General features: G+C 38.8%; 4 long non-coding RNA genes and 1 pseudogene across 11 annotated transcripts in view; 3 read left to right on the top strand and 2 right to left on the bottom strand.

Moving 5' to 3' along the window:
• Positions 1-69,992: 69,992 nt before the first annotated feature.
• On the top strand, positions 69,993-72,222 carry LOC112653366 (uncharacterized). The gene is made up of 2 exons (XR_003132115.2): positions 69,993-70,284; positions 72,041-72,222. It is a non-coding gene; the product is annotated as an uncharacterized LOC112653366 (long non-coding RNA).
• Positions 72,223-77,940: 5,718 nt separating this feature from the next.
• LOC118354263 (uncharacterized) lies at positions 77,941-169,096 on the bottom strand. 2 transcript variants are annotated; one of them, XR_007409715.1, is made up of 5 exons: positions 168,310-169,096; positions 163,501-163,650; positions 137,812-137,914; positions 91,836-91,931; positions 77,941-78,180 (listed from the first exon to the last, which is right to left on the bottom strand). It is a non-coding gene; the product is annotated as an uncharacterized LOC118354263 (long non-coding RNA). The 2 variants fall into 2 exon arrangements; XR_004814432.2 differs by lacking the exons at positions 77,941-78,180; positions 91,836-91,931; positions 137,812-137,914 and adding an exon at positions 153,186-153,931 and having other exon boundaries at positions 168,310-168,390.
• Positions 168,435-173,661, top strand: LOC112653365 (uncharacterized). 2 transcript variants are annotated; one of them, XR_007409716.1, is made up of 3 exons: positions 168,435-168,568; positions 169,313-169,405; positions 169,987-173,661. It is a non-coding gene; the product is annotated as an uncharacterized LOC112653365 (long non-coding RNA). The 2 variants fall into 2 exon arrangements; XR_003132114.3 differs by having other exon boundaries at positions 173,068-173,659.
• A 16,011-nt stretch (positions 173,662-189,672) lies between these two features.
• On the top strand, positions 189,673-195,201 carry LOC112653827 (60S ribosomal protein L13-like; annotated as a pseudogene).
• Positions 195,202-280,983: 85,782 nt separating this feature from the next.
• Positions 280,984-288,358, bottom strand: part of LOC112653282 (uncharacterized) — a 142,097-nt gene continuing 134,722 nt past the window's right edge. For all 6 annotated transcript variants that reach the window (XR_007409713.1, XR_007409711.1, XR_007409712.1 and 3 more), the window contains one exon: positions 280,984-281,559. This is a non-coding gene — a long non-coding RNA (uncharacterized LOC112653282). The remainder of the gene's footprint in view (positions 281,560-288,358) is intronic.

Genomic DNA, 288,358 nt, shown 5'->3' with positions numbered 1-288,358 from the left:
CAATGATTGGATCTTTACTTGCCTCACTTTCTTCATCCTCACACCAGCTGATCCAACCCCTTTGCACTCTCCAAACCTCCATCCTGTCCTTAAGAAAATGGCTCTGCCTCTTCCTTTTCAGAGAAAATAGTCCAGTAGATCGAACCCACTCCGTAGAAGCAAGTTGTTCAGCTGTTCTTCCTGTTCTTCCTGTTACTACATCAGAAATTCTGATACAGGGACTTAGAGGGAACTCATCTGTACTTAGTTCCAGACTATGTTTTTCAGCATATTTTTATCAGCAATAAATTAAAACAAATATGATCTTTTTATGCCTACCTGCCAAATCTCAACTGTTTCTAAAGAGACAGATTTGATTAATTGGTACCAGAAATCCCAATAGTGAGGATTAAAAATTTTTGTAACTAAACACTCATCTTTCATGATTTAAAATTTAAAAACACGTCATTTATAAATTGCCCCATTTTCATTATAAATGCTTTATTAACACTGCCCTTCAGTTCTCTGTCTCCTTCTTGTCTCTCTCTCTATCTCTCTCTGTCTCACACACACACACACACACACATATACATACATATGCATACTACAGAAGCAGAGCTGATAAGCTGGACAATTTACTTATTTTGCATATCAAATTTGTTTGGGATAGGATCATACCCTTGAGTCTCCAGGAGTCCCAAAGAAGAGGCATTATGTGTGCCATTCTGGCTCATTCATTCAATATATTTATTTAATAAATATCATGTACCTACAATGCACAAGGCACTGTTCTAGGTGCTTGGAATATAGTGTTAAATAAAAGAGAAAAAGATCTCTGTTCTCATAGGACTTATATTCTCAAAGACAGACAGACAATGAGCATCAGGTATCTCAACATCCAACCCATTTCTCTCTCAATATGGATCTATCATCATCCATCTTCACTGTTTCCCTTTTTTTGGAAGTAGTGCCCTGGGCTAACCCTGCCATCTATGCTCCTTATACCATTCTGCATGCAGAGTTGCTACATAGAATTCACAAATACGTTAAGATGCTGTCATTGCTATGTGGGACCAATTTTAATGCACAAAGTAGGAAAAGTCTTATCTCTCCTTCTCTGTAACTTAAACTTTTCTCGGCCCTTGCTTTCAACATCTGCCCTTTGCCAGTCTTTGCAACAGTTTATAGAAATGAAGTGATTTATATTTTATTTCTTCCCCTTATCTTTCCTCTGGAGGTTGGTGCTAATAAATGGAGAAATGGCCAGGAGGGAAGAAAATGCCAAGGAAGGGAAAGGAGAGTTTGTCAAGAAAAACCTATAAAATGAAATATGTAAGCCAGATAAGCAAAGTTGAATGTTAATCTCTTTGAAAACAAGTATACTCTAGAATAATGTCCAAATTAATTAAGCCGCCAACAAGTAGACTTATAAAAATATGCTAATTACTTCCCCCATTAAAATAGTGTTATCCAAGGTAGATAGATTACCAAAGTAGTATAAAGCTTACTTAATCTTTACATCTAAAATATAAAAATTCATACCATAATTTTATCTCAGCCCTAAAAAAGGCATTCCATATCTGGTCTGAGGCTCCAGAAATCCCCATGCAGGCAGTAGCTCCTTCAGGGAAATTAGCAAAACTACACTTTAGCAATGGAGCTTTCCAGAAGTATCAGTGGGGAGAAAGGTGATTGCCCAGATGTCTATAGTTGTATCATTATAGTAAGTAGCGGCATATGTGCTACCTGTTGTGTTTGACTTCTTTTTTATCTTTTTCCTTTTCTCCCTTATCTAAATATTCCATTCTTTTCTTTTGGTTTTCTTCTCCTTTTCCTCCTCCCTTTGGATTTTAACTCCATTTTCCTATTTGCCTCCACTGACTCCAGAAAGGAGGGAGTTAAGTGAGATTATATGGTTGACTCTATTTTACAAATGAAAAAATTGAGACCCAGAAGGTTAAGTGACTTGCCCAATATCTCATAGTAGTTGGAAGCAGAACCCCAAGGCTAAATTGAAAGTCTTTTGAAACTGACCCTGCATTCTTTCCATCACACCCATAATCTCTGCCATCTCTGTCCTTCACAGTGCAGACTGGCTTTCAGACCTTTCGGGCATAATGAGAATAAAAGCAGTGAAGGGCTATAATAGCGGCAGGATGTGTGTCTCAGACATGTTTGGTGAGTGCAAGGAGCTCCTGATTTGCCCGCTCTTTCCTGCCATAAAAGGATGTCAGAAACCAAACCAAGCCCCTTGGCTGTGTTCCTGCTTGCGTATAGCTTCATCTTTATCAGCACCTCTGTCTCCCCTGATGCTGCTCTGCACAGACACGCACACACTCACCTCAGCACTCTACTGGATACCACAATCAGCCCTGCCCCCCTCCACTTTCAATTACCCCCTCTTGCTCTCCCCATTCTCCAGAGCATTTATCACCTTGCAATATACCAAACAAAATATGTATTTATTCTGTGTATTGCTCATTGTCTGTCTCTCTTTAAGAATATAAGTCCTATGAGGGCAGAGATCTTTTTCTCTTTTATTTAACACTATATTCCAAGCACCTAGAACAGTGCCTTGTGCATTTTAGGTACTTGATATTTATTAACTAAATATATTGAATGAATGAGCCAGAATGGCACACATAATGCCTCTTCTTCGGGACTCCTGGAGACTCAAGGGTATGATCCTATCCCAAACAAATTTGATATGCAAAATAAGTAAATTGTCCAGCTTATCAGCTCTGCTTCTGTAGTATGCATATGTATGTGTGTGTGTGCGTGAGAGAGAGAGAGAGAGAGACAAGAAGGAGACAGAGAACTGAAGGGCAGTGTTAAATAAAGGATTTATAATGAAAATAGGGTGATCCCTGGGTGGCGCAGCGGTTTGGCGCCTGCCTTTGGCCCAGGGCGCGATCCTGGAGACCCGGGATCGAATCCCACATCGGGCTCCCGGTGCATGGAGCCTGCTTCTCCCTCTGCCTGTGTCTCTGCCTCTCTCTCTCTCTCTCTCTCTCTCTCTCTCTGTGACTATCATAAATAAATAAAATAAATTAAAAAATTGAAAAAAAAGATTTAAGAAAATAGGGCAATTTATAAATGACGTGTTTTTAAATTTTAAATCATGAAAGATGAGTGTTTAGTTACAAAAATTTTTAATCCTCACTATTGGGATTTCTGGTACCAATTAATCAAATCTGTCTCTTTAGAAACAGTTGAGATTTGGCAGGTAGGCATAAAAAGATCATATTTGTTTTAATTTATTGCTGATAAAAATATGCTGAAAAACATAGTCTGGAACTAAGTACAGATGAGTTCCCTCTAAGTCCCTGTATCAGGATTTCCCATGTAGTAAAACAGGAAGAACAGCTGAACAACTGCTGACCTGCTTCTATGGAGTGGGTTCGATCTACTGGACTCTCTAAAAAGAGAAAAAAGAAGCTGTGATACTGGCAGAAAGATCTAAGAGAAACCAAGAGCCGGAGGTACATATGCTCAGTGATCTTTTCCTCCAACTCTGTGGGAGAGAGAGACTGGAAGCTTTCCTCCAAATAATACTTCCAAGAGGGCAAAAGTTCCTGTTTAACGGACCATAAATTCCTGAGGTTCCCTATGACATTTCACCGGGTCACAACTTTAAAAAAAGTAAAAGATTCTACAGTCATAAGGTGCCAAGATCATTTCAACAGTTGACCTCAGACCATGTCTATGTCGACCTCTTGATCCCCTCTCTTCAAAGGAGGAAACTGGAGCCAGAAAGCATCTCTTTACAGACTTGGAAACAACCCACTCAGGCCCACTCAAGAGCCATCTAGTAAACCCATATGTTTGGAGAAAGCATAGGTAACACTCCCTGGTATAAATTACAGAAAGTAAATAAAGGTAATGCAATCATGACATCACATCTAAGAGAAAAACAAATATCACAAGCAACAGGTGCAAAATTGTAAATGTTAAGGCAAAGCTAAGAGATGAAACCAGAAGTCTCTTTAGAAAATAGTTTGTAATCATTGCAATTTCCATTTTGTTTCCAAAACAGCTTTTTAAAAATTAGCAAATTTTCTTGACCACAGCACCTTGGTCACTACTATGAGAAAGTACATGGTTTGTTTGAATCCAAGAATTATGACACCAGAAGTGTTCCTTTGAGTATCGGATTCAATTCCAAGACCCAGAATTTCTGTGTTGACTCATTCATGGTTTCAGTTCATAGATACCATTGGTCTCTCTATTAAATTTTACTTTCCTGTTGTATTAGTTTATTGCTTCTTCTTTCTATAACAAAGTACCACATAATTAGTAGCTTCAAGCAACATGGATTTATTCTTTATAGAATAAATTTTATAAAGTTGGAGACCAGACATTTAAAATCAAGGCTGGTTCCTTTTGGAGGCTCCTGAGGATAATTCAATGAAGTCTTTTTTTTTTTTTTTTGGGGGGGGGTTCTTTTTTCTAGGAAGAAATGAATTACCTCAGTAAAGGATCTCATTAGGACAAGGAGAAAACTGATATGACTTCATTAATTACAAGAAGACCTGAAGTTCTTGATTTGTATGTGGTAGAAGAACAGTAGGATTGTTGGAAGAAGGACTGCAAAAATAAAGATATGTCTGGAATTTCCTAACTTTAATATACCAATTAAAGCACTGGCATATGAGAGTACCTTAATCTCTTCCCAGTAATCCATTTTTGGAGAGAAATTTCTCTGAAATGTCCACTTTCAAGCCTATATCATTAGTAAAGTCTATATTTAAAGACTCATATCTGATCCTAACTTAAAGACTGTCTTTAAAAATGAAGATAACTGCTATGGTGAATCTTCTTTTTAGGAAATAAGGTGGATATATGCAACTGTTATGGATGGTTTCATTGAAATTGAAATGATTGCATCTTGCACATACACACAAGTATTTCTGAGATTGCTGTGTGTTGGATCTAGAGAATGGGCATGATGTTCAAGTCGATAATTAAGATTGCCTCATATCATAGTGACTCAACTTCTTTTTAAAGTGGTAAGTTGAAGGGTTTCTCATCTCTGTTTTTTTTTTTTTTGTTGTTTTGTTTTTCATCTCTGTTTCTATGGCTTTTGTTGGCTTTGTTTTACTGTGAATTTCTAATTTGGTTCAGTTAAGAAGTACTATTGGAGAAGTTCATCATGAAATCCAGGTAATAGAGCATTCTAAACACATCATCTAAGAAATCCCCAGCATAGCAGAAATGAAAGACATCAGGTAACTCTGCAAAAAGAACATGTCCACACCTGGCACATGTACATTTCTGAACAGTGAATAAACTATGGAATGCTTGCATCTCATTTTTTTATCCCATTAAGACAAAGTGATAGCCACTACCAGGTTTTATGCTCAAACCTTGCAGGTTGGTAGGAGTTCAGGGCGGGGGGGGGGGGGGTGCGGGGGTTTAAGAGATTTCAATGAAAACTCTTTAGTTGAATGCATGTCAGAAAATGTGGGTTGGCATCCATCTCCTCAGTCATGTATCCATTCAGTAAACTTATCACTAATGCAGGTCTTATTTTTGTTTTAAGAAGAATTCCCCTGGGGCACCTGGTGGCTCAATTAAGCATCCAACTCTTAATTTTGGCTCAGGTTATGATCTCAGGGTTGTGAAACTGAGCCCCAAGAGGGCTCCATGCTCAGTAAGGAATCTGCTTGAGATACTCTCTCTTTCCCTCCCTCTCCCTTTCCCCTCACCCCATGCTCACTCATGTTCTCTTTCTCTCTCTGTGTGTGTCTCTCTCTCTAAAATAAGTATATAAATCTTTAAAAAAGTAAGAAAAAGAATTCCCTTTTTATCATAAACAGGTATGAGTAAAAGCAAAACAGAAAAAAAACATGAATTCAACACTGTTTACTATATAAAATTGATTGTGGGTTTAGAAGACCTTGGAATATAGAAATTAAAAAATTTTCCATGGGATCAAATAGATCTTGATTTTAATTATGGCTTGCCAGATTAATAAATGTACTTACTGTGTGATTTTAGGAAAGTTAGTTAACTCTCTAAACCTTGTTTTCCTCATCTACAAAATGGAGATAAAGATACATAATTTATAGGATTATAGGGTTATATAGCCTTGTAAGGACTAAATAGTATACATAAAAAGCTTAGCATTTTATCTCTCACAGAAAGAATACTGAAAAAAATATAATTCTTATAACTTTCAATATTATTAATAATAACATTTAAAAAATATTATTAAGTCTGCTGGACTGGCCTCTAATCAAATTAGACATTTTATTTTTGACACTTAATGAAAAGTCCAGGGATATGGAGACCAGGACCAATGTAGCAGCCACAATGTCCAAAATGTCCCAGGCTTCTATCTTGTTCCTCAGGCACCCCTAAGATATGACTCTTGTTCTCATGATTTCAAGATGGCTCCTGCTCCCTCCCCACTCCCTCTTCCAATATCACACCAACATTTCAGACAAGAAAAACAAAAAGGCCCATGAAAGTTAAATCTATCTCCCTTTTTAAAAGTTTTCAAAAAGCTCCCACCCAGTGACTTCTGCTTATTTCTATTGGCCAGAATCATATCACTCAGATGTAGATTCAGAGAAGTCTGAGATATATAACTTCAGAAAAGGCTAGGAAAAGTTTAGAGAACTTCTTAAATGAGCATATTGCCAGCACCAATAAAATCAGGATTCTATTAGTAAAAAGAAGGAAGCAAATGAACATTTGATAGGCAATCAATAGTTACTGCTGTAGTGTATTGATGACTATTCATGTCATATAACAGAGGAACCTAGATATAATAAAACCAACAGAACCAAAGTCCTACTCTCATGTGATTAGCACTCCTTTCCTCAACTTTTCCTTAACCACTGATAGGCTATTTTCCATATTTTTGTGGTTTCCTTGCTAATTGTTCTCTCTCTTCTTCTAAGGGACCCTTTAATTATGGTGACCCATTAACATTGAACAATAAGGTTCAGTCATGGCTCTCTGGATTCCCCTGAAGGAACTTGCTTATCCAATTTCTCACTGTGTGTGACTCTGGGTTCATATTTGTTGCTGTTTGTAAAATATCCCCATTGAAATATCTTTAACTAAATGTATCTAAATTAGTTTTTATTATTCTCCTTCTACCAGGCTGTCATCGCCAACTATCTCATTAAAACGACATGACCTTTTACTTCTTAAATCTTATAGTGTTTCTACCCCGTTTAGTTTTCTTTTAATTTTTTTAAAACTTTTACATTTGCTTCTCACCGAGTCCATTACTTTACCTTATTCTGGAGCCCTTCTTTTCCCTCTCCTCCTCCCCAAGATCAAATTAACTGCCAGGATCGCCAATTCTTTTTCCTAGTTATGTAGCTAGACTTTGCCCACAGCTGTCAGTATACACCATGTCACCATTTTGCCAAGAATCCTACGCTGCCACTTCAGCTTCCTTTTTTCACTTTTGCTCACTGCCAATCTAGACAGAGCAATCTTCCTAAAATGCCAATGTGATCCTAATGGTGCTCCTCTGCTTAAATCTCTTCAAAGTCTCCCAGGCTCTCATAGGATAGAATCCAGACTCCTTTACATGACATAAAAAAAAGCCTTCATGGTTTACTTTCCCCCATTCACAACCTTATTCTTTAAATTCCAGTCATAGGAGTTTTAAAAAACTTCTTCCAAAGTTCCATATCCTTTCACTTTGTAGCCTTTTCATATGTCATTCCTTCTACCTATAGTATTTCTTTCCTTCCTCCTTCCCCCCTTGCCAAACACATACTCATTGTTTGAAACCCAGATCAAATGTCACTCTCTTCAGTAAGCCCATGGCCACTACCACGACCTGGATGTTCAGGAAACCAATAGCCACAACCAGACCAATAGCTGTGACCTAGACCCTAACCTCATTAGACCTGGATGCTTAGTATTTTTTCCTAATCTGATTTCCTACATTCAGTTTTCCTTCATCAAATAAGTCTTACCTTAGTATTACTTTGATGACTGCGCATCGGTAACCTCCAGTCATTTCAAATCTGTACTCAAAAGTAGGAACAAATTTTTATTCACAGAGGCCAAAACTCTCCTTGTCAATTAGGAAATTGCCCTATATAACATTTCTAAATTTGTCTAACTCTAGCAGGAAAAGCCAGTATTATTCATTGCATAGCTCAAATTCTCTCCTTTCTGGATCTTCTAGCATTTTATATGTGTATCCCAGGATGTCTTCTCCCACCCTGCCCCCATTCTCAAACACTCTCCTTTGTCTTAATATTTCATAAGACTTCCTTTCTCACCAAAGTATCCTATGCAGACTCATAGATTAAGCCATGGTGATCATTTCAGCAGTAATAGTAATGTAAAATAGTAGTTGGTTACATTTATATAATCATTTTTTGTTTTTCCTACTTTAATTTGTGGTGGATATCTCCTCTCTTACTGAAACTCCTTAACAGGACATATCTCATCTTTAATATACTTTATAATATAAAATATACACTATTAATAAGGTTAGCAATAATAAGGCTTAAAATAATGTCCTAGCTCAGTTGTTATGTTAAAATCTTGTTTAAAATTAAATAATAATATGGCATATATCTTCATGACTGAGGATATTGTTTCTTTAATATGATCCAGGGATCTTTAGCTACCAGAAATGCTAAAGTTGTTCCTTAAGAAATATTTATGCAACTATGAAGTAGAGAACATGATCGTAATCAATTAACATAAGAATGGAATAACAGAGAGCACTAAGACTTATGATAAATGATGTATGAAAGAACGCTAAATTAGACTTGTTGTCAGACATAATTAGAAGACAATTGTGCTGTTTTTTGATGTCAGTATCTTATAACTGACAAGGGTGGTGTACCTATATTTGTTGATCTGATCTTAACCAAAAGAAATAATATAGTTAACCAAGAAGAATTAGGTAATGCTCTCAATAGATTGGGAGAAAATAATGAACACATTATATTTTAATGTCTTATAAACTGCCAAATTATTAATGATCTGGAGAGACTATTTGCACTTTCTCATTTAGAAGTTGTTCCGACTTTAATTAAATATCTTCATGCAACAATGAAGCACTCTTTCTAGTTCTCTGCTTTGTGCATGTGAATTAATGGGAGAAATACCCAGAGAGTTCTTATATACCCTTCCACAGAAGTCAAAAACACCTCTCATGTAAAATAAGTATGGTGATGGGATCAGGCCTTGGGAGGTAGAGTTAATGCTGAAGAATGTTGAGAAGAAGATAGAGTTCTGACTCCTTCCTGAGCAAGTCAACCTCTGAAGTGGCTCCCAAAATGTCCTCCAAAATATAAACCAACAAAGTTCAAGATGTCTTGTTTGCTTCTAATTACTGTTGACCAGGTCTTAAAGCCTAAAGTGGCTAATAATGTAGACCTAGGTATTTTTTATCACTTGTGTAATTTTCCAAAAACATGGATTAGCCATTTCAAACTATTGGCAGAGGTTTTTAGACAATATTTTTAATATTTGCTTTCTGATTCTTTTAGAAATGAATTTCCCTTGGATATCACTTTTCTCTCAAGTACTGAAATATTAAACTTGCTTCCTGAGAGTGTAAATTATAGATTTTTTAAAGTAAGACACCTAGTAATTTGATTAAGCTACATTGCTAAAATTAATTTGAAGCCAGCAAAAATTATAAAACATTTTGCTATAGCAATTATGGGGAAGTGTATGTATCCCTTGACAAGTTTTCAAATTGAACAGAAATATCTGCCTTGTTAGAGATTTTTTAAATGTCCTGGCTAAGTTTTCCTTAATTATTTCTCCCCTTCTGTCAGCTGTGTTATTGCCCTACTGGTTTAAAGGTTAAACAAAGTACTAGATCTGTCAAAGTGAGTGAAACCAACTGGTGAGGAGCTATCAGAAGGTAATCAGGGCTAATAGGTACATAATGGCTAAGAGAGTCCTGTTTGCACTCAGATACATCACCACAGACAGAACGCAGTTTTCACTGATGTCCCTAGGAAAGAAAACATGGAGCAGTCCAGACATTCTGTGGTTAAAACCAAGTGAGGAGCTAGATCTCACTCCCTTACCCCCACCCTCAGGATAAACGCTGATACCACTCAACTGAAAGGAGTGTAGATCAAAATTTGCATTTGTGCAGCAAAACTCTTTTTTCCAAGCAGAAATTGCAAACTGTGCCCTTACCTTGTGTTCAATTAACAGGGTGCTGACAAGAGACATAGGTTTTTTTCAAAGACCGCCCCATAATCTAGTCTCTCTTAGGCACTTTTGAAGCCAGATTTACACCAATACCTGATTTAAGCCAAATAAAATCAGATAAAGGAAGAAAACATGAAAGCATATACAAGCACAGCTTGCACAGTACTTAGGGCATAAAATCCTTCTTGCATTTTTTTTCTTTTTGGCGCTTATGATACATTTTCATAAATGATTGCTTTCCCTAACCAACTAACAAACTAAGTGTAAGCTCTAAGTCTTGCTAGCTGTTCGCTGGAACAACATCTCCAGTATTACTGCTGGCTGTGTGATTTTACTGCTTCATCATTTTGACAATTATCTGTTGTGGCTTAAGTGCTTGCAAAGCTTAGTGTAAACAATAATGCAGGGCATTAAAGCATTTACTTACTGTGTGGTGAAACTAATTCTTCTTGGTAGTTCTTGCAATAGCTGACAGGAAATAAAATCTAAGATACATGCAAGAAACAATGGGCTGCTTACAGTAATAGTTTAATCTCCTGGAGGCCAGGGAGTGAGCTTAAAATAAAGGTTTATTTTTCAAATATATGTATCCATGCATCTTGGAGTTTAACATAATCATCATGAATAACACCAGCACATGTATCTCCTACTTAAATCAAGTAGGGTTCATACAGTCTGCTTCAGAACTGAGCTCGCAGCCTGCAGAATGTGGGATATAGCAGTGCAATGCTTCTCGGCACAGAAAGCCTTGGGAGAGAATCTTTTGAGTTCTCCCATTGCGTTGCTGATGCCAGAAAACTTTGTTCAGATAAAACGATCTAAACAAATCAGAAGCCAAAACAAGTAATAAGAGGAGAGAGAACGCTTTCCCATCCCATCCCACCACATTTTTGGGATTGCAGAAAAACATATGCGAATTAAAGCTACAATAGCTTTCATTTGTCAGCCTGTGTCCTTAGTTTCAGATCTCTCTCCAAGTCAGCAGATTTCCAAGAGGCATGTTTTCATAGACATTACCATCCATTGTCGTGTTATATTTTATAATAGAATTGGAACCCTCAGGTTCCCTCTTATCAGTTAAGCAGACCTTTTTTTTTTCCCCAGAACTTTTTAAAATGTATTTTGTTCTGTTGTATTTCCAAGAAACTTCCACTTTGTTTGAAACCTGATTTAAATTAGCCTTTCCAAGCATCCTCACAAGAAGGTCTAGATCTTTATCTCACAGAAAGTTTGGGGATTTTTCTTGTTAGAGTCACTGACAATTCTCCTTCATCAGATCAAAACCTCAAGTGACAGACTGACTATTTGATTCTATACTTACACGGTTTAAATATCTTATAGAATTCACCAAAAAAAAGCACCTTGGGTCAGCATTATAGGCAAGTTGAAGAAATACTCCCTTGCAAAAACAAAATTTGCTTCATGTCTTCCCCATGTTATAGAAAAAAATCTAGTTTAAAACAAGACTGCTAATTGTGGCTATCTTATTAATTATTACTGATCAAATGCACACAGTTGTCTGTTTTCTCCTTCCCGCACATGCAAGTGTCAGCTGTACTTGCCTGAAGGTGTGTACACACCTCTGAAGGACAGTTCTAATACTTAGGAAGAATAAAAAAATAATCTTCATGCTGGACATGTCTTTTCTAAGACATCAAACATCTGTCTATTACACCAAGATATCTTGAGAAGGAAACTACTGGTGCATGGAATCCCCACTCACTAAAAGGGATTATGACCATGATCTTTTGAGAGCTATTGATGATATTCAAATGTATGTTCCCTGTGGAATCCATCACCCATCTTCACTTTGGCATAAATTAACCTATCAGTTGCACAGTTCCAAGGAAATATAATCAAGACAAGTATGCTAGGGAAAAGTCAAGAAAAGATTTTTCACAAGGGTGGTGGACGTGTGCCCACTTCAATGAAGAGAGGGTACAAGAGCTCAACACATAGGTGCACACTGCCTCGAGACTGGAGAAAGGAGTCAACAGTAAAGTGAGGCAATGATTCACTGAAAACAAATCCCTCCACTTCATATTTTTCCCATCATTATGTATAGTTTTTCTTCTCTCTTTCTCTCTGCACATGTATCAATCTAGATATACATGCATATATTAATGCGAAAATAAACCCATGAATATTTGCACTTTCACAATATTTTTATTTTCATGATTACTATTTGCAAATATCTTTCTTGATTATACCTGTGAAGTAATTTATATGCAAATAGCACTTACATTATATAGGCCAACATGTCTATTTCTCTCCTAAAATAATATGCAAGTTTATTCTTAGCTTCCTCTTCTTTTGGAATGAAATCAGTTATTAATATATGTATGCCAGTCCTATTGACATGAATTCAAGTTTTATAAAGGTGCTCTGTTAGACAAGGAATAATACCTGAGCTAACACATCTAATACAATGTAATAACTGATACACAGTAAACACCACTACTTGTGATTTTTTTCTTAAATCTCACCTCAGATATTTACTTATAAATATTTAATTCTCTTAGGAGAACCACCTATTAGACCATTTCATGGATTTATTCTTATTAACATGCTAAAGCTATTAATGGCAGTCTATGCTCAATAACAATATTTTTATGTTGAAATATTTGAAATCACTTTGAAGTTTTAATCTTCTCAACAGTTCTTTACCCTAAAGGATTTCCTATGTTAGAAATTCCGACTTCTAAATCTCAAGATAGGGCAGCCCGGGTGGCTCAGCGGTTTAGCACCTGCCTTCAGCCCAGGGCCTGGTCCTGGAGACCCCGGATCGAGTCCCACGCGGGGCTCCCTGCATGGAGCCTGCTTCTCCCTCTGCCTGTGTCTCTGCCTCTCTCCTCTCTCTCTCTCTCTCTCTGTCTCTTGTTCTCTCTGTGTCTGTCATGAATAAATAAATAAAATCTTTAAAAAAAACTCAGGAGACAATGATCTCCTATTAAATAGATTGTTTTCCCTTGTGACAATTGCAATGAAAGCATGTGTAACACAGTTAATATTTCCAGTGAATCCCACCCACTTCTACCATTCTGTAGTGTCTTAAAAAACAGGAACATATTGGCAATATAACTTTAATACCTATTCAGGGGCCATATTATATGTCACGAAACTCGTTGAGAATAACTCCTACACAGTATTGTCTTTCTGCCAGGTGTAAGTTCTGGGTGCGCTGATCATAAAAGCAGCCCAATATGTTTCACAGATAAGTCACAGAATATTGGTCAGTTTATAACAGTTAAACATCAAAACATCTGAAGCTTAAGTACAGAGAGCCTGGAGCAAAAAAGCTCAAGTTATAAATGGAATCGCTTCCATATATCAAACATAAGAAAAAAAAATAACTAGAGAAAAGAGCTTTTATGGAACAAAGAAAAGTGGAAAAGGTTTTATTTATTTATTTTTAAATGGCCCTTTCCTTGTCCTTTTTCGATAATGTTCTCGTTAGCATTACCCTTGGATAGGCTTGGGAAAATGCAGTTGTTGTCATGGGGGGAAAAAAAAATTGCCACCTGTAAGCCATTAGGCCTGGGATGAAAATCAAGCCTGAAAACTGCCAGTGGTTCTACGTTTAATTTTAAATGAGAGGGGAACAAGTCAGAGGCAGAAAGTGACTCAATGAATCCAGGACCGAAAAGAGAACATTTGGGACTCCATGCATTTAATCAGTATTGCCATGTTGCTTCAGCCTACACCTGCAGAACGTGTTGTCTTTGTCATTTGTTCTCTTGGAGAATAAATGGAACTTCTGGAAGTGAAGCTACAGGGATTGGAACTGGAAAACCATAGTAATATTAATATTTAATCTGCAAAAGTATAATTATATCATCTCTTCGCAGGATGAGAACTTTCCCGTATTTAGAAAAACCCCCTAAGTTGCCATCTCCAATCATTCAAGTTAAACTTTCAATATCAAAAGTTTCCACAATTTTTTTCCAGCAGACTGGAGTGGTAGGGGGAGTTTGAATCTAATGGTGGGATTTTGATAGCTTTTGGAATGCTGAGTTTCTATGTGTGATAATTGCCCTTTCATCAAATATAATTGCTCATGACTCGAAAAACAGTAAAAAGACTATTGTATAAAACATTCATATAGAAATTAAAACAAGTCAGAGCAAAGAGCAATTTTATAGCTTCTCTCATGTCAAGCACTTCAAAAATTGCATTTGCACTTTAATTCTACCTCAGTTGCACTTAGAAATTATGAAATCAGCTTCCAGCCATCCTTATTATCTCGCATGGGGTCTCGGAGGTGTCCCAACAAAATGGATTTGAAAGTCTGCTAAGTGCATTGCAGGAAATTGATCCAAATTAAATGCCTCTCTTAAGCAATGACCAATATGTATCTCTCTTAAATTTGTCAATGAAGATTTTAGAAATACTTATAAATATTCTGGGTGGGTATTTTTTTTTTTTTTGCCTCATTTGTAGACAGATACTTCCAAGGTTCATTCCATGTTGGTAATACAAAACACATTTGGAAGAAATAATATCCTCATTTAAATTAAAAGATCTGACACACGCAGTAAAATATCATCATTCACTAAAATATCTGACATTCAGCAGTGTCTCAAGTAGAACCAAGTAGAACCGGTAGCTACAAACGATGTTTCTTCTATTTCTCACATTGCTTTCCAAGCAAACACTACAGTCTTCATCTCTTTATCTCTTCCCTTATCTCTAGAACTGCCCTCCATCAATTACCCACTTCTTTGTTGGTATCTTCTTCCTCTCCATGGGTTCATTCCCCACCAACCATAAATAAAAACCAGCTTCCCTCTTTAAAAGAAAATAATTAAAAACAGGTACTTGAACAAATATCTGTATACAAAAGTTTATAATGCTACTATTCACAATAGCCAAAAGGCAGAAACAACCCATGCGTCCACCAACTGATGGACAGATAAACAAAATATGAGACATCCATGTCATGAAATACCGCTCAGCCCTAAAAAAGAACTACTGATACATGCCACACATGGATGAACCTCAAAAACATGCTAACGGAAAGAAATTAGACACACTCTATGATTCCATTTATATTTATCATCCAGAATAGGTAAATCCATGGAGATAGAAGGATTAGTGGCACGAGGGCCTGAGAAAGTAGGGAGCAGGGGAAATGGGAGCAGTTACTGTTATTAATTATCAATTTGGTTCTACGCATCAAATCCCTAAGAACGACTTTTGTATCTTCAGTGCACTGGACCATGTAAGTCCCTTCAAAGTGGGAACTGTGTCTGCCTTGTTCACCATCTGTAACCCAGTGTACAGCATAGTGTTTAGAAAACAGGTACTTAATAATTATTGACTTGAAGTTTATTAGAAATTTATTTTCTCACTTTTTCTGCTATGCAGCATTTGACATTAATTGAGCCTTCTCTCTCTTCTGGATTCATGGTATCACTAATCTCAGATCTACCTCACCTTCCCTGCACCTCAAACCCTGATGTCCCCAGGATCCCCCTATGTACTTTTGTGTTCACCCTAAGCCATCTCTTCCATCTTTCCACTTTCATCTACTACTAATCAATCTTAATTTTTCTTTTCACTTCTCATCTTAGTAAATGTTACACTTATCTTTCAGGTGTCAGGTCAGTTGTAGCTTCCTCAGAAAAAAATCTACTCTGAGGGCCTCCCATCAGCCTTGAATGATAAGATTACATATCCTTTTTTGTTTTGTTTTTTCTTTATACCACTGTATACCAACCCTTTTGTGGATTTATCACGTTGAGTGGCATTTGATTATTGTCTTTTTCTCTAACAAAGTTTCATAAATGGGAATGAGGATTATATCGTGTGTGTTACTATACCTCTTGTGCCTCACACTTAATGACTGTGTCAACAAACAAATTTATCTGCAGATCCAAGCTCTCTTTTAAAAACTTATGTAATACTTATAACTGCTTATTGGAGCTCTTCTGGATAATGTGCAGACACTCCAAACTTGGAGATGAACTTATTATACCCACTCATACCTGCCAAACTTTCTAAATTCCTATCCCAGTAATGCTACCATCCACCATGTTACTTAACCTAGATGTTTGAGAGTTATCTTGAGAGATTCTTCTTCAGTCCCCATACTCCAGCCTTAGATCCTGTTGTCCTGGCTCCTTTTAAAATCTATTCTCTATTTCCAGTTGCTCTGCCACTGCATTAGTTATGATTCTCATCCACTGTATCTCCCCTGGATAATGACAAAAACTCTTGAAATTTGTTTTCCTTCACTCAGCTTTTACCACCTCAATCCAGCCTCCTCACTGCCCCTAAGGTTATCTTCCTAAACAGATCACATTATATCATGCTTTAAAAACCTCCAGTGCTTTCCCGTCACCTACCAGATGAACGAACACCTTCATATGACATAGAATGTATTCCAAGACCTGATTCCTATCTACCTCCCTAGCTGTATCTTCCATCCTTTCTAATTAAAATGCTTTACCCTCCGAACCATATTGAACTAGTCTTTGGTTACAAAACCTACAAAGTTCTTTCATGCCCAGGTATCTGTATGTGTTCTAGAAAATTTTACTCATCTTTCAAGACCCAACACAAAGATACTAATCTCTTTGAGGCATTTCCCAGCCTTTCCAGAAAGAGTTCCTCCCTCTTTGTTCACTCATAGAGTATATTCACAATGTATTCTAATTATCACTTTACACCGATCACATTATAATTATTTGTTTCTAAGGCTTTCTCCCCACCCTCTGAAAGCCAGCTCTTTTTTACAAGGCTCCTTGGCTTCTATTGCAGTGCTGGATATAGACTAGATGCTCAATGAATGTTTGATGAATGAATGAGTGTATGTGTGTATACATACATGTATTTATTTACATATATACATATATATAATACATTGAATATGAAAGTAAATTTGATTATATTTGATTTAAAGTATATTTGTAATTTAATACATCTGTGAATTTCCAAGTAAATGTTACACATTCTGAAATAGTTATTAAAGAATTCACACTATGGACAGATGGTAAAGAATAACTGAGAATCCTGAAGGATACATATGCGCTCACACATTCTCCTTCATTCTCTCTGCCTCGCTTATGCCTTCCTGGCCCCACCAAGCCTGTCACTTTTCATCTTCCCACCCTGCCAATTCCCATGATCAGAGAAGGCAAGCTGAAAAGGGTGCCATTGGAGAGGGTAATGGGTACAGAAGGGCCATGTAGTCTTAGAGGTTTAGAAAGTATACTGTTCTATATAATAACAAGCAAATGCTGGAAAAAGCAGACTTATTAACCAATCCTGAAAGCTAATGAGTTTCCCAGTGCCCATCCATCATGTCAGATCAAAGATTGAGATGTGTAGCAAACTTCAGGGGGGAAAAAAAAAAGACTCCATATTTCCCATCTTATCTATGCCTTCCATGACCTACACGTACATGTTTGTTTTCCAATGTAGCACTATTAGAAAGAGTGGTATCTTTTGTTTGTTTTTATTGTTTGTTTGGTTTTCCACCTGTGACACTTTACTCACAAAACAGTTGTTAATGATTAAAATATAAATAAAGCCATATGCCTTGATAATCTTCAGTATCACTCCAAATAATCTGGATTTAAAAGAAGTCCTCTTTTTTAAATAAAGAATATTGTGGTAGTTATTAAAGATCCTAAAAACATCCAAGAAAAATACTAATGTTATGAGAGATTAAGGTTAGGAACTACATAAAACACACCAGAAAAGGAAGGAAAAACTTTACTAATTAAAGGATATTAATCAATGACTTTAAATCTGTAATTGAAATACCAAAATGTCTAAAATAATCTAGATTTGAAAACTCATGGGTTATTGTGGGAGACAAAAACCAGGCAAATGTAATCAAATTATCAGATGCTTATGAGAACACCTCATCACCCATTCATTTGTTATTAATGCACTGTATCCATAGTGGAAAAGCCCATATATTTAAAAATTTGGATCAGAAAGAAACAGTAAGATTTATCATAAAAATATGAATACTCCAATTAATGTCTTGAGAAGCAGTTGGAAAAGCAAGGTAATTGTTACTCTATAGTAATTTGTATTGTTAACTTTTAAGTCATTCTTTATTACCATCCATAAAAATTAATGAATGCCTTCTCACTTTTTTTTTCATTTTTAAATAACAGCACCACCACCAGCAACAGAAACAAACACAAATAATCATGACATCCTGGTCTCCCAAATCTGATGTTGCCCCAGAGTGGCCAACTCATACCTGTAGACAGACCATAGATCAAGGTGGCACAACTACTAAATAAGTTCCACAAATGAGGCTATTGAAACAAATAATAAAAGCAATAAAACTAGATTTATTTCTGAGCAGAGAGAATTGAAAGAGAGAATGACAGGCAGGAAGGAGATGTTGTAAAACTGAATTTCAGATAAACCTATTACAGATGAGGGGGACTTGTTGGCATGTGATCTTTCCTCATACCCTATGTCCTTAACTTCTATTACTGTGAACACTCCAGTTCTTTAAAATACAGTCACACCGTTTTTTTTCCAGATTAATATATAAAAGAGTAAAAGACTGCTCCTGGGCTAGGACCCTGTATGCTAAGTTTCAGCCTAGGGCACATTTTTTATAGCTGAGTTATAAACCTTTGAAAATAGGTGTTAAGAATGGAAATGTTAAGAGACCCCTTACCGTAGTGGGATAAATAGTACTGGCATCACTCATCTAGAAAAGTTATATGGGCAGCTATAGTATTAAAGTTTACACTTCAGATAAAGGAGGCTGAATGTGGTCAGCCTGGATTCCACCAGGAATTTAATCACCCTTTGGAAAAAATTATTAGGGGGAGGAGAAGGCAACGGGTCAGAGAAAAGGAAGGAAAGAAAGGTTGACATGTTTTTTGAATGTTATTCTTTTCTTGAGGTGTCATGGAAATTTCTCATGACAAACCAAGCTAACTAAAACTGCCAGCAACAAATAATGACTGGAATTACTACATTGTGATGAATTTTTATTGCTCTTAAATCATGCAATGCTACTTCATGTATTCCTCAAATAAAGTTATGTTGCCCTTACAAAAAAGCACTGCTTGATCCAGAACACATTAAGTTCTCATACCTATGGTAGAAAACAAATTTCACATTTGCAATAGTTGAAATAAAATAATGGAGCATTCAGAATCTCCTACATTGTCTACCTTTCTCTATTTTCCATTTGAAAGTAAATTTTCATATTCTTAAAAATATCAGTTCCATGGTAAGTCTTGCTTAGCTTACAATGTTCCTTTAACATTTGGGATACATTTACTCTGGCTTCCAAATGTAGTCTTTCTTCTGGTATAATTTATCTGCTCTCCCTCCCCCCCCACCAAAAATAATCATAATTTATCTCCTCCCTGAAGTTTCCATGGATTCTCAGAAGGCATAATTCTTTTTTGACATAATTTTTTTCTGGGCAGATAATGTAATAACGTGGTTCACAACAAGATAAGTCTATGCATAATATCTGAGGACATGATTACTCAGTAAAAGTAGTGTATGGTAGTAGAGCCAAAATTAGCAATTAGAATTCAAATACTCAACTGATTAAATCATTCACTTTTACAGCCATTACTCGCCCAGAGGAAGAAGAAACAGAGAAGGAGAGAAGGAGAAATCATCTGTCTCTACAGACAGATTATTTCAGATAAATTAAATAAATAACAGAGAATGCTATCAAGTTATTGCTCAAGGAGCTGGGGATTCAATCCCAAAGAGAGATTCTCAGCTTCTAGTAGTTGTTACTGACAGAGTGACAACTAACAAGTTAATGCAACTGGTAGGTCCACTGAACACAGTCAGGTATATCAATCCTCTGGCTCAATTCAGAAAAGTTAAGTTTGTGAATTCTTGTTTCAAAAATATATAAATGCCAAATTATGTAATTATTGGTAACTATTCAGATTGAGATTTTACAGTATGCCTTCAAAACAGAGGGGAAAAGGGCAGCCCCGGTGGTGCAGCGGTTTAGCGCTGCCTGCAGCCCAGGGCATGATCCTGGAGTCCTGGGATCAAGTCCCACGTCAGGCTCTCTGCATGGAGTCTGCTTCTCCCTCTGCCTGTGTCTCTGTCTCTCTCTCTCTGCATCTCTATGAATAAATAAATAAATAAAATCTTAAAAAAAATTAAAAAAAAAACAGAGGGGAAAATATTTATCAAATTCTTCAGATATTGAACATTAATCTTTCAAGTGCATTTTCACTAATTGCTAAAATCCACAAGTCTTGTTTGACAGTACATTAAATTCTTATGTAAATATCACACACAATACACCAATAATTCCAAAACTAACTTTTCAAAGTACTTGAAAAATGTATTTTAAGACTATTGTCTGACACTATATAATACGGAAGGAAACAGATGGCATTTTTTTAAAACTTCTCTACCCTTTGTTGTTATACTACAAAGCTGTGAAAATTAAAAATAATAGGGATCCCTGGGTGGCGCAGTGGTTTAGTGCCTGCCTTTGGCCCAGGGCGCGATCCTGGAGACCCGGGATCGAATCCCACGTCAGGCTCCCGGTGCATGGAGCCTGCTTCTCCCTCTGCCTGTGTCTCTGCCTCTCTCTCTCTCTCTCTGTGACTATCATAAATAAATAAAAATTTAAAAAAAAAATTAAAAATAATAAAATTAATAAGCTTTAAATTCTTATGCTGTTAAGTTAATATGAATTGAAAATAAGGACCTAACTATGATTCAGACATCTAAACTTCCTGAAAAGAAGACATAGCATTTGTGATCATTTTTCTGTTCCTAGTGTTACTACACGATTCAATACTGTCGTCATTAACACATATAGACACCAAACTGAGACTTGGAAGGTTAAAAACAATCTCCCAACTGCGAACCACTAAAATACACTTATTTGTTATTAGGGTTCCATATTTATCCTTTCCAGGTGTCTCAAATAGTTAAAAACAAACAAAATCAACATCTTAAAGAAACATGTCAATTCCTCAGTAATTTAAACTGCTGTGGACTTCAAGAATGGGAAGGTACTGCTAAAAGATTCTTTTTGGGTCACATAACCATTCTATGGATCTATTTGTGGTTCTTAATATTTAATAATGTTGCTGCAGGAATTCATTCCTAATCAGGAAATGTGTCATTTGCCCTTGAGCATGGTCTATGGAGTCTGAGAATAGTGCCAGGCACATGCCATAGGTCATGTAAGACGGCCACCTTGTGACTAGCTATTATAAATAAGGGCTCTGGGGTCAAACCTGTCTGTTCTTTGAAGAGGTTGGGAGGTTTCACCCTGAAAGCAACACCAGCCCTCAGTCTGGAAACCAGGTCCCCAAGGAGACCCTGGGCAAGCACTTTCAAATAGCTCAGAGTGAAAGAAGAGGCACAGCAAATGTCAACTTACATAAACCTATAAGAGAAGAGATGAGAAAAAAGTGTCCTTTTTTGCGAGGGCAGAAATCTAACTTTCTTAGAATGAAAATGTGCAAAAATAAGGGCACACTCGAAAACGTAAAGAAGTGGACATGACTAGTAAATAAATCCGGGGGTTGGTCTGAATTATAGGTAGACAAAGAATTTAGAATAAATAACCTGCCAATAGGAGAAAGGACATGTGGTTGGCTTTTCCTATTACTGCAGGGGTTGCCTGGGGAGGCTTTGGGCTCTTTATACAGTAGGATCAGTAGGAATAATCAGTCCTATTAAAGAAGGTACAATGAATAAATAGATTCATTATAAAGACTTACTACAATGTCATTGATATTTATAGGAAAATACACACCAAGGAAAATGTATAATTCTATACCCCAAAGGATTATGAAATGTAAATTGTCCCCAAAGGTTAATCTTTTGATGTCTGCCCCTGACCAATTCTCTCTTCAATTCCTAAGGTTCAGGACATTATCTCCAGGGCCCTCCTTCTGGACCAGTCTATCATTTCCATTTCATTGAGCTAATAAAATTATTGTCTCTATTACCTCTTCCATTATCTGTCATTCTCATGTCTTATTCATGTTTCACACTTAAGCTTTTATTTCCCTTTCCAAGAATCCTGAAACCAAAGTTTGCTAGATCAAGAGTTTAGACAGAGGCTGGACAAGATCATTTAAATTGTCCCCATATTCTTTATCATGACCCCCAAATATCTTTCATTTGAAGATACATATTTTAACCTACAAAAGTTTCGTGTGCCCCTGAATGGTTGACTTTACATTAGTATCCTGAGAAAGGTATAAAATATTATATGTGTGTGAAAATAAATGTATATACACATACTTATGCATGTATGTAAATTCAGTACAACTTTTGTTTGCTATTTTTAACTGTATCATAATAATCACAGTAGGATCTGCACATAGCTTAAAGACAGTGTATGATTGATTATTTTTATATATAAATAAGACTTTGGGATATTTGTATTTGAGCCATTGGTACTAACTCTGGCCAACATCACTACTTAAAAACACATAAACCAAAGTAGCAGAGAGCTACTGCACGGAGTGTTTGGGACCCCCTGCATCTGGTCATTTTAGGCCAACAAATCTGATAGAAATCAGAAACTTCATCCAAAAGATGTACTATTACAAAATATGGATATTGGCCCTCGGTGAATCTGCGTTTCACCTTTCCCAAGGGTAATCTTCCATGCCACCTTTCAATTGCAGCATTCACTCACAATTGCACTATTATACTGACCTTTCTTTGTGAACACCAAAAATTACTTGATATGGGTCCCAATTCTTCCTAGTTCTATAATGGGGGAGAATTAAAAGGTCATTATAGGATACATAGAAAATATATGGAGAAAATATATAGAATACTGAGATGAGGCATCATATCAGATGGGGAGGGAAAAAAATATTATTTCCATGGCTCTCAGAATGTACCATATGAGCAGTTCTCCATATAAGCAAGTTTGGCCAAAACACTTTTTGTTAGGAGATTCTCCTCAATATCAGGCAAACTTGAACACAAAGAGAAGTATATGAAGATCTTAATTCTTGTCCAGGAGTCCACTAACTTAACTAAGCACCATTGTAGGAAAAGTCCCTTCAACTGAACGGGCTGGTGCTAAAGTAGAGTACCCACGTTCCAGGAAAAGCAATGATGCCCACCACATTTAAGGCAAGAGCCAGAGGTTTTTAGTTCCTTTTTACAGTACTCCAAAGAAGACCTTAGGTGTCTATGTATTCATCCATCCTATGGTATTGCAGTTAGCATTCCAACATAACTGCAAAGACTTCTCCTGGGAGTGCTTTATGAGTGGGCTCAGCTTGCACTTTGATAGCACATGAGCATAGTCCTGGGTTATACCTGTTAACTTGAAGTCATAATTAATATTCCCTTTTATGCTCTAAAGTATCCTAGTTCAGAAGACAAATTACATACTCTAATGATAAGATATCCTCAAGTGTTAAGCACTCCAAAACATCATATGGGATCACAATGAGCACCCTAATTCAGATTTTCTGGACTGAGTTCCCTGAAGGTATCTCTAAAATGCAAATTCCTGGGCCTCAATCCCCAATCTCCTGGGGAGAGACTTGGGAATGCCAATTTAATAGGTGCTGCCGTTAACTCTTCTGAACAATAAAGTCCAACCACTGCCACTCTCAAGAATTCTGAAGTCTTGTCCCATGTGCTATATTTCTACATATCACTGTTGTGTATACTTCGTCTTTCCCCTTTGCATTAGGGAGATTTCCACTTCCTAAACTTTTCAAGCTTCATCGTAAATCTGAAGTGCTTTTACACCTAATTTGTCTCCTTCCACCCTCACCCAGACCCTCCCATGTACGATCTGGCTGCCCGGTGGTATGCTGGAGCTGGCTCATACCAGTGCTTGAGAGCTAGGTGTGTACCCCTCTCCTCATTCAGTGAGGTCACATTGGGAGCTTGAAATCAGCCTCGGTGAGAATTTTTACACCATTTGCAAATGCTACAAATAAAGCCTTTCCCCCACCGCTGCCTCATCCCCAGAGCTGCTTGTTAAACATTAACCAGTACAGCACCAGCTAAACATTTATTGCTAATTATTCTACTACACCTTAGAAAAACAAAACAAACAAGCAAACAAAACATCAAATATTCCCCATTCAGAACCAGCCTTTGTTTTAGGTTTGTAGGACAAAGCCAAAGAAAAGATTTCACATCAGAAGAATACCACAATTGTGCTTTATCTCCTATGATATTGTACCAGAAATTTTACTTTTTCTAAATATCAAAAACAATTATTTAAGTGTAGAAGTCTGACTTCAACTTCAGATTGTTCTTCTCTGAATTTCAGGCTTATGTTCAAATTTAGAAATTGAAAGATATTTTTATTACAAACAAGTTCACTCGTTTCAGTGTAAAATGGATGCATGCTCATTACAGACACAACACATTTTTAAAAAGTCCTCCTAGTCCCATGTACCTAGAGCTATCTGTTATGAACCCTTTGTTTTATTAGCTACATTTTCCACTTTATTATAAATATCTTTCTACATTAGTAAGTATACTTTTACACATAAATATGATAGTCTGTTGTATGGATAAAATGGAAATTATTTGATAATCTGATTTATCACTTTTTTTTAAAGTGTAGGTAGTTTCCAAATTTCTATTATTAAAAATAGCAGTAACATGAACATTATTAAAGATATTTTTGTATATATCTTTAATTGTATTTAAAATAAATTTATTAAAGAATTTTTCTGTTAAATTATATTTATTGTAACAGTTTGAATAGGCACATTAAATTACTCTTCCAAAAAGACTGCGCCAATCTGGTGACCTAAGTCTCCAGTGATATATTGGAGAAGTCGTCTTTTAACACTGTAAAGAATATATTATTAAAAAGATATGAATATTAAAATATTATATATATTATATAATTGTCTTTACATCCTCCTACTTTTTGGTTCTTTTCTGTAATTCTGCAGTTTGGATTTCTTCAATGAAATGACCAAGTCTTTAAGAAAATAAAGATGCTGAACTTGCATGAGAGGTTCATTAGAGTGGTTCTGGATTAAATTTGACCTTTTAATTCTAAGCTTGAACCCTGAACCAAAGCAAATACAGAATTTTCTCCCTTATGGTCAGAAGTCTCACACTATTTTTTTTAAGAACATATCCCAAGTCTTTAGCAATAATGTCATTTGCTATTATTAATATTGGAAGAGGGAGAAAGCAGGGAGGGAGAGAGGAAAAAATTCTATTTATTCCCTAAGACCCCAAGATAGAAAACTAGACCAGTTGCAATTTTATAGAGTCTACAGTAATGAACGTGTTCAGCCAGTAATCAATGCCTAGTAAAAAGGGCAGGGTATTTTTTTCCAACCACACAAAACAACAGTGACCCATAAATTCTATAAAGGCAGTTTAAAAGGTACTTAAGCATAGTTAAGTTAATATAAATATTTTAATCTGTATGCATAGTAAGGTCCCCTTGAAATTGAGCCCCCTTCATTTCTTAAATAGCACATCATTATTTTACCTAGCTGAAGAATTGTTGTATAAATATTTGTATTGTACTCTGAAGGAAGAAAAGGTGGTTGATTTTCAAGATGAATATTCAAATATACTGATATCTTTGATAACTGTTTAGGTAGGTAAGCTCTGTGTATAAGAACATTTCACTAGAATATTATATTCTATTAAAAAGCTATCACATGTACTTACTGCATGTTGTTCATTTAGACACAGAAGAATTAACACACTTCTTATGTCTAATAATTCTTAAGATGTAAGAGATAGTATAATCTTGCCTCTTAGGGACCATACATTCTGTGGAGAAAAAAAAATATCTAAAACATAAAGGAGCACTTTGCAAAATTTTATCCACTTTTTAGATGCACGTGTCAACTGTTTTCTTTTCCTTCTTGTTTGATCATGACATTTCTGGACCTTTCATGTGGATTATGATGTTACGATTCTTAAAATAAAAATGTGTTAGGTTCATTGAATTTAAGAATGTTAAAAAGTGAACTTCAGTTTATGAAATTATTCATGCTAGAGGTAAACCCCTTTGTATTTCATGTCAGAGACCTGGTGGGAATCTTCAAATAGAAATAGTAAGAAGATATGTACTGATTATAACATACTTTCCTTTGAATGAAAATCCAATGTTTTGTTTACAAAAAGGAACATCCTACATATCAAGAAGAAAGCCTGATCTTAAACAGAACTCAGTAATAGTTATAGCAGACCCAATTAGCAAACCTCTGAAAAGAACCAGAAGAAAACATTTCTTCTCTCTGTTTATGTCACATTCCTGACTATATCTAAATCCAAACAGACATATTTTTCCATCAGTATTAGTCTACGGCAAAGCTAGTGGATAAAACAGAAGCTGTAGCCTCCAAGACAATGAATTTTGACCTCCTGGCACATCCATTACATGGAAAACTGTAACAGTGAATGTTAAACTGAATAAGCAGTCTTGGGGTTTAACTTCTGGTTCTTTTTTTAGGTTTATGTAAAACAAATTACTTCTTCCTTTTTCTCATTTTCATGGGAACTTTTTCAACCACTAAATTTTTATTTATGATTATATGAAAAGGAGGTTAGCCAGACGTTTACAAAAATTTGAGGTGGTGTGTTAACTCAGAAACACAAAAGTAAAACAGTTAATACCGGATGACTAAATTCATGAAACACTTAGGCAAAATATCTCTGAATGCCCCCAAATTCCTTAGCATGTCACTAATTACAGGCACCAATTAAATGTGAGTTTCCATTTGTCTAGGCTCTCAAAAACTGGGGATGACACAGAAGAAACCAGCTTTAGGCATGTAGGTTGCATGGACACAAGAGTAGAAAAACTCACTGAAAACCTTCCATTCTAATTCTTTATAGAACGGGGAACCATGGAATATTTCTTTCCATCCTTGGTTTTTATCTGCAAAATATGATAAAATAATCTAATCAACCAGAAGAGATGGCTGATACCCTAATGTCCTAAAGAGGGATTGTTTCATCCATAAGGAGAGCAACTGGAGGAAGTCAGGGCCTAGCCAAGGTTTCACCTTATATGAAAACCTGCCCCAGTCACTGAACAAGGGTGATGATGCCAGAACAGAACCCAAAGGCGTGTCCTAAAATGAAGGAAGCACAGCTATGGTCTAGTGAAAAGACCACAGATACTACCCTTAGAGCAATGCAGATGCAGTCTGGTTCTATTTCTGTTACTGTGCGAATTTGAGCAGGTTATATAACATCACCGAGACTCCATTTCACATCTGTAGACATGAATAATAATTGTACTACTTCTTAGAGCTGTTTCAAGAATTAAATGAGATGATGATGAAAAAAAAAAAAGAAAAAATATAAATAAATAAATAAAATTAAAAAAAATAAAAAATAAATGAGATGATGTCTGTAATGGAGTTGGCACAATGGTAGAAATAATAAATTTGAAAATTTATCTGTACCACTAAACAGTAGTACATATATTTAGAAAATCAGCCCCAAATCTTATGCCTTCTTTTTAAGCAGAAATGGCCAAAAATGTTTTTCTTAGTATTTTAATGATTACTTAAGACTTGTCTCTATACTTTTAGCTTCACCAGGTCTGGATATTATTTTTAAAAATGGTGCTTTCTGGCAAACAAAAAGGGAGACAAACAAAAGAGTCATCCACCCTCTACCAATTTGGAGATAGTTAATTCTACAGACCTCAGATATCCACGGAGTCCTAAAGGCTGGGAATCTGTAGAGTGTCTGCCCCGAAATGTTTGTCTAAGAGTCTCTGAAGCGAATGGTCTTGTTGAAAGCTGATAGGGCATGAGGTAGTGTCATGGTAAGGTCTCAAAAGGCCTACTGTCCAAGCATGGGTCCCCTATCACTGTCTTTGAATATCACCAACTGCTTATACAACAAAAGGTGGTTTGGATGCTCAGAACAGGTAACAATTCAGTTATTTAAAATGCATGCCTATGTTACCTGGAAGGGGCTCCCCAAGAGCAGGTTAGTATAGATTAACTTGTCAGATTAGTTAGATGACATCTGAGACCCTGAGGGGAAGAGCCAGAAACTTTCTGTGAGGGAGTAGAATGGCAGGAAGAAAGGTGGGTACAGGCACCAGAGAAGTGTAAGTAGAAGAGTCTGAAAAAAGAGTCGAGGAACAACAATATCGAATTTCACAGGACCACACTTGACCCTGGAAGGATAGGATCTCTCTACAGAGTGCTAGAGAATTAAAATACATCCTTGACAAAGTCCCAACAACTCAGTAAAAAAAAATCATTAATTGATGGTAAAGATTATCTCCTCCTTACAAACCAGCCTAAGGACATTCAAGAGAAAGTATCTTACCTATATTATTATATTATTTCCAATAATTTTTAGTAATATGAATATTCTACAGGAAAATGAGATCTGTAAGTAAAAGTTAATATTGTTCTGGGGAAACAAAAGAGAAAGAAATGTATACAGAAAAATGCCTCAGAGGCACTGTTACACATCAAATACCACAGTCCCTTTTTTGCCTTCTCTGGTGTGGTTTTGGCCACCAATAATCAGCAAAATTCCAGGTATAAAGCAAGATGGTATGCAGGTCATGGTAGTCCAGAACATATTCAATAGAGCTAACAAAATCTCAAGCAATATCAAAAGGGCTGCTTTAAAATGTGTAAATAACTTACTCATCTGAAATTTTGTTCATTTATCAAAATGCTAATGGAAATTGTTGTAGCTATTTTGCATCATCGAATTTCCCAGAGGAAACAAAGCACTTGAAAGGTCATTACAGGCCCACTTGCTATGATGTAAACATAAAAATAACGAAAACATACCCTCCTTACTCTTAGTGAATTTACCACCCATGTCAAAAGCTAACAGAAACAATATTTTGGATCCCAATAACTAGAACTTGGGAGAAGGACTGTGTTCCATAAGATAGAATATATTTATTTTTTATGCAAGTATTTTTCTTTTTCATTTTTGTAAAATTATCTTAAGGATGCAGAACTATCATCTCAGTAGGAAAAAAGTCTGATATTGATATGAACCAGCTGATTAGTTATGAAGTAAGTCAAAAGTAATTATTTGAATCTCTTTAAATACTTATGTATATATTTGTCATCACTAAGTGAGGCTTAGTCCATTTATCCAAAGCAAACTTCAGCAGAATTTAAGGAGTGAGTCAGAACATCCCTAGGAGCCAAAAAGGCCATTTGCTCTCTCAATCTTTTACACAGTGGAATCCAAGCATAATCAAAGGACAGCAGTATCCTTCACTATTTCAATAAATAAACATGAGTGAAAGAAAAACACATGCAAAAGAATCTAATCACAAAAATCCTTTGCTATATTACACATTCAGCTTTGAGCACTAGTTTTAAAAATATGATTTAGGCTTGGGAAACATTAGTTTGCAGGCCATCTAATCAATTTCCTACAAATGTTGAATGGCTAATCATTAGAATAATTTTATAGGGCTTTTTGTTGAGTTATTGTTGTTTTCAATCTTCAGTTAAATGATTCACCAATGGAGATAGCAGTGAACATTGTTATCATTGGTATAAAATCTCTGTTTTTCATTTGGGAGCATAAGTCTGCTATTCTCTCAGTTGTGTTGTTAATGGGTACTAAAAATAATTGTTGTATAACCACTGTTATTCATCACTAAGCTCAGAATTTAGAAACTTAAACATGTGCAAGCGCACACACACATTGACTAAAGAGTCAAGCCGTGAGAAACAGACAAGAGACATGGTTTTGTGGGTGAGCTGCCCTGTTGTAGCATGTTCACCTTCTGTCATTAGGACATGAAGTCCATGCCCAGATTATACAGGAGATGTGAAAGAGTTAATGAACTTCCGCCAAAGTGAGCAATGTGGTCCTTTCTCACCGATAAGATCAAGACCAATATCTTTCCCAAGGAGTGTTGAGTAGCAATGAACTTCGTCATCCTTGTGAACAGAGCTTGACAGACATTGTCAGATTCTCACTCCTGAGGTATCATTGTCATTCACTCTGCATTAACCCCGCTAGGAGCTACTGCTGGATTTAGCCTTCAAAGTCTCCTCATTATTTGACAAGTTAGAAGAGGTAGTGGAACTACTAGTAATTGGGGAACTACAACTCCATCCCAGCAAGTGACCTTGTCCCCAAACTAAGCTCTGGCTGGCCCCAGGTAGAACACCTTAATTGGCAGAGTAGTTATTATTGCGGCTCTTCAACAGGAGTATCCCAGGGAAGGAATGGGTGAGAAGAATTTCAGCACAATGCAGTGTGGTTGAAATGCTGATAACTCCATCTGAGGCTGGCATATTGTGAGCAAGTGTCACTGGCTTTGGATTTATCTCTGTCACTTATTTTCGTTCTCAAAAAAGAACTTGATTTAGAGCTTCAAAAAATCAAGTCCAAATGAATGAGAGGTGAACATACTCAAAAATTTTTTAAGTAGGAGGTCAAGTTCCCTTCTGCCCTCCGATTTTAAAAATCTGACCCCTCAGCATAGACTCAGATTGATGTTAAGTTGATATTCAAATAACTTTGGTAAAAACTTTTAATTAGTTTTTATACTTTTCAGACCTCTGTGCTCCTAAGTATCATCTGAAGCTGGAAACTACAAATAATACAGAGGCTATTTCTTGATTCCTAATAGTCTGTTTTCATGATCAAGTGGATTAAACATTTTAGATCTCACTAGAAAGCTCTGAGAACTAAAAAGTTTGAATACTAATGAGAAGATTTTCATAAATACCTTAACCTTGAAATGCCTTGTCATAATTAAAAATAAATAAACATGCAGAAGTTTGTTCAGCACTTTAATTAATAGAACTTATCTTTGCTTACAAATGTACGAAATATTCAAGTGCTATAGAGTATTTTGAACTACTGCTCCAAGTCTGTTGGTTTCCTAAAAGCCATGCCATAGTTATATTAGTCTTTTGACATGCAAAAAAAAAAAGTGTCTTAATCCCATTCTAAACGTTTGAAATATTTCTTTGTAACTCAGCTACCAATGGCAAATGGCTAATGCTCCTCCAGCTACTGCTAAAGACAGAAAGTTCAGCCATTCACATACTTTCTCACCATGCACAACTTGCAGAAGTGTGGAATAGGAACATCAACAAAACGGACACACCTTTGCTATTCCCCCCAGAAAACTCAACATAAGGCAAAGGTGCTAGTATTTGGAAGCATTTCCATATACTTTCAAAGGGAAATATGATTTATATTATACTTCATTATACGTAATTGTACATAATTTACTGATCTAAGTAGGATTTTAAATACCTACTAAAACTTTATAGTGTTTACAGAAACTATCTACATTCTATATGCAAAAGGAGGGAAAAAACAGTAATGGGGCCAGACTCTTAACTTCTGATGGCGTGTAGGGCAGTGGAAGGAGGAAAAGGGATCCATTCAGGCAGGCAGTCAAAATAATTGAGGCAAAGAATAAGAGACTAAAGATAAACATCTTCAAATTTAAAGTATAAGATTATTCAGATAAAAGTAGATATATAAGTCTAAGTTACCCAAATTCACTAGATCATTTTATATCCTTTGTTTTGCCGCTATCAAATAAATGTGACCTGGATTAAGTTAGTTATAGCAAATGTATATAAAAAGCAAAACTTTTTGGCCTTGCCTTAAAAGTTTAGATGTTATATATTTGAGATCTAATTCCAATTTAACAGGACACATTCTTTAGTCCCTAATAGCTTCTTTGGTGGGCTCTCAGGAGTGAAAATGGCAACTGAATTCATATTTATATTTTTATTTATTCTAAATTAATTGTGTGAATCCTGAGCTCTTCCAGGTGCAAAGAAAAAATCATCAGTCTTTGACATGCCCAGGAAATCTTCCACCACCCCCCCCCCCCCAGGACAGTAGCTCCAACCTTAGCAGACCATAGGAACCCTAAATAGTCAAGGATATAGAGTGACCAACAGTCTCAATTTGCCCAAAGCTAACACAGATCCCTGGGACATAGGACTTTGAGTGCTTAGCACTAAAACTGGAAAAGTCCCCAGTAAACCATGATGAGTTGGTCTCCCAAAGAGAGAGCACAGCTCAACTCCCATAGGCGTGCTTATCAAACTTTCCCCCAGCAGACTTGTAGCCAAGCCAAAAGAGCTTCTCTTCACCTTAGGGAAATAAAGGATGCGACAGGGAATTTCTTAGAGATTGGTCTTGAGAATATGGAGAATGAGGGAATAGGAGATTTTGTATTCTCCTGAGCTCCTTTTGTGAGTGTTGTCCTTGCAACCTCTGAACTCTTGTTCTTCAACATTGCCAAGCTTTCATTACAAAGACAAGCAAGACTGCTGAAAGGAGAGATTGTGCTTTATAAAGTGGTAGAAAGCCCAAAACAGTTGTGCACATTCCATGTTTTTTTATCCCAGTAAAACACAATGGTTAGCTACATTGTTTGTTCTAAAAGTCTTTTAATATTCCATTTTTTTCCTCATGGCCATAAGCTAGAGAATGGCCGGAAAGAATCTTAACAGTGATGGGGCCTAAACCCATAATAAAGTACATACCGCAGTACCAGGTAACGGTTCAAAGATTAATAAGTAGTAAGGGTTTGGGCAGAACATCCTATAATTTCTTCTTAGTAGTCTTTCTAAAACAGCTGAGATACACAGCTATAGCCCCTGCTAAATTAAACATTTCAGCCCAGCTTACTGAGCACCACAATACACAGGTAGAAGTAATAAGTAATAATGAGTTTTGGGCCATTGAACACTGTGAATTTTCCCAGTGTACTGCAATTATAGAAACATCTGTGCTAAATAAGTTCCTACTGAAAGCTAGAAGTGTTTAATAATCCTCACAATTTCTCATTATCAACCCTAATAGAAGAGAAAGTAAACTCTGCAAAAGTTTACCATTTTCAAAGAAAATTGCCAGGAACATGATCATTTCTGGTACCACATTTCCCCGGACGATAAAAATACCAGAGACAATATCCTTGGAAAAGAAGACGAAATGGCAGCGTTAATAGCATGTACCATAGCACAAGGCAAATAGTGCCACTTGCAACAGCCAGGCCATTCTGGCTAGAGTACCCCCTGTGCTACAGCCTGACAAACAAGAGATTGATGATGCTCCTCAGCCTTCTCTACTGCTTCTGACAGAAAAGGGCTGGCCTAAAAATATGCACAGCGTTTCTCATACCTGTCCTAACCACCAAAGCCCCAACTGAAATAGCTCCACACCAGCTGATTGCTTCCCGGAGGACTCATTCCAAAACAAGTGTAGGTTTCCGGGCCAGGATCTGAATACCATTAACAACCACTAATGGCCAGCTATTGCTACTGACAGGAATGTCATTCCTCTGGAGAAATGCGAGTGACTTGGCTGTGACTACCAATGGTTGAATAGGTGCCTCTATAATTAGTTTGGGAACAATGCAAGCAGACATTACTTTGGAAGAAGGTAGCATGTGATAGCCAGCGAATGTCTGGAGCTGAACCAGTCTGTGAAGAAAAACTGACAAACAGAGCCCATCATAAATTACGACTGCTTCATTATTATCAGGGAGAAATGGTGATTTGCATCCAACCCTGTCAAGATTATAGCTGGCTTGAGTTCTGTGATGGAAATGGTAGGTAGCTTCACTAATGCCAGACCAGACAACAAAAATTTTAAAACATGGTTAAGGTGCTTTGGAACTGTGATGGTTAATTTTATATGTCTACTTGGCTGGGCCACGGTGCTCAGATATGCAGTCAAACATTATTCTGGATGTTTCCGTGAGGGTGTTTTTGGATGGGACTACTATTGAAATTGGTGGACTTTGGGCAAACCAGATTACACTCTGTAATGTGCGTGAGCCTCTTCTAGTCAACTTAAGGCCTTAAGAGAACAAAAGACTAATTTTCCCTGAACAAAGGGGAATTTTGCCAGTCAATGACCTTTGGGCTTGATATGAAACATGGACTCTTCCCTAAATCTCCAGCCTGATGCCCAAACTTCAGATACGGACTTCCCATCCTTCATTATTGTACAAACCAATTCTTTAAAACCAATCGGTTAGTCAGCCAGTCAAACCTATTTGTTCTGTTTCTCTGGAGAAGCCTAATACTGGAACAAAACCAACATTTTGGTTCTACTCAGTTCCATTTTTTCTGCTAATTAACATTAGCAACATCTAATATTTACTACGTACCAAGCACTATGCTACATGCATTACATGTGCACACAGAATGCTACTACTGTCTTCATTTGACATAGAGAGACTGAGGCTTACTGAGGTTTGTCAAACGGTCCCAGACCAAATAGCTAATAAGTCATAAAAACAGGATGTAGGCCCAGGTCTGGCCTTTTCAGAGTATGAGCTCTCCACTACTATGATAGATTGTTTCTCCAATACAATAACAGGAAAAAAAGAGAAATGACTGCCATTCAAAACATACACATTTTGTTGAGGGAAAGATTTTTATCCCTAACCACTTTTGACACTTGCTTCGCAAAAAACGAACCTGAGTCTGGGCTTCAGCTATGCAATGCTCAGTTCAGCCTGCTCAACAACTGGATGCATTACCTGCCTTAAATTATTTACACTCCTAGGCCTTTGCCTTACTCATATGTCAAATGTACATGACACAGGAAAAGTCCCTTACCCTAACTGGGGCTCAATTTATTTTTACCTATGAAAAGTAGGAAGAGAAAGAAAAGAAAAAAGAAAAGAAAAAAGAAAAGAAAAGAAAAGATAGAAAAAGAAAGAAAGAAAAGAAAAGAAAAGAAAAGAAAAGAAAAGAAAAGAAAAGAAAAGAAAAGAAAAGAAAAGAAAAGAAAGGGAAATTCAGCCTAAGTGATCAGTAGGCTTCCTTACAGCATGGATTAGGTAAAGGAGCCTCAGTTTGAATAGAAAAATATTACTCGTTTTAAAAATTCTCTTGAGAACTAAATAAGAATAAATTTGAAAGTGTGGGAAAAAATGAAGCATTAGGCACATATTTGATCTTCTAAAAATCGCTTAAAAGAAAATACTGCCTTGCTCAATGTGGGAACGAAAGTAATAATTTGAATAAAGTTTTGATTCCTGTGATTGTGATTCATGAAGCATTTTCACATGGAGGATTGATAAGCTTGGTTCAAAGAGATTTCTACTGCTTTGTGGAGGTGCTGCATTCATGAACTCTTATTATTATAATAATACATTTCCATGAAGTCCTAGACCGAGAATCAACCCAGAATGACCTACCCTTCTGCTGCCCTCTCCACCTTCTTCTCCCCCAAATCTCCTTATTAGCCCCAGCCACCCTGAGAATATCTGTAATACCACATTGGCTATGTCATTATTTATGTGCTTGCCCCCCAAATTCCACTCCCATTTGACAGTAAGTACCATGAAGGCAGAAACAATATATTTAATTCTTAAACACCCACTGCCTAACACAAGCAATTAATTAATTGCCTACCTAGCAATTAATTATATAGTAAGTCCTCATATTTGTGAAATGAGTAAAAAAAAAGATTGAGAGGCTTAGCTCAAACTACTTTCCAAAATGATTCGAGTCGGTATTTAAACATAATCATGATAGCTAACAATTTGCTTTTCTTTGTGTTGGCATGGTCCTCAATTATTTATATATGTGTTATTTATCCACACCCTATGAGGTGGTGAAACGGGGAACATTCTAATTACAAATCCATTTTCTTTTGTTTTTAATTTAAAGAAGACGATTTTTTTTTTTTGAGAGAAAAAGGGGAGGGGCAAAATGAGATGAAAAGAGAAACTCTTAAGCAGGCTCCATGCCATGCATTGAGCTTGATCTCACAACCCTGAGATCATGACCGGAGCCAAAATTAAGAGTCAGATGCTTAACTGACTGAGCCACCCAGGAGCCCCATGAATTTCTTTTTTGTATCATGTAATTGTGATAAGGACACTTAGCATAAGATCTACCCTCCTAACACTTTTTTTAAGTGTTAATACAGTATTGTTGACTCTAGGTTCAATGCTGTACAGAAGATCCCTAGCACTTATTCCCTTTGCTTAACTGAAATTTTATGCCTATTAAATAGTAATTCCTCATTTTTCCCTCCCTTCAGCCTCTGGCAATATCATTCCACTCTTTGATTTTATGAATTTGACTATTTTAGACACTTCATAAAAGTAGAATCATGCAGTATTTGTCTTTCTGTACCAGCTTATTTCACTTAGCATAGTGTCCTCAAGGTTCATCCACGTTGTGATATATTGCAGAATCTTCTTATTTTTTAAAGCTAATATTCTATTCCATGTATATACCCCATTTTTTATTCATTCGTCAGTAGACATTTAGCTTGTTTCCACATCTTACATTCTTATGGATGGTGCTGCAACAAACATGGCAGCGCTAATATCTCTTCGAGATCCTGATTTCAATCCTTTGGAATAATCTCAGAGGTGGATCCTGGGGGCCGTCGTGGTAGAACTGCTGAAACATATGGTAGTCCTTTTTTTTTTTTTTTTTTTTTTTTGAGGGCACTTCATACCATTTTCTTTTTTTTTTTTTTTAATTTTTTTTTATTTATTTATGATAGTCACAGAGAGAGAAAGAGAGAGAGGCAGAGACATAGGCAGAGGGAGAAGCAGGCTCCATGCACCGGAAGCCCGATGTGGGATTCGATCCCAGGTCTCCAGGATCGCGCCCTGGGCCAAAGGCAGGCGCCAAACCGCTGCGCCACCCAGGGATCCCACTTCATACCATTTTCTATAGTGGCTGGACCATTTTACATTCTCATCAATGGTACATGAGGACTCCAATGTTTCCACATCTTTACCAACTTGCTGTGTAAAGAACACTGTGTGCATATATGTATAAATGATAAAAGATATATATATACATATATAAAACCTAAAAGACCCATATGATGGACATTTGGGTAGCTTCCATGTCTTGGCTATTGTGAATAATGCTGCAATGAACATGGATGTGCGGTTATCTTTTTGAATTAGTGTTTTCATTTTCTTGGGTAAATCCAGAAGTGAAATTGGATCATGTGATCCATTATGATGAATCATATAGTTATTTATGTAGTGAATCTGTCTTTAACTGTTTTAGGAACCTCCATATTGTTTTCCACAGTAGTTGGACCATTAACATTCCACCAACAGTGTGTGAGGATCCCCTGTTCACTACATTCTCACCAGCACTTGTTGTTTCTCATCTTTTTGATAACGGGACATTGTAACTGGTGTGAGGTGCCTTATCATCATAGTTTTGACTTGCATTTCCTTAACAACCAGTGATGTTGAACATCTTCATGTGTCTGTTAGCCACCTGTATGTCTTCTTTGAAGAAATATCTATTGAGATCTGCCCATTCTTTAATCAGTTTGGATTTTTTTGCTATTGAGCTATATGAATTCTTTATATATTTTGAATATTGACCCTTTATTAGACATATGATTAGCAAATATTTTCTCCTATTCAGCAGGTTGCCTTTTCATTCTGTTGATGGTTTCTTTTACTATATTGAAGCTTTTTAGTTTCTTATCCCACTTATTTTTATTTTTGCTTTTGTTCCTTTTGCTTTGGGCGTCAGATTAAAAAATATATATATTGTCAAGACCTAGGCCAAAGAGCTTAATAACTATATCTTCTAGAAGTTGTATGGTTTCGGGTTTTGTATTTAAATCTTTAATCCATTTTAAGTTAGGTTTTATGTATGATGAAAGACAGTAGTCGTTTCATTTTTTTGGATGTGGCTGTCCAATTTTCCCAATTATATTCATTGAAGACATGGCACTTTCCCCATTTATATTCTTAGCTACTTTGTCATAAAGTAATTGACCATATATGTGTGGATTTATTTCTGTTCTGTTGATTTGTGTGTGTTTCTATGTCAATATCACAGTGTTTTGTTTACTAGAGCTTTGAAATATAGTTTGAAATCCGGGAGTGTGATGCCTCTAGCAATGTTCTTTGTTCTTAAGATTGCTTTTGCTCTTTGGAGTCTTTCAGGTTACATATAAATTTTAGGAGTGTATGTTTTATTTCTGTGAAAAATGCTTTTGGAATTCAGATAGGGCTTGCACTGGATCTGTATAATGCCTTGAGTAATAGATATTCTAACAATATTGATTCTTCCAATCCATATGCACAGAATATCTTTTTTTTTTTTTTTTTTTTTTTTTGCACAGAATATCTTTGCACTTATTTGTGTCTACTAGAGACTTTTAAGAGAGATTTGGAGCCCCTGAACTCTTGTGGGCCTTATAAAAAGTATATAAAACTACCTTTCTTACTTGACACTCACTGGCCTTACTAGATGATTTGGATTCCATAGCTTAAAACTCTCCTTTGGATGGCTGGCCACATGCTTGGTGAGGGTTCAGAAACATTAACATTAGAAGAATAATTAGAATTTTGAAGAAAATAATATATATAATTATGTATACATGTATAGAGTGTATATACATACACAGCTTCTATAATGTTGAATATACTGTTTGCCTCATATTTTTTAATGTCATGTTGCTAATAATATCTATTGCATACATTATTGGCTTTCATCTCTACTAAAAGAAATCCTACTGCTAAAAAGTTCCATGGATTGACAGAGCACATATAGAAGTGAAATACATAGGTATTGTATCTGTACAATAAGTACTTTTGAAAGAAAGAGGTCATTTCTTCACGTGGTGCAGGAAGCTGGCACAAGCAGAGTAAAAAAATCTATTTATTTGAATTAAAACTTTATAAATATGAGGGTATCATAATTAAAATGATGCAATAGTAGGATGGTGCTAAGTATAATACTTCTAAGCAAATATACCTAAAATTAAATATTAGTGTAGTAGCCTTATCCAGAGCTACTATTTACATAAAGACTTGACCGCAGTTCTTACTTTTAACTCTCTGTTACTACATCTACTTTTTTTAATAGCCACATTGCTTGCCTCCTCAGAGTCATCATTCACTTCTTTTTGCCCTTTTCCCATATTCACTCAGTTAACTTTCATTGTTCCACTATCTCTCCAGATAATCCTTTCTTTCCACTTTCCCTAAAATAGACTTTACTGCCTCTCACTTAGATTTTTGTAGTAGACCTCCATTCCCTAAGCCATCTCAATCTTCCTTAAATCTTCATTCTATCTTTTCTTCATGTTCTGAAGGAATCTATGGCTCCCTATTACCTCAAGATAAACTATAACACCCTTTAAATAGACTTCAAGTATGCCCATGATCTGCCTTCACTCATCTTGTTTTACAATCTTGATCTCCTTTCATTTATAAACTATTTGCTGCTCACTATTTTAAACTCTTACTTTTTGTCCTATGTAACTTCATTCATGCTGTTTCCTTCCATTGGAATGCCCATATAAGTCCTGCACAGTCATGAAGTCACAGCCAAAATATCATTTCTTCCATGTGGCTTCTCTCAGTCATACCAGCTAGAAGTTCTCTGAAAAACTTCTCTGTACACTTTTAAATAAAAATTACAATTATTTGTTCTCATAATTTATGTACCTGTTAGATCACATGTACATCAATGGTAAAATCCCTGATTAACTCATTTTCATTTCCTCATATGGTAAACTATCAATATGTCTTGCATATAATAGGTAATCAGCAAATATTGATAATTATGAATGAATGTATGGATAACTGGTCCTTTGGCCTTTTTACAATTCTATTCTCTCCTTGATTTCACTAAATATTAGAATAAGTATTACACCATTTATTCAGCTGTGTACATACTCAAGGGCTATACACTCCTTTAGTCCCACCTAGGCTAATCTTTCTACTTTCATAAAATAAGGAAAATCTGCCACCTAATTCTCATTTCCCTCTGCCAGCCCTGGAGGCTCATCTCTTCTAGTCCAACAATAACATTACAAGCCTAAAGGTAGAATTCCAAGTCTGTAGGATTGTACCCTATTTGGAGGACCTCCTAAGGACTTCGAACCCTCCAGGACTTACCTGGACAACTGCTACTGTGTTACCCCTGTCCTGGTTATCAACACTGTTCAATTTTGTAGATTATCAGACATAAGCACCCATTTCACCCAAAGATGCCACAGCTCTCAGATTTCCAGCAGAAAAATAAATGCAAACAAGAAATATCAAGGTATATTAGACTAATACTGATCTTCAACATTTCAACTTGATTAAAACATTTATTCCGCTCACTTGTGAAACTGGCATCCAGAGCTTCAAGAAGAGCTAACAGGGAGCTATGACTACTACCTCTTATTTCCTGGTTTTGGTAAAAAATAAATCAGAATAAATACGGTCAATGGCAACATCGCTTGAATCCTATCAAACTGTAAAGCTTATAAATGGATGTTTTTGTTCTGGATAGAATTGTATGATTTAGAAGGTAAAGCAGAATTTAAAAAAAAATTTTAAGACGGACTTAATTGAAGTCTTTCTCAGTTCTAAAATACTCTTTAAAGTCTTATCTTACATTTTTAATAAAACTTTATATTATTTTTAAACAAATATTATCATTTGTAAACACTTAACATATCCATTCATATAAATGACATAAAAAAAATCTTTAAAAACTCTCCAAAGACTTCAGGAAACTATGTATCATTTACCTGAGTTAACTAAAATCAGTGAGTAAACAAAGGTAGAGATTATTTATGGATTACATATGAGGAAACATCAAAAATAACTGGTAAAATGTTGTAATAGATATTATAATGCTTTACTAATGAGTGTGAATGAACAGGTATTTACAGGAGCACTGAAATTACTTGCATATCATATGTCATTATCTTATTATCATATTTGTCAATGGCTGTTTTTCTTCAATGACATTACATTTAATAAATATCATTTATCTAGATATTACATATTGTTAAGAACATTTTTAGCATAGGGGCGCCTGGGTGGCTCAGTCGGTTAAGTGTCTGCCTTCGGCTCAGGTCATGAACCTAGATCCTGGGATCAAGTCCCAGGATCGAGTTCTGAGATCAAGCCCCACATGGAGCCTGTAGAAAGCCCTGCATCAGGCTCCCCAGCCAGCAGGGGGGGGTCTACTTCTTCCTCCTCTTGCCCCTCCCCCTGCTCATGCTTTCTCTCACTCTCACTCTCCCTTTCAAATAAATAAATAAAATATTTAAAAAATAACGCTTCCCATATATATATTGTATAAAACACCTCTATATAGAATAAAATATCATGTGAAAATTTAACTTTTTTCAAAAAGCTTCAAAGTGACTTAAGACTAAAGTTCCTAGTCTTTGATCCAAATGAATCCAGAGTAGCTGATTTTATAGTGAGTGTTCTCTCCATATAAAGATACATGTGTAAGTTATAAAGGCTGTATTGAAAATCATAGCCTTCCTCTTTGTTTTAAGGTGGTGTTCTAGAAGTCAGTTAACAAAGGAGCAAAGAATTCAGTCCTCTTTTAGTTAGGATTCTTGGTGGCACACGGTAGAAAAATAAAAAAAGACCAGTTCTAACAAAATGAGACTTCACTGACTCCATAACTGAAAATTTCAAGGCATGGCTGACCTCTGCCATGACTGGCCTCAGGGCTCAAACAATGTCACCTGGGTACATACTTTCTCCGTCTCTCTCATCAGGCTTTCTGCTGTGTTAGCTTCAGTTTCTTCCTTGCCTATTGTTTAAATGACTTCATCAAGCCCCACTTGACTACTTTTCTCTATCTGAGAAGTCCTAGTGACAGTTCTGTGGCATCTCATTTGCTATCAATGCATCGATCCCCACTCCTGAACCAAATGCTCTGGTTCCAAGGGAGTCTGAGGGTCTCATTGGGCAAGTCTGAGTCACATGCTATTCCTGGAGCTGAGGCTCAAGTCACTGCAATAAAATTACAGGAACCGGTTGCAGAAAGGAATAAAATACCCTTACTAAAATGAAAGTGGGATTTATGGATGATGGGGAGTCTAAAACATAACAAATATATACTATAAGTAAAAAGAAAAAGCGCTAATCAAGGAACCTAGAAGTAATGCCAGTCCTACCAAACCGCTATAGCTTTGGGCAAGTCACCAACAGCTTTCTTCTGGATCTCTGCTTAAGCCTCCTTGCTCACATTATCCCACTCCAGTCCCTTCCATGCTCTAGTCCTAGAATAAGGTCCAAAATCCTAAACAAAGCCCTGCTTGATCAGCCTCAGTTTACTTCTCTAGCCACCTCTCAAAACTCTCCCCCTGTCACTCCCTAGGCTCCAAAACAGCCAGGGCTTTGGTAATTTCTTAAACATTGTCATGACTGTCTACAAAGGACCTTTGCACATTCTTGACCCATTCCCCAGTCCTCTCTTTCTCCTTTCTTCTTCTTTTTTTTTTTTTTAATTTTTTTTTAAATTTATTTATGATAGGCACACAGTGAGAGAGAGAGAGAGGCAGAGACACAGGCAGAGGGAGAAGCAGGCTCCATGCACCGGGAGCCCGATGTGGGATTCGATCCCGGGTCTCCAGGATCACGCCCTGGGCCAAAGGCAGGCGCCAAACCACTGCGCCACCCAGGGATCCCCCCTTTCTCCTTTCTTCTATTTGCTCAGTGAACCTCCACTCATCTTCAGATATTAATTCAAACATCATTTCTGCAAACAAGTTTTTCTAACACTAGGGTAAAGTTCCCCCCTAACAAACTCTCAATAAAACATATCATTTAGTAACTTACCATAACTAATTTTATATGTACTTTTGTTATTTTTAATTACGTTATTTAGTTAAAAAGTTCCCCCACTAAAATATAAGCTCCATGAGGAAAACGCTATACGTACTTTCAACTATATCCCTGTGCCTAGCACATAGTCAATACTCAATAAATACATGAAGGAATAAATAAACACATATCATGACATGTGTCTCAATTTCTCATCTCTAAAGTAACAAGATTGAACTAAGAGATCTCAAATCATTCATTCCAGAGTTTAAACTTCTCTGATACCAATTAAACAGTATAGATACCTTATATTGCAGGTGGGACAAAAATATTTTAAGTAATACCTCTGAAGAAATCACTAAAGAGAAAGAGTTATATAGCCAGTGGATATTGTAGCTAACGGGTCAATATGAATCCTAGTGAAGTATTTCCATAGAGGTTATGAAGACCAGTTCTCCATTTTTATTGAGTCAGGATTAAGGACACATCCTTCACTCTCAAATAAGAGTATTTAATTTAGTTTGAAATTACACTACAAGTGATCATTAAGATAATGAACTTCCTTTTTTAAAAGATTTTATGTATTTATTTGAGAGGGAGAAAGCAAGAGCAAGCACAAGCCGAGGGGGGGGGGGCAGAGGGAGAGGGAGAAGCAAACTCCCCGCTGAGTGAGGAACCCGATATGGGGCTCAGTCTCAACCCTGGGATCATGACCTGGGCCAAAGACAGATGCTTAACCAACTGAGCTACCCAAGCATGGCCCAAGACCATGAACTTCTTGGAAGGGGTAAGTCCCAGATCAACAATATGATAAGGCAAGTAAATTTTGTTCTCTGTACCTTTCTTGTGGTTTTCTGTTTCTCACATTTTGGAGCCATGCACACCCTACTACCTGAAACAAAATACCCAGTTCCTTCTTTCTCCCCATTGATTATCCCCATAGTAGATACTCAATAAATACATGAAGGAATAAACAAACACATTTCATGACATGTGTCTCAATTTCTCACCCTTCCCCCCATCTGTAGGACCTGAGCTACCCCCTACATTCACACAATGAATCACCATCTCCTACTTCTCCATTAAAATTTACCTGCCCTTGCTTTTATTTCTTCATATCCCCGATCTTTACTGGGTGTCAATGGTTGTAATGGGTTATTAACAAGAAAACTCATCCCTTCTAATATGCTATATAGTTAATTAATGTTACCTCCCTCAAGATAATAGGGCATATGTCCTCTTAAAGGCTTTTAAGAAATGACAGTAATGGTGGAAATTTCAGGCACCACTGCAGACTGATGAGGGAGATAGATTTTAAAGCATGGGGGCCTCTCATTGATCCTCAAATTATTCCATGTAGGCAGCTGCCAACTCTGCCCATGAGTAAGCCAGCCTCTCGCTGGAGAACTTTATAAACAGCATGAATTTCACTGTTTGACATGGGTGAAGTATAGTTCCCTCTGAAAATAACCTCTTTTAAAGTATCATCCATTTAAGAAGCTATGGCTTAGATGTTCTCAAGACTAGAAAAGCTACCCTTCATTCCAAGATTGAAAAGGTCAGTCTGCCCTAAGAGATGGATGAATTTGGAGGTGTCTTTGAGTAGCCAGCTGATTTACTTATCATTTTCATTTTTGATTCCAATTCAAGCATATACACTGCTAGAAATGAACAAGAACTCTGAAATCTCATGGTGTGCCCTCCTGGAACATAATTTCCCCCCCATCTGTGAATCTCCTGTTGCTATCAGAGGAAGTCACCATATGCAGAGAGGGGAGACACATGCCAGGAGAGAAAAGCCCATTATGTAGTTGAGAGCTAATTTTGCTTAATCTTCTTGATCTCCATAAAGAGCATTCTGAGACCCCACAGGATTTAAACAAAAAAGATAAAGATGAAGCGGGAATGCTCAAGCGGAGCCCATGTAATACTTATTTATTAATGTCGTCCATCACAGTGTGTTTATACGCCTAACCAAAATTTAAAACTGTCTGATTGAAAACAGAGGAGGAAAAACAATTGCTGTATCAAGGCAAAACAGACTCACTCCATCGCTACATACTTACATTTGGAAAATGAAATGAAATGATATGAGCACCCTATTAAACACTTATGGTTCCATTTAAAATGAAAAGAAAGATAAGTAAAAACATAAATCTGTGACCCTGGGTTTATCCTTAAATAGAAACCTCATCTTAAGGGAGAATTTCTCCATGCTTAATAGCAGAATTAATATTAAAGAGCCTTATTCTTTCTGGTACTCCAGAGCCTTCTGAGGAGGAGGGAGCTAGGAGAGGGGGTCCAAAGGGGGGGCAGGGGGAGTGGGGGTTCTCACAGATTAGTGAAATCAACTCTGAGAGTAGAACTACTGAGTCAGAATATCAGCATTTGAATATACCTTAAAGGTCTCCTGCTCAAGCTAGAGGTAGTGCCTTTTGAGCTTGAATTCTTCCAGTGACAAGAAACTCCTTATCCCTCGGACATCCCATTCTAGTTTTGTATAACTTAGCACATTAGAAATTTCTCTTATAACATTCTGAAATCCACGTCCTTGTTATTTTCCCTCATTGGTCTTCTTCTGCCCTTTGGAACCAATCACACATAATGAATCTAATGTTTCTTACAGAGTATGGGCCTTCAAATATTGGAAGATCGTTTTCTTTGAATACCATCACCTTTTTTTTCTTTATTGGCTTAATCTGCAACTTTATAGCTACAATACTATTACTGAAAATTTTCCAAACTTCCTGAAGTCTTCCTCATTCAAGAGACACATCATGAACTCCCGTATCTTTTGTCTCAATTTTTGAAATTTGCCGGCTGGTCAAACTCTAATATTGTCTACTTGAACTAACAATTCTGGAAGGTATAAAGTTAAAAGACATTTGTTTTAAGAGGAAGGTAAATGCAGTTTCTTATGTAATGTTGAAGCCTCTATAGCACTTGCCCTCGCATTCATACACACAAGGGCTTGAAAATGCCTTGAATTAACAAATGAGTAAATGAAGAATCCTTGTATTCTAATACTGGAATGGGGCTTGATACTTTACAAAGGAATTTAAGCCGTTATTTAAGAATTAAAATGCACATGAGATCAATGGAAGAGGTATTTTTATCCCTATCCCATAAAAATAAGAAAACCGTAACTCAGAAATAAGTACATTCTGGAAGAAAGTCTTTTACTGGGACAAAAAAAAAAATCTATGAACTTCACTTTAGTGCAGCATACACTTATTGGTTCTCAAAAGAACAAGAATTCTAAAGTATCTTTGCATTATAGATAAGTCACTAATTTTTACAGTGCATTTATATTTTGATATCTTAGCGAATAAGAAAATAACCTTAAAATATTTTTATGATGTGATTCTTTTAAAAAAGATACAATAACTAGGCTTGTATTAAAAAGACTATCAATTTTTTAAAATCTCAAAATTTTAGCAATTAACATTATATTTATCGTCACATAATCACTCTTTGTTACATAAAATATGTTAAGAGGGGGTCATTCAATCTCATTCATCTATTAAATAAATGCTTATTGAGATTCTCTTTTGTCCGAAGTATTTTAGAGTAACACTAAAATTTTATAAATGAATCTTATAAATAAAACATAGACTGAAAAGGAAGGTCCCAAAAAATAAAAGATGGAAGCCCCATCCCATAAGGAAGGATGACCTCATGCACATCAATGTGCAAAATAAGGAGACGTATGAATGCTAAGTGGATTAAATTTTAGAGAGGAGGCTTTCAAGGGAAAATTTTAAAGGAATTATAACTAGAGGGTGGAGACAAAGTACATTCCAAATAATCTACGTAAGTTGATTGCCCTTTGTAAACTATATAAGGGAATTCAATATGTCTATGCCCTCTTCACTTTCTATTTTGCATCTATTTCAGGTAATCATCATAACTAACTCCGAGCTGCCCAAGGTTCCTGGGAGGAGAACAAGGGTGAAAGGAGTGCTTACTGCATAGTGGCAGAGAAGATTTTTTTCTTACTGCCCCCAGGAGACTTAGCTTGCTGATGGTACCAAATTCCTATAATATGAGTGTCCTGCCTCACCAGCACCCTGCAGAGTCCACTGGGAGCATTTCTGGGGTCCCTGCAGAAGAGTTTTCACTGCTGGTCCTGTCGGCCAACCCAGTTCCCACAGCTCCTCCTCCCCAGTCTTGGCGCACTGGCTGTCATCCAGCTCCCTGCCCCACTCTGCACTGTGCTGCTTGCAGCTCCCAGCTGTGCACCTCACCAAAATACCAGAAATCTCTTTCCTGACTGTGCTCAGGCACAAAAAAACCCATCCTAGGTCACCTATACCCATCCAATCACTCATGAAATTAAGTAGCCACAAAGAAGCTTGCAATGAGGCTTGTCAGGACCTCCCAATCTCTATTTACTCGTTGTCTTAATGAAAGTCATTTGTAAACTACTCTTTTTTTACTTTAAAAAAAGTTTTGGGGGGCACCTGGATGACTCAGTGGTTGAGCGTCTGCCTTCAGCTCAGGTCATGATCCCGGGGTCCTGGGATCAAGTTGTGCATCAGGCTGCCGATTGGGAGCCCGGTTCTCACTCTGCCTATGTCTCTGCCTCTCTGTGTGTGTGTGTGTGTGTGTGTGTGTGTGTGTGTGTGTGTCTCATGAATAAATAAATAAAATATTTTTAAAAATGTTTTTTAATTGTGGCAAAAAATACATAACAATATTTACCATCTTAACCATTCTTAAGGTTATAGTTCAGTAAAGTATATTCATGGCATTGTGCTCTTTTTCTTTCTAAAAAGAGTTTTATTTATTTATTTGAGAGGGAGCATTCCTCCTGTGAGCAGGGGCAGGTGCTCCAGACTCCCTGCCGAGCTAGGGGTTGGGTAGGGCTTCCAGCGGGACTCCATGCTAGCCTCAATTCCAGGACCCTGAGGTCACCACCTAAAGTCAGACACTTAACCAACTTAGTCTCCCAGACACCCCTACTCTTTTCCTTTTTAAATTAAAGGTAGTTTTAAAGCTACCTTTAAAGCTTTCCAATTGTTTGTATGGTTACTGGGCTATTAGATTCTCTACCTTTAAAATCCTCCAACTTCTTCAGCAGTCTATAAACTACTTTTCAACTCTCACTTCCGACCTGGTGATCCCAAATCCTTTAACTTTTTTAGTTATAAAAATATGCTCATTTTGGGCAGCCCGAGTGGCTCAGCAGTTTAGTGCCGCCTTCAGCCCAGTGTGTGATCCTGGAGATCCAGGATCAAGTCGCACATCAGGCTCCCTGCATGGAGCCTGCTTCTCCCTCTACCTATGTCTCTGCCTCTCTTTCTCTCTCGCTCTCGAATAAATAAATAAAATCTTTAAAAAAATATATGCTTAAAAAATAAAAAATAAATAAAAAATATATGCTTATTTTACAATTGTTAAATTATATTTGTGTTTTTTCCCTCTATCTCTGCAAAACTTCTCTGAGTCAAACCTGAAATTCAAACGGTGTGTCCCAGTGTTCTCTTAAAAACTCTACCAGTACCATTTATTTTTATGATAAATTGTTGTTCTTCTAAGTTCCTACAAATAAAAGGATTTCCATAGCTTCCCCAACACTCCACAAATATTTCATGAGCAATGCATGCCAAAATGGGGCTCTTGTTCTGGTAAATAGCAGCTTGGCATATGTGACACCGAAGCATTACAGGCTGGGTAATATGTTAGATACCCAGGGCACAATGGACTGATTACTGCAGATGTAGACAAGAAGGGAGGAAATTTTAGGCTTAATCCCAGATTTCCTGCATATATTGTGCTGCTGAACAAGCTAGCAAACCTCACATAACATTTTAGTATAACAAAACTGTGATCCTGACACAGCTCCCAGGACTACAGAGTACTGAACTAAAAAAAGAAGAAAATTGCAAGGAGTACCATCTATCATGAACCTTATGTGAACTGCTATGTAAAAGAATAAAAATATATTTAGATTAAATGAAAGTCACTTCAAATTTAGGAAATTCAAAAAAACCTTTGAATATATCTTAGCTTCATATCATAAATCTCCAGTATTATGTAGTTCTAGAATGGATTGTGTCATGGAAAGGATCTTAAAAAATTTTTATAACTGAGAGAGCATGGAAGTTCTATGAGCCTCATGGCAACATGAGCCCTTTTTCATTTCTGTCCCTTTTGATCTACAACTAATTGGACATCCATAACCAAAAAAAAAAGGGAGGGGGCACTTCTACATAGCATACCAAGACACCCAAGAGATCTAACCATCTATGCATCTGAAAGTGAGTGGGTTGGGCTGTAGGAGAGTCTGGGAACATGGAAGGGCCATGAAGGAGGGAAATGGCAGGAGAGCTGGTGACAGTAGAGAAGGTAATGGCAGAGAAGGCAGCACTGGACTGGCCACAAACCAACACAAACTTTTTGGCAAAGGAGGCAGAGGGCTAAGGCGATAAAGTGCCCAACCACACGTGCTACAGTTGGTGAGACCATTTGCTCTCTCTGAAGATAGTTGCAATGATTGGGAGAGGGAGAGGAAAGACAAGTAGTCAGACAAATAGAAACGAAAGTGGCTGTTGCTGTATGCCCTCAGGAGGCCAGAGGATGTCCCATGGACCTCTGGGACCTCCCCACTTGGAGATCCCCTTACTAGGTGGTGGGCGCATCCAAAGTCCCAGGTGCTAAGTATATACTTCACCACCCACCCCTGCTACCACTCTTTGCTTTTGGGGTTTTTTTTTTTTTACACCCACTCTCAACTTTAGCCCAAATTAGCTCCCAGAAGAGAAACCAAAAATTTGTGCTATAGCGCCACCTTCTGGAAGACAAAAGGAAGGCTTTTAAGTACCAACCTGTTGAATTGTTAGAATCAATGTAAACAAAACCTTGACTAAATAAGAAAGGTGTTCAGTACTCCAAATGCTGCCACAGAGGCACTTCTCATCAAACACCATGAAAAACCATGGTAATATGGTATCGCAAAAAGAAATGACAATTTTCCAACAACTAAAATAAAAAACATGAACTATTGTAATCTGATGATTTAAAATAGGTGTTATGAAGAAATTCAACAAGCTACAAGAAAATTCAGAAGAGCAATAAAATGATCTTCAACAGTAAAATTAGTGAAAAGAAGTTGCACTTTACCAAAGAGATTGAAATTTTCAAAAAAGAACCAAACTGAATTCTGAAGCTAAAGAATTCAGTAAATGAGACAGATGAAGGATGCATTAGAATGCACTGGAAATAGAGCAGATCATATAGAAGAGAGAATTAGCAAGCTTGAGTATGAAAATGTAGAAATGATCAGATGGAAGAGGATCAAGAACGAAGATCTTTATAAAGTAAAGAAACCCTATGAGAACTCTGAGTCAATTAGAAAAGCCAATATAAAAATCATGGGTATCTTAGAAAAAAAAAGAGAGAAAGAGAGCAGAGAGTACATTTAAATACTAGATTACTAAATAATAGATCAGGATTAAAGACCTAAATGTGAAACCTGAAACCATAAAATTCCTGGAAGAAAACATAGGCAGTAATTTCTTTGACATCAGCTGTAGAAATCTTGTTCTAGATATGGCCGGCAAGGGAAACAAAAGTAAAATCAATCTATTAGGACTACACCAAAATTAAAAGCTTTTACACAATAAAGGGAACTATCAACAAAACAAAGAGGCAACCTACTAAATGGGAAAAGATGTTTGCAAATGATAGACTTGATAAAGGGTTAGTATCCAAAATACATAAAGAACTTATATAACTCAACACTGAAAAAAAAATAAATAAATAATCTGATTAAAAATGGCTAGAGGCCAAACTGTGGAAGGAGCCTCGGTGTCCATCGAAAGATGAATAGATAAAGAAGATGTGGTTTATGTATACAATGGAATGTTACTCAGCCATTGGAAATGACAAATACCCACCATTTGCTTCCACGTGGATGGAACTGGAGGGTATTATGCTGAGTGAAGTAAGTCAATCAGAGACGGACAAACATTATATAGTCTCATTCATTTGGGGAATAAAAAAAATAGTGAAAGGGAATAAAGGGGAAAGGAGAAAAAATGAGTGGGAAATATCAGAAAGGGAGACAGAACGTGAGAGACTCCTAACTCTGGGGAAAGAACTAGGGGTGGTGGAAAGGGAGGTGGGCAGGGGGTGAGGGTGACTGGGTGATGGGCACTGAGGTGGGCACTTGATGGGATGAGCACTGGGTGTTATTCTATATGTTGGCAAATTGAGCACCAATAAAAAATAAATTTATTTAAAAAAAGGCTAGAGGCTTGAATAGACAGTTTTTCCAGAGAAGGCATACAGATGGCCAACAGACATGTGAAAAGATGCTCAACATCACTAATCATTAGGGAAATGAAAATCAAAACCAATGTGGTATCACTTTATACTGTCAGAATGGCTAAAATAAAAAATATAAGAAATAATAAACATTGATGAGGATACGGAGAAAAAGGAACAGTTGTGCACTATTATTAGGAATGCAAGTTGATGCAGCCACTGTGGAAAACAGTATGGAGTTTCCCCAAAAGATTAAAAACAGAATTACTATATGATCCAGTAAATCTACCATTGGGTAATTGCCCAAAGAAAATGAAAACACTAATTCAAAAAAGTGTATATACCCCAATGTTACTGCAGCACTATTTACAATAGCCAAAATAGAAAAAACCCGAGTGTCCATTGATAAATAAAGAAGATGTAGTGTGTGTATGTGTGTACATATATGTGTGTTTGTATAATATATATATTCTATATATATAACAGCTATATTATGGAATATTTCTCAACTATTAAAAAAATGGAATCTTGCCATTTACAACAAAGTGGATGGACCTAGAGGATATAATGTTAAGTGAAATAAGTCAGAGGGGGACAAATATCATATGATTTTACCAATACATGGAATTTAAGAAAAGAAAGAAAGAAAGAAGAAAAAAAAAAAGACTCTTAACTATAGAGAACAAACCGATGGCTGCCAGAAGGAAATGTGGTGGGGGGCAGAGGCGGGGAAGAATGGATGAAACAGATAAAGGGGATTGAGATTACACTTATCTTGATGGACACTGAGAAATGTATATAATTGTTGAATCATTATATTGTACACCTGAAACTAATATCACACTGCATGTCAATTATACTTAAACAGAAAGAAAAGAAGAAAAATAATAGCTAAGAACTGGGATCCCTGGGTGGCGCAGCGGTTTGGCGCCTGCCTTTGGCCCAGGGCGGGATCCTGGAGACCCGGGATCGGATCCCACGTCGGGCTCCCGGTGCATGGAGCCTGCTTCTCCCTCTGCCTGTGTCTCTGCCTCTCTCTCTCTCTCTCTCTCTCTCTCATAAATAAATAAAAATTAAAAAAAAATAATAGCTAAGAACTCCCAAAGCTGGGGGAAGAATCAAATATACAAGTTTACAAAGCTAATAGAACACCTTATTATCTCAACACAAAAGGAATTTCTCTAAGAAACTTCTTATTAAAACTGTCAAAAGTTAATGATAAAGAATTTTAGGGCAGTTAGGAAATTAAAAAGATAGTAATCTACAAAGTTACCCCTGTTAGGGTATAAGCAGCTTTCTCAGCAGTTTTCTCAGCAGAAATTCTATAGGCCAGGAGAGAGTGGAATGACATATTTAAAATATTTTAAAAACTGTGGCCATTATACTTGAATAATTTTTTTTAAATGAAAGAAAGAAAAACCCTACCAGCCAAGAATAATCTATCCAGCAAGGTTATCTCTCAGATATGAAGAAGAAATAAAAGCTTTCCTAGACAAACAAAAGCTGAGGGAGTTCACCACCATTAGACCTGCCTTATAAGAAATGCTGAAAAGAGCTCTCCAAGGTGAAATAAAAAGACAAAAACAAACACACAAACTCTGATTAAAGTTAAAGTCAGTCAGAATTAGAATATTGTAACCCCAAAGATAAACTCAAAATGGATGAAAGATCTAAATGTGAGACAAGATTCCATCAAAATCCTAGAGGAGAACACAGGCAACACCCTTTTTGAACTTGGCCACAGTAACTTCTCGCGAGATACATCCACGAAGGCAAAAGAAACAAAAGCAAAAATGAACTATTGGGACTTCATCAAGATAAGAAGCTTTTGCACAGCAAAGGATACAGTCAACAAAACTAAAAGACAACCTACAGAATGGGCGAAGATATTTGCAAATGACGTATCAGATAAAGGGCTAGTTTCCAAGATCTATAAAGAACTTATTAAACTCAACACCAAAGAAACAAACAATCCAATCATGAAATGGGCAAAAGACATGAAGAGAAATCTCACAGAGGAAGACATAGACATGGCCAACACGCACATGAGAAAATGCTCTGCATCACTTGCCATCAGGGAAATACAAATCAAAACCACAATGAGATACCAACTCACCCCAGTGAGAATGGGGAAAATTAACAAGGCAGGAAACCACAAATATTGGAGAGGATGCGGAGAAAAGGGAACCTTCTTACACTGTTGGTGGGAATGTGAACTGGTGCAGCCACTCTGGAAAACTGTGTGGAGGTTCCTCAAAGAGTTAAAAATAGACCTGCCCTATGACCCAGCAATTGCACTGTTGGGGATTTACCCCAAAGATTCAGATGCAATGAAACGCCGGGACATCTGCACCCCGATGTTTATAGCAGCAATGTCCACAATAGCCAAACTGTGGAAGGAGCCTCAGTGTCCATCGAAAGATGAATGGATAAAGAAGATGTGGCTTATGTATACAATGGAATATTAGCCATTAGAAACGACAAATACCCACCATTTGCTTCAACTTGAATGGAACTGGAGGGTATTATGCTGAGTGAAGTAAGTCAATCGGAGAAGGACAGTGTATGTTCTCATTCATTTGGGGAATATAAATAATAGTGAAAGGGAATATAAGGGAAGGGAGAAGAAATGTGTGGGAAATATCAGAAAGGGAGACAGAACATAAAGACTCCTAACTCAAAAAAAAAAAAAAAAAAAGACTCCTAATTCTGGGAAACGAACTAGGGGTGGTGGAAGGGGAGGAGGGCGGGGGTGGGGGTGAATGGGTGACGGGCACTGAGGGGGACATTTGACGGGATGAGCACTGGGTGTTATTCTGTATGTTGGCAAATTGAACACCAATAAAAAATAAATTTATTATTAAAAAAAAAGAATATTGTAACCCATATTTAGAATGGAGCAGAGACACAAATCATTAAAAATGGGTGAGACTGAGCAAATAACTATGGAAAACCACCAACTTAAAAAAGGTAGACAGAAACAAAAGGAAAAAGAAATGATAGATAAAATTACCAGAAAACAACAGATAAAATGGCAGTCATAAATTCTTACATGTCAATAAAGGCCCTAAATATAAACAGATTGAACTCATCAATCAGAAGGTACAGAGTGTGGGACACATGGATAGCTCAGTTGATTAAGCATCTGACTCTTGATCTCAGCTCAGGTCTTGATGTCAGGGTCATGAGTTCAAGCCCTGCGCACTGGGCTCCATGCTGGGTGTGAAGGTTACTTAAAAAAAAAAAAAGGCACAGAGTGTCTGGAAAGAGGAAAAAAAAAAGACGAGATCCAACTATATGCAGCCTACAGGACACCCATTTCATGTCTAAAGACATATAGGCTCAAAATGAAAGGATGGAAGATGATAGTCCAAACAAATAGAAATGAAAAGTAGGTAGGCATAGCCATATTTTTATCAGACAAAATAGACTTCAAGTCAAAATGGGTAACAAGCTACAAAGAAGGTCACTCACTACATAACAATAAAGGGGGGCAGCCCAGGTGGCTCAGCGGTTTAAAGCTGCCTTCAGCCCAGGGCATGATCCTGGAGACCTGGGATCAAGTCCCATGTCAGGCTCCCTGCATGGAGTTTGCTTCTCCCTCTGCCTGTGTCTCTGCCTCTCTCTTTCTCTCTCTCTCTCTCTCTCTCTCTGTGTGTGTGTCTCATGAATAAATAAATTAAAAATCTTAAAAAAAAAAAAAAAGCAATAAAGGGGTATAGCAGCAATGTCCACAATAGCCAAACTATGGAAAGAGCCCAGATGTTCACCAACAGATGAATGGATAAAGAAGATATGATACACACACACACACACACACACACACAATGGAAAATTACTCAGTCATCAAAAAGTCTTGCAATTTTCAATGATGTGGATAGAACTAGAGGTTACTATGCTAAGTGAAATAAGTCAATCAGAGAAAGACAATTATACGATTTCACTCATATGTGGAACTTAAGAAACAAAACAGAGGAGCACAGGGGGAGGGAAAAACAAAACAAGATGAAATCAGAAAGGGAGACAAACTATAAGAGACTCTTAATCAAAAGAAACAAACTGAGGGTTGCTAGAGGGGAGAGAGGTGGGGGATAGAGTAACTGGGTCATGGGTATTAAGGAAGGCATGTGATACAATGAACACTAGGTGTTATATACAACTGGTGAATCACTGAACTCTACCTCTGAAACTGTTAATACACTATATGTTAATTAATTGAATTTAAATAAAATTAAATTAAATTTAAAAATAAGTTATACTTTAATAAAGAACAATAAAGGGGTCAATACATCAAAAAGATACAACAATCATAAGTATATATGCTCCCAACACCAAGCACTGAAATATGTTACGCAATAAATAACAAATCTTGAGGGAGAGAAGTAGACAATAATACAATGATTGTAGGGAATTTTAAGACCCCACTGTAAGTGATGGATAGATCATCCAGACAGAAAATCAACAAGGAAACATTAGAATTAAACCACAGTTTAGAACAAATGGACTTAATAGATATATATACAGAACATTCTACCCAATAGCATCAGAATACTCAGTCTTCTCAAGTGCAAGACTAAAAGCATACCAACTATCTTCTCTGACCACAATGGTATGAAACTAGAAATCAACAGAAGGAAAGTGAGAAAATCTACAAATATGTGGAAACTAAACAACACACTTCTAAGCAACCACTGAATCAAAAAAGAAATCAAAAGGGAAATAAAAAGTTGTCTTAAAACAAATGTAAATGAAAATAAAACATATCAAATATTGTGGGATGCAGAAAAAGTAGTTTTTTTAAGATTTTATTTATTCATGAGAGACACAGAGAGAGAGGCAGAGACATAGGCAGAGGGAGAAGCAGGCTCCCTGCAGGAGCCTGATGTGGGACTCGATCCCAGGACCCCAGAATCACAACTTGAGCCAAGGGCAGATGCTCACCCAGATGCCCCACAAATGTAGTTCTGAAGGGAAAGTTTATTAGAAAGATCTCAAATTAACAATCTTACTTTATACCTAAAAAAAAAAAAAATTTAAGCTCAAAGTTAGCAGAAGGAGGGACATAATGATCAGAATGGGAATAAGTGGAATGCAGACCAGAAAAACAGTAGAAAGAATCTAGAAAACTAAAAGCTGGTTCTTTGAAAGAGTAAACAAAATTGACAAGTCTTTAGCTAAACTAACTATGAAAAAGAGAGACTACTCAAATAAAATTGGAAATGAAAGAGATGACATTACAACTGATGCTACGGAAATAATAGAATCATAAGAGACTTCTATGAACAATTATATGCTAGCAAATGACATAATCTAGACTACATGGATACATTTCTAGAAATACACTATCAACCAAGACTGAGTTAGGAAGAATTAGAAAATCTAAACAGACCAATAACAAAAGATTTGAATCAGAAATTTAAAAAAAAATCCCAATATAGATGATAACTCCAGGACCAGTCAGCTTCACTAGAGAATTCCATCAAAGAATTAAGAAGAATTAAAGCCACTTTTCCTCAAACTCTTCAAAAATATTGAGGAGGAGGGAATGATTCCAAACTCATTCTAAGAGATCAGCATTACTTTAATATCAAAGCCAGATAAAGATACCACAAGAAAAGAAAACTATAGACCGATGTTGCTGATGAATACAGATGAATAAATGTAACACATCACATCAATAAAATGAAAGATAAAATTCACATAATCATATCAATAGATGTAGGAAAAGCATTTTGACAAAATACAACATTCTTTTATAAAATCCCTTGATAGACTAGGTATACAAATAACATATTTCAATATAATCTAGGCCAAGTACAGCAAACTTACAGCTAACATTAAACTCAATAGAAAAAAATTGAAAGAGTTTTCCCCTTAGATGAGCAACAAGGTAAGAATGGTCATTCTCACCACTCCCATCCAGTATGGTACTGGAGTCCTAGCTAGAGCAATTAGGAAAGACAAAGATATGAAGGGCACCCGCAGCATAAAGCGGAACTGTCATTATTTGCTGGTGATATGATCTTGCATATAAAAAAATCTCCCCAAAACTCTGTCAAAAGACTGTGGGAGGGCAGCCCGGTGGCGCAGGGGTTTAGCGCCTGCCTTTGGCCCAGGGCGTGATCCTGGAGTCCCAGGATTGAGTCCCGCATCAGGCTCCCTGCATGGAGCCTGCTTCTCCCTCTGCCTGTGTCTCTGCCTCTCTCTCTCTTTCTCTCTCTCTCTGTGTCACTCATGAATAAATAAATAAAATCCTTAAAAAAAAAAAAAGACTGTAGGAATTAATCAAATTTCAGCAAAATGGCAGGATACAAAATCAATACAGAAATGAATTGCATTCCCTTCACTAGTAAGAAAGCACTGAAAGACACATAAGAAAAACCACTTCATTCACAATAGCATCAGAAACAGTAAAATACTTAGGAATAAACTTAACTAAGGAACTAAAAGTTCTGTACAATGAAAAGTACAAAAGCTTTGCTGTAAGAAAGCAAAGAAGACACAAATGGAAAGACATATCTTGTTTGCAGATTAGAAAATTAATACTGTTAAAATGGCCATTTGACACACAGCCATCAACAGATTCAGCACAATTCCATCAAAATACCAAAGGCATTCCTCACAAAAACTGAAGAAACAATCCTAAAATTTGTGTGGAAACACAAAGACCCCAAATAGCCAAAGCAATCCTGAGGAGAAAAAACAAAGCGAAAAGTATCATGCCTCCAGGCTGAAAACTATACTACAAAGCCATAGGAATAAAAACAGTACGGTATTAGCACCAAAATAGAGAGCCCAGAATCAAACTGTGACATATGGTCACCTAATATTCAGCAAAAGAGCTAAAAATATACAATGGGGAAGAAGGTCTCTTCAGCAAATCATGCTGGGAAAGTAGAGAAAAATATACAGAACAATGAAATTGGACCCCTATCTCATACTAGTTACATAAATTAATTCAAAGTGGAATCAACAACTTAAACATAACGCCTGATATCATAGAAATGTGGAAGAAAATGTAGGGGAAAATCTCCTCAATACTGGTCTTGATAATTTTTTGGTCATGACATCACAAAGCATAAACAAAAGAAAAAAAATCAACAAATGGGACTACATCAAACTCAAAAGCTTCTGCGCAGCCAAAGAAACAAAATGAAAAGACAACTGAAGAATGGGAGAAAATATTTTACAAACCATATATTAGATAGGGAGTCAATATCCAAAATATATGAAGAACTCGGTCAACTCAATAACAAAAATACAAACAATCCAATTTAAAAATGGACAAAAGAAATAAATAGCCATTTCTCCAAAGAGGACATCAAAACAGCCAACACACATATGAAAAGGTGTCACTCAAGTAGGTGTCACCAGGGAAATACAAATTAAAACCACAGTGAGCTATCACCTCACAGCTCTAGGATGGGTGTCATCAAGGAAACTAGAGACCACAGGAGCTGGCAAGGGTGTGGCAAAAAGGGAACCCATGTGCACTGTTGATGGAAATGCAAATTGGTCCAAACACTATGGAAAACGATATGGAGGTTCCTTAAAAAATTAAAAACAGATCTACCAACAACCCAGCAGTTCCACTTGAGTACATACCCAAAGGAAATGAAAACAAAATTTTAATGAGACCTGTGCACTTGCATGTTTATCACAGCATTATTCAAAATAGGGGAGATATGGAAACAACCCCAATGCCTATCAGCAGATAAATGGATAAAAAAGATGTGGCACATTTGGTATATTCTTCAGCCGTAAGAAAGGAAGACGTTCTCCCATTTGCAACAACATGGTTGGACCTTGTGCCCATTATGCCAAACGAGGTAAGTCAGACTCAGAAAGATAAGTGCTGTACATCACTTACATACAAAATCTATAAAAGTTAAGCCTGTAAAAAGCAGGGAGTAAAATGACAGTTACTAGGGGATGGGGTGGGGGATAAGAGTGTTTAAGGGTACAAACTTGTCACAAGTAGTAAATAAGCCATAGAAATCTAGCGCACAGCATAATGATTGTAAACAATAATGTCGTGCTCTAATTATGTAACGTGGTATCACTGCATCAGCAATCCTATTACAATATACAAACGTGTCACAGTAACACCTGCTACACCTGAAACGTACACAAAGTTATTCCACATCAAATTTATTCAATTGAAAACCACTATGAGATCATGATGTCCCAGATTTCAGCCGCTGGCTTCCTCATTCTTAACTTGGTTCCACACACATTCAAAAAGATGCGCTATGGACCTTAATGTATTCTATGAAACCCTCAAGTGTGTGAGTCCCCTTCTAGCATGATCCTTGAACAGCATATTTCACACAGATCTGGCGCCTCTCCCATTCATGCGCCCCCTGTCAGCACTCTGCAGTGGTTCACATTTTTCCTCTAGCCCTACACTTGCCAGCCCCATTTTGTCCCAGGGACTCTCTGAGGACCTCTAAGGACTCTCTTTTCTTTTAAACACCTCTCTTTTAAGTACTGTCTTCCTCCACTGGAAATGTATTCCTATTTCCAAAATACTTGCTTGCTCTAAGGAAGGATCTTTAAAGATACTCATCCTTATGGTAGCCTATCAATTTACTAGGACCTGGGTAAAAAAAAAAAACATGGAGAAACCAATGCACAATGCTAATAACTGTGAGATAACTTAATGGATATAAATGTTTCACAAAGGTGTTGCACGAGAAGAGGCCTATTAAGTGAATGTGTGAATCTGAAGGCGGAGAAAGAGTAATTCCGTTTAATAAGATGTTTCCAGCATTATCTCACTAATTTGCTGAGGAGCAGGTACAGGCCATACAGCACTTATAAAGTAATTAGAAATCCTTGATAATTGTTTTTTTAATTAACAACAAAATTTGAAGGAAAAAAAAAAAAACCCTGCTACCCATTCCCACTTCTCTTCTGGATTAATTGTGTTAGATTCAGGAAAGGCAATTTATGCACAGGAGATTTTTCCATTCCAAATTACAGGGTGAAGATGAGCAGATTGGATACTCTTGTGTAATTTATGAAGACAGAGAGGCCCCTTTATTTCCATTCCATTTAATGTTCCAAGAAAACCTGCTGATCATTTCTGACAAACTTTTGGTCCCTTATTAGGGGAGGGAAGGTCTCACTCTAGACACTTGCTTCACCCTCAGCACTTAATGCTGCGTCCCATCCTCAATTACGGAAGGTCGCTGAGTCACATAAGGCCAACAAAGAGGAGTCGGATCATCAGCAGTGATGACACAGCCATCAGCAGGGATATAATGAGACCAACAAGAATATTACTGTGATAAATCCAGACACTTCACACTGCAAGCAAATGACTGATCACTTAGATAGCTAGAATTGTACCCCCATGTATTTTGTCTTCTGTTTTATTTTGTGTCAGCCATTCTGTCTCCCCTATGTTCCTCTAAGCCAAGATCAAATATGCCTCGGTGAAGGAAAGAGTGTTGATGAGTGTTTCACCAAAATTAAATCCGCTCCCCCCCGCCCCCCGTGAGAATCTTGCCAAATTTTAAAGCTTACCATTAAAAGTGTCATCTACCGGGAAGTAATTTTTTTTCTCTGAGAATTTCACTGGCTATTTGGCTTGATGACACTCTGTGTTAGTTTTTGCCTTCTGTACTCAAGGATGAAAAAGATGCCATTTTTCTTTTATTCTATTTTACACTAGGAATGGTGAATGCACTTTAGGGTGGGATAAAGAGTATAAGAAGAAAAAAAAAAAAAAAGAAAAAAAAAAAAAAAAGAGTATAAGAAAAATGCCAATCTGTTGCATAGATTAAAAAAAAAAAAGCCAAGGGATGCCTAGGTGGCTCAGTCGGTTAAGCGGACACCTCATGATCCCGGGTCCTGGAATTGAGCCCCGCATTGGGCTTCATGCTTGACAGGAAGTCTGCTTCTCCTCCTCCCTCCACCTCTCTCCCTGCTTGTTTTCTCTCTTTCTCTCTAAAATAAATTTTTAAAAATCTTTTTAAAATAATAATTAATCAATTTGGGGAAATGTAGATTTTCTTGCCTCTTTCATGGCCATGGAAGGAGGTAGACAGAAGGCAGATTGTTACTTTGGCAACTGATGGTCTATAAAGTAAAAATATTTATAACTAAGTGAACATACATTCCCATTTGCCCAAAACAGCCTCAGCTAATGCCTGTGGTCCTGATATAATTATTAGAAGTGCCCCCTGTGCACTCTCAAAAATGTCCCAATTTAGGCAATAAGTTTATATGGTGATCCTATTTACTATCAGAAAAGAGAAACCTTCAAGTCTCTCAAAGTGACCTGAGTTCATATGAGGTTTCTGCTGGCACTCAGTCTCAAAAAGAAAGTATTTCAAGGATTGGGGTCTGATTACATCTGTTTTTCCCAGGTTTTCACTTTCAACTATCAGATCTTTATAATTAAATGCAAAAATCATTTCATACAGCAAAGGATAGAATATTCTGTTTAATCTAGCTAAAATCAACAGAGATTGAAAACATTACGAGACACCTCTATTTCCATCCATGTTTGTAGACCCAAAGGATTTAACTAAATGCCTCCCATTCCTTTATTCATTCAACAGCTATTTAGTGAGTATGAAGAACTGTGCGAAGAGCTATGAGGCATAGAAATAAGCCAGAGATGGACACTACCCTCCTAGACTTCCCAGTCTATCGGAGAAGATAGCAAATATATATGATAAATGTCCACAAGAAAGGAAATTGCATTACTAAGTGAGTTTGGTGTTTCTTATGGAGACACATGTGACATATACTGGCCTACCCATCCTGGTTGTTAACAGTTTGAAATACTCCCCAATTCTCCATTTATTTAGGCTATAAGTCACCCTTGATGCCCCACCATGAGTCCAAGCAGCAGGTAAAAGAGTCTGGCAAGTGGTAGTAAGGAGAAAGGGCCCCCGGCTAGCTGCTACATGGACAGGCAGCACTGGAAAAGGCGGAGGGCCCCCCAACTGCTCAGGAACCACTCAGTCTTGGCAAGCTTGCAGAGGGTGACACTGGTGTCAATGCTATCAGCAGTGGTCTGGGCTTGGGCTCTCGAGACTGAGTCATCAAGAAATGCCAGTTTTCAAACCAAAAGCCTGGGCTGTGCACCCAGCCTCCTCCAGCTGCAACAAAACATTGGGCCCAGGCTGCCTGATGACTATGTCATTTTGTTTCCTGTAGAAACACATTCATATAATTGTTACATAGTATTTTTCTTGATTTGTACCAAGGGTCAGTGTAAGAAATGACCATATGAATACATTTTCTTCATCTTCTCCGAAGGCCTCTATTAAAGATATTTTCTTTTATTATAGTAATCCAGAGTTAGATTCCTGTTACAGTTTATTTCCGGGAACATTTTCTTCCTACCTACTGGTATATATCCTTTTATTAGAAAATGAATACTACATGACTCATGGAATTTCTTTATTGGCCTTTGTGACCTGCACAGGAACTAAATGTAATGTGCAGTTGTAGAAATTATCCTTAGCTTAGATTTCAGATCCAGTAATCTCCCCCACTCCTTTATATGGCCCTCAGTAATTTAGCCACATTCTAATGTCTTAATGTATATGTGCAACCCACATCAAACGTTTCTAAAATAAGCGACATCTATCAAGGATCAGATATCTGTATATTTACATGATACTAAATATTTTGAATCTCAGAATCTTCATGACAGTACTAAATGATGAAGTATGCACCTGAACTAGAGAGCTCCTTTATAGATACTCTCATACAACTCTACCCCAGTTCTTGGCCTATATTTGCCAAATAATAGAATACGTGAACATCACATTGAAAGAATATTATTCTCAAGATTACAATGGGGGTAAAATGCAACCCTAATGCCACCCCTCATTTTCTGAACCACATGTGTAACAAACACCGCTGAGAGTCCATCAATCATTATCTGTGATCAGGAAATGTTTTTGATGATTTGGCTATTTCATGGTATGTGATATATCAAAGACTTGGACTGGAATGCACCTTAGAGAAGATCCTATCCACAACCATAAAGCAAAACTTTGCACTTAGCAGAATGCCCGGTATGTCTGCATCTCAAGGATCCCATTCATTTTCAGTTTCCAGGGCTGAAGACCCCCCTTGGAACTATAGCAAATTAAGAGGTGTGTGATTCTTGGAGCTTTGTCTCTCTTACATTAATAAAGACTAATCATGTTTAAACATGTTAGCACAGCAAGCCCAGGGATGTGGGATAGGATGCCAGCTCTAAAGTGAAATTAGTAGTGTGAAGGAAGCTATGTGAAAAATCGTGGAGAGAAATTGATTGAAAATGAAAATGAGGTGTCTTTGGAAGAAGATGGTCTAGAAGCCTGACAGTGTGAACCAACAAAATAAGGTTAAAAAACATAACAGAAAATAGCTGGCCTCTGTGATATTCAAAAACTCTTTTGCCACTCTCCACAAGCAACTGCATTAAAAGGGGGCAAAATCATACCTACTATATGCATATCGCACAGGAGAGAGCTTTCAGAAAGGAGTCCAGAGCAGAAAACCCTCTCTGTATTAAAAAGAAAAAAATGTGGGAAAAAAAAAAGCACTCCTTAAAACCAGTGAAAACTCTCTCCCTACTTCCTTCCCTCCCTCTCCTCCCACCTCTCTCTCTCTCTGAGACACACACACAGTTTCTCCCTTGCTCGCTCCATCTCTGAAACTCTTGAATGAAGTACATGGACCTCAAGCTTTCTCTTCTCTTTGATGGTACCCATCCAACAACAGGAGCCTGTTGATTCACCACCACCACCACCACCACCACATTAGTTGTAAAGCTCGGCTCCCTCTCCTTTCCTGCTAGAGTAAAATGTTTATATTTATAACTCATTGCACTACTTACCTCAATGGGGTGTGCCCACATCTATCCTTCATGATTGCTAGGGAGAATCAAGACATTGCCTTGAGGTACCAGTACGCTCTGTTCATGGTGAGAACACCCACATGCCAAAGGGGTCGAACCTACATGTTTTATTTGAAGCATTTTTTGACAGGGATGGGACCAAACACACAGGGTACACAGAGCAAATTAGGCTATAATGAGCCCCAAACTGCTTGTTAAGCATTGTGAACAGTTCACAAGCTGCACAGTATCACTGCCTCAAGGTAAGTCATTCTTACATCTGAGTCCTCCTTACAGCCATATTCATTTTGCCATAATCTCCTCATGCTAGGTAGGATTTCTTTCTTTAATTATCATTCTCCTCATGTTATATTTGACTAAGATCAAATGTTTGGGGCCAATTTGCAAATTTATATTATGGTACACCTATTTCACATCATTGTTTAAGTCAGGAAAAAGAGGGAGGAGGAGAAATCATTTAGTTCACACTCGCTAGGGGCATTATCTCACTGGAGCCTCAGCCAACAAAGCTAGGATTATTTCTGTCCCCGTCATATAGATTTCTGATGGATTGAGAGAAGGAACTCAAATTTGTATGCTTGAGACTCTAAGTGTGGCCATGGAGAGTCAGGGCTTAGTCTACCACAAAGTAAGCATGTGTAGCTCACAGATTGCTTTTTTGTAGCTCTCTTGCCCCCAAAACTCAGACACCAAGGAAGGGTTCTCACCCACCCAACTGTCCCTAGCAATGCAGCTACTTGCTTCCCTTCAATTTTATTCATCATTTTTAATAAAAGAAAAGAAGATAATTAATCAGGCAAGACATTTATTATAACAGACGCTCATATATCTAAGTATTCAGTTTATTTAAGGAGATCTGTGAAACTGTTAGATATTGTCAAAACATTGTATGTCATAAGTAATACCACCTTTGGCAAAGGGTGTATCTCTTACCTCAAGGATCTGCTTATGAAGCCATTAATCAAGTGGGAGGAACAGAGTTCCCAGTGTTCTCAGAGGCTGGATCAGTGACCCAGGGGGAATCTGAGTATTGAATGAGAGAAGAAGGCACATCCTAATTTCTTTCATCCTCTCTCCCCCTACCCACGAATGGTTGACAAGCTGAATAGCTCATGTTGGTGAGTTGATCAGTAGGAGTGGGGGCAGGGGAGAGGCTGAGGCAGACAGCTCTCCCAAATTAGCTGGCTGCCAGTCTTGGTTCGCTGGCACTTTGACACCAACGTTAGGACGCAGAGCTTTATTGCAGTGGCACTTTGGCAGGATACCATTTCACAAGGAGCTTCCAGCTCCGAGAAGGAGAACAGGCCTGTTATTACCGGATGCTTTAAATTCATGGGCCTTGCAAATGGAGAGATGTGTTTGTCAAGGAGTCCACATTTAAAGAAATACTTGATGTTGACTTTGTGTGTGGGTGAAACTCACTTAACCCTCTGAGGTCTCACATTTCAGCTATGAAAGAGCAGTGGTTAGCTGGATTCTAAAGGAGGAGTGATAAGGATTACAAATTGTCTTCTAAGACCTAAATTTACTCAAGAATGCACAATGGTAATGAACATTTATAAATGCCAAGAATAAAGCATTTAGTGCGAAGGCTGATGTTAGATTATACCTATTTGTCATAGTATTTCACTGGAAGCCTTTTAAGTAAATTCCTCCAGTTCCAACACATAATTTGTAGGTTGACACAATGCTGTGATGTGTTGCAGATGCTGTAAGCCCTCTCACGCTTGACTGTGAGCAAGACCAGCAGTGTGACCCCCACACCCTTTGTAAGTTGCAAGCAGACAACATGCTCCATGGCCACAAAGTGTGAAGGTTAAACCTGTGGGCTATAAAGTAAGGAAACCAATTCATGTGAATAACGTGAGAAATTGGTCTCACTGCTATAGTGTCATGGCCTTTGAGCGTAATCAAACTCAACTCAGCAAAGTTAACCCGAGACATATTTAATGAAGACTGTTATGGAATGAAAATTAGCCATAATTGGTAAGTAATTCACAATGCGATTAAAACTTTTATTACCTTTTCATCATCAAAACATATCTTTCACTACGATTCCTCCAATATAGGAAACCAACATGAATGTAACCACATAGTTAATCTTTGAGCCAATGAACTCCAGGATGCCACAGGATATTCACCGTGGGATATCTTTTTTATTTGAGAGGGAGACACAGAGATATTCTGTATCTGTCACATATCTCACACACTACCTGCTTGAGGTTGTTCCCGATTTCAGTACCATTCTAAGCTAGATTCCTTCTGATGACATCACGTCTTTGGGTTTTTGGCAGTTGCTGTGAGCAATTATCACATGAAAATCATTGCAGAACGCAGAGCCGGGACTGAGGCTAACAATGTGTCACCTGATTCCAAAGTTCAGGGAGTTGTGCAGTGCCCAGCAGGCACATATATGCCATTTGTATGTAATACTGGACAAGAATGGAATGAAACATTTTCTCAGCTTAGGTGTGCTTTTTTAACAGCCACTAAGTTATTATGACATAAATGCTTGTTAAATTATTTGTACCAAACTGCTTAATGGAACTGTCCTGTATTTCTTATGGTGTAGGAATGCTGTGAGAAAAAAATGTTGAGATACTAAGGGCACTGTCAACCAAAAAAGTTTGAAAACTTTAGATGCATAAAGTTTTCCCAGATATATTTCTCCCCATTCCTCCCCTTTCTTCTCTCTCTCCTCCCTCTTTCTCACACACACACACACACACACACACACACACTGACACACAAGTTAAAAGAGATCTGATCGTTTCATTCCATTTTTTCCCCATTCAATAGCTATTTATTGAGGTAGACACGGAGTTAGAGGCTAGATACTCAGCATATTACTTACAGTCTCTGTTCTCACAAAACACAAGCCATTGCAGAGACAGGAAGCTAATGAACAAATTAACAAACAAACACAAAATACAAAGTGCTCTAAAGAATAAGGAAGAGTTTATTTCTAGATTTCACTCCATAACTGCAGAGTTCCCTTTACCATTTATCAGTCTACAAAATTATGCCTGGCCTCACTCCATAAACCCCTGAGAGATTCTTAAACCACACATGATCACCTGCCCACCTACTGGGGAGTAGGCAACATCATGATTAACACACAGGATCAGGAGTAGGATGAGAGAGAACACCAATGAGAAAGGACTCTGGGCATACACATGGTCTTGAGGAAACGGACAGAGTTTCTTATTACAAGGAGTTTGGATGAGGCCAGATGAGGACAAGGGGACCCATCTTCTGAGGGGCCACATCCTGAGGCAAGGCCCCTTTGACTAATCTGCCACTCTTGGAAGCCAGTAGTTCCAGAGTGTGTCACTTTCTACCCAGTTTCTCCTCACAGCAAAGGGGTAAGATTGAGAGTTGTGAGGATGCCACTGAAAAGAAATAGGGGAGATTTGCCATTTGGTCTAAATCAAGTTCTATTTGTCAGACAAATAAAACTGTGCACAGAGAATCTCCTGTCCGATGCAAGCTTTGTTTCTACCCCTTCCTACTTTTGGTAAGAAAGGTTGATAGAATGACAAGGTGATAGCAATATATTCTAGAGTCCATATAGAGCCCACATGGCCCATAGCTCTGCAGAGAAGTATCATTGTGTCTTCAGTAAAAGAAGTAGCTGTGCCTACACATCACTCACCAAAGGAATCCCTCAAACGTTCAAGTAGCAAGGGGAATTTCTACTAGAACCAAATTTTCTACCTTTATGCATGCATCCTTATTCCAAAAAGATTCTGGTTTATGTCAGAGAAGGTACTTCCAGAACAAACAGCGAGAAAGGCAAATGATGACCTTGCCTCTCCAAATAGAGTGAGATTTCAGGATGAGAGTATCTGCCTTCCTTCTTAGACTGGCCTGACCTTAGCAGCGATACTTGAAAACGTCAGTGTCATCAGGGGAAGGACAGTACCTCCTAAGTTATAATTTAGAGCCTATGAAGGCTTTTTGTGAGACTCCTCTTAAGAGAGGAGCTCAGAAGAAATGAAACAATCTCCTGCCTACATTTACAAATTAGGGTTGGAGAGCATCCTAGGCTTTCAGACTCGGAGCTGTGCAACTCACCTCCTCCTTTCTCAGCAAGAGGACTAGAGCAATTTGTCTTACATGGGGAAAAAAGTAGACACAGAAAGACTAGAGGAAAGAGGCCAATTGAGAGGTGACGTGATGTTCAGCTACCTCAAGATATACAGACAATGCCGCCTGTCGTTTCTGCCCTGCTGCAAGGATGGCTGTAATTACAGAGTAATTTGCCAGCTTCCTTCAGCTCATGAACCTTCTAGGTAGGAGCTATGCTTATTCCCTCATTGGCGCAAGATGCGAAATAATGTTGGCTGTGTCTCTGCTGTCAGGTGTTCTCAGCTGCTTGGGAATCTTCTACACAGGCTACACAGGCGTGTTCTCTTTTTTCATCCAAACCAAGATAGTCCTGCACAAGGAAAGCAGGTTTTCTAAAGGAAATGGGGAACATTAACCCTTGAAAGATTTTCTTTTTTTAGAGAAAAGAGTGAAGTTTTTAAAAAGCATTACCATGCTATTCAGTCCACAACTTAGCACTTAATTGTATACTGTCTTGTTTTGTTCTCTACTAGAATTGCTGAAGTCTAGAGCTGGACATGAACTTGGCCCTTATGTAGTCCAACCCTCTAATTTTGACAATTTTAAAGAGAACACTATGGAAAAGTTTTTTTTTGGCAGAGAAATACCAGGAGCCAGATTTTTCAGATTCCCAGATTGGTGTCTGACCTTCTTCTGCCTGTCTCAGACATTCCAAGAGATAGCACATTTGAGACTGCATATATGCTCCATATCTTCATAATAAAACCCAAGTATTTTACTCCCAATGAATTATCAGTTTTCCTTTTTCCATTTATCTTTTAAGTCTAAGGAAAAATAGTAAGAAAGAAATCCAGCCAGAAAGAAGAGTATGGAAGTTTTGGATATATTTTTCAAAAAATCCCAATAAGAGCTAACAATTATTCAATGCTTACTCTGTTCCAGATATTGGGGATAAAGAGGTGAGCAAAAGTGGAAAGTATCTCTATGATCAAATTGTTTCCAACCTAGTGGAGGAATCATGCATTCATTTTTTAAAACACAAACTAACATTTATTGAGTGTTTTCAATGTACCCAGATACACTGAAAAAGCTCCAAACTCATTATCTCATTGAATCCTGACAAAAAAACTGCAAGGTGCATATTATTCCCTTTACTGGCATCATCACATTCCATAGATGGAAAACCAAGCCACTCCAAGTTATGCTCTACAGGATATGGCCGGAGAAAATGGAGAGGTGGGATTTGAACCCAGGGAGTCTGAAATCTGTCCCCACTAGCTCAACCACCATGCTACATGGCTAAGGCAAACTATGGATAGAACATGTGGCAGGATGTGTAATTACTATTAGAGAAAGACACAGTATTACCTTCCTCCTTCCAAAGAACTGAATTTGTAACTTAAAACCCTTAACCCTAAATTATGGGTACTTTCAACCTAGGTTAAAAGAGAGAGAGAAATCTAATTTAAAATGAGAGAAATTACCAGAAAGGACAATAACTCAGGTTTTTCTTACAAAGGTCTTTTATGATACTGGGACAAAACATCTGTCATTTAACCCATGTGGAATACTCAAAAAAAAAAATTACTTTACCTTTTTAATGGGCATATCCCCATGATGACTAATCCTTTTAGTTACTGGATGGGCATTACCCTCAGGACTCTGCAAAATTCGGGCAACTCTTCTTCCTGTCACTGTGCTATAAGCTAATGCATGTTTTCAGCGAATCTTGCATTTCTGTCCCAGATTGCCCAGTACTGAGAAATTCCCCTGGTTTCAGATTTGCAGTGCTAAAACTGGGACAGTCCAGGCAACTGTTTCTTCCTACTCATACTCAGCCTGGCATCTGAGTGCATGGGGAGCTTATAGAGCCTGTGTGGGTGGAAGAAGTTTCAACCCTGCTCACCTCTGGGCACCCGTTTCAGTCTTGGTTGACTCCACTGCTGACTTGAGCTGCTGAAATTTGTAGCCCCTCTTCTTGGCAGTGACAGCACACAGAGGCAGCTCTCTGGGGAGCTCAGCCTTCTCTGCGAATGACAAGGCCACCCCCTTGGCTCTCTTTAGGCTACAGATGACCTGATCTCTGAAGTGACTCTCTTTTGAGCATCACCTTGGGCAGTGTGCTCTGTCACAGGCCTCTGCCATAGGTCACTATGACCATCACCTCAGTGACTGCCTTGATACTTGGCCAGCAACAGCCTCATCTGTGGCCCACTCATCTGAGACGTGTCTCAGGCTGGTGTGTGCCTGAACAAGCATCCAGCCACGTCTCTTCCACTGCAGTCACTTTCTACTGTCAAAGATTTTCTATGAAAGTTCCTTTCAGAACTGTAAATCCCAAATATGCACAGTGTCCTGCTGAGTCGTCCTTCTCAAGCCGAGACCTTGGGTTTTATAACCCCTCCTACTAGCCCTGGGGGGTTGAAGCCCAGAGGTAAGTAAGTCTGGACACTAATGTCTCAATTCTTGCATTTTTCCCCCTGTCTCTTTCTCTTCTGCTACCCTTCACCATTAGCAGGCTTTATACTTCCCCCTAATGGGAACGTTGCCTACATGTTTTCCATGCTCTGCACGTGGGATGAAGCTTATGGAATTTAGAACACCCTTCTACTTAAGAATTGAGGTCGCTACCCTAAACTGAGCAATGGCCTCTATTCCCAGGGATTCAGAGGGAAACTATAAACGCTATTGGTTCAATGGATGAGGAGTTACTAAGCAACTTGCTAAAGACATCAGCAATACTTTCAAAAATATTAACCTCATTATGCTTTTTTAGTTATCTTAATTTGGTGCTGGCTTTCTTGCTGTTTTTCCTCTATTTTTTACTACTATGATAGCAAATGAATCTATGGCAACGTTGCCTTCACCAGAATGGCACAAGAAGGAATAGGAGCGCAGTAAGAGTCTCACACCTGAAGGAAGGTGATATTTAAAAGATCATCTTCCTCCTACCTTGCCAGCAACAAACTACTGCACTAAAAAAGCAAGTGAAAGAGATCTATGTGACTACCATTAAGAAGGGTTATTTAAATTAATTTCCTAAAAAGACACTTTTTTGTGTGTGTGGTCACAGGAGAAAACCTGAGTTTTACGTTCAAGTGTAATAAGACCCCTCATTTTCCTCACCGATAGATTCCATTTCAAAGAAACACAGTACTGTAGTTTGTGGCGGGTTTTTCATGACAGTATTTGACATAGAAGCACAGAATGTTAGAGCTGACTGATCCCAAAATATCATCGAGTCCAGTCCTTTTAAAATATTTTTAAACTAGCAGAATTATGAAATATTTTCTTTCCCCCAAGAGAAATCTTGCTTCAAAACCTCATGTTGAAAAGGCATGATACTACTCTGGGTGAAACCAGGATGGAGTCCTGAAGCCTAACACACACTGACCTCTGACACACGACACAGCAGAATCCTAAAGTTCAGCATCTTTTGTTGAGCATTGATGACCACCACCATTAGGGACCAGGAAACTTAGAGTCAGGGAAGCCTCTCACTGCCAAAGGTCATTACAGGTTTGACTTAACGACTCCCTCCACGATATCATGCTTCCATACATTTTGGAGTATTTTAATAAGGGTCTGGTCCTTTAATTAAAGTGTTTTATTAGGTGCCATTTAAATGTTTTTTAAGCAATTTTGGAAACTGAGGTTTTATTGTTTGGTTTTTTCTAATGGTGATACAACTATAAAGCTATAAAGCAAGAGAAGAAAGTGATCCAATTTTCAAAATTTTTGTAGTCAGAAAAGTTACTAATTGGTCAGTAATACTAATCTATTATTGACCAGCATGTCTGTGAATAGGAAGTTCAAGAGCTCGGTTAAATGCTGAAACAAGCCAAATGTACCCCATGGGAATTTCAGGAGACAATGCTGTCCAGGAAGACAATTTCCCACTTGAGCAAATCATTATGTGACAAAGCAAGTTGGATGAAAGTTGGAGATTTAAGCCATATTATTAGAATTTTTTTAAAAAGTTAAATGTGTTGTCCAGATCACCAAAAAAAGGTGCAGATCATAGGTTTGGTTTCTTGGTTTGTTTGTTTTTTTAACAAGTCTAATTTCTGAAATTTTAACATCCAGTAAGTCATATACTAATTTTGAAGGACTCTGTGCAGAGATTTAAACTTCAAGAACTATGAGTTCTTTAAAACCACGGAAGATTGATTTCATGTTTTCTTTTACAGCATTTTGATGTGGACTTGGCAAAGGAAGAGGTTCCTGTGCTAATTTCCTCTTGCTCTATATAATTAGTCAGCATTTGAAATGAGGTAACAGGATATAATTGTCTACTGACCATTGCAAGCCCATTTGTTTATGACACACTCACCCGGCTCTTAGATGTACAATATTATTACCCACCTCTTCATTTGCGTCGCTGTCTCTTTCCTCTTTTTTAATTTCTCCAGCTCTGCCCCCCTCAGTCAGTCCCTGCTTCCTTTGTGGGCAACACAAGCAGGCACTTTTCCTTCCAGCTGGCAAGGCATTAAGGGGGTCTGAAGGGGGTGTACAGCCTGACTTACACACTCCCCGGAGGCCAATTACATTCGGAATCTCCCGATCTGTCCTGATCAGGGAGTGGGACTTCCCTTCACGGCCTATTGTCCTAGCCCTGAGCCACCTGATCAGCCGGGTCCTACCCAGTATTTAAATTAGGGCATCACCAATCCTGGACCCACATCAGGGCCTCTAGGTAACACTGGGGAATAAATTAACATTCTGCTGTTGTTCCAAAGCCACATGGACACCATTATTAGAAACCCATGAGCAATAAAGAGGACTGCTAGGAGAGTCTCAAGAAGAAAGGGGATGAAACAGCATCATGTGATTGTGTGCCATCGCACTATGTCTTAACACAAAAATTAGCATGTTGCCTTTGTTAGGTTCAGTGGAGGGTTGATTACAGTTTAACACGGCATCACATTATGCAGCTAGTAATGTAACCTTACTGCAAGCATTTCTTTTAGGGTTGCCAAATAGAGCAAAGGAAGGAAGGGTGGAAGGAAGGGAAGGTGGAAAGGCAGGAAGGAAAAGGAAAAGGAGAGGAAAAAGAAAAGTTACACACATGCATACACACACGCAAACGCGCACATACACACACGCAATCCGTATTCATGTATTAACTAGCCTTGTGATCCAAATCACTGCGAGGCTAGTGTTAAGTGGTCAAGCTAGTTTAGAGGAAGACTTGCATAACAAAGCAATGACAGAAAAGGAAGGATACAGGAAAATGGCTAATGGGCAAATTAGCAGGCATCAAACAAACTGACTCTGAGTAAGAATTATGTGAGAAGATATATGTTCCAAAATCAATAGCAATGCACTTTACAGAATTTGGGAAAGTGAAAAGAAGGACTTTGAATTTATTGAGGACAAATCTTGGCAGGACATCATGATGAAATGCTTTCATTTTATAGCGAAAAGAAAAAAGAAAGAAAAGAAAGAAAGAAAAGAAAAGAAAAGAAAAGAAAAGAAAAGAAAAGAAAAGAAAAGAAAAGCATTTTTTGTTGAGATTTCCTGCATTCTTTTTGTTTTGTTTTTTCCAAGGCAGTTTGTGATACTGCTATTGAAATTGTATACTGAATTTCCACAATAAGTTTCACAGATGCTTCACATTCAAAATACACACCTCTTACATGATTATACCCGTCTATATATCAGCCATCTTACTTTTGCTACTTTAAAAACCTTATTACAGTGTCCTGAAGTGAACATTAAAGGAAAGAGAGAAATCATATCCTTTAAAAGTAATTCAAACACCTTTTTAAATTAAACAATAAAAATACTTTTGGGTAGACTGTATTGTCATTCTTCTGTCTTGAGAAACTATATATATAATAGTAATGTGAAATAATATTCAAACTGTTACTATTTTATAAACATATCAATCAGAAATAATGATTTTTTTACTCTACAATAAAAGGGCAATACACAGTTAATATAACTTCTAGAATTTTAGAAACATTTTAAAAAATTGTTTGCTATTTTAAAAGTCAAAGTAATCAAATTTTATGCTGATTCCAGAGTATATTTTGTATCTTCTTTTTTTTTGAGAAAGGAATCTTTTTAAATTGCACAATCGTCTTAATTTTTATTATCTTTCTGCATAGCCCAGATTAAGTAGGAATAGTGAGCAAAACTGTGCCAATGATAAGCAAAATTATTTCAGGAATATTTTAAATCTAATTCAAATTTATGACAGAGAGAAAAACAAACTATGTGAATCTTGTCGGTTTGAATCTCTATTCTAAAAGTACCTAGACATATTTTATCACAGCTTATATCTTTAAATAGTTATATAATACATAAAAAGTTTAGATAAACTGATATACTAAATATGTATAAGAGAAAATAATATACGTTGATAATGAACATGAAAATATTTCAAGCTTACTAGCAATCACATAAATGCAATTAACAATAATAAAATATTTAAAATAATCAAATGTACAAAGATTTGAGAATGAAAATGCTGATTGAAGGCATATTGATAGGTATTCAACAATCATTGTGATAGCATGAATAAGTACTATGTCTCTGGAAAGCAATTCAACAATCTATATCTCCAGTCTTAAAATTCGTCATTACCTTTGGCTAGTTTTGCTTCTTGAACTACATATTAAGGAATTAATAGAAAATTCAGGCAAAATGGTATGCACAGAAATTTTTATTACATATTATTAACATGATAAAATCCTCTTATTTGTGTGAAAATTGGATCGTAGCTAAGTAAATTGCATAGTATAAGATGCAATATTATGTAGCTATCAAAATGAATTGCCAAAAATTTTTGTGAAATAGGAAAATGCTTGTAACATGCTTTTAAGCTTTAAATGTAAGAGTCAAAACTGGGTATACAGCTGAATTTCAACCACATTTTTTAAGTATACGCACATCTGGAACATTTGCTCTTAGAATTCAGCCCCCATGCTATAAGAAAGCTCAAGCAGTCTCTTAGTGAGGCCCAATGAGATAGCTAATTCACCTGGCCGACAGCTCCAGTTGGGCCGAGTATTATACACCCATCCTGTCAAGGTGCCATGTGTATAAGGAAAGCCACGTCAGAAATTCCAGACCAGCCTGTCAGCTGAATTTCACTAAGTGAGAAGAATGCCTACTGAGCCCTGACCATATTCCAGATCCACAGAATTTTGAGATACAGTAAAATGATTGTTAATATGCTAATATATAGATAGATGATAGGTATAGGTCTAGAAGCAGATGTAGATATGAATATAGATAAAGTGAAGGGGTAGATATGAATTTAGAAGAAATGCCTAGAAGAAAATACTCTAAAATATAAGCAGTAATTATCTTTGGGTGGGACGCTTATCAATAATTTTTAATATTCTTTTGGCCTTACCAAGTTCTCATTGATAAACATGTAATATTTTATCTAAGAAGATTATTTTTAAAAGAGAGAAATATATTTATCATTACTATTTACAACAAAATACATCTTTAACATAATTTATTTAGAGAAGTATGGCAAAGAGAGCTTTGGATTAAACTATCTGCTTTGGGATTTAAATAATTTGAATGACTAAGTTATTAAAATTTAAAAAATGAAAATTCTTTTTTTAAATGTTTGCTACTGAGAATGTCTTTTAAGGAATGCGATCAAATTTAGAAAACAGCAAGTGAAGTACCATCTAGGTGTTAATTAGCTTTGAGGTCTTCAGTAATGATGATGTACTCATACTTGAATCCCTTTGGGTTGGTGAACCACCTCATGCAGCCACCAGTACACAGGCATTTCTACTTTTGTTCATAAGTTTCTTTTTAAATTCTGAAGATCTGAATTAATTACAGGTGTCTGCTTCCAACAAGAGTGTAGTCTTTACATTATACATGTCATTGTATCACTTACATCATGTTACATCCTGTTATACTTTTTCCCCACCATGAACTGGTGTAACACAAGACATAAGAGAAACGCATTGAAACAGTGGAAGATGTCAAAACAAAACAAAACAAAACAAAAACCTAAATTTTAGTAGACAATATGATACAAATATTTTGAGTTATGAGTTCTTTTGAACAATTTGGTTTACCTTATTAAAGTGGGTTCTTAAAGAGCTGACGGAGAAATCGCAGTTGATCGCAGGCTTCAACTTAAGTTTGTCAGTTAAAACTGTTAAGTGATAACATGGTATAGGGGACATACTTAGATTTAATCAGATGGTATCTGAAAATAACTTATAAATAACTCAAACTATCAAAAAACGATGTAGAATTTTGACTTAGAATGAAATAATGGTCATAGCTTCACAGGACAAGAGCACTAATACAGAAGGAATGTTATTTCAAGTGCTGTACAACCAAGAGCCAAGATTTGCAAACCAAATGTTAACAATGGCCAAGTGGTTAAAAAATAAAAAGAAAGAAACAAAAACAAAAAACAAAAAACAAATGACAGGAGAAGGCTAGACTAGCATAGCAACAGATAGGGCAATGCCTGCTTTATACTCAGTGTTCTGCTCTAGCCAATTGTTGACTTGTGGAAAAACATGGGCCCAGTGTCCCAGATCTTCCCACTCTTCAAGAGAAGGAAATCCAGATTTTCTAAATGTGAAATGTATTAATTTTTAAGTGAAGCAGGTTTTGCAGAAGACAAGCCACTTGAGCAGGCCGTTGCCTGAGGACTGAAACAGTATGGCCAGTGGGAAGAACGATGAATAATTGAATATGTAGAGAGAGCACGGGATGCACATGAGGCTGGAAAGGAGAGAGCAGCAAGTTATAGGTCATCCTAAGAGTTTGGGCTTAATTTTGGGTAATGAAAAACTATTGACGGGTTTAAGTGAGAAGTATGAGCTGATAAATCTTTGTTTCAGAAAAATCACTGAGAACAACATGTAGAAGTGCAAGGGAAGAACTCAGAGAAAGGGAAACGAGCTAAGAAGCTATTTTGATAATCCAAGAAAGAACCATTAAGGCCTAATTCTTAAGAAGCAAAATTAAGAAAAGGAAAAATTTGAATTCTTAGTATACAATGTACAATAAAAATAATTGTTCTTGTTTTACTTCTTTTAACTTTTGAGCGCCAAATAATCCTGTATATTGTGTCCACGTTATCACAAAATGCAACATTAGAATTTAAATTCATAAACAATAGCCAGTGGCTGAAATCATCTGTCAATGAGAGTCTGTTAGGGAAGAAAAATTACAGGTTCTAATCTCAAAATTTTTCAGGTTCTCTTAATGATTACTCATGGGACGAATTATTTATATAAAGTTCTCTTCCTCTACCAGAGTTGGTAGAATATAAAAAAAGAAAGCATTAGGACGCCTGTCTCTGTCCAGGTTTTCAGAGAGTGGAGCTCACTTAAGGTTGATGCCCCATAAACTACTACCTTATCAGGGAGAGTAACCCCAGGAGCAGACGTGAGAGACCAGAGGGTACAGCCGGGGGGCACCTGGAGGACCCAGTCAGTTAAGCCTCAGCTTCAACTCAGGTCAAGATCCTGGAGTCCCAAGATGGAGCCTCACATGGGGCTCCCTGCTCAGAGAAGAGTCTGCTTCTCTCTCTCCCTCTGCTCCTCTCCCACCCCACACCCCTTCACTTGTGCTCTTTTGCTCACTCTCTCTCTCTCAAATAAATAAATAAAATCTTTTAAACACACACACACACACACACACACACACACACACACACACAAAAGAGAGTGTGACCAGGAAAGAGAAAAAGCCTAAAGAAGGATACCAAGATGTACTTGAAGTTGGGCTTCAACTGCTACATGCTCTACAGCCCATGTCGGAACAAGCTGTTGGAGGAGGCAAAGTAGGCAGGGAACTTTCTATCAGCTCCTTCCTCACTCCAGTGGGTTAAGTGGTCACCCTGCGAACCCCCTACATATTTCCCAGTTGCATATGTATGGCCCTCAGGCACAAATTCGGGGCCACATGCCCGGCGGCCGACAGTCTATGCAGCAGGTGAGAAGCCACGGGGCCACCGGGGACAGTGCTGTCTCACTGCACCACAGGAGCCCGCCCAGTGTCTACACCAAAGCCAACTGCTGAAAAAGACAATCAGATTTGTGAAAATGAAAACAGCCTTCATGTATCACTCTACAGTTAGAACTTTTCACTAAGAATTTATTTGGGAGGTAAGAGATGTAAATACAGGTAAAATTATTTAAGTTTACTCAGGTGTCACCCACCCAGTAGATAATTTGCTTTGGGTCTTGACCCTGCCAAAATCTCAATGCGTTTAATGCTGTAATTCACTCATCCTAGCCCTCTTCCAGGTCCCCCTTCTCGCTTTGGGTTCCACGCTCCATTGTCATCCCTTATATATGTCAGCTTGCTCACTGTCTCCAGGGCCCTGTGAGACAACAGAAAGAAGAGAATAGAATTTCATTGAGCCCTCAGGGCTGCAACCCACCACTTCCTGCCCCTTGCTCCTGCATTTGCCCTCTCTCCTGCATCTGTGGGCCAATGTCTATTCTTATGAGTGCCCTGACCCTCCCTTCTCCCCAGTCCCATGTCCTCCCACTCACAAATAGATGTTGCTCCAGTATCTGTTCTCTGTCCCCTCTGTCATCAGTTTTCCTTCTCTACTGGGTCAGCACACAGTATACAGACATACTAGAATGTTCTGATCTTTAATACACCTTCTCGTGAACCACACCTAGCCCAACAGACAGTAGCCTGCTAGCTGACAACCTGCTTCTCTGCTCCCCTTGACAGTCCTCCTCGGCTTCTTCCTCCCTGTTATCTTTTGAGCTTCTCCCAGATCCCTTTTATCCACAAGTCCTCACCTAGCCTTCTCAAGAGTAGTAGGATTATCACACAGTTGAATGAAATGTCACTTACTAGTCCTCATCTTAAACATCAACAGCATTTGATACAGATGATCTTTCTCCTTTTTTACACATTTTTTTTGGGGGGGGAGCTGTTTTCCACTTGGCTTCCAGGGCAACATTCCCTTTAAATTTTTCTTCTTTCTCACTATTCCTTCTCATTCTTTTTGTTGATTCTTCTTCATCTCTCCAATCTCTAAACTTTGGAGAGCCTCAGGCCTCAATTTTGTGACTTCTTTTCTCTACACACTCAGACTTTAGGTAACCTCATCCAGCTCCTGCGGCTATAATTTACCATCTATTCCTGAAGGTCCCCAGATGTAGTATCTCCAGGCTTGACCTCTCCCCTGAATACCAGACTCACATGTCTGGATACCTACATGACATCTCTAGTAGGGTCTAAAAGGCATCTTAAACTTCCTGTGTCAAAAACAGGATTCCTGATTCCTTCTCATCTTCATCTCCCCAAAAGCCAGGTCCTCCCATATTCCTCCCCATCTCTGAGAAGTGGTTTTGCGAGACAAAAATCTTGTAGTTATCCTTGTTTGCCACCCCTCTTCACATCTCATAGGTGGTCTACCAGCAAAACCTATCTGCTCAGCGTTCAAAATATAACCAGAATCTAAACACTTCTCAAGATGCCAAATGAATGAGTTAAATCAACTGTTAAGAGCAAAATATATATATAAAAAAAAATAAGAGCAAAAGATAAGCAAAAAAGAGCAGTAGATGCTCATTCATTAAGTTTCTTTTTTTTTTAATTTTTTTTTTTTCATTAAGTTTCTTTAAAAACTCCTTCGGACTCTTGAGAAACCTCACTTGACTTTGCAGAAGTGAGAATTCCAAGTGATTCAGGAAACCAAAGCGATTTTTATTTATAAATTTGGTAAGTAAATCTAAACAGAGAAAATTGAATTTTTTTACTCCGACTCATTAAAACCCCACTTTATACTTAATATACGTGTGATTTTCTTCAACTACCTTAATTACTACTGTGAGAGCATAGAATGGGGAAAGAGTAGGAATTAAATAGGGTTGAGATTTTTCAAGGTACCTATGATGGTTAGGAGAGAAGACCAAAGGGGTTGACATATGTAAGGGAGTGATTATAACAGCCCACAGAACATAACGTGGGAAAGGAAAGGGGGGGGGTGGAATCAGTGGGTTACAGCATTATAAATTCCAATTTTAATTTATAGCCTGGATAAATGAAAAAGCAGATTTTTTTTCAAAAAAAGGATAAACAAAGTGTAAATTAATTAACATTACCTCTGTTTACACTTCAATTCTCAAAATAAAAATGATTTTATTTAGTAATACAGGTTCAGGAAGAAAATTTCTAAATACATAAATTTTAAAAGATGGTAAAGAAAATCAGCCTCATTAACACTGGGCCAAACTTCAAACCACTATGTAGAGCTTTCCTTACTAAAGATCTTCCCATTCAGACAGTCTCATAAAAGACATTGTTGCGTAAGAGCTCCATAATAGTGAAGTTCCAATGGAGACTTATTCTTATCTTTTTTTAAAATTGCAATGTAGCATTAAAGAAAACCAGATGTGATTCTGCAGTACTCAAATTAGATTCCTTGGGCAAATCCAGCCTAATTCCCCATGGGTGGATGGCAGACAAAATATGCCCAAGGACAAGCTCAGCTACAGCTTCCATCTTCACTAAGTCGATCACACCTGATGGTATGTATTTCCTAACATTCCCATCATCACAACATAAACAAACTCTGTCCCTTTTTCTCATCTTCCTTCCAAATATAACAGAATCTAAGTCTTCATTCCTCTTTAAAGTGGAAAAAAAATAAAATAAAAAAATAAAGTCAAACTGGATGTTATCCTTTCCCATACCCTGGGGGATCCAGTTACAATACTTGTTTTATTTCTCCCCAAATCTCTAACTTTTCTCACTCTTTAACTGGTTCTTTCCCATCTGCCTTCCAATCAACAGGAACTTGAAAAGCCATTTTAAACAAATATGCCCTCGACCTCAGGATTTATTCCAATTATTGATGCCTTTTTCTTTCTTCTTTTTTGCCATTCTTAACTGAGTGATCTCGGCTCCTTGTTTTAATTTCTGCAATCTCCTATAAAATGATTTTCCTACTACAGTGTCCCCCAAATACCCCCTCTGAGAACACAGGCTCTCTCCTTCTGAGGAGCTGTAGTGGCCTTTACTCAATGCTCCCATCAGGCTGGGCTTCTGAGCCATGTCCTGGAGATTCACATCCCCACACTGGAATGGCATGCTCCTCTTCCCACAGCAGAGATCGCCCCTGTCACTTCCCTCAGTGCTGCTGTTCCCTTTCTTGTTTTACCTGTAGATATTTCCTATGAGCTCAGTCTTTTTTCTGCTTGGAGAGCATTTCTAAACCTGCTTTAGGACGTCCAGATTAGAAGTCCCATTTTGAACATTACAGGTCCAAGGACTTTCATCTGAGCTATAAACTCACATCTCCATGTGCCCACTGAGCACAATTTTTGAAGTCTGGTATGTATGTCCAAAACCAAATTCCTTTTTCTCTAATCCAGACTCTTTAAGCCATCTCGATATCAATACCAAAATTTTCTTCTACCTGCAGGTTAAAATCTTAGAATCATATATGAAATTCTCTTCCTCTTACCCCAGTACCTGATCTTTGATCAAGTTATTTTAGACTATTATTTGCAATAACAATGATAACAAAAACTAAGGCATACATATGTGATGCCTTGAACACATTTCATCATTTCCATTCCTACTAGGTTCACTTTCACTGGGACCTGCTGCAATTAAATTACCAAAACAGCTTCCTTACTCCCTTCAATTTTCCTTCTCTACCCTCTCACTTCCAATCCATCCTTCTATACACTGCCAGATAAATATTTTAATCCCAGCCATAGTTTTCTAATGTTTATTATAATTTGTACAAACTGTTGATGGGCCAGAGATGCACATATGCTTCAGATTTACAGTCTAAGCATCACTGTTTTTTCTTATGGATCATGAACTATTGATTGTAAGGATAAAAACGACTAGCTTGCAGGCCTTCCAGGACCTTCATATTGGTCAGAATAATTTTGGCTTAGGCTGCAATAGCAATCAATCTCAAAATCCTATTGCTTTCAAGAAAAAATTAGAACTGTAGAGAACTACTATATGCCATTGTGAGCTGGATACCTTCCTGATACTTACTTAGCTTTGTCATACTTTGTTCGAGGCTCAGTACCTTCATAAAGTGACTTGAGAAATGTTCTTTCTCTTTATATGCTCTCAGTCACCTTGTATACTATGGGAATTTTTAATCATTGCAACTTTAAGCACACAAAAGATAAAATTTTGCTTTTAATTTTTTTTTTTCAACAACCGTAGGTCTACTTAAACTTTCTACCTCTTTTGAGGCCAGTTTTGATAATGCCTTATAAGGAACTCCCTTATTTTGGTGAGATTTTTTTATAATTTATTAGCATAGACTGGTATATAAAATTTTCCTAAAATGTTTAAACTTTATGTTTAAACTTTCTCATCTACTGATAGATCCCCTTTTAAAATTATAAATGTCTACATTTAGCTTTCCCTTTCTTTTTGTTCTTATTTGGATATACCAGAAGTTTTTCTGTTAGTCATTATTCTCCCTTTTTGTAGTAGCAGTCGTTGTTGTTTGTTAAAAATAAATTAGTTATTAACACATATTATTCCTCCTGAGTTTCTTCTATTTTCTTTATTGTTTTTCTTCAGACTTTTTGGTTTAAACATTAACTTAATTCACTTTCATGCTTTGCTGTTTAATAAACAAGGAACTCCTGACTGTAACTGTGCCTTCAAGTTATGCCTTTGGAAACATTACAGAGATTTCAATTTAGAAATTTCTCCTTGTCTCTCTAAACACACTATCTAAGGTCTATAGTGATACTTATATCTAAGAGTTCATTAGCAAAATGTTTTGTTTTGCTTTTGATAACCAAGTGGTTTGAAGTTTTTGTTTAGACTTGTGTAATTTTTTATTTCATTGTAAAGCCATCAAAAAACTATAGTTTACAAAGCTGCTACTCCTTGCTTTTAATTAAGATTTTGAACATGTGTGGGTATGATTACTTTTTGTAAATGTTTGAGGAATTTGCAAAAAAAAAAAATATTGTTTCTATAGACTGCAGAGCTTTTACATAGGTACATATATATTTTATAAAGCTTTTTATTATATGTATACATGCCACACATCATATATAAGTAAAAATATAAAGGTATAATTATGTTGATTGCATTTTTTCAAGTCCATCAGTCCTTATTTATTTTTTAACTTTTGATCTGTTAAAGACTGATAATAGTATGCGATAAAGCATCCCTTTGCAATTGTGTTTCTGGCAGTCTTCCCATGTATTTCTAATAGTTTATGCTGTGTAGAGTTTGTATTGTCTTTTTAGTTACATGTTTCATGACTGATGTATCCTAATTGTGGATATTAGCTTTTATCAATATAAAAGCGTCACATTACATGCTTTTTGTTCTTGAATTCTATTTTATATTAAAGTTACCTTGCTTACTCTGTTATTTTCTGTACATCTGATATGTCTTTGCCCATAACATTATATTTAACATTCTCTTTCATGTTGTTTCAGATGTGGTCTAAAATATTTTTTGTAGAAGTCAGTAAGCAGCCTAAATTTTGTTCTTTATAACTAACACAGTTTTTGGCTAAATATCTGAGAATGATGCTCAATTTTTTAGGTTAAAATAATTTCACCACTATATGCATAATAAAATTAATATTGCCTGAGACCTTGTGAGTTATTTCTGTATTTAAAAAATCAGATCTTACTTTTGCTAATGGATCTTCTTCTGTTACATCTTTGCTTATTACTTCTGTTCATTTACTCTGTCATTGGATCATAAAGCTCTGTCCATACTGGTAAATTTTTTCATTTTCAATCATCTATATTTCTCCTCAAATTTGAACATTTTATCATTCTATTTTTTTATTCTTTATTTTGTTGATTTGATTTTCTTTCTCTGTTTTTGTAGGCTGCTTCCCTTGAAGTACCAATCCAACAGCTGTTATGTTTCATACCTACATAGTATTTCTGAGTTTCACTTTTCTTTTGTTTTCATAGTTAGTCTAACAAATGTGTTTTTTAATCTTATTGGAAACATGAATCAAAAATTTTCTAAAATTGTCCCACATTTCTGACCATAGATGTAATACAGAGAACATATCCTTTATCCTCTGATTCTACAGGCAGTTCCCTGCTTTTGATCTCAAGTAACTAACTGCCTGTTATATTTATTGCCTCAGGTAATAATCTATTCAATACCAGCCTTCTAAAGGAAAGAGCCCCAGGGTTATGGTCTCTTGCCTGATGTGGCCATCCTTCCCACAACCTGACTTCCCTTTTCAGGACTCTGAAAGATAAAAAAGAATGCATTGGCAGACCTGAGAATATTGGTAATACCCGACCAAGACAGCAGAATGTTCAAAGGAATAGAGATAATATTTAACCAAAACATCACACTTAGTACACATACTTTGGAATGATAAAAAATCTACATCTGAAATATATTAACACATATCAGTGAAGACGAGAATGTCATTAATAGACCAGAAATTCTCAGGAATTACTGAGAAACAGAGGATACCTAACCAATCAAATACGCAAAAAAGGAAGGTAATCCCAGGGGTGCTCCGGGCTCAGCAAGAAAGGTTCTTGGAACATCATTAAGTTGATTGCCCATTGCCCAGAACAGTGGGTAACAGAGGTGTTCACTTGGAAGCAGCAAAAATACAATGAATATGTGTACTATGTCTGAAAGGCAGCACTTTAGACCAGATAGCTAACAAAGTCCCAGAAGAATGGGAATTTCATATCTCTAGAAGAACTTGCACACCCCGTGCAACAGTATATATGGTTTCTCCCATAGAACAACCCAGGACAATCTGTAGACTGTGAACAGGGATATTTAAGCACAAAGATGAGCAGGAAGATAATCACCAAACACTTGAGGAAGTCATCAGCATGACAGAGAAAGACAATAAAGTCATCAAAGAGTAACAGCTGAAAATTAACAGTTTGTTGAGCAGAGCAAACATGTCAAATGTAAATACTGACATATTTAGAGAACTTCAAGAGGATATGGTATACACAAAAATAGAAACAATGATCTTGGAAATTTTAAATATGATCCTAAATTTTTAACCAATAATTCTGAGAGCTAAATAGAATGAAAACATGGCTTAAGAATGAATTCAGAAACTGGAAGAATAACCTGAACGATTCTTCCAAAATGTGATACAAAAGGACAAAGTAATAACACTGTATCCCCAAAAAAAAAAATCTAAGACACATAAATAATAGACATCTAAATTCTAAAACCCATCACTCTAGATTTACAGAAGGAAAAACAAACACAAAGAAAGAAAGAAAATAAACCAAAACATTTATATATGGAAATTTCCTAGGGCTTAAAAAACTAAAAGCAAAAAACATGCCTTTGGGCCTACTGAGGGCTCAACAGATTGAAAGAAAAGAGATACACTTGAAGACAAATCATGGGGGAGTTTCAGAACTCAAAAGAAACAGAAAATCCTAAAGTTTGCATAGAGAAGTAACCAGGTGACTTACAAAGGAATGAGACCCACTATATTTGTATCAGATTTCTTAGCAACATTTTTCTTCAATATTTTAGAAGACAATGGAACAATGCTTTCAAAGAAAATTACTTTAAACCTAATTCTTAACCCTGCTAAATTTTTAATCAATTAGAAGGGGGAAAATAATGGCATATCCAGAAAAGCAAAGACAGAAAATTCACCACCCTCATATCCTTTCTAAAAATAACTACTTGAAAATGTTTTATTTTATACTAATGAAAACCTCAATAAAATGGGTTACAGAATGACTTCAAATACTTTAAGAGGTAGTAGAAAACCTAAAGAAAATAATTACTATAGAAGACAGTGTTAAAGATTATGCCTAAAATGGTAGCAAAAGCAGATGATTTTATGGAAAAGTTTTAGTAAATACTTCCCAGAACAGATAATCCCCATGAGCAAAGAAAAATAGAAAAATGTGGAAGCCTGCCCAACATGTTCAAGGCTAGCAAAATCTTGATACCAAAAATTGGACAAGGATAAGACAATAAAATAAAATTGTAGTTCAATGTCACTTATTACATAAATTCAAATATTATTAATAAATGAATCCCAGTCCAGCCACAAAATAAAACATTGTTATCAAATAAAATTTTTCATCGAAATGAAAGGCTGATGTGACCCTAGGAAGCTAATTTAATACCAGTAATTCAGAACACGAAGCAGATTAAAGGAAGAAAATATGATAATCTCAATAGATGCCAAGAATTTTTAATAAAATTCAACTCCCATTACTGATTTAAAGTGGAGATTAAATGCTTCTGCTACTCTGAAATCTTATCATCCCCAATGAAAATGAGAAGTCCATCTTTATTGGAATATCATCTACCAAGACCCCCACTTACAGAGGGCAGCCTCTACTGATTTTCTAAAGAATTTTAGCATTCCTTCACCAACGTGTTACTCAATGCCTCATTGAAGAGAATGTTCTCTGACCCTAGTTGAGAGACGTAATTAAAGAATCTGTGGGCAGTTATACATAATTCCACTCTAACATTTCTACCCAATTATTATTATCCCTTCCTCTGTAAAATACTGAAGAATTTCTGTTACCTCCACTTCATTTAATGTAGGCCGCCACCAAGAAGAGATAGTCAGTCAGTCATCAGAACAAGCGATTAAAATGATTCTCTGCTACAGTGCATATTTGTAAGTCTCATGTGCTTTGCTGTGTGGTTGGTGTGTGTTGGTACTATCCCATGACCAGAAGTGAAACTCTATGGAGAGGTCAGAACATCTGTTTACTCTCAAACATTTGCATCCCTTATAATATTTAAAACAGTATCCTGTACACACCAGGTATCCGTAATTCTTGTTGTATTCACTTAGTTTTAATAAATAAAAGCTTGGTCCACACCTTAAACACAGAGATTAAGCCTTTAAAACAGTTTTGAGAAACAAGAAATACTTTACTAAAACATTTTTTGGAATTTAACTTTATTTTAACCCAATGGACAAAGGGGGAGCATTTGTTTTTCTCACTTAATTACATTGAATCTAGTTTTAAAGTCTGAGTCAACCTTTTCTCTGCATTTTGGGACCTTCCCAACTTCCAACAAGCTAAGTTCTTTGTCAGGGTATTGGCTGCGCTCTAAGAGCCACGACCTATAAAGTGAGATATAAAAAAAAAAAAATAAATAAATAAAATAAAATAAATAAAGTGAGATATAGAGTAGAACCCTAGATACCTGGAAAAACTAACACCTAATTCCTTAATATCCACAACTGTAAGCTGTGTAGCTACTACTGTCGCACAAAAGTACATTTTCCATTATCAGAAATAATGAACCATATTTCCCCAGTACCCACTTGACTAGGGTAATACATTTGAGGCTTTGTGGTAGAAATTAATGATCTTAGGAGTACTCCAGTGGCCTGGAATCCTTAATGAACATCCCTAAACACTTTACTAATGCCGATAAGAGACATGGGCACTGTGGGGAAAAAGAAGCCCATAATTACTTAGCTTTCTATTTAAATCATCTTCGAAATTGTTTAGTCTCTCCTTACATAATTTGCAGTATAGACTTCTTCATTCCTGAACCTGTCTTGGTGTGAAGGATGTCACATGCCCCGACACATGGGGTCAGAGGGGTAGGGAAGAAGAGGTATTTAGAAAGGATCCCTGTGCCCAGTAGCCCAAGTCCCATGTGAGAGAGGAGTCTTGACTTTAGTGGAGCCAGTTCATAAGTCAGGGGCCACCCACCCAGCTCTGGTCTATCAAATGCTAATGGAAAATTATAATGAGCATTTGAAAAGGCTAGAGCTCCATAGATAAGAAATTACCACATATTCAGAGTCATTTTACAAATGGCCTCTATCTTCTGAAAATTAGGCTTGGGCACTTTCCTTCCTACCAACCTATTTTTTTTTTTTCAACTTAGTTTGGAAGTCACAGGCCAGAAGCTGATTCATGCCATTAATGTCTCTTTGTTCTTGGTTCTACTGCTTTCAGAAAAATGCTGTAGGCGCTTCACTAGAATGACTAATTTACTGGAGAAGTTCTCAGAGTCCATTCGGTCGCAACTATAAAATAATTCAAGTAAGACAATGGTGCCCGCTAGCACTCCATGGCTAAGGTTTGTCCCTGAAATGATTTGATTCCCCCCAACATATTTATCTGTGAAGTTAAAGATCTCATCTGGAATGTCTTGTTCACAATCTATTTGTCATTCCTGTTATGAATTAAGAAACGAAAATAGAGATTTTTCTTTAAAGGTAAAGTGAAGTCAAAACATTCTCACACTACCCAAAATTTAAATATTTGAAGGGCTATTTATACTCTAATATTTAGGACCGAAATTACGTTCCCTGAGTTAGTTTCAAACAAAGTTTGTTGTATTGTTCTGGTAAGGGTAAAATATTCAAGAATCCATGTATATATACTTGTTTGGCCATTTTTTTAATTTTTTAAAGAACTCTGTTCATCATGAGTATAACAAGAAACACCAATAAGCTGAGGCTTAGAATGGAAATACAATAAAATAGAAATGGCTGTGGTTGCCATTACTAAAACAGTGTGAAGTTACCTGGCTGCATGCCCTTTCAATGGATTCTGTTCAATAAACTACATTTTACACTAACTCACCCATCATCGGTTGGGATTTGCTTCCAGTGCCAAACTCTCGGACCCCTCCTAACTGATTTTATCCATACTGAGGATAAAATTTCCTCCAACAGAGGAAATTTAGTCCTCAAACAGCCCTTCGATATTCAGAATTGTTTCCTTACAGTATTAAAAATAAAGGAATGGAATTAGATTACCGTAAATAGTAGTTGCCGAAACATTCCAACTTTTAGCATCTATCTTTTGAGGAAACTGCTACTCAAAGCCAAATGAAGTAAAAAGATAATAAAAGAAGACTAGAACGTAAACAGATAGATAGAAGAATATAAAGTCTAGAATAGTACCAGAATGCAATGCTTTCTGTCTCAAAATTTTTGATATTGTTTCTGTTGCTCCTTCCCCCGGTTTAATAGAGTCCATGCAGAGAGCACTGGGACAGATGAAACAGAAACATTGAGAGGGCTCAGAAATGTCAGTCTAAACCTCAAAAGAGTGCCATTCCATAAAAAGCCCTCATACCCTAAGCTGGGTCCCCAAGTCCAGCTTCAGTGCTCACTCCTCCCCCACTTCCTTCATCCTTTGCAAAAATATTGAACTATTTTAAATTCTCTAAACATGACACGCCTTCTCACATCTCTCTTTGCTTTTTGGAATAATGTTTCCTCCTCCCTGCTTCTGATAAATTCCTGTTTGACTAAGTTTTAGCCCAAATATAACTTCCTCTGGGAATCTTTCTCTTAGTGCCCCAGAAAACCTAGATTCTCTTTCCTTTATGTTCCCACCATGTGTTATACAAGATACATTATTAGAAATGCTCTCATTTTACTCATTTTACCATAATTGTGTGCATATTTTCCTCCCCACTAAGCACTTTTTTTGAGAGAAAGAATTATATCTGATTCAATTTTATATCCCTAACATTTTTTGCAGTGCCTGGCACGCTGTGGATGATCAAGAGATTTTTTTTTTAAGAATAAAATGAGAGAATTAAAATAACAAAGTTATGAATTCTGCCTGTAGTTTCATGAAGAATGTTTTGAAGTGGGAAATACAAAAGTATATATAAATAGGGTTTTTATGAGTATTTCTAAGTAGGGACTTCAAAATGGCAACTCCAGAAACAGTAAGAATTGTCATGAGACCAAAGTCAATAGAGAGAAAGAAAGAGGACTCAATACCTCGATATTGATCCACAGGAGCTCTACTTTCAGAAATTTTAGAGGTAAGTGAAAGAAGGAGAAAGAGTCAACCCTAAGAGAGGTCAGAATAAAGCCAGGAATTGCCCTGAAGGCCAAGTAAAGACTCCTTCATGAGGGAGGAAATAGTCACCTCAGTGAGATGTTGCTAAGAAGTCGAATAAAATTAGCACATACAAGTGTCCCACGGACTGGACCATATGGAGACTTCTGGTGACTTTGCACGAGCAATTTGCTTTCAGTGGTGGGATGAAAACCAGACTAGATTAGAGATTCAATGGAAATGCAGACAGCACACACAATTAAATATTCTGAGGGTTGAGAAAGGGAAGTGAGAAATGAAAAGGGTTAGCCGAATGGAATGCGAAGCTAAGAAAGAATTGCTTTTCGGATGGAAGATATGAATGATCCTTCAGAGGGGGAGAGGTTGATAGCACAAGAGAGAAGGGACAACTGAAGAAACAAGGCTGGGGAAGAGATGGGATCTAGAGCACAAGCCAAGATCCTGGCTCTTGGTTAGAGTAGGTTCACTCTATCTGCTAAAGAGGGAAGAAGAAGCTGAGTTTGGTAGCAAGGAGGTCCCGAGAAATGGTAGCAGGAGGATGAGAGCTAATTGCATACCAAAGCTCAGCGTCATATTTAACACCATGTTCTCGAGCTCATCCTGAAAGGCTGCAGCTTACATCTATGTCGACCAGAAGAGGCTACATTTTTCAGGGCTCACAGACAATGCAAAATTTCAAATGACTAGCGGTAACAAAGGTGCATTTCTCACTCACACTATTGTGTGTATCACAAGTCAGCCATAACTTGGCTCCACTTTGTCCTTTTATCTGGCATTTTGCTGATTGTCACTCGGCGGGGGGGGGGGGGGGGGGGGGGGGGGGAGAGAGAGAGAGAGAGAGAGAGAGAGAGAGAAAGAGAGAAGAGGCAAAGTATGCCCTGGATTGTAAATCTTCTGCCTGGAAGCAACACACCTCACTTCTGCTCATTTTTCATTGGCCAAACCACATCAAAAGGCCATACCTGCATTAAATGGGACAGTGACACATAACCTTCCTGTAGGAAGACACTGCAGACAAAGTCATGGAACATGTGAGAAGAGTGACACAGTCTATGACAAGTCTTAGAGATAAGATAGTTCATTTGAGTCTTTCAGTTAAAAGGTCTCAGGAGAATCTCACATCCCCAGTCATGGATTCTTTAACCTATGACTATCTATTCTCCACATGCATGCTCACTAGACTGAAATGACTAGAATGACCATGTGTTTTAGAACCTTCACTGGGCTACTGCCACCACCTAAACTGCCATTCCAGCTGTAATTCCATTCATCTCTATGGTAGCGGATCACAGGCCATTGCTACCATTGACTCACGCCGTCATTAAGATCCATGCCTGCCATAAAGGAAATTGCCATACTTCCTACACGACAAATAGGAAATATACACTCTATGAGGACATTCACATGGCTGAATTGTCAGGTGTAGGAAAACCATAGGAAACACTATGTGTGAAACCTGGGTGGGTGTTGGCTCCCAAATTAAAGGATTTTCGCTTCCTTGGAGAAGGAAGAAACACTTATGAGAAATTCTCTCCTTTGACATTGTGCCGGAATTGTGCCCTTTTTATTCAAAACAGAATAACCACTAGAAAAAAAAAAACTATCACTTTTGTTAATTAATGAGATGATTGCACATGACGGACACATTGGGGAAACACTGTGTGATTAAGCCTTGTTCTGCTAAGGTTCACAATGCAGACAGATCATTTTAAGTTGTAGAATTCAATGACAGATAAGAGAAAGAAAGCAAGGTTGAGCTGGTTCATCTGTAAATGAAGAAATATAAGGCTTCCATAGCCTTCCATAAATTAAAACAGCCTCACTGGCAACTGACCGGCATAGCAATAAGAGAGCAGAAAAATTTCTAGCAAATATGGTTTACCCTTTAAACAAAGTTGGTCATGATATTTTCCTATATTTAAAATGATTCCTGTCCAGGGCATATTGCTACTTTGTATTCCTCTTGATATTTTCATTTAAAAGAGAGCCGCTGTGCAAAATAATGTCCTTGTCTGTCCCTTCCTCATACAAACCTCCAATCAAATTTAATAAAGCTAGTTTGATACAATGCCAGCCTACACTTGGTTTACCCTTGGTCGACTTTAATAGGGTCAAAAATATTTTCGCATTGGCAGTGTACGCATTAATCATTTTTCCAGAGGATTTAGAAAATTGGAAGAGACAAGGCCAAGCAAAATTTTAAATTAATTGGGCCTACCCCAGCCTTCCAGGGTCACCTTGTGGCAGTTGTCCCACATTTTCCAGGTCACGGAGTTCCTGTGTTTCCTACAGCTGCCATGAGGAGAGATCCAGGCTGTGGGCACACAAAGGTGAAAGAATTTCTCTCAGAAAGTGCGAATTTTCCTACGGCAACCACAACAATTGCAGTTTCCAGATTGTCGCCAGACACCAACCACTTAAATAATGCATGCTCGGCTGACGCCTCCACTTGTGCATTTTCTAATCGAGTAGTCAGGAAAATTTGCAAACACTCTGTCATTTACCATAAATCCGCTGCCTACTTATAACCACAGAGTAATTAATTTTAGTGCTGCTCAGAATTATTAATTTCAGCCAGAAAAACCTGTTTCCACAATTGCAATAGCCCCCATCTTCTTCTCCACCGATATTCATCAAAAGGTTGAAGCAGTTTTCTTATAGGGGAAGGTTTATTCAGAGTAACGTTACCGAGAGTCTATATGAGAGCAAGAACAGAATCTATATTTCTGGTTCTGATCTACAATCTCGAGCTCACGCATGGCTGGCTGATACACCACATGAAGGTGGCAACATAAAAAAGTTTTTCATGACGGTAGTGACACGGTAGCCCCCGAGCCTCACTGCGTGATACGCAACCCACCTCATGGTTTGGTTCTTCTAACAGAAGGTAGCGATGGGTTACCCCCTCCATGCAGAAAATAAGTTGAGCCCTTGGAGGAAATTAGCAAATATTTTTCACTTCCTTAAATGATCTTGGCATTTGACAGAAGAGAGAGTAAGAATCTCTACCGAGGATAAGAATAACTTGTAGTGGATGGAATACACGATTATGAATACACTGGTATGAGAAATCTCAGCAATCACGTGTATCTCTAACATACACAGAATGAAAATTGAGCATTAAATATGGTGCGTTTTAACTTGGTAAAGCTAAATCTGGCATGCTCTCTTTGGATATTAGTTTCCTGCTAGAGCAGCTGCATGATATGTCACAAGAATGTCCACATTATAAATACATAATGAGCATGAGAAAATGGGTAGAGCTTTGTTTGACTAATAACCAGATCTCTCCCTATCAGTAGCAGGAACACATAGCTAGCACAAGTATGGGCACTTTAATTGCCATGGAAGATTTCGTTTCCGCTTTCCACTGCATGAGTGATCAAGAAAAAAATGAAGGGAAAGTAAACTAACATCTAGAGATGTAAACATGACTCACTGGGAAATCAGACATGGTTAAGTAAATTCCAGGATGTTTGTGGTTATCTGGGGCTAAACACTGCTGATAGTTCTGACTACTCTTGTTTTTAACTGTTTTTCCTCTGGGTGCTTCTTAGGCCAAGTGCTAAGACTTCAAAGACTTCAAACTTTTGATTATGAACAGTCTGATTGTTGCACAGCAAGGAAAAGATGTCAGTCGGTGCTAATGAAATTTCCTGATGGAGTGTAAAATGCTTCACCCAGACCATGATCTAGTGAAAAAACTAATGATTTAAAAGCAGGGTCGACTTGCAGTGACGAGACCTGGGTGACCTGCAGAATTGTGGAATCACTATCTTGTACACCTGAAACTAACCTGACACTGCATGTCAAGTATCCTGCAATGAAAATAAAAAGTCAATTAGTAAATACACAAACAAAAGTGGGGGTTGAAAAATACTGACACCACTACCATCTTCGTACTGTACCTCTACTTCGTAATACAGTAGGGTCATTCTGAGGTGACATGAAGTTCCTCAAGAAATCAAGTTGCAGATGCATAGGAAAAGATCACAAAGAGGAAAAGTATGTCGGAAGGGGACTGTTTCAAAATAAGAGAAGCTGCTTGGACTTCAGAACTACTTGGGGACCTTGAGGCATTTGACACACACTCATGTGGAGAGCCAAGAACCTAAAACTCCAGCACTCAGTGTGTGGTCCGGGCTCAGCAGGAGCTGCATCACCTGGGACTCCGTTAGAAAGGCAGATGCTCAAGCCCCACCCTAACCTACCGAACCAGAAACTCATGTTAAGAAGATCCAGGAGATTCATGTTAATGTCTGGGAAGCCCTGGTCTAAAACACAGCTGTGGAAAATTTCACACATATAATACAAATCATTGTGAAGCATCAGCTTTCCATTTCTAGTTCAAGCTAATCACCTTCCAGGTCCTCACTTCCTTATTCCCTCCAAGTTTTCCACACACACAAATAAAGTTATTCCAAACATGGATACAATGAACATATCTTCAGTAAGCTAACTTATATTTCATGTCAAGGGTGGGCCCACTTGAAAGAAGGGAAGTATTGTATACTTAAGAGTCAAGCAAAGAAAAAAAAACCTAACATCTCTAAAGTGTTATTAAAGTTTCTGGTTTTATATTCCATTGACTTTTTTGTCTCTTTTGATCCAGCCTCTTGTTTAGAGTGGTAGATTTGGCAAGCATGCCTTTAGAGCTGTAATCTTTTATCTTCTTGGTTATGAGGCAAAGCCCCGAATACTCTCAAACTGATGAAATTAAATCCATCTTTCTTTTTTTTTTTTTTTTTCAATCCTTAAATTTCCTGGGCTATGATAAAGGTTCATGAGAGAGAAAGAAAATTTTATCACTATGATAAATAATTGAAACATTGTGTAAGTAATCCAGAAAAGGACAGAGTTCAACCCCGTTAATTAGTCATTACAAACTACTGACTTGTACAATAATATCAGTGGTGTTTCAGGCATAAAAATATTAGGGAATTATGTCCAAGATACAGCACTTGGACTTAGGATACAGGACTTTTCAAAACACGTGATTTTTATCTTTTTACTGGAAGTATTTGTTACTAAATTGAGGTACAATTGCCATATTATGTCGCTCAATATTACTCTTCCCTATTAATCACAAACATTTAAACTTTAATTCATGATATTTTGCTCAAAGCCAGCACTGTGCTGATCTTCACTGTATTTTGACAGCAAACTGAATTCTTGTTCACAAGTATAGGATTTGTTTAGCTTCGGGCATCTGTGTTTGGATTACAAGAATGCTGATTGGTTCACTGCCAGGGGCACCCAAAGGTCAAACTGTCCTTTTAAAAGTCAGTGTCTCTGTGTCTCTCTCTGTCTCTTGCTCTCTACTTGGTCTCATTAATCAGAGCTAAAAGAGGAAAAGGCAATGCCTTCAAATCATTTAATTCTTTTTCAAGGGTATCGTTAAAAGCAGAACTCGGTGTTGGTGTGAGGTCGAGTCAATGTGAGTACAGATCACACTGGCACACTTCTGACAGGTGACCTGAAACCTTTCAAACTGACATCTGTCACAGAGACAGACACAAGTTTTTTAGCTCCAGAGCTTGTTTTCCTGACATTTCATTTTTCATCAGATTTTGAGAGAAGGGAAAAAAGATGAACTTGAAAAAGTCTTGCCAGGGGCAGAAAATAAGATCAGGTTTTCTGCAGCTGCCTGACTCACCTTTAAAGGTTAGAGGTCTAGCAAAAGTGAACAAAAAAGATCTCAGTTTGATGTTATTGGATAAAAGGACATGTTATTACTTTAAATACATTTCTGAGACTTGCATAACCATTAGGCAGCATTACAGGAAAAATGGAATCAGAGTGAGATTACATATCCATTTTAAATCCCAATTTTAGAGTTTAGTCATGGAGTAAATCAAATCCAACCTCACCTATTCATCTGGCACAAAAGATGAAATCCACAGGTGCATGAATTTTCTCATGAATTGGATAATTTCCTGCTCCTATGGTATTGAAATGGCCAGTGAAATTTAGACAAGGTATAGAAACTTCTCCTTTGGATTAGAGGGATATCTGCATTACATGGTTTATCTTGACTGAAAAACATTAGGAAAATATATCTATTGAATAATAGAGAAAAGAACTTGAAGTCCAAAAATACCTGGGTTATAGTTCTGGCTCAACTGAAAACATGATCTTGGGTGAAAGACATTTCTGTTTCAGTTTGATCAGCTGTAAATGGGAGAAAAAAATATCTATCTTGTGAAGTTCCACAAGATAATGTATTAGTAGGCTGCCAGATATAAAACAGTGTATTGATGAACGGACACTATATCATGCTCATCTTTTTTTTTTTTTTTTTTTTTTTATTCTGGTGCTTAACACAGATCTTCCTCAACTACGATGGGGTAATATCTGAAAATGTCTTGGGCTGAAAATGCATTTAATTCACCTAACTTAGCAGGCATCACAGCTTAGCTTGGCCTACCTTAAACATGCTCAGAATGCTTACATTAGCCTACAGTTAGGCAAAATCACAGAGCCTATTTTACAATGAAGTGTTGAATATCTCATGTAATTTCTTGATTACTGTACTGAAGGTGAAAAACAGAATGGCTGGAGGGGTACAGAGTGGTTGTGAGTGGATGGGTTGTTTGCCCTTGTGATTGTGTGGCTGATGGAGCTGCCACTGCCCAGCATCATGAGAGAGGATCACTCCACATAATGCTAGCTGAGGAAAAGATCAAAATTCAAAGTACAATTTCTACTGAATTCATATAACTTTTGCACCATTGTAAAGTCAAAAAAATCATAAATCAAACCATCGTAAGTCAAGGACCATGTGCACGGTGCTTGACATGAAGTTAGCATTCATTGAATAAATGCCTCCGGATTTAAAATGGAAGGGAGTGCTTTTCTTATTATCGGATAACCAATTTTTTTAACTGAGTCCAGGAAAGTTTTCTACATGGTTAAAGGTTGGGAAATGCATTCCTACAGATTTTCTCCAAATATGGATACAGGAGCAATGACTTTGGAGTTCACTAGGAAAATGAGCACAGGTGAGACCATACGATTTTCAAGCTCAAGGAATCAGGCAAATCAAATGCATTAGAATAGAATTGTCCATATTTCCTAAAATAATGGCTCACGAATTGCTAACCAGCCAGTGTTCCTCTGAGGAATCAAATGAGCAGTTTCAGCCATATTGCTCATTGTAGTAAAGAATCTGAGAAAGTACTGAATTTACTAGCTAAGTAATAGGAGTTAAATATCTTTGATCTAGCCAACTAATTGTAAAAATCACTATTATCTTGAGAAGTACATGATCAAAACAGTCTCAAATGCTACTTATATATCCTTTCAGATAACCCTTCTCTACAAAGACAGAACATTGCAGAATATCTTATACATTTATGATAGTTTATATGTGGTGCTTATTAATAAACTGCTCAAGTTAAGTAAAAAGTATATGACAGGTTAAGTATATGAAAGGTTAAGATCCTCAGGCCTGGAAATTTGGGTGTGACATCTACCCCTGCAGGTACATGGGGATCCAGAGCTCAATGATCTTTTTATAATCCTACATCTTTCTGCCTTATAATCCCATAATAATCTGCCCTTATCTCTGAGTCTACTTTTTAGCACACTTCACACTGATAGTTATTAAGTAAATGAAACCAATGTGGATTTCATGTCAGAGGAACTTCATAGTATAGATTTTAGAATATGAAGCCATGAAACACATACTATTTGTTTGATCCTGTTCTTATTTCAGATATTCAGTTCTCTTCTTCCTTTAAGTAGAATCATAATCATCATACTACATGTCTCAATTCTTGGTTTTGAAAAGAGACTCTACAAAAGTAGTGAAGAGAACTTGGATCAATCCTTAAATCTATTTTTCAACCTCCTTAGGGTGTCCTATGTTGCTATTTTGGAGAAGTTGCCTAGTTTTAGAGAAGTTGCCTAGTTTTTATAGTTCACAGCCACTCCGTATTATTTCCCTGACAAGCCTGAGAAAAACTTTTTTATACAAATTTAGTTTATTTTATGAGATCTGTTCTGCATACTTTGGATACTCAACAGTTGTTTTGATAATAGTTATTTTAGTACTGACCACAGAAGAAGGCTGCAAGAAAATATTAATTTAGTCTACCTGAAACTATAAAGTTAGAGAATCATCTAAAGAATAAGGATATAAAAATTTCTTGCAGTAGACTTTGTAGTACTTTTGAGATCTCACTAACCTTACTTGACATTCTAATTAACTTTTTTTTAGATTAACATATTGTCCTGAATTATAATCTAGGGTGTCCTTTAATATCTTTTTCTGTAATTCTTCCTCTCTCTCTCTCTCTCTGCAATCCTTGATGTGATTTCCCATACAAGGACTTTAAAAGAACAAATACAGTTTTATTATTCCTGAACCTGGGTATAACACTCTGAGATGTATAATCTGTACATTTCTGCTTCCTTAATGTTTTTTCATTCTCAACTACACAACATTTAGGAAGTAGAGTTTACAAGCGCTACTTCATTTCCAAGAACAGGCAGGACCCATTTATGAGACCTTAAAAGCCATTCTTTTTTTTTTTTTTCCAAAACAAAAAGTTACATTGTTCTACCATCATGTGAACTAAAGTGGCAGAGTTCAATTTCAGTTCAGAAGAACAAACCCAGAAGATATGAGTGGGTTTCCAATTTGGTGAAATATTTTAGATTTAGTGTCTGAACTGCAAAAGAAAAATGATACAAAGTAACACTTCAGAGGGTAGGAACAAACAGACATTTCATCCCCTGGGTGGCTTTGGACAAGAGGAAAGGGCTGTAAATTACCACTTTAACTTACTTCCTCTGCACCCTACCCTTTGGGTCATGAAAAGGGGCTCTCTGGATTGGAGCAGGATCTGCAACTGATCAGGAGGACAGACTGTGGCATAGCCATTAGAATCTATCCACTTTGGCCAGTCCCCCCAGTCTGCTCACTCCCAGGAAGGCAGTCTTCATCTCCTGGTAATCCTTGCAAAGGAGGAAACCTCTACCTTTGCATTTTAGACAATGCTGCACACAACCTGTCTTTGCCTTCCCCTGTGCCTTTTCACTGTCCATCTGTGTGCTTCCGGCTTTGCCAAGGAAGTGTCCCATGTCAGACATTTTCTTCTTCAAATGAGACTTTATATTCTGATTACGTCAGCAATACAATCATGTTCGTTGGGGATAACTTAGAAAATAACCTGCAGGAACATATTTGCTTTCAGTCCTTTTTCCACCCCCCAAGCCCTGTTTTAAATACATGAGAACATACAAGAAGTACAATTCTGTATTCAGCTTTTTTCACCATACTATAAACGTTTCCCCATCGCTATAAAACATTATGTTTAAAGATAATATTACTGGCTCCATAACATCCTCTCACTATAATTTCAATGGCATATTTTATGTCCTTTTATCCATTTATCACTTAGCAAGTTTTCTTGTCATTTTTAAATTTTATGTCTTCACAGATTAAAAATTAATCACTTGTTCTGTTTAAAAATATTACCTGATTATTACTTGTCTTTTAAATCACTTAAGATTTTTTTGATCAGTAGAGGTCTTTCATATTTATCTCAGCAAATATATTGATCTTTGTGGGGTTTTTTTTTTTTTTTTCAGTTGCTCATTCTATTTTTTTTTTCTACTGTTGGTTTTTCCTATTGCTTTTTAAACTTGGAAGTTCTTCCCCACACAGCAAAAATTAACCTGTATTTTGCTTTGTTTTGGTTTTACAAAGTAATATTAATTATTGCTGAAACTGAGTGCTGAGCACATGAAAATTTATTATATTATTCCATCTACTTTTGTATATGTTTAAATGTTTTTGTATTTAAAAAAGTGGAAACCTTTCTGGTTTCTTTCCATCCTATCGAGACTTACTTTTCCTAAATTACATTTTTTCTGGGCTCTGGTGGAGACAGTGTTGACTTGAAGCAAAGTGTTAACGAATAATAATGGCATTATGCCAACTGTTCCCAAAGTTTAGTATCCACAAGAATCACATAGGGTATTTGTCACAAGATTTTAATTCAAAAGGGCTAGTGTGAGACCTAGGAATTTGCATTTTTAACAAGTACTAGGAGTGATTATGCTGAGATAGTCTATGGACCACACTGGAATTATGTGCTCCATATTTTAAAATTAGATAAGCGATTTCAACACATGGTGCTGGAACACTTGGATATCCATATGCAAAAAAAATGAATTTCAATCCATATCTTTCACCATATATAAAAATTAACTGAAAATGAATCACATAAAAAATTAAAAATAAATGGATATAGATCCAAATGTAAATCCTGAAACTATAAAACTTCTAGAAGAAAACATAGAACAAAATCTTGGTGGCCTTGGGTTATGCAAAGTTTTCTTAGTTTGGACACCAAAAGCATGATCCATAAAATAAAATAAAAAAAATTAAATAAACTGGTAAGTAGGACCCGATCAAAATTTAAAATTCCCACTCTTTGAAAGACACTATTATGAGAAGATAATGAAAAGACAAGCCACAGTCTCAGAGAAAATATTTTCAAGACACATCTCTGATAAAGTACTTATATACAGAATATGTTATATTTAAAAGCCCTTAAAGCAATAAAATAAGTAACTCAAATAATGAACAAAATATCTGAACAGACACTTCACTGAAGGAAATATGCCGATGGCAAGTAATCACTTGAAAAGATGCTCAACATCACTAGTCATTAAGGAAATGCAAATTAAAAATCACAATGAGATACTACTACATATTTATAGGGTGGCTAAATTTTTAAAAGACAGACAGACAAATATTGGCAAGGACTGAAGGAACTAGAACTCTCATATACTGCTGGTGGGGATGTAAAGTGACACAACCACTTTGGAAAGCAAGTTGGCAGTTTCTTAAAAAGTTAAACATGCACCTACCATATGATCCAGCCATTCCATTCCTAGGTATTTAGCCAAAAGAAATGAAAGCATATGTCTATACAAAGACTTGTACCTAAATGCTCATAGCAGTTTTGATTATAATAGCCAAAAACTAGAAACAATCCAAGTGTTCATCAACAAGTGAATGAATAAACAAGTTATTACGTATGCATACAATGGAAAATTACCCATCAGTAAAAAGGAAGGAACTATTGATGTATGCAACACGCATGAATCTCAAAATAATTATTCTGAATAAAATAAGGCGAGCCAAAAGAGTGCATACTTTGTGATCTCAATTATATAAAATTCTAAACAATGCAAACAAATCTACAGTGAAAGAAAGCAGATCAGTGATTACATGGGGAAGGGGGAAGGAATGGATGGGGGTGGGGGGGCATTACAAAGGTCCAGGAGGAAATTTTGAGGGATAAAGGATATTTTCATTATCTCGGTCATGGTGATAGTTTCGCGAGTATATAGATGTGTTGAAAATAAAACATAAACCATAAATTTGTTTAGAGGGATGCCTGGGTGGCTCAGCAGTTGAGCATCTGCCTTTGGCTCAGGGCGTGATCCTGGGGTCCCAGGATAGAGTCCCACATCAGGCTCCCTGCATGGAACCTGCTTCTCCCTATGACTATGTTCTCTGTGTGTGTGTGTCTCTCATGAATAAATAAAATCAATCTATCAATCAATCAATAACATAAATTTGTTTAGAGATTTTGTAAGATAGTGGTCTATTTGATTTCCTTTCCCTCCTACCCCCTTCTGGGATAAGTCAACCTCCTAGGTAGACTATTGGATCTTGGAGCAAAATCTAACAGATGAGTTCCCAAAACAATTGTGCAAAAGCCAAGTATAGTAAATTTGTTATATTCTATTTTGGTTTTTGGTTAGCCCATGGAAAATCCATCTGCCTAGAAGGAGCTACCCTGTCACAGTTTGGGTTCCCCAGGAATAATAATCTAAAATGGGGTTTCCTGTGCAGGATTTTTATTAGGGAGGGTCCTTGGGGTCAACCTCTGTGAAAGAGAAGATGCAGGATTGGGTAGACAGAGAAGTCAAGCTGTAATGCAGGCCTAGAAGCTTCAGCTAACCCCATATGCTCTCTGGAGCTAACAGTACTATTTAGAGTTAAAGACAAACAGATGATAATTGTGTGACTAAAAGTTATAAGATGCATACTAGAGAGCAATGGGTTCAGGTGAGGCTTGATCCAGTGTTCAAAGGATGTCACCAAGGGCTCAGTCTCTTGGCCTCTGTTCTGCCTTCCACACATTCAGCTCCATGCTCTGACTCTATTCAGTGGTCTCCTCAGTTCCAGACTTACATGACAGAAAACGAAGGCTTGGTCATATATCTCGTTCCTCCCACCAATAACTCCAGTGGAAAACAAATCAAAAGTCTAAGGCTTCCCATCGAAAACAAAAGGCTTCTCAAAAAAAAAAAAAAAAAAAAAAATTAAATCCAGCAAAATCCTCTTCGACATCTTTTCAGTTGGGTACGTGCCCAGACCTGAACCAATTTCCCTGGTCAGGAAACTGGCTTGGACATACTGGCACAGTCCTGAAACTCAGACAGAATCCAATCCTCCAGAATGGAGGAGAAAGGATTTTCATAAGGAATCTGTGGGTACTCATAACAGGAAGTAGGTGGACTAGATGCTAAACCACTGACAAGACTAGTACTCTCATGGAACCACAATGAGTTAAGGCAAAGGCACAAGCAATGGGGCAATTTTAGGGACTTAGCCATTAAAAGGGGTACTTTCAGGAGTACACAGGCCGTTCGTTGGCCACTCCAACACCATCCCAACTGGTGACCAGGTAACCCCACTCACTCACATGCAATCTGTTTTTGCTTTCCCCCTAAGTAAACATATCTTCATCCTTTCAAATTAAAAACTACAAGAAATGTCAAAAATGAAAAAAAAACATTTTTAAATTAAACTCTATTAAAGAAATGCTAGTTCAAAAAAGACATAATTGGGCTCTCTAAAACCTGGCAGCTCCCAAACGCCAACAAGTTTTTCTCTTCGCAAGTCTGTTCTCAGCCATTCCAAGAAAGGAACGGAGAAGAACAGAGCTGTATCGTTTTGATGACAACCCACTTCTAATCCACAGGATCATATGCCTTTGCACCCTGCTCAAAGGAAACTTGGCCTAGAAAAAAATTAGTTTCATAACAAACCAGCCACTCTGAGAATAGAGGTGAGAAGAGATTGGGTGGAAGACTCGGAGACGTGTTGCGGAGTTGGCGAGCCTTCACCGCCAGTCCGTATGCAGCCTCCTGAGCGTGTACGATGACCGCAGGGACTTGGCTTCTGGCCTCTCAAACCTTTAATTTGGGGATAGAAAGGAACAAAATCTGGAGGGTGTTTGGGCCTGCTTCAGAGATCAAGAAAGGAGAGGAGGGGGGCGGATTTTTGGGGGGGTCACTAAGGCAAACACAATGACTTGGAGGAAAACAGATTACTAGGAAAGGTTAGCATCCATAGCAGCAGCAGCAGCAGCAGCAGCAGCAGCGTCCTCATCTAACATTTCTCAGGAATATGGTTCACAAGACAGGCCAAAGTCCCTCTTTTCACAAAGCTTACAACCCAGTGTTCAAATGCACGGTTGTACAGGCAAATGAAGTGCACAGAGACACAGGACGGAGGAAGGCTGCAAAAATGGGAAGTCACGATGACACAAAACAGCACAGAACACATTTTATTTTATTTCTTAATTCCAATGTCACTAACGTATAGTGTTACACCGGTTTCGGATGTTCAACAACTCCACGCATCACCCAGTGCTCCTTAGGACAAGTACCTCCCCCGAATCCCCATCCCCTATTTCCCTCCTCCCTACCCACCTCCCCTGTGGTAACCATCAGTTTGTTCTCTAGAACTAAATCAGGTTTGGGGGTTTGTCTCTTTTTTTCTTTGCTCACTTCACAAAACACATGTTTATATCAATAAAAATTCTACCTAAAGCACGATCAAAATCTGTGTAGGATAGCTGATTCCAAGGAGATTTAAAGATTATGATTTGGAAAAATAATAGAATTTAAGACAAGTGCCAAAAGAGTTGAAGAAGAAAACCATGTTAGACGGCCAGAGATCATCCAATAGAATTCTCTTTCCCGAGAACGTGTCTCAGTGGCACTATTTTTTAAGCCTCTTCTTTTATTTCTCCTTCTCCCCTCAATTTCTCTTAGTAGTTACCATTTCAAGCAAGCTTCACACCCAAGAACTTACTGCTCTTAATGAAGCAAATGAAAGCAATGAAACTCAAGCTGGAAAAAAAAAAAAACTGTTTTAACTAAGTTCTAATAAAGCTTCTTACAGATTAAAGCCGTACAGGTGAGATGTGCATAATGCTTACTTTTTTGTGGTGCTTTGATGAAATAAGCAAAGAGACATGAAAAATTAGTTGCATTCAACCAAACCTTTCCCCTCATCACCCTGTCACCCAACAGGCCACTAAATACACTAGAGAATGATTCTGAGAAACGGAAGACATGCTCCTTTGGTTCTCTTGATTTTCTCTCATTTCTGTGAATTTAATTTTCTGTGCGAGCATGTGTCTGAGCTGGGGCAGACAGATTGGTGCAGGGTTTCTTAAAAACAATTTTTTGCTCCATCAGACACAATATATTCTGCTGAAAGAGAAGAGAGCACTATACCCCAGGGAAAAGAAAGTTTCCCCAAAAGTTTGTTCCCTCCAAACTTTACAAAGGAAGAAGGCGTCCCTCTTGGGTGATTTAATTTAATTGTTATGTTTTTTAACTTTGTTCTGGGGAAAATTAAGCAACCATCAGCTGCACTTCATAGACAAATACCACTTTTTGGTAGATAGAACACAAAACTAGGAATCGGAAAACCAAAAAAAGAATCCTGGCACAGCGCTGGGTGATTTCATCTCCACATGCCTGAATTTCCTGTTTGCAAAATGAGATAGAGCTTCCCACTCGTCACTTCTTTCTTGGAGATGCTGTGAGGACTAATAGTCTTCACTCTGGTTTTTTTCTTCCAAGAAGCAGAGATTTTTAATGGTGCAAAAGACGCATCTTGGTAAGCATGGAGAGGGCAACGGATGCACAATTCGGCGCCACATTTGACAGCTACAATTGAAGGCAAGGCCTGTTGCCTGCTCATGAGATGCTCACAGCTCAGAGGGGCATCAGACATCGAAAGAGATCATTGAACATGGCAAATGGCAAGATACACATGGGGACAGGCCAAACGGAGCTGAGTCTTTGCAGGTAGGAGACCCTGAAGGAAAAATTCACAGACTCTAGGTCCCAATTCTGAAGTCAGACTCTGAGCCAAGTGAGCGTGGACAAGTTACTTAACTTCACAGCGTCCCAGTTTCCTTATCTGTAGGGAGATAATAATAGTACCTCCCTCATAGGGATAGTGTTTAAAACACTCAGTGCCTGCCACATAATAAGTGATATTGTTAATGTCATTGACTGTGAGGATGAGTAAGATTATCCAGGCAAGGAAAAGAGTGAGAGAGCAGCCTGGATGGCTGAGGCCACAAACAGCACAAGTGATTTGTTAAAACTGTAAGAAATGTTCTGTCCCTAAAGCATAAAAGACCAGGAAGATAGGGCCAATGGGGGAGGTTCACGAAGATGTTTGCTACAAGCCTGATTTTATTTTATAAGCCATGGAGAGTCACTAGATGATTAAAAAAAAAAAAAAAGTGGGACACCTGGGTGGCTCAGCGGTTGAGCATTTGCCTTTGGCTCAGGTGTGATCGAGTCCCATATCAGAGTCCCCGCGGGCACCCTGCTTCTCCCTCTGCCTATGTCTCTGCCTCTCTCTGTCTCTCATGAATAAATAGATAAAATCTTTAAAAAAAGAAAAAAGGTAACGTGGTCAGATTTGTGATTTGGCAAATAATCAAATGAAGATACTGACAGGATACGGTAGATTGTTTACAAATGGCCACAACTATCTCTGTCCCTGTATCCGCATCTCATTATATTTCTGGAAGCATCCCCATAAGAGATTAAATATTTCCCTACCTGTTTAATAGGGGTTGGCTTGGGACTTGCTTTATCTAATAAAACGCAATCAACTTATATTGTGTAATTCCAAGCCTAAACTTCAAGAGCTCCTATGTCCTTCTCTTTACTCCTATGGAACCCTGCCCTCCACCATGTGATCCAGCCCACACTAACTTACCTATTTAAATTACCTAAACTGCTGACCTCCAGAATCAGAAACTAAATAAGTAGTTGTTTCAATCTAAGTTTTTGGAGAGGGATGTTATATGGCAATAGCTAACCGATATACCCAGTACAGAATTTTTTAAATAACTAAATTCAAATACTAGGCCTAACTTGCCCAGGGCAGCAATCTGCGGTAGACCTCCCTCTCACCAATATCTAATTCAACACTGAAGCTTCCTGCATCTATCTTGTAATAGACATGCACATGCCACTGAAGACACAATGAATGGGATAATAATGACACATTTTTATTAGCAAGAAGCTGTACATTTTACAGTGAGATTTCATGTGAATCACCTCACTATTATTAAAAGAAACTCTTGAAGTAGCCTGAAATGGGTATCATTCCATTTCATACAGAGGTTTTAAGACATCCATAATCAAGCAGTAGGAAGTGGAACTCGAACATGGGACTCTGATATCTGGTCATTTCTTTTACCATATCAGTCTGCTTTCCCAAGATTCATCATTCATGCATCTATTCAACAACTACTTGAGAGTCTGCTACATGACACACTGTGCAGAGTGGTGAACAAGCCAGTCAGAATCTCTGCCTTTGTGGGGTGTTGGTGAGGGACACAGATGGGTCAACAGACAAGGACCAGACAATGTGGCAAGGGTTATGGCAGCAGAAGGACAGGGTATTTGCAGAATTCAGGGACTCAGGAAAAGCTTTCCAAAAGAAGCAACCTCTAAACTGATAGCCAAGGAATGACTGGGAACTGGCCAAGCAAAGAGAGTAGAAGAGTGATCCAAGTGAGGAGGAATGGCCTCTGCAGTGTCATGAAGGTGCTCATGGCACACCTTTGGAACTGAAAGTAATTCCTCAAGTTTGTAAGCTGTTCATACACAGTATGAGTGAGGAGAGGGAAGCTAGAGACAAGAGCAGAAACCTGACCTTAACAGGATCCATAGAATTTGGCCAGTATCTTGAAGGCAATTGGAAGTCATTGAGAATATTGTAAGGAGGGTCATGACATGGTCAGCGTTGCATTTTAGAATGACTCTGGCTAAAATATAGGAAGAGAGCTGAGAGAGGTGGAGAATGAGTTGAGGCTGGGGGACAATTCAGGAAACTGTGGCAGTAGTTGAGGTAGAGCATAATGATGCCCTAGGATGGAGCACGTGGCCAGGAAGATGAAGAAAAATGAATAGACTTAAACTTTGTTAAGGAGAGAGACACAAGAAGCTTTAGTGTTTAATTAGATATTGGTAAGAGAGAGGCCTACCCCGGGTTGCTGCCTTGGGCAGGTTAGTGGGTGGTAGTGTTGCACACTGGTTCACTCAAATGGGGGACACTGGAGAGGAACTGTGGGGGAAGAAATACCAACTCCAGTTTTAGGTGTATCAAGTATGCTGTTCCTGTGAGGTATAAAAAGCAGATGTCCAGTAGGCAGTTGAGGAAAATGGGGACATGAAGAAGGGCAAATTTAATCTCTGTGATCTCTTGAAGAGCTGCACTTTGTCACAACCAGATTTAGCTGCGGCCCAGAAAGACCACTTAGCAGCAACTGTCTGAGTCAGATGTGGCTTGGTCCAAAGGGGCAAGTAACTTGATGAGCAGCATCTAAAGGGTCTAGACATCAGGGTCAAAACTTAGTATCTGCAGTGACAGCAAGCTAGTCATCCAAAACCTTCTAATTTGGCAAATGCATGGGAGTGGATGGTGTGCAGAGAGCAACAGTTTTATGTTCTGGTCCCTGAAAGAAGGCAGGAATCTTATTAGTTTACCCCTGTCTCTCTCCACCACGTAAACTGGAATCATCTACAATTTACACCAGCTCATTTCATCATGAAAACATCTCTGTGATGTCAGATAGTACTATCCTCTCACAGGGAAAGACACCAAGAGTCCTAGCAACTTGCTAGGTCCCATAGGAGTAAGTGGCAGAGAGGGGATACTAGAATTGTAGGACCCTTTCTAAACACAGGGCTCTTGTCATTTAAGGGGGGGGGGAATCACTAGCATGTACATATTAACTAAAGGAAATCAGAAGAATCAAGATAACTTTATAATATCAGGTCTGGGAGGCTTGAAGATTGGTGACGTCTCCCACCAAAATCGAAAATTTGAAGTTGGAGAAAGGTTGGCTGAGAACGTGACTTCAGTTTTGAACTGAAATTGCTGGGCAAAGAGAGACCAAACCATCTCTAACTAGGATGGCTCTTGTATCTCTGTAGCTTAAATCAAGGCCCATCCTTTGGATGAGCAGGATGGAAGCTGGAGCTTTTCAGGAAATCACCTCTTCAAATATTTCCACATACACGATCTCTTTATTAAAGGGACAATTTAAAATGGACCACAGTATGTTATAAAGGCAAATCAGGTTGATAAAATTCAGGAAAAAATAAGGATATTCCCCAAGACAGTTAATCCTGGCTCTCAACATAGCTCCTAAGCACGACTTAGAATACGTTTATTGGATTTCCAGGTTACCCACAAGGAAAAAGGCAGTATTTCTACTCACTTACTGAGAAGTATATGTGTCTTAACTGATAAATGTGTTTAGATGAAAGAAGCCAAAAAGGGTTTTATTTATTAGAAAATACCATAACTAGAGCATTTCAGGCTATATTTTTTCTTACTACCTTTCTGACATTTTCTCTGAAGGTCACAGAGATGACCGAGTGCAAAGAGGTTCACAGTATTTGGGGTTATTTATGCAACTTGTTGTGGACATACAATTTAAGCTTGACCAGTCTGATCACTGTGGAATGAGCCCTGGCTAAGTGGTAGGGATTAATCTGCCAGGAGACAGTCTTCGATAAATTATTTGGTAGGATTTTTTTTTTCCTTTTCCTGATTTAAAACATTTTCTTCCAATAAATAATCGAGTTGTACACTGGAAAACGAAAATGACTGACCTCCTCAAAAAGTAAAAGAAAGTCTGAAAATGGAAACTGGAGAGTTTTCCCTTCTAGTGTCCACTGAGTGAGAAAATATACTTATTTATTTGAAATACCAGCAAATGGGCTCCCATGTAATGAAATATTTATTGAAATTGCCACTTTGGCCCTCTCCAGTTGCTGATAGGGTTTAACGAGAGTCAGGTAAGGAAGCCAGAGTGAAGGTACGTCTATTTATTTATTTATGGTCCAAGCAGCTTCGACCATAAGGCTTACATTGGGAAATCAGACAAGCAGGGCCATACATGACTGACAATAATAGTTATTTTCCATTTTCATTGAATCATTTGCCACGGCTCAGGAAAATCAATCTTAAAGGATTTCTATATTTACTCAGTTCAGTATTTAACCCTTTACTCAGTTAAGTTATGTTTATGTTGGTTTTCATTAAAGTGTACAAGGTTGAGTACTTATTCAACCTTTTTTTTTTTTTTCAGAATTCTATCATCAATACCTTGTCTTTTTTGTTACTATTTTTTGTCTGTCTACCTATTTGTTTCTCCAGCTTTTCCATACTTTGTGAATCAGTTTTATTTCACCAACATAAGCTGAGGCTAGTTTCCCTTTCTTCTTGCTTTGGTCAAGATGTAGCTGTCCAAATTAAGACCATGCCTGTTCAAATTGTAACAATTACTCTGTGAAAGCAATTTCAAAACAATTCTTAAAATAAAACATCTGTATGAGCTATACTCAGAAAGAATGAGAAGGGTCTAGCATTCTAAAATCATATATACCAAATAAAGACATTCTGGGGAGACAAGGGGCATCTCTGTCTTCAGAGAACACTGAGTGATATTGGGGCTGTGTGAATGCTCATGAAGTTCATCATGATTTATTGAGAGAGCTTGAGAAAGTCACTAACCGGAGGTTGCAAAAGAAATAGTCTCCAGCATTACTTAAAAAGCATTCCCACATGTTTACTTTTGCTATTTCTGGATTTTAGAAAGCTAATAAATTAATGGAACCATAGAACTTTACAGTGTCAGTAGACTTAGAGACATCTAATCAAAGTGCCTCAATTTATGAATAAGGAAACTGGGATCCAGAAGCATTAAGTGAATTGAACAAAGGCATGTAGAGAGTCAGCAGAGGAGCAGGAACTAGAAACCAGGTCTCTTGACTACTTCCATGTTTAATTCAACAATTTCAAATAATTACCCATGATCGAAACACACACACGTACACATATGCTAGGAAAGCCAACTGTATTCATGGGTCTAATGAAGTTTTCAAAGATCACAAATCATTTGAGCAAATTGCCAACTCATGATCTCCATATGTGTTTCAAAGGATGTAGTGGATACCATGGTGTGTTGCCCAGATCCACCCTCCAAGACTAGTCCCTAATTCCCCCAGCTTCTGGAAATATTGGCAGTCAATATTCTCAACAGTCTCCACCTAGACTCGCTTTGGCTGAAGAGGGCCCAGGGTTAGTTAGACTTTGCCCTGAGTGACTAGGCTGTGCCAACATATAAAAGTCCAGCCCCCTTATACCCCTTCTACCATTCCCAGCTCCTGAGCTCCTCTTGGACTCAGCTCATGCTTCTGTTGTGACTACACTACAGTTCAAGTGCTTCTCCCCAATCCCGCTTCCTTTACCACCACCACCCACAGGTGTTGATCCTGAGAGCTTTACACCCCAAAATTCTGCATACCTGCAAATCTTCATCTCAGAGTCTGTCTCTCAGAGACTCTGAACAGAGACCTACAGTGCCATGGTTAAGAGGGTGGGCTCTAGAATCATACTGCCTGGGTTTGAATCCTCCTAGCCACATTACTTTCAAGCTGTGTTCCTTTGGGCATATTACTCTTTAAATCTCTCATCAGTTTTTTTTTTTTAAATAAGAATAATATTAGAACCTACCACAGAGAGTAAGTACGTATTATATGATATAATCCATGTTGAAGTCGTAGTGTAGTGCTTGGCACAGACTAATTGGCAGTATCAGTCAGGATGCTAAAGGAAACAGATGGCACATTCAAAATAAAGGACTATTTACAGGGGTGTGGGCAGAGCTAAAAGAACCAATAAGGAATGGCGAGGCATCTAGGGACTAGCAACGGTGGGAAGCCAGTATCAGCCTTAGGCCTGACAAGGGCAAGTAGTCAAAATAATGTTCCAGATGTACAATTTGAAGCCTACAGCCTGGAGAGGGCTGAAGCTGGGAAAGATGCAACCTCTGACAGATGCAAAGCAGGGGAAGAGTTCATCCCTGCCAGACCATGGCAAGGGAGTTAGAGGATAAGAAAAAATACAATGGGTTCTTTCCCCTCCCACCCTCTGATTTTCTATTGGTCCATTACCGGTCAACCACAACCAGAAGACAGATGGCAAGAGATGCCAGAAGACTCAGAAGGTCGAGACCAGCATCCTCACCCTCTCCATGCCCACATATACTCCAAAGAACAGGCCAGGGAAAAGCAGCACAGAAATGGATCTAGAGAACAGATAATAGCCAGGATGGTAGTTCTCAAATATTAGCTATTATTCTAATTACTACAATTCCTGGAATACCTGGTGTTTAGAGTCTTGCTGTTTATAAAAATTCAAGCTAATCTGAACTTTGATTGTAAGATAGAATTGGATTCTTTTTTTTTTTTTTTTTTTTTAGAAATGGATTCTTAAAAAAAAAAAAATCAACTCATCCAATCAGTCCAACCAGTGTATTAGTATAATATCAGGCACACAGTAGGTACTTAATATATGTTAATTGATCAACTGACTAACTGATTTAACATAAATGCGCTAAAATTTTCTTTAATATGAAAAGTAAAGAAAACTCTTTGGAAGCTGTGATTTGACTTCAACATTCTCGAAGTATTTTCAAGTTACTAAAGAATTTTAGAATTGTCAGGGCTTACATTCACTGCATCCCTTAAAGTTATCAAATAAATGCAAGTTTGGATTGGTATTATTTCTCACCAATAAAAGGCTGCAAGAATAAAATTCTACATGCAAACAAGATAGAAGACAATAATACCTCCCAGTAAAATGATTGAAGGTAATAAACTCAATTCCACTGATGGCAAGTCCTTCTTTCACCCACGTTTCAATATTTAAAGAATATTTCAAGGAATGGACAAGAGAATTACTCTTTGTCTCCTGTAGGGAGAAGAGGAAGTAAGGGACTAGGGCTAGAGGGCTGTTGCCATTCAAGAGTTGTCCCACTTCCATGAGAACGATAAAAAATGTTGAAGAGATCCTGGAAGAGTCCAACCTCCTGATGCCAGACTCTGAACTCTTCGCAAGCATAGAGCCCAGGCCTTCTCCAAAGCACTCAACCAGGAGTTTCAACCTGAGATTGTGAAATCTTTGAAACTCCCTGAAAAAACAGATTAAAAAAGTATATTATTCTCGGGAGATAGTCTGCTGATCGCAGGAGATTCTCAAAGATGAATGTGACCCAAAGAAAGATTAGGATCTCCTGCCCTAAGAATCCTACCCAAGCAAACTCCATAACCACATCCCAGCTGCTGGCCACTCCTCACCTGGAGAGAAGGAGCTCACATTCCCTCAATTAACCTATCTTCCACATTCCCTGCACAAGGATAGAGAATGGGGAGCTTTTATCCATGAATATTATGCCTTTACTTCCTAAAGTTTGAATATCAATTTACATAATTCAGTTTTCAGCATATGCAGTCAGTTCTCACGACCCCATGTCCCTTTTTATTATTATTTTACACTTTGCCAAGGCAAATCTTTTGGTTGCCTCAAGGTTTGCCTGCAAGTTTTATGCAGTGAAGGTTTTAAGACATAGGTAAACACTTATGAGAATCTCAATTCTAGGAATTAGATGCACTATTTTCATGTTTTGAAAAAATAAAGTGCTTCATTAATAAAGTAGTTCTAAAGTTTGTAAACTATCTAGCCTGTTTTTTTAATTCAAGCATAGTTAACTGGATGTTTCCATGATCTTGAAAAGCATGTTTCATTAGAATTTAAATTCTGAGTTTGGGATTTTTTTTAGATAAAGTCAAGGGAAATTTCTCTTTAATTTGATTAGTATGATGATAATAATGTCATTTAATTATTTAACCAGCACTTAGATGGCACTGCTTTGTGCCAGGCACTCTTCCAGGGGCTTTATAGCTATTAAGCGTATTTAATCCTCATAAGAATCCCACAAGATAAGTAATTTTATTATCCCCATTTTACAGATGAGAAAACTGAAGCAGAGGGATAGTGATTAAGCAACATGCCCAAGTCACACAGCTACTAAATGACAGAGCCAGGATGCAAATTCCAACAGAAACAGTAATCGCAGCCACAATAAAATTAACCCCTGATAGCTACTGACTACGGTACTCTGTGCCAGATATGGGGTGCGGTGTTCTCCCTGAATCACCTAATCTAATCCTCACTGTTAACAATATCACATAGGTATTAATTTTAGCCTACCTGACAAATGAGCATGCCCAGAGAAGTCAAGCAAATTGCCCAGGACCACACAGCTAGTAAGGGGCAGAGGCAAGACCCAACCCAGGTCAGCTGACTCTACAGCGTGGGGGCTTGTAATTACAATGTCACAGAGATCCCAATAAAGGAGGTTGTCAGGCATTGTCAAGCAAAACAGCATAAAAGTTTGAGAAGAGAATAAACACTCCTTCACTGTAAGCTTCCACTAACTTTTTGTGCTACTAACTGAAAAGGTTGATGATGTTTGATCCACTGTCTTGCAGCAAACCCTAGTTGTGGGCTCCCCTGTCCTCCCACACGTTCTCCCAAGTATGCCATTGTCCTCTAGTTGCCATCCCAGAAACTGTTTCAAGCTTCTCTCAGCTGGACTTCAGAAAGAGTAGCCGGAGGAATCTAATGTGCTGTGTTCCAATATCCTCTCCATGGGCTGTGGGAATCAGAGGCGACAAAAAGTTACAGACGCAGCCTCTCAGCTCCTGCACAGCAGCTGGCGTCCTCTACCCCCACCTACAGAATCCCCACAGGTCCTCCCCACTGGGGACTGTTGTTAATCTGGTCTTCTGGCCCTGGGGGAGGAGAATCTGGGCCAAGGTATGTGACAACAGAAGAGCAGAAGTCAGCAATGCAAATAATAAAAATGCATTTCAAAAGCTTCATGCCTTACGAAGCTGCTTCACACGTGTTGTCTCATATGGGCACTTCCTGCGGGAATTATTAGAAACGGAAACTGGTTCGAAGTAATATTTGGAACTATTGAGTTTCTGTATTTACCTTCGGTCTCATTATTATTATGAATTGCATTCCTATCATTGTTTTAAATCTATATTTGAACTCTTTCTGTTTACTTGGCAAAATTGATACTTCCTCAACATATATTTAATTCTACCAGTATGTTTTATTTTAAGATTTTATTTATTTGTCTATTTATTTATTTATTTATTTATTTATTTGATATATATATAGAGAGAGAGAGAGAAAGCACAAGCCAGAGAGGCATAGAGGGAGAAACAGACTTCCCACTTAGCAGGGAGCTCAACTCAGGGATCCATCCCAAAACCCCAGGATCATGACCTGAGCCGAAGGCAGAGACTTAACTCACTGAGCCACCCAGGTGCCCCTCTACCAGTATATTTTAAAGGACAAAATTATTGGGTGCCTGGGTGGCTCAGTTGGTTAAGAGTTCGACTTCTGTTTTCACTGCAGGTCACAATCTAGGATTGTGAGATGGAGCCCCATGTAGGGCTACCCCGTCGGTGGTAAGACTGCTTGAGATGCTCCCTCTCCCTCTTCCTCTCCCTCTACCCCTCTCCCCACATGCACTCACTCTCTCTCTGTCTCTCAGATAAATAAATCTTCAAAAAACAACGGATAAAATTGTTGTCATCTTGCCATAAATATTGATAGCTTTGTCCCCGATTTAGATGAAACCATAGGCTTGCTTAAATAGGATTACAGGACCAAGCTCCCAGGGTCATGAGCTTCTCCAAACATATACATACTGTATGTTGAAGTCCTAACCCCCAATGTGATGATAATAGGAGATGGGGCTCTTGAGAGGTAATTAAGTTTAAGTTAGGTGATGATGTTGGGGCCCTCATAATTGATTAGTGCCCTTGTAAATGGAGACACCAGAAAATTTGTTCACTTTCTGCTTCCAGAAGAAAGAAGAGGCCATGTGAGCAAATAATATGGCAGCTTTCAACAACCCAGGAGGAAAGATCTCATCAGAACCCAACCATGTTGGCACCCTGATCATGGACTTCTTGCCTCTAGAACAGTGAGAAAATAAATGATGTTTAAGCCTCCAGTCTATGGTCTTTAGTTACAGCAGCCCAAGCTAAGACAGATTTATATATACAGACACACAGTATAATATAGACTATGTATAGACATATAATATTGATATGTAAATGACAATGATTCACATGTATCAGAAAGAAAAAACTTGCTCTTGCATCGATAGTAAATAAATAAATAAGAAGAAAAAGAGATCTAGAATTGCTAATCTAACACTTGGAGGCATTTTAGCAACAGAAACTTTACAAATAAAAAATTTTCCCAAGGATAGGTTGTGAGTCAGGGTCTGAAATAAGGTAGCAAGTCTAACTGAAGCAACCTTGGAAATTTGCACAATGGGGATGGTAGAAAAGGAAACCCCAAGGAACCATTGATGATGGTCATAAGAGGATGGCAGGAGGGGACAATAAAGCCCTTTGCTTAACACTTCTACTCTGAAGTCAGATAACATGTAAGCAACAGGAGGTGGGCTTCTTGTAGAGGGGGTCTCACCTGTAAAGTCGAGGAAGAAGTAGACCCAAATTTGCTTCTGACAAATGGGCCTTTCACACCCTTGTTGTGCCTGCTTTGCCACTGGAGTGTATGGTTAGTGTGGGAGAGCAGAGCCAAAGGCCATGAGCTCCAGCAATCTTGTTCTCAGTCTCCTGAGCCTTTCAGTGAGTTATTTGGATCAGTTGAGAGGTATTCTTACCTTCTGGAACAATTGATCAATACTAGAAAAGATAGACAACCAACATCCATGAGCAGCTCCAAAAGAAGTATGTCTACAGAGCCACAGAAAATCATGAAAGGGGAATTTTCCAAGAACAAAACAGACATTTCATTCAATAATCTTGGTGTTATAGTGTGCTTAAACAGTGAGATTTTTAAGAATGATATCCCAAAAACTTTTACAAAATTAGTGAGAGATATTCACTTCAAATTTCCTATATTAGCCAAGTGTGAGCAAGAAAAGTGATGGTTCAAGCAAGGAAAGGTTAGGAAGAAAATCCATGATGCATGTACAAAGCCAGTTTTAAAAGGGGCAGATACAATTCCAATCTTTAAATTTATGAAGACTTTCCTGCACTTTATCTTTGAAAGCTATTTTTTTATATTTTATCTTAAAGTTTAATAACAAAAATATCAATTCAGTTTCCATCCTAGAACTCAAATGTCCAAGACAAATGTAGCCTCCTGAATCCATCAAAGCTGAGGAAACTCACAGAATTGCTGATCTTCAGGGTTGCTATGTAAGACTGATTGAGAAGTCAGCCAGACTGCAGAAGAAGACTTCAGATTTTGGGGGAAATTAGTCACTGCCATTGAGTGATTCAAACATAGGGTGACAGAGAAAACTCACACCAATATTTCCCTAAATTTTTTGCTGCTATATTTCATAAATTCTCAGCATCCAGTATAGATCTTTCTGGATGATAAAACAGAAGTAGATTTCTACCTACATGGGTTCAACAGATGATTTCCTGAATTCCCGTGTAGGCTGTTTTTTTTTCTAGTGAGTTAAAATAATTAATGCAAAAGGCACGTGGCATTTCTGAACTTTAAAAATTGGAATTTGGCTCTATAGCATGATTTTGGAGATATTTAATCCAAGAAAAACCTGGGGTTCTTCCTCCAACGAACTTTTTTTTATCAAGCTGGGTGGAATAAGATGAATCAGTGCCCTACTAGAATAAGTTTTCAGTAACACCTACCTAGTGCATACTGTGTACCAGACATTGGTATAAATGTTCTGCATTACAGGTCAATATGCCTTACTCATAATTCTAAAATCCAGAAACCTTTGAAAACCGGACTTTTTTTATAACTCAATTGGCAGCAAAACGACAAAACTCATTTGGCAGCAAAATTTGATTCTGATTTTTAGCTGCAAAAGATGTTAATGTTTACTAATTGGTGCCCCAGATTCCATTGGGTATATGATGTAATATATGGTATATCACATAATATACAAATAGGAATAGAAATTGGATCTAAAGGCACATGAACAAATGACTATTGCCTATGAGGTTGGGAGTAAAAACGTCAAGTAAGAGATTAAGGGTCAGTCAGAAAAGACTTAACAGATAATTGCAAAGTCACATTTTAACAAAATGACTTTCCACATTTAGTTACTAAACGATTATTTATTAAGGACTTTTATGTGCCAAGTAGGGTTAATAGGAGTATAAGCCTCCAGAGGGCAGGGAGTAGGTTTTATTCATTAATATTTTTTGTTAAAAAAATAAAATTCAAGCAATATAAATAAAAGATCTTAAACTTAAATACAAACAGCCAATGGTACATGAGGTGGGAGGAGGGCTGGCTTGGCAGCATGTGCAAAAAAAGGACTGAGAAGCTTTAGTTAACAGCAAGTTCTAGAAGTCAATGAGATGAGGTGACTCCGAAAAGGCTAACTGAATTTGAGTGGCATAAACCTCCCTGATCAGATCAGCTTGGGATGTTTTTTAAACTCTCAGCCATCACTTTAAGACAGATATAGATCAACTAAATCATGTACACAAGACAGATAAAGCAGTAAAGACATTCAATATTATATCCTGTAAGCAACAACTGAAAAGCCTGGGAATCTTTAACCTGGGGAATAAAAGGGTAGGAAGGTAAACAAACACACACTTCAAGTAACTTCAAAAATGTGCCACTCCACACTCTAAAGAGACACTGCCTCTACCACAGCTCTGCATCCTAGATACCCATGTATGGCCAAGCTTCATATCACACAACCCGTTCTGGGGTGGGGGGTGGGGGTAGGGGGAGGTGACTGCACTGGTAGTTGATGTATGACTCAGATGCAAAAAGCCAGTCCATAAGCCAGCACACCTATACCAGCACTTGGAGTAAAAGGTCAGCTGGACGTGACTCTCCCTAAATGGAATTTGTGTTGAAAACACAGACAGACTGAACCAGTTAGTAATGGGGGCAGAAGCTAAAAGGAAGCCAGCAGATAGAGCTGGCCAACAGCAAACCAAGACCGTGTATAAACTTAAATGGTGACAGAACAAAATACTTTGTAAGTAGAGAAACTTCAGCAGCAGAGAGAAGAAAGCCAAGGCAAATTTCAGAGAGCAGCCAAGGTGCTGAGAGGGAAACAGGGAGAACAGGAAAGAGAGAGGGAAAGAGAAAATTCGTTCCTTGAGAGCTGGTTCGATTTCTCTCTCTCTCTCTCTCTCTCTCTCTCTCTCTCTCCTTCTCTTTCCTTCTCTTTCCCATTCTATTTGAATCCTCATAAGAAACTTGATTTATCTTATGGTAACACTTGTAAGCTTCTGCTCTTGTAAATAAAATAAAAACTAAACTAGTTCTGAGAAAAATTAACTAAATGGCTTGTCTAGATTCTTGAGGGGTAAACACCAATTGGTGGAAGCTTCAGAGAGATTGGTTTCTTTCTAGTAGTCCCTAAATGTGACATGGCTGCCGCAAGAAACAGAGATTTGTCTGCCACAGAGAAGTCCAAGCATAAGCTTCCAGCCAGGGGGCAGGGACCCAAGCCCAGGCTGAAATGCCTGACTGACTGAACAACCTTCACGCCCCTTCCGGTCCTGAGACATCCTCTGACACTACGTGGAAAATTCTCTCTCTTGAGATAATAGAGATGGCCTTCATAATCTAAGAAAAGCACAGCCTTCTAAAATAGAATTTCGCCTTTTGTTTTTTGGTTAGAATATTTTTCCATTCGCTGCCTTGCCATCTTGAGCTTCTTTTCTTTCTAATAGGAAACTGTCAGGCCCAACTACAATTTTAAGTTCAGTAAATAATGCCTTACGTGTTTTTGGTTTTGAGAAAAGACACAGGTCATCTTGGCATGGATTTTTTTCCATTCGTTTTTAAATTCACGTGTATTTTTCAGTAAATTTAGTTCATATGATTTTGATTTATTTACACTTAGCTCCCTAAAATGTGTGGTTAGCAATTTGATGACTGTGCACCTTTTAATTAGTCTGTCTCAGACCAGAAAGTCATGTGTTGCCAACACAGCCAGAGTAAAACCCAGATGACACAAATTTGGATACAAATCGAAGCCATAAAATTCAAGACCATTCTAAACTTGGCGATAAAAGTTCTCTTGTTCCCAAAAGTTACAGACAAAACAAGTTCCAAGTATAAAGTACTTAACAAATTTTTCATGCAAACATGTGGTGCACAGATAAATGGCAGTGGATCAGCTGCCTCTCTCATTGCTCTGCTACCATGATTACTTTGTGATCAACTTGTGATTATAGGGGGTTGCTCTTTCACATGAGGTTGTGTCTGCATCCCCCAAGGAATCTGGAACCTAGTCAAGAAAGCCAGTCAACCAGTTGCTTAGCCAAGTAGAAACCAAATCACTTCCAGTAGATAGAATGTTTCTCGTTCATAGAATTAGATAATGTTAAGTGTGGTAGGAACCTTAGAAATAATCTTGGCCAATCCTTCACTTTAGTAATGTGTTTTAAATGGTTGTTTTGACATTCTATGTACATAACCTTTAAAATTCAAATGACATTGGTCCAGGCATGAGTTTAATTTAGTTAAAACTCAAAGCACATATGGAGCAGAGAGAACATTTTTCTAGGGAAACCTAGAGAATTGTTTGATGGGTCCTTTTTTTCCTACTTATCCTTGAGACCCACAACGTGAAAATAGGTGTCCTCCTTTAAATGTGTTAGAAAGAGTGATAACACCACCAGGGTATATAAAATGTATATTTTATATAAAATTTGTGTTGATAAAAATTCTAAACCTGTTTCAACATATCTATATGTGCCAATTTCCTGCAAGCCAACATTTCATAAATCATATTCAAAACAAATACCAAAAATACATGACTTACATAATTAAACACTGATGTATTAAATTTACACATGGGCATAATCTTTCAAATTTAAAGATATTTTTCCATGCCAGGGTCTATGTATTCAGCAATGGTTGGGGAGAAAAATAAATCCTTAACCAGAAGTCCTTTTCTTAATGAGTTCATTGGTTATAAGTTTGAGGCCACTCCCTCATGTCACCTTGGGCACCCTTGTAAATTAGAGACATGGGCCTAAGGTAGTTCTTGTTGATGGCTCTCTCTCTCCCAGAGTCTCTAATTACCTCATCCCAATTTATAAGCTTTAGTCTTTCCTCACTGAGTTTCTTCTAACTACTAAGATTAAAGATGGCCCATCAGTGGGCACCTGGGTGGTTCAGTGGTTGAGCATCTGCCTTCTGCTGAGGTCTTGATCCCAGGGTCCTGGGATAAAGTCCTGCATCAGGCTGCTTCTCCCATAGGCAGTCTGCTTCTCCTGACTATGTCTCTGCCTCTCTCTGTGTGTCTCTCATGAATAAATAAATAAAAATTAAAAAAAAAAACAAAAAACGATGGCCCATCAGGATTGAATACCATTATCCTGACCACCCAGCCACCAAAGCATCTCTTTCTTTATCTGTCACTCACCATCCTTCTGAGAAATCCTATTGATCTTCATCATATAACAAAGAGAAAGCACAATCTCAAAAGATTCAGTGGTTTTTACGACCTCTTCCTTCTTTTCTGTTATTTAAAAATGTATTTCCTACCTAAAATCCCCTTCCTTAGGCAATTCCTCATTCTCCCAATGCCACTAGTCTTTTCCACCATCTACCCAAACCCTACCCATACTTCAGGACCCTACTCAAGTCTTACCTACTCCAGAACCCTTCCCTGATCCTTCAGTCTTCTGTGCTTTGCCCTAATTGAACCTCTACTGTGCATATTATACCATCTAGTTTAGGCCTGGATTGTACATAAGCTTAGATTTACTTGAATTGTTTCATATATTAGTTTTCTTTTCCTAACTATAGACTCTGATGAGGAGAGAATTATGCTTTATACTATTTTTACACTCCTATGGTGATCAGTAGATTGCAGAACTCAAAGTAGGTGTCAAATACATATGAGTTAATAGATTGATAAATATTGCAGTTCATTTCCACTTCGCAAATGATAATAAAGCAATATTTCTGCAACTAGCTAGAGCAGATTCATTTCCTCTAAAATTACCATTTATAAAATGTTATAAATAAGCTTTGCAATAAAAATCATCCCTTCTAATACATTGGTTTAGCTCACAAGCATATAAGGTGCTGATCCCTGCCTTCCAGGAACTCATATTCTCACAAGAGAAAGGCATGTCAATAAATTAAGATGCAATGTGAAAAATACCCCCAAAGAGGCAAGGTTTACCACACAAAAGGTCAGGGAGAAAGCAGTACTTCCAGAGGGCTCTAATCAGACTCTGCAATCTACGAGGTAATGTCCCACACAACTTTCTGGATACAAATTTGGAACTTTTCTCCCATTTGCCCTTACTGTGTAAATAACCAGTGTGCTTTAACACCATAAGATTTATCATCTGTATTGAAGTTTGCAGCAAAATAGAAACTGGAGATAAGAAACAACTTAGAAAGAAAAAAAATCATAATATAGTTTGTATTTGAGGAATGTAAATTTGGAAAAATATGCAATGTGAAGTCATACTGATAGTTTTTTGTTCAAAATAAAAGCCATACTCACCTGCAGCATCTGTCTACTTCAATCATGTGATTTACTGTGGTTGTGCTTTTTCATGCTTGTACAATTCCTTGTACATATGCCTGGGGACTGGCATAGGTTCAACTGGCTTTTATTCAGGCCTATCTTTTGGTAAAAATTAGTGTAAGATAAAAACACTGCTTTTACTTATTTTGCAATCTTAACGTCACATGATAATGTGAAGATTTTGCTGCACATCAGCATATACATCAATTGTGTGTTTCAAAACTTTTTGAACTTATTGTGAATGCCCTTTCTCACATTTCCCTTTTACATTTCAGGATTTTATTATCCTTGTTAGATTTGTATAAAAAATATGATAAATATATTTCATTTTCTTCCAGAAGCAAGTAGAATATAGCTTTGACATAACTCACATACTATTATTTTTACCATAGCTAATGTTAAATTATTTAGTCCAGGTTTGTATTTTTTAATTTATATTGCCATTTATAAAGTAACTTTAGAACCATCTTAAATGTAGTAATGCTTATTTTAAAGGTGCTATTAAATTGGACATTCACACCAAAAATATAAACAAGTTCAGCTGATAAGTAGTAGCTGGTAGCAAGGGAAAGTGGTAAGACTTACTGATCTAGAAAAGAAATGGGGAATAGTAACTGTAATGAAAAGTGGTCCAAAGTAGAAGTAAAGGCAAATATGAGATCTAGAGGAAGGGAAAGGTAAACGGGTATCATCTTTTCTTGAAATTTCTAAATTATGTTTGATAGTTAAAGCGAAAAATTATAACACTGTCTAATGGGATTCTAAATGTGTATGCAGGAAATATTGAAAACAATTACATTACAGAGAAAAACAGAAATGGCTACTTAATATTAGACAAAGTAGACTTCACAGCAAAGAAAATTGCCAGAGATAGGTGGGGGACACTATGTAATAATAAAAGGGTCAATCTACCAAAAATATTAGTATATAGTATGTAACAATACTAAATGTGTATTCACCAAAAAACAGAGTTACAAAAAATATAAAACAAAAACTAGTGGAATTAAATGGAGAAATAGACAAAACCACAAACATAATTGGATAGTTCAACAAGTCTCTTGAATAACTGAACTAGACAGAAAAGCAACAAGGATATAGAAGAACTCAACAACACCAAAAGCCAACAGGATCTAATTGACGTTTGTTGAACAACCCACCCAATAACAATTGCACACACATTCTTTTCAAAAGCTTATAGGTTATATATTAAGATAGGCCATCTTGTGTTACTGTAAAACAGATTTCAACAAATTGAAAACAAATGAAATCATTTAGAGTATGCTCTCTTATCATCATGGACTCAAACTAGAAATCAATAACAGAAATATAACAGGAAAATTTCTAAACACTTTGAAACTAAAGAACATACTCCTAAATAATCCATGGATCAAAGGAGAAGTCTCAAGGTAAGTCAAAAATTATACTCAACTGAAGGCCAATAAAAATACACATTTGTGGGACACAGCTAAAGCAGTGCTGAGAGGGAAATGTATGCACTAAATTCACATACAAGAAAAAAGTAAAAATCTCAAACAATAATTAAAGCTATTGCCTTAAAACCCTGGAAAAGGAGAAAAAAACAAACCCAAGTGGAATGGCATATCAAAGAGTAGATGAATGAGATTGAAAACAGTAAAGAAAACCAATGAAACAAAGAGATATTTCTTATAAAACAGCTATAATATTGTCAATCCTCTAACTAGATTGGCAGAAAAAGATATAAATTGCCAATATCAGGAATGAAACAGGAGATATCACTATAGACTCTGAAGACATCAAAAGGATATTAAGACTATGAACACCTCTACACACTGAAGTTGACAAATTTGAGGAATCTGACCAATTCCTCAAAGAACACAAATTATCACAGCTCATCCTACATGAAAGAGATAGTTTCAATAGTCCTATATCTAATAAGGAAATTGAACTTGTAATTTAAAAACTACCTTGTTCAGTCCTCCAGGCCCCGAGGAGAACTGGAGAGTTCTACTAAGTCTTTAAGGAAGAATTAATACCAATTTTCCAAAATCTCTTCCAAAAATACAAGAGAAAGGAACACTTAATGATTCACTGTATGAAGTTAGTATCTCTCTGATACCAGGGCCAGGCAAAGAAAGTAAAAAACAAAGAAAACTACAAGTTAATATCCCTTATAAACATAGACATAAAAATCCCTCACAAAATTTTTGCAACAAGTATAATTCAGTAAGACATAAAAATAATTATATGCCCTGACCAAGTAGAGTTTATTCCAGAGGTATAGTGCTGGTTCAATTTCTGAACACTAATCAATGTAATTTACTGTATTAACTAAAGAAAAATTCATGTCACCATTTCAACTGAAGCAGAAAAAAAATCATTTGACACAATTCAACACTCACTTGTAACAAAAACTGTCCAAAAAAAAAAAAAATAGAGGTAAACTTCCTTAACTTGATAAAAAGCAGCTATGAAAAGCTACAGCTAACATATTTTTTTAAAAGCTGAATAGTGTCCCCCCAAAATTAGGAACAAGGCAAGCAAGGTTTCCTCTCACCATCTTTATTCTTTTATTCAACATAGTGCTGGAAATTCTACCCACTGCAAAAATGCAAAAGAAAAGAAAAGAAAAAGCATATAGATAAGAAAGGAAGAAGTAAAATGTCTTTATCTATGGATGACATGATTGTCTACATAGAAAATTCCAAGGAATCTTTAAAAACACTAACAAACTCCTATAGGTAATAAGTGAGTTCAGAAAGTTGCAGGACAAAAGTAAACATGAAAAACTATATGTCATTAAAAAACATTATATTACTATATGCCAGTAATCTTTACATGGACACTGAAATTAGAAATGTAATACTACTTATAGCTGCTGAAAGAAAATAAAATATGAAGATGTACATCTAACAAAATATGCATAGGTATTGTATGGTAAAGATGACACAATGCTAATCAAAGGTGATCTAAATAAATGGGAGAGACTTCTCATGTTCATAGATTGTAAAGCCAACAGAGTAAAGATGTCAATCCTCCCCAAATGTATTTCTATAAAAATCCCAGCAATATTTTTGTACATTTAGGAAATATTATTCTAAAATATATATGAAAGGGTAAAAGAAATGAGAATAGCTAAGACAATTTTGACAAAAAAGAAAAGATGGGAAATGTCACTCTGCCTGATATTGAGTTTTACCAGATAGCTACAGTAATCAAGCAACAGTAGGATATTGATGGAGGGATAAATATGTAGATCAATAGAACAAAAAGCTCAGAAATAGTACCACACTTACTGTTCAATTGATATTTGACAAAGGTACAAAAGAAAATCCATCAGCAAGGATGGACTTTTCAATGAACACTGGAGCAATTAGACAGCCATATGCAAAACAAAAAAACAAAACAAAAAAATATGACATAAACCTAACACCTTTTACAAAAATTAACACCAAATGGATCACAGACTTATATGTAAAACTTCTCGTTATAGAACTTTTAGGAAGAAGAAAAAACGCAGGAGTAAATCTTTAGTAGCTAGGGCTCGGCAAAGACTTCTCAGGCTTCATACTAAGAGCAGTGACCCATAAAATTAAAAGTTGGTAAATTAGACCCCCAAAAATTTTTAAAGTTTTATGTTACAAGAGATCTTCGTTTTACAAGAGATGGAAGAAAATATTTGAAAACCACATATCCAACAAAGGAATAGCATCTGGAATACTAGAAAGGAGCCTCAAAACTCACTAGTAAAAATCCAGTTATTAAAACCACTATCATGCTACTACCTGCCTATCAGAATGGCAAAAACAAAAAACTAGTGATAATGCCATATGCTGGCAAGGATGCAGAGAAATGATCATTTATATATTGCTGGTGAGAATGCAAACTAGTACAACCACTCTAGAGAAGTTTAGCAGCTTCTTAAAAAACATACAATTGCCACACTGCCCATCAATTCCACTCTTGGGCACTTATGTCAGAGACATGAAGACATAGTCACACAACAATCCATATATGAATATTTATAGCAACCTTATTATAACAGCTAAAAACTGGAAACAACCCAGATATTCTCCAACAGGTGAATGTTTAAACAACCTGTGGCATACTCATGCTTTAGAATACTATCCGGTAATAAAAAGGGAATAATGCTTGTGTTGATACAAGCAACAACTCAAATGACTCTCCAGAGAATTATACTGAATGAAAAAAGCTAATCCCAAAAGGTTACATACTGTAGGATTCTATTTATGCAGCACTCTTGAAATGATAAAATTCTATAATTTTATCCCCAAAGGTTAGTGGAGAACAGGACAGGACCAAAGAAAAGTAGGTGTGCCTATAAAACGACAATATGAGGAATCATTGTGGTGATGGAAATATCCTGTAACTTGACTATATCCAGGTAAATGTCCTGGTTGTGATCTTCTACTACAGCGCTGCGAGATGCACCATTGAAAGAAATGCGTAAAGAGTACATGGATCTTTTTGTGTTCTTAACAGCTGCATGAGAATCTATTTATTTTGATTTTGAGAATCTCAAAATAAAAAGTTAAATTTTAAAATAATTCAATATAATGGCTCTCACCTTCTCAAAAATTAAGCACAAAGATAAGATACGTCAAAAAACATTCAGGAGAAAACTTCTAAATTATCTGCCTAGCAATCTAAGATGAGAAAGGAATTAGGAGTATAATAACAAATTTTAAAGATAGGTTAATTTTAATATAAACAGTAACAGGATAAACCAATAATATAAATTGTAATTAATAGGTACAGATAGTCACAATGAAAATGTATAGAAACACAAAAAGAATGGATTTTGAATTTTTAGTAGTCTCAAAGAGTCAGGATAGTCCCTTTTTAAGTAGACTCATGTGTTTTGTTTCATGAAATTATGCAGCAATTTAAATTAGAACAGATGATAAAGTAAAAATGAATTCTGATATACTTTGTATTTATAAAATAATGCCAGAGTTGATACACTTATGATAAGTACCACATACATCACTCACCGTGTCTGCACTTACAAGAAACATGCTCTTTCAACCACGGTCACACTGAACCAGACCTGCCTTGGAGCAAAACCAAGTCACTACAAAATTAACTCAGGAAATCAATGACCTAACTTTGGTTTTGCTGATGTAGGGAGGGAGGGAGGTAGGTAGGTAAGTGAAAAGTAGGGAAGGAGGGAGGGAGATAGAGATAAGTAAGGTTGTACAATTGGTTTAAATGTTTGGGTTAAATTGAGTCACTGTTTTTAACCCGTCACTTTAAAATGTGAACACACCTTAACAGAAGAGTTATACAGAGGGCAGACACTAAGTGGCTTCTTTGAGTGAAGTGTCTGAGTTAGGCTTTAACTAGCCTAGTCAGTTGAGTCAAAACAGTCACCGTGGTTGTGTTGCGTAGCTAAGTCTCAGTGTTTTTAGAATCATAGACATTGTGGATAATGGCATTACTTTTTTTTTAAAGATAATAAATACTTCAGAAATTTGAGGTCCCTTTTTTACTGATCTTTAGCAACATTTTTAGATTTAAGGAATAAAGAAGTGGGAAAAATCAGCATGTTATTAAATCATATTTTTCTTCCCTGAAGATTAACCCCTAAATTCCATGTTTACACGCCATCGCAACTTCAGGCTTTCATCACTTATATTTAAATGCCACTGCAATCTTTGGTCGGGTCTGACTCTCACTGATTTTCCTTCCAATCTATTCTGAGCCTTCTACTTCTTAAAAATACATTTTCGCATTTTCACTCCCCAACAAGGACCCCATCCTGACTTGGTACTGTCAGCTCCTCCAGCCCTTCACAATCTATTCCAATTCCCCTATTTACTGAGCCTTGCTTCCTGCAATTCACTCACAAATATACTTCACCCCAAGCAAGCAAAGTGTCCTTACTTGCCCCTGTGCATACCCAAATCTCTGGCGTCTGAGATCCTCCTAGCATAGATCATTCCCTGGCGTCTGAGATCCTCCTAGCATAGATCATTCCCTTACCTACCCCACTGCATTCTCTTCAACCTTCCTCTCTAATCTCCACGCCACCCATACTGTCAGGCCCAACTCAAGACCACCATCTTCAGGGAGTCAGTCTGGCTTCCCAGTCCACAGTCCAAAGTGATCCTGAAGTTATGCTCAGAATCAAAGCCAACCATGTGCCCCTTAATTGTCCTCTTACTCATTTTCTTACTCATCTACTCTACAGAAATATATTGAACACTTATGTATGTCTAACGTACTTTGGTAATTATAGCAGTTCTTGCACATCCCTTATATTCTATGATTATATATTTGGCAAATAAAATCAATCTTGCCTTATCTTCTTTTCCAGACTCCTCAGTACCCAGCAGTATAGTTGGTATATCATCATCACCATTAACATCACCAACATCAAATATTAATGGAGCTGTTTCTACCTACTGTCAGTACTCTCCGCAGTGCTGGAAGCTCAGAAATATAAGACATGGCCTTGCAATTGCAGTTCAGGGAGGAAAGTGCTAAATTGATGGTATGCACAATGGTAGAAGAGCGAAAAAACAGGAGCAGGAACCAGAGGTAGGGGGGCTCGTAGGGTTTCATCTTTTTTTTTTTTTTTTTTTAAGTGGATCCTGCAGTGCTCTTCCCAGATACCCTTTTCAGGACAGATACACCCATTTAGGGTTGTTAGGAATATCGATATCAATCAACCATAACACCCTGCCTTTAGCTGCAAAGACCTGCCCTGCTCAAGGTGACAGGGGCAACTCACAGCCAATGACTGGCTTATTCAGGGAAACAAAACCACAGGCTCCTTTGCCTTGATTTGAGTCAACTCTGAAGAGCCATCTAGCCTCAGGGACCCTGCAATGATCAGATGCTGAGAACTCACTGGTAACTACACTGCCATTCGGCTGCTCACTCTGCCCAGTCTACCTTGCTCACTTCTTTACCTTTCTAAAATTATCACCCAAGACTGCTCTCCAACAGAACTTTGGCATGCAACTCCCCATCTCACAATCTGATTCTGGGGAACCCAACCTCCATTCATGCTATTGAGATAAGAGTGTGCTTGCTTACACACTTCCTAGCTGAAATAAAGTTCTGGTTCAGAACACTATAAAACAGCTGTGTCATCTTATGTTCACTTTTCCAATATTCTTGAAGTGGGTAGGATTTTTATCTCTATTTCTAAAGACGGTGAAGAGTAGAGAGGTAAAATGTCCAAGATCACACATGTACCTTTAAGATAGCAGATACAAGACTTAAACCCTGACCTTCTTGATCTCACCGTGTGTCCTCCATCCTACACCAGCTTGGAAAAGTACCCTGGTTTTAAGAAAACACTTGGCAGATGAGCACTGGGGTGCTATGCTATATGTTGGCAGATTGAACTCCAATTAAAAAAAAAAAGAGAGAGAGAAAACAACATGAACATCAAAAGAGGCAAACCTGGGTTTTTGTTTCCTACCAGTTATTAACCATGTGACTTTGATAATATTACTTAACCTCTCAGGACTTTTCTAGGCAGCTCTGTGTCCATATAATGGACAGAGCACTGCCATGAAGATTAATTGAAATGGGAAAGGCATTATTTCCTGTTCTCATGGAGGAGTGGTGGTGTATAATTTCAAGTAAGTTTATAGTATTCAGATTGTAGAAAATTTGGAATGTTTTCCTGATCATCTCATTGAAAGGGACTTTTCCTTTTGGTCCTCTCCACTAAAGTGATCTCTTACTTCTCTGGAGTTCCATGCTCTATTATTTACATGGTTGACAGACTGCTGTTTATTTCTCTGGAATCTTATGGTCCCTATGTTTCTTAGAAACATAGGTGTTGGGTTTTTTGTTGGGTTTTGTTTTTGTTTTTGTTTTTTAGTAGTAGACCTTATTTTACAGTTACTGACTTTAATTTGTCAATCAGTGTATGATGTCCTCAAAGGCCTGAATGGTCTTAAAAGTCTTTAGACACCCCTCAGATCCCAGATCACTAAGAGCCCCACAGTAAATGCTACCTTGATGTATGTGAACTTTGTGGTATATGCTGAGTAAACAGATGTTTTGTTAGGCTGCACCTGCCCCAGTAAGTAGTCCATGAAGGGGAAGAGATAATAATTCAGTCTGCTCTGCAAGACATAGAAGAAGGGTAAGTATAGGAAGCAGTTAACTGAAACATACAACTTGCCCAATAAAAGAATGTGGACTTCTGGATGTCAGAGTCTGTTTGTACCAATTGTCGACTAAATCACTCATTCTCTTGGATAAAAGTAAAGAGTATTGGGGGAAACAGGAAGTGCTCAGCCAATGCTGTTCATTCCTGCAAAACATGGAAACAAAGAGGACCAGGAAAAGAGTTCTCCAATAGAACACACTTCCAAACATTAATCAGTCAAGCCAGAAATAAAGGCTTTTGCTGAGATGGAGGATGGGGTGGAAATGCTGCTGTAGGAAATGTGATAGGGAGTCAGCAAAAGAATTGTGAACAGCCATAAAATTAGAAAGCATGACTCTGTACAGATCCAGTCAGAATAGTTTTGTGATTTTCTATAGCAACATTCAACAGCCCAGCTGTGTGATGAGCGAAATAGTAAAGATGACCCTGGCTAGGGTAGAGAAATTCTCTTCTCTTGTTGATTCCTTGTGCATGTTCCTACATTAAACTATATATGACAAAGCAGCAACTAATTAGAAATATTAGCCTATTGGATCATAGGTCTTATCCTCTGATCAGAGGGGTAGTGGAGCAGAGCTCTTAAGAGAAAAAGCTCAGCACATTAACAGCCCTAGGTTTGAATCCAGTCCCTACTCTAATTAGTACTGTCTTTGGGAACATTATTTAACCATACTGTATAAACACAATAGCATATACCCCTTAAATTAATTGTATTAAATAAGACAATGCATAAAGCATTTAACACAGTGCTTATAACTGCTGAATAAATGGGAAGGAACAGAACTTGAAATTCACAAGAATAAGCACTACTTGCTTTAGAAGTTATAAAAATTAGATTAAAATTGACAAAGCTAGCATTTACCACAATTTATAATTAAATACAATTTATTTGTTTATTGCCTGCTTCCTGACTAAACCATAGATTCCATAAAGGCAGATACTTTCTCTGTTTTGGCCAAACATTCCCCAAATACAGTACCCAGCACGTAAGAATTAATTGATCAGCTAATTAAAATCAGCATGGTACCAAGTTCAGAAATTGTACCACAGGAATACTTTATTAGGAACTTCACCTTATATATCCAGATCACTCTACAAGTCCACAGTGATTAAAAAAATAAATAACAAAAAAAAATGGGCTAACTAAATCTTCTTCTGAATCTCTACACTTAGATTATCCTCCTTTCCTGAGCAAGAGACAAGCTTCTATCTTGTTGGTATGGCTTTCCGTGGCTTCTCCCTCCTGGGCGAATTTCATCTTCTACTGGCCGATTAAGGGAATGAGAGCTTTCGGGACGTGTGTGCACGCTGCTGTGTGTTTTGTTGTATATGCACATGTGTCTTTTCTCATCAGCATAACACTTTTCCATTGTCACCCAGAGCTGTCTCCTCCTCCTATTTACATTTCCTCCATTATCCCTAGTTAGTATCCATACCCACCACCTTGATTTCCCTCTACAATCTGACCTATTAGATTCTTGAATCTTCAATAACTTTCACCATATAGTGTAATCAGTAGCATGGAAAACTGTCCATCTTTCATACTTTTCTCAGAATTGTGATTAGAGTATGCAGACAAACATTTGTTCGGTTATCACTTTTAAAGCAAAACTCCTAAAGCATCTTTTACCGTAAAAACCATGAAGGGATACTGGATGTCAGGTAAGCAAACACAGATAAGAAAGGGAGCTACTAACTTCTCTGTTGACTGACATGGTTGTGCCAGAGTTTTCAGCTTTTCAGGGCTCATTTTTACTTTTTGAATACATAAGAAACAACTAGAAGCTTCACATCTGCTTCTGTGAACTGTTGTTTACTGGAGAGCGCCTCTTTAGCTTAACATGGGTTGACTACAAACAATACTTATTTATTTTCTTATTGCTCTTTCCAGTAAATAACAGATCTTACCTAAAAAATGGCTGAGGCCACCGTACAGGTTTGTGATTCAAACACCAGATGACAACGTGCCATTCCTCACACACAAGGAATCCTTCTGGACCATCTACGAGAAGGGCCCTCACATCTGCACAGCTTTGAGAATATTCAGCTGGTGGAACTTAGATTGCATTTGTTGTATGCACCCCACTAATTTTTTTTCTAGTTTCTTTCTTGAATTTACCCTCAGGTTGTATCTTAATCTCCAGTGGCTTCTGTTTGGGAATTGAGTATTATGAATCTCAAGGAGAAGATTAAATAAATCCTCTTTTAAAAATAAACAATTTAAAAAATAAATAATTTCAAGGGTGTGATTAAAGATGTCCCAGTGGCTGAAAAATTTTTCTGATTTATTTATCTGATGAATTTTTCCAAGTTTCTATTGGTACAAAAGAAAGGGTAGTTTCCAAATTATTGATTTATTTCATCTTCGGTCAAATTCTGAAAACATACGTGAAAATTTATTCAGGATGATTTAAACCAACATAGCCGGATGAATAATATGATTTGGCCGTTGACTGATGGAAAACAAAAGCCACCACATCACTGGGTCACAACCAACAAGAACAGGGTGTTTCTCAGATGAAAGCTCTCTTGCAGAATTAGGTGAATGCACTCAATCTCATGCAGCAGATCATTCAAAGATGAGTTAATCCAAAGAGAATAAATACATAGTCCTCAGAGAAACAACTATATAAACCGAAAAAATAATCAGCATCAATATGTCAGACATAAACCACAATAATGTATAGTCAAATACTTGGAAAAAAATCAAGTGTATGTTCTTTGGGGAGAGGATGCTGATTCCTGAAAAGATTATGAATGGCTTGGCTAGCTGTTTTGTTTCTTGAAGAACAATTACATACTTTAAGAATGAAGTTACGATTCTGTCATTATTTCATGCCCTTCTAGTACTTATTAATTATCATATATTATAGATCCTCCCTTAAGTGAGTAGTTTTCTAGGAGACCACTGGAGTATTATTAATTCAATTGCAGCAATAATTGACCCAGTAGAATGCTGGTGCTCTCTCCGATTGAAAGCGCCTTCCAAAGTGCTATGTGTTCAGAGAAGGATTTTTGTTGTTGTTGTTAAAGAAACAATAAACCTCCTGAAATCGGTTACATAAGCATTCATGCAAAGTCTTCCATGTGCAAAGCACCATGTTAGATATTTGGAGAGACATCCAGGAACATTACATTTTCATTTTTTTTTATCTAAATTCAATTAGCCAACATATAGTACATCATTATTTTCAGATGTAGTGTTCAATAATTTATCCGTTGTGTATAACACCCAGTGCTTATCCCATCACATTACATTTTCAAAAGGAAAATAAGAAATGAACACAAGTAACTTTAAAACAAGGCCGAATATAAACATGATAGATTGGAGCTTTAAACAATGCACCACAGGAGGAAAGAGGAAAGATGTATTCAAGTCGAGAGTAGTTTGGAGATTGGGGGTTGTCTTCAGTTGGAGAAAGGGCTTATTTACTATTAGTCGTTACTTTAAACTTTTGTTGTAACAAAAATAAATGTCATCCAGAATGTATCGCAGACATGAATAAATGAAGAAATACAACCAAAACTCTACACAAACCATTGGTGATAGACTCACGGGTCCTCACCTCCCAACACAGTCACCAAGCCTGTGTGCAGTAGCCATACATGCACCCTCTGATATTCAGCTGGAATCACACACCTACCTGCTTTTTGAATATTTAGCACACTTTAAAAGTTTCCTTTACCCAGGATTGTACTCACATAAGAGGTACATGAATAAAAAAAAAAAAAAAAAAAGAGGTACATGAAAAACTAGAATTATGTTTAAAGAATGACGCAATGTTGAAAATCAAAACTTTTAGGTTTGTCCCACTCCTCGCATCTAATTGCACTATTAATCCGACCTTCCTCTTTTTCCCTTTTTTCCTATAGAGGAGACGTAATAGTTTGCAGAAGGCTTGCTAGGGCACAAGTTTTGAAAATAGGGTCTTAATTGAAAAAGATCGCATTTGTAAGAATCAGCCGCCTGGTATGCCAATAAAAACCAACAACTAAATTCCAACACAGGTCCCACAGCCTTCTCCTGGTCTTTTCCTCAATGCTTAGTGTGCAGTTCTGACTGTAATTTAATGATTGCTTTTCTGATCCAAATATCAATACTTAATGTTTATCACCAGAATGCCAAGTTAGATGGCCTGGCCTCCTCCTCCTCCTAATAAGAAAAAATGACCTAAGCATTAGCCAGGCTTTGATGAAATAGGGAGTGAACTGAAGGGAGCCTCCTTCCGCCAACACAGCAGCAATGTGTTTTGTCTCGACTGAACTTCCACAAATGTGTAATTTATTTGGAAGAATATGTTGCAGATAAGCAAAAAAAAAAAAAAAAAAAAAAAAAGGCATCTGGAAGCCTTCTTGCCAAATGGTAACTTTCTGGAAGGTTCCTCATTTAGAAGTAATTTCTGGAAAATTTCTTGATTAATACAAATCCGTGAACAAACTTAAAAATGATGGCTTTGTTATTGCTTTGGCACAATATGTTAACAACACTGTGAGTGCTGCCAAAACTCTGAGAGTTCTTTCATGCGGATTATGGTCTTGTTTACAGATCCAGCTGTACTGAGGCCTTGTCCACGGTGGTAACCTAACAATGTTCCCAGTGGGGGTGCCCATTAGGGGAGGGGAGACTAACTGAAGTTTAGTTTGTTTAAATTGAGCAAGAATGCACAGCGGCACTCAGATCTTTGGGGAATGTGTTGGAAGCATACCCTTTCTGGGATCTGTTTTCGTTTATTTAAGGGGGATGTTTGCATTGCTCAAAAATTGCAATACACAAACTTGCCATACAAGATGCCTTCCAAATGTTTACTGTGGTCTATACAGAAGTGAGCAGAAAACACAAATAATACTAGATTGGAGTGAAATGCTAAATGAAAAAGGTAATTGCTAGCCTCTGAAATTTTTACTAATTAAAAACCCAAACTACTTTCTGTGATATATATGTGTGCATGCACGCAGAAAACCTATTCCCAAGTAGGACCATATAAATTGGATAGGAAAGGTAAACAAAACACACTGAAGAATATGAATCTCAAACTGTCGGAAACTGGCTTTCATTAATAGGACACTTATGCAAATATTTTCTTTTCATTGCTTTGCATAGATTTGTATACATGAATTTTACTGGCATTTTATTTTACAGGCGCTAATGACAAAATAAAAATTCCTTTTTTTCCCCAAAAACAAATGTGGGAAACAATAGAATCACACATTTTCTCACCTTAGACAAAAAATTTAACAAGATTTTAGTGGCTGTATGTTATTACCAAAAAAGAATCAGGAATATTCATTGCCTCTACGTTAACTTTCTGACATCTATGAAGTCCCTAAATGAAAATAATCTGTTCAGAAGAAGCTTTCGCTTTTTCTGCCTTCTGTCCTTTCTGCTAAGAGAGGATCAGGAATAGACCAGCGAGACCCCAGGCTGCTGGGCCCCTTAGCCGAACTCTGGTAGATAAAGGCCTCCTCAAGTGTTTCCTCCCTGACACCCACCGAGAGGCCATGGCGCTTCTGTCATGTTAAAAATGTATTGAGCTTGAAGTTCATCTCTCAGATATCATTTAGGTCAAAATAAAATTCTTCCTGGAAATCTCATGATTCACAGTTTTTAACCTGAATTCAGTTTTGTTCAAGTAATTTCATTAGAGGATTTATTTTCTACTTGATTCAAAAAGTGAAACTCCAGTGAATATTTTTTAAAAGCCATGATTTTCATTTCTCAAAAAAAAAAAAAAAAAACCTCTCTTAATATTTCACTATATAATATTATCCTTGATAAAAATAGGTCAATATTTTAATTAAATATACCCTATTCTCTGGTTATAATATAGAAATCTTGCTAATATACGAGAGAAAAACATGAAGTTGCCCATTTTTCATAAAACTGCTCAGCCATTTATGCAGTGCCTTCGTATTTAGCATTCCCACATGCAAATGGCATCCTGTGCAGCTCTGTCCATGAGGATGCAATGCATTCCCCCCACTATCACCAAACTTCAAGATCAGTGATGGAGGACAGAGGGTTATCACTATGGTCATTGGTTTACAGAGACATCTTTATTCTTCTTATTAATGAATTTCACCTCCACATATTTCTTGAAAGAACTGCCTTGTATGTTAACATAGTTTTTGAATTAAAATTAGTAAAAAGCAATATAATAACATATAAGGACAAAGAACACAGCATCAGCCTACCTAAGTTTTTATACCAAATTTTCTACTTACCAACGATGAACCTTTGGATAAGCTACATGTCCTGTCCATGTCTCAGTTTCCTCATCTATAAAAATGGACCTAATAGTGGTAACTTTTCCATTGGATTGTTTTGAGGATTAAATGGAATAATACGCACACGACATTTTAACAAAGTGCCTGGAACATGGTAAACCCTCAGTAACTGCAATGTATAAAAGTAATACCAGACAGATGAGCCATTATTTTTAGTTGAGTTAATTTTTCAATTATTTTTAGTACTTTCCATGTTTTGAAGCAGTTAATAGGGGCATTTTAAAAAATACCAAAGGCCATGTTGACAGACACAATATTACTAAAAGTATTTCATAATTGTTCTGACAATATCTTACAATCAAATCTGGAAATATTTAGAAACTATTAAGTTTATGAAAGACAGACCTGACTGAACAATTTAGAACCAAGCTTTTTGATATACTGTTTTCCAAATTCCCTTAGGGATAATAATGTGAGGTTAAAACAAAACAAACGATAGATTGTGACATAGTCCTATGGATCTATAACTAATATCAACAAAGATAAGTTTAATACCCAACTGTTTTCCAGAATATTCTATTCAGTATATAATAGTTCTTTACTGTGGACTATTTTCCTGCATTCAAAATTCAGGATATATTCTCTACTGACAACTTAATTTCAGAATACAATTACCAAATATACAAAATAAACCTTTTTAAAATAAGTCCCTTAATATCTATAAGAAACTGCCAAATGTGCCCATGCTCTGAGTTTCCTCAACATGGTGACCATAAGCCTCTCATATATTAGCACCAAAGAGGCCCAGTCACTGTTTCTAGGCTGAAACCTCTCCAGATTTTCAATGCTACCCTGGTTGAGACCAAACAGTCCAGGGGCGGGAAGAGATAGGGATGCTTTAGTGCCAATCTCAGGATTATATAGTTACGCATAAAGTATTTTCCTAATCCTGTTCATTATTCTGATTTGCTCCCAAGGACACAGATGACATAAGGTATTAGGAAAACAAGTACCTTTTAAAAACATTTCAATGTTTATAATTTCATGATTGAAAAATGAAACCAATGTTTTTGCTTTCTAGAAATGAACTATGGAGTCTCTTTATTACCTCATCGGATTAAACTAGTTAATGAGCCAGACAAGATATTTGTTAGATGTAGTCACATAACTCTTAAAATAATCTTGTCCAAATCAGCACCCCATATTTCCATATGTAGTGATAAGATTGATCAGATTGTGACACGTGCTAATGGAAGCTGAGAAATTTGGGGAAGATAAGTTAGAGTAGCATGCGTGAGAACTACTGGGTATAATGTTCCTCCTGAAATTACAAGTTCACGCACAACATTGTCAAACCTCTGTGTGTAGTAATTTTATGTTGTTGTTGTTGTTTTAATCCTTTCTCTGGGGGCACCTAGGTAGCTCAGTGGGTTAAGCATCTGCCTTCAGCTCAGGTCATGGGCCCGGGGTCCTGGGATGGAGTCTGCATTGGGCTCCCTTCTCAATGGGGAGCCTGCTTCTCCCTCTGCCCCTCCCCTAGCTTGTGTTTTCTCTCTCCCTCTTTCAAAAATTAATAAAATCTTTAAAAAAAATCCTTTCTCTGTGCCATTCTTTTTTTTTTTTTTTTCCCCTCATATGGGCCCAGTCATTGAATCTTTAGGATTGAAAGTCATTCTGGAGGAAAAAAGAAAGTATTCTTCACCATTGCAGTGAATCATTCGTAGCTAAAGGCGGCCTTTGTTCTCAGTCACCGGTTAGCCTGCACTTTCATAGCCTAGTGCCTTCCACCAGAGCCCCTTGATATATTCACAGAAATGATGGAAGATGCATGAGACGTGAAGGTGACATGTGCAGTCTCCAGGAGGAAACTGATGCCCTGGTTGCTCGCTAAGGAGCCATCCTGGCGTTAGCCGCATCTGCAGCCATCCGGCTGCCCTCCCAGCTGGAAGGAAGGTGCTAAGCAGCAGCTGTCAGCAGAAAGACAGAGGCAAGGGGGTGAAGTCTCTCCAGTTCCCAGAAATAAAAACTGTCCATGAAAATCTCCAGTACCGTACCCTGATAGCTGCCTTCCTTGCAAGACTTCAGACCTAACTTCCTTGAAACTTCTTTAGCCCGCTGCCTTACCGGTTTCAGGGCGATGCATTACTCAGCCACTGCCTGTGAAGTGAACCAGAACAATCTGAGGTTAATTCACCTCTCCCAGCAATCATAAAAGTTTGTTCGTTCATAGATTCGACAATGAAATTGTTACTGATTAGTCCAAGTCAAAAATCTGCACTTTCGTCATTTCAAAAACGATTTAATTACCTTTTTCTAATGCAGTATATATGCTCCATTTGCCAAGACAAAAGAGCTATTATTCAACACGAAAAAAATATTGCTGTAGCAAGCACAGTAACTTTTAATGTTTTCACTGCTGAACTGTCAAAATGCGAACATTCCCACCCCCACCCTTGAAAAAATGAAAGTATGGAACCATAGTATAACCTTCACTTTTATAGTAAGAGGTTTCCAGAATATGACAAAGAAAACATAGCAATTTCAGCCAGGTCATAATTTAGTATAAAATAAAACAAGACATTTAAACCCGAGGAGGAAAAAAAAATTCTGAGAGTGGTAGAACTATCAAACTATGTGTGCAATTTCCTTGTGCTCAAATTGCATTTTCTCCCTTCAGTGTTATATGGAGCAGGGTCTTGCCCTCTAGATTAGAGACTTTTGCATTAGAGGAAACTAGGTTATGTCTTCCACTGTCAGAGACAGAAATTATGAGCTGGAGTGCATTTTAGCCAGTCACTCTGAGAAATGTTAGCCCAAGGGGGTAATAATTAGAACTGTTTTTGTCAGGTGACTGCATTTTAAGCAGTGATGTGTCTGAGAATCTAGCTGAGGGGTTTAATATAAATATAAATATTTTTTTCAGTCAGCATTGTGGCTTGATTTTTTTTTTTTTTTGCTTTGCTTTTTATTTCAAAAGTAAGCACTTTTCAGGAATTATCAGCTAAAACGTCCCACAGTTTAGTATTATGGTGACCCAATAATATAATATAGCCAGCAGAAAATGATACTCGAGCAGTATGAGAAGTTAATGCATAAACCTATAAACCAACTCATTATGAGATCATCATGTATTTACGGACACAAATAACTAGTCTGTATACATTGTTTCTAGGAATCTAAGCACAAACATCAATAAGAATTTCACTTCTGAATTATCATATTACTTATTTAAGTTGTTATCTAATACAATTTAATTTAGTTCCCACAAATAAATTTTAAAAATTAAAAAAAATGTAATTTATGGACTTTTGGAATACTTCACCCTGGTATAGCCCCTCTGGGGTCAGGGTCCCACAGTAGGGTGGGTAGCCAAGGAGTTCTGTTAGTATTTATTAAGTTGCCCAAATCTGAATATACCCCCTTTTGACAAGAATGGATCATTTTAATATTTGTTCCCATTACAAAAGCATTATGGAAAAATGGGGATGAATGGAAACAATCTCTTCTCCTTTAGCTTATAAAGTTTAATAAAGACTATCCTTTTGTTCTTACAATAACCCTGGCTTTACAAATAAATGAATCACTTTAGATTATGAGCTTCTCAGAACACAAGATCATGTTTTCTACAGGTTCTTAAAAATACCACACAGACCTTCCCATAATAACATAAATAATGAACAGCTATAAAATAAAAGCTTTCTCCTGAAAACTAGCTTACACTATTCTATAACACATGAGACAATAAATGCAATCATTGAAAAGTAACTAATTTTCTGGGACTGCTCTACTTTATATATGGACACACAGATATTTTAAATCTTCTTTCTAAAAAGGATTCAAGTGGAAAAATTTTGTTGTCATTTATTATAACCAATTATGAGGATACCTTTCACAATATCACAATATTCCAAAGAATAAGCTTATGAGGTGCAAATTCATTTCTCCACCGTATAACTCAACGTACCTTGCTCTGCAGCACCCAAGATAATCATATCTCCCAGTTTGAACCTTAAGTGACTGCTCAAAAAGACTGCTTTAAATTCTCTAGCAAGGCTGATTCTCTCCTCTTGAGGGATCTTACACCGACCCCCGCCCTCACTCCTCTTTTTCCCAAGATGCTATCTGGGCATAAGAAAATGATCTCATGTCCTAATGGTGGCAGGGGAAGGACATCTGGCTTGTGCATCCAGGTCTTCTCTGGCCTCAGCCAATCTGTTTCCCCACTATACCAAGTTATTGAGTATTCTGTGCTAGTATCCCACATGTTATGGTTTGTACTGCCTGCACTTTGGGGGGCTTACAGAAGGGAGGGTGATGATGGCACCTATTCCCCAAAACCTCAGATTCTCTTATCACTTTCTGTAACAAGGTCCCTAGCCTCTGTGCCATCCCTGCCCTGATCCCAAGCTTCTTGCATTCATTCAACTGATTTTCTTAAAAATAGGCTATTTAAGAATTTACAGAGCCCTTGAAATCCTCGTGGACCATGGGAAACCAGGGGCATTATTTAGCCCTCATGTCTTCTTTCAATTATTCCTAATTTCCCAACCATGTGGCAACATATCGGTGTTGTACCACGATAAATATGGAACTTCTGGGAATTTGAAATTCTCCTAGGATAGATCATGAAATAAGTAGCAAGCTTAACCTAACTCCCGACCCGTGAATCCCACCATTTTAACTGGATTTTTCTGCTAGCTCTCACTTTACCTCAACCCAAAGCATTTGAACTCCGCATGTTGAATGAACTCAAGGACACTCTCATCTGACCTCCTATCCCTCTCCTGTCTTCCCTCTTCTCCAACCTGCTCTTTCTGTCAAGACTGCCACCATGTTCTATCCTCCTCTTTCCCTCAGTTTAATTCACTCTCCCCTTCACTGGTTTGATACTGGTGGACAAGCGTCAGGACAATAAACCAGATTATCAAGGAGAGAAAAGACAACGGGAGGTATACTGGGGTGTATGGGCTCCTCCCTGGTTTTTCTCTACCCTCTTTGGCACCTCAGAGGCAGGAAGATTGCAAAGGTGGATTTCCCAGACTCCCTTGCCACTTGCCTGCCCATTAAGTTCTACCAGTGGGCAGCACTGGTGGGAAGTTGAGGAGAACAAGAAGCCATTTCTCCCTGATACTAATGGCAGTTTCAGCAGCTTCAGTCGTGACAGGTAAGCGTGGTTCCAAGTTGTACTCAGGTTGCACTCACACTCGCGGCCTCGGCCACACGTGGACTCTGTAAGACCCTTTCCTCCTTTGGGCCTCTGGGCCTCAGGGTCAGGAGTGCTTCTCTACAGATGCTACTCTCTCAGCAACCTCACCCCATCGGTGCCTCTAGCCCTTCCAGTACTTTGTAACTGTATTAACTCTGCTTGAAATTCTTCAAATGGATTCTGTTTGTCTGATTAAACCCTGCCTATTTAAACAGGCCAATCATGGGAGCTTTATTACACTTAAACAAGATCTACCTGTTGAAGTCTTTTTAGTTGCCTTCTTTTTGCATCGGTGGTTGAAAAGAATGTGAGGTAAATCTTTGGCATAATCGTCACTAACCATCGTAACTACCTAAAGAGAAGGGGAAGACTACACCAGAGCCTAGATGGGGTCTACAACAGAGAAGGGGAGACATTAGTTATTACGGCTCTGTTTTTTACCATGTGTTTCCACAAGTCATGTTCTACCTTTCTTGCCCTACTCCATCTAGCGCCACATGTACTACCATTCTCTTACTTCCAAATTCTCCTGACTTTGAACAAATTGTAGTCCAAGGTGCCAGGATGCTGATGCCTTTAATCACCTGCGGTAATGAGGAATGCTGTGGTCCAAGGACTCAGGGAGCAAGTAAAGTATACACATACACACATTCAATTGCTCCTCTATTTTCCTTTCAAGTCAGGGGCCTGTTAAGTGGAGGAAACAGGTTGACTTTTTATCTTTATATCTCTAGGCCTGTTTTATCCCAAAGTCGAAAGGCATGTGAACAGCTTTTAGGATTTTTATAGACTTAGAACCATATAATTATAGAAGTAAAAAGAACATTAGAAATCATATTATTTTACCTCCTCATTTACACATGATTATCTCTACTATAACACTCGTCACTCCTACCATAATTTATCTTCCCAACTGATCCATGAACTCCTTGAAGAAAGGGTCTGTGGTTTTTATCTTAACATCTGTGTCTAACATAGTGCCTACAACACAGGAAACATTCCATAAATACTTGTTGGAAAGAAGTAGATGAATGGATGGAAGAGTCAATGGATTAATGAATGAAGGAATAAGTAAGAGTTGAATATCATGTCTAAGAATACACAGCAACAAGCAGCCTAATAAGGAGTAAAGAACATCTCGTCTTATCTTTTCTAATTCCAAGTCCAGTATTGTTTTTACGGACTCTCTTCTGACTTAGCATTTTAAATGTTTCTGCATAAAACAAGGTTTAGTCCCTTTGCCCTCAGAGCAAATGTAGAGATGTGGGTGAAAACAAGGAGAGATGCCATTCTACCTGCCAGGGAGAGAGAAAGGAAGGTACTTGGTACCTAGCACAAGTTTCAGAAGCAACGGCAAAGTCCCCAAGACCCGTTGAAAAGGAGAAGACTCAGGCAAGCATGACAGAAAAATCATACTGGACCCAGCTGCACCACACCTTCAATTTCCACTGTGGTCAGTTTGTGCCTATTTATGGAAAAGCTACCACATATAAATAGCTGGATACTCTGAATTTTCACCCGGGGAGAGAAAAGTTCAATATCTGTCTACATTATCACTATTTTTCCCCAGGAACAGTACATGTCACTTACACAAATTGTAAAAAAAAAACAAAAGACCGTAAGATATGAAACTGCTCTTTCAGAATCCAAATGCTCTAGAAGCATCACTGATGTTAATGTATAATATTTAGGAAAAATACATTCATCTGGTTGCTCTCTCAACATGTAGAATTTCTAAACCAAAATAAATAAATAAATAAATATGGGAAATTAGGAGGACAAACAAATGCCACTAAAAGATAAATACTGTTAAAATTCTGTTACAAAAACACTTGAATTCCTTGGTGTTTATTTTAACTCCAACTGCAAATCACAAACCACATCATCTAAGACTCAAAACAAAACTATATACACATGCTTACACCCAGAAATTTCGGCAGAAAATTAACACACCATAAAAAAGGAGCCTGGTATGCCACTTGGTTGCATATTTCAGTTTCTCCCAACATGTGATGAAGTAGAAATGTGACATTTGATATTATCACTGATGGTTAATTCTGTGAACATTTTATTATTTTTCAGACATCCCAAGATTTATATTTTTTCCTCCTCAAATGAAAGTGAGAATTTAAATACCAAGTCTTCCCTTTCTTTTGAAAAAATAAATGCTATAATACACTTCCCAAGGTTAATCTGTGTCCTTGCACCTCCAATGAATCCATGGCAAGAAGATTTTTTATTGCTCTGCCATATCTAAAATTGCTTAGTCCATACTCTCTTAGACACATCATTTTTCAAACCCAAACTTCTAAGTTTCATCAGAAAGGAGCACATTACACTAGATGCAAAGTGAATGACGACTAACTCATGTTCTTGGGATATGCACCATTATTCACCAAATAAACAAGCCCATATGTTTTAGGTTGAAGAAATAATCTTGCAGGAAGCACTGTTAAGATACCACAGACTCTGAATGATTCTTTGGCAAACTTAAAGTAGTTTGTTCTGGAAATTGTATCATCCATGGAGCCCTAGCTCTGGCCACTTGATTTGTAATGGATACCGTTCCAAATAAATAGTCTACATTCTCAGCCTTGGCGTTCTTATGTCCTCTTAATTCCAGGCTATTGCAGTCTGGCTTCTTTCTCCTGACTTCAAAACATGGTGGGAGGAGGGGGTTCTTCCAAAGCCAATTAAGGGTTCAATTTTACCCCCCTAAAATCCAGAGGTAGAAATTGCCACCTCCAGTATCTCAGAATCTGACCTTATTCAGAAATACGGTCTCAGCAGATGACCAAGTTATGATGAAGTCATTAGGGTGGATCCTAATCCAGTAGGATCAGAATCCTTAGAAATAAGGGAAATTTGGACACAGAGAGAGGCACGTACACAGGGATGACACCACACAAAGACAGAGGCAGAGATCGGGGTGACACACCTACAAGTCAAGGAATGCCAAAGATGGCCAGCACACCACCACAAGCTAGGAAAGAGGCATGGAACAGATGCCCCCTCACAGCCCTCCGAAGGAACCAACCCTGCTGATACCTTGATCTTGGCCTTCTAGACCCCAGAACTGGGCGAAAATACAGGTATGAAATTTATGTTGCTTAAACCACTCAGTCTACGATATTTAGTTACAGCAGCCCAAGAAAACCAATAAAAGCCTACTCTAGAAAAGAGCAGAGTTGGACTCTGGACTCCTCTCCTCACTCACTGAAGGCTTTCCCCGAAGTTCTGTGCTCAGCTCTCTCCTCCCAGGGAAATCGCAGCCATCCCACAGCTTCCACTGTTCCCTTGAGACCAAATGTTTTCACATCTACACTCCTACTCCTGCCTCTCTTCATTGACCCGAATATGTTTTTCTAACTACTTGCTGGGTATCTCCAAGCACTTTTTCCTGTAAGTACCACAATCAAAGTCCTCCCAAACCTGCTGGCTGCTTCTGGGCAAATGATGCTATCTTCTCGGTTAATAGCATCACCACCCACCCAGTCAACTCACCTAGATGCAAATTATGTCTAACACCTCTTCCTCCCTCAGTCCCTACGTGGAATAGTTCCAATGAAATCTACCTGTGAAAGTCTCCTGGCCCTATATTATCCTTCCCAGTCATGTTGCTGCTGTATTGGTTCAAACCCTCATCATTTCTTGTGCCAACTTATTCCAGGAGTCTTGTAAAGGCTCTCCCCCTGCCCCTGAGCCACTCCCCTCACTGTTTACAAAGTTCCCTTCCCACACATGATCTTTCTTGTCTACACTGTACTTATAGTAAGCCACTGAGACATAAAGGAAGTTTATTGTTTGATGCATGAACTAGCTTATGCTGACTTATATCCATTAATGAGCTTTATACCCCTATTTGTTCTGATTTGCATGCTAGGGTGTGTTGGTTTGATAGCAAATTGTCCCTTGGAAACATGTATGTCATGGCATTTTCAGCTTCGTGATGCAGTTTGCACTCTCAGAGCATGTAAAATAAAAACCAAAGGATATTCTATATGCTGTAAGGCTCAGTGCAATTGCTTCTCGTCCTTGAGGATCATCCTAGACTCTGCCTCCTGCCTCACCCTCACCTTCCTCTTTCTGCTTCTCCCTTTATTTTGGCATCTCTCCTTATCTTACAGTAATTTGTCACTTTTCCCTCCCATCACCAATTCCAACTAAACTGTAATCTGCTTAAGGTCAGGAGCTGTACCTGAGCATTCTTTTCATCCTCCTAAGCACCTCACACAAAGTGCAAGGCTATTGTCTATGCTCAGGAAATGTGGATTGAGTGAGCTCAGTCACAGAAAGTAATAAATGGATTTTTTTTTTTTTCAGAAATGCACCCTCCAGAAATCCACAGTGCCCACATTTTGCCTTATGAGCTCATTTTAGAGTGATTGGATGCATTTTATTGGCTAATGTCTGCCATGTGGTAATGTCTTCATTTGCTGAGTTGATGTTCCAAATCTTACAATTCTTAGTCATAATTACTAGTTTTTCCCCTGAATTTTGTGCTTCATTGAGGCTTTAAAGGGTAAAATTAACCTCCCAGCTTTTCCTCCATAAATTTATAATTTCATTGTGATTTCATTGCTATATTGGCTTCCATTTCAGAGGTTTGTCCAAAGTTTAGGTGATTATGTGTCTGTTGTTTTTTTCCTCTCACAAATGCAGTTATTTCCTTGCAATCTAACTTGCTCAACTATAGGGCAATAGACACAGCAACATGATGAAGAATTCTAAATATTATTTGCTTAGAAAAATTCTATCTTAGCGGAATGGAACTTTTTTATCTTTTTAACCTGTGTTAAAATTATATCAGAATTTGTAAAACAAAGACTCATTCCCCTAATATTTTTCCCTGCTTTGGCATCTGTTTATCTGGACGTAAGTCAACATTTTCTGCAGAACACAGCACTGTAAAAAGTACATTGACAAGGTCTTTAAGAGATACCTTAAGCATAAAATTTGTTTAGTTACTCAACAGTATGGAAATCTGGTTATTTAACTTGAACTGGAAATAGATGGCTCAAATGTTACTGAAGTCATAAATGATTATATACTTAAGAAATGCGCTTGGATATTTATCATTTCTCAATATTGGGTAATGCTGCCAAAAATATTAGACTCCTAAACTACCTAACTGCTTGTAAAAGGACACCTTGACCGACTTTGTAACTGGAAAAAACACTCACCTAAAGGGTCAGAAAATGTCTTTGAGACCCTCTGGCGGAGAAATTAGAATAACAATTTTTACCTTCCTTTCCAGTTTGTCCTTTGTAAATGAAAGCATGAAAACCTGCAGTGCTGTCTGCCTTTGAATGCCTCTAGTCTATCACCTGGACACACCCAGCTACTCCCCCACCCCTCCTTGCATCGATCCGTTTCTCTAATTGGGAAACAAGTTATAATCCATCAGAAAGAGTAGAAGAACCTAGACCAGTAACTCAGTAGCTCAGCATCTAGTAGGCCTTGCTTCACGACTTCTAACAACCAGACTTGCCTTTTTACCTTTAAGAAAAGCCATGCCTCATACCTTGGTTTTAGTGATAGCATTTCAGGGCTTTCAGGTCTCTGCTCTGATTTGCTTCCCATCAGGCCAGCTAGCTCAGTGGTTCCCAAAGAGTATTTCACAGACCAGAAGCATCAGCATCACTCGGGAACTTACCCGAAAGGCAAGTTCTTGGGCCTACCAGAGACCTACTGAATCACAAGCTCTTGGGATGAAGCCCAAATGGAGCTTGGTTGAACAAACTCTCCAGGTGAGTCTGATGAATGTGAAAGTCTGAGAACTACTGCGTCATTTCCTTACCTTCAATTCCTCATTGTCATGTGTGCCTCTGCTTTCTTCTGGTCCTTTCTCTCTAACAGAGCAAACTTCTTTTGGAAAAGAGTACCAGGAGAAATTGTACTGCCAGTTTCAAGTGTGTGACTTTGGCAAGAGGGAGAGAGGTTGAAGAGGAATGGCAGTATGCTTGGCTTCACAGTATGCTATGGAAAGTCTACAGTGCATGTAGCTACGGTAAGTGGGGGGGGGGGGGAGAATTGTTAAGGGGGAGAGATGTCAAAGGAGAAATTTAAGAAGTCTTACTCAAAGTTAGAACTGTACTTCCCCTGCCCCGGGCATTTTTAGAGAAACACCAATAAAAAATTTAATTTACTTTTTTGGTAGCCTGGGCTGTGTTCCTTTGAATTCAACACCAGAGAGACTGCACCATATGGAGACCAAATTAATATTCAAGTTTTACAAGGAAGTGATCTGCCCTTCTCGGTTATGGGACAAGAACAGCACAGGACAGGCAGAAACGAAACAGTAGCCTCCTTTCATCCCCCTCTGCCTCTTCTGAAATACTGTTGGCTAGTTATCCCCACTCCTTCTTCCATCTCGTAGCCTCCATTCTCCTGGGAATGTAAACCTATGAACACCATCACCGGATCTTTAAAAAATCTCTTTTAGTCATGCACCCAGCCCATACGCACTACCCTGAGAATGTTCTTCGGATCACATACAAGCTTCCATAGAAAGGAATGCACTTTCAAAATCTCAATGCCTCTTGTTCATTCTTTAACCCAGTGTAAGCCAGCGTAAGCCAACTCTGGTCCCTCCACAGGAAGGTGCTCCTACCACCAAGCCTGTCGCTGATCTGCTTAGCAAACCCCAGAGCTAGTGTTGAGCCTTTACCTTACTAGCGCACTCTAGAGTAGCATCTGACCAGTCCTCCCTCCAAACATTTGCTTTTCATGATTTCCACGACACGAAATTCTCGCTTCCTCCCCTATTCCTATGGCTATTTCTTCCCAGCATCTTTTCAAGTTCATCTTCTCCAAACCTCCTTTTAATTAAGTTCTGAAGCTTCTGAAATTCAATCCTTGTCCCTCATCTCTTCTCACCCTCTGCAAGTTTTCCAAGCACTATTACCTTCTACTACCACCTCTCTTCTGTCTTGCCCAACCTAATTTGCCTGGAGCATTATTTCTGTCCTCAGACTCTTAAATCTAATTTCCTGGTAGATTATATTCATCTGAAAATGCCAGCGGATGGTGACTCATCATCTTTCCCTCAAAACTCTATTTGATCTCCATGTTCTACCTCCCACTCATTGCAAAACAAGAAACGTGGCCTTTATTTATATTTATCCTATATTTATCCTTCTCCTTTAACCCCATATCAAATCAGTTAGTGACAATTTCCTTCTTTTTATCCACACTACTAATCCTGGTATGTATTATCTCTTGCCTGAACCACTGCAATTGTCTCCTAACGCATGCCTGTCCCCTTCACACTGTTGCTGGTGATATAACGTATAAATGAGAACAAATTTAACTGCACCAAATTTCTCAGCAGTTTCCCAAAGGCAAAATAGAATCCACTGTCTCTTAAGTGCATTCAAAGTCCTCCGTACTTTCGTATATTCATACCCAGGTACCCTCGCTTCTACCTACCTTTGCCCATTTCTTGTAGTTCTATTATACTTCTAATTGTCTGAACAGATAATCTTCTTTCAATCTTTCATGTTTATTACCATGACGCTCTGGACATAATCCCATCACTTCACTTGCAATCTTAGAATCAGCTATTTGTATCTTTCTCTCTAAGCACCTCCTCCATATCTAGGACCAACACCCACATTTTTGTATCTCCAACACCTACCACAACACCTGGCTTATATAAGAGGGTCAGTAAATAACTGTTCAATAAAATGGATGAGTAGCTGAATCAATGCCATTCACACAGTTTAACATTCCCTACTTCCATTTGTACTAGTAGAAAACTTCTTCTCAACATGCGACTAAAAGTTCACCACTGTGAAGAAATTTTCTAGTTCCCCGAGCAAAGTTTAAGGATCCTTTCCCTGTGATCTTTACATACACCTCAATTACAGAAAATACCACATTTTACCGAAATGGTTGTTTACATGTTCGACTCTTCCAGCAAGCTAATTAATACAGCTGGGCAAAAAGAAGAAAATAAATTCAAAGCATACAATGAAATTTCTAAACTACATCCTACTAAGGAGTTTGCCAATTCCTAGTGAAGAAAAATTAAGAGCTAATCTCGAAAATTCAGAAAACATAACCATCTATTCTTGTATACAAGAATTTTTGATTGTATATTTCATTCAATTAAGCATATCAACTGTCTTTATAAATGAACAACTTAATATCCCTTTAAAATATTGCAACAGTTATCTGAGTAAGGTGGACACAAATGATCATTGGAATTAATATTCTGATGCCTGAAGTGGCAAGAGAAAGAAAGAAAGAGAACCCTCAAGAATTGACTAGTCAGCTCTTAATCCTGACTACATATGTTTCATGTTATACAAGCACAGCTGGTTTCCAATGAATGGCTATAAAGGGAAATTAAAACTACAACAACCCACCTCTCCAGCCCCTATTCCTACTTCCATCTCCTATGAGCAGCGACAGCAAAGATATTACAGAAAATATGGTTTGGATGTACTATCATACACTTAGAATAAATTATGTATGTTTAATCAGCTTTTTATTTAACAGGGAGCCTACACATGTTGCCTTTTACCTAGTAAGTAGTCCAAATATTTACAGAATGAATAAATCATATTAATTTCATATTAGTTATTTGGATAAAAAGTATGCCCCTCCTGTTATTTTATTTACTCTTACCACTGACACTCTGAAAACATGACCTCACATTTTGCCATTGATTGGAATTCAATTAAATACAAGTGGTGAGCTACAATACTCTGAAAGGGCCCTGTTGGAAACTTTCTACTAAAACTAGGAAAGGTGGAGGATCTGTATCACAGCAGCCACAGAAAGATCTAGGATATGTACACGGCAGCTGTACCCGTGGGGGATACCAAGCTGATCCAGTCATTGTAATGCTGGTCTGTCCTCAAGGAGTCTACAATTTAGAACAGAAGTGATTCTAGGGAGCTGTAATACAAAGTAAGTGGAGGGAAGAACCAGCTAAGTAGCTCAGCCATGGTGGTCAGGGGAGGCTTCAAGGCATCACAGCCAGATGGCTGTTGGTTTCTGAGCTCGTCCTCATACACGGAGAGCAAAGAGAGAAGGAAGAAAGGAGCAGAGCTCTCCAGATTGGCAGGTGGCAGGTTTAATAAGTAAAAGCACTTACTTACAAGGCTTGCTTTGGGCTCCCTTGAGGTGAGTAGGTCTCACACCAGTGGGCCAGAATTTTAAGTTTGTACAGAACCCTTAACAAGGTTCAGTCCTATACCCCCCGGATGGCCTCAAGAACACATTGCTCTCTCAAGGCTGTGTTCTTGAAAACGGCTCCCACAATGGGAACGGTGGGAAGAGTGTACATTCCAAGCACAGGGAAGCCAGTGAGGAGCCTCCTCTAATTGCCCGGATCTAGCTTGGGGGTCAGCTAGAGGTCATGGCCTCTCGGTGACCTCCTCCAACAACCAGGAGGATGAGTGGGCCTCCTTGATCTGGGAAAGCACCCAGGATGAGAATTTTAAAAAGCACAAGCACACTCCAGGTGGTGTCAATACCTTGAGCGAGCACACAGAGGCTGGAATTCTGAGTCTCTGGCTAAAGGAAAACCGGAAACATCTGGTTGACTCAATGGTTGAGCGTCTGCCTTTGGAGTCTCAGGATCAAGTCCCACATCGGGCTCCCCTCAGGGAGCCTGCATCTCCCTCTACCTGTGTCTCTGTCTGTGTGTGGGTGTGTGTGTGTGTCTCATGAATAAATAAATAAAATCTTTTTAAAACTACATATATAATTAATTAATTAATTAATTGGGATCCCTGGGTAGTTCAGCAGTTTGGCACCTGCCTTCAGCCCAGGGCATGATCTTGGAGACCCAGGATTGAGTCCCACGTCGAGCTGCCGGCCTGGAGCCTGCTTCTCCCTCTGCCTGTGTCTCTGCCTCTCTCTTTCTCTCTGTTTCTCATGAATAAATAAATAAAAGCTATCATCAATCAACCAATCAATCAATCAACATGCCTTCCTGGCCCCATCACGATATTGAAAAAGAAATCCTGGACTCCGTTTCACTCAGTTACTTGTACATAGACCCCAGGTGATCAGCAGTTGCTGATATGGAGAAGAGTGAGACAGTGTGAGTGGAAATCAGTGAAAGCTATATAAAGAAGCGACTTGGGACCTGGGATCTGGCTTGGGCTCTGAGGCTCAGCACCCATGTGCCTTTGGGAGACTTAGCACCCCCAGGTTTTAGCTTCCTCAACTCTAGAATGAGGGAACTAGACCAGAGGAGACTCTAAGGTCCCTTCCAGCTCCACATATCCACAACAGACTAATTACCTGGGTTCTTGCCTCTCCTTGTCTATTATTCATTAGCATCTCCACAGGAGCAATAAAAGGAAGTGAAATTTAAACCAGCCAATTTTGCTGTTTATCTGTTCTGGGAAAAGGTTTGATGAACCAGGGAGCTGAGGGCTATCTGTTGGCTTCAATTATCAACACATTTCCTGCCCACCATTACACCACTGATAATCAAGATTTTACTTTTCAAGTATGGTCAAGCTACCATCAGAATATCTTTTTAGTATCTCTGAAGTTATTTTCATAACCCCTTCTGACACCTCTTTATGAATGCACAGAGTCCTAGAGGCCATTATATAATAGCTGAATATTAAACACTAGGTACTGCGTGATTTGCTAGATTTAGTTTCAAGTTTGTACTCTGCTCACAGAAATCAAATGTTGTTTCTCATGCGCTGAAATGCAGACATTAAAATGGACAGACACCTCTGTTTGTAACACCCAGGTCTCAGATGATAACCATGGATTTTTCAATTCAAATGGTCATACGAATAACCAATATTCACATTGCATTTATGTGCCAGACACCATGGTAAATGCTTTACATGCTAAGGGCTTCATATTGTCATCTTAACACGCTGGAAAGGAAGTTCCATGAGGACAAGGATTCTCCTGTCGCTTTCCCTGCTGATTCCCCAGGAGATGAATCAGTGCTCTGCACTACTTGGGCATTCAGTTGCCAGTGGCTTGTCTCTAGACCTCACACTATTTACTGCCATACCCTGACTGATAACCGGTATTGTACCCTCTTTGAGAAGTTGTGCTGTGAAGGAGTCTTGAGACTCTGCCCCCATTATTTACCGTTAGGGTGACCTTGACAAGTTATTTAACTGTTGGATACCTCTCTTTCCTACTCTATAAAATGAGCATAATACTTCTTCCATCTCATAAAGTGATGAAGATTAATATCTTTTGCCACATAACAAATCACCAAAAACGATGACTCTGAACAACAGTATCCATTTATTTTTGCTCACAAATCTGCAGTTTAGCCAGGAGAGCCGATTTCTGCTCCACACAGCATCAGAAGGGGTGGGGGGTGGCCCAACCAGGGACAGGAAGCTCTGCCTACAGGACGGCCCGCTCTCATGACTGGCTAGTTGGTGCTGCCTGGTGACTGAGAGGCATCTCGGTTCTTCTCCAGGTGGCCGGCACTTCCTCATGCCATACCAACTGCCTTCGAAAGGAAATCATCCCCAGAGAGGGAACCAGGCAGAAACTTCATCTCCTCTTCAGGCTTAGCTTTGGAAATCCCATACCATCACTCTCACCATAATCTCTTAGTCAAAACAGCTGACAAAGCCTGCTCCGTTTTAAGAGAGAGGCTAGACTCTGCCTCTTGTTGAGGTAATAACAGAGTTCTAGAAGAGCACAAGGGAAAAGAAATATTGTGGTCACTTGGGGAAATATACAATCTGCCACAACCTTACCCCTGAATCTGGTTTTCCTCACAGGAAACCTGTATTTAACTACAAAATGATTGGAATGTCCAGCTAGTCTGTGATGAGGTAATATGGCCCTATCTAATGACATGGGATGGTAGGGCACTGTTCACTCGTCAGCCACAATAATGTGTGAGGGTTGATAGTAGGGTTTTCCCAGGCCCCATGGTAGATAGGTAGGGAATTCCCAGACACTGGGCCAGGGAAACTAGAAGGAAACCAATGCATGTATCAAATTCAGAAGGGGAAGTGGAGACAAAACCAGGGAATGGACACTGATAGGCCATGAAAAAAGAAAACAAATACTTATTAAGCCCCTGCTATCATGGATACTTTGCTTATGTAATCAGCTTTCTACAACCTTGCCTTTCCACTGACCAAAAGGCTTTAAGCCACCATGAAGCTTGAAAATTCCATAACGTACCATCTGCTAATATAAACCCACAGCAAATGCTATCAGTTCAATTACCCCAAGAGTATCCAATAAGACCATTCTGGGTTTTTTTTTTTTTTAAGATTTTATTTGTTTATTAACGAGACACACAGAGGCAGAGAGATAGGCAGAGGGAGAAGCAAGCTCCCTATGGGGAGCCTGATCCAAGACTCCATCCTAGGACACCGGGATCACGACCTGAGCCGAAGGCAGACGCTCAACCGCTGAGTCTCCCAGGTGTCTCCAGTAAGACCATTCTAAGACAGGCTCCCTCTGGGGTAGTAGGACGGCTTCAGCTGCAATGATGGGCAAACTTTCCTAAAGAAAATGTCTCTAGCCCAGTACTCAAAATACTCTGATTGGGCTGGCTCAGGTCACATGCCACCCACACATCAATGACTGTGCCAAAGGAAGATAATATGACAGTTGGTGCAGGAAAATAGCACATTTGGGTTTGGACATTTCTGTTATCTAAGCTTCTCCAGGCAGTTTATAGAGAGGTTAAATAAAATAGGCTCTACAGATGTTCATTTGTTTCTAATATTTTTCTTCTCCAAATCGATTCCTTATCTATATCAAAGTATCTCTTCTCATCCAATTCTGTGAAATCCTGAAGCTTCGAAGGATGTTTTTATAGAATGGTTCCATTTACAAGTAATTCTATAGCAAAATCCCTGAGGATCATGACGCAGTGAAGTTTTAGTATAATATTCTCTTCAATGCAATAATTCAGCCATTGTAGTGCATATCACAGGATCCTTGTTTTAATGAGAGTTTTGCTGCAAGGCATCCAATATCCATCCAGAGTGCTTAAGAAAATCAGGTAAAACAGGTGTTTCCTCAATTAACAATTTAAAGTTTTGTTACATGAAAATTAAGTGAACCAAAATAGAAGATAATATTTCTAGCAAAACATACCAGTACTCTACATTTCCTGTTTTTCCAAAGACCTTGAATGTATCATTTCATGTAGACATTTTTAAAGTAATTAATTTAATGCATATTTTGCTAAGAAACATACCCCAAAAATCATTATTCACAGCAACCTCACATTAACCAGTCTATGTTTAATAAAAAAAATCCATCAATCAAGTGTAATTTTTAACTTCCAAAGAATTAACATAAGTAGTATGATTAATTGAAATCTCTAATTTTATGAAAAATAATACTTAAATATTTAAAAATAAGTAGTTTCTACATTTGCAAATATTGTTAATCATGTTGTTTCCTCAATTAACTTATTGGCAGTTTCTTTTAACTTTGATGGAATCAGAACTTCTCCAAAATCATACAAAAATTGAATCTCTTGGTCATATCCTACTTACAATTCATTGTTGATTGCTCTCAGAAGGCTAGCATCTGTCTAATACACTACCCAAGATCATGCTCACAGTGGAATAAAGTGAAATTTCATTCCATTCCCAACTTCCTAAATAACTTAAGTGAGTCGTATGAAATCCAGTTCCTTACTTCTGTCTAAATATTACAACTATAAGAAAATCCGAAATTATTCGAATTCTTAAATTGTTCATCTGAAAATATTGCAAAATATCCAAAGGACATAATGACGAGAAAGACGTAGGCCTGAGTGTATACCAGGCCTGGCTTGCTCTAATTTCCACGTCCCTCCACGCCCCCCCACCACCCACCCACCCCGGTTCTCTGTCTCTCTCTTTCTCTCTCACTTCGGGAAACCAGATTTGAAAACCGAAATCAAAACATCTCCACTTTCATCCTTGTACAAATCTATTCATTTCAAAGGGATCTTTGATTACGTTTAGGGTAGCTGTATCATTTATCTCCCAAGCCAGGACACCTTTAAGAATAAAAGGGGATATTACTTATAACTAACTTGCTCCACCAACATAAACTGGGACTGTCCTGGGCAAATTGGGACATAGGCCCACTCTATTTTCAGACACCGATGACTTGGTCTAAGAGAAACTAAATTCTGGAAGAGTAGCTGTTCATTGAAAACATCATAACATTCAGCACTGTGTTGACTTTTTTTCTTTCCTTTAAAATTCCAAATTCCTCTTAGTATAAGATCCCAATCCTTACACTTGCCTTCTTTAGTTTCCTCACTAACCTACTATAGCTTCTCCCCAATTTCTTATATATTCACCAGAGCGATGACAAATATAATTAATAAGTGGAGACAAAACCCTGGACAGACAATAATCACAAGCGAACCATTTCCAAGAGTGCATTATAACAGCATCTCCTAAAAACTTGGGGATTTAAATGAGTCTGTCTAGAATTAGGGTGCTTGGAATCTTACTGACATTTCTCTGAGCTCAAGTTTCTCTCCCAGGCTTGCTCAAAGTTACCCACTTTTATCTTAGCCCCTATGGATTCAGAGTTCCCTCATCTGCAAGGCTTAGACCAGAGTTCTCTGATGACCGCGTTGTTGTTAAATTACACGCACCGCTCCAAAGGAATCAGATCTTGGGATAGCTCCAAAGGCAGGTTATTTTCCTTTCAGTCCCAATTGAGTCAGAAAAATTTATTCATTTACTAGTCAGAAAATAAACTTGACGCATGTTCCTCAGGAGATCCATGTGCTGTACCTTTGTATGGCAAAATGCCACATGTCCCTCGGAGAGGGATACTTTGTCACGTGGCCCACGGCCACAGATGCTTGGGCCACAATTCACTCAGAGCTTGTAAGGTAAGCAAGACTGAGTCCAGAAACTACCATGGAAAACAGGCCCCGAGGGAAGTCATGCTGTGTTCCAGGTCATGTCTTTTCTTCTGGTTCCACAGAAGGAGTGCCTTCACAGGTGCTGGGGGGTGGGCTGCTGAGACAGGCTTTCCGCAGGAAGAGTTGGGGGACTATTGGCGTAGACAAACCTTTCATGACATTGTCTCTGCCCTTCTACTCCCCAGCTGCAATCCCTGGGTCCTGTGCCCCTGCCCTACAAGCTTATTTCCACCCTCTCGCAGTGTTTCCTAGTGGTTGTAATTGGGGGCAACATAGCCTTCTTTTTAACTAACACTGACCGAGGGAATGGCCTCTCCTTGCTCACTTGTGACCATTTTCACTGAAGAAATGGTTGGATTTCTTCAGCGAGTGGCAAGCCTTCTGTCGTCAAAAGGAAACAAAATAGAACAAAAACATCTCCCTAACTGCTTTAGCAGAGTAGAGGCTTTCTCCTTCCAGTAAATGGTTACCCAGACCAAGCACGGACCTAATTGGTTTTTAGGTTTCAAAGTCATCACAAATATCTGATGTCCCCAGTAACATACGTACATGCCTTGAATCACCAAGGGTCCAAACATTAGTTAAATGATAACTAAAGGGAAAGTTGGCAATTTAAGCATTAGGAGAATTAAGATTTCATTCCTTTTACCGGAAAAAATATCACCATTATTTGAAGCTTACCCCAAAAAAAGATTTTTTATGGGCGTATTTTAGCCTACCATGCTGTAATCAAGCATTTTTATGGGGCCCATTTATATTAATAAGGCAGTAAAGGAGGAAGCTTCAGTTAAAAAACATAAGGGGCAGAAGCCTTAGGAGCCAATGACAAGACAAAATAGGAAGCAGCGTTTTCTGATTCTACCAACTACTCTGGATTCATCCTGCTTCCAAATTCCACTTGCTTTTTGTGAGGTTGTTTTTTTTCTTCTTTCTTGTTGGTGGATGTGGGAACACCCTGACCAGTCTCGAAAAGTAGGACTTGATGGCCTATCATGTGAAAAGCTATTAACATATCCACAGTTGGCCCTGAAATATGCTTTCAAGAATTGAGAAGATTTGCCAACCCCCATTTGAATTTTTCTTCAGAAAAGTGCACTTTTATTAACACCCTCCTCCCTACTGTGGATAAAAATGGTCTCAATATTCTCATGGGAAAAAAAGAGCATTCTGAAGAGCCTCTGTAGACAGAGAGATAGAGTTTTCCTGGCCAAGAATAAAAACGGGAAAGTCTGAAATGTTTAGCGCCTCTGATTAAACCTTCAGTGGCGTATTTCTCTTAGACAAAGCATTTGTCATAAGTAGCTTGTCTGCCTGAGTATGATTTATGTGGCTGGACTGAAATTGGCTGAATAATTTATGCTATTTATTGTTCTAGAAAGTTTCTTTTCTTAATAAATAAATAAATGCTGTGTTAAGAGAAGGGGAAAATAGTGGCAAGTGTCAGTAGTGTAAGGAGGGAAAAAGTTATTTTTCCATGTTGAAAGCTAATGAAGTGTATCTAAGAGGAATGGTCTCCACATAGAAGGGCAGGACTCTAATAGGTGAATATTGTCAGCATTTTCAATGAAACCAATTGGCTAAGAGAAGCTGTCAAATAGGTGTGAAATGAGGTAAAATTACGAGCGATACACTTTCTTTTAAGGTACTTTGCTTTGTTCCTTACAGTGCCTTGCAGCAAGAAATTTAATTTAAATACTGAAAATGGAATGCAGTTATATTGATTTAAATTTGCTAAGAAAGTCTTGGACTCTATTTCCTGTTTCCTGCATAAGTACAGAATGTGTGTGAGTCTGTGTATGTGCTTGCGTGTGAGTGCCATCAGCTTTTCTACTATTTATGAGTGAGTCACAGTTTATTAGACCCTACCACAATGTATATTAGCATAAAACACATAACTTGAATTGTCAGTTTATAAAATTTTCAGAATGTATGATTATAGCTCTGCTCTTACTGTAAATTTTTACCTGGCTCTGATGATTTATCCTACCTGCCGAAGCACTGAGCTCATATTAGATCTCAGTTGGGTTTTTTTCCTTTTTTCTTTCTTTTCTTTTCTTTTTTTTTTTTTTTTGTTACCATTTTATCACATAAATTTTTATTCCTGGAACCTATGCCAAAGACAGAGTTGTAGACAAAAGAATGGATGGATGAGTGTGCAGAAATACATGTGGCTCACTTCAGCAGAAACTATTTTGTAGATACCTCACCGTAAGCTCCGACTAAAAATATTTGAAATGTTTACAGGCTGCATAATATATATGTTTGACATATTAAAGGAGACTTCTATCAGCTGCTCAGTAACCATTCCAGAAAAACGCCTTAAAAGAACTCAAGCAAAATCACAGCCCTCATCTGCAGTGCTGTTTCTAATTTGAAGGCAAATTCATCTCTGACATACAGCAGATTCTGTGCAGGTGGAAGCAAGCCCCTCTCTGCTCCTCTCTCTGCCAGTCAAATTATGTCATCAGTGAAGGATCACTGGTTTTTAATGATACGGTGGCCTCCATACTGAGAAGCAGTCCTAGCAGAGCAATATGCATAGCCAATAAAATGGCTGTCACCAAATTACAATTGACACTTAACATCACTAAATCTGCAGTGTAATTCCTTGTGACAGTTGTGTAGGTATATTAGAAGAAAATAATTTACTTCAAACCCAGCATGTTAGACACATTTTCCTGAGCGTAATTCATGTCACATTTACAGTAGCCAAAGCAAGCAGTCTCGAGGCAACCTTAATCTGGGAAGAGATCATAGATACTAACATGTTCATTGAAGTATGATTATTTATGCATGCAATAAACAAAGCTAGAGCAGTTGTTCATTGTAGGTTTTAATTGTTATTGGGGGTTTTAATTGTTATTGGGTTTTAAATGAATATTAGCCTCTTTTGCTGTAGGGAATAAGAAAAACTATAAAAAAACAAAGCCACATTTTATATGGAAAACAGGCATCAGCTAGAAAAATCTTAATTTTTTTTTTTTTCCGGGTGGCCCTCACTTCCACTCCAGCTCTAGACTGGGTTCGGACTCGAAATTCCACGCCAACTGCCACATGACAAAAGCACACACAGGCAACCTCCAAAATGCAAGTAAACTAAGCCACCAGCACCAGTATTTCTCTTTTTCTCAGAGTAATGACACTAGAGAACAAAGGTTTGAGAGGCAGACACGGTTTCTTCTGGCATACTATTTTGATACATTCACCCCGAGCAGATCCGCAGAAAGACCCTTCCCTGGCCTTATAAGCATATATAAATATGTGACAGAGTTAAAGGTCTCCACTCTTCAGAATGAAGTGGTTTGAATGTCTGGCGAAATGGGACTGCAAAAAATTCATTCCAACTTTGTCTCTAGGCAATTCACCTTTGGCCCAGTGATGATATGAGTCTTTCTGCTGATGGGAGAGATATAATAAGTCAGGTCAGGCAGTCTCTAGAAGGCAGGGGCCTATTTGTTAGCAGAATGAGGCAGGTGTACTATTCTAGGGGAGATTAGCTCATCCCAGCATGATAATTACCTCACAGGAAACCCTCAAGGTGACACATCAAATGTAGGAGCTGAACATCCAGTCCTGGAAATGGGCATGCCTGTATCGTTAAGTAGTCTTAATTTAGAAACTCCAAATTTAAAAACACAAATCAGTGAGTGATAATTTCCCTGTCCTTTCATTAAGACATTAAAATGTCTCCAGCAAGTGCGAGCTCAGTAAAGAACGAGAGGCTAGATTACAGCTCAGCTGCCAGGAGCAGGAATTATCTCCCGTCCGCGTTTCCTAGTTGATTTGCTTAGGGGAGTGGGAAGCTGCAAACAAGAAGTAAGAGAGCCCACATTCTGCTCACTGAGGTCCTTTTGGCTATTTGTGCCGTTTGCTGAGCCCTACCTTTTGGAAAATAATTTTGAGTGAGATGCGTATTTTCTAAAACAGAATCATAGCGTTTTAGCTGCATCACCAAAGAGCAGGAAGGGGGATATGTCAGCTGGGGTTATTTGGGTTCTTACGTAAAGTTCGAGAACATAGATTGCTCTTCTTGCAGCATCCTGGCTTGGGCCTTCCGGATTGTGTCTCGGGCTGCCGAGGGCTTTAGCCACGCTGAGCAGAGCTGGGTCACTGCCTCAAGCCGTGGGCAAAAGCTAGAACCTCTTTGGTTTTCTGGGTCAGTGCAGACGACCTGAGAAATTCTTCAGCATCACTGGTCCCTTGAGCACACTCCTGACAGCACGAGGCTGGGGGAGGTGGCGGGGCCAACTGCATGACGACAGCTGCCGGATTTATCATGTGGGCACCAGGCTGTGGGGGGTGCACCAAGAGAGGTGGCAAAAATAGAAGCAGGAGGGTGGGATAATATGATTAGGAGTCATGGAGTCTCACCAACTTTTTGGCTAGAGGTAGAGCAAGCAAGAACGTTGCTAAGGATTTCTTAGGTAGAGAGGGAACTTACCGGAGCTCTGCTGGAAATGGGAGTTTTTAGCAGACATTCTTAAGGATGCATCAATGAGAAAATATTTCACACACAAAAATCAGACGTGAAGATGAATATTAATATAACAATCTCCATAAAGATCAAGACTAAAAGATATGCAACTGAGTCACTAACAAATGATTAGGGCTTTGTATTTAGTGTCTACCCAGGGGAAAAACCTACCCATTTTACCCTCTGAAGTGGCCTTAAATTTACTGTTCATTGAGGTGAGAAGAAATCTTTTTGCTCTTTCATCTTGTTTAAGGTCTATTCCATGGTGAGAGTAAACAATGTGCCGACCCCTGGAAGGGTGTTGCCCATAGAGTGAATCCGGACCACCTGCGTGGTGGATCCTTCTGAGAAACACCCTCTCTCCTAAGACCTCCAGACAGTTTAGGACACCCTGCCAGGACAGTGAGGATTTCTCAGAGTCCCAATCCAGTGGCACTTGCCTTCTTATTGTCGGAACCCCTCCTCCCCCCGCCCCAGCCCCCTCACCGTAACTCGCAACCCTTGCAGTGAGAAATCAAATAAATACAAAAACTCTTTCTGCGAGAGAAGCTGCCTACAGAAATTGTACAAAAACTATTCACTCACTGATGATGGCAGAAAGCAGCATGAAATCCTGGACACCCTTCTCAGAAAGTAACTTAATCTCTATTTTGAAAACATTACAATTGTGTTATTATGATATGACCTGAACATAGAAAAATGCCCTCCCACAGAAGGAGGAAGTTAACTGAGGGCAGGTGGCATCTAATCTCTTAGTGTTCTGATACTTCCACACCAGGTCGTGCAACTCCCGCGGCTGAAACAACTCCAATTTGTCACAGAACATATGGCCTGTTGTCTCTTTATTAGGAACAGCTGATTGGAAGAAATTATTTTCCAAAATATCAAATGTAGAATAATTCTATTCAAAAAGACTTTAAGGGTTTCTTTTGGAAAGAGTCTCTGCTTTAGAGAATGTTTCTGAAGAGGGCACTTGATGTGATGAGTGCTGGGTGTTGTGTGTTTAGTGATGAATCGCTGAATTCTACTCCAGAAACCAATACTGCACTGCATGTTAACTAACTAAAATTTAAATTAAAAAAGAAAAAAAAGTTGTTAGTTGAAAATAAATAAATAACATTTCCGTCCCCTATAGGAAAGAAAGTTGAACGTACATATACACACACAGGCACACACCACAATCACAAGTCCAAATACACCCTCAGCTATTTTATTGTTTACCCAACCTATTCTTCCCCCACACACCCTTAGAAACTATTGTTCTATTCCCAGGCCTTGTTAAGACTCTTCAATCACACTAACACTCAGTCTCAATCTTTAAAATGAACACGTCTTTCTGAAATTACATGTTGAATATCAAACAAAGGCCATTTTAATGTTTTCAAGGCCAGACCAATATCATGGATAAGTCTGAAAGGGATGAAAGTCAAATCATGAACTGTGTATGGCTTTGATAACCAAATAATTTCAGTGATTAAGACAGAGAAGTGCTCTCTGGAATCACATTTGCACGATGATAAGAAGCAGCACTTATTTTGGGGGTTCTTTTCCATTGACATAAGACATCAGAAAAAGAAAAGAGAAAATGCTTATTATAAAAACAATTCTTCTTTATTAGCTCCTATATGCATAAGAATAATTTATCAAGTGGAGAATATAGGGAAATTCCAATTTTAAATGAAAATGCTATTCAATATTTTGTGAAGTCTCAATTATATTATAAACTAAATCTTAATTTATACCAGTGATGGAAACATAAGACATGAATTAATCTTTAAATACATTATGTTTCTGTTCCAAGACATCAAAAGAGAATTATTTTCTCTATATGTCTGGATATTTTAACTTTATAAAACGATCATATAAATAAAAGACAAATAATCCCTTTTGAAGCCAAAGCACTATCAGTAAAAGAAGCCACATTTCTTTATTATGTGCATTTTCCTGCTTATCCTATATTACACAGTATATAGTTTTTATTCAAACAAGTAACAAAATAGAAATATATATTTGTAGCGTGGTTGCATTTAATTTCACTGAAAAATACAATATTTAAAACCCACTTAATTTTTTAAAAGGAGGACAAAGAACACATTTTAAAAATCACTAAACTCTATATCACATGGCATCAGGAAAATGCAAATTAAAACAATGAGATACCATTACACACCTATTAGGATGGACCAAATCCAAAACACTGACAACACCAAATGCTGACAAAGATGTGGAGCAACACAAATTCTCATTAATGGCTGGTTGGAACATAAAATGGCATAGCTACTTTGGAAGACACTTTGGCAGTTTCTTAACCAACTAAACGTATTTTTACCATACGATCAAGTAATTGCATTTCTTTTTATTTAGCCAAAGGAGGTAAAAATTTACGTTCACCCAAACCCTGTATACAGATGTTTAGAATAGCCTTATTCACAATCGCCAAAACTTGGAAGGAACCAAGATGTCCTTCAGTAGGTAAATAGATGAATAAATTGTGGTACATCCAGACAATGGAGTATCATTCGGACTAAAAAGATATGAGTGTTCAAGCCATGAAAGATACGGGGGAAACTTACACGCATATCACTAAGTGAAGGAAGTCAACCTGGAAGGCTATATATTGTATGGTTCTAACTGTATGACATTCTAAAAAATGCGAAACTATGAAGATAGGAAAAAGATCAGTGGTTGTCAGGGTTTGGGGAAAGTTAAGAATAAATAGGTGGAGCACAGGAGATTTCTAAGGCATTGAAAATACTCTGTATGATATCATAATGGTGGTTAACATGTCATTATACATTTGTTAACCCATAGAATGTACAACACTAAGAGTGATAACGGGGAAGGCTATGAACGTGTGGGAGTAGGGAGTATGTGAAAGATCTCTGTACCTTACTCTCAATTTTGCTGTGAACCAAAAATTGCTCTAAAAAAAATAAAATCTTTTTTTAAAAATTCAACATTTATTCTTGATAAAAGCATTCAGATACATTTTTTTGTGAATAGTTAAAAATACTCAAACAGAAGATTAAATTTGTCCAAGTCAGTCAAGTTAGAAGGTTTTAGATTTTGCCAGAAATTAACTTTACATGATTATAAATAAGCATTTTTCAAGAAGTTTATATCATCCTTATGTAAGTCTTTAAGATTAAAGTTCCAGTTGCCTATTGCTTTACAGTGAACTACCCTAAAAATTTACTTACTTATTATTTTTTCATTATTTTGTAGGTCACAACCAGAATTGGACTCAAATCGGGCCATTCTTCTGCTTCACATGGCGTTAACTGGAGTCATGTGGTGATATTCAGCTAGAGGTTGAGCTGGTCTGGATTCCTTATTCATGTAATTGGAGCCTGGAATGGGATGATGGAAATAGCCAGAGATTGGCCAACACTGGTCTCTCCCATTGCTGCCTCTCTGTGTGGCTAGTTTGGGCTTCCTCACATCAGGGCAGTCTCTGGGTAGTCGAAGTTCTTATATAGTAGATCAGGGCTCCCAGAGTGAGTGTTCCAGAAGACAGAAGTAGACCTTTCTAGTCTCTTAAGGCATAGACCCAGAAACTGGCAGAGGATCACTTCCATCGTGTTCTACTGCTCAAAGCAGTCACAGAGCTCACCAGATTCAAGACCCAGGAGACGCCGACCCACTTCTTAATAGAAAAAATATTTAAGATTTTGTGGCCATCTCCAACCTGCTACAGCAGAATGTCTCATTTTGGATATGTGTTGTTAAAATTTTTTCCTACAAAGAACATACACTGCATCCAATTTCCTTATTGGAAACGTTCAATTTTCGGGACCAATCTCAATGTTCCCAGACAAATAGTGAATAACTAACAAAGTCTTAGAAAAGCCTGCAGACATATAAAAATAAACTATGTGTCACATGGATTATATACCCTACAGTGCCCAGTCTAAGAGTGAGTCCAACAACAACAAAAAGGTAATAATTAATTCAGAGATTTTTGTTGTAGGTAGGTAGTCAGCTAGCTAGTTTTAAGTTGGATTAGGAAGAAATCATTTGAATGCAAAGATAAGAAAATAAACACATTAAGCCCTAAGAGAATTACTTCCATACTGAAACTTTAGTTTCAAAGAGTTTATGTGTCTTATCAAAACCTCAATTTAATTTTGGAAATGGTTTTGCAGCATAATTTATATGCTCAGACCAACAAGAACAATTCCATAAGCCATCCCGAGCAATCAACTTAATTACTCCACAGGCACTCAAGATAGTTCCCTAAATTAATCAAAGTCAAAGTCGAGTTATGTCCTTACCGAAAGAATCCTGAATAAAAAGGATACCATCTCTTCTCTTGTTATAGAATAAGTATTAGTCAAGATGGTGGTTAGATTAATGTCCAGAAATTAAATCTGCATCCTAATCCCTCTTCTTATAAGGACACCACTCAGATGGGGTTAGAGCCCACCCATGTAACTTTATCTTCGATTACTTCTCTCAGGACCCTATGTCTCTCTAAATACAGTTGTATTCTGAAGTTCTGGGGTTAGAACTTCAACATGTGAATCTTGGGGGAACACAATTTAGCCCATAGTAGGCAGCATACAGAAGGTATCCGTGCAGAATCAGGCCAGCAGCAGGGACCCAAGCACAAGAACCAAGGTTACTATACTCAAATACAGCGCCAGGAGGGTCCTGAGAGGACCAAAACAGAAAGCCCATCTTAAAAAACTAGGTATTTAAGGAAAAGCAACAAAATATAGAAATATAATTTTAAAATTATTTTAACATTTTGCTATATCTTGAGCGAAAAAAAAAAAACCCAAGTAATTCAAAAGGTTTTTTTATGTTATTTTGATATACTTTAATATACATTATCTTATATTATTTTCACCAGACCCCCTATAGGACACATTTCATTAAGCCATTTTCATCATGAGATTCTAAGAAACTAAGAGGCTTATTCAAAGTCATATACATGACATAGTCAGAGTGTCCTAGGGAGCCTGCCATGAGACTGCCTTCCTGCGTTTAGAAAGAAAGGAATATAAGCAGAAAATTTTGCTTTGGTTAATTTTAGAAGTGATAAGCTTCTCTTTCCTTGACTTTTACTTCTGTGATTTTTGTTTCTTTTCTACCTAATGCTGATTAGCATTACTCAGCCTAATCAAATCAACGTATTGCAAATGGCCACACCCAACTCTTCATGACCATACAGAGTCCATTGTCACTAACAGATCAGAATATGGTAAGGCTTCCTCACAGGTTTCAAAAGACATCACTAGCCATGGCATCTCCATCCATATGTAATGTCAGTAAGGCAGAAAACTTCTTAACCCCAGGTACTAAAAATGACCTCTCCTCAGATTATACCAACAACTATTTTTTCAAAGTCTGTTCTGTGACCTACAGTTTGACTGTCAATTTGCTTTGGCTTAATGCCATGGTTTGCTATTTGTTCTACAATGCTATTTAATGCTACTTTTCTATATATCTTGAGATTTCTTCTAGACTCTTTGTACAAGCTAAATGTCACCCTCACAGAAGTACTATCAGGATTAAATGAAATAATAGTTGAAGGCATTCTATTTCTTTAAAAGTGCACCATTGACTGTTTTAAAAACAGGAGTCACAAAGATGATTATCAAAGAACTCACAATCCACTGGCAGAAATGCTCATTATAACAATAGGTTATCAATCCCAGCAGAACTTAACCAACAGTGAAACATTCGTTCTCATAAAGAAAGGAGATTTTGGAAGACAAAACACCTAAGGCGATAGCCTGGTCAGAAGAGAGGAAAGAAGTTACCAAAAGAAAAATGAGCAGAGCAGTAACCAGAGCACCATCTATATTCGGAGGGATCAAGTTTTAAGCTTAGACTAGGAAAAGAGATTGGGACCATATCATGACCCACTTTTATTGCCCAACTGAGGAATAGTGATATTACTGGAGTAGGCCCAGGGGGCCAATAAAGAGTTTTGCATGGGGTAAAGAAGGACCTAAGTTAATCCACTCCCAGGGAACTCTGATTAATAGGTTCTGTTAGTCATTATTGCTAAGGAAGAAAGGAAGGAAGGAGTAGAATCCCAAATCACGACTCCTACATCCCCTAATGGCACCTAATGTTGAACTAAGATTCAAGAATGGAAAACATTACAGATGAATATCTACCTTATTGGAATATCTCAGATCCCAATCTGGCCTCCCATCCTGGTAAAATAGGCTTAACCATATATAACTGGGAGGATTCCCTTTATTCCTTAACAAAAGGCCTCTGGACAAGCCCAGCTGTGGGTTTCTAAGCCACCTTCCCCACACCCACAGTCAAGTCTCCAACCTCTGGGTGTGAACCCCTGATTCAAAAAGGAGGTGTTAAAAAGACAGCGCTCTTCCAAGAGCCTAATGAAGAATCTGCTCCACTTAAGAAGTCAATCTATGTGCCCCATGCCCAACAAGCTTTCAAGAGTATGGGTATATATCCCACCAGCCAAAAAAGACAAGACAGGAATAGTAACACACACACACACACACACACACACACACAGAAAGGGGGATGAAAAGGAGTCTGCTCCCCTACAGCAAGATTCTCCTTCCTTTTCTGAGTCCTGAATGCCTTTCCTAGAATTATTTAATCTCTTCACCACACTTGGAGATAATTCAAATAATGTTTATGCCATTTAACAAAAGTAATGTATTTTTATTTTAGATTATTATTAAATGGCATTCTATATAGTTCATTTCTTATGTTATTTAAAGACTTATATAAAGAATTTTAGGTTTTTACATTTAACAAGAAGTTCGTGTTACTTAATTAAATCCATTTATGTAATAATAATCATGAAATCCTTCTCTAACACTATTTAAAAGCAGCATGTTTTGTCTAAGTATATGAAAATGTAGATAAAAAACTATACTGGGGTACTCTACTGTAAATGAAAAGTTGATTGGAAAGCAATATTTTCTCTTTTTAACATTAATTTTTGAAATATTGTACTCATTTTGGTTCCTATACAAGAATTTGACTAGATGCACACAATATCCACAACCATCAGCATGTCTATGCTCCTCCTTCAACTTGTTGCATTTCAGTTTCTTGTCCTTAAAGGACAGTCTACTCTAGGTGTAATTAAACAATCTAAGAAAAAAATTAAAACTGGATAATGTTCAACTAATGTAACATTGTGTACCAAATATACTCAAATTTTTAAAATTTTTTAAAAATTAAAACACACACACACAGAGATTATGTTAAGCCTTGACAGCAGTTAGCAATATTGAGCTGAAATAAATCCCCTGAGTAACTGAGACATAAGAACAATCATCTTATCTCTTCCTCCTCACTCAAATTAAATTAGAGAGGCCATTACAACCTGGAACATTGGCTCCCAAGTGTGTCCCCTCCAACCTGTGAACTTGATAAAATGCAAATTCTTAGGTGCAACCCTAGACTCACAGAATCAGGGACTCCAGGGATGAGGCCTAGCAATTCGTGGGCCTCCAGACACACGTTAGAGTCCAACATGGACCTACACCAAGCTGAAACACCACACACAGCTTCATGAGGCATTCTTTGGGAAAATCTGCCCTGGAGGAATCAAAAGAGTGAACCTCTCAGGCGGGCAGAAAGCTTGTAGACGCCCAAGCAAATGAAGCCATCTGATTCAGTCTGCATTATTAATATGGCAGAAATATTCTAGGGGCAGAGGTGCTTTCTTCATAAAGAGAAGAAATGAAAGAAAACTTCGGTTCAGTCTCATATTTGTGGCATATTTTTAAAGAAAATATCAGCTTTGGAATCTGACAGGCCTGAATCGAAATGCTGGCCCTACTCCTTACTGGCCTCATGGCTGGTCTAAATGGGAGAATGAACAATTCTTCATCTGTAAAATGAAGATAATAAACATGTCCTCATGGAATTATGGTGGGATTTTACGATCTGTCATATGTAAAGGTAAGCCCAGCATAAAAGCATTTACTTATTTAGATGGTAAAGTGGTAGGATAATTAACAGAAATTATTTTAGTCTTATTCTCCCTTTGTTTTTCTTACCCCTCTCTCTGGCCATTTCCAGCCAAGAGTTACATCTGGTGCTCTCTTGGTCCTGGTATGGTCTGTGACAGAACAGAATGCATATGCGGTACAAGACAATTGTTGTCATTGGAGATGTTGTGTCAGGTGTCCTGGAGGGAAAGGAGAGCAAGGGCAGGTGTTTTGAGGAGAGAGGCAAAAGGAGGATTTCCCACATCCTGAGAGGAGATCAGAACCTGCAGAGCTCCTGTGAGGAATGGGATCCATGCACTGTTTGATGGTAGTATGAGCAGAAGATGATGAGCCCCAGGTTGATCAGGGAGGGAGGGCTCTGTATGGTTCGTAGGCCTGGAAAGCAAATACAAGGGCCCCTGAGAGTGGCAAAGATACCTGGCCCAAAAGCAAAGAAGCAAAACCTCCAGACCAGAAATGTACATCCAGAGGCAAAGAACAGGTGTCTTTAAAAGTAAATTGCCCCAGTGGCCAGTGATGGGCAGAGAGGATGCAGTACTGCTATTTAAGACTCTGGGACCTTTGTACAACACAGGATGGAAAGAGAGTCCTAAATCATGAACTTCTTGTCTAGCACACAAGAAAGCTTGGAGATGGACCATAGGTGGCTCAAAGCAATTCTAAAAATGTGTTATTTCTTGTACATCTGAGTTCATAGACTTGTAATCACACCCTCTGCTGCATTTATGATGAACACTTTACTTTCAGATTTACACAGATATTTTCATTTGGTTAATGAAAGCAAAGGCATTTTCACATACAGAACGAGAGGGTGCCAGTATTCCCCTTTCATCCTAAAGAAGGGGCAGGGGTGACAGTGTGGGCCTCCACTGAAAATCTTACTAAAAACTTATAAGTGTAAGTTTTAGCAAATGTAAGGGAGTGACTTTTCAAACCTCCTCTGAGTCTACAGTTGTAGAAAAAGATTCTGGGGCTCAAAATCCCTCTCACAATTAAATTGTATCTATTTTCTTATAAAATTATTCGTATACAAAACGGTTCATCGAACCAGGTCTTTCCATGATGTATAAATGTGACTGCAAAGACCAGTATGAAATCAGTGGCCCTTCCTTCTCCATGAGAGTCCTAGGCCAACGGGACTCAGGTAAGAAACATGTCCAACTGAAACAACATCAGAAGTAGTCTAAGTTCTCTGAGCACATGCCTGATAAATTGCAACATCCATATTATTGTGTAAAAGAGCAAACATAAACACTCCAACATAAAAAATGGGTGTAGAGTCTGACCTTCATGCTCAATCAGCTGACATCAATGGCATGGCATCGACATCCTTTGAAACATGGTAAAGCTCTAGAAAAACAGGCTATTTGGACATGCTGGCCATTTAAAATTCTTTCTTCAGTAATCGCTGAACTGTCTCAAATCTAAAATTATAATTCAGGAAAGTAGAGTTCAGTACTGGAAAAATATAATTAAGTAAACTGGCCAATTCAATATAATTTGCTATTATCTCACTGACAATTTGAGATATGTTTTCTGAGGCAATTATGTTGTGACACTGCATTTACACGCTTTTTGAGATTCTGGTGGTGACTAAAAGAATGACTCAGTTATGTCAATTCTGCTTTCTTAATCTCTGAGGCAAAGCAAAATACTCAATGTACATAAAAGAAACAATCTCTACCCTGCCATAAGAGAGATTTTTTTTTTTCTCCCATCCCATAGGCCCGTGAAGTTTTTTTCCTCTGAGAGTTTGACAGACCCGCTTTCAACCCCAACAGGTCAAGGCACAGAGCAGAGTATGATTGCCATGACTGATATTTATTGTATCCTAGAGTCTTGCCAGCCAATGAAAGAAGGCCAAACAAGGAGAAAAGTAAAAGCATAAAAGGTTCAAAAGAGGAATCATGGCTTGTTGGTTAAGTGTATGGGACTCTGGGGGCCAACTGCCTGCCTGGCTTCTAATCTACCTCTCACCTTTCTAGCTGTGTAACCTTGGGCACGTTGCTCAGCCCCTCCATGGATTAGTATCCTCATCAGTAAAATAGCCATAAAAACACTGCCTGCCTCTTGAGGGGTAGTGAATGTGAAGTGAATTAATATTTGTAAAGTGCTAGAACAATACCTGCCCATATAAACAGTATATATATGATAGGTATGGTTTAGGAGGTAGGTTAGGGTATCTTCAAAGCTTTGTTTCCTTACAACTGATATATTTAGTTTATAAGAAAATGGGATAAACTATGTAGTAAGTGATATATTTATGTCAGGATCCAAGAGTTCGCATAAAATTATAACATCTGTCCGAGGAATTTAGTGTGGGTATGATTTCTCTATATAAGATTTAGCTGTTAGGTGGTGGTCATTTGTTTCTACTCTTGGTATTTTCAAAGCTGAGATGTGACTAGTTTTATCTTGCCTTGTTGGAAAACTCTAGGCCAAGTTTCTGAAATGGAAGTTTTATTCCGAATTTATTTATTGGCCACAACTGTTCACATAACAATGTCCAGGGCTTTTGAGGGGGAGAAAGGGGTATAAAGCATAGTGCTCAAAACCAAATTAAGAAGACAGACAGACATAGAGTTAAAAACAAATTCAAAGACTCCAATTCAACTAACACTTAGGATCTGATAACATGCTGGTACTTCCACATTTGTTAGCATGCTCCATACTGTTTACTAATCGCCCCATCTTATTTCTTAGAAAGGCTATAAAGCCTCCCAGAGGTAAAAGGACCAAAGCTGATACATTGTTGAAACTTGTTCTGGAACCAAGTTTATGTGACTGTGACTCCAATCCCCGGTTCTTCCCATTCTGCCAAAGCTGCCAAGATAATCATCCAATCTAAAGATAAGATGTGATCTTGTAGTTCAAAGGAAAGGGGATCAAAGTGGATAAAAACGAGCAAAAAAATGTCATGGGATGAGGCTGACACGTGGTTAGAATGTGGGGGGGAGGCAAATAGATGGGAAAGGGCCCCAGTAGACAGCAATAAGGATGATTCCATAATTACGATGAGGAGAGACACTGGGAAAGCAAAGCCCAGGCCTGAAGTTGGGAGCTCAGGAGGCTCCGGAGGCTTCTCAGCGGGGACATCGGTGTGTTACAAATATGTGTTGTGCAGCAGAATCAGAGAAAGGGAAGAGGTGGCCAGGTGAGCTGCTGAAGACCGCTGCCTGGGACAGGCAAGGTGTGACAATGGTCTGGTCTGAGGGCTGTGGGATAGAAAGGAAGTGACACCACAGCATTAACCCTAAAGGCAAAATCTTAAGAATTTAATAATTATGAAGCCTGAAGGAGAACAAGCAACAAGTGAGAAATACCCTCAGGGCTTTGACCCTTCAACAATGGGCGTTCTACTGCTAATCACTGGAGCCCCGAGCCAGGAAGAAGAGGAAAACAGGCCCCCAGGTCTGGAAAAGCCTACAGGTAAAGCCATCGATTTGGAAGGAAATAAACACCATCAAGAGGAGACCCTGGAAACCCAAAGTGAGTTTACCTCTGAGTTTGTTGAACTTCCCAGGACACCCACACCAATACCAATGTGCTGTGCAATCTCATCCTGTAGGACGAAAACTCCGGTGAGCGGTCAGGATGAAAATATCAATGTAAGAGTTACCCGCACAAAGAAGAGTGTAGGAAGTGAGTCACTGGACTGAGCAGCCTAAATGAGCACTGAGACCGTCTACCGTACTCACGTGTCAGCAAGAGGGCCTGCAGTTGGTGTACCCCTCCTTCTTCTGTTTCTTAGGTGACACTAGCGAGTGTCCAACCTCTGACTTCTGGGCAGCAGGAGGGATGTGAGGGGCATTCTCATTATCTATGCGTTTGCTTCTCATTTTTTGAGAGGAGTAGCCTCTATTTCCCTGTTGAAACCCCTGAAAAAGGAACACATGAGAGAATTTAAATGTGCTAAGAAATTTGAAATGCTAAAAATGGCACTTTAGCATTGGCTGTGTAAGAATTTCAATGTTCCTGCCAGCTCAGATACAGGCAATTTTATCTTTAATTACCAAAATAAATGTAATTTAACATTTTTCTTGCATACCTAAAGGCAGAAAATAAAGTGCTCTTTTAAGTATAATAACACATCTTGATCTCAATCGGACAAATTATGGGATCACAAAACCTTCAGCATTGGAGGAGGGCAGCAAAGAGATCTAGTCCAACTCCCTTGGACGACATACCAGGAGGTATTCGCTAAGCCACTGTTGGATGACAGCTGGGCTACATGATTACTTATACATACATCTTGTCAACAGTCCTCAAACATCACCCAGGAACCTTATTCAGTCTGCAAAGTGACCAGATTCGGTATCTTAGATTGTCATAGACCGCAGCACTGTCCAATTCTAACATTAACCCAACTTAGGACAAAAACAGAATCTTGGAAAACTCTATTTCATTGGAAAAGTTTGCTGTAGAAAATGCAAATCTGTTCTCTGAAGTCCATGGGAGAATCATCAGAGGTAGTGAGAGCAAATGAACTACAGGGAATGGCGTTCCTCTCTGCCTCACATCTGGTATGGATTTATAATGATGGGGGAAAAAAAGAAATCATTTAAATTAGCCATGTGGATTTGTGCCTTGACCTTGTTAAGTGAAAAGTAGGTGTTACCCCCATGAATTTCTATGAAATTGGTAGTAAATGTGTAAAAGTCAAGGCCCCCCCCCTACAGCATATTAAGAAGCCATGTGTGCGAAAGGGTAGAGACACCAAAGGCTAGTACACTCACGCACAGAATATATAGATACAACGTAGGTAATGTATTACAGATTTGAACTTGGTTCGTCTTCTTTTTTTAGTACAGCCAAAAAACATGAAAAAGGTAGAAAATGCGTGAGGGTGCAATTAAAGGAGAACTTCACACGCAAACCTTCGCTAGTCCTAGACAACCAAGACTAGACATTCCAGAACACGAATGTAGCTCAAGGGAGATGAGATTGTGAAGAATACATGCTTCTCTTAAGAAGAGCTTGCCACGAAGTTTGAGAAATTCTGTGATTATTATTTGTTTTAAATCCTAGAAAAGATCATTTTATGTCACTCGAGCTTTAAAAATTTAAATTAAACTGCTGGATTTTTTAAATAGCGTCTCTTGTCATCTTCTTTAGGCTGGGAAGTTAAGATTTTTCTCCAATCCCATTTTTGGCGGACCCAACCCTTCTTCGTTCTCTTGTTGGATCGGGACTGTGTGTGCTGTGGAGAGCACCCAGAAGGATCGGTCTCGGACCTCCTCTCCCTGGTAGTTTGATACAGAAAAGCCCCAGGAATATTGCCTTCACCTTCTTCGGCCTCCTGCTCTCTCCTAGCGGGGTACAGGTTCACAGCCAGGGCCTGGCTCTTATTACAGGTTTTAAGACGAGGTCTATCCAGTGAAAAGGACTCTGTTTTTATTTCTTTGGAATTATTGGCTTTCAAAGCCTTTGAATTCCCTGCAGATAATTACTGTTTTGGCCCATGATTTCTCTGATATTTGATGCCTCTGAGTGGAATAAATTACCTATCTAACAAGGAGGCTTAATTGGTGGTTGTGAGCCAGTGTCTGTGCCCTTTGTATGATTTTTTTTTTTTTAAGCGCCCTGCAAACTCTGACCATCTGAAACATCTTATTGTTCTAAACCATCTCCTCCAGAACTACTTGTGGTTTGGATTCTTGACTACTGGAAAGTAAAAGAAAGAGGGAAGCGTTTTAGTGGCTTGGTGTGTTTTCAGTGCTAAGGGTTCTTTTGTGTTTGTGACATCTGTACCCCCCTCGAGGTGATCATGTTTCTTTCTAGTATTCTGAGTAAGAACCATGTAAACCGAAGATACCTCTGCTCAGATCCCAATCTCATAAAACTTACCAGAGCTCAAACTTAGAGCTGCAGTTTCCATAAAACTCACTCTCTAAGCATTCAGCCTCCCTTAGCCATTTCACAGATTCATCTCTGAGAAACGATGCCTTTTTTCCCCCCATGGTAGTATTTGTCTTATTAAATCCATGAAACTAAAAATGCCTCATTGAAGTAAAACATTAGCACCAACTCTCACAGCAAATTGTTTTGTGTGAATGAAAGCTTTTTAAGAGTGTAACTCGGCAAAATCACCCAAAAGTAGTTTAGCAAATGCCACAAAACATAACATCTGCGTATTAAAAATGCATTCTGCAGGCTGCAGAAAAATTGCAGCACTGAAGCAATTTTCTAATATTTACATATTTATAACAAGTGCCTGTCGTGCGAAGGCTAAGCTCACCTGCAACACTTTCATGTTATGTAAAATGAAAACCGTCTCATGCTTGGGTGTTCTAATAACCATGATATTATTTTAACAATTACACTATTTAATACCTTGGATTAGTCCCTCTGATGGTGCTATTAGCTGTCACTAGACTCTATAATAGGTGGCTTCATCTTTGTTATGACATGATCTTTCCTACTGTTTGTTGACCTTTCAATACAAGGGGGAGGGGACGCTCCCAGCCCCCCAAACCTTTCAGCGGCTACTGTAAAGCTGTAGTTTAATGCTCAGCTGGAATGTTTAGAAACCCTCGGTGCTAAATACCTCGGTGGACTGCTTAAACACCAACAACAGCCTTATGGGGCCTTAGTCGACCTTAAACACATCTTTTTTTGTCGAGAATATTTCATTCTGCCACAATTCTGTGGGCTAACCCTGGGCTCACATTAAATATACCAGCCTCATTGAAGCTTACTGAATTGAGTTGAGTTGTTCTTTGTTTTATTCTCTCTCGGCTTCACCCCCAACTGGGACTGGGCAGCCTTTCTTCCAGTGGAGCGTGCTTTAAAGTAACCCAAAGAAGAGAAGGAGGGGGAGGAGGGGGGGGGGCGAGAAACCAAAAGGTGCAGCTAAGGCCCATAATTAGTCTTGATCCTCCAAGTCTAAAATATTTTAATGCCAGGTTTCTGATTGCAGTATGGGCAAAGTGGATTTGGGAATGCAGAAAAGTAATTAGGTCTGTGCATTGAAGTGTGGAGAGCATTTAAAAGTGAATGGGTGGTTACTACATTCTTGGCAGGCTGTTTTTTATCTTTTCATGCTCTGCCGTTGTTAGAGGTGATGGGTTTATTGCAGTTTTTGCACTCTGGAGGTGGCTGTGTTTTTCTTAACCTAGCCTTTTGCTCTCTATCTCAAAAATGAATCCTCGTGGTGCGAGGAAGAAGGAGGGAAATTTTCAAAAAATAAAAACAAGGCACACTGGCCAGATATTAGGCAGCGAAGCAGAGTAAGTTGGGAATAAACCTCAACGTTGCAACAGGTCACTTAGAGAGATTCTGGGTTTAATTAATGACTCACTGAGCACAGGACCAACTGGAGACAATGGTCACCCCAAGGAGAAGGAAAACAGAACATATTATTCTCCAACCACGCTCACAGAGCCATCCAAACTATCTAGGGAGAAGCTTGACATCAGTATGCCACGCCGAGTCCTGCTATAGAAGATATAGACCATAAATGTCTGAATAGTCAAAATGCATGTTTTTGATTACTTCAATCCACAGAACTGCTGCAATTTGCTCAGATCACATGGCCCTTCAGACTAGACCTTCAGGTCTGCCAGTCAAGGAATCATCAATGCTGGCTTGAAAGTCATAGAAAGTTGTATGTGTCAAAAAAAAAAAACAAAAACAAAAACTGGGTGTTCGGGGAGGAGGGGGGAAACTGAGGTAAGAATTGATACAATCTGAATGGGCTCCTTTTAATTCCCACAAAATTTGGTTTTAGCTGATAGTGAAAGATACAGAAAAAGGAGGCTTGTTCCTTTAGCAGGAGAGACCTACCCATGAAAAAAAATTGCATCGGGGCGACTTGGTCTTTCCAAAAGCATTTGATGATTGATGTTTGCTGAATTTGAAAAGGCAAAATCAGATGTAGCTAATGGAAAATCAAACAAAATAAACCAGAGGCAGAGTTGGGTTTGGGCTATTGTCATTGTTGTTCTTATGTGAGGGTTTGGAGTTTTTCTGTTTACTGTTTGTTTTTACTGGGGAAACATGCCTTGGAAAGGCCTGCGTGGACCACCAGACCGTGTGCTTAGTCCTCGGGCAACTACTTCGGGCGCTTGAAGTTTAGACAAACGAGTTCCTTACCTTTTAGCACTTTTAAACTGATGTGTTCAAAATCTTAATTAAGTGCTCTTCTACCATTATCTAGTGCTCAGTGCGAGACGCAGATTACCTTAGCCACATATGGCTCTTAGCTTATTGGCTCCATCTCCATTTCTAGTGGACAAGAACGAGCATTTTGCTGTCCCCACATATGATCACTTCAGCCCTGGCTAGATTCACAGCAGCTCTCTCCCAGACCAGGTTTTCCCATGAAAAGATTCATACAGCACTGATATTGCTTAGCAACGTTATGTTTCAGGTCTTCTAGAAGATACAAATAAAACATATGATCTGATGCCATTATAAATGAGATTTACATCTTCATCACAGCCTGTTTATAACAGAGAAAACTTGGAAACAGCATAAATGTCTAGCAATGAGGAATCAGTTAAATAAACAATGATACATCCATATAATGAAATGCTATCCAACCATCAGGAATGATGTGGGGGAAGACTGCTTAATGACTGGAGAAGATTTTCAAAATAGATCGAATTGAAGTTTAAAAGGCAAGTTGATAAGGCAGTGTGCATAGTATAATCCTATCTGTATGTGTGTATAAAATAGGTAGGGAATTATCACACGTTTTAGCATGCAATCCTTGTTTAAAGAGAAAAAGAGTAAGCCCATTTTTAAGAAAGAGAAAAAGAGACTGAAATCTTAATATACTTTACCCCTGAGTAGTAGAACTCAGGGTGAGGTTGTTTTCTTCTCTCTGTTATCTGTATTTTCTTTTTTTTTTTTAAGATTTTATTTATTCATGAGAGACACACAGAGAGAGAGAAAGAGGCAGAGACACAGGTAGAGGGAGAAGCAGGCTCCATGCAGGAAGCCTGACATGGGACTCGATCCCGGGTCTTCAGGATCAGGCCCTGGGCTGAAGGCAGCGCTAAACCGCTGAGCCACCTGGGCTGCCCTGTTATCTGTATTTTCTAAAGTTTATTGAGAAACTTATAATAGGACAAAACAGTTTTATAACAAAGAAACAATTAATACAAGTCATTTAGAAAGAAACAGCTTACCAAACTATGGTATTTAATTCTCCATGCAGACTTTCTAAAACACTCTTTATCATCTGTCGCTCTGAATGCAAAAGGCAGACATAAAAGTAAAAAGTTTCTGTCCTCACCCACACCCCATATTTATCGTGGTACCTGAACAGAAGCTTCATTGCCCACAGTATTTCATGAGGACCTGTCTCCGGTTGCCTAACAGGCGGGAAGAGATTCCAGGGCTCCACAATTAAACTGTATTTCACATTTAGAAAAGTCCAAGTAGGAAATGTATATCCGTCCCTCATCTCTCTCCCATTGAGGCGGTGACCCATCACCACTCGACCTCATTCTCACCAAGCTCTACCCAGAACACGCACTGCAGGCCTGTGCTCACTGGCCAGGGTCATCCTCCTCCCTGACCCTCCCTGACTCCACAAAGCAAGATCCCCATTAGAACTCAGCTGCTGGTGTTGAGGAAATAGTCCTTCTTGGAGGCTTGATATCTTCCTCGTTATGCAAAATAAGCACCAGCATTTCCATGTCAGATGCATAATGTGTATAAATAATTGCTGGGGGAAATATGCAGCTCAGTGAGCTCATCTAAAGCCAGAAGCTTAAGAAGTTTGTGTCCAGCATAGATGCTGACTTGCTGGGAGCCCATGGGAAAATCACTTAAACTCTCTGTGTTTCATCTTGAAATAGAGACGACAGGAATGTTGACCCAGGCCCCAGGGAATAGCGAAAGATTGCGAAGCACTTCAAAAATCCTTGTATCAAAGTAATAGGTGCTATTTAGGGAAAAGGTCATGAAATAATGAAAGACCTCTTGAAACCTCAACAATAACACTGTGATTTGACAGACTGTGATCTAGGCAAAGCTGAAAGGTAGAGCTAAACTCAGGGAACCCCAAATTTACGGACATACTTAAAGCATTTGCCATAGTTAGATTAGGGACCTGATGATCTTTTTCACAGCAGACTCGCTATTCTCCTGCAGCAGAACATGCCAGTCAGATGTTTGTGCAGTTGCTGGCTTCACATGGCTTACAAGAGAATCCCACCCGGAAATGAGCTGCTGAGAAACTTCTTGAATGCTTCACTTCCTACAAACCAGATTGTATTCAGCAGGTAGGAATTAACACACAGGCTAGACACAACCTAGGATCCCAGAAACACACATGGAAGCCACAGGAGGCTGGGATATAGTGCTGTCCTATAATTATGTGGCTTTGGTGCAATAGTCGTTGTAAGCTTCTGTGGCTTCCATTAGGAATACCACTCAGAGTAATTGGCAGTGGGATGTTTCTGGTCTCCTTCCCATCTCCCTCTCCCATTCCTGCTGGGCACACACCAGTGCCCTGAGAAAAGACAGTGCCCCAGCTTTACTGTGTCATGTTATTTTCTAGATGGTTTACCAAACTGTACACATGGTCAAAGACTAGGGCTGAGGGTGACTTGAAATCTCCTATGACTTGGGTCATGAGCTCTGTCACTATCTTTTAGTCTGGTGTGTGCCCACATCCAGGAGCCAGGAGAGAAAATTACTGAAAAAGCAGGGAAGGAACTGACGCTAACTTCATGCGTTCTGGGATTTCTAGCCTTAAAAAAAAACAAAAAAAACAAATTCAAAACAAAACAAAAGAATAACCCCTTCCTGTATGTTTGATACTCTGGGTTGTATTATATCATCATCATTTCTACCTAGTGTTTCAAGAATGGGACTTGGAATCAGACAGACCTTGGTTCAAAACCCAACTCCACTTCACAGCTGAGTGGCTGAGGGTAAGTAATTTAATATTTTCAAACTTCAGTCTCCTCATCCATAAAATGGGGGTAATAATTGCTACTGCCTAGTATTGTAAAAAGAGTTTGAAACAAGGCGTGTAAGTATTTAATAGAACGTCTGGCATATAGTAATTATTCAATTAATGGGAACTGCGTTGTTAGCAATACTGTTGGAGCTATATCAAGCTAGTTTCTTTATTTGGTAGCAAAGAATACTGACACTGGGAGGATTAAGTGGCTGGCGAGCCAGGATTCATCCCAGGACCCCTGACTGTGAAATGCATGCTGTCTCCGCTCCTCTTCACTGTTTCTCCCATGGGAAACAGTCAGGGCAGTTCAGAAGGACATGCTCAAAAACCTAGTACCGTAGTCTAACCACCCACATGCAAGGATCTTAAAATACGAGTCCAGGCATAGAGAAGTAGGTTCTTTTATCCTCAGCAACATTATTATGGCCTTTCTTGTGGTGAGCACTGTGTTTGTCTCCATCCCACAGTAATAATGCTGGCTGGGATACTGATCTCAAGTGAATTTCTCAGCACCAAGGGCAGAAGAGAGAGCAAAAGTGATCATTCCTTTTTTCTCCCCCTTTTTTCTTTCTTTCTTTCAGTGGAAAATCCATGACCTCCGTGACCCTCAACCCAAAACCATAGCCCAAGGCTTGGTATAGCTAAGGGTGGAGGGGTGCGGAGAGGGCAGATAATGTTAGAGAAAGACAAACTAGAAGCAGAAACAAAGGCCAGTAAACAGAGTGAAAGAAGCTTAGAAAGGGGGAGGAGGGAGAGGGTCTGGAAGCAAAGAACAAGGCACAGAAAAAGGACTTGGAGAAAGACTGAATAAATTGTTTGCTTGTGCTGTTTAGCAAAATCAGCTAAACTTGGCTTTCAAAAAGTTTCACACAAAATCATTTTCACTGATTATTTTTTGGCACAGAAATTTTGTAAAATTTGGAAATTCACAAAGTGACACAATTTGCTAAAAATGCCATTCAACACAATTTGATGTAAACTACAGAAATGTTATTATAATTCATTAGGAAAACTTAAAAATGTGATAGTGTCCTGAAAACTTGGATGGTTGCCACAAGAATCACTGGCAGCTAAAAACCAGCATAAGAACCAAAATGCTCAGTCTATCTATTCACAGGCAAATGTCATGTGTCTTTTATGTGGTTAGCTTCACTCTAATATCCTGGAGATAGTCTGTAGCCGTTTTTAGTCTTCCCTTTTATTTTTTCCCAGGAGTCAAATCCCAACAACCCTTACACAAGTAGGCAACTCTCTACAAAATCCCTATGACCCATACGTCCACAGGGAAGCCATGCTCAACTGCTACATACCACCCCCCTGTTAGAACAGGCCCAAGTCTTGTTTGGGTTTGTGTGTTTTCTAGGTGGGATGAAAGTGGCCAGCTTCCTGACAAAAGTCCAGTGCCAATGACAGAATTCTGAGAGGCAAATATATGATGAAGAAAATGCCAAGTGAACATCAGGTAGCCTGCATGGAAGGCTACGGCCTCCTTGAAGGAAAGGATTTCGTCCTGACCATCTAAGCAAAGGGCCCAGAAGATGGTAAATGCTCAGTGAGTCACAAGAAAGACAAAGGGATGGAGAATAGGAGGGAGATGGGAAAGGGCGAAGGAAAGATTCAAGTTCGGAAGTACAGTAAAGTAAACTTGGACAAATGGCCAACTTTGTAAAACCTCTTTTTTAGCATATAAATGAGAATAACACCCACCTCCAGTATTATTTATCATCAGGGCTTTATGGCCTTACCACAGGTTTTCACACACATTATCTGTTAAATCATGTTATTATTTTCACTGTTATTCCTATCATCATTGGATATGCCTACGTCATAATAATGAACACCAACTCATCCTTCCTCAACCCTCCCAACTATTCCCTTGATAATTCCCCCAGTCCTATCCATGCTCTAAAGCCCCATGTCCTCAATCTTTCTGTTCCTGACTATCAGGTTTCCTGCCAGATGAGCTCCTGAAAAATCCCATTTTCTAGAAGCCCCTTAAGCTTCCTCCAGACCGACAAAATGTATCAACTTAATTATACTCAGTCTTTAGTCACTTGCTTTACACTTGATGATCTGATAAATACATCCCAAAGTGACTGAAATTGTTAATTACTGGGCATCCATCACCACACACCCTGAATTACAAGGGCTGAAAAGAATAAAACTACATTTCCCAGGCTCCCCTGCAGCTGGAGTTCCAGGTGCAGTTGGATTTGGCCAAAAGAGATGGACCTGTGACAAATCTGAAACACAGGAGAGGCTATTTTCCTGTGGCAGCTGCACTCAATGGGCTCTGACAGCCCCACGTGCTGGCAGTGACTGGGGTCCACACTCTCCTCGCTGCCCATCAGTGACTTGGGGGAGAGGCAGCGGAGCAGAAGCAACAGGAGCCTGGGTGCCACCACTTCTAACACTTGCAGGGGCAATGGGACAACCAGAAACCCGATAGCAAGGGCAGCTCCTTGATTCCATTGCTCCAGTCTCTCCCAGTAGTTTTGTAAATTCATAATCCCCTGTATTAAATTCCTTTCTGCTTAAAACACCCAGAGCAGAGTCTCTGTTCTGCACTGAAGGTTGATTGATGGAAGCGGTTTAATGATGCCACAGGTCACAGTGGCTCAGGCCACCCTCCCTACTCCCAGACCACGGTGCTCACAGCTAATTGCACATTATCTCTGCTATGTCTTCATTCTTTATTTACCTGTTTCTATTTATGTCTTCTCCTCTATTGCATTTCTTTTTTCTCAAGATTCATTCATTTATTTGACAGAGTGGGGGGAGGGGCAGAGAGAAATCTCAAGGAGACTCCCTGCTGAGCACAGAGCCCCACGCAGGGCTCCATCCCAGGACCCGTGAGGCCACCACCTGAGCTGAAACCAGGAGTCAGACACTTAACCAACTGGGCCACCCAGGCACCCCTCTACTGTATTTCTTTACTTGCCTGCACAACTTTGCCACCCTTGTTACCAAATTATGAACTTTGGGAGTAAGGCTTTTTTTTAAGATTTTATTTATTTATTTATTCATGAGAGACACACAGAGAGAGGCAGAGACATAGGCAGAGGGAGAAGCAGGCTCCCTGTGGGGAGCCCGATGCAGAGCTCGATCCTGGGACTCTGGGGTCACACCCTGAATTGAAGGCAGATGCTCAACCCCTGAGCCACCCAGGCATCCCGGGGAGTAAAGTTTCAATGTCTCAGTCATTTTTCTAGTGCCAATGGCAACTTCATAAACTCTGTGAACCTCTTTTCGATAATATGCTTGCACTCCTCTGGCTACAGGAAGGGTTAATACATGACCTGCTTGTGTGTTAGTATTTACACTCCAAGAAAAAAAGAGGGCCATTTAAAAAATCTACATATACACACACAATCTATTTATCTACCTATCTATCTTCATCCATAGCTGTGTGTGCAGGCAAAACTACAGGAAGTACTAATGCAATTACCCACATGATTCAGTCTTTAAAACAACTCTTAAGTAAAAAGGCAAACAGCAAATTAGGAAAAGGTATCTGCAGTTCACTGTACTTACAAGGAACTCAACTCTAACCTACAAAGAAACCATAGAATTAAAAAGAAAAAAAAAACCTCTATTAGCAAAGTGAGTAATAGTTCACAGAAAAGGAAATACAAATGACTCATGAACATATGAAACGATGCTCAAATCACTCCCACATAGAAAAAATGCAAATTAAAACTACATCAAGATACCATATTTCACTATCAGGTTGGTAAAAATCCAAAAATTTGACAACCCTTAGGGTTGGCAAGATATAGAGAAATGGGAGCAGTGATTCATTGCTGGTGGGAGTGTAAATAGGTATAATCATTCTGGAAGGCAATTTGGCAATATTTATTGAAATTACAAATGCATGTACTCTTTGACTCAGCAGTTCCAATTCTAGGAGTTTATTCTACAGATATATTCACACATGGGCAAAATCATGAATGTGCAGGGTTATTTACTGCAGCAGTTCTTATAATAGCAGAAGATTGGAACAATCTAAAAGTTTGTCAATAGAGAACTGTTTAAATAAATCATGGCACATCTAAATAATGGGATATGTTCAGCCATAAGAAGAAAGTTTTTTCAAAGAATGGGGATGTTCCATAGTATATAAAGATACGTAAGATATAATGAGGGGAAAAATACTAAAGTGTACATAGTATGCTACATTTTTTTAAGCAGGGAAAGGAATAGTGTTAATATTCACAGACATAAACACTTTAAATATCTAGAAGTCTGCACAAGAAGCTAATAACAGAGGTTATCTATTTCGTATAGGGGTGGAAACTACTGGATGGGGGCTGAGGAGAGGAAAACCTTGCACTCATTTTCACTCTTGTTAAATTCTTAAACTATGAAATCTATTACTCATTTTAAAAATGAAATAAATATCAAAATATGACTACTATCAAGAAAAAGGAGGGTATTCCAGTCTTATTTACCTAGTTTGGCCAATTCCTGGCATCTGAAGGCACAACTCTTTACCCTCCTTAGGAGTTTATAGGCCAGGAAAGAGAGTCTGCAAAGTTTTAGAAGAAAAGTAATTCCTTATTAAGAACTATTTTTAGGAATTTATTGGAAATCCATTGACATCCCAGTGGGTTGGGGTAGGGGAAAACACTAGAAAACCTTTTCCTACTTACAAACATTCTCACGCTAATTTTGTCTGTGTTTAGGGTTAATCATCTGCTTTTTCAAAATGCAAATACAGGGTACACTTCCTACATGTATCCTGAAGGTATGTATTATTTAATCTGAGAATCTGTAACTGCCAAAGGATGGGTGTTTCCGACCAGAGGGAAGAGAAGGGCTGTAGAAAGGGAAGGACTGTATGAGAGTAGCAGTGGGCAGACAGCCCAGCAGCCAGAGGAGAGGGGACAGGGGGTACTTGCAGAGAGAAAGGGTAAAGGAAGGGAGCCAGGAGGATGACCTACCAGAAGCCTGCTTCACGTATGCCTGGAAACTGCGCTGCGAGTGGCCACCACCTCATTTAATGACCTCTCTTGCTGCCTCTGACACACTGATCCTACTTTGCCAACGCTCAAGATTATTGAAAAGATGCTGCTTTTCTGATCCAACAGAGAGTTAGCTCCTCTTTAGTCTCCTAGGTTTCTCTTTCTCACTCCCTCCCTCCCTTCTTTCTTCCTTCCCTTCCATACAAAAAGCTGTGCATGCTTAATGCATCCACCATGATCAATATGAAGATAAGTGTACACCCGTTAAGCCATCACCACAATCTATGCCATCCCCTCCAGAAGTTTCCTCCTGCCCTCTTTAGTGTGTGTGTGTGTGTGTGTGTGTGTGTGTGTGTGATAAGAACAACTGACAGGGTGGCTCAGTAGTTGAGCATCTGCCTTTGGCTCAGGTCGTGACCCTGGGGTCCTGGGATCAAGTCCCACATTGGGCTCCTCTTGGGGACCCTGCTTTTCCATCTGCCTATGTCTCTGCCTCTTTCTCTGTGTCTCTCATGAATAAATAAATAAAATCTTAATTAAAAAAAGGAACAATTGACATAAGATCTATGCTCTTAGCAAATTTTTACATATGCGGAACAGTACTGTTAACTCTATGTACCATGCTGTACAGTAGATCGCTAGGACTTACTCATCTCACATAACTGAATTTTGTCCCTTTGACCAACACCTCACCAGTGCTTCCTCCCCCAGCTTCTGACAACCACCAAACTATGCTCCTATAAGTTTGACTATTTTAAATTCCTCATAGAAGTGGGCTCAGATAAAAAAATAAAAATAAAAAAAAAAAAAAAAGAAGTGGGCTCAGATGCTTCTAATATATACTGTGTTTCATAATAAGACCTAGTGCTGAAGAATTGTTTTGTGTGGTTTTTTAAAATTGCAAAGTAAAATGGAGAGCTATATAAAGGGTAGAGAATTAGGTAAGATTTTATGAAAAATACGTACTTTGGATTAAGTTTGTTATCACACAGGATGTACATATACCATTTCTGAACCAGGTGTTTCACTTGAAAGCCCTGTTTCCAACTGTTGAATACTCCCTTTAATAGAAATTGCTTACATTGTGACATCTGCTAAATAAAACCAGTGATAGTAAATAAAATGAGTAAAATCAACTGTACTGCTATCATCTAATGAATAATATATCTTTCCGTTGGATTATAAAAAAGTCATTGTGCCTACATTATCCAAACCCACAGTCGTGAGGGATTACGCTTTTATTTAAATGCTTTAAGAATAACTTATCAGCTCTGGTGAAAAGCACAGCTTCCTTTATATCACTCCAGCAGGTAGGTATTTCTCCTGGTAGTACAGAAACAATGGTGCTGACAGGGTTGAGGTCACCAAGGTCCTTCGTGTCCAATTCAGTACAAAGTTTACCATAATTTTGAAGTGTTCCCTATTATAGAAACTCTGTAGTGCATGTGCTATGCACATAGAAGGACTTTTCCTATGGTTAAGGTGATATGATATAGTCACGTTGGAAGTATATGTATGTTCATTCATGTCAGGTCCCCATAGTATTTGGGGTCCCCATACAAATGTATGGGATACAGAGTGGCTGGCTGGCTGGCTGAGAAATAGAAGGTGTGTAACAGAGGACCCAGATGCATAGAATCCTAATATATTAGAGATAAAAGGGACCTAGAGATTATGGAGACCGAGTCCAATTTTTACCAATGAGGAAATAAAATAATATTCTTTACAAATGCTATTTATATTCCAAACACTTTCTTTAATCAAATCAATCAGCAGAGCCTGTTAAAAATATAATAAATAATAATAACAATAATGGCCATCCTACCTGGGATGTGGGAAGGATGATGGCCATGAGGAATGATTGCTTCCACTGCTGCTTCTTGAATAGATGAGTGTGAATAAGAATTCCCAACTCAGGCTCCCAAGGCATTAACTTCCCTTCTAGCAAGATTCTTTCAAAATGAAAATTTTTTAGAAAGAATGTCTTCTAGCATATAATGTTGCCAAATAATTAACATATACTAAAACAAGCATATCAATAAGGCGTTTTAATAGATCTGAATATATTGTTTGGCTCTCCAGCCCTAAATACTGAAGTGATAATCTTCCATTCCAGCACATCTAATGAATTTCCTTTTTACTTGCCATACTATGACCACATAATAACTTTATAGATACTTTCTTTCTTTTGGGGCTCATATATGATAGAGAACAAATCACCCAGCCTACATAATGATGTATTATAGGAAAGAAAGGATTTTATTTTCCAGGCTGGACACTGTCTCTAGCTTGCTACATGATTGTGGGCAAATAACCTCATCTCCCTGAACTTTAAATTTCTAAAGTATAAAATGAGACGTTAGGCTAAGTTATCTCTAATGCCTTCTGTATTTTAAAGACTCTGATGCACTTTGGAGCCAATTCTATAAACATTTTATAAAATTATCGCTGTGATTACTATTTTCATTATTTCAAGTTGAAATCTGAATCCTAGTTGTAGGGATCATACTCAAACATTTCAATTTGGCAGTGTTCAGCTAGCCTTTAGCGGTTTATCTGGATGGGCACACATGATGGTTAAGATGTCTGAAGAAGTACACAAAGTATTCTGTGGTTGACTTTGATAAGACAAAATGCTTTCTGCAGGGTGTTATTCGGATGAACACACCAGGACACTCAGCCAAACTCATCTGAACTATCCAAACCCCTTGATTCTGCAAACTGGGTTGCAGATCTTTCGAGAACAGGCTTTCTTACAAGATTGCTGGCACTTTCTCTTCCAATCCCAGCCAGAAAAACAGTAAGAACAGCCTTTCTCATATCATTTTGGCATTTTTGGTCTTGGCCCAGGCTGGAAAATTGAAGTGTAAAAGCACTTAACTGAACATTTCAGAAGGTAAAGAAATGTTCAATTCAAGTTTAGCTCTCAAATGGACAAGTGGTTCTTCTTTTATTCACCTCATCAGAAACCTAGGTGGCAAAGAAATATCATGATTTTCTCCCTGCTGTTAAAGGTATCTGCTCTAAGTTCCATGTTCGAAGCAAATAAAGCCCCTCATGTGCCTCTGTAAAGGACTTTTGCTTGTGTGTTAGAATGTTGGTTGGTATTCTCAATGCAGGTATCACTATATCAAGCCTTGAGTGGATAAATTATTGAAGAATTTTCATTAGGAAAAAAGTGACTGATGTTTCAAAATAAAGTACATACAATTTGCTAAAGTTAATTTAAGCACATATATGTCTATGTGTGTGTATATATATATATATATTCATACATATAAAACTTATAAATAATATACACCTGCTTTTAACTATCCGTCCTCACTCCCATATTAGCAGAACCCTTGGTCAGATTGGTGCCATATCTGCCTTGATTCTAGTTTTGGTTTGCCTCTATTCTCATTTTGTTCTCTACCATGCATAGATGCAACCCTCACAAGTTCAGCTCCAATAATGTGCCACACCATGCAATGACTGGCTAGGAATTTCATCTTGCAGAGGTAATATACTAATTTTAGTCATTTCTGTCTCCAAAACTAAAATTGCTCAAATCACTACCTTCAGCCTATAACCATGAGCTGTATCTGATTATTACTTTTGCTATTTTTTAATTTTTTAGTTAATATAACACTGCTCCATAGTAAATATCTACTATAAAATATGTGCTTCAAAATTTCTAAGATAGAAGGAAAGTTCATAACTTTGAGACAGGGAATAATTTCTCCAATGGACACAAAAATCAATAACCATAAAAGAAAAAAGTTAATAAACTAGACTTCATCAAAATATAGAACTTTTCAGAAGACACCACCAAGAAAATGGGAAGGCAAGCCATAGGGTTGGAAAAAACATTTACAAAACATATATCTGAAAAAGTGCCTATATCCAGACTATGAAGATAATTCCTAGAACTCAATGTTAAAACAAATAACCCAATTAAAAATGGACAAAAAGGGGTACCTGGGTGGCTCGGTGGTTGGGCATCTATCTGCCTTCGGCTCAGGTCATGATCCTGGGGTCCTGGGATTGAGTCCTGCATCAGCCTCCCCTGAGGGGACCCTGCTTCTCCTTCTGCCTATGTCTCTGCCACTCTCTGTATGTCTCTCATAAATAAATAAATAAATAAATAAATGAATAAATAAATAAATAAATAATAAATAAAATGTTTTTTAAAAAATACTTAAAAATGGACAAAAAAAATTTGGATAGACACTTCACAAAAGAAGATATACAAATAGCCAATGAGAATGTGAAAATGTTTTTGACATCTTCAGTTAACAGGGAAATGCACATTAAAACCACAATGGGAAACTACTATATTCCCACCACAGGGACTAAAATTTCAAAAACCAACAATACCAGGTGCTAGTGACAATGTGAAGCAACTGAAACTCTTATATGGTAGTGATGGGAATGCATCAGAGTATTTAAAAAGACTCTTTGGAAAACAGTCTGACAGTTCCTTACAAGGCTAAACATGTACCTACAACTCAGCGAAACTACTCATAGGTAATTAGCCGAGAAAGATACAAGGATATGTCCAAGCAAACAATTGTACTTGAGTATTCATGGATGCTTTATTCATGATAGCCAAAAACTGGAAGGAAAAGACTCAAATGTCCTTCAGTAGGTAAATGGATAAACCAATTGTGGTATATTTATACAATGAAACACTACCCAGAAATAAAGAAATAAAAAGGAATAAAGTATTGATACATAGACATCATGAATGAATCTCAGACACATTTTGCTGAATGAGAGAAGCCAGGACAAAGAAGACAAACAAACAAATGAAAAACTAGATAGTGTAAAATTTCATTTATACAAAATTCCAGAGGGGGGAAATTCTCATCTATAATATAGAAATAAATTAGTACTTCTCTAGAGCGGGAATGGCAGGGGTAGATGGGTAGGGAGGAGGAGGAGAAGGAGATAGGAGTGTGCAGCAGGGAAGATAACTGATAAGGAACTGTTAGAAACTTGGGGAGCGATGGAAAAGTTCTTTGTCTTGATTTTGGTAATGGCTTATCGGTGTATATATTTGTCAAAAGTCAATGACTCAACACATAAAATGCATGCATTTATCCTATGTCAATGAGATTTCAATAAAGTTGATTTAAAAGACTGCTGTGAACAAACCCAAAAGCCTAACCACAAGCAAGTTTCTAAAGGTTTTATGGATCCCCACCACTTCCCACAGGAATAGGAAGACTTCCAATATGTGTGGTACAGAAAATATTTTCTTCCTATTACTTAAAAGGCCTTTACCACATGATTGTTTCCTATTAGATACTTCTCTCAGATACTGCACCAGCTAAAGTGTAAAACTGTTCATGTTTTTCCCTGCTTCAAACACAGTTACGTGTTAATTATGTGTTACGAGGTATAGGTACTTAAACAACCTAACATCTGTGATCCTTAATTTCTTCGTCTGTAAAATGGGAATAGACCACCTCAGGATGCTTTGCAGCACCAGTGCTTTTCCACTGGCCACTCTCTCTGGGAGGAGGCCTGTGGGCAGCAGCTATGTAGCCCAGCTGGAATGGCATAATCCTGAAGCCCCATTTCCAAGAGGAGTGGCAGCAGCATGTGGCCACATGGTTCAACCAGATGGTGTGGAAGATCTACAGACGTAAGGCCTGGGAAACCCAGGTATGTCACACTGCCAAGTGGACCTACCTGGCCCATGGTAAGGTGCCCCACAGGGAGGTAGCACACCAAAGTGCCAGTAGGCAAGGGCTTCAGCTCGTTGGACTTATGGGTAGGTGCCTGGCATCCACAAGAAGGTGGCATGGACCATTGGGATGTCAGTGGATCCAAGAAGGCAGAGCAAGTCCACGGAGTGGACCCCCTGCAGGGGTGCTGCTCTGAGCTCATCCTCTCCTCCAGGAAGCCGTCGGCCCCCAAGAGGGGAGATGGCTCTGCTAAAGAACTCAAATAGCTACCCAGCTGACAGGACTGGTTGCGCCCAGACAGGATGTCTGTAAGAAGGTGAAAACCAGACACGTACAGAAGAGGAGAACTTCAAGGTGTTGCCAGTCTTTGCACTGCTGGTGCCAATGTTGGGCTCTTTTGATATCTGGGCAAAAAAAAGGCCAAGAAAACTGCAGGACAGGATGTTGAAAAGAACAAATACAGTGGCATTGGCAACACATAATAAAAAATAATGGGAATAATATTTAACTTCTCTGATCAATATCCCCCTAACGCTATGCTAAGCACAGAAAAGTTTATTAATAAACTTAGTGTCATGATTGAGAGTTGTACTAGTGGCTAAGTTTTAAGAACCCACACTGCTTCCTCAAGATCTTCCTCCCAACCAATGATTACATTGAACAAGGTAAGTAGAGCCCACCAACATTTGGTTTATACCCATGCTGACCTCATTCAAACTTAGAGAACAGGTCTACAGTTCTCAACGTATCTCAACCCACAGTCCCAGTCAAATCTCTTTAAACAGAATACAAATTTTTTTCTTTGCGATCTCATCATTTATTGCTTCACAAAGTTCTCTGCAGATTTCTTCCAAATAAAGCCACCTAGACCATTGTTTTCCACATTTTCTTAAATTGTGATAGAACTACACATAACATAAAGTTTACCATCTGTATTAGTTTTCTAGGGCTGTCATAACAAATACCACAGACCGGATGGCTCAAACATCAGAAATTTTATTTTATCATAGTTGTGGAAGTTGGGAAATCCAAGATCAAGGTGTCGGCAGATTTGATTTCTCCTGAGTCCTTTCTTCTTGGCTTGCAGATGACCACTTTCTGTTTCCTCCCTTGGTCTCTGTTCTATGTGCGCATGTCTCTGGAATCTCTCTGTGTCCAAATTTCCTCTTAAGGGTACTAGTCAGATTGGATTGGGCCTACTCTAAGGGTTTCATTTTAACTTAATTACATCTTTAAAGGCCCTATCTCCAAATATAGTCACATTCTGAGACACTGGGGAGTTAGGACTTCAACATTAATTAATTTGGGCTGAACACACAATTCAGCCTAAAACACCATCTTAATCATTACCAAGTGCAGAGGTTAGTAGTGTTAAGTCAATTCCCAGTGTCATGCAACCCATCTCCAGAACTCTTTTCATCTTTGAAGACTAAAATTCTGTACCCATTTCACAACAACTCCCCATTTCCCCTTCTTCTCAGTCCCTGGCAACCGCCATTCTACTTTGTGTCTCTATGAATTTGACTACTCTAGGCACCTCATTAAGTAGGATCATATAGAATCTGTCTTTTGAGAACTGGATTATTTCACTTAGTACAATGTCCTCCAGGTTCAACCATTTTGTAGCCCGGGTCAGGATTTCTTCCTTTTTATGGCTGAATGATATTCCATTCTATGTATAAACCACATTTTGTTTACTCATTTATCAATCAGTGGACACCTGGGTTATTTCCACCTCTTGGCCGTTATGAATAATACTGCTGTGAACATGGGTGCACAACTATTTCCTCAAGATCCTGCTTTCAATTCCTTTGAATATAAACTCAGAAGTGAAATATCTGGGAAACTGTATGTCTAAGTTTTTGAGGAACCACCATATGTTTTTCACAGTGGTGGCACCATTTTACATTCCCACCAATAGAGCACAAGCACCACCAATTTTTCCACATCCTTACTGATCATTCTTTTCCATTTGTTTTTTGTTGGGGGATTTTTTTTACAATGCCTATCCTAAAAGGGGCTTGATAATATTTAATAAAAAATTAATATAATAACTAATAATTAATGATGGGGTATCTTTTCATGTGCTTGTTTGCCATTTGTATATCTTCTTTGGAGAAATGCCTGCTTGAGCCCTTTGCCCTTTCTGAGTCAGGCTAAATATTCTTTTACTATGACCAACAGTAAGAAATATATGTCCACCTAGTGTGAATTTAGGCCCATGTGCATATACACACACACACACGCACACGTGCACACCCTTGCTGCATCAGATTCATCCTAATATTTTCTATTCTGTTTTTCTTTTCAAATGCTAGCCAACATCCACTAAACTGTTTTTACAACTGACTAATAGATTGCAACCTAAAGCTTGAAAAACAAGTTAGATCCTATGTGTCTCCACCTCTAGAGAGGAGTTCTTTCTTCTACACGTACTGTGCTGAATATCTTCTCTCTGTCCTGTATAGATATACCTTCACTCTTCTCACCCCACTGCATTCCCTAGGAAGCTGATGTTGGTGAACCACATTAGTGGACTCCTATAACCTCTGACTTCCTGGTGGGCTTGACCAAAAGAAGTACCTGCAGGAGAGCTGGAGGGAAAAAAAGACAAAAAGATGGAGCATGTATTACCCTGGCTCCCTCCTTGCCACTCCTCATAAGCAGCTTCTGCAGGTTTAAGTAACTGCTACTCATTCTCATGTCTTCAGGCCTGTGAAGATAACAAACCCCGCTGTTAGTAGCTCCCCAAGCCTACACTATCTCTTGGTGGGTCCCCAAACCCTGCCCACACCTTCATAAATAGTCCCTTTCTTAAACGCTCTTCAAATCCTCCTGTTTGAGCGTGCCTTCTCTTTCTTGCCAGGGCCCTAACTGCTTAAATATAGATGTTCATCATACTATCCTCTCTGCTTTTCTTTATACTTGAAACTTTAAAAAATTAAAAAGTAAAAAGAGAAGTTAGGAGGAATCATTCTAAAGTAGAGATGGTCCTTAACTTATTATGGTTCAATTTAGGAATCTTCGACTTTACATGATACAAAAGTGATACTCCGTAGAATTTGTACCTTGAATTTTGATATTTTCTCAGGCTAGTGATATTCAGTATGAGTCTCTCCCATGATGCTGGGCAGCGACAGTGAGCCACACTTTCCATTCGGCCACATGATCACAAGGGTTAACAGCCGATACACTTACAACCACTCTGTACCCATACAGCCAATCTGTTTTTCACTTTCAGCAGTGTTCAATAAATTACATGAAATATTCAATAATTTTTTACAAAATTATTTTGGATTATTTTTTCCCAACTATAGGCTAACAGAAGTGTTCTGAGAACATCTCAGGTAAGCAAGGCTAAGCTATGATATTCAGTAGGATGAAGTTCAGTAGGTTAGGTGTATTGAGTGCATTTTTGACACAATATTTTCAATGTATTATGGGTTTATTGGGCCATAATCCCATTGTAAGTTGAAGAAGACCTGTAACTAGAAATGATGCAGATGCAGTGAACGCTTCATCAAGTATTGACTCTCTGCTTGGTCATTTGGCTTGCTTCCAACCCGTCATGAGATTACAGACATTTGCTGTCTTTTCTTCGTTGTCTTGTGTTTTTCCACTAGTCTCAGTTTCCCTGTTCATTTCCACCAAATTTACTCATCACTTACATTATTTCTACCAACCAACTTTGATACATTTTCCCCTTCCATAAAAGAGATGCCCTTCTGATTACGAGGATCCATGCAACCAAAGATATTAAAGGTGATGGACAAAGGGAATATGAATTACACCTTAGAAATGCCTCCTCTTTTTGCCCCTCCACTCATGATAAAAATTTCTCTTGGGATTAGTTCTTTCACTGAAAAAAAAATTTGTTCCATACAAAACTAGTGTTACTTATTTCTAGATATGTTCTTCTTGACTTGGATCAGGACAGAAAAAAAAAAGTAAGGAATTAAATATGTCATTTTCAGGAACATTTTTATCTTACAGGTTTAAAGTAGATCCACAGTAGAAATGATCTCGCATCTACCATCTTCCAACCAATAGCTTCTCAAACTCACTAAGAGGACAAATGTCAGGAGGAGGAGCAGCGGCAAGCACAGGAAGACAAATGGAAACAGAAATAAAGACTGATAGAATGACAGAGCTCAGACATTGGTCTTGAAAAAAGCAAGAGAGAACAAGAAGAGGAATCTGATTTATATTGGAGAGGCTTTTCCTGGTTCCTCCTCACCAGCTCCTTTCCCCCTTACTAAGCCAAGAGTCTTTATAGCTCTCTCACATTTTAAAAAGAGCATTATCTTTCTCTCTTTCCATTTCTCTTGTCTATTAAGACCCTTAGAGGAGTGGAAATCCTTGATGGTACTAGTCACATGGCAATAACCTCAGGCTGACTTTGATTTTTTTCTAGGGAAGCGATTTATAATTGTCTCCTTATTGGTTTTTGTAGTTTACAGGAGAGAAATCCAACCAGCTATACGTCTCCTTAGTTCAACACGCCATCCTAGTTAAATATAAATACTTCCTTAAAATACATTGCCATGATAGAACATGCAAAATACAGACTTTGAATCTCCTTTTTTTCCTGAAATCTTAGTTCTTGAAAAGCAAAGATTTTCTGTGTTGGAAACCAAGTTGCCTATTGAGCACTTATTATCAGCCGGACTCGGTTTTAGAGCCTTGGAGAAGCAATGGTGAGCAAAATAAAACTCGAATCTCAAGAAATATATAACCAGCCAGGGCAGAGAGGTAAATAGAGAAGTAGTTACCAAAGAGTGTGTGATAGCGATCACCACAAGGGTATGCAGGGTACTGTGGAAACACAGAAAGTGTGCCTACCGGATGAAGAGACCCACGCAAGGACTCTTAGAGAAACATTGTCTAATCAGGTGAGAAGTAATAGACCACTAATACTTACCAAGTGGTTACTAGAGCCCAGGCATGGTTCTGGCTCCCACTCATTGAATCTTGGTAATAACGTCAAAATGGAGATACTGTTACTAACATCACCACTGTCATCATCATCATTATCATTGTCATCATCACCATCAAGGTTCAGGAAGGTGATGGACTGGGAAACCGGGAGCCAGGATTCCAGTGCAGGCAAGTCTCGTTTGCTCTGAACTAACCACGCAAAATAGCCTTTCTGAAAAGGGAGAAGCGCAAGCAAACCCCAGAGGGGGCCAAGAAAGCATGTTCCATTCGAGGAGCTGAAATTCGAAATTCCACATGGCTCAGCAAAGAGCACAAACTATCAGGAGGAGGAGAGAGGGGACCCGAGATGCAGGCAGGGGACAGACCACGAAGGGCCATTAAGGAAACTGGACTGAACCTGAAGGCACCGGGGAGCCGTTCTAGCGTTTGGACTGGGAACTGATAAGGCCAGACTCACATTTCAGAAAATCACTCGGTGGGGGGGGGGGGGGGGGGGGGGGGGGTGATTGAAGGGGATCAAGACCTGAGGCAGGAAGAGCCATTAGGACGCGTCGCCCTGGTCCAGGAGCAAGTGGAGAGCCGCCCGTCAGGATGAGGGAGATGAGCGCCGGCGCGGGGGGAGCAACGCTGGAGACGAGGGGCACGTGGCCCCGGGGAGGACGCGGACGCGGGGTGGACGTGGGGAGGCCAAGGGAAGGCCAAGGGGAGGCCGGGGTCGGGCGGTGTGGGGGGGGCGTGGAGATGGGGAGCCCGCGGGAGGCCGTGGGGAGGCCGCGGGGAGGCCGCAGGGAGGACGTGGACGCAGGGAGGATGTGGGGAGGATGTGGACACAGGGAGGACGTGGATGCGGGGAGGATGCAGGGAGGACATAGATGTGGGGAGGATGTGGACACAGGGAGGACGTGGACGCGGGGAGATGCAGGGAGGATGCGGGGAGGATGTGGACACAGGGAGGACGTGGATGCGGGGAGGACGCGGGGAGGACAGATGTGGGGAGGATGCGGGGTGGGGCGGTGTGGGGGGAGGGCGTGGAGATGGGGAGGCCACAGGGAGGACAGGGGGAGCCCGCGGGAGGCCGTGGGGAGGCCGCGGACGCAGGGAGGATGTGGGGAGGATGTGGACACAGGGAGGACGTGGATGCGGGGAGGACAGATGTGGGGAGGATGCGGGGAGGCCCGCGGGGAGGACATGGAGGCAGGGAGTTTGCAGGGAGGATGCGAGGGGGGGGGGGCCGTGGGAGGATGTGGACGCCGGGAGGCCGCGAGGAGGCCGGGGAGGCGGTGGACGCAGGGAGGCCGCGGGGTTGGGGGGGCTGCGGCGCCCCCGCCGGCCCTGGCCACCGGGCCAGCCACAGCGCCGTGGAGAGGGGCCCGCCCCCAGCGAGTGGGGCCCGTGGCGTCCTTCCCCGGGAGCCCAGCAGGCCCCGGGCTGCACGTGGTCCGGTCCCCAGGTGCGGGCCGCGGCCGCCCCGAGTCCAGGTGCTGCGCGGCCCGAGCAGGGCAGCCGCGGAGAAGTCGGGAGGAGCCTCGCTGAGACTGGCAGCATCACGACCGGCCAGGGGTTCCTTCTGTCCCAGTAAAAAAATAAATAAAACTGTCCTCCTGCTCCGAATTCACAGGGTTCCACAGACTTCAAACAGCTCCGCGTTGCAGGAACTACGCGGGGAGGCGGCTCTGGAGAACGCTGGGCTGCGGGAAATGCTTCCGTTTCCTCCGCGTGCGATCCCCATCCCCGATCCCCGATCCCCGCAGCCTTTGTCGCCGCTGATACTCATTCAGGAAACTTAAAACACCAGCGGTCACCCCAGCCTTCCTCCCTCCCGGCTCCGGCTCCGTGTCACGGCGGCAGCAGGAGGGAAAGGAGCTGTTGTTCTTTCGGATGGGTTGATCCCAGTGTTATCTAGATGAGCCTAAAGGAAAAAATACCAGTGACGTTTTATATAGATTTTAGACTTTCCCATTCTACTGTCAATGTTATTTTATCTGTTTCAGTCCCAGAGGGTGACTGATTAGGTTTAGTTATATAAATCGAATCTTTGATGCCTTCACATCTTTTTTGAAAGAGAGGTGCTGTCGTAGCTGGATAGGGAACAATCTGGTTGACAATCCTGCCATTAAGTTACTGAACATTAAGACACTTTGTTGAGGTGTATTCTATACTAAAAATAGAAGGATCACACTGCCTCAATTATACACACCCAGTCGTCTCAACTGCCGTTGAATAACCCTGATGGCTGTTTCCTGGAGAAGGAAGAGAGAGGATAAATAGCTCCTCTTTTAGTTACCAGAAAAATTTTTCATCATTCGAAAAAAAGAGTCCATGCTTGTGTTTTGCAAATTACAGAGCATAGACATCATCCTGCTCAGGTAAAGTTCCCTAAGACAGTTCAGTGTAAACATTAATTTGTCAAAATACGCTGAAAAGTTGGAAACAGGTTGGGAGAGAAGCATTTGCCGTGGCTGATGATGATGATGTGCTGGGCGTTCCGAGCAGTCCTGCGGGAGTCGGGAGCCAGGGCCATGGGAGGCTGCGAGACGTGGCCTCCTTGTTTCTCTCCTTCTTCTGTTTTTCTTTTTTTTCTTTTTTAAGATATTATTTATTTATTCATGAGAGACACAGAGAGAGAGAGAGGCAGAGACACAGGCTGAGGGAGAAGCAGGCCCCATGCAGGGAGCCCGATGCAGGACTCGATCCTGGGTCTCCAGAGTCAGGCCCTGGGCCAAAAGCAGAGGTGCATAACTGTAGAACCATCAAGGCGTCCCTTGTTTCTCCTTTTTCTTCTTTTATGTCCTAGTTCATTTATCCCCATCAAGGTCTTTCAGGTGCCTTCACTGCCAGCCTTTTTAATATAATAAGTAATTTATTGGGATGAACAGGAAATTCGATTCCAAACAGCCAAGTGAGGTGGACCACACAGCCCAGCGCCTGAGATGGACCAGGCCCTGCGCAACCCCGAGGAACGACAGGGACGTCTAGGAGACAGATTGCTCGCAAGAAAGGAGAAATCCCGTGCGAAGATGGGATACTATTTGGTCATGTTGTGAGGAATGACCAGGTCTGCTCTAGATTTAAATCTCCTCTGGCCGAGTGCTTAAATTTGTGGGGCTTTCTATGATAAAAGCACGACACGGCTTTCCTTGAGTCCTCTACGTCTTGATCTTCCTGCGTTCTGACTTTGCTCTTTCAAACTCAGGCCTTCTTTTCGCCCTAATCTTCCTGTGACAGCAGCTTGTAAATTTCAGGCTCTTTCCATTCCCATTTGCCACCCACCCTGCCGTCAACACCTCACTCGCTGATCCTTGGGTTTCCAGATCTGACCCGGCATAACCTTGAGGCAGGCTTCCCTGATTGACAGCAGTTGCATTTATAGTATTGTTTTCTCGGAGACAGGAAAAGACCAGAAGATTTGCAGTGGCAACTGCCAAGGAATTTTATGTAAAGAATTGTGGGTTATAGGAGCTTTTCTGACTTGAACAGAAACCAAAATTCAGGTCATTCCTAATACATATAAGCCACACAGCATTCTGTGACCTTTCTGAGGTTTATTTTTTATTTTTTTATTTTTTTGGTTTGGTTTTGTTGTTTTCCCCTTCTCTTCCCATCTGGTATGGTGGGCCATAAGAAAGAGGTTGTGGAGGTAGAAGCAGTCTGAATTCCCTTCCCTGACTTCTCCCCTCCCCTCCAAACTTGACGTTTCCTCTTCTGACCTTTTCCCTCTCATCTTGCCAAAATCCTCCTTTTGTCCTAGTTTTCTTTTACCATCTTTCACCTCTGTCCATGACTGAAAGGCAGAGGGACAAGGTGAGAACTAGATGGTGTGATTAGACTGCGAGGGGACTCTATTCAAGGTCCTGCACGCATACGCATGTACCATAACTTGCAAGGCTTAAATCACAATTTCATGCAAGGGGGGAAAAGAAGTTACCTCTTTCTGGCGTTTCAACCTGGAACAAAAGTCCCTGAAATACAACCTTTTCTAACTCAATTTGTTATCATTCACATTACCGGCCATATCAGTAATGTTGAAACATGACTAAATATTACAACTGATCCCAAGAGTTTTCAAATACCCTGTTGACAGAACACTGCTGGCCCTTCTGGCCTTCTGGTAATGCAAAGAACAGAGCCTACATCTGGGTATACGCAAATATTTTAGGTCATTCTCTTTGAAAATAAACATTTGACCAACAGCTCTAATTCGGATTGCATAGGCTTAAACCCTAATGCTGACATACATTTTTAGATTGCTGTTTGACTGGATTCACAGACTCCTGGGGTTTCTTCTTCTTCTGTTTTTTTGTTTGTTTGTTTGTTTTTGTTTTTTGTTTTTGATGCAAGGGATCTTTTAGAGTCTACAAAAGATGTCTTTCTCTGGGTAAAATCAGGAATACCAACTGCCTTCCATCCTTAGCCTGGAAGAATGGCTCCTGCTCAGTGATTAATGGAACTCTGAATTAGAACTAGGTCCTCCAAGGGCTGCTATTTTGTATTAACAAGGCAAAATGTGAAAGCGGAAGGTAACACTGTGCTTTCTCAGCACCAAAATGTATGTCCCCTTTGTCCCTATTATAATCAAGAAAAAAGAAAATTATTTTAGTTTTGAATAGGTTTTAAGATTTTTCCCTCAAACTTCTAAACGGTGTCCTTTAGGTAATTGTTGGTTCACTTACCAAGTTAAAAAGAGAAAGAAAGCAGAGACAGATCAGGCAAGAGGACAAATATCATGGGAGGCACATGCAAAATTGAGAACTTTCTTAAGGCATTTTTCCCAATACTTTTCCCAGGTTAAAGCATTTGTGCTACTCCTGGACAACAGTTCCTTTAAAACAAAGAGAGTTTGGATTCAGAAGCCAGATATATTTGTTTACTCTGAACCTTTTATACTTGCTTTTCTCAATTTTACCTCTCGTCACAAAACCACCACAGCACGACATTCTATTATTCTGTTTCTGGAATAGTGAGCAACTATTCCATTTCTGATGAAATCATCCGTATTTTAACAGAAGTCTTTTTGGAGGGGTGTAAAATCAGCTCACTTGATTTCTCAATTTTCTCCCATTTTCTTTCTTCCTTCTCGGCATCAGACTAGGGTCCTCCATTTTGTCCCTCTCGTTGGCAAAACACAAGTGTGGCTTGGAATGAGGGGACCCTGTGGTTGCCAGGGTGACCCCAAGGACCAGCTATTGTACATACAATTCTGCAAATGGAAGGTCCTCGGTTGGACCCAGTGGCAGGAGAGAAGATTTGCAAACTTGCCCAGGGCAAGGCTGGTGTAAAGTTTCAGATAAATGTTCAGAATTAACCACCTCCTGTTCCTCCTAAGGTACAAAAATAACTCCACGAAAGAATTTTCATGTTTTTGTTTTTTTTTTTTTTTTTATAATCTTGCTCAGCAATCTTTCTCTTTTTCTTAAAAAAGAAAAAAGAAACATACTCCTAGTTATAAAGGAAAGAACATTCTTTGCTTTCAGGGGCATTCATAACAGATTTGATTAATATATGCAGGAAACTGGGACGCCTGGGTGGTTCAGCAGTTGAGCGTCTGCCTTTGGCTCAGGGCGCAATCCCAGGTCCTGGGATCGAGTCCCACATCCGGCTCCTCCGTAGAGAGCTGGCTTTTCCCTCTGCCTATGCCTCTGTCTCTATCTCTGTGTCTCTCATGAATAAATAAATAAAATCTTTATTATATATATAGATAAATAAAATCTTTATTTTATATTTATGTATAATTTTTAATAAAAATTATATATAAATTTATAAATTTTTATTAAAAATTAAATATAAATTTTATAATAAAATATTTTATTTATCTATATATATAAACTATATATATATATTCCTGTATATATGTATACAGGAAACTATGTAGATGCTTAACTGCAAGAGGGTTTTAAAAGTTCCCATTTTGATTCTTGAAGGATCAGAATCAGCAAAAAGTTAGCCTGAAGCTCAAGAGTTGCCACCACACATCAGTAAGTCTAAGACTGACTTGCAGTATCTTCTCTGAATATTTTGACTCTTGGTACAAACTTAAATCTCCACAGATACAGTATTTTTAAGCCTCTGTTAGGATAATCACTGGCTGGAAATGCAGGAGTGAAAAGAGGGGAGATGACTCCCATGCAGCAGAGGATCTGGTTCTCCTATTCCCTTTGAAAAGGAGCTGTATTTTGCTTTTTGCTTTTTTCTGGAATTTTGTGCAGGTTTGTTCTGATTCTATACTTCCCTAAAAAGAAGTTCAAAACAAAACAAAACTATTTGCCAATTAGGATATATTGGGGTTTTTCTTTTCACTTTTTATTTTTAACAGGTAGTATTTCAACTTAAATTGAATGGTTCTTTCGATATCATTTGGATTAATTTTGGCGACACTTGGGTAAGTAATGCTTCTGCTCAAGAAAAACTTGGAATAGCCTACTCACACCATTGCATGTTTTTAAACTCAACAAAAGTTTACTTAACATGTCAAGATTTAAAAAAAAACAAAAAACAAAAAAACCAACCAGTATGTTCAAATGCTATCTGGAGCAGTAAGCATTTTATAATTAAATATAAATTGATTATCAAACATCTTTTTTCAGGGTGTTGAGAGTCATTCTTTCCTTTTAACAACTGTGCTTAAGCTCAAATAAAAGAAATATTTCAATTTACCAAGTAATGTCAAGTGTAATAATTTGCTTAATATATACATTTATTTCAAGGTCAATTTGATAAACTTCACAACCATAAAAATTTATGAAGACAGCTGAGGATGTGGAGAAAGATTACTCTCTGGAACTCCTCAATCATAGTATCTGAATCCAAAAGTAGTTTCTTCCAAGACCTATAGCAACATCAAGAAGTCCAATGTTCTTGGTGTTACATCAAGGATTTTCTTATTGACATCCTGTCACATTGTGTTTGGAAAAAACTAAAACAGAAAAAAAAAAACACACATTAAAAAGTAGAATGAAAATCATTTGACAGATGTTTCTAGTTTCAGTTTGGACAGTTGGCACTAGAGATAAATATTCATAATCTAGCTCATCTTGTTTGACAAATCCTAAGATATGTTGCTTTAAAAACCAAATTCTAGTATTTAGGAATTTTCAGAAGTATGACTAGATCTTTTAGTTCACATCAGACTAGGAACATATCTGTTCATTCTGTCCACTTCCTAGACAAAATATTAATAGATATCAGATTTACTATCAGATTTATCCCCATTTACTATCAGCCCTCTCTTTGTCTTCTCTGCAATATTACTTCCCCACGGACTGCACCATCTAGCTACACTGAAGTATGTTGCTTAATAAAAACTACTACCATTTCCCCTCCAGGTGACCGTTCAATGTGGAAACATGTTTAATGTGGAATGTTTAGGTTAGTGTGGAAACATCTCCCTAAAATGTCCAGATCCTGAAACCATCCACACCAGGGGGATGAATTACTTACAATAGAAATGCTTGTCAAATGTTCTCTTTCAGATTACTCCAAGATTTCAATGTTACACTTATCTTTTAACAAGTATCTACATTTTGATAAAGTGAAATTATCTTCAAGAGATGCTAGGTACATTTGGTTATGTTTCTCATCCAAGGTGATCACATTTTGATGTTGCTTCTGAATGTGTCTGATGTCTTTAAATCCCTATCTATAGAAACAGCAACCCCCTCAAGAGCCTCTTTCCAATGCCACCTAACACCTTCCATATTCATTAGGGCTACACAGTATAAAGAAAGAATGTACACAGTACCATACTGCCAGGGCTTAACTATTTTCAGTATCAACGACAATTATATCTCAAAGGGTTTTCTAGGAGGAAGTACTAATAAATGAAAAAGTAGGCCCTTGGAAAACATAAAAATGGTATGGACATATTTTTTGGTATGTATATATTTATCAACATAAAATATTTTTGTATATATCTCAATCATCTGGCCTTGAGAATTCATTTTCAAGAATAATTATTAGTAGCTCTGTAAGAATAATGGCCATTCCGTTAATAATCCATTATTCAGACCTATTGATTTGGCGTTCTTAAAAATTATTTCCCTATTCACCCATGAGAAATGGCTATTCTTGTAATGTCTCCTGTACTTCCTAGGTGACTAAATTCTGATTCTTGATTTTTCTTGTTAGAGACACAATTTTTTAAAGCAGTTATTCCATTCATTGTATCTCTTTCATTTATAAGTAGATCAATTTTTCTCTAGATTATCTTTTTTTTAAATTGATACACTGAGTTGTATGGATCTATCTTTTCTCTCTATCCTTTTTTCGGAAGTCATTCTAATTTCTCTTTGCTTTTATCTGTCATCATATAAATGTAAATGATTGTCAAATAAATAAATAGTGTATATATATATATTATATATATACACACACACACACACACACACACACACATATATATGTAAAATTTTATCCTTTACTATTCTAGTATACTTTTCCCTTGGACATAGTTATATAAGCTTTCTTTTATGAGAACATACTGAATGCTTTGTTTTTCATAGTATGAGAAAGGAAGTCCATAGATGGGCTTCAAGAGGTCCAGAAGCCCTTTGAAACTTTACACAAAACCTACATACGCTCATTTGTTGAATAAAAAAAAAAATCATTTCAAAAATCCTCAGAGGGTTTAGGGAGATGAAAGGACAATAAACTTCTAGTGCAGACAGTACACAAGTACACTGTGTACACCAGCCTGGGCTGTTCTGCTCTCACCAAGTGGGGGCTACATTTCCCTCAACCGAAAACTGAGGGAAGACTGACCCAGAAAGACACCTTCTCTCACACAAATGTTGAAATGTAACTAATTACTAGTTCCAAGGTATATCTAATTCACCCAACTCCTCAGGAATGTGGGCTTTTCATGAACAATAACCAGTCCCACTTTTGCAGCCAGGGCAAAGGGAGAGAGTTTTTGGAATTCTAAATTAGAACTCAAGTGAGTTTTCTTATTCTAAAAATTACATGGAAAAAGTTATATGGAGTCATTTTTATGCTGCGAGTGGCTTAAGAATCTACCCTTACTTATCTCCAAGGAAAACACACTATCAGTTCCAACCTGCTTTCCACTTGGGTCCTGCCTATGTAGGCCATTCTAAGAAAAGACAAGGAAACATTTTATTTTGTTGCTTTTAGCTTTTCCTCTCAAAGATCATCATTTGCCCTGTCTAGCCTCACTCCACAATGATAAACATTCTCTCACTCATATTTGTTTCTATGTCTTGCATTGTGTCTGGTCTGTACTGGAGTTCTAGAAATGCTAATGCAAAAATAAATGTAACTAATTTTAAACCCAGTTTTTTATTTAGCCGTTCTTTATTTCTGGTTATTATTTTTAAATATGAAACATGAATTGTTGATAAAGTAAGACAGTCTTGGGGCACCCTATTTGGTTTCTTGTTCTGTTAACGTGTTTTAGTATTTCTTAATGCAGTTTTTACTAAATCCTTATATAAAGAGCAGAAAATGTGAATATGACCATAAATTCTTTAGCTTAGGTCTACTTGATATACTAGGATGTTAAAAATGGACCATGTCTATTGTAGTTTCTGGTATGGATCAGAGAACACTTATCATAGATATTCCAGTTTCCAGAGTGAAATGTTGAATTACTTATGTATATAAGCAGTATGCATTTTGACACGCAAAAAAGGAGGTCATTGGCTAAAGCCAATTTTATGACCCTTAGCCCATGCACTAAAGGTAGAAAATGTTTGAGATTTAAGAGGCCATTAAAGAAAATGTCTTTGGAGAAAGGTATTAGATGCTAAGGCAACTTCCTTCCCACTACCTTAGTAGGAGAAGGAAAGAAACTGCTCTCTTCTCACTTCAAGTCAGGTGGGAGGAGATTGCCATTCTCCCCTGGAGTCTAGGGACCCAATAAACCAATCATTGAATCATGCAAAGAAAAAAGCCTACAAGGGAGAAATTGGCTGAAGTGGCTGATGGCAACCAAGAAAGCAAGCTTTATTGAAAAGAAATTGGGATAACAAACACGGGGGGAGAGGCAAGAATATGTCAACATTTTGCACAAATCCGGTATTGGCCATGATGAGAGAACCATTTTTTTTGTTCAAGAGGACTGTTTGAAAAGGTGACATGATTCTCCCAGGGATGAAGATGATGGACTACTGCATGCCGTGGCCCTAAGGGAAAAATTTAAAATAGCTAGCTAGAAGATAGAAGACTCACTGCCTATGTCACAGGAAAGTTTACTCAGGTATTATCAATGGGATGAATGTCCAGGAGACCCATAAAAGTGCCCCTTCAGGGAAAAAAAAATCAGCTTCAAACAACCACTAAGACCAGAAAAACCCAATATCAGACTAAGGGATTTCCTGAATAGTCCCTCTCTTCCATCCTCTTCATAACCCTGGAAAAACAAAGCAGCCAAATGGGGTGCATATGGAGAAAAGAAATAAAACATAAGACAACAGAGTTGTTCTCCATACCTGCCTGCCACTGCAAAACCTCAACCAAAACAGGTCCAGGCTGGGAGAGGGGAGAAGCCTTAATTTGATAGGAAGTATAAAGTTTTGCTCTTACATGGAACTTGGAAAGAGAATTGGTTTTTTGGGTATTTTTTATTAATATTTTATTTATTCATTGATAAGAGACAGAGAGAGAGAGAGAGAGAGAGAGAGGCAGAGACACAGGCAGAGGCAGAAGCAGGATCCATGCAAAGAGCCTGACATGGGACTCAATCCCAAGGCATGATCCTGGAGTCCCAGGAACTACCTGGGACTCCAGGTAGCTGAGTCCACTGAGCTACCCAGAGATCCCCAAGAGAATTGGTTTTATGACTAAAAAGGGGCTAAAGGTTTTTGATATTCTGGGAGGAAATGGGAAAGTCATGGACTTGATCCAAATTTCATCCAGAGGGCAGAGAAGATCTACTCAGAACATGTTTGAATGAGCAATGGGACAAGGGAACACTTTTCAGTTTTACTACACCTCCTATGAACTCCTGTTATTTCCACAAAAATCACCTTCATAATCCAAAAGTATTCTCTGAATGCCAAAGTGGAAATGTCCATAATTTGTTAATGTCCGGATGCTTAAGATGTTTCCTCTGCAAAATGGCACTTCATTCACATGACCCAAGGTTGCACTTCTAAATTCCCATCTTGTAGTTATGGAGCCAAGTCATATTCATCCACAAAACTCTTTTTCTTGGAGGTACCTGGGTGGCTCAGTGGTTAAGTGTTTGCTTTTGGCTGGGCTTGTGGTCCTGGAGTCCTGGGATCAAGTCCCGTATCAGGCTTCTCATGGGGAGGCTACTTCTCCCTCTGCCTGTATCTCTGCCTCTCCCCCCCCCCCCCAGGGGTGTGTGTGTGTGTCTCATGAGTAAATAAATAAAAATATTTTTTAAATCTTCTTCTTGACTTCAGGAAGTTTTTTTTCAATAATATAAATGAATACCTCCTAAAAATTTGCACTAAAACATTTTAACATTGACTATTTTTGAACAGGTCTCGTTTACATTTTCTTTTATTATTTGATAGACTGCATCAATTTACCAGTCCACCCAGAAACAAAACTATATTCTAAGTTACCTTCCATAAGCAGATCTACTAACTGAGTAGGATAAAATAGATTCTCAACATGTTATAGATGAACAAAATTGGGAAGCCTTTTTACATTATAATTGATTGATTGGCCTAGATATCACCAACACATGCTGAAAATATAAAGACCTCCCCTGAGGAGGTCGTTCAAAAATGGCATGTAAGAAGGCTACTTTGCTCCTACCATGACTAAACTTAGTCTCACCATCCACCTGGTTGGTCATATCCTCCTAAAGTGGAAAGCAGACAGCCAGATGTAAAATATGAGAGATTTTCCAAAATCATCCTAAAATGAATACTGGGCTGAATACAAAGGGTCCTTGCATTTACAACAGTATTTCCAAATAACATTGGCATCAAATAGGTCTACAATGATAGAAACCAGGTAGACAAAAAATGAGAATCTCTTGATTTGGTCAGTTGGCAGATTGCCTTTCAAAATTGTACTACACTGATCATTTGCTATTCCTCATTTTCCATTTCTTTAAGACTGAAAAGATTTAAATTTCTACAGATAAAATGGAGCATATATGTCTAGTTAAGAAACCAATCATCAGAATGAGGGGAAAACAGACTAGGTGAGAATATGCCTATACAATTGTCACTAAGCCCATGGGGAAAGACATGGCGACTGCCCCAATACCTGTTTGCATTCTCCTTTGGCTATATCTTCTCAGTCTACTGCCACAGGTCAGCCTCCCAGCCAACTTTGCTCAGAGACCTTACCCCATTGCAACCTTCTGCCACCTATGCTCCTTCTAGATCTATGCCAACAGAGTTGCCAACACAGTGCCACTCAGAAACTTTGGCCTTACCATGACATCTCTTTTGCTCCCAATGAAACATCTAAAGGCTTCTTAACTTTGACACAATTTGGGTTCTTCCTTTAGGCTCAGTCACAAGCTTTTCTACTATAACAATCTCCCCTCCATTTCTACACTTACTGATAACCCTAGTCAGACATACCCATGTATAGCCTTAAATTTGCCACTTACACAAACATACATCCACACACACACAAGTTCTTTTCACAGGTGTACTACTAACCGAACCAATTTAAGCACCATCCCAGTCCTCCCTTCTCCCTCCAGCCACCATCCTGCAACCCTGGCCTCGGTTACTTCTCTTGCTTTCTGCTGGGAGCTACCTTAGGACAGATTTAGGTCTTCCCATAGTAGAAAAAAAGCCAGCTGAAATTTCACACACATCACCAACTGACGAGGAAGAACCTTGGCTTTCCCAGAAGTTCACAACAGTTAATTCCTTTGATATAAACCAATAAGATAACAGGAAGTGGGAAAGAGCTGTCCCAAGAACAACTGTATCTCTGCAGTCAACTCTTCCATACAGCCTTTCTGGAGACATTCTGCATGACCTAACAACCATCTCTCTTTCCTTTATTGCAGTTCCACAACGCACCACATTGGACTTGCTTTTTGCCTTCCCTGCCTCTGGTTTAGGTGTCCCTCACTCTCGCTTCCCTGAGATTGTACCTTCTGATAAACCATTAGCATTTATCTTTTGTTTTCTGAGGAATCTATGTAAGAGAATATAAAATAAACTAGTTACCTTGGTCAAGTTTTTTTTTTTTGTTGATGTTGTTGTTGTTGTTTTGTTTTGTTTTTATCATCTGACAGGTTTGATTTTTTTCCTAATGTTTAAAGTCTCAGTTTTATCCACTAATTTGAGGGCAATTTTAGTTTTTTATGTGGTTCACTTTGTTTATAAATGTGTACCTTGAAGATCTCAAGATACCATATTTTATCAACATAGCCTATATGTTTTAATCATTAATAATTCTCTTTCTAAGCTGACTTAGGCTTAATATTCTTAAATTCAACTAATTGAGGCAGTTGGTTGGAGCGTCAAGAGGAGGTTCTTTGGAAATAATCAGAATCAGACCAAGATTGAATTTGCTAGAGCGGATGTCACTTCATACTTTGATTTGTGTGCATGAAGATTGAACTGGACATTTCTCCTTTTTATGTCATACTGAGTTGTTCTTTAAATTACAGAATTAAATGCTCAAAGATGAAATCTTCAGAGTTACAATGTCGCTGAATCAAATGCTGTAAAGATGAAGTAGCTTTGCTGTTATGTCTGTCAAAGCCTTCTAGCTATACTTCACATTTGGTGCCTTTATATTTGTTCTTCTATTTCTATTTTGTTAAATAAAATGTTGGAACATATACCAAGAAACACAGATTGTCCATAGCAGCATGAGACTTAGGCTGTGGTTGGAAATAATTTAAATTAAACATTACATGAACACTGAAGAAGTTTCCAACTTCCCAATTTAACTTGTGTATAAATTATACCCCCCCTCAAAAAATATAATACAAGAATATTTTATTAAGGCATCTAGGTATCTAAATATATATAGAGATAGATAGATAGCCTATATTTGTGTATAAATGATATTTTAAAGGGGATAAAAATTAAATGTATCCTCATTTTTTAACAAAAAAGATTACTAAATCCCACCAGAATACAGTACTAAACATAGAAAAATCCCTAGAACATAAATCTTGCTTGAAGAAATTACCTTACTTAAAATATAAATTATGCTTTTAAAGAGAACTCTTACCCAAAACATACATCCTATGATCAGATAAAGGGCATTCAATGATAAGGATGTAAATAATCATGCAAATGCTTTTCCAGTTGGGCAACTAGAAGTATTCATTTTATTCCACAGTCCTCCAAAATGCTGTGTTGCTTATCAAGTTTTAAAATAACTGCTTCCGTGTCCACATTTTGGCAGCCACAAACTATGGCGTGACTAGAACTTTGCTCATGTTACTTTGGATTCACAGGCTGTGTCTAAATGCAGCCTCTGAATTGGACTGCCTCATGCAGAATCTAGCCAAATTGGTTGCAGAGATCTTCATCAAATGTTAAGTTATCAAAAAGATCCAATTATTAAAGACATTTTCAATCTATAGGCCCACACATAGTCTAGGCTAAGGTCCAACATATCCCACAGAATGACAGAAAACATTTGGAGGCTGATACAACTCTTAGAGTTGGTAACAGATGACCCTGATCAGAGAGTGGCAGGAAGTAAAAACTCATTTTTACTCATTTTCTAAAACTCAGCTGTGACCTAATCACATATTGAATTACCAGAGAAGTTTCCTAAAGAAAATTACCTCCAGTCCAATTATGATCCTCCTACATGGGCAAGACACAAGGAGAGAAAACAGTAGACACATCGATAGGAAAATGTAATGTATAATTTTATGCCCATGAATGTGATGACTTAGACTACATGAACAAATTCCCAGAAAACAGTTACTTAACTAAGTACACTCAAAAAAGTATTAACAAGCCAAGTAGTCCCATGACCATACAGGACATTGAAGAAGAGTTTAAATTTTTCCCACAAAGAAAACAATGGGCCCATACAACCTTACAGAAAATTTCTACACAATTTTCAGGGAATAATTCCAATCTAACACAAACAATTCCAGACAATAGAAAAAAACAGGGAAGAAGGGACAATTTTATGTGATTTTATAAAACCCTGATACCATAAAGCAAACAAAGACAGTAAGAGAAAAGAAAATTACAGGCCAATCTCATACACACACATAGATTAAAAAATTTCAAATAAAATACTAGTAAACTTAATCGCTTCATACAAAATATAATAATCATCAATTCAGTTTCTATCGAGAATATGAAACTGACACTTGTCATTTCAGCTTCAAGAGGTAAGGAGCTTGGAAGCTATCACTCCCACCAGTACAAGAAGAGAAAGCGGGACCAACTAAAAATCAAAAACTTTTCTTGGATCTATCAGATAATAGAGGTTGCAAGACAGAGTGCCACCCCAAAACCTAGAGAGAGGCACATCCAGCAAGATATGGCAGCCCAGACTTGCTTCATACAGCAGAAGCAGCCAGAGCCACAGACTGATAGGAAAAATTAAATGGTAATTTTGATAATTTCTGGAGGAGCAGTGTAGACCAACATGAGAGTAACTCCGAGGTGTGTTTCTCCTGGGAACAGAGTCTTTGAATGGTCCTCCTGGATTTTAATGGGTTTTCTCTCCAGGAACTCCAAGTCTTACTTAAGGATCTGAGAATTAGAGAAAGATTCCCCTGTGGCTCTGGTAAGGGCAGGGGAAGAGTAGTCCCTATGGAACACATTCAGAGACCTCTCCATTAAACAGGGCTACTCTCCAAGGCAAAAGACATTGCCTTAGCACAATTTTGAAACCTTATCTCTGATAAGGGAAAGGCAGTCCTCCTCATTCCAGGCCCCCTCCAGCCTTCCTGTCTCACTAAAGGGGAAAAAATTAAAATTATAGTAGACAGGGGACAGGGCTTCAAGGAAATAGACTCAAAATGCTACAGCCAGGGAAGAGTAGGGAGCAGGAAAAATAAAAAGCAAACCACTGGGGGAGGGAAATATTTATGAAGACCACAGCTCCTGAACACAAGCCCACTAAAAAACCAAGAGTTCATCAGAAGATTACATAAAGCTTACTGGGGTACCTGGCTGGTTCAGTCAGCATAGCTTATGATTCTTAATCTCAGGGTCATGAGTTTGAGTCCCACATTGGGTGGAGAGATTACTTTAAAAAAATATTATAGTATGTTCCCCCTCCCACACCACCATATCAACAGGGCTTCTGTACAATAATCGTGGATTTTAACCATAATAGCTACGAGACACAGGCTTTTTCTGAGGAGCAGTACATAGGGAAACCCCAAAGCAAAGAGAGCAGACAAAAACAAGGCTGCTGGAGGATTTTGAAGCCTCCAGAACTGTAACTATAACAAACATTAAACACAACCCAACTTTTAGCAAGAGTAGCATAAATCCACACACTAGAGGCCTATTAAATTAGTTCCTGTTCTCTGATACACTATGCTCTGCTTACAATAACAAAACAAAACAAAAAAATTACAAGGATGCTAAAAGGCAGGGGAACAAAAGCAACAATCTGAAGAGATAAAGCAGTCATCAGAACCAGACTCGGATAGGCAGAGCTAATGCAATTATCAAACAGAATTTAAAGTGACACGATTAATACGTCAAAGGGTCTAGTGGAAAGAGTAAACAATAACGGAGTTCAGATGAGTAATGTTAAGTGCAGAAGGGGAAACCATATGGAAGAATAAAAAGGAAATGATATAAATTATAAACACAGTAAAAGAAATGATGGATGGTCTTGATAAGCTGATCAGTAGACTTGACACAGTTGAGAAAGGAAGCAGCCAACTTGAGGAAAATAGGTCAATAGAAAGTTCTCAAACTGAATTGCAAAGAGAAAACAGAATGAAGCGGAACATCCAAGCACAGTGGGACAACTTCAAAAGGTTTATCAAACTCAAAACTATAATATCAAAAATAAGAGAAGGAAAAAGAATATTTGAACTGATAATGGCCAAGCACTTTCCATCGTAATGGCAGACAGACATCAAACCACAGATCTAAGAATCTTAAAAACAATTAGCAAGATTTTTTTTAATAATAAAAACAGCAACAAGAGCAAACCACCCAGGTATGCTGTATTCAAATTACATGAAATCAAGGACAAAGAGAAAATCTTGACAGGAGCCAGAGGATGAAGAATAAGATAAAGCTTCCCATTATACAACTTTTACTTAATGCTGTATCAAAGGTCATGGAAAAAAATAAAAAGATTTGAAAGGAAGAAAGAAAACTATCACGACTCTCGGATAATACAATAATGTATATAGAAAACCCAGACTTAATTATAAATTAAGATTTTTAATATCCTTATGAAGAAAATTAGAAAACTCAATTAGAAAACACAAAAGAAGATCTAAAAAAATGGACAGATTTGCCATGTTCGTGGACATAATGACTGAATACCATATGGATGCCAATTCTCCTCCGATTCATGTATAGACTAAAGGCAACTCTAATTAAATTCCCAAATTTTTTATGATGGACCTCAACAAGCCAATTCTAAACCTTGCATGGAAGATCAAAGGTTAAAAAGAACTAAGTCTATCTTCTGACAAAAATTGGATGGGTCAGGACACCTTCTGTGGTGGTTCAGTCCATTGAGCATCGGACTCGCAGTTTTAGTTCAGGTCATGATCTCAGGGTCAAGATATTGAGTCCCACCTCAGGCTCCACACTCAGCAGAGAATCTGCTTGAGATTCCCTCTCTCCCTCTTCCTCTGCCACCCCTCAATCGCATGTGTGCATTTTCTCTCTCTCTAATATAAATATTTTTTTAAAAAAACAAAATGAGTGAATTGCCCTATGAGTGATCAAAAAATATTATAAAGTCATGTTAATTAAGGCAATGTGAAACCAGAACATTAGAAAGAAAACTAAAGGGATGGAATATTGAATCTACAAGCAGATACACACTTACATGTAGACTGGAGCTGTGAAGCAGTAGCACTATAGATCAGGGAGGAAATGTCTCAGTAAGTGTTGTCCAGCCAATTGCTTATCCATGTGGGGAACAAAATGAAGTTGAACCTCTGTATCACACAATACACAAAAATGAATTCCAAGTGGTTTAAAGAATTGAAGGATAAAGACAAAAATGATAGAACTTTTAAAAGATAGCTGTCAAGAAGACAAAATAATTAATACATTGCATTCTAAGTATTGGAGTCCAGCGATGACATAAAGGGGGAGATCTTGGTTGGGGAGGATGGGAAGGGAGCATTTATTCCAAGCAGAGGAACTAGTGCCCTCCAAGACCCAGGGGTGTGTATTGGCAGGTACTTTCAGGGACTCGTAAGCAGTACCATAAGGATGAGTATCTCAATATACGGAGGCAGAAATAGTAATGGAAACTAAGCTGGAAAAATAGATGGAGAGCAAATCCTAAAGAGCCTTTGTTGACTCCATAAAGGAACCTGAGCAGAGTCCTCCAGGCAATGAGCCCCCAGAGGAATTTGAAATAGGAGTAATGGGATTTGATTTGCATTTCAGATGGATCTGTCGGACCTCCAGGTGGATGAGAGAAGCAGAAGGGGTTTAGGCTGAAACTAGGGAATAAGAAAACTAGTAAAGGGATGCAGGCATGGCTGTTGGCTGGCCTTAGGACAGCTGCTAAGTAGCTGAGGGGGGAGCAGAGGGAATCAAACAGTGGAATCCACTGGGCTCTGTAACTTGTGGAGGAGCTAGAGGATGGGAGGAGGACTCTCGGGCTTCCAGAATGTGTAAATGAGTAGACAGTGATGTAAATTAATAACATCAAGAAGATTGGGGATTTGGGGATAAGGAATAAGATAGTGAGTTCAGTTTTGAACAAAGGGAGTTTGGATACCATCATCATATCCAGGTGGAGATGTTCAGTCGGCATGGAAGACATCGGAGAGAGCAGAAGCCCCAAAACAGCAGTTTCCATAGTGAAGGTACAAAATCAAAATACCTTCTGATCATGTTAAACAAAGCCTGGTGTCAATGATTATGATGGTCAGAGGCACTACCTGGAAAATGTGCTGCCTGGGGGAAAAAGAAGTCTGGGGGAAAAACAAACTACTGCTATATTTCAATTTCAATTAAAAATAAAATTGTATTTACTCATCTGAAAATAATGAGGTCCAAATGAGCTTGAGGACCCAAATTTGCAAAGATGTTCTTTTAAAACTTCAATTACCGCACCTACCTTTTCTGATGCTCGTGAAGGTTTCTCTTCATACATAGGACGCATTGGAAACACATTCTCGGAGGAGGTAATCTAGAGTCTCCCACTATATACGTTCTTTCTCAAAAACGAGAATGTTCAATACAATAGCAACAGCAGCGCCAGACGTAATGGGAAAATGCAGTCGAATATGCCAGGGAAAATTAAAACAACCCTCTAATGGTGGCCCTGGCACCTGAGATCCCTCCATAAACTCCCGATTAACTAGAGCAACAAAGATCAAATGAACATTGGAAGCAGCTTTAGCTTCTCACACTTCAGGGCTTCATAGGGGGAATCATTGCCTCAGTGATCTGGAAAAGTGTACACATTCCTGGAGACGAACACTGTTATGCAATAAATATTACAAAGAGCATGAGAAAGCTGCCAAAGTTTCGAAGATGGGCTTTTAAATAAAACAATCATAGAACTGATCTAGGAGGATTTCTGGTTTCATTGCTTTCACTTTGTCTAGGTCTCTGAGAAGCAACACGTTTTTAAGTGGTACAGGCCATTGCCTCGGCACCTTTTGACATTAGCTATGGTCTTTCCTAAGTTCCCTAAGTTCTCTCGCTGCTCAAAATTCACACTTGTCATTTCTCTCTATTGTTTCCCCTGACATGTGTGCGGAGATGGAGAGACTCCAAATCCAAGCAGACGTAAAGATGGGTCTGTGTCACTAAACACAGTACATTGTACTCTATTTTTCTTTAGTTACAGAGTCTCTAAGAAAATGCTCAAAACAATTATGTTTCACTTTATACAATAAAAATAGCTTTCTGTATTAAGCTGTGGCACATGTTAGGGAGACGGTGTTGGTTTTCTACTAGCATTTTTCTTGAACACGCATCTCTGACTAAAACTCTGAACTTCACTTCCAAGATATTACAGATCAGCTCTTCCTGCTTCTCTCATTTGCCTCCCTAAACAATATTCGTTAATTTCTACTTACTAGAAGGTCTGGAACCTAGGAAACCAAGTAGTGCTATTCCGTTCCTTATGCTTCGTTAAAAGCCAAAGGTTTAAAAATGTAATAACAACCTTGGCTAATGGAAGCTGCCCTTTGATTCCAACATCTATTTCAGCATTTAAGATTACCAGGCATCGTATTTAAATAGTTACGACGAACACTCCTAAATTAGGAGTAGACTCTACCCTATAATGTGGACAATTCAAATTAGATATTCAAACCGGTAGCTTTACAGTTTTGCATACTTTACCATGTATAATTTTAAATGAAATAAATAGGCTTAAACGGCTGTGTTTGAAGGTGAAGCTAGCATGTGAAGAGCTCTTTGGTTTTCATATTATTGTAATAATTGACCGAGTTTAGTTTTATTTGGTGTATTAACCTTTGCTGCAATAATCCTAAACCACGCTGGTTTTTGTTCTCCGTGCTATTTTAGCGATTCTCAACCCGCCACACTTTTATAAATGGGTATACAGAAAGGTCACACCTTTCTACGAAAGGCTGGTGATTCCCTTTCAAATAGAGCAAGGCCAGACAGAAAGCATAAGTAAGAAGGTGGGGTGGGGGTGGGGGGTCAGAAAAACAGCTTCATTTGCCATAAAGGGAACAGAGCTCCAAATGCTACTGCTCCAGGTCTCCTCCTGTCACTACCTGTCCATTCTTGAGGTTTTGTTCTGAACTCTTCCCCAAACTGCCCATCGGAAAAGGACCTATCCCTGAAAACTGCGGCTGAGAACTGAGTCCCTGGATACTGATAATCACCTCTGTTAATTATTAGGGCAGGGGTTTGTCTTCCTTGGCAACTGCCACAAATTACCACAAATGTAGTGGCTTAAAACAACACAGATTTATTATCTCATAGTTCTGGGAGTCAGAAGTCCAAAATGAGACTCACTGGGCTAAAATTAAGGTGTCAACAGAGCTGTGTTCCTTCTGGAAGCCGAAGGGAGAATCTATTTCCTTGCCTCTTACAGCTCTATCTTCGTCTACTCAGGCTGCTCTCACAAAATACCACAGACAGGAGGGATTATAAACGACAGAAATTTATTTCTCACAGTTCTGGAGGCTGAAAGTCCAACGTCGGAGGACCAGCATGGGCAGGTGAGGGTCCTCCCTGAGTTGCAGACTCCCCGTCGAATCCTCTCTCGTGGCAGAAAGGCCGAGGCAACTCTGTGGGGTCTCTTTTGTAAGGGTGCTAATCCCTTTTATGAGGGATCCACCCTCATGACCTAATCCCCTCCCAGAGGGCCCACCTCCTCATACTACATCTCATGATTAGCCATTACAATTTAATATGTGAATTTTGAGAGGATGCATTCGGCCAATTGCAAGCTCCTGGAGGCCCCTCCACCTTCCTTGGTTCATGCCCCTCTTCCTCCACCTTCAACACCCAGAACAGAAAGTTCTTTTTGCGCAGCCACCTTACTTGGTCCTCTATTCCCAATTTCTCTTCCACTCTTAAGGATGAATGTGATTACATTGGGTTCACCTGGACGACACAGGGTTCTCCCTCCACCCTAAGGTCAGGTGGTTAGCAACTTTAATTTCATCTCCACTCCCAACTCCCCTTTGCCTTATAACCTAACATATTCACAGGTTCCTTGAACTAGGACCCCAACATTTGAGGGGAGCCACTCTCCTGCCTACAGTAAACTATTACACAGCATTATTTTGACAGTAAGAGCTGTGATGCTCCCTTGAAAGCAGTACACATCTCGCAGGACACCCAACTCTGGCTCCCCTCTTAGGTCAGCAATCCCACAGAGATATGCACCCTTGAAGAGGGCCACTCACCCCGCTACTGACTAGGCCTGATTCTCCCACTCACACCTTTGCCATGGACACCCCAGCACTGTGAGCTGGCCCAGAGTCACCCGACAAGGAGAGAGGGTTTGGGGGAGTAGGTATCATGAAAGCTCGAAGGCCAGGGCAAGGAATCTTCAGGAAGACACCCAAGCTGTGTCTCCTAAGAGCTTGCGTCTGCCAGTTGCAGATCTGGACATCCTCAATGCCTGTCTTCAGAAGCTGCCTGGAACCTGGGGGCTATCCCACCAAAAAAAGTCTGTATTGGTTAAAGTAAAAGTAAGCCACTACCGCAGCTCCTTTTTAACACTGGGATAGACCTTTTGCTCTCTCTGGCAGTGCAGTCCGCGCAATTGCAGCCGACAGGGCAGCTCTGACCATTCAGCAACCCGGACTCCTCCCATCCTCACTCTGTTGCACGACCCTCATCCTCACTGGCCTGGTCCAAGCGGGGGGAACCTTCAAATCCGTTTCCATCCCAGAGGAATAGGAAACAAGGGAAGTTGAGTGTGAATAAATTTTTCAGCCAGCGAGGCAGTGACTGCACAAATCCTTTCCCCTCACCGTCAAAACGTCATCACGTAGACACACACCTACCTGCAAGGGCGGCAGGAAAATGTCATCTCTAGCTAGGCGGGTTTAACATTTATTTACAGCCTGCTTCGTGCCAAATTCTTTCCGCACCTTATTTTTATTGCTTGTTTGTAACCAAATGAAGCACCTGAGGCAGAAGGGAGCTAAGTCACTTGCTCACGATCACCCAGAACACCTGGAGCTGAACCCAGGCTCCCTGGTCACAAAGCTGGGGTCTTCGGGGTCTGCAGGAACCTGCCATCGCAGAGCCCCACATACTGCCTCGCCACACAGAACTTGCTTCTCAGGATTTGGGAGAGCATTCAAGTTGGATCCGCATCTTTTCCTACTTTTTCAGATCCCTACGGGCACACTCCCTCCACCTTCCCTTCTCTTTCACAGGCCAAATCACAGCGTTGACATTTATCATTTGTCTTAGGTTTCGGGGAAGTGCTGGAGACCTTTGTAGAGTCCTTAATTTTAAGAGCAAATGACCGATCATTGTATTCTCTTACTTTTGGAGAGCTTAATTCAAATTCACTCGTTTCACTTTTTCTTTTGTCGTCTTGAAAGACAGTGGATGGCCTTGGCCACCAGGGCTCAGCTCGGTGGGAGGAGCTGCTGGGTGAAGACCAGAAGCAGGCAGGCTGGGGGTTCAGGATTAGACCCACAGCCTCACAAAAGAGGAAGCTAACCCAGAGCAAGATCAACGAGGAGGCTGAAGATTAGTGGTGGCAGGAAACTTTATAAAAAGAAAACAAGGCAGGGAATCCCTGGGTGGCTCAGCGGTTTGGCAACTGCCTTTGGCCCAGGGCCTGATCCTGGAGACCCGAGATTGAGTCCTGCGTCAGGCTCCTGGCATGGGGCCTGCTTCTCCCTCTGCCTGTGTCTCTGCCTCTCTCTCTCTCTCTCTCTCTCTATCATGAATAAATAAATAAATAACCTTAAAAAAAAAAAAAGAAAGACAAAACAAGGGAATTTTGCTATGGGCCACAGCCCCTTTGAAAGTCAGAGTGGGAAGAGCCGAAGGATACCCCGTTCATTCTCCACTCCCATGAAGTACCCGATGTCCTTCCTCTGCTGTGTCGTAAGCACCTACATCAGGAACTTGCAGCTCCGACTTAGAAGGCAGCTCCTGCAAGAGTGTGACAGTGTCCAGTTTGTTCTTCGTCCTTCTACAGCACTCTGCATACAAACAGTTCTCGGTAAGTGCTTTGGGAACTTAAATATGGAAGGTATGGAAAAGGAAGCCTTGGGCCAGATTGTTTTTTTTTTTTTTTTTCTTTTTCCTGGAACCTAGATGGAAAATGACCGTCTGATGGTCACACATCGGACGCCAAGCCTGGCTCGGAGCATGAGATCCCGGGCCCCACTGCAGCAGGGGGGCCTCCAGACCTGGGTTTGCCGGACAGGTGCTGGAAGCCAGGGCTCCTGCCACCACGCCGCCGAGGCCAGCGACCCTGCACGTCCTTGCAGGCTCAGACTGCTTTCTCTCAAAGCCGCGTATCTTGTCAAAGCTGTTTGCCCACATCACTGCAATCTGTGTGCAGGGAAGCCTGAGACGAGTCGTGTTTGGAAAGCAACGGAGAAAGTACAAGAGGTCCTGAAACTCCTAGGCCTGGGAAAGCAGTGGTTCAGAGAGAAGCTGCTCTTCTCCGTTCTCCCCAACTGGGAAGCCCTGGGAGCACCAGAGCAGCGGCCACTTTCCTAGGCTGGCTCCCAGTGACCTGGCTTGACCTTGGACCTCACTGCGTGAATTGGGCCTCCGGCCAGACCAGCAAACCAAGCCCCCTCCCCTGACCAAGTTTGACCTGTCTGCCTCTCCCCCCCTGCAGAAGCACCAGGGGAGCCAGGCGGTGGGGACACAGTCAAGGGTGAGGTCAGAGGAGCCGCTTAACTAAAGGGTTAAGGCCAATGCAGTCCTCACAGCTCTCCTTCCTCCCCTTTCCACCATGCTGCTGGCTTCTCATCCTTTACCTTCTATGGTTTTCAGTTCCAGGGGACTAATAATTTTTTTTAAAGATTTTATTTATTGGGGGATCCCTGGGTGGCTCAGCGGTTTGGCATCTGCCTTTGGCCCAGGGCGCGATCCTGGAGACCCGGGATTGAGTCCCGCATCAGGCTCCCAGCGTGGAGCCTGCTTCTCCCTCCTCCTGTGTCTCTGCCTCTTTCTCTCTCTGTGTCTATCATAAATAAAAAATTAATAAATAAATCTTAAAAAAAAAGATTTTATTTATTCATAGAGACAGAGACAGAGAGAGGCAGAGACACAGGCAGAGGGAGAAGCAGGCTCCATGCGGGGACCCTGACCTGGGACTCGATCCCGGGTTCCCAGGACCACACCCTGGGCTGCAGGCAGCGCTAAACCGCTGAGCCACTGGGGCTGCCCAAGGGGACTAATAATTAAGTGATTGTTAATTCACTTCTGTCATCTGGAAGTTATGATCGTCTCAGCCACGATGATCCCACCGTAGCCTGGGAAGGAAATGCGGGTGGGCTGGACCGACAGAAATTCCAGGGTTTCCCCTCCTGTGTCAAAATCATAGCGTCCTCAAATGAAATGGGTTGTAGTGCATAGTCTTCGCTCTATAAACAATTTATTATGTTTTGAAATGCACTCCTTTCTTATTTCCCCAAGTACTTTCGTGTTCCCCAGACTTGGGGAGTAGAAATAAAGTCACCATTATCATCCAGGGATTCTGAGCATCCTTAGCAACAAGGATTCAACCTTAAATATTTACTTGGCAGCTGATTCTAAATTCAAGTAGACCTGCAGTTATTGGGTAACAAAAAGTGTGCCCCGTAACTCAAAGCACTCATAATTAGGCTGGCCTAATTTATGTTTCCAGTTTGACGCACAGTAGGTTGAGCCACTCATGACTCGATGGCATGCAGTGAGGGCCAGCCCACAAGATCTCAGTCAAGGAATGTTCTCCTTTGATGTTCTTCTTGACTTCTCAAGAGTTTATAAAACTGAATCTGTTCTGAAACACAGTGAATCTGAATAATGTGTGTGTGCCTGTAGCCAAGTGACGGACACCAAGCATACTCCTAACTATTTTAATATTTTAAAGCAATTCAAAGAACTGGCCACTACAGAAACCTTCACTAACCACCTCCACCTCATACCAGTTATTGGCCTTGTACCCCCTCTAAGTGATTTGAACTACATTATCCTACCCTTGCAGTCCCCATGTTCCCTAATCTAGATTTTATATCTACAACAGCTAGAACGTAACCTCTTTGAAGAGAGTAGCCCTTTATTTACAGTAGACACTCCACAGATATTTGGGAATGAACAAGCGAACACGTGGATAAATGAGTGAAAACCTCATTCAGACCAAGTCCTATTCATTAATGAGGCTTTTTTGCTACCTAACTACCTTCTGCCCTCCTACCCTCCATGTTCTTTGGAGTTCCAAGGTTCTGTAGGCAGGGGCGAGCGTTCGGGTTTGAGCAGATATCCCAGTATGCTACCCACAGCCAAGATTAGGCACTTTCCCTTCATGGCAACCTGACTGGTGGTCAGTGACCAACGAATGCCTACCACTCATCCATATCGTCGATTCCTTTAGCACTTGCACGACCGTTGCAGCCCTTCTGATCCGACAAGTTGATGACGAGGTTTATGAGCAAATGGATATCATACGGTTAACGATTCAACTTGGAAACATTTTCTGCTCGTTCTCACAAGCTTCCGAGTCAGCTCCACTAAGGAGTATCCTGGGGCTGCAGGGCAAACTACTTTTGGGTGAACCAATATTTTTTTGATACAGTACTGGGCAAGCGATATAGAAGACAGAAAGAAATTGGATTTTAGGGCTGCTGTATGACAGTAGTCCTGACTTTTAGATTGTCGGTTTGTCACATGACACCTCCATAGTTATCGATCAGCTGTAAAATAAGGGAAAGTTACATACTTGGACTTATTCATTAAAAACATGTTTATTTATATATTCAAGTTGTATGTAAGATTCTTTTTTTTTTTTTTAAGTTTAAAATCACTAAAATAAAGCATCACTAGTGAACGTGAGGAGCTCTGCCGGGAGCTTGCAGGGTTTTTCAGGAACCTACACGTTTCATCCATTCACAGTCATTTGACAAGTATTTCCCGGCCCCTGAACAATGTCTGGTGCTGTTCTAAGTGCTGGGAAAATCACCGTGAATGAGAGAATCGAATTCCTGCCCCCATTCTAGAGAACTGATAGAGTACAGTATTTATAGTATTCTCTTTGTAACTTCCTAAAATAACTGTGATCAGGGCATCGTGTCCTAAATTTCATCTACGCCATGGAATACTAGGAAAATGAATTTTCTGAACTGAAATATCCACAAATGAACTTCCTCATTCACAAAAGACTGCGTGAATTACAGCATTACCAAGGCAGGTGAAAGCTTCTCCCCGTGAGGTAAGCACTCCCTGTAGCCTCCACTGTTCCAGGGCTTTCCAGACCCCTCGCAGGCCTGGTTCCCATCCTCCTGCTGCTTTCTAACCTGTGGCTACCCGTGCAAGGCGTCCAACCGTGTTGGGGGGAAACCTCCACAACTGGTTTCAGCGCTGGTTGCGGGAGCCACAGGCAACCACACCTCAATCCACATAAACTCAGAATAAAGACTTTTCTCCTTACCCTGCCCATCGCCATTGTCCAGGTCAGGCACGTGCTAACCACGTTCTGGAGTCCGACACTCTCCACCTGGCTATGGGAGCTCCCTACCCACATTAGTCCTACAAACTATGGGACAAAGTCGGTCTCGATTTCTCAAATTCTTCCCCAAGGGCAGGACGCAAAGGGGTCCCACTGTTCAGTTCAACCCAGTCATCCAACAGGTATAAAATTGGGACCTGTTAGATGCAAAAGCAAACCTGGATCCTCTTCACAAGAAACCGCCGCGTACCTAGGGTAGTTTCAGAGAGATCAGTCATTTAAGTGGGTCCTTAAGTGCTGTGTGATTGAAGCCAGACGGGAAGGCCAAGGCCCACCCGGGTGCCACCAGGACAGTCCTGCAAGGACCCAGCGAGGACCCAGCGTTCACAGCCTAACACCTTGGCACACGCCTTGCCCTTGCAGAGCATCCTTCTAAGATGCACAAGACAAAACAGTGCTTCCTCACAGTACTGTTGTGGGGATTAAATACATGCACACCAGTTAGCTCAGAGGCTGGTCTAAGGCCCGGGGGGCTACGACCCTGGGACACATCAGGTGCCCGGGCACTCCGGGCTCCAACACTGGCCCCACTGTTTGCTGATTTCTATCCACACGACTTTCCCCAAAGAAACATCAAGAAACACATTAAACAGTGGGAGAGACAGTAAAAATATTTACAAATGATACCAAACACTAGGTTCATACTAAAATTGTGACGTTTCATTTCTTTTCCTCAGTCACTGGTGCTAGTATATCAATTGGGGGGAGGGGGGACTCATTCAGATTATTGGACTGTCTCAGGGCACGTGCGGACTTTGTCTGTTTTACAAATTCCTCAAAATTCTTTTCTAAAAATGGATGAGACTGTAATTCATTTTTAATGTGCAGAAGAATTGTAAGAAATGCAGAAGTCTCTTAGGTGATATAAAAATTGAAAATGCTCCATAAAAAGGACCCACTTAAATGTCTGACTTGTAAAAGTAAATGTCATTTTAAAATTTTTCATTTGTCACCCTCCATGAGGTCTCTCCTGCCTGCCAGGCCCATGCCAGTCCCTCCCGGTGCTCAGTGGCATGTGGGGACAGCGCGGCTCATGGCACTCCAGCCGGGGTGCTGCTGGAGAGGGGCAAAGCGGCCTCCCCTGCGGGCTCCCGTCACCAATTCTCCCAACCAGCTACCCTAAGAAACTTCCATCCAGCTGCTGCATTTTATAGCTACCCAGAGAGGGACACAGCCAAGGTCACACATCCAAGGGGATGCCAAGCAAGCACCAGAGTCCTGCTCCCTGAGGACTCCCGGTCCAGTGCTCATCCCACAAAACCAGGCTTGCACTGAGATGCACCAGAGAGGATGCCCCAGACCCAGCTACTGACCACAAGGTCTTCGATCAGAATCTTGAAAAGCCTCTGGGTGTTGGATATAATTGTGGCCCCAGCACCTCTGAGACCCCTGAGGAAATATCCTCCCCTACCCCCTATAATTCTAGGTCCCCCCCACCCCCCGCTGCCCAGCCCAGGACTCCTGAAATAATGCCACACATACGTTGCCAGGACACCTCTGAGAGCCAGGGCTGCCCTGGTGGCACAGGATGGCTTCTAGCTCAGCCAAGCAAACCGGGTCTCTAGGAGTTTCAGGAACCACCAGCCCAGGGAAGGAGCAAGCAGTCTGTGGGCACCGTGGGCTGGAGAGCTGCTCCCCAGTTCACGTCTCACTCTGAGCCGCCTTCACCTAAGGGCTGCCAAAGTTCTTCCAAGTACGAGCATGAAAATCTTCATGAAACAAACACAGAAATCCATTACCAGCAGTCAACAAATGCTGGTGCCTTGACGAATGGCCAACCTGCTGGCATCCAGAAAATGTGCTGTGCTGACAAGTGACTCTTTCTGTGCCGTCCTTTGCTGCAATGAGGTGTGTACCCACCACAGCAGAACACGTGGGCAAGTTCAAGAATCAATGAGGCTACTAATTAAAGCAGAGCATCAATGCCCTGTGTTTAGAATGCATGGAAAGATCCAGCACGGTCAGCTCACGCAAGCTCTCTGAATCCATGATTATAAAATGTGTCGAGTTGTGCTGTGGACGTCAGCGGCCCCGGTGATGCCTCAACTCTGCTGGGAGCCTGGCCAGGCCCTGGCGGGCAGAGGAGCCCAGGGGTCTCAGGGCCTGCACCTTGTGTGGCCAAGGACCACACAGTCACTCCTGCGAAAGGCATGGGGTAGGGGAGCGGGGGGTGGGGGGAGAGTTCATCCAGGACCAGACTCACGTCTAGAACCTGAACTCACCCGCCCAAAATGCAGATGTGCAATGTAAAGCTATTGCCTAAGCAGGTCAGGATGAGAAGTCTCCCTAATAATAAAAACCTCTGGCAACTTGGGCTGAAATTCTGCGGAAACCCTCAAGGGAATTTTAAGAAAAAAAGATTTTTAATCATCATTTTTAATGAAAGCTACATTCCCCCCCATCCACATCTCCACAAGACACCCAAACTAATGCCCTCAGCAAGTTTTAATATCTTTTGTATTTATCTTTTAATTGACATTTTTCGTCTTAAGTTCTTATTGAAACAAAGATTTGTTGCAGAACCTATTGTTTAAGTTAATTTAAAAACAAACCTTTGCAACACTGGCTTTTGTATGTATGTATAGATACATTATATGTACTTGTATTTAGAAGATGTATAAAAATATATAAAAAGTTATATATGTGATATAATTTATGCATTATATTATATATTTATATATGATATAAATACACATTTTATTATATATTTCTATATAATATAAAATATGTATGTATAAATTTTATATAATATTTACGTACAGTTTTTATTTTATATATATATATATTCCCATGTCTTTACAGTACAAAGACACTTCTATTTTCTATCACCTTTGAAGAAATATCAGGAAGCTCAGAAGAATGAGATATATTCCCTAGCCTTTAATCTTCATATTAGTAGATGGGTTTGAGTAATTAAGAGTTTGCAAAGCATAAACCTACAATCCCCACCTGGTCCTGCAGGCAAAAGTGCACTTAGCTTCCAGGCACAGGCCTCCCTCTGTGGGAGAAATGGTGTTTTATACCATGTTGATGACTAATATTTCAAGTACATTTTGCAGACTCATTTTCCCAGCATTCTGTTGTTTCAGCTGAACCGTTCATGCCACAATATTTTTATAGGCTCTGAGACTGAAAAACATTCCCATCCAGGCAGGATATATGAACCTCTTAGTTTTCTGATGCAAAAGTAGCATTTCAGATTATCCTTGTGCAAAAGAAAACCACTCTCCTTATGCTGGCAGGTGAATGGGAGAGTGGAGACTTGAACAAGGATATGAAATATAGGTAATGCTTCTCTAGTGCCTTATGTCGCAGCATATGTGCAACAGCTGCCTTTATGCTCCACTGAGATTAAATCAGTGTTTCCGACCTGGGTGTGGGGCGTGGGGGGGCTTCTACAAGAGATACAGGTCACAGACAGGAGCCCCCTAGCCCCATTCAGTGGGCACATAATTGTAAGGACCATATTTCACTCTAAGGATGGTAGATAAGAAAAGATGGAGGTCTGGAACCAAAGACCTGGGCTTGAATCCCAGTTTCACCACCCATACAGCCATAGGCAAGTTACATAGGCTCAAACAGCCACAGCCGATTGTGCAATCTCCGGCAAGTTTCTTAACATCTCTGTGCCTCAGGGTCCTGTCCTAGAAAATGGCAGCACTAATACTCTTATAGGTGAGCACTGAATGGTTAAGAGAGATAAGGCACTTAGAACAGAGCCAGCACAGAAGACAGCTGTTTCAGATGGTTCAGAAAACCCAAGCTTGAGAAATCCCTCCAGAAGAAGATGAAGAGGGGGAAGAAAGAAGCAAAGATTGGGACAAAGAGAGGAAAAAATGAGCAAAGACTATTGCCCTTGCCTTTCATGCTTGGCCATGCTGGCTTCTGTGAAGTCGGCTCGTTTCAAAAGATTGGAAGGGGCTATGTGTCAGTCCTGAGGATGACAGCATTTTTACTGGGTTCCTTTTGTACCCAGAGGAAGAGTCTGGAATTTCACCATAAACTTGGTGCCTTGAACATTGTAGTTTGGGTGAGTGTCTCCTTAATGTCTCTGCTCCCGAATGGGAGCTGCAGGGCCCAGGGCCAGGCCCCAGGAACTGACAACCGTGGTTGTTTCTTCAATTGCTTCACCATACAATGACTGGAAAGCCTCCAAAAGGGAGAACTTTTTTGTAGACGTTGGCATGGAGAAAAGGCAGAAAGAGAATTGAGACTGAATGCTAACAAAAAATAATTTTTAAACATTCAAAAGTAACCAGTGGCAACAGAAGGAGTGTCCTAATTTCTATCAGCTTCCAGGAGGTCCTCCTGTAAGAGCAATCCGGGAACCAGTCCTTGCGTATAAATGCCCTATCAGTGTGTGACTGTAGGAGCTATCTATGCTCAGAGTCTGAGTGCTTCTCTTAAGTGGCTAAGATCTGTCTTGCTAAGTTTTGAAGGTAAGGGAGAACCAGGGGAAACCCAGAGAAAAACAAACCAACCCATCCCACTAAGGCTCTCTGACCTCATCTTTGAGGTGAGAACACACTGCCTACAACTGAGTCTGCCAAGGCAGTGGGCTCTCAGGGCGGTGGCCAAAAGCTGCAATCTAAAAAGGACACTGAATCTCCCTGACGTTTGCATCACTCTGAAAATATAACCAGAAGGGGAAACACAGATACAGAACTCCTCCCATGAAGACTATGACATATAGTTGAAGCACATTATTTGACAAACGTATGGCGGGGAATAATAGTTGATGTCTAATATCCATTCTCCCTCCTTTTCAGGTGGCCAAGCTGGGAAGGCTGTATCGTCTTAAAGCAGTCCCATGTCGAGGTTTGGGCCAGGGGGGTTAAGCAGAGCTTTCAAATCACGTGCATGGAAAAAGAAGAGAAGTGGCCTCTCCTTCCCCCGTCCCTTTTTCTCCTTCCCATTGGATGGAACGTGGATATGGTAGGAAGCCCTCCCAGACCAGGACTATGAAAATCCTGCTGGAGGGAGGGCACACGACCATCTACGGGGAGTCTGAATCCCTAATGCTGTGGGGGTAGGAGGGTACCCTACCAGCCCCAGAGCGCTAAATGCCCTACTCTTACATGGCAAACTTGCTATTTGCAGTCTCTGTGGCCCTGGTTTCATCTACGTTCCAAGTAAAATGGTTTCATTTGGGGTGGGAAGGTGGGGTGAGATCGTAAGAGATGTCCATGAGTTATAATAACTGAGCATAAACTGCCTTCAAAGGAGGAAAGGTGCCAGTGATGCAGGATTTTGCTTTGCTTCTTGCAGCAGAGCTGAATCGCCACGAACAATAAAGAGGATGCTGAGCCTGTGCAACATCCTCCCTCTCAGCTCTTCCCACGGGCAGTGCCCAGCCTAGTCTTCATATAAATGTGACTAAATATTTACAAAATATTGACTTGATGGCAGAGGCCCTCGGTGAACATCTCAGTCTTGTCTTGCCTTCCAGGCAAAGTTTTTTTGAGATGTGAGATGTTTGTGAAAGCACTTGGCAGAGTGCTTGCCAAGTATTTGGGGCTCAGTAAATGTTAGTTTCCTTTCTTCTTGACAGCTGCCTACTTTTTCTCATAACATACATGGGGTTTCTAATAGAGGACCTCAGCCAGTATGCAAACATGCTTCGGAAGTTTCCTACCTATAGCTGCAGATCCTATAAAAGATAGAAATGTAGCCTAAACCACCTATGAAGTCCTGAAAGGCCAAGTAAGTGTATTTTCTCCAATTTACAAAGTATGAACGAGGCTTTCAGAAAATTTTGTTTAGGTAAGAGGTTAACCCCATGCCTGGGAGACAAAATGATTAATTAGGGACTCCTAATTTAATTATTTTATATGATTCTCCCCAAGTTTCTCTCCTCACTGCACTGAAAGGAATGGTCTGGGTCAATGAGCCCGAAAATCCAAACTGTGGAAGAGAGAAGAAAATATGACATAGAAAAGTGTCTTTCACTCATTTTGAAAATGGTCTTGTTGTAGCCTCATTGGTTCATCCCTCCATCTTCTTGTACGGCTTCCACAATTCATCCAACAGACAGTCATGAGCACTTCCTGGGAGGCAGGTCCCATGCCAGCCTCTGGGGATACAAGACAAAGTCCCGGAAGACCTTCAGTCCCCTGGGGGTTCAGACCTGGAACAAGAACCCAGGGGTTCTTTCCACCTGTGGAAAGAAAGGCGGCCAATTCCTCCTCCACAGAGAAGGGCTCAACATTCTAGCTGGGTCTGGAAGATTTAGAAGGATTTTGTGAGGGACAAAAGACATTCCTGATGGTGGCTAATGATAGATCACTTTGAACATTGTCATTGACAGACGTTGAAGAGGACTGGCCAGAGAGACAGGTTAGCCTATTATAACCAAGTAGTCAAGAATAAAGGCCCAGGTTTAGGAGGCAATAACAAGGATGCCAAAGACACAGGATTTAATGACCATTAGATGTTAAAATGAAGAGAGAGGAGGTGACTCCACCTTTCTTGGTTTGCTATATCAGGTAGATGGTATCCAAATAAAACAGGACAAATTGAGAAGGTATAAAATAAATTTAGAAAAGAAGACACTGAGTTTGGTTTTGAGATGATAAGTTTGCAGTTCTGCAGATCACATCCAGAAGGAGATATCAGGGAAGTTGTGAGAAGGACGGGCCTCAGACTCAGCCTGCAGGTTTGGATTGGGAGGTCTTCTCCACATTCCTGGTGGCTGAACCAATGGGAGCAGATGAGAGATGCAAGGACAAAGTGTGCAGAAATAAGAGGACCAGAGACAGACTCATCCGTATTCTAACATCTAAGCAATGGAAAAGGAATGAAGAAAAGACTCAGAGAGGGAACACAAAAGTGGGGATTCTGCAAAGTAGAGAGTAACCAGTGGTCTCACATACTGCAGAGAGGTCACTGGGGCTAAGAACTGGAAACAGACCAGTAGACTCGGCCACTAGCAAGACGCAGGTGAATTACGAGAGCAGTTCTAGAGAAGCTGTGGGAGAGAAACCCTGGCCAGAGGAGGAGCAGAAGTGAGTACATGGGAAGTGAATACGGGAAAGTCCATTTGGCAAGACTGAATTACTCCTTCAAGAAACGTGGTGGTAACTGGAAGGAGGGAAATGGAGTACCAGCATGATGGAAGGTTATGCCAAAAGAAAATAAAACAAAAGAGGAAGATTTCAACAAGTTTGTAGGCTGCTGAGAAAGGACTAGAGCAAAATGAGGTGATGATGATGCAAGATCTTGATGATGTTGATCTTGATGATGCAAGAAGAAAGGAACTGAGAAAATGAGACCTGGAGCAGGTGAGAATGGATGTGGAGTCAGGCCCTCATCTGCCTTCTGTCTTTGAGCAGACACGAGCCTTGTGTTCCACGGCTCTTCTTTAGACAGACTGCTAGCTGTGATAATAACAACAAGACTAACCTAGGTTGGATCCTAGGTACCCCCACGTACCGGACTGAAAGGTACCCCCTCATGAAATCTAGAAAGTCTAGTTGCCTTCCAACTCTAGGAGGTTATGACTCTGACTTGAGAAGCCAAAACCATGTCCCACCTCTCCCTCTACCCATTTCTCTTTGGGCCTCAGCTCACTCTCTGCTCTCCATTCTGGTCTAGCAGGTAAAACATGGGCTCTGAGTTTAAATCCGAATTTCACCACTTACTCCCTGTGTGATCATAGGCAAGTTTTATAATGTCACCGTGGCCTCAGAGTCCTCATGTAAAACAGAGATGATTGCATGCCTCAAAGCTCTATCTTCTTAGTTTTCATGGCAATTCACTTATAACTACAAAAACACCTTTATTTCCTAAACTCCTAAGGGAGAAGCAATCACGTGTTTGTGATTCAAGAATTCCCTACTTCTCCCATTGAAGCAATTGTATCATAAATTTTTGCAAAAGCAAAAAACAAACAAACAAACAAACAAAAAAAACAGTGGGCATCCCCCACTCGATACAACATGACTCAGGCCCTACTCTTTTTTAGAAAAAGCTCAACTATTGTAGTAGACTTAATAGGGGTTCTCCAGATAGTTAGATCCTAATCCCTGGAACTTAGGAATGTTACTTTCTATGGCAAAAAGGAACTCTGGAGATATCATTAAATTAAAGATCTTGAGATAGGTATACTAGCCTGGATTATAATCACAAGCTCTTATAAGAAGAAGCCAGTAGAGATCTGGTTATAAAAGAAAGGAAGGCCACGTAACAGAGGCAGAGGGAAGCTGAGTCCAGAAAAAAGATGCTAGTCAGTGCCTTTGAAGATGGAGGAAGAGGCCAGGAGCAGAGGAATACAATTCCAAGAGCTGGAAAAGGCAAAGAAACAGATTCTCCCAGAGAGCATGGCCCTAGTAACATCTTGACTTTAACTCAAAACAACTGATTTTGGACTTCTGATCTCCAGAACTGTAAAAAATAAGTTTGTATTGTTTTGAGTCACCGAGCTTATGGTCATTTTTTTTACAGCAACAACAGGAAACTCATTCAACTGTCTTCTTCTTGCTGATACTTAGAAGGCAAGGTATCAAGCCCTCTGCTTTCAAGAAAAGAAGCGCCAGTCAAGTTCCTGATCCTCTTTTATTTCTAGATCACAAAAAATGGATCCTCCTAGAGGACCTACCAAGGTTTACCCCAATCAGAGCAGCCTCTCAGACTCTGTGACGGAGGACTATCCATCCTCCTCTAAACAAGAACCAAAGAGGAGATTCATAAGTGGTAGGGAGAACAGTTTTATGTTTTAATCAGATGAAATTAAAATAATCAGTTCAAATTTTACATACAATAAAAAACTAACCAGACTAAATTAAGATTCCGCTTTTTATTTGCCCAAGAAGCAGGGAAATTCAAGTTTATTTTTAAGTACTAATAAAACCTGCAGTGTAAGGAAGTAGTTTCCAAACAAAACCCATAAAATAAGGATGTATTTAAAATGCTGTTATTAGATAATTGCCATTCCCACAAACTTCCCCTCATGCATCCTGTCAGCCAATCACACTATGAAGCCAAAGGGAGAGACAGCTTCATGAACATTTTTTTTTTTCTTGTGACATTTTGGTGAACAAGAAGATCAAGACACCAATAAAAACCTGCTCCCAGAAAGAAAAAAAAAGCACTTAATTTTTGTCAGATGGTCCTAAGAGAATTCATGAAAAATGTATTTCTTCTAGGAGGGTGCCTAAAAGATAGGAGCAGAACACAAAAGGCTGGAGATCTCTGTTTTTTTGAGTTTACCTTCCTCTCGAGCAGTAAGTAAATGGCATTTTCTGAGTTGTCACGAGGTCTGGTGCACGTGCCTGGATAAATGCCTGTTTGTTCCTGATCCCACTTGGAAGAAAGATAAAACTTGGTTTTAATGTATCCTCATTCAGCATCCCAGAGACTTTTAATGAAATTTCATATTAAACACTACTCACATAATTCTCTATAGCTGAAAATTTACCGTGAAAATTTACCAAGGAGCTTTGAGTCACAAGAAACATCTAGATCTTGTTCTCAATTTGATGATATATCAAACAAATTGAGCTCAACTATGCGCAAAAAGAATAAGCTAGATGCTGAAATAGGGATGAAACACAATGGTGAATGAGTGACCTGCCCTGGGTGAGATTAAAAGCAACCTTTTCTTTCTTTTTTTTTTTTTTTTTTCAAGATTTTATCCATTTACTTGGGAAAGAGAGAAAAAGCAGGAAGAGGGGGAGCGGCAGGCAGAGGGAAAGGGAGATGCAGGCTCCCCACTGAGCAGGGAGCCCGATGTGGGGCTCTATCCCAGGGCCCCCAGGATCATGACCTGACCCAAAGGCAGACGCTTCACCAATTGAGCCACGCATACATCTCACAACCTTTCCTAAAATATAGAAGGAAGCAAGTAGTCAAGAATATTCCATTCAAGCTTCAGTTTTCCATTGGTGCTTAATGGGTTGTACTGTATGTCTGTCGTGTCACTGTGTATTAGCCTCTACTCCCCATTCTTCGATTAAGAGTTGTGATACCAATTTAGGAGATTCCACTTTTCAGGGCTCTTTGTACATCTGAAATTCCCAGGTATTCCATATTTCAATTGTTCTAGACCCATTCCATTCCAGGACCATAAAGAATTGAGGGCTAGCTTTTATTTTTGAAGTGTGTTGAAAAGGGGTTTTTCATTCCTTGAGATCGCAGTTCAAGTTACATATATCAAAAATAGAAACCAAATATATACCTGCTATCCTCCAATGTTTGTATCTAAAAAATGAATAAATAAATAAAAATTATAGAGTAAACATCCCTTTGCAGAGGGCACCAGCAACCAGATGAATCGAATTCTCACACTATTAGTCTGGCCCACGAGTTGAGAGCCACATTCTCAATTCCAAAATCCAGCAACAACCCCACTGAGAGTCTTCGTGAAAAGTGAGGCAATCTTTTCGGGACATTAAGACAAAGAAATGCATCTGGATTTTCTTCTGTTTGCTATAACTGGATTCCGGGTTTGCTTCAGTACTCCTTTCTCCTGGTGGGTCTGCATAAACTCTTCCTCGGATTCTAGTATCCTTTTGGAACTCATTCTCCATTTTTTCCATGTGTGCATCTCCCCAGCCTCACTAGAAGGAAGCCCTTCTTTTTCTCCTTTTTCATTGGGCTTGCTCCTTCCCTCCCATAGGTTCTGTGACAAAGCCGAATCTAGAGAGGAGCTCCAGGGCTCCTGTGCAACTGCCTGTCTGATAACCAAAGAGAGCTCCTGCCTTTAAAAAAAGATTGCCCATTCCAGGGCACCTGGGTGGCTCAGCGGTTGAGTATCTGCCTTTGACTCAGGTCATGATCCCAGGGTCTTGGGATCGAGTCCTGCATCAGGCTTCCAGCATGGAGCCTGCTTCTCCCTCTGCCTGTGTCTCTGCCTGTCTCTGTGTGTCTTTCATGAATGGATAAATAAATAAGCTTTTAAAAAATAAATGAGTAAGTAAATAAGAAAAGATTGTCCATTCCAATGTCATCTCTCTTGGTTCTTTAAATTTTGAGGATATACAGATAATATTGCTAAATTATCAGGCTTCTCTGGTGGTAAAAGAGCCAAGGTTAAGCTTTCTATTTTATTTTATTTCTCACCAATTGTGCCTGACAAAAAAGGAAAAGATGTCAAGATTTTAAGATCTTATAGATTCCTGTGTAAACTGTTAAGAAAAGAAAACAAAACCTGTGAAAACATTTTTAAAACATTAAGTGAAGTTAAACTTAACAAACATTTACCCCAAAGAGAGGAAATAAAGCAGTGGTTAGGAGGTTCAGTCACATATTATTCCTAAGGTTTCACATATTAATACACATTTTTGGAATGGTGTGACGAGGTATTACAAATGTGGATACATATCAAACAACCTTTGGTTAAGTTTATTCCTAGGTATTTTGTCTCCTTCTGCTACTTCATTATTAGTGCACAGACTCACTACCATTTCTGAGTATTGATTTTGTATTCTGCAATTGTACTGAATTCTTTTATTGCTTTTAGTAGTTTTTTGATGGTGTCTTTAGGATTTTCTACATATGTTATCACATCACCTGCAAATAGCGACAGTTTATGGTAGTAGCTACCCTCGGGGTGAGCATAGCGTAATGCACTACCTTGTGGAATCTCTATGTTGTACGCCTGAAACTAATGTAACATTGTGTGTCCACTTACATACATACATACCTAAAACAACAAATTTAACAAATTTCCTTTGGGAAAATTTTGTTAAAACGATATTAAATCTGGTGAAATTTGTGACATTCGAAAAATATATTTTCCCTGATCATCTTTCATACTCTTTTCAATAAATGAAGTTACATGCAAACACCACATCTGGTCATAATTGAGGCAGGAGACCCCTAGCATTGCTTTCATTTGACAAAAATGAAAAGTCTAATTTGGATCTCTGTTCTAAGAAGTCGATATTATTTTTATTTGCTGGTAATCTCTGTAAGCCCCTCTTTGTATATCCGGTCTTCCGAACAATTTTACTCACGTCCAGAAAGAAAGTTGTGGAATGCTCAAGAGCTGGAAGAGACGCAAATTTGAGCGGGACAGTAACCATGTACAGCATAGAAAGGGGTAGAGTACCAAGCCCTGTGATGTTGTGTGTGGATTAGTATACCACTTACTATGCTTGATCGTCTTTTAAAATGATTTTTCTGGTATTCCATTAACTAGCATGAAAAGAGCTCTAGAAAATCTTACGTATACAGGAGGTATATGACTCGGAATTATGGCCTAGTAAATCACAGGTAGTAACACTGCAAAATAATAGAATTTAGGAAGTCAACGAAGTATCCTGGTATTGCAGCCTTCTAACAAATATCCAAAACATACTGGATCCAGAGAGATAAACAAGGGAGGTTATAAGTCTCACCCCACCCAGTGTATCCCACTCTACCTGAGTCAACAAAAAACAGAGAGATAACACGAACAGCACAGGGTAGGATATCTGTGTGGGCGGCGCTGCAGAATGCATTGCTTTCCTTTTCCTGTTGATGTTGTCAATTACGAAATGCTGAGTTGGAATGTTCTCGGTTGAAGACCTGTTCAGCGTTTTCTCTTTTTCCTCACATTTCTGTTAGCCTTTTCCTTTAATTATCTTGCCATTGTTATTCTTGGCAAGGCTGCCCTTTCCATTATGGTGTGTTTGCCTTCCAAACAGTCCCTACTTCCTCCTTATCTCTGTGAGCTTATTAAAATTTCCAGCTCCAGCCGCTCCCTTCCCCTCTTCGGCATATCCTCACCTTCACAGCTCACTTCTCTTTCTTTCTTTTCAACCCTTCTTTCAACTCTCACCCCAGCCCTCTCACCCCTTTGGAATAACAAGTTATTTCCTCTTTCATTTCCTCTTGCAGAAGATGTTTTTGGACCCAGTCCCGAAAATCTTTGGCATGAGACCCATGCCGCTCTGTGTTTCCACCGGGCACATTTCCAGAGGTGTTTCATCGGCCTGGAGCCCTTGGCCTTCACGCAGAGTTAGGCCTGGCTCTGTCAATCAGGCCCATCACTGTCCAGCAGCCCCAGCCCGCCGTGATGGTGGCAACAGGACTGGCGGCTCCTGCTCCCTCTGGCAGCAGGCTCTTGTTTTCATATCATTTTCAAAAAGTCTGTTTGAGGTAGGAGAATCTGGACTTTTTTTTTTTTTTTTCAGCAAGTGAAAAGGCGATGAGGTGAAGGGAGGGAGGGCTAAGTCAGCAATACTTGCAGAGCTGACACATGCTTCTGAATCTAAGCAGTAAGTTTATTATCCACTTGCTTTTCATTCTTTATAGGTCAATGCAGAAGTAAGTTTGACAGCTGCATCCAAGCTGGAGGAGAAACCTGTGCAACAAAAACTGCCTAAAACTAATTGTTTTCCATTTTAAGGTGAAAAAGAGTTGAGTGAAGGAGAATCATATTAATTTTTCCCTTAATGGGGTATGGAGTGTTATTATGTGTAATGATGTTATTAAACAGACTAACAACTTTACTATTCGTTACTTGTTAGTGTATTGAACAGTTTCATTGCACATTTTGATGTTTGTTCTTAATATTTAGGTATCACTAATATGATAAATTTAAGAGCAAGAGGACGTGGTCTTGAGAAGAAGGTTTTTCTCAGGCCCTGAGGCACAAAGACAAGAAGCCATGACAGTGTCCTCGGTCATGTAACCCTAAGTAGTGTCCTTGACATTTGATATCTAGTGCTCTGGCAGCCAAGTAAGTAAACATGTACTAATGGCATTGGAATCCGGTCCCCATAAACAGACACACTAAAAGTGAACAAATAAGTCATTTCCCTTGGTTCAAAGCATTCTAGATTCAAAATCCAAACCTGGTCTTTTTTTTTTTTTTTTTTTTTATGAAGTTTGATTGGGTTGGTTTGGTGCAATGGGCAAAGAGCAAAGGGTGGAGATGAAATAGAAGAGGCTGTGAATTTTAATCTGATTTTTAAATGCTGTTTAGTAAATAGGACCATTAACCAGGCCAAGTTATAGACATTTTCTACATGACTCCAGTATACTGTTGTCTGTACAATTAAAAATGCAAAGCCAAAAAGACTTCCAATTTGAAAGGTATTTGCCAAACAGCTCTGATACAGCATCTCCCTTTAATCTTACAAACAAGGTGAAGAAGGCTCAGAAAACATCACATTGCTTGTAAGGCCCATGCTCAGGACACAAATAAATCCCCAGGAGAGGAAGAGGGAACGTTTGTAGATCGGCATTAGTGAGCACTTGTTTCAGGGATGGCTCAGTGCCCATTAAAATCCACCTCACAGCCCTAGAGCTGAAGAGGAGACCAGACCTCACATGAGGCACCAGACAGCAGAGCTCAGAACAATCCACTCACACACTCCACGAACAACATCCAGTCTGCAGAGCTCACTCCTTGGTGAGGATAAACAAAAAGGGATGGGAAAAATACTACAGAGCAAGGGGAAAAGAGCAGCTTCCACAGACCCAGAGAAAGAGCAAGCTGGGTTTGAGTTTACCACTCCCTGGCCGCCTGAACTTGGGCAAGGTACTTAAAACTGTCTGATGTTCAGTTTTTATGAGAATCAAATATGTACAAAAAGCAAAAAATGTATCTAAGATATGATAAGTACTCAATAAGTGCTGATTAGTATAATAATTATGATTACCAGATATTAAGATGTCCTATCAAGTTATCATTCATTCATCATTCATTCAGCAAATATTACTGAATGTCTCTTCTGTTCTGACATTAAAGCCATACTGTGTTCCCTTTCCTGTTATCAAGCTGCTTACATTCTGGTATAATAATTAATGATTAAAATAGTTCTGCTCCAGGAGTGATAAGCTAAATGGAAAGCAATATGGTCATATTATCAATTGAGTTCTGGGAGAAAGGGTCATAGGAATCTCAAAATCAGTCAAAATCAGAGTTTAACTACACAAATGGTGTTACAAACTGGATGTAATATAAGCTTAGGTAATTCAACTTTCACATCTAATATTCAAGAACAAAATCACTATTGTATCTCCAAATATAAGTACAACAGTCTCTGAACATAGATCCCCACACAATCAATTTTTTAATGTGAAATTTGGATCATTGAAGGAAATTAATTTATTAAGATTTGCTATAGGGCAACTGGGTGGCTCAGTGGTTGAGCATCTGCCTTTGGCTCAGGTCATGATCCCACAGTCCTGGGATCGAGTTCCACATCGGGCTCTGTATTCAGCCGGGAGTTTCTTCTCCCTCGCCCTCTGCCCCTTCCCCTGCTGGTGCTCTCTCTCTCTCTCAAATAAATAAATAAAATCTTTTTATAAAAAATAGCTATAAAAAAGGAGACCATCACCATCAATACTATAATATCAGTTCTAACTTACTAGCAATCCTGATGTTCTATAAGTCACTATAGCAGACATTACTCTAATTTTACCCTCAGAGTGTCTTTGCCATTTCACTTAATGTTATCACATTTGTCATCTTATAATAATTCTGCTAAAACTGATCTGTATGGATTTTCATAAAGAAAAATCACAATAAGAACATAATTTTAAGCTGCCTTTTAGAACATGGCTTAAATTCATTGATCTTTGTCCCTGTCAGGGTTGAAGAAGTAAGTTATTCATTTGCCTCAAAGTAAACCCATTCCTCAAGTTGCTTAAAATTTTGTACATTACCATTTCTGTTCCTCACTAATTTAACAGATCTAGTTGATTTTTGTTCAAAAAAAAATTCTTGAAGATGTTTATTCTGTTCTGTGTCTATGGAGTCCTCGAGGAGATTGCCATCCTAATAAAGTACACTCGAATCTTGCAATCAACATGTTCTTAAGGAAAGTCTGCTAAAACAGTCTCAGATTGTCATCCAGATTACTTCACTTGACAGGAAAAATTGGGGATTTGGCCTCATTGTGAACATTGAAATTACATGATTTTGTATCCTCTGAAAAGTTCTGACTAAATAGGTATTCATTGAAACAATTGGGATCCCTGGGTGGCGCAGCGGTTTGGCGCCTGCCTTTGGCCCAGGGCGCAATCCTGGAGACCCGGGATCGAATCCCACGTCGGGCTTCCGGTGCATGGAGCCTGCTTCTCCCTCTGCCTGTGTCTCTGCCTCTCTCTCTCTCTCTCTCTCACTGTGTGCCTATCATAAATAAATAAAAAATTTAAAAAAAATTAAAAAAAAAAAGAAACAATTATATAACAGTATATAACAATTTCTAAGCTGGACATTGCATTGGATACTGAAATAGAATCATCTTTGTTTCTAAGATGATAAGTCTGTCCTTATTTAGAGAAGCCAAAAAAGAAAAATAACTTTTTGCCCCACACTAAGTACCTTTAAAGTCATGAAATGCAAAGCCCCCCTGGACCATCTCCTATCTTCCTAGCTCTCTCTCTGCCAGTAAAGGCTTTTAAAAAATGGAAAGGAATATCTCTATGTTCTTCCTAACTGCTCCCCACTGCCTCCTTCTTTTTGATGGGTAGGTTGGTGCTACCGTCAGCAGCCCAATTCTCCATCAGCACATTTTAAACTACACTGAAAAAAAAAAAAAGAAGAAGAAAAAGGAGAGAGTAGGTATATCAGAATCCAGAGAGCTGACCACACCGGCTTCAACTTTGCTAATTGAAACATGACTCCCTGGAGTTGCTCGTCCACAATTTTTAGCTCCATAATTGTGTCTGTAGAGTTTGAAGAAAGAAAAATAGCAGGAGAAGAAATACCAAATACTCAGATATGAGCAGCTGACCACAAAAGGTTTCCACAATGTTACCAGGCAGCATCTTACTCATGAATGGAATAGTGGGCAAAAATAGTCTTTGGGAGGTGCCTGGGTGGCTCTGTTGGTTCAGGGTCCACTCTTGATTTCGGCTGAGGTCATGATCTCACAGGTTGTAGGATCAAGCCCCAGGTTGAGCTCCATGCTTAAAATTCTCTCCCTCTCGCTCTCTGCCCTTCCCCACCCAGCCACCCCTTCTCTCTCTGAAATAAATAAATAAAATCTTTAAAAAGAGCAGCCTTTGGAAGCAAACAATCTTGAGTTATAATCATGGCTCTGTACCTGGAGAAGTTGCTTAGTTTCCTTATCCACAGAAAACAGATTATAATACCTTGCTATTTCTGTTATATAAATGAAACTAAAATAAAATATGTGAAGTACTTTGAAAGGTAACTGACTCCGTAAGTACTTAGCAAGTATTAGCTATTAGTATCATCAGTCTCATCATCATTTCTTTTAATTGTCTCTGTTGTGTAATTGTCTCTGTTATTTCCTTCTATTACGTCAATCATTTCAGTACGTACCATGTGCCAGAGAAGCACTGTAGAGGGATTTGTGATACAAAGAACAACTGAAATGTGGAGATTCTGTACACAGGAGCTCATAATCCAAAAGATGGGACAGAGATGTAAACACATCAGCACACTGCCTACTAGCGAACTCACGACACTTTTTTTTGCCCTTATTTCTGTGTGTGCCTGCATTTGCTAACAAAATACATACCCCTCGTTGTCAAATTCCATGACTTAGTCTTCTCAATAGCCCTAGCACCTAATCCGGCCCCTGATTACATACTTGGTCAGTACATGTTTGCAGAACAAACAAATGAATAAATGAATGCTTTGCATTCAGAGCAAAGAGAGCTTACTTCACCTAGAGAAGATGGGGTGGCCTCACCAAGGAGTTCACTTTTGAGCCGGCTTTTAAAGAATAAATTGAAATTCAATATGTGAAACGGGCTGAAGAGTGAAAGAGCTTTCTGGGGGAAAGGAACCATATAAAAATTCAATTATGAATTCTTTGAGGGTTAGAGTTCTAGTTTTAAATTCTCTTATAACAGCACACAGGACCTTGAGGAGTGCCTGAACAAGGAAAGTTATCCATAGTCAACCGAACATCAGCAGCAACTAATATTTGTTGAGCACTTAAACATGCTGGTACTGTACTTCCATAAATGCCTTAGAGTATTAATTCATTTCATCTGCAAAGCACTCCTATGAAGTAGGTATTCATTTTACTTAGGACCAGAGAGTTTTGCTCTCTGTGATTTGCCCAAGGTCACACAGCCAGGAACTAGCACAGCCAGCTTTCAAAACCTAGAGTCTGGTTAGAAAGCTTAGGGTCAGACAGGCTCTCACACCATGGAGTGTATTTATTCACTCCATCATTCAATAAATGCTCATCGCTGACTTTGTGCCAGGCACTGCTTTGGGCTCAAAAGTAGTGCTTACTGTTATGAAATTGGCATTCTAGTATGAGAAGAAAAACAATAAACTAAACAAGCGAGTAAATAATACAAAATAGGAGACAAAAGTGCTATGGGACAGTATTAAGGATAGAAGGCAAGTAAGGGGTCAGATAAAAGAGAGAGGTTCAGTTTTAACTATAGGAGTCTGGTAGGCCTCTCTGAGAAGAAGACATTTAAGCAAAAATTGAAACAGGTGAAAGAGTGAGCTCTGTGGTTATCTGGAGGAAGAGAGATGGAGATCGAGGCAGAGCAAGCACAAAGGTACTGAAAGAAGAATGTGACTAGGCTGTTACAGAATCACAGGCCAATATGGCCGAGGCAGACTAAGCAAGGAGAGAAGAGGCCAGATCATGCAGAGTCCTCTAAGCACTGACTTATGCTCAGTAGGGAGAAGAGTAGTCAATGGTTGATTTAATTTGCATCACTAATCACTAATCACCTGGCCTTCTTCCCTAGCCTGGGCCATGCAGTGGAACAGATTTTACAACTGGCCATGCCACTGTTCTTTAGACCCAAAGACAGTGAGTCTAATTTGTGGTTCTCACAGACCTATATCACCTTCTTTGGATCCCTTTCTGCATACAATAAAATACAACCATGAACAGAATCATTACTGACCTAGAAAAAGTCTCTGGACCCTTAAAAAAGATAGCTGAATTTAACACACGAGAAGATTAGGGGCAGGGTAGGAAAGGAATGCTTACTTTAAAATAGCTGTTCTGAGCTTGTAACCATTTTTTGATGACAATTTTCATGACTTTATCTTACCTCCCACCCAGTGCTTGTGGGTTGTAAGATTCATTTAGTTAAAATGGCTTTTTTTTTTCTCACATATTTTACAAATGTTTCAAACAAATACCAATTTGTAGGCTCCTAAACTTAGATCATTTTGCTTTATCTCAATTTCCAATTTATAATTTGATAGCAGAGTCCTATGGGTGGGGGGAATATTCTCCAAGAAAGAACCCCATTCACTGCTCAAACAAACCACAAAGAGTAAATGTGATAGGAAGACTTCATAACAAGATAAAAAGCAGGTGTGAGTACCCAAGAAACTAGTAATCTTAAAATATATTATCTTGTTATTTATAGGAAATCTAAAGCCTTTGATTCCATAAAATTTTTAATTATTTTTATTTAGGTAAAATTTACATACATTGAAATCCACAGAACTTAAATGTGTAGTTCAATAAGTAAAAGTAAACATTCATATAACCAACAAGCTTTAAGTACAGATACAGAAAATTTCCATCTTCCATAAAGTTTCTCATAAATCTTATAATAATCAACCCCCTCAAACTCTAACACAACCACCGTTTCGATTTCAAAATCTCACTATAGATTAGTTGTACCTTTCTTGACTTTCACACAGATGGAATCACACAGCATGAACTCACTAAGTCTTGCTCCTTTTCCTCAACATATTTTCATTCATAGTGTTTACTAGCCTTACTTAGTTCATGTCCATTGCATCATTCCGTTGTATGAATATGCCAGTCTGTTTATTCATTCCCTTGTTGATGGACATTGAGCCATTTCCAATTTTTTTAAAGATTTATTTATTTATTTATTTGAGAGAGAGAGAGAGAGAGAGAGCACACACATGGGGAGAGGAGCAGAGGGAGAGAATCTCAAGCAGGATCCCCACTGGGCACAGAGCCCACCTCGGGGCTCGATCCCACGACCCATGAGATCATGACCTGAGCTGAAACCAGGAGTCAGACACTCAACTGATTGAGCCATCCAGATGCCCCAAAGGTCATTTCCAATTTGAGGCTATGCTGAATAAAACTGCTATGAACATTCGTGTAGAATTCTTTTTTAGACAAATGTTTTCACTTCTCTTGGCTAAAAACACTGGAGTGTAATTGTGCAATTATAGAAGCTATTCATGTACATTTCATTTCATAAGAAAATACCAGATAGCTTCTGCAACTCATGTCATTTTCTACTCCCATCAGTCATGCATGGGAGATCTAATTTCTACATATCTTCACCAATATTTGGTGTGTTGAGTCGTTTTTGTTTTAGTTTTTTAAGCTGTTTCAGTCGTGGCTACTTCACTGTAGTTTTAATTTGCATTTTCCTGATGAAATCTAATTCTGAGCCCATTTTCAGGTGCTTACGGGCTATTTGTCTATCTTCTTTTTGAAGTGCTTGATGTAGTTAAGCCCATATTTATAGAATTGCTTGTCTTTTTTATTGACATCTAAGAGTCCTTAAGGTCTTTTTGGTTACATCATTTGGCAGCATATTTTTATAATAATTTATTTCAGTCTGTTGCATGCCTTTTCTATTCTTAATGGTGTTTTTTGATTATCAAAAGTTTTTAATTTTGATGAAGTCTATTTTAATCATTTAAAAAAATAAAAATAAAATAAAATAAAAATAAAAATTTTTGTGGCTCACGCTTTTGTATTCTAAGTGTTTGCTTGTTCCAAGTTCACTGTGATATTCTGTTTTCTTCTAGAAATATTATGCTTCTATCTTTAATCTTATACACCACTTCTAATTAATTTGTATGCAGCATGACAAGGGGTCAAGACTCATTTTTTTTCTCTATACATTTATCTACTTGTTCCAGCACCATTTGTTGCAGGTATTTTCCATTTCCTCACTGAACTGCAGTGGCATCTTTGTCAAAATCAATTGACCATATATATGCATATCTATTTCTATACCTCATTCTGTTGAAATATTTTTCTATCCTTATGCCAGTAATATACTGTCTTGATTACTGTAGTTTTATAGTAAGTGTTGAGATCAGATAGTTTAATTCCTGTCACTTTGTTCTTTTTCAAAATTGTTCTGGCTCTTCTAGGCTCTTTTCACTTCCATACAAATTATAGAATTGGCTGCTTTCTCAAAAAAGCTATTGCAACTTTGATTGGAATTCTGTTGACTCTATCCATAGATCAATTTGGACAGAAGTTAAATTTCAACAATTTTGAGTCTTCCTTCCATGAACAATGCATAATTCCCCTTTATTTAGATTTCCTTTAATTACTGCCAGCATTGTTTTGAAGTTTTCAGTCTCTTGAACATCTTTTGCTAAATTTATGCCTACTTATTTTATGAATTTTGATGTTAAATTTTGTTTCCTTATATCTTATTTTCAATTTTTTTGTTCCTATAATATAGAAATACAAATAATTTTATCTATTTACTTTGTGTCCTATGGCTTTACAAATCCGCTTATTAGTTCTTGTAGTTTTTCTGTTAGTTTCTGAAGATTATCTATACACACTATTATATCATCCACAGACAAAAAAATTCAAATTTTTTCTTTTCAATATTTATAACTTTTATTCCCTTTCATTTAATTCACTTTCATTTTATTTCTTTGCTCCTTTTTTAGTTTAATTGCAGTAGCTAAGACCTCCAATAACATGTTAAATGGGACTTGTGAAAGTGAACATCCATAAGAGTGAACATTCTTGCCTTGATCCTCATTTCAGGGTAGACCAGTTCAGTTTCTCACCATTAATTGTTGATGTTAGCTGTAGGGTTTCCTTTTTTTTTTTTTCTTTCTTTCTTTCTTTTGAAGATGCTGTTCATCACACCAAGGAAGTTTTCTTCCATTCTCTTTGCATTTCTTTTAGTATGAATCTGTTGAAAATAAAATCTCTCAAATTCCATTCATCTAAAAATGTCTTATTATTTCAGTACAATTTTTAAAGGATATTTTCACACATATTGAATTCAAGGCTGACAAGTGTCTTTTTTCTGAACTTTAAAGGTATTTCATTGTCTTCTGACCTCCATTCTTTCTGATGAGAAATCAGTCATCATTCTTGTCATTGTTCCCCAGCATGTAATGCCTTTTCTCTCTTCCTTCTTTCTTTTTTTTTTTTTTAAGATTTTATTTATTTATTCATGAGAGACACACAGAGAGAGGCAAAGACACAGGCAGAGGGAGAAGCAGGATCCCTGCAGGGAGCCTGTTGTGGACCCTATCCCAGGACCCTGGGATCAGGACCTAAGCTGAAGGCAGATGCTCAATCGCTGAACCACCCAGGTGGTTCTCTTCCTTCCTTCCTTATAGCCTTCTCTCCTCCTTTCCTTCATTCCTCTCTCCATCCCTATCTCTTTTTCCTTCTTCAAGATTTTCTCTTTATCAATGGATTCCAGAAAGTTTACTATTATGTATCTAAGTATAGGCTTTTTAAAAATTATTTATTGTGCTTGAATTGGATCTTTTCATCTAGTTAAGAAATTTGGGACCATTATTTCTTCAAATGGCTTCTCTGACCCATTCTCTTAAGTCATTCTCTTAATTCTTAGTTCAGTGTGTCTTATACTATTGGCTATTTTCCCACAGATCACTGAGGCTCTATTCTCCTCCTGTTGATTTTTCTTCTCTGTATTCTTAAGGTGAAGCAATTTCTACAGATATTTCTTGAAGCTTCCTGAGTTGTCTACGTCGTCCTATCTACTGTTACACTCAGTGAAGTTTCTATTTCATGTTTCATATATTTCGTCAGTGTTAAAATTTCATTTGGTTTTTTCTCATATTTTCTATTTCATGCTGAGATTCCTTTTCTGTCCATTCATTTGACAACCTTGTGCTTTAAATCTTCGAACACATTTCTGATAGCTTTTATAAAATCTTCGTCACTAATTCCAACATCTTGACTATTTTAGGGTTTGTTTCTGTTGACTTTTATTGTGGATTACAGTTTATTGCTTCTTCACACATTTAATATTTTATATGTTGGATATTGTAAGTAATACATGGTAAGGAGTTTGTCTCCCTTTAAATATATTGAGTATAATTGTGGCAGTTAGATAATTTAGTGGAAAATTCTCTTAATCCAGTCACACTTGGTTTTAGGCTTTGTCAGTGTATTCTCTAATTGAGGATGTGGCCTTTAAGTTGTGGTCCTAATTCCTAAAGCATGGCCTTTTGGAGGTTTCAACTGAAAGTCAGATGACTTTGGCTGGGCTAGAACTTCAGTATCTTTCAACATTGCACAAATTATGGGAGCTCCACTCAGCCTTCTGACCCACTAGCCTCACTTTGCTAGGCTTTACAGATTCTTACCTTACACATTCATAGACAAACTCTCGGCAAAGAACTCAAGGAGAATATACATACAGACTTCTGGGGCTCAACTCTTTCAGCATCCTCCTTTCTGGGACCCTGGCCTTCATATCCCAGCCACCTTAGCAGATGTGAACTCTGATCTTTGCCTTCTTAGCAAGCAAGATTACTACTCTCCACTTGGGCTTCACCTCCCTGAATCACAGTTTGAAAGGTACCACCAATTAGAAAGTTGGGTTAAACATGAAACTTATCTTTTATCTTATCCAAGGATCATAGCTTTGTGCTGGCTATTTCCAATGCCTGAAAAATTATATCCTCATATCCTTTGTTCAGTTTTATAATTATTTAAAGTAGGAGGTTAACTCTGATATATCCAGAAAAAGAAGTCCAATCTACTAATAACTCATCAATTTATTATCTGTGCCAGAGCTAACTCCTTCAGCCTGTTTCATCATCTCATAAAATTATGAGTTGCCTCTAAGAAGTCTACCTTCTCTAAGATCCTAAGATTCAGTAATATCTTGCTTCAGAAGTTAGAGACTATCTCGGGTCACAGCCTCATTCTTTACACATGTGCAAATGGATTTAATCAGTGCCAGCATTTGGACTGCCACTTTGACCTTTGCCAGTCAACACTGGTGTGGTGTGATTTTTCTGAAAGCTGAAAAAAAATAAATCATTTCCTTAAAGGTATTATAGTTAGCAACACTCTTACAAATCTACTACATCATTGTGTAGGGTAGAAATAAAAACGGTCCCAATTTTTCTCATTTAAAATAAAAAGTTGGCACCAATTTAATAGAGAATTGTATAGGCTAATGACTAAAATATTGGGAATGTGCCTGGAATTTCTTGAGTGAAAAGGCCCCGGAAATATAAAAGAGAATTTTCCATACTCAAGAACTATAATACTTCACATATGTGCCATGGGGTAGAATGAAGAGGAAAAAATGGGAAATAGTTAATACTCTGGCATACTTTCAAATGTTCCAACAAAACGCACACACACACACACACACACACACACACACACACCTATTTTATATGCCTTTCATGAGATGATAGAATAAACTTACTAGTCTTACAAAAGACTAAGATTTATAAGCAACCAAATATCCATTTCCCCAGTTTCCTTTTTTCTTTTCTTCCTTTCCTTATAGACACTGATAGTTACACATAAAAGTATACTTAAAGGGTTTTTAGGCAAAATAATTTTGTACCTATAAAGCCCTTTATGTAAAAGCTTTAAACTTTCTTTTGTTTAAGAGCACTTGAAGATTGTCTTGATAAACATTATGTGTGGAAAACACAATTTTTTCATGCATTAAGCATTTTTAATAAAATATTTTTAAACTTCATGTAGTCATTTCAGATGATCTAAAAGAACCCCAGAGACAATAAAAGAAGAGCACATCTGTTATCCTCTCTGTTAATATAAGTGTCTGATTGTTTCATGTCCCACAAGGCATATTCCCACATAAAACATGACAGGGAGAATGAGTAGTAATGACTGGAGTGCAATGACTGGGTTTGTGAACATCCCACACAATGACCATCAGTCCATTTATGAGATGATATGCGAACAATACCAAAAATGAGCAATGGCAACCATTGTACCACACATGACTATTAAACAACAGAGAAGGATATATGAACACTGAATGCTTGTTGGTAACAAGGAATTTACTAACTCTGCTCCTAGGATTCCCAAGGCCTCAGATCCCAGTTTACAGCACGTTTTTCTTTCTCTGTCTACGGATGAGAATACCAATTTCAGGGCAACTCTTGACCTTCAGAGTAGGAAGAGAATCTTTAGGTGTGCAGTTTTTTGAGATGGTAACATTTTGAGGTTGATTTTAAATATGCATGTAGAAGAACATTTGTTCCTTCCTGTATACAAACAGTACCCACATTGCACAATAATGTGGCACTGTAAAAGTGGCCATGCAAACTGAAACCATGCAGGGCATTTTAATAACCAATGGGGAAAAACACAATTGCTCAATGACCTCTAAAAATTTTTGTCAGAACAACAAATCATCTTTTACTAACAGTCATAAATATATATGAAACAGTAGAAAATTACTGTTTCCTTTATACATTCTGATTTAAAACACTTCACTGAAAATTAAAGTTTTTATTTTTGTAAAAGTCTTATCAAGAGTGGATTAAACAGTGCTTTCCCTCTTATGGTATAACAGGATATGGAGCATATTTCTTTTCTGTCTCATTGAATTGTCATACTCTTTCTTAAGATTGGGTCAGCTTTCAACATTTTTTTCCTTGTGATTTAAATATGTAAATATTTTCAAGAGTACTTTAATGTGAGTTTTTCAGTTTTGAGGTTTGGGTTTTTTTGCCAATATCAGCTCCTCTGGGACACCTTCATCATTTTTTTCATAATCACTTTCCTTTTTTTTTTTTAATTTATTTTTTATTGGTGTTCAATTTACTAACATACAGAATAACCCCCAGTGCCCGTCACCCATTCACTCCCACCCCCTGCCCTTCTCCCCTTCCACCACCCCTAGTTCGTTTCCCAGAGTTAGCAGTCTTTACGTTCTGTCTACCTTTCTGATATTTCCCACACATTTCTTCTCCCTTCCCTTATATTCCCTTTCACTATTATTTATATTCCCCAAATGAATGAGAACATATAATGTTTGTCCTTCACCGACTGACTTACTTCACTCAGCATAATACCCTCCAGTTCCATCCACGTTGAAGCAAATGGTGGGTATTTGTCATTTCTAATAGCTGAGTAATATTCCATTGTATACATAAACCACATCTTCTTTATCCATTCATCTTTCGTTGGACACCGAGGCTCCTTCCACAGTTTGGCTATCGTGGCCATTGCTGCTATAAACATCGGGGTGCAGGTGTCCCGGCGTTTCATTGCATCTGTATCTTTGGGGTAAATCCCCAGCAGTGCAATTGCTGGGTCGTAGGGCAGGTATATTTTTAACTGTTTGAGGAACCTCCACACCAGGGCAATATACACGTTTAATGCAATCCCTATCAAAATACCATGGACTTTCTTCAGAGAGTTAGAACAAATTATTTTAAGATTTGTGTGGAATCAGAAAAGACCCCGAATAGCCAGGGGAATTTTAAAAAAGAAAACCATATCTGGGGGCATCACAATGCCAGATTTCAGGTTGTACTACAAAGCTGTGGTCATCAAGACAGTGTGGTACTGGCACAAAAACAGACGCATAGATCAGTGGAACAGAATAGAGAATCCAGAAGTGGACCCTGAACTTTATGGTCAACTAATATTCGATAAAGGAGGAAAGACTATCCATTGGAAGAAAGACAGTCTCTTCAATAGATGGTGCTGGGAAAACTGGACATCCACATGCAGAAGAATGAAACTAGACCACTCTCTTTCACCATACACAAAGATAAACTCAAAATGGATGAAAGATCTAAATGTGAGACAAGATTCCATCAAAATCCTAGAGGAGAACACAGGCAACACCCTTTTTGAACTCGGCCACAGTAACTTCTTGCAAGATACATCCACGAAGGCAAAAGAAACAAAAGCAAAAATGAACTGTTGGGACTTCATCAAGATAAGAAGCTTTTGCACAGCAAAGGATACAGTCAACAAAACTCAAAGACAACCTACAGAATGGGAGAAGATATTTGCAAATGACATATCAGATAAAGGGCTAGTTTCCAAGATCTATAAAGAACTTATTAAACTCAACATCAAAGAAACAAACAATCCAATCATGAGAGGGGCAAAAGACATGAACAGAAATCTCACAGAGGAAGACATAGACATGGCCAACATGCATATGAGAAAATGCTCTGCATCACTTGCCATCAGGGAAATACAAATCAAAACCACAATGAGATACCACCTCACACCAGTGAGAATGGGGAAAATTAACAAGGCAGGAAACAACAAATGTTGGAGAGGATGCGGAGAAAAGGGAACCCTCTTACACTGTTGGTGGGAATGTGAACTGGTGCAGCCACTCATAATCACTTTCTAATTCCACTTCCAGGGTCATGATTTTTTGTTTCTTTGCTGCACTTCCATCTTTGTTGGCCAAGCCTCTGTTTCAATGATATATACTTTAAAATGTCATTGGATTCATCACTTAGGAGACAAAGACACAACACCACTATGCACTTTGCTGTCTGTGTAATCGATGCACACTGACCAATCACCAACAGGCACTGAATATAGTGATGTGATTGGTTACTGATCATGATGTGCATCTGCTTTTAACATCATGATTTGGGGACTGAATGGGTAGCAGTGAAGTTTGTACATTAGGCAATTACTCATGGTTAATACAACTGTAGTAATGGAAGTTTCTATTTTGTCAAGGGATTGGCATTATCTTACTATGCTGTGATAACTGAAATTCATATGTATCTGAACCATGCAAACTGAGGACTACCTGTGTTTAGAGAATTGGTTTACTCCATTGATTTGATTTGACCTAAATTTAGTTCTTGGGTACTTTCTTTCTGTTTTAATCAATTTTGTTAAACTTCTAAGCAAAGGGCTTGTCATTCTCTTCAGAAAGTAGAGGAAACAAATCTCAGGCAAAACACAGTTACATAAGAGATAGAAATATTACACTTTTTATAGAACTTAATTTTTACCTAAACCATTATTTCACCAAGTGGCAAAATGTAATATCAGCCAATACAGAATTCCCTTTAAAGTAACTGTGTGGAGCCTGTGTCTGAATTCAAGAGGCTTATCTACTGCCAGGATGTGGTGGGGTAGTAGAGTAAGGGAATTTTCTTAACACCAAAATACAATGAGCTACCATCTTCTTGCCTGAACTCTGCTCTTCTAGAGCCACAATGTCTTCCCCTCCTCATCTTGACTACATGGGTCTTCAGGAGCCCTGGTTCTTTGGGCACATCTAGCAGCTTTCAATAATCTAGAAAAACATGTCATGGATCTAAAGCTAGGCTAGGACGCTCAGGGTCTCTTCAAGGGGCTCAAGTTCAGACATCCCATTCAAAAGATGCCCTGTTCTCTCCCTATCAGTGAAAAACAAAACAAAACAGAGTCTTGTTCCCTTTCTGAGCCCTTCTTGAAAGAGGACCCAGGCTTCTTCGTGGCCTTCCAAACCCATCAGGTATTCTCTCTTAACTCCACCAATGCTCTCAACTCTGAGCTGGGACACAGTCCGAGAATCTTCTTCTCAAGACTCACAAACATCCCTTTAGCTCAGCCTGATTACCTTCTCTTAAAAAAAAAAAAAAATATATATATATATATATATATATATATATTTTTTTTTTTTTATTCATGAGAGACACAGAGAGAGAGGCAGAGACACAAGCAGAGGAAGGAGCAGGCTCCATGCAGGGAGCCCAACATGGGACTCAATTCCGTGGTCTCCAGGGTCAGGCCCTGGGCCGAAGGCAGCACAAAACCGCTGAGCCACCCGGGCTGCCCTACCTTCTCTTTTTTTACCTAGTCCCTCTCCTACCAGCAAACATTACAAGAGTGAGCGGATTCTGACTTTGATAATGAAATATCCTTGTACCCTTCCAAATCATCTTGTCATATGCCTAGATCTTTCCAAAACTCAAAAGTCAACATTTTCACTCACTTCTCATGTCTACCATGAAGGGTTCTACTACAGTGACCCCTTCTCAAGCAGCAGATGCTTTAAGAAAGCAGCTTGGGTGGGAGAAGGGCCATGGGGAAAACAAAATGGGGGGGGGAGGTAATGAGCTAATAGATTTCTTAAATTTTATTCTATAGCAAAAGAAAAACACAATGTGGTATGGTGGTTATGGACTTAAGCAAAGGTCTGACTGCACCCTGAGTCTAAATCCAGGTTTCTCCCCTACATTACTCTATACAATACTTTATTTCTTTGAGCCTCAGTTTCATCATCTATAACACTGAGATAATAATGGCACAGACCTCAAGATTTTTGTAGAAATTAAACTTCGTCATAAAAAAGCATTTAGCACAGTGCATGGCAGATAGCAATTGCTCAGTAAACGCTAGCCCCTGTTACTAAGGGAGACGGCCACCAGCGGATGATGGAAACTCAAATTTTTGAGGCTACATATTCCCCCAAAATACCCCTAGAATTATGCCATTCATATGCTACTTATGTGATTGCCACAGGTTTGCAAAAGACAGTTGTCCCACGATTCTGTTTTAAGCTAAAGAACTAAACTTTGCTTAGGATTTTCTTTACACAAACTTAAAGGAAGGGGGGTTGCTGCTTTTTAAGGAGGACTCTGCGATTACATATTGCATGCATCCTATGATCTAGGAGGGGGTAATAAATTGTATAAATTTCAGTAAAAAGCATTTTCCCCTATCATCAACAGAGTCAAACATATAGAAGGCTGCCAACAGGGCCAATTTAGTATTAAATCCTATTAGCTAATCCATGCCATTAATTCCTATGAACTAAGAGATTGAGAGTGAAGAGTCAAGAATCACAAAAATTCACATTTTTCCCTCCTACACTTTGATGATTAATATGTCCATGGCCCTGAGAAACACTCATAACTGTCACTGCCTTCCATCGTTTCCACTTTGTGTCTGGAACTGCTCCCCAGAAATGTGTGTGTGTGTGTGTATGTGCACGCATGTGTGTGTACATGTGTATGTGTACACAAAGATTGAGGGAAAGAGAAATAAATGGTTTTGAAATGATCGAATGAGATATAATTTATTGAGGTATTAAACAAGGTATTGACAGATTTCCTTAGTTTTCCTTCAAGTGCAATTCATCTGGCTACAAAACAAAATCAAGTAAATAAATAATCAGCATCTCCTCAGCAATTGCACCTACTGAGAAAAGTAACACCTGTTAAGCTGAACACAGGGACAACACAATTAAACAGGCACTAAGTGCAGAGAAGCCCAACAGCTAAATCATGGACTCCAATCTATCCTGGAATGGGAAGAACCATCCTCTTGGCTCTTGCCTATTAGTTCCAGCTCTGTACATCTGTTTCTCTACCAGCTTGACCTCTCTTCCCCTTCTGATGGTTGCACCTCAGTTTTGCCTTGGGGAACTACTGCTCCCCCAATGCATGAAGCCTTTGGTGAAGAAAGTATCTCCCTCCATGTTTATCTAAAAACACTCAGACTCTCTCTTCCATAGCAATTTAGTCTTAACCTGGAGAATGTCCCAGAGAGCTCCTCGCCCCTTCTGCCATATGAGTCCACAGCAAGAAGACGGCTGTCTATCAACCAAGAAACCAGCCGTCACCAGTCTCCAGATCTGCCAATCTTGGACTTCCCAGCCTCCAGAACTGAGAGAAATAAATGTTTGTTATTCAAACCATGCCATCTATGGTGTTTTTGCTAGAGCAGGCTGAAATGACAATATCAAACAGTTCTTAATCTAGTATTATGTTTCCTTACCAAAAACACTTTTTCTCCACATTAAACAAACAAACAAAAATAATAATAACAACTGAAAACACCACTGGTCTAGATATTCATGACAACTTGGTCAACCATCTTGGGCTGAGGAGTTGCCACAGCAGTTTTTAACCCATATTCTCATACGAAGGAAAGGCAGGACTTGAGAGTCTCTGAGTCCTGTCTTATAGCTTCCTACACGGATGTCTGTCTCTGCCTTCTTGGCACAGATACACTTTATTTCTTTCACACAGCTTGACTACCAGCAGCTCCCTTTCAGTTGGCCAAAGAACACTGTGAGGCGATCTTCCACCAATCCAATGTGAACAGCCCAGGGCACTCACTGTGAAAAACCAGAGCAGCCTCTCTTTCAAACAGCAAGAGGAGCTCTGGACAACAAGTTTTTTTAATCATTCATTCCAGAACCCTTTGAAGCTGTAAAAGTTACTACTATTCCCTTAAGACTTTTAAAGGAGCTATACCTTTTTTTCCACACTTTCAACAAAGTTTAACCAAGGAAAAGTTTTGTTTTGTTTTTAAAGAGAGTTACACAGCAGTGTTTTTTCACATTTCCAAAGTTATCGCCCTTGGTAACTAACTCTGATATTTAATAATTCTCAGCTTGGCTTCTCTTTTAATATGAAGGACAGTGTATTTAACTAACGTTTAAAACGACAATAGCTCCCCAGTCCTGCTGGGAGTGAGAAGTGAGATGCCATCCCAACCTACTTCCCCCTCCCCCTGACAGACATAACAGACATAATGCTACCCCATTTTAATGCAGAGACCTCAGATCCTCATTCAGAATTGTTCGCTAGTGCAAATGACCATTCTTACACAAATCTGGAATTCAACAAATTCCATTTTGGACACCTCCTATATATTTGTCATTATTTTTAGGCACTCTGCTGCATATAATGATAATAGAAGGTAATGTTTGCTTATAACACTGTAGTGATTCCACCAAATTTCAGGACTGGTCTGTATTTTCCTGGAAAGACCACATCTTTCTCTTTCTCTGAGCTCAGAACCATCTAGGATCACCAGCTTTTGCAGTGTCTTCCCATTCTTTGTCAAAGAAACAAGATACAGAAATGGCAAAAACAAAATACTAGTAATAGTGAATAATGAACCAAGAAAGAAAGGAACCATAATCCAGAAGAGCTGCCTCATATCCACTTGCTGTCCAAAGATATCATAATTATAGTGACCCAAGCTGGGGTCTGAGGCTCACATTTACCTATGTGATCACTTAATTCCTCATCCCTTTTGACTGACTTCAGTTACTCCCCACTTTTTTGGATACAGAAAACCCTGTATCTGAGATGGGTAGAAGTCAGAAAGAGGATAGGAAGTCCACAGTCTTGTTACTCGAAGTGGGTCCAGGACCAGCAGCAATTGCATCACCTGAGACCTATTAGAAATGCAGAGACTCAGGCTCCATGTCAGCAGCTGCACTCCAACAAGATTCGCTGGCTAATTCCCCCACACTCCACTTGAAAAGCTCTGGTCTATAGTATTGGATAATTTGAAAGAGTTTTCAAAGCTACCTGGAGCTCCTGGTTATAATTTCTAGAATATGAGAGAATCTATAATGCATGTGCACGTCTTCCTTGCGGTATAGCATGAAGCCCTTCTGATTTGTGACTGAAGTAAGAAGACATCTTATAAGATCTGTCTCTACTGATATGAATTGCCCCACAGTGAAATTTTTCAACCATATATGCATCCACTGAAAGAAAAGAATTTATGTGCATATCATATTTAAAATAGTTACATTTATTTTAATAACACTTAACATGAACATGAATTATGCAACCACATTAAGGAAAGAATAAGAAAAATAAAGCCAGTTCCTATGAAACAACTTTGTCCCCCATATATGCCCAAAACAAAATCTTGGCCCAACATGACTTTTCTTTGTCTCTTTTCCAAAATATTCCATTAAATAGATTTAACTTTGTCTTTCAGGCAACTGCCCTTGCCAAAGAATGATTCGTGATACACTTAAATCCATATGGCTCATTCCATTATAAAATGACCATGAAAAATGAAGGAAAAGAGCATAGATTTCTTCTAAAGAATTTATTTAAGGTGCCAAAATAGACTACAATGAGGCTATTGCAAGGGTTAAACTTACATTCCATGTCCTCCAAAAATCTAATGAAATTTGGGCCTTTTGGGAAAGATGGAGAAAATTTTATAGAAAATGAAGACTCTAAGGAAAACAATCTCCACAGGTAGTTCGAGACGAATGAGAACCTATCTATAGAATTCAGGATTTAGGTTAAAAATATAGAAAAGTTTCCTGACAATTAAGATTATTAAATGTATAAATTATCATTCTATGGGAAGTTAAGAGGACACAATTTTAATAAAACTTGCCTCCTTGAAATTATGGGGTTGATTTATTCTCATTGAGGCTCTTCTAATAATAATAATTTATTGTTGCTGTTATTACTATTACAATTATCATTATTACCTCAATGCCAAGTGAACACTAACAACACAGCAGCTTTGTATTTTACATGCATTGTACATGCTACCTTTTTTCCTTTGTAAAATATTTTCTTTATTGAAGTACAATTGACATTAGCATGTACCAGTTTCAGGCATACAACTGTAGGTGCTATTAGTATACTCATTTTATAGCTTCAATGAATATTTCTGGTTAAATGACTTATCCAAGGTCACAAAGGCAGTGTGTGGTAGGACCAGGCTATGCAAGCAGCCTCCCTCCAGAGTCAGCACATTGAACCACTCTACTATACCCCTCTGCCTCCTAATACCTGTTCATCATGACAGGTCAGACTGGGACCCCAAAGTTGGCTTAACTTGGTTTGCTCTGACAAATGGACTTAAGGGAAACCTAAATCAATACTGGGAAAGGCACTAAGGAGTATTATAATACCATCCGGTTAAACAGGTGGTTAAAATATCAACTTTGTTCCCTGTCTGTTCAATGTATCATCAGTCACCAGGCATAGCCCATCAAGCCAAGAGCTGATTGAGACTGCCTCTGAATTTCCATATGCCATCCACATGGCCCTCATTGTATCAACACCCAGAAACAATGCACTTCTGGAGACATTCTGACCCGCACTCACCAACCATGATCTGTCAACATGTACATGCTCAACTAGAACAAATACGTTCTCTCTCTCTTAATTACACACAAACAAAATTGCAAAAAAACTTCTTCAGAAGGTAGCTCCAAAGAGCCTGGAACTGAATCAATACCATCATAATATAAATACAGTGAATGTAATGTTTCTAGTATCTACTGGATAACATAAGATTACATATGGAAGGCCCAGCCAATCAGCAGTACATCAGAGGTGCTCCGCAAATGTCAGTTCCTTCCTTTGCCCCCTCCTTATTCACATGGTTCTCACATGTTTTATTTCTCAAATGGAGAGTGGAAAGGCATGGTCCCTTTATTTATTTTTTTTTAATTTTTATTTATTTATGATAGTCACACAGAGAGAGAGAGAGAGAGAGAGGCAGAGACATAGGCAGAGGGAGAAGCAGGCTCCATGCACCGGGAGCCTGATGTGGGATTCGATCCCGGGTCTCCAGGATCGCGCCCTGGGCCAAAGGCAGGTGCCAAACCGCTGCGCCACCCAGGGATCCCGGCATGGTCTCTTTATAAAAAGTCATGGGATAACTCATTGTGAAGGACACAGATTGGTGTTAGGAGTGACAAGGCAGGAACAGAGATATTTATAAGGTGTCTCCAGTTTATAAAAGGTAGCTCAGGGCATCTAGGTGGCTCAGTGGTTGAGCATCTGCCTTTGGCTCAGGTTGTGATCCTGGGGTCAAGTCCCACATCAGGCTCGCAGCAGGGAGCCTGCTTCTTCTTCTGCCTCTGCCTCTGCGTTTCTCTGTGTGTCTCTCATGAATAAATAAATAAAATCTTTAAAAATAAATAAATAAATAAATAATAAATAAATAAATAAATAAATAAATAAATGGCAGCTCAATTTCACAAGAGAAAAGGAAGGTGAGTATACATCAAGACTTAATACAAGACAGCAAAAAAGATCAGAGATGTAGACAAAAATTTGGTGTCTATTATTAAAACACCTTATGCGAGAAAAAACCATGAATTGTTCAAAAATAATGAATGCCTGAACTTTACCAAACTATTACCAAACTGACCAAAAGCCATGAAAATGACCCAAATGTTCACAGGAAGGCCCAAATAGGCTGATTAAAGAGGATTCAGATAACATTTTACTTTTGTCAGAAGGTACATCATTTGTCCTTCGAAGTTTCAAAATGGAATCCTTGGTTATGGAGGAAATTACCAATTTATGAATTTTTAAGTTATATTTTATCTTATTAAAGTTTTATTGTAATAAGTGAGATGCCCCATTTTTCTCAGGGACCCAGACTAGAAGCAGGTCTAATGCTTAGGGCTCTGAGCTCCAGTAAATCAGAAGGCAAACAATCTAAAAAGAATGAGAAGTTCTCTCTAGCAAGGTGTTTTTCACATTTTTGAAACTCAGGTCCTCTTTTGATATGTATCAAAATCTCATGCCTTCTTTTAATGCTCTTTAAAATTCAGAACAGGGATCCCTGGGTGGTGCAGTGGTTTAGCGCCTGCCTTTGGCCGAGGGCGCGATCCTGGAGACCCAGGATCGAATCCCACGTCGGGCTCCCGGTGCATGGAGCCTGCTTCTCCCTCTGCCTATGTCTCTGCCTCTCTCTCTCACTGTCTGCCTATCATAAATAAATAATTTAAAAAAATTTAAAAAAAAAATTCAGAACAAAATGAATATTGTTATTCTCATTGTGTCAAAGCAGTGGAACAAAGCAATGCTTTGTTTTCAAACCACATGGTCCCTTGCCTCCATTATGATATCAGAGGTGGCAGTGAAGGGGAACAACACGCCCCCCCCTCACTTCTGCTTGAAGATTCATTGCTCTCAAACTCATCCTCAAATCCTGCTGGCTTTTACCTAAGAGAAATATTCTCACTGACCAAATCTCAAAGTTCCAATCTTGCTCACTTTCATTGAATTCCCATGGTCTTAAAGAAGCCTAATTAAAGTACAAAGAGAAATATGTAAACTCTGAAATAATTAAATCTTAGAGATTGCACATGCAACCTTTGCAAGGTATCTGTTAATCAATCATTCTAGCTCTTGTGAAGTTTTTCTAACATCATTCATATTTTACATTTTATAAGGCATCGTTTCCTGTCATTATCTAGATTTAGGCTTTTTTTTTTTCCTCCTGGGATCACACTCAACATATTCATGCCTCTTGTGTGCTATCATCATTTTGTTTACATGGAATGAGAAAGTAGTATGGAATTCTGGAAGGTTTCAAAAGTCTTTGACAGATACACACATGTTCAAATCCTGAATCTGCTGCTGATTATCCAGGTGATCTTGAGCATGTTCTTTAACCTCTCTAAGTCTCAATTTTCACGTCTGCAAAATGAGTTTAATAATTTCCATCTCTCAGGACTATTGTGAGAATTAAAAGTATATATATCTAAAGCCCTCTTGCACAGGCACAGATACAATTTTTTAGTATCTATCAAGCTTATGAGAAAAAATTTGTTATTAGCATTATAATTTTTAGTACTGAATGATATTGAATATTCCTTTAAGAAAAAGAAATGAGTTTTGGGTTTTCAAAATGAAAAGTACTATGTGTCTAGATTTAATGAAATTTGATCTTTACTATCATAATAGTGATCATTTTGAATGAAATTGAAATATTGTTACCTAGGCAATACCCAAAAGCTAATTCCCCAAGACAGAGTGAAAAGAGATGCAAAAATTACTTCAATAATTACCAATTTGTTTTCAAATGCTAGTTTTCTTGTCACATTATATAAATTAGCCATAGTGTGCCTGCCACCAGTATATAAAATTTTTGTATTTTCTAATACACCAACTAAAATTAATTTAAAGAAGTTATCTATGATTATCAAGACACCATCAGTTTCAGAAATGTGGATCTTTTTCATTTTAGCCCCACTCACATGGTGTAGTCTCTCATTGGTAGTAGGGGGACCTAATTCTCCAAGCATGGATCCTTCCTTTCTCACCCTCACCCACAGGCAGTCTGCTCTGCTCAACAGCAAGGCAGGAAATACCAACTGAAGGAGCAGGGCCCTGCGATTTGTACTTACCACACCATAAAAATACTAGAAACACACAAAGCATTACAAAGTAGAATCTGTTTTAACCAGTGAGAAAAATTTAAGTGACAATTTCTTATCAATCCAGATAAACTCTGATTAAGCCTATGTTTACATATTGCCAAAATTTCCAGAAGAAAAATGACCAATGCAATCATCTTAATATTTTACAAACAGGAAATTAACCATGATATGGCAAAAAAAAAAAAAAATCACTCTACTCCATGCTGAGATAATATCATATGGGTAAAATATTCTAACATTTGATTAAACACAATGGGGAAATAAATATCAGCAGTTTCCCTTAGGATTTAGAGTTTGACATTTGTGAAAGTTCCTGGCATAGTATCTACCCAATACAACTGCCTAATAGAGAATATTTGAATACCAGCCCAAATTTATCTTCAACCTGCTATTCTATGTGCAACATATTAATTTGTTTGATTAATTTTATAGCTACCTAAAGAGTTTCTTTAATATTCTGGTAAGAACCAGAATTATTATTGTGCTCTGAAAAGAAAAGAATTCTCAGAATAGGAATACAATGAAGTTTTCACATTTTAATATAAACCAGTAACAGATATGCAATTTCTTGTGAATTTTCATGGAACCAGAAATGTGCTAGATGCTTTGAACTCGATCTCAGCTCAGTGATGCATCCAAAATAAAAATATAAGTATAAAAAGCACTAAAAAATAATTCTAGTTTTTACGGTAGGTCTGGAGTTGATAGCATAGGAGAATTGCATTGCATGATATGCAGCAGAACTACTTCCTTAAAAATCTCCTTAACATTCCCCAAAGTTACTCATAAAGTCAGCCCTTCTTTCTACCAATTCCCCCAAACTACTCCCCAATCTTACCTCGTGCTAATTCTCTTCACCTCTTTACTTCTCTCTCTCCCCTCTTTTACATCCTTGAGAAGAGACTAAAAAGGAACAATTGCAAAACTGTTCTGAGCTTCCTTGTCTGAAAAGCCTGGGGCTTAGGTATATTTTAAACTAAGAACTTTCAGATTTTAAGGTTGGTATAATGCATATACCACATTTTATATTAAGGGAGTAGAGAAGTACCCTAAAATCAAATACATTAATATTGTGGTACTAAAATACATGAATATTCATATTAAGTGAAATAAATAAATTCATACATAAGATTTTCAAGGGCAGGTTTTGGACCAAATGGATTTTCTAGAAAATAAGAGAGCTTTTTGTTTTTGAGCTTTGGTGATTACAAAATTACATAAGAAATTACTAATCAATACTCCTAATATTTTTTCAAAAAAATAAGAATTTTTAAAATTTTATTCCTAGCACATTTCATTTTATTAATAGTCAACTACAGTTATTAAGAATTATGGAATTGTGTTGGCAAAGAACAGGTGATTCACTAAGCACCTACTATGTGCTGAGCACTATTCTAGGCTCTGTACCTGCTGAAGAAAGCAGATGAAAGTCCTACTGTCACAGAGCCTGCTTACATTCTGGGTAAGGCAGGGTGTAGGGACAGATAATAAACAAGCAAATGAAAAAATAATCTGAGATCCAGTAGTTAAAGATGCAATGAAAAAAATAATAATAAAGCAGAGAAAAGGCCTAAAGAGTGATAGAGAGTGTAGGGAGATGGTCAAGGAAAGCCTTTCTAGGGAGTTAAACTTGAATGGAGATGTGAAAGGAATGATGTAGTAAGCCTTGTGACTTTCTGAAAGAAGACTACTCCAGGCTGAGGGGATGACAAGTGCAAATGTAGGGGTAAGTGACGGGAGAGGGTAGGGTGCTTTTTGAGGAAACCAGTGTGGTAGGACACCCTAAGGAATTAGGAGAGACAAGGGAAGTGAGGTCAGAAGAAAAACATAGGATTTAAGCATGATTCTTAAAATTCAAGAATGATAGAATGGGACAGGTCACTGGAGCCATCATTGACGGCAGATGACAAGAGGAAGACATCCACACAATGATAGTGAGTGAGCGGTACAAATCGGGCAAAGAAGATAATGAGGTCAGAATGGGACTGCCCTGCTGCCAAAAAGCTGTACCAAGGCTATAAACAAGCATGGTGGGGCCATGTAGGAAGGCAGGAGAACAGGCAACAGAGGACAGAGCCCCTTTCTTGAGGAGAATGGTGGGAGAGAGTGAACAGACACAACTCAAGGAGCTGTCAATCAAGGTTAAGCCCTGGCTATAGCCAATGGAAGAATCCATTGCCCACAGTTGGATCTCAAGCAAAACAGCCTGGCTATGGCAGCCTGGGGGAAATTAATGCTTGAGTTAGCTGAATACTTCCTGTCCTCCTAAACAGAGCCAGGATCAGCTCTGCTAGCTAGAGCAGGACCTAGGCAGGTGAGAAGTGGGATCATTACAAAATTCCTTACCTGTTTCAGAATTCATGGGTAAAGTTTCTTAATATTTTCCTTTTCCACATACCTAGACAGTCCTAAAACAGTCTTAGACCCTTGGAAAGATCAGAAAAAAATACTCTGTATCTACTTATGAACAATGGTATTTGGCAAAAAGGGAAGGAAATAGCTGTAGTAGTAACGCAACAGGAAGGATAGATCTTTAGGAAAAGTAGATTATTCCATAACAGATGAAAATGGAAGAAAAAAGACTTGCCAGTTCAGAGGAAGAGTGATGTCCCATGACCATCGTTAGTCATGATAGTAAGAAAGCAACCATGACAACGACCACCATTAACTTCCACTCTTTGAATTACTACTATTTGCCAGGCACAGTGCTAGGCACTTCATATATGCTTTCCAAACTTCAAGCCATGGAAATATTAGAAGGATGGACAGGTGGTGTTATTCTTGGTGTTTTTACTAGCTGCTGGCACCCTGGGAGTAGATGCAACTAAGAAATAAGACCCAGAGATCACACCAATGTTGATTAAAATGTCCACTTTAATCCAGAAAAACAGAACTAGAAAACTTGACATGGATTTGCTGTCAAATGGGCTTCTTACGTTATCCCTCCAAAAGGGAGGCTTCCTCCACAAACAGAAGACTTATTTCTGTAAGCTTAGTCCAAAGCAGGAAAAAAAAAAAAACAAAAGGAATGGAAGAGAGATAGAGAGGTCAAGCAAACTACCCACTCAATAAAAGATTCCTTGTCCCAATGGGAAAAGTGAGAAAGAGTGAGGATCAAAGAGTTTCTCCCTTTTCTCCTAGGAAGGGTAAGTTACCTCCTTTTTATGGAAGAGTGGAGAATAATAATCATTTTTGTCTTCTTATCCACTCTTTAAGACTAGCCAACTATGGTTCTAAAAGGCAAGTAACTAGCCCAGGTCATAAAGCTAAGAGGTAAAAGAGAATTCAGTATTTGAATTCAGGTCAGTCTTACTCAGAAGTCCTACATATCTTTATACAGTGTCATCTAAGAAATTAACGTATAGGAAAAAAATCCTAAAATTTGTATGGAATCACAAAAGACCATGAATAGCCAAAGTAATCCTAAGAAGAGCAAAATTAGAGAGCCCAAGATGGCGGAGGGATAGGAGACCTTAGCTTCATCTGGTCCCAGCAGCTAGATAGCTATCAAATTATTCTGAACACCTGTAAAGTCAACCGAGCTCTAAGAAAATAGCTGCAACTCAACAAAAAAGCAACCATTTTCTGCAAAGTAAGAGGTATGGAGAAGTGAATCCGAGGAGATATATGGGAAGATAAAGGGTGGGGGGGCTTCCTAAGCCAGCTACTGGAACGTGATAGAGCAGTGGACTGCAAAATTAGAATTTTTAGCAGTCTGCTCCAGTGAGGGATGTCCCTGCCTGAAAGGCACTCAGGTGTCCAAGCGGAATGGAATACTATGTGGGACAGTGTGGCCTCAGGATCCCCAGGATCAGAGAAACATCAGGGGTGCCCGAGTGTGGCAAAGTTTCCAGCCATCTGAGCAGGGAACTTGGCTGCAATCAGCAAGCCCAGGAGTGGGCTCTCACTCGGGGTTGCCATAAACCATGACCTTGGCATGGTCAAGCCACCACTCTCTGAGCAAGGGCCAAGCAAGCAGCAGAACCAGTGAGAACCCTCCCCACCCCCATCCTCCACCAGGAGGAGCGACCCTGGTGTGCAGCCTCTGGAGGCTGCAGGGTTTGGAGACTCAAATCGGGGTCTAGGGCCTGAGATAGAAACGCTCCATCACAGGCTGGGTGAGCTTGGAGTGGGGATGGAAGCAATGGCCACGATAGCCAAACTGTGGAAGGAGCCTCGGTGTCCAACGAAAGATGAATGGATAAAGAAGATGTGGTTTATGTATACAATGGAATATTCCTCAGCTATTAGAAATGACAAATACCCACCATTTGCTTCAACGTGGATGGAACTGGAGGGTATTATGCTGAGTGAAGTAAGTCAGTCAGAGAAGGACAAACATTATATGTTCTCATTCATTTGGGGAATATAAATAATAGTGAAAGGGAATATAAGGGAAGGGAGAAGAAATGTGTGGGAAATATCAGAAAGGGAGACAGAACGTAAAAGACTGCTAACTCTGGGAAACGAACTAGGGGTGGTAGAAGGGGAGGAGGGCGGGGGGTGGGAGTGAATGGGTGACGGGCACTGGGTGTTATTCTGTATGTTAGTAAATTGAACACCAATAAAAAATAAATTAAAAAAAAAAAAGGCATGAAAAAAAAAAAAAAGGAGTGGGGATGGAGACCAGGGAGACAGGAGTATTGGCTGCTTCTTCCTGAGGGCGCACTGAGGACTGAGGCCCTGAGCTTTTGGCTCCAGAGCTGGAGATTGGGAGGCCTTCATTTTCACACGCATCCTGTAGAGCTGCACAGAAAGCCTTCAGGGAACAAAAGCCACTTAGAGCCATCGGAGCAGATTACTTAGCCTGGCCCCCTGGCAAGGGCGGTGCAATTCTGCCCGGGGCAACGACACCCGAGAATCAGCACCACAGGCCCCTGTCCCAGAAAATCAGCAAGAACATTCTGTCAAGACCAAGTTACTGATCCTTGAGAACTGAAAACTGCGGTGCTAGGGGAATATAGCATATGGAATTCAAGACGATTCTTTAGTCTTTCAATTTTAATATTTTTCTTTCCTTTTTCAACCAATTTCTTATTTTATCAACTCTTTTTAAAAATTTTTCATTTTTAGTTACATTCTATCTTTCCATTGTATTTAATTTTATTTAATTTGTGTGTATATATATGTGTGTGTATATATATGTGTGTGTATATATATATATATACATATATATATATATATATATATTTGTGTGTATACATATTTTTTTTTCTTTCTTTACAATTTTGGGATGCAGTTTCTTCTAACAGGTCAAATATACCCAGAATCTATAGTTCTGTTCCCTTCACCTATTTGATCATAATTCACTTTTTCTTTTTCTTTTTTTGTTCTTTTTTTTCTGGTTTGTTAAAGTCTTTTCCAATTTTCATCCTTACAGTTATATTCTATCCTTTCAATGTCTTCAATTTTAGTTTGGAATATATATGTTTTTCTTTCTTTACAGTTTTGTGATGTAGTTTCTTCTAACAAACTGACCAATAACACTCAGAATACAGTGTATTGCTTAGTTCTGTTCACCTGTTAGTTTATATTCCTTCTTTTTTTGTCCTTTGATTTTCATTTTTACAGTTACACTCTATGCTTTCATTGCATTTAATTTTTTGTACATATCTAAGTTTTTCTTTATTTTATTTATTTATTCATGAGAGAAACAGAGAGAAAGGCAGAGACAGCAGAGGGAGAAGCAGGCTCCATGCAGGGAGCCTGATGTGGCACTCAATCCTGGGGCTCTGAGATCATGCCCTGAGCCAAAGGCAGACGCTCAACCACAAAGCCACCCAGGCATCCCTAAGTTTTTCTTTTGTTACAATTTTGAGATCTAGTTTTCTAACAGACCAAAATACACACATGATCCAGTGTATTGCTCTATTCAGTTCACCTGTCTGATTATATTCTCTCTCTCTCTCTTTAAGTTTCAGGTCTCTTCTGATTTGTTTATTAGTAGAATTTTTCTGGGATCATTGTTTCCATTTTGTTCTCTTGTCCATCTATTCTTCTCTGGACAGAATGACAAGATGGAAAAACTTACCTCAAAAAGGAGAACAAGAGGCAGTACTGACTGCCAGAAACCTATCAGTATGGACATAAGTAAGATGTTGGAACTACAGTTCAGAATAATGATTATAAAGATACTAGCTGGGCTTGAAAAAAAAAGCATAGAAGACACCAGAGAATCCATTTCTGGAGAAATAAAAGAGCTAAAATCTAATCAACTCAAAATCAAAAAGGCTATTAATGAGATGCAATAAAAATGGAGGCTCGAACTGCTAGGATAAAGGAGGCAGAAGAGAGAGTTAGTGATATAGAAGACAAAATGATGGAGAATAAATAAGGTGAGAAAAAGAGAAGTAAATAACTACTGCATCACAAGGGAAGAATTCCAGAGATAAGTGATGCCATAAAGTAAAACAATATTAAAATAACTGAGGATCCCAGAAAGAAGAGGAAAGAGAGAGGCAGCAAGTATATTAGAGCAAACTATAGTGGAAAACTTCTCTCATCTGGAGAAGGAAACAGGCACCCAAGTCCAGGAAGCACAATCCTCAAAGTCAATAAAAATAGACCAAAACCCCAACATATAATGGTGAAACTTGCAAATCTCAGAGACAAAGAGAAAATCCTGAAAGCTGCTCAAGACAAGAGGTCTATAACCTATAAGGGCAGAAACATTAGACTGGCAGCAGACTATCCACAGAGACCTGGCAGGCTAGAAAGGACTGGCATGATATATTCAGGGTGCTAAATGAGAAAAATATGTAGCCAAGAATACTTTATCCAGCAAGGCTGTTGTTCAGAATAAAAGGAGAAATAAAGAGTTTCCAGGACAAATAGAAACTAAAAGAATTTGTGATCACCAAACCAGCCCTGCAAGAAATATTAAAAGGGATCCTTTAAGCAAAGAGAGAGACGAAAAATAACATAGATCAGAAAGGAACACAGACAGAAACAGTGACTTTGCAGGTAATACAATGGCACTAAATTCATATCTTTCAATAGTTACTTTGAATGTAAATGGACTAAATGCCCCAATCAAAAGACATAGGGTATCAGATTGGATTAAAAAAAGCAAGACCCATCAATATGCTGTCTGCAGAAGACTCATTTTAGACCCAAAGACACCTTCAGATTTGAAGTGAGGGGGTGGAAAACCATTTAACATGTTAATGGACCTCAAAGGAAGACTGGGGTGGCATCTTATATCAGACAAACTAGATTTTAAACCAAAGACTGTAATAAAAGATGAGAAAGGACACTATATCATAACTAAAGGGTCTATCCAACAAGAAGATCTAACAATTGTAAATATTTATGCCCCTAACATGGGAGCAGCCAATTATATAAACCAATTAATAACAAAATTAAAGAAACACATTGATAATAATACAGTTATAGTAAGGGACCTTAACATCTCACTCACTGCAGTGGACAGATTATGTAAGCAGAAGATCAACAAGGAAACAAGGGCTTTGAATGACACACTGGATCAGATGGACTTCACAGATATATTCAGAATAGTCCATTCTAAAGCAACAGAATACATATTCTTCTCAAGTGCACATGGAACACTCTCTGGAATAGATCATGTACTGAGTCACAAATCAGGTCTCAACCAGTACCAAAAGATTAGGATCATTCCCTGCATATTTTCAGGCCACGATGTTTTGAAACGAATTCAATCACAAGAGGAAATGTGGAAAGAACTCAACTACATGGAGGCTAAAGAGCATCCTACTAAAGAATGAATCGGTCAACCAGAAAACTAAAGAAGAATTTTAAAAATTCATGGAAATAAAAATTAAAACACAATTGTTCAAAACATTTGGGATGCAGCAAAGGCAATCAAGAGGGAAGAAGCAGTGAGGAGACATTCTAGTAGAATTCTATTTATTATTTTTGCTTAATTCTTAACATAATAAGTTGCTGTATCTATATATTGGTGATTTAGTGTATCTTAGGTTTTGTGTTTAAAAGATTTATTTATTATGGAACCAGAAAAGACCTCAAATAGCCAAAGGAATGGTGAAAAAGAAAATCAAAATTGGTGGCATCACAATTCTGGACATCAAGCTCTATTCCAAAGTTGTGATCATCAAAACAGTACAGTACAGTACAGGCACAAAAACAGACACATAGATCCACGGAACAGAATAGAGAGCCTAGAAATGAGCCTTCAACTCATGGTCAACTAGTTTTTGAATAAGCAGGAAAGAATATCCAGTGGAAAAAAGGCAATCTCTTCAACAAATGGTGTTGGGAAAATTGGAGAGGCACATGCAGAAGAATGTAACCTTCCTCACACCATACACAAAAATAGACTCAAAATGAATGAAAGACCTAAATGTGAGAAAGGAATCCATCAAAATCCTAGAGGCAAACACAGGCAGCAACCTTTGTGGCACCAGCAGCAGCACCTTCTTACTAGACGCATCTCCAAAGCAAGGGAAATAAAGGCAAAAATGAATTGGGACTTCATCAAAATAAAAGGCTTTTGTACAGCAAAGGAAACAGTCAACAAAACCAAAAGATAGTTGACAGAATGAGAGAAGATATCTGCAAATGACATATCAGATAAGGGCTAGTATACAAAATCTGTAAGAATTTAACAAACCTGATACCCCAAGAACAAATAATCCAATCAAGAAATGAGCAGAAGACATGAACAGACATTTCCAAAGAAGACATACAGATGGTGAACAGATCCCTGAAAAAATGCTCAATATCACTTGGCAACAGGGAAATACAAATCAAACCCACAATGACATACCACCTCACACCAATCAGAATGGCAAAAATAAACAAGTCAGGAAACAACAGATGTTGGTGAAGAATGTAGATAAAGGGGAACCCTCGGACACTTGGTGGGATGCAAGCTGGTACAGCCACTCTGGAAAACAGTATGGAGATTCCTCAAAATGTTGAAAATAGAGCTACCCTACAACTCAGTAATTACACTACTGGGTATTTACCCCAAAGATACAAATGTAGTGATCTAAAGGGGCAACTGCACCCCAATGTTTATAGCAGCAATGTCCACAATAGCCAAACTATGGAAAGAGCCCAGATGTCCATCAACAGATGAATGGATCAAGATGTGGTATATATTTATGGAATGAAATACTACTCAGCCATCAGAAAAAAATGAAATATTGCCATTGGCAACAACATGTACGGAACTAGAGATATTATGCTAAGTGAAATAGGTCCATCAGAGAAAGACAATCATATGATCTCACTCATATGTAGAATTTAAGAAACAAAACAGAGGATTATAGAGAAAGAGAGGAAAAAATAAAACAAGATGAAATCAGAGAGGGAGACAAACCATAAGAGATTTTAACCATAGGAAAAAACTGAGGGTCGCTGGAGGGGAGGGAGGTTGGGGGATGGGGTGACTGGATGATGAGCTTTAGGGAGGGCACTTGATGAATGAGCACTAGGTGTTATGTAAGACTGATGAATCAGTGACCTCTACCTCTGAAACCAATAACACATTATACGTTAATTAAATTTAAAATAAAACAAACAAACGTTTGGAGATTGACCTTTGGAAGTTGCTTTAATACTGTTCTGGCCTTGCAGTTGGCTGCCATACAGCTAGTTTCCACTGTGATTGTAGACTGGTGGTTTTCAAGGCTACCACCAAGATAGGTAGTTGGGATCGTGATCAGGACAAGTTAAAATGCCACAAAGCTCACTGCTTTTACTGAGATTCAGCTCTTTTTCTTGAATCAACACTCCCAAGAATTGCAAAAGAAAAGGGATGAGGAGGAGGTGGAGGAGGAGGAGGAAGAAAGCTGGAACAGACTGGTGGTTGCTAGGGGTAGGGGACAAAGGATGAGTGTAGATGGTCAAAAGGTACAAACTTTCAGTTATAAATAAATTCTGGGGATATAATGTATAGCATGGTGACAGAGTTAACAATACTATAGGTCTGAAAGTTGCCTTAAGTTCTCATGACAAGAAAAAAATTATATTACTATATGAAGTGAAAGCTGTTAACTTGTTGTGGTAATTATTTCATTACATACATATATAAAAATCATTATGTTGTACACCTTAAATTCAAACAAGGTTTATGTCAGTCACATCTCAATAAAACTAGAAAAAACCCACAAAATTTAAAAGGAGACTTATATTTTTAATTCTTACAGAGGTAATAAAGGATCACTGTATAGAATACATAGAAATTATGAAAGAGAAAATTAAGAACATCCCTAACCACCGCATAGCCTCTGTAAATATTTTGGTATAGTGCTTTCCTGCCTTTATTGGAGATGTCCTATCTAAAATCAGGCTTGAACCAGGTTATTACTGGGAAATTTCTGAGGGAGTTGGAGAACAAGAACTGTCAGGGAGACGGGGCTCAGGACTCTGAGAACAAAGCTAGTAAGTAGCTCCTGCAGACTCCTGAGACACACCAACCTTCAACATCTGTCTCCCAGAAGTCAGCTCTCACTTCAGCAAAGCCAGAATGCAATTCCCTCCCGGCTTTGCTCCACCTGTGGATCTAAGGTCTCTCCTTTCCTCTGGCACCTGAAGTCAGAAAGCTGCCTCATCCATCATAGTCCTATTTGTTTCCAAGGTCTCATACCTGTGGCTCTTGCTGCTTGGCCATTCCTCCTCAGCAACCCAGGTGACTGGTTGCTGGCAATTGCCTGATTTTGGACTAATTCCTCATTTGGACATCTGGAATTGGAGGCTCCCCTGGTCTTAAATGCCTACCTGGCTTCCAGCTCACTACTTGCTCTTATCCTCATTCTTTTGTCACTTCCACGGATAGTTCTAATACCTGGCTTTCCGAAGTAGGACATTCCCATTCCAGCCTGCTGATCCCGCAAAACCAGGTTTTACCTACAGTCTAACCTATCCTTGCACCTACCATAAATCCAGACTTTTATCCAGATCTGGATTTCATCATCCCAGTGCCAATTCAGCATCCATGATCAACAGCTAGCAACGACCCCAGTTAGACACCAGTCTTTTTCATTTTCCACTCCATGTCACCAATAGCCTGATTAGAAACAAAGGACTGACAACATTTCCAAACCCATACACCTTTTACAGTAATCTGTTCTACTGAGAAGTGGCATCTGCTGCCTATCACCAAGAGGTGAAGTCAGACCATCACTGCCCACTGCCTCTTAGTATCTGAGTTGCCAAGGAAAATTCAATGCAGTCAGGGACCAGATGGAGCAACATTTTACTCACATGAAGAAAAGACAGAGTAAGCTCAGCTTCATCAGTTCCTCATGGCCATGGTAACTCCTGCCAGCCACAGGAACATTAGCCTATACACACCCATCTTGGGCCACAGGATGAAGGGTCTTTCTTGTCCCCTCCCTTGAGGGAAAAGATACGGCCATATGACACATATGCTAAGCAGAACAAAGGAACACATACTGAGTCTGAAACAGGGAAAGATTTTTCCTCACAAGGTGACCAGTTCAGTTCAGGCTGTGAGAAACTCTTTATCTCTTGGGAAGTAAAGTTCCAGGCCCACAGCCCATTCCCCTGCAGATGAGTGGGAGTCCGAAGACTACACACAAAGGACTGCCTTTCCCAACAGTTTCACTTTCAGAATTACTCTACTTAGAAATAGTATGTTGATGTAATGAGCACTGGGTGTTACATGCAACTGATGAATCACTAAATTCTACCCCTGAAACTAAAAAAAAAAAAAAAAAAAATTTTGATTTGTATTGTGTCCATAAATGTTATCATTCCTCTTCAAATAGCAATATAAATGTACCTCATTAAGTGTAATATTTTTATGATACGGATTTTAAAAATGCTTTTTTCTGAACTCACTTTCAGCACCAACTCTGCATGACATAGATCCTCTTAAAGTGACCTGAGGCCATATCTTTCCCTCTTCCTGAAAATAAACCACCAACCTGGCATGAGACCGTAACTCAAGTGTTTTAGACTGTCATTTATAAGACAATAAACACCAAATGGAATAAATCCTAGTGAGCAAATTAGAATGATCAGAATTAGAATGATTATAGTAGAGTCAAATCAATCAATTAAATTAGAATTACTGATTTGGAAAATTAGCCATTAACAAATGTTCAAACCAGGGTCTTCATTTAGAACTTGACAAAAATGTCTACAACTTATCTGGAAAGAATATAAAGAACCGGTCTCTAAGCCCACACCATGACTATGTTCAGTGTGGTGGCTAAGGCAATGAAGAACTCTTCTGTTGGGCATTTCTAGCTAGAAGCAGATAGGCAGCCAATGCACATCTAAACTGCCTCCTCCTTCTGAAACACATTTCCATCACAACAGCAGGGGATACCAGACCATGGGATTTCAATCCAAGTAGAGGAGGGGATGAGTCTTGAATTCCCTCACTGTCCAAATGTTCAGATTCATGAGGCTTCAGGATGCGTACCAAAGTTTTTAAGAAACTTGGGAAAGATCATCAAACCACTGGAATGTACTTTATCTAAACTCACCTTTGAGACCACTTTTTGTAACTTCACTATGTAGGAACATTCTCAAATCTCCTAAGCACATATAATTAGGTAAGTACCAGATTTGTTCAGACTGTAGCAGAATAAATGAATACCATGATTTTACTGAGTTAGCACATTGCTTGTTAAGGCCTTGGTCCCTGAAACATCACTAACAGTGTAACCATCTCCAGCATGTAAGCGTTAGCAAGATGCTAAAAACACAAGTTTCTAAAACCGGTGAAGAATCAAAGATCTTTGAAATCTAGCAGAGTAATTTGTCCTCAGGCACTATTGAATCAAGCTGAAGAAGGACCTCAAGGAATATGTTTATCACTACTGCAGTGTTCTTTTTAAGCCACACCCTCCTGACCCAGGAGGCAGGCAAAATGGGGCTCTAGAAAAATCATATGGTCTTCCAGGCCAGGAAAGTGGTCCTTGTCCCATTATCTAACACCAAAAACCATATTCACCCACATACTAGGGAGTGATATACAAAAGAGGCTCTTTACGGGGCAGAGAGAGAGAGAGAGAGAGAGAGAGAGAGAGAGATTCGCTTTTCCCCCCCGCTTCAAATGTATGGGATTTTATAGCACAGGGCTAGACCAGCTCAATACCTGATTGAAATAACCCAAGAGAAGGATACGGAGAGAAGACTGAATTCAGAATGCTCTGTGAGAGTACATCTGTTTTATATGAGACACACAATCTGTCTCATTCCAACCTGCATTTCTGGGTCACTTGAGACATTTAAACTGCACTTATAATTAACAGCTATTTTTAAACAGTGAAAAAATAGAGCACTGGTAAGGTACAAAAGCATTAAAATTGCCCCAGTTTCGCTTTTCAATAGGACACACCACTGCAATATGCTTCAAGATCAAAGAGAGCTCAGAAAAAGAGAGAGCGAGAGAGAGAAAGAGAGAGACAGCCCGATCAGTGGGGATAAATTGTTCCCATTATGATGGTGTAAGAATAGGGTTCTTTCAATTGAAACAATTTAATAACCACATTCATTACATTGGTGTCCACTTGGTTTTATCTGAGCAGTTTTTGCATAACTGGGGAGCAAGTTCAATTGAGCTTATTCTCTAGAAATTAAGACGTGCAGGGTTTGACATTCAGAAATTAAGCACTAATAGTCGACCAAGCAGTTGTCTTGAGATTCCCTCTGGATGTAGTAAGATCTGCCTACCACTAATTATGTCAAATGCAAATGCATTCTCTAAAAGACCTGCCCCAAATTTTCATTAGCTCATTCTAAAGCACTTAAGGTTATATTAGGGTGATGATGGGATAGCAGAGTCTCTTCCTTGGAATATGTTTACAGAATCACTTTGCAAAGCATCACTTGCATAGTGTAAGTATAGCACTGCCATCTGTAAACGTGTTTTTCTCTCAGCTATCAACAGAGGGAATCTTTCAGAGCACTTTTCTAATATTCTGTGAGATCAAGACAACCAAACAGAATCATGACAAACACTGGAAGTGCTGACATGAACAAGGGGATCATTGATTTAGGAGGAAAAAAAAAATGACTAATTTTCCAGGGTTCGCTTTAACCCTGGATAGCTACAAACTAGAAGTATTGGACCTTTTGCCAACTAGTTTTCCTGAGAATGGTTACATTTACCAGTTCTCAACCACACTATGGGGCATAATGTGTCACTTGAAGTATAGTTTATCCTAAAGAGCTATTTAAGAAGATAGTAGGACTGAAACTGCAGAAATGCATACAGAGGAAAACCCAAAGTTTACATATTATGTATGAGATATACATAATCCATTCCTGTCTGCTTCCTTCACTAGGAGCTAAATCGTGTACAGGAACACTTAGAAAACATTTCCCAGTGTACACTATAAATCCTTCTTTATTTTCTTACTACTGCCAAACAAGGGAGAGAAGAGAATTGTTGAAACATACATTGGGTGGCAACTTCATAACAGCCACACTTCTTCTTTTTCCTTCGTTTTTCCAGAAGACAAAGTGTAAAACCTAAGAAGTTACCTCTACAAGAGCTTTTAAATAATGGCTTTTCCAGGAGCAACTGCACTTCTCTCACTAGACCATTTCCCCAGATGGGATGTGCAATATAAAACCACCATACGCATTGGCTTATTGAGGAAAGGAGATAGACTTGTACAAATCACTGGAAAGATAAATAAGCTATAGAGATCAATAAATAAAAGCCAGGCGGAAAAAAAATCAAACTCCGGCATTCCAGACCAATTAAGATGTTATTTACTGCCCATGTGATTGTAACTTCGATGCTCTCCTTCCTTGTTTTCACACCATAGGCATTTGTTTTGCTGAGAGAAAGATATATAACTGATGTGTAAATAGAAAATGATATAGATAGATTTTATGTCCCATAAAACTGTTAATCTGTGCTCCACATTAAATATAAAGTACATTTTTTATTTAGACACTGCACTGGTATAATTAAAATAAAGTATGCTAGCTTTATTTTTTCAGTAAGTCATTTCCAACCATAGAGATCAAATAACAGTGCAACAGCAGCATGAAATGTGGTTATAATAGCCTGAGACCACATTTCCTGAAACTAAAACATAGGAGATAATAGTGTGAAGGTACAAATTAAATGCAAATAAAACAGATTCCCTATTGTTGCTAATCCCTGTATTGGGTTTCAATGGGGAAATTTCACTGTAATGTTTAACTTCTTTCTACAGTGATCATTGACACGTTATCGGTTACATTTTGAGATCACTGATGGAAACTATCAGTGAAGGATGTAGGAAGACTACCTGCCTTTCAGGTAGAGAATGGAAGTGACCTGGAAAAGGTTAAGTTAAAATATACTGCCCTGACTGCTTCCGGGACACTTATGGCAACTGCCAAACACTCATTGACTTGTTTCCTAATAGATGTACGTTATTGTGGCAATCTACTTTCTTTTGCCAACAGAAGCTCTTTTAGATTTCAGCGGTGTGTCAGCATACCTTAGCAAGATCCCATTTTTTGAGGGTGACTGCTCCAAAAACATCTCACATTTTAACACAAGGGGACTTAACAGAGTCAGCTTGTGTCACAATTTCTGGGTTTCCTACATTGTAACAGGCCTATATGGCATGGAGATCAAGAGTGGCTGGTGGGATGCAGATGTTTTCAAAATCAAAAACTATGATTTAAAATGAACTTAGCAGAATCACCCTTTCTCTCAGCTCAGTTTCACATGGACCTTGCCACGAGTGTTTAAGACGCTCGTTGAACAATTGGCTTCTTGGGATTTTCAACTGTACTGACATGAGTAGCTATTCGATGAGACACCCTCTTATTCTAGAGCTCTTGGTGAAGAGTCTCTTTCTAGTCTTTTATACAATGGCATATGTCTTATAATTCTGTAATTGGCAGGTCTCAACTTTCAGGAAAGTTTTGGGCATGTTACATTCTATACTGTTCTACTCTTAACTCCTAACCCAAAAAGTAGTTCGACACTACCAAAAAGTCTCTGCAGTCCCTTCCTCACTCTGGACTATTTCTATTTCTGAAAGAATAAAGAACCACATTTACATAAGTTAACCCAAACTTCATCCTCTCTCCTTCTCCTCCAAAATTAGGGGCACACAGCCCTGGGGGCATACAAGATGACACACTGAGGTGCAAAGAAACCTTGAGAAGATCGTTTTTTATTTATCTGCCAAAAAGAAATGAAGCTTTACTAACAGTATATATACTATTAATATAGGTAATAGTAGGATGGTTTAGAAGGATACGTACCTATCCTAGGATATGTAATCAAACTTTTTTTTAAAGATTTATTTATTTATTTATTTATTTATTTATTTATTTATTTATTATCTATTTAAGACACACAGAGAGAGAGAGGCAGAGACACAGGAGGAGGGAGAAGCAGGTTGTATGCCGGAAGCCCGACGCGGGACTCGATCGCAGGACTCCAGGATTGCGCCCTGGGCCAAAGGCAGGCGCTAAACCGCTGAGCCACCCAGGGATCCCCTGTAATCAAACTTTTAAAACTATTTCCATGCATGGTTTTAAAAGTTTGGAGATGCCTAGGAACTGCAATTAACTCTCCAAATATTGGTATGAGAAAGAACTCTCAGAGACTCCACGTGGTAGGCAGATCAATGCCATTAACTCCCACCTCCCAACAATGATGTCCAAGTCCCATTCTTCAGGACCTATAAATACTGTATCTTGCATGGGCAAAAGAGATTTTGAAGATGTGTTTTGAGATATGGACCTTGAGATGGAGAGATTATCCTATATTATTTGGGTAGGCCCAATCTAATCACATGAATCCTCAAAGGTACAGAACGTTTTCCAGCTGCAGTCAGTGAAAAAGAAAGGTGACAATGGAGCAGAGTCAGACAGATGCCATATGAGGAGGATTCGACTTACCACTGCTAGTTTGGAAGATGGAGGAAGAGGCCACGAGTCAAGGAAAGCAGGCATTCTCTAGAAGATAGAAAAAGCAAGAGAAAGGCTACTCCCCTAGAGCCTTCAGAAGGGACACAGCTTTGTCAACAAGTGATTTTAATCCAAAAAGACCACTAAACTACAGAACTGTAAGCTAATAAACTTGTGTGATTTCAAGCCACTAAATTTGTGGTAATTTGTTATGCCAGCAACAGGAAACTTTATCCTCCATCTGACCTAACTAATTTGGAATGCTGGAATATCACGACAGATCTAAATACTACATCAAACAGATTCAAGTGCCATCATTTAAACATTTTTGTCAACATCTCCTGACTTTACATCACTAGGTGAACAAATAAGAGCCAAGTATGACATGAGAAGTTGATGAAATCTTACTTGCAAACACAGAAACAGAAGAGGAACAAACTCTTTGGCCAAGAAGAGGTAAGAGTTTTCAGCTATGACCTTTCCCCATTATCTGAACATTATCTGCAGTGCCACCAAATATCAAAAAGAGCAAAAAAAATGCTGACCTTGGAATAAGTTGCATTTTTCCCAAATCTAAGGCAGTTAGAGAATTTTAAAACTCATTCTTCAATATCTGAACTTCAAAAGGTAAAATTTCCAGGAATGACAGTATTGTGCTGGAAACATTAATGTACCAGCATGAAATAATATCATTCTGTAGGAGGCAATAAAGGTATGAATTATGTCAAATTGTATTTGGCTCACGGATGCTTCTTATGGGCAGATACAGCTAACAGGCCCAAGAACACCTGCCTGTCTCCCTCTGAAAATCAAAGTCCTGTGCACAAACATCAGTCTACAAAATTAGGGGACCATTTGTTGCAAAATGAAAATGTACCCTGTTACAAATCCACCTCCCAGGGATATGGAGTATCTCTTGTTACAGCAGAATATAATTTTTCTCCTGGCCTTGCTCACTGTAGAAAGAACCATTAAGACATTTACATTACAAGTGGTGGCTTCTACTCCCTTTAGGTAATATAATATGCTAAATGAACTTGCTGCTATGCCATATAGTGCTCTATTACAGACTCTAGTCATTAATTGGTTTGGGGTCATTGGCCATCTCAATTAATGTGAGGAATCTACTGTTCTTTAAGTAAAATGTTCAATAGCATCTCCTATTGAAATGGGCCAGATTCAAATGATATGCATCATTATGCATGTGCCAAAGTACAAGCGTGTGGGTTTTCCTGCATTTATATTTAGGGTAAGAAAACAGAGTCCATTTTTTAAAGTTTAAAGAAACTGTTTACAGGGGCTGTGTTGTACTGAAGTTGTTAAAAAGCTTGAGGAAACGTGGCACTGAGGAAAATACAAAATCTGTAGGCCGCGTAGTGATTTAACCCTTTCAGAGCTAACGTACTAAGGAGAGAAAAGCTGCCTTTCTCTTCTTTGCTCCCGTCTGCAGATGCGTACGGATAACGCTGCAAACAGAACCATCACTTCTGCTACAACCTGGGTAATAATGTGCTCAGTTAATCTACACAACATAGAGTCATCCTCTCAAAAAGTCATTCACTTCTTTAAAAACTGGAAGGAAAATAAATATGGTGCAGTAAAATTGTTGAGTAGAGGAATCTATCTGGACATTTCACAAAACATTTCATTATGCTGACAATTCCCAGAAGTACTCTCAAGAGTGCTTTAAGCTGAGGATTACTGCACTGGAGCTGATGGACTTTTTTTGTAGCCCCTTTAAAAGGCAGTGAACCGTTTTTCTATTTTATTTAAATAATGCCCCTTAAAATGGATTTTTAGAGGTATAATAACTCCTTAAGAGTCAGTTATGCTAAACAGTTTCTCTTGATAGAAATGTTGTAAAACTCGTTAACTGCACAATTTCAGATGCCGGCTTGGTGAACACTAACTGACATGTGAATGACCAGAGTTTGTAAAATAAATTGCAATAGTTGTTGTATCACACAGCTAGCATTGCACAAGCTGGAGGCCACAAGGGGCTCCAACCTGACAGAAAATTACTTCAAGATGAATGAAAAGTGCTTGTTTCTCTTTATTAGTTTTTAGAGAACAATGAAAATGTTGAATTGTTTACAGAGGGCTGATTAAATGTGGTCAGCGGGGCCATGTCCCTACTGCTAACTGTTGGCCTGCTTCTCCCACCGGCCCCCAAACTACACACACACACATACACACACACACCACCCACGCCAAGCGCCCAACCCCCACCCTCACCTCCCTGCCACATGCATCTTCTTAGAGGCTATTATGGCTGCACATCTGTGTGTGAAATGTGCTCATTCTGACATTCCACTGCTGCTCAGAGCTGCAGAGGCCTTTGTTAGGTAAAACGCTATTGTCAAGTCTAACAAGCAGGTCATGCAATTTGCTGGACACTGCAGCAGAGAACAGTCCAGGATGAATTGCTTCGGCCTCAAACAATGCTTAGTTCCATAGCAGAATACATATGTATTTCTTTCATTGTGCATACTACAAAAAGTCATGACATTGTTTTTTTAAGGCTTTGATTAAAAAAAAAAAGTGTCTGTGTATATATATATTATATATATATATGTTATATATATATATGCGTGTGTGTGTGAGTGTGTGTGTTGCTAGGGTTAGACTACCACAAAATAGCCTATTTGTTATATTTACTTAGGATAACTATTGTCTTATGGCTATAGGAAAAAGGCATGAAGTGCTTTAATTGGTCATTTGTGGTTTAAATCCCACTTATGTTTTACCAGAAAGCACAGTGAGAGGAAAGGCACAAGCTACCATTTTAGCTGACTGTTTGGTGTACTTAAAGGGGTGGTCAAAACCAGGGCATTTAGGAGGATGTTGTGGAGAATGATTCTCACTTTAGATTTCCACAAAGTAAACAGCCCTTGATGGAAAGAAATATGAGACCTCATTAATAAGCATATGCCAAGCAGGAAGAAAACAATCCTTTTACCAGACCAAGCTAAATGAATCAGATCCAGAAGATGTTTTGGTAAACTAAAAAATTAAGGAAAAGGAAATCATTGTCACTCAGCTCAACAAACAGCCTTCCACGGCCCATCTCTTTCCTCACTCCTAACCTCACCCTTCCATGCACACAGGCACGCACACACACGTTAGGGAAAGAAGCAGTAATAGGGAGTTCACATGCTGTTTGTGGCATTCTGACACAATACATAGCACACACCCCTAATGTGCAAGCAGGATTCTCTTTCCCTCTGTGCAGAATATGCATTCTGAGCCCATTATGTGTATAAACAATGGCATATGTAATTACCTTTCTAGGGTGGCAATTATTTCTCAGAATCAACAACCAGAGTTGAAGCATGTTCCCCCAAAAGACATTTGGGGATCAATTCTGGGTCAATTACGTCAGGCTTTGATTTATCACATGGTGTCAGGCCATGTTAAAAAAAGAAAGTTTAAAAAAAAAGCATTATGAGATAAAGGCTAAAGGTTTGACTCAAATTGGTTTGTCTCCAACTTTGCTTTCTCCCAATTGCTCTGCCCTCCCCCATTCTCAAAACAACTGTGATTTGCTGGGTTTTATCTGTTAGACAGTTTGCTGGTTGGGAATACTAAATGAAATGAATCTGGACTACATCCAGATTTGATCTGCCCCCACACCACCAGGCACTGGGAATTTCTCCTGGGATGCAGCAGAGGGGAGAGGTTAATAGTTCAGGCTTTAGAATCTAAGAGATCTGGATTTAGATCCCCATGACTTAAGCAAGACACATACATATCTCTGCAATAGATAATGCCTACTTCAAATGGTTGCTGTAAGGTTTAAATGAGATAATTAAGCGAGAGGATATGTGTAAAACACTTAGCTCAGCGCCTGGCATGACGTGAATACCCAGTGAATAGAGTGACTGCTCTTCTAGTGGAAGACAACCAGAGGAGAAGCAGAAAAGCCCCTCCAAAGGCCCACCCCTACTGAGCTGGCCAAGGGCCAGGGGAAGCACAGTGGATGCTAGTACAAATCACAGGCTTAAACTGATGAATCCAAGACACCCATTAAGCAGCCCAGTGAACTAGACTGATTATGAAGAACCCAGTTAATTTGGTCATATTCTAACTAGATTGACTATGAGCTACAAATGATGAAGGTGCTACTCTGTTAGCAAGACCCCTCTGTCTTTCATAGAGCCTTAGGAATCACAGAAAAAAGCTATTTCACATGTTTTGACCACCAAATGTTTACTCAACACATACCTACTATGCACCAGGCACTGTGCCAGGTTCCAGGAACATAGAGATGGTCCCTCCAAAAAATTTCCCAGAACATGAAGTACATACCTACAATGTAGTAAAATATAGTTTCATAACTCAGATTAACAAATATCCAGTATCAGGAGTTTGGGGGCAGGGCAATTCATCCTATTAAGGATGAATCATGTAATTAAGTCACTGGTCAAATTAGAACTATTCCTTACTGAGGAGCAAAATAAAAGTTTTGGGAAATTAAGTAAAAAGGGAGAGTATGAGAATTCTCATCAAATTCTTTAGGGAGCAATATAATGTCCCATTCGAAGAACACTTTAAATCCATTTTATATGGAGCAACATTGTTTATTCAATAAGAGGGAAACGGCACTTCACAATTCATTTCTCAAATGCCACACAGTGCTATTGGCAGTATATAGTGGCAGCTTAATTAAGAAGCCTGTTGATGATGTTTAAAAAAAAAAAAAAAAAGCTGGCACATTTTCCATTCAGATGGACACCACTCAAGACAAAGACATGTCTATTGTTGCTTCATACATACAAAAATGTGTTACATACACCACATAAAATGTCTAATGTCTACAGTCATATTAGCATCTTAACACTGGAAGAATCATGACTTATTCCCAGATCAGAAATAAGTCTTCAAAAAAAAAAAAAAAACAAAACGTAATTTTGTAGCATAGAGGACAACACATGAATACCAAAATAGCCAAAGTTTCCTACAGAGTCATTGCCCAGGTCTCTTTTGCCCCTATCCCAACCCTATGCTGGGTCCATGAACAACATTCCCAAGTTTGATCCAAATCTCCCCCTTTCCCGAAGCTAATAGCTCACATGATGTCAGGTTCCTAAGGCACAGAAGGTAGAGGCCTACAGAGACAACAGATGTAATTCACCTACCCACTCTGCAAGAAATGTACAAACACAATATATTTTTCAACAGATAATCTATATCTCGGGAGTGGGGGGAGAATTGAATTCAATTAATTCCAAATCTAATGTGTTAATATCTCTAAAGTCTACCAAATATTTACAGAATGAATATAATAAATCCTACCTATCAAAAGTCCAAACAAATGGAATTAAGATGTCCTGAGTTGCCCACATTAGGCTGTTTTGTTTTGTTTTTTATTAAAGGGATTTAAAATACTTACAGAATACACTTTTCCATTCATTTGTTTTCTATCTTAGAAACACACTTAATTAAGAGCAGCAGGGAAAAAAAAAAAGTGCCCTGAAACTAATTGTAAATCCATTGAAGGCAGGAAACACATCTTACTTGTCTCCCTCATTTTCCCTCCCCTATTTTGTGCAGTGATTCACCCATAGTAAGTACTCAATTAAGTTGAAAAGGCAATGCATGTTTCAATTCACATTAATTTGGAGGGGTTGCACTGATTTGAGGAACAGCTGAGACAAAAAGGATAGGTTCAATCTTCCCTGATTCCTGGCTAGTGAGGCACACTGTCTTGAAAACTTTGCTGAAGCTTGTGTAACACTGGCATCATTAACTGCTGGCCACTGTGGCATTCTTAATGTCTTGATTTGTTTGCATTTTTGCTGATGGTAACAAGATGATTCTCCAACGGTTGTCTTTCCAACAAGAAAATGTGAAAGGTGCTGTGAAGCAGGTATTCAGTGAAGCAGGTATTCAGTCTACCCCTGTCCTACAGACAGTATATCTGTGAACAAAATGGAAACAAATCATTAATTCAAGCCTTTCTAAGAACAACTTTTCAGAAGTACAACAGTTGGTCTTCCACTGATCACTAAAATTATTTAGCTCAACCCTTCAAAAGTGCAACCAGGATCTTTTATGGTAATAAGGCTGGTTCGAGTTTTCTCTCCTTACCTTATATAATGACCTTGAAATCCATGCCACCGCAGTTACAGATCCAAGCCCGATAAAATCAAAAATACTACACACCTGTAGTATTTTTTGAAAATTCATTTTGAAAACAGAATTTTCCCTTTCAGGTAAAGAATCTGTATTTTCTGTCCTCACCTCTAAAAATAGGAATAAAACCTGTCCTGAGGTTCCAAGCCCTATCCATTCACGAAGAAGGAAGTCCATGCCTATGTCCCATTATGGAGCCGCAGAGTGGCTGGCTGAGAACCAACAGCCGCACACAGCCCCCTGCAGTGAAGCCCTGCAGCCAGACAGGAGCGCTCTTCAGTCAGCAAAAGCTCAGAACTAACCAGGTGAGTAAAAGAGGTTAGGGATAAACACTTCAAACATCTCCTCCAGCAACCAAGGCCCCAGGAGAGCCACACACACAGACCCAGGTAGGCCCCACCTAAGGCTTTTCAGTCACGCTCAGGCACACGTACATTATCAACAATATCTTAGAACAGGAAAGAAAAGCATCTTTGCAAGGAATATTTCTATCCATTCACCTGCTCAAGGGCTCTTTTTCTCTGAAATATCCCACTGCAGACCCACCACAGTTGAGATACAAAGCCAACAAACACACAAATAAGCTTAGCCTTAACACACTGATTTAATTTACTTCATTTCTTTGGGTTTTTAAAGAATAGGCCAAAGGGATACGTCAGTTGAAAATACCTATCAGCTCTACTCGACTTCACAGTGGCCTGGCCTATGCTGGGGGAATGGGGATTGGTTATTTAAGGAGAGGGAACTTTGCTCTCTGTGAGTGGGCAAGTTTCCTAGGCTCACTCTTTTGCCACCCCACCCCCTCCTTGCATGTCCCAGGGGATCGGGGATCCTCACCCTCCTGAGGCTCAGCTCTGGAAGAAAGAACACAGAGGCTTCAAGATTAGTTGAAGCTGCTATTTGCCCAGCATCTCCCACCCCACCCCACGTCTGTGAGCCCAGGTCTGGTGTGAGTGTGGGAAGATGATTATAGCAAGTGATCCTGGAAGTGTACTCAACTAGGGTGGGACTTTTCCTTCCGATGGTGCACTGAGCAATAGAGGTGGTGAGGGGTGAAGGGTGAGAGAGCCATGCTGCTGAATTCTGGTTGGCATTCTCCCCTTGTGCAAGATGGGGAGGCTGCGAGTGGGGCAGCCTCTGCATGGTGTGGCTGGGAGATAAACCTAGAGCAGAAGCACAGTTATCCCATTGAATTATTTGAGCAAAACACTACTGTAAATAACTTTTGTTTTTGTCTTCTGTCAAATAAAATTGTTTTGGGTTTAGAAGAAATACAACACCTTTCAGCTCAGGAACAAAAATGTCAAAGTACATGAGCATTTAAAATGGACCTGGAATCATTTTAGGTTCTTCTTTCCCTATCCATTATATCAAACTTGTCACTGAAGCCTCTTCTTAATTTGAAATGTCTTTTGCAGCTCCCTTTGCTTCTGAATTTCTACTAAGTCCTCCCCACCCCTTTGCCAAACCCTGTTCTCCTCAGCCTGGGATATGACAGGCTCCTAGCTATGCCTCCATCTCCTGTGCTGTAGTCAACTCCTTCCAAGTGATGCTACCTCCACCGGGCCTCTGCTTCAGCCATTCATTCCAAGATCTGTCTGAGGTAGGGCCCCTGAAGGATCTACTTAAGAGGCTCAGCACAGCTGTGATCTTCAATGAATCTTCAGCAGGCAGGCAAAAGAGAAGCAACCACACACACACACACACACACACACACACACACACACACACACACCAGATAGCAGCAATGGTATTCCTTTCTTGGCCACAAATGCTCTGAATTGCCCTGAGCTTACTCCACACAGCTTCATCATCATTCCCCCGTTGCCCTGCTAACTCCACACATATTGGCCCAGTCTCCTGAACTGTTTGCCCTGGCTAGCTTTCCTTTTTCCTTCAAGACCTTGTGCCTTGCCCTGTACTTCAATCTACTTGAGTAGGGCCCTGATATCACCGTCCACCAGTCTATTCCAGAACTCAAGCTGCCGGCTGGAATTTACATTGCCCAAATTCCAAGACAGCACCATTCCTGACTCAGTCTTACCTGCTCTCCACATTCTAGTTAACCAAATCTCCTGCTGAACTGGATCTCCTCAGATCCAACACTTCTTCTTGTTCACTGAGGACTAGACTGCTGGCTAACGTGAGCACAGCCAGGCTCCCAGTCGCTGTGATACCTGGTCTTGACTTCTCTTGTTCCCTGGCAACCTATGTTGCTGAGATCTTGCAGAGGAACCCCAAACTCCCAGCTTAGGCAAATTTCTATGTAAGAGGCCAGTTATAATATCTACAGTGTCTTTACAATACAATTTATTTATTCATTCATTCAATTAGTCAGTAATTTATTAATTTATCCTCCCTTTGTCCCATAAAAACTTAGAGGTTAACACTAAGTTTAAAAGAAAAAAACTCACCTGACTATCTATAGCTTAACATATGCCTGATTTTTGAAGTATCCCACCATCCTATTCCACTTCATTCCCTAGTCTCCAAAATTAAGTCTCTGCCTCAGGTACATAAGTTCACTGACCTCTAAGCTCATTATGAATCTTTGTTCACCCCCTCTTTATTGCCTTCTTAATAAGTTCCTTTAATCCTTTGGCACCTCACTTGTGACATGATCCAGAAAGCCTTCCCCAAGAAACAAATCCACATTGATTTATCCCTTATCTGGATTCTTTCTTGAATAATCAATAACACATAGTTCAAGTGCTTTGGTTTTCACTAAATGTTTCATGTACATTAGCTTCCCAGACAGACTATTAGTTCTTTGAGGACCAGGATAAAGGCCATGTCCTGTATGTGTTACAGTGCCTTCTAAAGCAAAGTTCCACTTCCCTCTCTCCCCACCCTTAATACACTCCCCAAACCCACACCCACGAAGGAAGAGAGGTAAGGAGACTGAATCAAGTTACTGGACTCAACTAAACTTCTTAATAGGTGATAGAGCTTTGGGTATATGGAGAAAAAGGTTAAAGTTTCAACTTCTGTAGGCTGTTCCCTCTTTGCGGGGTTCATCTCTTGGAATCCTCACTCTCTGCAGATTGCTTCTCTCTACTTCCATGTGCCAATGAAGCGAAACAGGTCTAGAATTGCCTCCCACTTAGTAGATGCTCCCCAAGAACTCTTCCCAAGATAAGGCTTAGGACAAACTAATTGGACCAGCTCTAAGATAAACTTTTCTTTTTCTTTTTTCATTTTTCTCCTGCCTCATCTAGTCACTAGTAAAGTAGGACCTAAAGAGTTGGACCCAAGAAAAAGAACCAAAGACATCTATCTGTCTGCAAGACACAATATTTCCAAGCAGCTCCATATGGACAGCTAAGTTCATATGAGACTGCATTAGGCTTGGGTGTTGGGGGATAAGGGGTAGGCAGCACCAAGGTAACAAGAATGTTATGAGGTCTTGAGGTCTACCCTGTGCTTATCTCCTCCTGTGGCCCCAGAAGATACCTAAATAAGGATCTGTGGGTTCATCTCAACATAACTACTAAGTATATTCCTAAGAAATATTCTCAATACTTGTTAATTGATTTTTCTATGGTAAAAGTCGAAATTTTATCAGTATAGATCAAGAAGGGGAACCTGGCTGGCTCAGTCAGTAGAGCATGTGACTCTTGATCTCAGGATCATGAGTTTGAGTCCCACATTGACCTACTTAAAAAGAATATATAAATTAAAAAAAAAAAAAAAAGAATAGACCAAGAATTCTAGGAAACCCTGAAGTTCAGGGTCAGGGTTGTTTATGATTTATGTATTAAATACATGCTTCACTCAAAACCTCAGAGTAATCTCTCTATGAATGCATCTCTTACAACACAGAACTCTGAGTTTGAGATCTTTTTGAGTGAGAATGCAAACAAGATAAATCCCAAGGGTTTTGCAAGGCTTTCTGCCAAAGATTAAAGCCAGTGGGCCTCTTCTATTGTGAAATTTTGAATTAGCATTTATAGATAACCAGAGTCCTCTGAAGAAGCATGTACTATTCATAATATCTCACATATTGTATTTAAATATATCATACACATATCATATGTACAAAACCTTGATATACGACTTGGAAAGAAATGTATAATGGATGAAAGCATATCCCCAAAGTCATGATATCATTTATCACTTGTCTAAGTCTATATCAAAACTCCATTTTGAAACAATGTTCTTAATTATCATTTGATGCAGAGACTGTCAATTGTCCCTTAATACCCTATTCTCTCCTTTTTTCTTTATTAATAGAATTCCTGAATTTTGAGAAGTACATGGCCCAAAGATATACTTTCAGACCTTCCCGGCAGATAGGTATAGCTAATAAGATGCCAGTAGAAGTTAGAAGTGCAACATCTAAGGAAATGCCTTTATTTTTTTCAAATTTAAGCTCAATTAGTCAACCTATAGTACATCATTAGTTTCAGATGTAGTGTTCAGTAATTCATCAGAGTTGTATATAAAACCCAGTGCTAAAAAGAATGATTATGAGAGTATATGGGTGCTTCAGTTAGTTAAGCATCTGCCTTTGGCTCAGGTCATGATCTCAGCATCCTGGAATCTAGCACTGTGTCCTTGTTGGGCTCCCTGCTCAGTGGAGAGTCTGCTTCTCCCTCTGCCTCTCCCCACTCTGCTTGTGCGCACTCTCTCTCTCTCTAATAAATAAATAAAATCTTTAAAAAAAAAAAAAGAATGATTATGTATCTTTGGACATGTGAATGAAGCCAACAGCCAGGGATGGCTGAGTAGTAAAATAGAAGTTTATTTTTCCTTTACCCGATTGTATAAATTTAAGCAGTCCAGGGCTGATATGGCATCTCTACAATGTCAGGAGGGAGCTCCTTCTAGTTTGTTTAAGCCACTATTTTTCAAAGTTTCTTAACCGAAACATAAGCTAGGCTGCTGTAGCAAATACAGCACTGTAATTCTAGCTCTGCCACGTACTACCTATCAAAACTTGGACAAATTATTTACACTCTATGAAGTTGTTTTTGTCTATACCTACTTCATAGATTGTTAACAACGTGAGACTCTCTTTTTATGTTTGTTTCCCATTATATCCCCATCTTCTAGCACAGTGTCTGCACCTAGTAAGAATTCAATAAAAAATTATTATTGCTATTCCTGTTGATACTCCAAATCTAGACACATAATGCCATACCTTAACAACTAACCATTAAGCAGTTCCAGTAAAGATCTGAATAATGCAACTAACCAACACTGTGTGCATTAGAGTGATCACATTTTCTGACCCAAATCTTGGAAAACATGGTCTGACAAAGGGTTTTTTCTGACTTGTGAATTTATTTATATGAAAACTCTTATTCGTTAAACCATTGGTTGTCAACCTAATGAACTGACTTTACTTTTTAAAAAAATTATCTGCTTAAATCAGGCATCCCTGGAAAGTCAAAGGCACATAGCCCCAACATTAATGTTTCTGGCCCCTCTAGTTCTTATTACAAGGCTCTACTGTACATGCATATGATAGGGGGAAAAAAACAAAACCTGATTTTTATAACATGTTTATGGTTGTGAATTTGTATTGCAGTATTTCAGAATCTTGAGAAAAATCATTCTTATGTTTTCCCAAAGGAAGATGGGCACTTCTTGCTTCTGCAAAAATAGCATGGATGAGAGTTTTCAGTAAAACACATTTATTTCTATTGAAGAGCACTTAATAAACACACACACCTGGCTGCTTTCACTTCACCATGAGTACCACCCATTTGCCAGTCATCGAAGTAATTCAGTCTGATCTGTTAAGGTGATGGATTCTGACAAACTGTGTAAGCCTGTCATTAGGGGAGGATAGATTACAGTCTCTATGCAGGACATTATAGTGCTTACATTTCTCATCTATACAGCCTATGAAACACACAGGGAAGGCAAGATGAAAATAAAACTGAACATGGACTTAACTGCTACTCTCTCTCCAATGAATGATATGAGCTGGTGACCAGTCTACCACATTCTCTCTGTATATATATACACACAGAGAGAGAGAGAGAAGACAGTTCTATTCTGACTGATATAAAGACCTCTCAAAAAGGACACAAAGATTATGCACAAATTGATTATTCAGTAATTTAAGCCTAATTTAAAGCCTTGTGCTTCCACTTTTAAAATATTATTCTTTCCTCTTTCACTCTACCTATATATAGCCATTTTGCTTCTCTATAATTTTTTACTTATGTATTTAAAAATCCTCATCTAGAATGGAGATTATATCAAGAGTGAAATTTGTTAGGTGAATTGAAGACGAGTCTAAATTAACAAAAAGTGTAAAGTACGGACTGTTGTCCAAAAGATCATGATAATAGCAACAGCTGATGTTTTGAGAGTTTACTACGTAAAAATCAGTAGGCTGAACACTTTACATGCATTATCTCATTGAGTCCTCATAAAAGTCCTGGAGCAGGTATTATCATCCCATTTTTACAAATTAGAAAATAAAACCTGAGAGATATTAAGTAATTTGTCTAAGGACATGTAGCTAATGAATTTCAGAAATACTTTCAAACCTTAGTGTGTTGGACTCCAAAGCTCTTTATCACCACATCAAATTGCTGGGTGTTTCCTTCAATCAATAATAATAATAA

Source organism: Canis lupus, chromosome 3, assembly GCF_003254725.2.
Source record: "Canis lupus dingo isolate Sandy chromosome 3, ASM325472v2, whole genome shotgun sequence".
NCBI lineage: Eukaryota > Metazoa > Chordata > Mammalia > Carnivora > Canidae > Canis > Canis lupus.
Note: the sequence above shows the minus strand (reverse complement) of the source record. Positions and strands in the feature narration are given on the sequence as shown.